This window comes from Eptatretus burgeri, chromosome 7 (genome assembly GCF_056783735.1).
Source record: "Eptatretus burgeri isolate ZD-2024b chromosome 7, Ebu_testis_v1, whole genome shotgun sequence".
In the NCBI taxonomy this organism is placed as follows: Eukaryota; Metazoa; Chordata; class Myxini; order Myxiniformes; family Myxinidae; genus Eptatretus; species Eptatretus burgeri.
The window spans coordinates 54,991,729-55,280,086 of record NC_140967.1 but is presented as its reverse complement, the minus strand read 5'-3'; the positions used below and the strand labels follow the sequence as shown (position 1 = coordinate 55,280,086).

At 41.6% G+C, this 288,358-nt stretch overlaps 1 protein-coding gene and 1 pseudogene across 5 annotated transcripts; both read left to right on the top strand.

The window, feature by feature from the left end:
* The first annotated feature begins 51,932 nt into the window (after nucleotides 1–51,932).
* LOC147023294 (SLIT and NTRK-like protein 2) lies at nucleotides 51,933–185,273 on the top strand. 5 transcript variants are annotated; one of them, XM_085888544.1, is made up of 6 exons: nucleotides 53,821–54,213; nucleotides 63,534–63,639; nucleotides 127,959–128,094; nucleotides 138,843–139,249; nucleotides 139,781–139,926; nucleotides 180,721–185,273. In XM_085888544.1, the coding sequence occupies exons 4-6, from the start codon at nucleotides 139,105–139,107 to the stop codon at nucleotides 183,484–183,486; spliced, it is 3,057 nt and encodes a 1,018-aa protein (XP_085744670.1). In that variant the 5' UTR covers nucleotides 53,821–54,213; nucleotides 63,534–63,639; nucleotides 127,959–128,094; nucleotides 138,843–139,104; the 3' UTR covers nucleotides 183,487–185,273. The 5 variants fall into 5 exon arrangements, with proteins under 5 accessions (XP_085744669.1, XP_085744670.1, XP_085744668.1 ...); XM_085888543.1 differs by lacking the exons at nucleotides 53,821–54,213; nucleotides 139,781–139,926 and adding an exon at nucleotides 51,933–51,949 and having other exon boundaries at nucleotides 180,721–185,271; XM_085888542.1 differs by lacking the exon at nucleotides 139,781–139,926 and having other exon boundaries at nucleotides 53,825–54,213; nucleotides 180,721–185,271.
* Nucleotides 185,274–191,851: 6,578 nt separating this feature from the next.
* Nucleotides 191,852–191,992, top strand: LOC147023293 (signal recognition particle RNA; annotated as a pseudogene).
* Nucleotides 191,993–288,358: the final 96,366 nt, after the last annotated feature.

Below are 288,358 nucleotides of genomic sequence, written 5' to 3'. Positions count from 1 at the left end.
AAATCTTTATCGGCACAAGGAGTACTATGCAAGAAGCCTTAGCACCATTCATCACTCCCTTAAGTTCAGCATTATGTAGAAATACCCCCAAAAAGTCCTCAAGCTTTGAAACACTGTCCCGTAACTACAGCAGGGTCTCACATCAGTAGAGAGAAATGTCATAATTATAACAAGCTGGAACTTTCTAGGAAACTACAGGAATCTTCAGAAGCGATATTTGACCTTAATGTAGGTGAGCTTATCAAAGAATGATCAAACTAATTTTCCTCGAGCAATGCTATTGGTGTAGACAGACTGCTATTTAACATCAACATGAGCAAATGTAACCCTTCAAAGTATTCACAGTAAATTAAACGTTACACAAATGTGTGCTTCAAAGCAGTATGAAATGAGTCAACTTTAAATTACAGGGATTGTATCATAGTTTGTCGTTTAGTTATGAAGTTGAGATAATTAGGAGTTTATTCACAGGTGTTAGACAGAGGGACCACTGATCTGCCATCGCAGGGAGGTCGGTGGTCTCTCTGTCTTCTACCGGCTCCTTTCTGGTCTTGCACCTTCTGCCCTCTCCGTGCTTTGTCTCCGAGCCCTCTCTCACCTCCACTCATTTGTTGTTCTTTTTTTCCTGCCTGGAAAACCAACTTACACCTTGTCTTTAATCTCATCATTCCCTTGAGGTCATCAAGACAGCTATTCACCACCATCTCAGATCATCCCCAATCTAAAACCATGAACTTTTATACCCCCGTTAAGCCATCCCCTCCTCCAAGTTTCCAGGTTTTCCTATCTGAGAGTTTGATTATTCTGTATCCATATTTTCCACCCCATGCATCCTCCCCACCCCTCTTTCTAACTTGCATCCCTCGTTTGTCTGTATCTGTCTGTTTCCTTCTGCCATCTGCCCTGCTGTTTTTGTCCCCCCCCTTCCTCTCTCTCTCTCTCTCTCTCTCTCTCTCTCTCTCTCTCTCTCTCTCTCTCTCTCTCTCTCTCTCTCTGCTCCTTTTGTTCTGTTGCATCCTGATCTGTTTTGTGTTCTAGCTCCTCCACGAGATTCGACTTGGTGTACAAAAAAATATATTTAGGAAAATTCAGGTGGTGGACAGAGTATATTTGAGGAAGTGTTTATCACGAACAGCAGCAAGCCATGGTGATGGTAAAAATGAGAGTAAATTAATATAAACATAAGGTGTGGGTGTTTTAAAGAGATAAGATGGATTTACTATTCTTCATGAAAGCTGACGTTGGTCTGCAATCTGCATTGACAGCTCTTTTGCTGTGATGAAGGCCCAACGTTTGAAATGGTCAGCCACCTCTTGGTTCCCACAGAAGAAAGCATCGTTACTCCAGTCGGCTTCCAGTTGATAATTGTTTTTTTGGGTATTTTAAGCAGAGTTTATTGCATGTTAAATAGTCTGCCATCCGATGTGAAAAAGCCATCAGATGTGTAAACAATTCTAAACGAATCTAAGGAGGTAAACGGGATTGAATGTTCCAAATGATGAGGTTAACATGTGTTCTCTGCAGGTTGTATAAGTTACTCGACTTATCAATTCACATCATTTTCAATTTATCATCTATATTCTATGTTCAAAGCAAAATCAGCTACAGTATACTGTATCTGTTTAAGAATGACAGTTTCCTACAAATTGCTTCCCTCCTTAACAACTGTTGCTTTATCTTTGTTTGCTCTTTTCTGTTTTTAATGGACTTTTAGCTTTCATTTCTATCAGCATGGGAAATGCCTTGAATTATGCAGGAGTGCGCTGTTCGGAGGTCACATGGGCAAAATGGAAAATTCATTTGTTGTTTCTTGGAGGAACAATCACTGAAAATGTAATAGACCACATGGTCAATAAATATTAAGGAATCTCACTGGTAGTCATCATGCATTCTGTTAAGGATGGTGAAAGCTTTGCATATGACGGTGCTCTTTAACCATCTACCATCCTTTATCATGGGTTTGTGATTATTACATGAGCATTTCCCATGAACATGCCAAAGGCACAATACCTGGAGGTGAAATACTGACTTATAGACTTTAATTTTGTCAATGAATCAAAAATAAAGATATTGCGAGAACTTCAAGTTCTAATGCTACAGCAGATATGAAGGAAAACAAAACATGGCATCAGTGATAATATCTAGCTATAATATTAAATGTCGTGTGTGTGTGTGTGTGTGTGTGTGTGTGTGTGTGTGTGTGTGTGTGTGTGTGTGTGTGTGTGTGTGTGTAACAATCCTTCAAGCCGATTGGTAGTACAGCTGTCCTGACTCCACCCACAACTGTAACTTCGATTCATATGTAAGATGCTTCACACCAAATATAATTAATTTATGAACACGATTAGGTCAGTCATAATCACTAATAATAAAATTACATGGAAAGACAAACGACCGACTGTAATAAACCATGACCTGTCGGACATCCATGATCCACTTCTTGTTGAGATCACGCTTTCCGTGAATAGACTAAATGGTATGAAGAGCTAAATATTCCACTATGTCAATGAGGTAACGAATAAATGTGTGATGACAATATAACAATTTGCCCTTTTGCTTGGGCAAAATGGCGACGAAGGGGATTGGCATTCTCTCGAGCAGGGCTTAAACCCATGTCATAAAAAGGTCTTTGTCCGAGGTCAGTCTTTAATTTTAACGGTGTGTATATATGCGTCAGGAAGATCATTGGTTTCGTGTCGTTTATTGTCAGATATATTTTCCGCACATCTTGCGGGTTTGTGAGTTGCATAAGCGACCATGATGGGCCATGACCTGCTCATGGTTACAATTCTTTTCTGCATATAATTTCGATCATGTTTTCCATGAAGTCACTAATGTTAAAATATTGCATAAAAAGTTAAAATATTACAAAAAGAGGCATAAAGAGTTAAAATATTACACTGAAGAAATATGTAATGACGACATAACGATTTGCCCTTTTGCTTTGAAGAACAGGAATAAAGGGGAAGTGGGGTGCAGTGTTATGAGGGAATGATTTCTAAGAGGGGTCGGTATACAATTTCAATCATAACTCTGTGTGGCACATTACCGAGTGTTTCAAAATATTGCAAAAGCAGTTTTTGAGCCTGTAATATGTGTGGGTGTGTGTAAGGCACCGGAGCATATTGTGAGAATTGCCAGATTGCAATATTGATGAGAGAATACCGTGGAATCCCTCACTGCTTTTATTCTTGTTGGCCCACCAATTTACTGCCTTATTTGTTTTTTTTTTAAAGTGGAATTACCTGCAACATAAGTATGGAGGTTGACACCCAGCCACAAAAAAGCACAATCAGACCCACCAGGACAGACAGAGTGTCAAGACAGAAGAAGAAAGTCAGGCTGTCTGAGCAGTGACTAGAGAGTGTGTGCAGCAACACCGTGCCTGCCTCAAGGAGACACAACAAGAGGCCAGAAGAACTGAAGACAGACAACCGCATCACTAGCGCCGAGGGGAAATGAACCAAGAACAGCTTGATGCCATGTGAGCAGGAAACACAGAGGGAGAACAGCACTGCCAAGGGGAATGAGCCAATAACAGCTTCAGGACATTTGAGCTGAACTGAGAGGGTGCCAATGTCAGAAATGGATGTATTATTAGTTGGTGATGTATATTGAAGACAGGCGACCATGATGTGTGGAGAGGTTGTTTGAAGGCTTGGAGTGCAGAGATAATTGATGCCTTGGGGTAAAATAAGGGGTATGTGAGGACTTGGTTTTGGGAGGTGGACGTTGATGAGTTGGGGTTTGTGAGAGGGGTGTGGGGGGAGTTGAGAGCTTGAAGTCAAATTTTGCATGCTGTGGAATTTACATGGGTCCCTGCTCGTCTCTGTATAATGGAGCATATGTATGTATGTATGTATGTATGTCTGCTCTATAACCATTGCTTGGACAGCTGGCCTGATGCCAACAACAATTGCAACCTAAAAATATAAACTAATCACATGACCGCCATTTTTCTAAGCCTAAGACAACTTCGGGAGTGTCATATTCACAATCGCCATGCCCTCCCTACAACTTTTCCAATCAGTGTAAACTGTAAAACAACCTGAGCGACTGTTAATAGGATCATCAAATATCGAAAGGTTGGAGCCGATAGGCGTCATGGGCCTTGTGAAGGTCACGATATGTCTAGGCTTCAGGCTTCTGGTGTTAGTTTTCTGGTGACACTCTATGGAATTATCCGAGCCACATAACTGCGATGTATTAAATACTAGCATAACCCACGCTCTGCGCGACATGTTGGGGTGGGTGTGTTTGAGAAAGGAACTGATGCACAGTATCAGTAGTAATTTTTCTTTAATGCAGTAAGTGGAATACGATTTCACTGTTTCAGAACCATTTTATTTACTTTTTTTTGTACCATGCACCTCATATGGTCTTTGAGATAATGTAAGCCGAATATCACGTTACTCGGGCGCAGAACAAAGTCGAACATAGCGTGACACGAAACCACAAACTCGGAAATAATATATAAGATGCACATAAGCAGTATGCATGCTTTTTACCCCTCAGCCCGAATTGAGCTGAAAAAGGGGTATTGTCGTCACAGGCGTTGTCCGGGCGTCTGTCAACTTTTGGTTTCCGTCACTTTCGAGGAGAACGCCTTGTCCGATTAAATCAATTTTTGCAGGGTATGTTGGGGTTGAGTAGAGGAAGGTTCCTTTCGAAAATGGGTGCGCTGCTATTTTCAATGTGGCCTCCAAGGCAGCCATCTTGAAATTGGTTTCTGTCGATTTCGAGGAGAACGCCTTGTCCGATTAAATCCCTTTTTGCAGGGTATGTTGGGGTTGAGTAGAGGAAGGTTTCTTTCGAAAATGGGTGCGCTGCGATTTTCAATGTGGCCTCCATGGCAGCCATATTGAAATTGGTTTCCATCGATTTCGAGGAGAACGCCTTGTCCGATTAAATCCAATTTTGCAGTGTGTGTTGGGGCTGGGTAGAGAAAGGTTCCTTTGGATAATCAGTGCGATGCGATATCCAATATGGCGGCTAGGGCAGCCATCTTGAACTTGAGAACGGCTTGACAGATTGATTTTATTTTCATGGGGGTATAATGGGGGTTTTAGAGGAAGGTTCGTTTCGATATACAGCACAAACCAATATCCAATATGGCGGCTAGGGCAGCCATCTTGAATTTGGTTTCCGGACAATAACTTGAGAACGGCTTCACACATTGATTTTATTCTGGCGTGGTATAATGGGGTTGAGTAGAGGAAGGTTCCTTTCCAAAATGGGCATGCTACGATTTTTAATGAGTGTCAAGCAAGGAAGCAGAAAATACCATTTTAATAGTCTTTGGTATGACCTAGTCAGGGTTCAAACAACTGACATCCCAGACTCAGAGCAGACGCTCTCACCATGAGACCATTAAATCTGGTTAAATTTATGTGGTTGTCATAATTATTATATGTGCAGTGCACAGTACGGTGTGTTGGCATATGAAGATCTTACTGCATATCGCTATGTTACTGCAACCACGACATATTTGGAAGTACGATCATGAGAAATGCTGGCCACCGAGCATGTTTTCATCAAACTTTCGTGTCAACTTGACTTCAGAGCCATTCATTTCTAAAATTTCATTTAATAATAGTGAGATAACCCGAGGTGTCATGTCCATCTCGAAGGTTGACTGTCGTGGATCTCCAAGCCCCTTTGTCATGCCACTCACCTAAAACATTTCGCATAGCTCAGTCCATAGTCCACTGTTATATATTGGCCATCCACATGACTATTGGTCTACATCTCCATAGCTCTTCCCTTCAAACTTGCTTTCTAACAGTTGTACACCACTCCTTCCTAATTCCATATCCAGGCGATGCATGACGCCATCACTGGGCGCCAAAGGAAGGGAGTACTCCGTTTGTTTGTTTGTTTTCTTGTAACTTGCAAAATCGAAGATTTTTCAAGTATATTGGTCAGTCTAGTTTGTTATTCTGTCTGCTTGTCTGTCAATCGCCTGTGGGTCACAATTCTAAACCAATCGTCATGAAGCTTCATCAAGTTGCAGAGGTTGTCTCAATTGAGAAGCCGATTGATTTTGAGGTCAAAGGTCAAAGGTCAAATTTCTAAAATCATCAATTTTCATAAGATTGACTTGAAAATTAAAGAGCAATTGCAAAGTGCATTACTGAATCGGGAAACCAACGATCTTTGAGATCAAAAAGTCAAAGGTCAAATCAAGGTCAAACTTATAAAATCATCGATTTTCAACTGAAAAATAGACAACTTACATCCTATTAACCTGAGAGTTGAATATGACTTGCATTGTCCATCACTGAATTGGGAAAGCAACTATTTTGAGGTCAAAAGTTCAAAAATCAACTCAAGGTCAAACTTCTAAAATCATCAATTTCAATCTGTAAAATAATCAATTTTCATCCCATGGACCTGAGCTTTGATTAAGATCGTCAATTTTAATCTAAATGAAATGGACAATTTGATGTATCCATGACAACCTTTGGAGAGGAGGGTGGATTTTGCAAGTACCGTGCTTTGCACGACGTCTTTTTCTTGTTAATTGCAAAATCGAAAAATTTTCAAGTATATTGGTCAGTCAATTATTTGGTGAAAATTTTTTTTGCCAAGTATATTGTTCTGTCTGTCTGTCTGTCTGTCTGTCTGTCTGTCTGTCTGTCTGTCTGTCTGTCTGTTTGTTTGTCAATCACCTACAAGTCACAATTCCAAACCGATCATCATGAAACTTTACCAAATTGTAGAGGTCGTCTCAGCTGAGAAACCTATTGATTTTGCGGTTACAGGTCATCTTCAAGTCAAATTTCTAAAATCAATTTTTCATCCGATTGACTTGAAATTTGAACAGAATTTGCAAACTGCATCACTGAATTGGGAAATCAACTATTTTTTGAGATCAAGATGTCAAAGGTCAACTCAAGGTTAAATGTCTAAAATCATCAATTTTCAAATGAAAAATCATCAATATAAATCCTATTAACTTGAAAGTTAAGCAGGATTTGCCTAGTCCATCACTGAATTGGGAAAGTAAGAAGTTTTGAGGTCAAAAGGTCAAAGGTCAACTCAAGGTCAAACATCTAAAATTGGCAATTTCAATCTGAAAAATAATCAATTTTCATCCGATTGACCAGAGATTTGATAAAGATTGTCAATTTTAATCTTAATGAAATGGGAAATTTGATGTATCCATGACAACATTTCGAGAGAGGGAGTGGGAGTTGGATTTTGCAAGTATGTGCTCTGCATGATGTCTTTTTCTTGTTGCTTGCAAAATTGAAGATTTTACAAGTATATCCATCAGTTGATTTTGTTATTCTGTCTGTCTGTGTCCCCTACGGGTCACAATTTTAAACGGATCTTCACGAAACTTCCCCACATTGTAGAGTTTGTCATAAGGAAAAAGCTTATTGTTTTTGAGGTGAAAAGGTCAACAGAGGCCAAAGGTCAACAACTTTGGTGAGATTTTTGAAATCCGCAATTCTCATCCGATTGACTTGAAATTTGAAGAGGATTTGTATTTCAGGTTACTGAATTCAACTAGGCAATCATTTGTGAGGTCAACATCAATGAATAGGTAAACATAGGCCAAAGGTCAACAACTAAGGTGTTTTTAAAATCCTCAATTTTCATTCAATTGACTTGAAATTTGAAGAGGCTTTGAATTTCAGGTCACTGAATTAAATTAGCCAATTATTTTTAAGGTCAACAAAGACCAAATGGTCAACATAGGCTCAAGGTCAACAACTAAGGTGGAGTTTCTAAAATCCTCACTTTTCATCCGATTGACTTGAAATTTGAAGAGGACTTATATTTCAGGTCACTGAGTTAAACCAGACAATTATTTTGGAGGTCCATATATGTCAAAAGGTCAACAAAGGCTGAATTTCTAAAATTGTCAATATTCATCTGATTCACTTGAAATTTGAAGAGTAGTTGCATGTATTGTCATTGAATTCAACCACCAATTATTTTTGAGGTCAAATTTGTTTTGTAGATTTTGCAAGTGTCATGCTCTGCATGGTCTTCTTGTTTGTTTTTCTTGTTTGTTTGTTTTTCCTTGTGATATGTCAGCCATCCTTTGATCGTGGAAGCTGAAATGTGAGGACAAAAGTGAAGATGTGCTTTGGCCAAAACGGTGTCGTATTATTTTTTTATTATCCATTTAATTGATTAATTTCTTAATTATTATCGATATATTAATTACTTATGAATTTTGTTTTTCATCTGGGCAATATCTGGACCACCTATTGAGCTCGGGAGCTGATATTTGGACATGACAGTGACCAAGTGATTTGGCTATAAAGAGTATTTTTGATTTATTGATTGATCAATTAATTGCTTAATTCTTTTCTTTCTTGCTTTCTGCGTGATATCTCAGCCATCCTTTGAGTTCGGAAACTGATATTTGGGGACAAAAGTGAAGAAAAAAGTGCGCTTTGGTGAAAAAAGGATTTTTTATTTTTTGATTAATCAATTAATTCTTTAATTTTTCGATGAATTACTTAATTTTCAAAAAGTTAGATTCAGATGAAACAGTGTTGGTTTAGGTATGCTATCAACCAATTAATGAAGAAATTAAATTATTTTATGATTTTTATTTATTTATTTATTTTAATTATGCAATTGATCAATGAATTATTGTACACTGCTCCCTCCCAATTCCGACTCCATGTGCTGCAAGGCGGCATTTCCGGGTGCCGAACGCGTACCGGTGATGTCGTGTGCTGGATGATTGTTTGTTATTCATTTCGCATGGGAGTGGTGTACTTTGTATCTGTACTTGTTCTTTCTTTGAACATTCATGGCAAATGATATAACCAAGATATTCCACCTTACATTTCTTGATGGTACCAAACAGGCTTCTCTTCTGCTTGTCATTAATATTTCTTCATTTGGCTTTTTCTGTCTTTTTAAATTGGCTTTATAATATACACTCCTCCTTCCATGTCTCCCATTAATATGTTCATGTTTGTTTCCACTGCACTTGCCTTTTTTCCATTTAAAATTTCATTAAAAAATGCTCAATCAAAGTGTGCCAAACCATACTATCTGGTTGTCTTATCATATTATTTCCTTAATTATCTCATTTGCATTTAATACCTGGTAATCAAAGGATGACCCCAATCGAAAAAATAACCTCCATCCTCAGCCATTGTCTTTTTAAAGCAAACTGTTGTTTCAGCTCTCCATGGTTTATAATTACTGCAATGTTAATGACTCTAATTTGTTCAGCGTGGTACTGGAAGTCTGACAGTGCATAAAATAACCAAAACACCAGCAGTACCGTTAAATGAATGAAAGGAAAAGAACAAGTGTAAAGCAGTGGAATAAATCTGCTTGTGGCGATAGCTCCATGTAAAGTATCGGTACTGGACCCGGCAAGGCTTCCAATCGATAATGAGGATGAATAAACAGGGCGATGTGGACGAATGGGTTGATATAATTGCACAGGGAGTGTACTTGTGATTGAGTCGTGGAGATTGGCTCTGGGTGGCGTGGGTGCTCACTGGCATAGAAATTCATATTGATTTAAATTTACTTGAATATAATTTGCCTTTTTACCCCACATGTGTGAAGCAAAAAGCGGGGTTAAGCAATTGGCTCACTTTGTCTATCTGTCTGTCTTGTCTGTTTGGCGACAGTCATCAGTTTATGATCGAGGAACTCATTAATTCCAATTGAATGTTATATTTTGAACACTGTAAAACATGAATTGGGACATGAATCAGAACACGAACCTGCAGTTTAGCAGTACTTTGGCTATGAATTTGGCAAATTGCATTTAATCTCATCCTGATTGCGCATGCGCACAGAGGAGAACAGTACTTTTTTATTTGTTTTTACTCTGTCTAGCAATCAAACAAAATTGAAAATCATTCCAAACAGGAAACTTACTGTTTTTTGGAATGTCGTCAAGGACACAAACAACAGGCATGAAGAACTAATAGAACGTGTTAAATAAGGTGGTGTGAAAGATGGTGGTAAACTTCTGAATTTTTTTTTTCTACTGCCTTTAAAATCTTTATTTTATTTCAATTGAATTACATGCTTGAACATTGTAAAATACATATCGCTTTTTTGGTATTTTCAAAAACTTTCCGTTTAGCAGTATTGAGACAAATATTACAGCATTTTACGCCATCTCGACCAACCAAATGTGTGCTGCTCGCTCTCTCGGTGTTGGCTCTCTTCCTATGTCCTTTTTTTTCTCAACATTGTGTGGGACTAAGGTGTTTTATTAACTCTTAATTTGGAAGAGTGTTGGGTTCCTTCAGAAGTTACAATGTTACTTTGCATGATTGCTCATGTCAAGACAACAGATCCAGCTCATCACTAAAGCAGATCATCCACTGTTTCATAATCACCACCAAGCACTAAAACACTAAAACAGTGAAATCATGCTCAAGATTCAAACTCTGCACTTTCATATGCAGTCAGGAGGAGCAGGTGCACAGTTCCTATAGGGACCGGACACAACATATGTCTTTGGTGGGGGGGGGGTAGGATGGGGAGGGGTTCAGTCACGTGATTCCGTCTTCATTTTCATGGATGCAGCCATCTTGGATTTCCCTTCACCACCACAGAATGTCAATATAGAACGACCCTGCTTTCACTTGAATTTGTCCAAAATGTCAGAGGTGCTGTATATTACATTGATTGGAGGTTATGAGATGGCTTTTCCATAAAGAAGAAAGCAGAAAGTTCAACTAACAGTTTGTAAAATTTAGAAGGAGTTGAACAGAAACACTACAATGTTGACTGAGCTGTCAGATGCCATTTATAGAAAACATTTGCAGAATGGAAACTTATCAACAGGTCGCTGAAAAAATAGCAGTCGCTTAAATATGCGATATTATTCTCATTCACAGAGACAAGTATTTATTATGGGGGAGTGGCAGGGGTGGGGTCAGGTGAAATGTCATGGGGGATGTGGGGTGTCAAAAAACTACCAAAAAAGACCATCCCATACTGTTCCTTGTTAAAGAATTGTAGAGAACTCTCCTCCCATACCTCTGTTACTCTCTCAGTGTGTGTGTGTGTGTGTGTGTGTGTGTGTGTGTGTGTGTGTGTGTGTGTGTGTGTGTGTGTGTGTGTGTGTGTGTGTGTGTGTGTCTTTCACGCACCCATCCCTCTCGCAGTGAATAGAAAATTTTGATGAGGTGTCTCTCTCCCTAGCTCCCCCTCCGTCTTCCTCTCTGCCTCCCCTCCCCCCTCTCACCCTCCACCTGCCTTCTCTCTCTTTCCCTCCCTCTTTCTCCCCCCTCCCTCTTTATTGTCCCTGTTAGTGAAGCGAAGGGTCTTATATTCTAGCTGTGTTATAAAATATGCAAAACCAAAGTCAAGTTATACCATACTGTATGTATATTGTATAGCCTCCAATGGATGATTACTATCTTCAAAACCAACACATTATCCCCCTCCTCTGCAAAGTAGCCAAGCTAGGACCTCCAATGAAGCTCAAACTCCACCTCACCACACCTCCACCCCCACCACCTTGTTGTGACCCAATGCCACAGCTGGAGATGCAAGGCCAACACCATGCCAAAGCAAGGTGTGCCAACACATTCTTATCTCCATCCGTTTGGTTGAGAAACAGCAAGAGAGCTCAGTTCTTCATTATTATCACCTCTCAAGTGTTTTGTCATGGGTATGTTCTCCTGTGGAGTTGAACCGCACTAAAACTGCCATCATAATATAGTGACTACACTTGGTCTATAACTGGTAGCTTGCTGCAGTCATTCTTGTTGAGATGTGAAGCTCGGTATCCCTTCTACATTTTGCTTGTGGACTTCAAAATTCTGTTGTATCTCTCAAAAAGGGGACACCACTGTATGCAGGCACCCTAGCTAAGTTCCCTGCTTGAATATTAAAAGGGTTATGTAAGTTAATTATAATGCGATGTGGATGATAACTTATATTCAGGTGATAGTCAGAAAGAGTCGAGTACATAAGAGATAAAGTAAATTGATTTTAAGTCAGTGAAGTGTGGTTATAAGGCAGGATGAGCCAAATGGCCTTATCTTTCACCTAACTTTCTTGTATTTCCTTGTGTGTCTAAAAATCGAATTGATTACATAATGAAATGGAACTTGTATTTGTATCTGGTGAGTTGTACTCGTCCTTTTGCTGCAGGCATCCATTGTTGCATGGATGTAGAATGACTGATTTACCATGTCAGTAAACCACGATAGAGCCCTTGATATATAGCTTGCCATGCTGCTGAAACTCTCCCATTACGCTTGTAGCAAATTTAGGAGTATCATTTATAGCAGCAGTCACTGTTGTGTCCTTGTGTGTTACAATATCATAACTTGGCCAATTCTAATCTTGCACCCTTGCAGCTTGATTGTTACATTACCGTCGCGTACAGAGGCAATCTCAAAAATCTTACAGCATGTACACCTTAAAACAACTGGAGTTCAACGCACTCACACACTCACATAGTAAGAACATTAGAAGACATCAGTGAATCCATATATTAATTATAAGGACATTATAGTCGACAATAGACAAATCAATGTAGTATCTGTGATCTGAACCTGGGATCCCAGCATCATGAGGTACGAGTTCAAATGGGAACGCAAAACAAAACAACTGAAATCACTCAAGGTGGATTCTAGAGTACCATGGCACTCAATGTGGTCCACCTGTCAAGTGGTATACCAAATGGGTACAGTGTCTCATAAGTTTGGCAAACCCTGTTGAGACTCTACAAGGATAAGCACAGCATCTAAGTATCACATCAATAGCTGAAACAGGGACAATTCCGACAAGTTAACTGCAGCACAGCGCGAACAAATTATTTGTACATACATAGTGGAAGCAGGATATTTCTTCGTGATGGAGAGAGATTACTTTTCTATATTTATGGTAAGTAGCGGAGGATAATCGTGTGCACGCTATACGTGGAAATCGGGTTCTCACACCATGGCAGAAAAACCTAACTTCCATATCTTCGTTATTATCCACATTATAATTACAGTTATTATTTCAATATTTGAATTTCAATAATCTCTACAAGTGTACTTACCTTCTGTAAGATAAAAATGAAACATGAAAGTCATTTGAGACTTCTCCAATTAAAGAACCATGTTTCTTTTTCTTGACTTGCATATTCGCTCAACAAAATGAAGGACAAGCGAGCAAGGGTTAAATGAGGAAAAAAAATAAACATTTCTTCGAAATCAATACATGGATTTATTCTGTACACAATCGATGTTTCATTTGTTTTCTGATGAATTTAAAATGCCCGAGGTACGCCTTTTATTCTAAAGGACTCTCATGGTCATCAGATCCAAAAGCTTTTTGTGATTATATCAGGAATCTTGCAGCATTTGTGTTATAGTTACAAAACAAAGCTGGTTGTTCAATCCCATGTTTGTTTGTGCACATCTTGCTTGCCTGAAGTGGTCACTAGTTATAAGACCATTTTTGCAGCCGACCACCTTGCTGTTTACTTGCTCGACAAACTGGTTCGTTTCTGCCAAGCTGAGGACATGAATCTGCTGTTGGCAAATGTCCTGAGACTGGTTATTGCTCTCATTGCCCTCAATAGAGTAGTCCATTATCTGGCCTGAGCCTGGAAAACTACTTTTCATTGCTTGAAGCCCCGACTACAATGGTGCGCCACAAATATATGAGAACATTTGGTGGTCTTGCGATCACGGGTTGAGATTTGGTGAAGAACATCTCTCACATCCACGATCACCCAGAGACTACCAAATCTTCTCATCATGTTTGTTTTATCGCTAACATCATATTGGACAATTATGCAATACAATATCACATTCAGTTGAACCGTTACCCTCTTCCAGCCATTATATATTTTTTACATGAGTCGAAGATTCATGGAAGACCTTGTATGTTTTACAAGGACATTCTGAAGAATCAACGTGTAGATTTAAGGAGAAATGTGAGAAATTGGTGGGTAAAAAAAAATAATTAATTTGAGAAACCAGTACACCCACTCCTTAAGAGAGCGGCGAGGGGGTGTGAGGGGTGGCGGAGGGGGTGTGAGGGGTGGCGGAGGGGGATGGAGGGGATCATGTTGTTATCCTCTTTGTGGTATATAGATTACAGTAGATCTCGGCTCGGGTCTGTTGATCTGTGGAGGACGCGATAAGCATATAACGCCTCAAGAACGTCCGGTTTCCTCCTTTTCAATTTAGTGTTAAACAACGGTAGTGACTATTTAAAAAGTTAATCGCACTTGTTCGTGGTTTATAATCTGTTTTACTTCTGGTTGGTGTGCCCCATGAAATGCCACGATAAGCTATTTATACAGCTTAACACGGCGTTTGTCACAAGGAGGAAAAATCCCTAGGGTAGAGTGGCAAATTAAGTTGCTACAACCTCCATCGTGCGACAATCAGTTCTCGTGTAAAGTTTGGGCGAGATTGTATATAGTAACGACAGAATGTATCGTGGTCAGACAGACAGACAGACACCAAATTGTGCATTTTAGTATGAAGGAAAAGATTGTGGAGAAAAGGGAGAGGATGAGAATAGTGGAGTATGGGTTACAAAAGGTGGATGAGTTGGACTGTTTAGCATTCACATCTGAACTCATGTCACATATTGCTGGGTTCCCAAGTTCAAATCTGCCCATAGAGTGATAATTTGTTCATTATCTTGTAAGTTTTGTAAAAGCACCAATGTACCTTGTCTTGGAGCTAATATAGGATCATGAGGCTCCTCTTTAGGTCTTTAAGCATGAGTCACATTTGCTCTACAGCTAGGATACGGCGACCGTACCCCCCCCCCCTGAATTGACAGAAACGTGCGGCGGCCGCAGAGTTTCTGAGGTGGCCTCAGGGTGGCCCTATGCCGTATAGCTATCTTTTACAGGCCGTAGGGGTCTCCGTGGAATTAAAGTGCGGAGTTATAACTTTTTCAATTTCTCGGTTGGCCGTAGCAATTCGACAAGCTGTAGCCATGACGTAGATGTGTTCCACGTCGACCGTACGTAGGGCGTACGGCGGGCTTGCGTTATTCGTGCGGCTGCTGTAGGCTCTTATCAATGAAAAATGAATTTTGCCAACCCCCAAAAAATTATGACGGCCGCACTATTTCCACTTTTGCCTTAGGGCCCCCCTGCTGTCGCCTTGCGGGCACCTTGAGGCTACCTTGCATCTGCCTTGAAAATTCTATGGCCGCCGCAGGGACGCCATAAGGTCACCGTGCGACATCAAATCAAAGACCGTATGGCACCCCCACGTTTTCGGTCTCCACAATTTCTAAATACGCCGTGCGGCTCCCCGAAAAATAAAACATATGTGACTGCTACATTGTGTGACCGTGGAAATACTGCGGCCACCTTATAATTGCTAGTGGCCGTAGAATTTTTAGACCCTACGGCCGCTGAGCCAAATGTGACTGAAGCATTAGTGGTTAGTGTAGCTGGCTTAGGGTCCTGAGTTCAAGCCCCATTGGCTGCTTAATTAACACCAGGAAGGTTTGACTCAGCCTGTCATCCTTCCAAGGTCAGTGAAATGAGTACCAGTGTACTGATGGAGGGTCACAGCATCAGCAGCACAGCTGCGCTTTCAAGAAATGATAGCTGCCTGGCAGCCAAGCTGCCATGTTCAAGAACAGAGAACAGAGAACATAGATTGTCCTTTATCATAATGGTGTTCTGGAACTTTTTGCAAACTGATGTCCAAACAATCCATCGTTTGTTCATAAGTATATTGCTGGGATTTTAAATCTGGACACAAAATTCAAAAAATGTTGAGGAGCCTCTCCACGGATTAAATTAACGAAAGCTTTGCACCTTAGTGGGATGTTAAATATTGACTTGCGAAGGACGGATACAAGGAGACAAAATATATTCTGTTAAAACAAATAGCATGCTCATGGAGGGAACCATGAATTCAGAGGAAGAAACAATAATAATGATAATAATAATAATAATACTCATATGTTACAAACAAACAATTGAGGCAATTCGTTTGAAGTTCGAGACATTATGTGCGTTGATCGGATGCATTCATTTTGTAATTTGAAAACGAATGCGAATATGTTTAAAACCTGCTTTGGATTTTTGGAGTACCCTGTCCTCTGGAGAGTAGAGTAAATACTGGAATTGGTTTGAATCTCCAAAGTTGGATGTTCTAAATAACAACAAAGGCCTTTTATTCAGCCTAAAGTATCCATATCCAATTGGAGTTTTGCTGACAAAGCCACGGCGTGGATTATATTTCATTTCTCATTATTTTTTGTATTTTTGCTTCAGATGTTCTTTTTTTTACCCTCACCGATGGATTCAGCGAGGGTATTGCATTTGGGTCCGTTTGTTACTTGCAAAATCGAAGGTTTTTCAAGTATATTGGTTAGTCCATTTTGTTATTCTGTCTGTCTGTCTGTGGCTCATCGAAAATGGCTCATCGAAAAAGATCTCATCGAAAAAAGATCAAAAAAATTTTTTTGAGATTTTTTTTTCTACCCTTATTATCAGTATTTCCGTCGATATTTTGGGTGATCCAGTCGAAAAAAATATATTTTTTTATCTACCCTTTTCAGTATTTCCGTCGATATGCTTGTCTCTCTGTTGGGTAGTTGATGTAGTCGAAAAATATTTTTTTTGAGATTTGTTCTACTCTTATCAGTATTTAAAATGGCGATTTCAGTTAATACAATGGCGATTTTGATGAAACTTGGTTGGTAGGTTCATACCATGACCAAGTTGTGTGCAAATGAGAACCGTTGCTATGGACACCACTGTTGCCAAGCAAAGGGGCTTTGAAATTTTTGAAATATCATAAAAAAATTATTTTTTCGAAAATCAAAAATCGGGCCACGAGCGACTGTGGGCAGTACATTCAGCCATATTGTCAAAAATGTCCAGCCGGATCCTATGAAAACTGTTGGAGAAGATAGACTTTGAATGAACCCTGGTCGAAAACAATAAAAAAACGAAGTTTGTTATATCTCAGAGACTATGAGTCAGATATACATGAAACTGGTATGGTAGGTTCACGGTATGTCCTAGTTATGTGTGAGAAAGAACCGTTGCTACGGACCCCTCCGTTGCCTACCAACGGCCGAAAAACCTCTAAATGTGGGGGTATTTTAACGAAAAAACAATCTGCAGCATTAACCCTTGAAGCTAGAATCATGAATTTTCTTGTGCTTTATCCTCAGGTCATTCCCCATCAAACGGGCCCATTGCGTCAGGTTCTATTGGGTAGTGGACTACCCATGTCCGCCTACCGGCTTGTCTGTCTGTCTGTCTGTCTGTTCGGTCCAGTGCTCCGTTAATACAATGGCGATTTCGATGAAACTTGGTTGGTAGGTTCATACGATGACCTACTTGTGTGCAAATGAGAACCTTTGCTCTGGACACCACCGTTGCCTAGCAACGGGACTTTGAAATTTTTTAAAAATCATAAAAAAAAAAATTTTTTGAAAATCAAAAATCGGACCACGAGCAACTGTGGGCAGTACATTCAGCCATATTGTCAAAAATTTCCAGCCGGATCCTATGAAAACTGTCGGAGAAGATAGACTTTGAATGAACCCTGGTCGAAAACAATAAAACAAGCTTGTAGGCGACATGGCTACTCGCTCTCGATGGAAAGCTGTTAGGGTTAGGGTTAGGGTTAATCCTCAGTTCATTCCCCATCGAAGGGGCCCATCGCGTTAGGTTCTATTGGGTAGTCGACTACCCATGTCCGCCTACCGGCTTGTCTGTCTGTTTGTCTGTCTGTTTGTCGCTTACAGGTCGCAATTTTAAACCGATCTTCACAAAACTCCATCACATGGTAGAATTTGTCATAAGCAAGAAGCCTTTTGTTTTTGAGGTCAAAAGATCAAAAGGTCAACAGAGGCCAACGGTCAACACCTGAGGTGGTATTTCTAAAATCCTCAATTTTCACCCATTTGACTTGAAATTTGAAGAGGATTTATATTTCAGGTCACTGAATTCAATTAGCCAATTATTGTTGAGGTCAACATTGAAAAGGTCAACATAGGCCAAATGTCAACAACTTAGGTGGTATTTTGAAAATCCTCAATTTTCATCAGATTGATTTGAAATTTGAAGAGGATTTATATTTGAGGTATAAATCCTCTATATAAAGCCAATTATTTTTGAGGTCATCATAGGCCAAAAGGTCAACATAGGCCGAATTTCTAAAATTGTAAATTTTCATGCTATTGACTTGAAATTTGAAGAGGATTTGCATATTTGGTCATTGAATTCAACCATCAATTATTTTTGAGGTCAAATTTGTTTTATGGATTTTGCAAGTATCGTACTCTGCATGAGGTGTTTTTGTTTGTTTGTTTGTCTGTTTGTCTGTCTGTCTGTCTGTCTGTTTGTTCGCACAGAACTTTTGGTTTTTCTCCACAACCGCTTGTCGGATTGAGACGAAATTTTCACTATTGATGCGACTACTCATGTAGAATGTTTTAATGTTAATTGTGACATTATAGGTCATGCGGTGTGGCAGCCATATTGAAAAAACGGAAAAATGAAAACTTTGGACCAAGGTATATAAACCGCACAAAGTGTTGTTGCCTGGTGTTGGCTTCATGGTTAGGGTGGTGGGCTTGGGATCCTAGGATCCTGAGTTAAAATCCCCCTTGGCTGTTGAATACCAGGTGGGGTTGACTCTGCCTGTCCTCCTTCTGAGGTCGGCAAAATGAGTGCCAGCTTGCTGGAATCCTGTGTCGGAGTGGCGACCCACCCAGGATTGTGCCCAATAGCAAAGGAGACTGTTTAGGCAGTACCAATGCTCTGCAGTGTATGGTCCCAATGGATGGATGTCTGTTTGTCTGGACAGAACTTTTATGTTTTTCTCCACAACTGCTTATCAGATTGAGACAAAATTTTCACCATTATTGCAACTACTCATGTAGAATGTTTCAATTATAATTATGACGTCATAGGTCACGTGGTGTGGCAGCCATATTGGAAATATGGAAAAACTTTCGACCTAGGTATCTCTGAAACCGCACCAAGGAAAAATTTGAAATTTTGTGCTTAGCAAGTACTCATCATGGGGAATTAGTGATCTTTATTACATGATAGGTGTCCTCGTTATGACGTCATAATTGTATATGTATAATGCCACATCCGATCAGCATGAAATTTTTGAGGGTCATCTTGGGATAAAATGGTCCACAGAAAAAAAATTCATGATGTCATCGGTCATGTGATTTGGCAGCCATATTGTTTTTTTTTATTTTTAAACCTTAAAAAACCTTATTCTCTGAAGTGGCTGAAATGATTGAGGCGAAACTTTACATGTATGACCGCCTATCCACGAGGAACAAAAGAGTCACACATATGATGTCATAGGTCACATGGTTTGGCAGCGATGTTGGATTTACCTGAAAACCTATAAAAAAAAATACACCACACAATAGAAGTCCAGACGAGGTTTTGCAATCTCTGATTGCTCTTTTTCTTGTTTCAAAAATAGATTGCTTCTTTACCATAAGGTTCTGCAGCCTAGTAATGCATTATATCTCTTACTGGTCTCTGTCCTGTGGGTCTGGCACAATGTCAGCTGTGCAGTTATTATTCATGTTGTTATTATTTTTATTATTATTATTATTATTGGTGGTAAATGTGTTTGTTCTTAAGCCTTGACATATGGCAGAAAATGGCTCCAAAAATTTGCTAAAGAATAAGTGGGAAAGAATCGCACGTCTGTGTGTCACATCTTGGGGCATGAGATCGGGCCTTGAACATGACAAAACGAAACATTATTACCATTTATGCATACACGTTGATTACGATAATCAAATTATTATTATTATTCTCATTATTATTATTTTTGCCAAAACGTTTTTTTTCATTTTCAGGTCTCCCCTTACATTACCATTTAGTGAAATGAACCTTATGAGCATAAGAGAGCTGAACAATGGATTTTCGCAGGCGTACATAACGTGTTTATAATGTCATAATCTTCTAATGTTAGCTTTGAGTGGTAATGATCACATGCACGTATGCATTTTCAAGACTATTTCACCGTGAAATCATTTAAAATTCGTGTTTTCATGTTGTAATGTGGTGTTATTGATACCGTTAATGTGACATGAATTTGCAGAAGGTACCTTATGTATTATTGAATAAGGAGGGTATTAGAAGGTTCTGTAATTTGAATGTGCTAAGGGTTGATATGACTAGATTCCAAGACCTGTTTCGTGTTTGGTCACTATTTCACACACCTGGGCCATTCAAACTTCCTGTTAAGCTCATTCTGGAGGTTAGAATCGACTTCTCAGCAAGGAAATGGAAATGTGACCATGTTCCCAAATATCATTATGTGTTACCAGCGGCATGGTTTGTGGTCGTGAAGCCATGAAATGGCAGAAGTGCTTTAATATTGCCTTAAAATGTGTGTTTCAGAAACTCTCACGACTTCTTTAATGATCCCAATTATTCCCACATTAATTGGTGAAATTGGTAGGAATTGTTCATTTGTTCACTGGTGCTATCAATGACTCACTTTCTCTCCATGAAAGATACTGTGGGATCTTCAACATTCATCAACTAATGCTAACGCATGGGACACCTAAGTTAATGTTTATCTGGAGGACGGTTCACTTTGTGATGCAAAGTTCTACCTGCGAAGTACCGACCCAACTGTTCATCATAAGTTATTCAAAGTCTGCTACCTCTGCCTCATCCTGTCATACTTGTTTGCTGCTGATATGTCTTGTTAATAACAATGCTATCTCCTTTTGTGTCAATATTATTCTGCTGAAAACACCTTACGCGTAACTGAAAATTCTGTACTTTAATGAAATTAAACTCTCTCTCAAAGTTCATGTGAACTATGATTTAATGAGATTACAGAAATAGTCAAGATGTCAAGAAAAGATAGTAAATAACTTGTGATGCAATTGCTTGAAATGAGCTCGTCTGAACGTTTAATGTATAAACACTACACTCCTGTCTAACATGGTGTCATTGGCCATTCTGGCTGGGTCAGCTGAGATACGATGCTGTACGATAAACGGGCCTCCTGAGAAGTAGGAATTAAGTCTTAACTGCCACAACGATGGGCCAACTTGGCCGAGACATAGTGGCCCTTAGCCATGAGAATTCCGTGATGGAAAGGTCGAAAGCAATTGGCTGAGTTACTTGAGCTGTGTGTGCTCTTGTGGGGGGATCCCAGCTTGGTGGCAGTGTGCTTATGGAATGTCACAACTGCATTCTAGAAACAGAGCAGGAAACCTTAAGCAAAAATATGTTCAGAGGAGATGTACATGGCTTGAGGAGATTAAACTTTCTGGCTTTCCTTGTACTCGCTGGAAGGTTTTTTTATCTTTTGTATCCATGGATATTGGGTTCTTTATACAATTTTTCCCTGAGGGAACCTGATTTTTTTTTTCTTTCTCCATCAGGTATACATAGCCATATATTAATTGTGATCTGCACTGCTGCTGCTTCGAGATTGCTTTTAATAAATTAAATACCACTATCAGATACATAAGATTGTAAAAGGGAATTGGAGGTGTTGGCCATTTCGCCTATCATTTCCTTATGCCATATCCAAGCCCTGTTCACTTGCTCTCCCAATTCAGTTCTCTTCAAACCACATTCTTGTCATTAACTTTACACTTGATATCCGCAACTCTTTAAGTTGAAACTATGATCTTGAATGCATCCAACCCATCACATTGGAAGCTAAACAAAGTCAAACTCAGTTTGTACTTGGTTGTGAAACCTCTATTGAATGTTGGCTCGGTGCTATTATCTGAAGGATCGTGGAATAGCTCAAATCGTTGGCCAGCTGTAAGCTGATGGATAGTGGAATAGCTCATCTATATATTAAAGTGGCCAGATTTCTCCGTCTGTTTCTGACTTCCCGCTCATTGGTTAGACAGATGGCCTGACTGCACTCACAATTGAACATCAGAAAATCAACTCATATGTCTGCCATTTTGGTTGCCACTTATATGGCCGAGGGCCATATAAGTGGCCCTTCAGCCCTCTGGTGTACATTTGAAGACTGAACACATCTTCTATCATGAAATAAAGGTACATTTTGAGGTAAGAAAGGTACATTTTTATTAATACCCATGGAGAGGAAATGAGGTAATGCATGTTTTGGTCGGGAGCGATCGAGGCAGCGATACTATACACCGCCCGATGAAAACTTCTATACTTGTGCAAAATAATGGTGTAAAAAATGGAAGGTTGTTGTACGTAATTTTGGTTTTTTGCCTGAGTTTTCATGGCTGAATGGTGTGCAAAATACAGTATTTATAAAGAAACCATTTTACATGTACATGGACATGTAATTGACATATCATGTGAAGTAAATAAACATACATAGCAAATTGGAGGCAACAAAAAAGCGGATTGGCAGGAATCGAAAGCAGGTTTTATTTCATTTTATTAATTTATTTATTTGTACCACACCTGGTGAAAACGCTATTCAAGAGATTGGCAGTGACACAAAATACAAGTAATGTTTATTGACAAGTAATGATAAGGAGCTCTAGTCGATTTGCAGCAAGCCAAAAATATTTTTTCCCCTATTTTTTGGCTATTTTAGTCTGTTATTTCAGTGCGATTTAAAAACTTTTTTTCCCCAAAAATAGCAAAATATGAGTTTCCTTTCCTATTTTTTTTTATTTTTTTTTTTACTATTTTGGAGTTTTTGGTAGTTGTATTGCTGTTGTTTCACTTTTTCCCAACTTCGTTTTTTTCAAAATTTTATTGCTATCTTTTTTCACTTTTTCTTTACCTTGTTGTTTTACACCAAATTGGTTGCTATTTTTTTCACTATTTTCCTGGACTTTTTTTTTACACCAAATTTGCTGCTATTTTTTTCAATTTTTCTTTACCATGTTGTTTTACACCAAAGTAGTTGCGATATTTTTCACTATTTTTCCATACTTTGTTTTTTTTCACTGTTTTCCTGGACTTTGTTTTTTAACACCAAATTTGCTGCTATTTTTTTCACTTTTTCTTTACCTTGTTGTTTTACACCACATTGGTTGCTATTTTTTCACTATTTTCCTGGACTTTTTTTTTTTACACCAAATTTGCTGCTATTTTTTTTCTTTTTTTCTTTACCATGTTGTTTTACACCAAAGTGGTTGTGATTTTTTCATTATTTTCCATACTTTGTTTTTTTTTCACTATTTTCCTGGACTTTGTTTTTTTTTTGCAACAGATTTGCTGCTTTTTTTTTGCCATTTTTCTCTACATTGTTTTTTTTTTCACCAAAGTGATTGCTGTTTTTCCCAATTTGTTTTTTTCAAAAACTGTCTGTTTAAAATATTTTTCTCCTATTTATTTCCTTTTGTTTTTTCAAAACTATATTTAAAATCTATTTTCACCTATTTTTTATAGTCTGATGTTGGCTTTGTGGTTAGGGTGGCTGGCTTAGGATACTAGGGTCCTGGAGAGGAGGGGAGAGCAAAGATGAGACAGAATTGATAGGGGGAGGGGTGGGGACAAGGTTTGAAAACTCGGAGTGGGGAAGGAATTGAAGCCTTTGGGTTTGAAGGGGGAGGTTTAGGACTTGGTATTTGGGAGGGTGGGGATTTGAAGACTTTAGGTTTGTAAGTTGGGGGGGGGTTGATAACTTTAAGTCGCATTGTATGGATGTTCCGCGGGTCCCTGCTCTAGTGTAGTTGAATGTTTTCCTTTATGCTGGGTAGAACTGCATTTAATATATTGTTACAGTTGTGGAGGTACATGGAGGAATTTCATCAGAAAGTTTGTATTTAATAGAGTTGTATGGTCCCTGGACATGTTGGAGACATCTCCATGTAATTAAGTCTGGAAACTGTGAGCTTTAGTGTTACATGTCACCACACAGGGGGTGGTGCGGTGTCAATTAGATAGGGATTAAGGATAAGTTCGCTCAGTATGTAGTTGTCCCCCTTTGACTTTTCCCTATGTTTTTGTACTACAAACCATGAAGAATTGCGTTTTTATAATAATCATAATGATAACAACAAGCGAGCCAGGCATGCAAAACAGACAGGCTCCCCATTCTCAGGTTTGGTGCGAGCAAGCTATGCCCCAGAGGTGGGACCGTTGTTCGGTGTGACGTAGAGAGAGATCAGGAGGAATGCACGAGTGTGGAGTGAGGGATGCACGCGGTCGAGAGAGAAGCGAGGAGATGACTTGTAAGAACAGGGCTTTATTGCTGGCTTTCCTTTGATGCATGAAGAAGACGGCACAATTCTCATATTTGTGCTGAGGTGAATGCTCGCTTACTGAGCAAGGCACTAGCCATTGACTGTTCGGCTGAGTTGTGTAGTGTGTACGTTTCTGGGGAGGGAAGGAGAGCATGCCTCGTGGCCTGATCACAGGGTCTCAGAAATCGTCTCGTCGTGTGGGGGATTATTGTGAATAGACCGGGTGCAAGAGAGGAATGGACGGCATATTCGCTTGTGAAATGAAGCCACACGAGGTCTCTGAGCCTTGGTGTTGAATATACCACTCGCAAATCTCCTGACATACGTTTTCCTGCTGCAAGAAGAGCGGCTTGGTGCCATATTTTGGGCACGTCTACACGTGTAGGACGTAGCGCCTCCATTCCAAGTTCCACAAAGACCATCTCGGGACCAAGAGAATAATAATAAAGGAAGGATTTTACTTCACTTTGTTTCCCCTTGTATGTATTTAAGTATGTGTGTCGAGGCACCTCAACTTTAGGATGTATTTACTTCACATTCTTATCATTACCTTTTGAATGTCCCTTGTAAATATTTTTATTGCCATTAAATCCCACGGTTATTTTAAGTTGATGTGTCCGTGTATTTGTCATGGGGTTTGAGTATACCCCACCCCACCCCCACCCCCACCCCCATGCTGTGCTTCCCCGTACCTCCGTCGCTTTGCCATTACATCCCACCCCTCCCAGATGCGTTATAATCTCTGAGGATCAACGTGTCTGCCACCTAAGGAATAACCACTTGGCTATCCGGGATTGCGCTGTTAACTGCCATCCATCACAATTTGGGTCATAGGATTAACTGAACCTCCAACACCACGGCAATATTATGTAGTCAAATCCAACTCAAAAACAACACTGTTCTGTTACAGTGCCTGCAGAAAGCATTATATCTTGGCGCATACTGACCTTCATATGAGGATGCAAGGTGAGCTGTCTTGTTTAGGTTGTGGATGTTGAAATCATCAGCATTACTTGAAAAGTGGAGGGCATTCTGTGCCTGTACCTTGAAACAGAATTCCATATCGACTGAGCTATTCTGTCATTCCTCAGCCAACAACACTTGGCCTTCCACGGAGATCATTCTCCCATACAAATACTAACAGTGTCCGACTGCTTCATTTCTTAGTTTCAACATGATCAGGTGTATTCGAGCCGACAGATTGTCAGCAAATTATAATATTGCAGATATTTTGGGTCTTCAATAAGTTTCTGGAGAGTGCAATAACTTGCAAGGAATATAACCGTGGAAGGTTAAGAAGCAAACTCTAAACCAAGGGAATGCCATAATTGGTGGTATAACTTTAATCATCTGAAGATTCTATTTGAGGGAAGAGCAGTGTCGAAGCAGCATGGTGGATACAAGAATGTGAAATTGGGTATTGCATTCCTCATTGCTTCAAGTTTTGTATTTCACTTATTTTTCTTTCTTCCTACAGATTAAAACTGATTCGTATCTACCAACAAGGAACATTCAAAAGTTGCTCACTTCCAGTTCGGGGTTGCTGCATGTGTGGGACGAATTTCTCCAGCTGCTCCTTCCACCTCAATCAAGTTAAGTTTTCCAAACTGGATCCGTCATTTTTCTGTTATATTTTCGTCCTGTGTGCTGTTTGTATTTTCATCAAAATTTTTCCATGATAAATCGTACCTTGTTGTCAATATTGTGAATTGGTTTTTTGTTTAGCCAAGGGTCCTGAAATGTTTTTGATCATTGGCCAGAGCCAAAATTCCTCAGCACCTCGTGGGCCACACAACCAAAGACATTTTAAACAAGTGAAAGCTATAATCTCAATCTGCGGACACCACTCCATAAAAATGTTCTTGCACAAAAGTGTATTTTTCTCCCCATCCCCACAAACATTCTTCTTTCAGGAAATTAGGGTCATTCAGCATGCAAGTGTTTTAGCCTAATATTAGGGTGCCAAATCTGAATATATTGTATGCCAGGCTCAATTTTCACATTTTAAGCCCATAAAATGAAAAACAAAATGGCTGTCATTTTAAAATGATATTTGGCACGATTTTGATCCACATGAAGGCTATACACTTGCATTTGGTGTCCAAATCCATTTCTTTATAGTCATCAGATCGAATGATGATAATATTTTATGGCAGCCATATTGGATTCTAATATTGCAGCCATTTTGGCCTTCCTTTTGCTATTGAAAATGTTCTCTCCTAACGGCAGATCTTGACTTGCGACACAATCAGCACTCGATTAGTCTTCTCCATAATCCGTGGACATGAGACACCTAAAATAACCATGAACGTTTACTGATTGCATGACTGAAGAGAAAGAAATATCCTTAATGTTCTCTACGGCATCACAACATTGTATCGATTTCGTCACGAGACAATTGATCGATTATAAGTTTTTCTGACGGCACCGCAATGCAAGATGTGATGCAAGCTCAATCGATTAGGAATACTCCTGAAACATAGTGTATGGCACAGGGCAGACACTCTATATGAGAAGCCTGTGGATATATATATATATATTTTTTTATATATATATATATATATATATATATTTTTATATATATATATATATATATATATATATATATATATATATATATATATATATATATATATATATAAATATATATATATATATATATATATATATATATATATATATATATATATATAGATTAGTGTGCCTGAAATCCAAGCATCTGTACAACTGAGTCAGAACTGTCGGCATCCACAGCATCTGGTTACCCAACCTTTGGAGCAGCCACCCGATGTAATTTCCAAGCAGCTGCAGGGTTTGGTGGTAGTCTCATCGCCTCTGGTATCAAGCGATCTTCAGTATCCAGAGCTGGATACTTGTTGGAGTAGCTGAGTGCAGATGTGAGCTTGGATCCATACCATGGTCTGGTTATGTGCACATTGGATATGGAGATGTACAGCATCAGTCAGCAGTGGCAGTGACTCCTGTGATAGACACTTGTTGAACAATTTGACATGGGCCTTGTCACTTGTATCAACATGAGTGATACCATAAATTAGAGATATTAATATTTCAGCAGCTGAGGCATGAACTGGTGTTAACATCTCCCTTCCTAGACCATGTAACAGTTGATGTGGTTCCTGGAATACCTTCCAAACTGTCTTCTTGCTGTATCCCAACAGTTGTGACACACTGTCACAGCCAGTGATGGCATGGAACGCCAACAATGTGTCAACATCTTCTTTGGGTAGCCTCTGGTGAACTTCATGAATGAGAATGCACGTTGGCTTCTTGTATGTACCCAACATCATCTGTAGCTGGGGCACAATTCATTTTGCTTTTGTTTGCTATTATCAAAACAAGAACATTGTATCACGAGAAGATACCACAATAGTCTGCATCAATATTTATACAGTACAGCACCAAATGCATATCTTCCTCTTCATGGTTTGCTTGTTGTACAGACACATCCAATTCTGTATCAGATGACAACACCAGTAATATCTTGAAGACCTCCAGCCACTACAACTATCTATATCATATATACCATGTATCTGCTCTGACAATTTATCTGTTAATGTGGTCATATGGCTGATGAACAGTGGGGGTATTTTCAAACTATAACTTTGAGCTATGTCACAATATCTCGTCCATACCTCCTGTAATTCCAGAACATCTCCATGCTCAGCAGCGAGTTCCAATTCACCACATCGCCACGCCACTCCCAGTTCAGATTGTGTGTGTGTGTGTGTGTGTGTGTGTGTGTGTGTGTGTGTGTGTGTGTGTGTGTGTGTGTGTGTGTGTGTGTGTGTGTGTGTGTGTGTTGCTTCCTTGTTTCGCTGGATGTTTCTCTTAAATTGTTGGTAGCACAATGAATGATATTTTCCTTCAGTAGCCACTAGGTCCTTAACACCAACACATCTACTTAAGTACTTATCATACTACACAACTTCCAAGATACAAGTACTCACTTCTAATGTCTGAATGGATATCAACGTGGATTTTGAGGGTTTTTGACAGAATATGCACAGATCTGGATTGAGTGGTCTAGTACCACTTCCGCGTATTTGAGGACTAGACATAGATGCAGATGCTAATTGGTTCTGTGCAGGCTGGGTGCGATTAGCTTTCTCTAACCTGGAAATTTTATTTTTGCTGGTATAGGTGGAATAACAGATTTTGTGACACAGAATGAGTTCCTGGGGAGATTTACTTAGAGCTGTTTGTATTCTGTCTATAGTGTCTATCACCATGGCAACGCTGCTGATTGATGACCTGAAAGTCTCAAATTATCCAAAGTGGTACGAGCTCTGTCGGACGGGTAGCGATCCAGAAGGGAGGTCTGGCTAGGTAGTGAGAATGTGGGATTAATTGGGGGGGGGGTGAGAGTGGTCAAAGTGATGGAGATGATGCAGAGAAGGAGTTTGGAAGTGTTGTGTGTGCAAACCAAATGGAAAGGTGACATGGCGAGGAGGTTGGTTTGTGTTACGTCGGTTCTAACTACCTCGCCAGACCTCGCTTATGAGGAATAGAGAGGGTCAAGAGCTGGTAGAGCTGGTGGCGAAGAATGGAATGGCCAAAGTTGGTTCATCATTTCAAAAATGGGAAAGCCACAATATTACCTATAGGAGTGGAGATCATCAAACAGAACTGGATTTGGTGGTGGTAAGGAAGCAACAGTTGTGGAGGGTTAAGGATTGTAAGGCAGTAGTGGGAGAGCATGTTACCACCCAGCACAAGCCTGTGGTGGTTGTGGTATGGATGGAGAAAAGGAGGGAGGTAAGAGCAGGGGTCAGAAGATTATTAGGTGGGGAAAGTGTAGGGAAATGTCCTCATAGAGTACTAGGAGAAGTTGAGGGCGAGGTATGAGCAACTTCGTGAAGAAGCAGAAGATTTGGAGGAGTAGTGGAAGAAGAAAGGATATGCATTTATGGGAATTGCTGAAGTTTTGTGTGGAAGGACATTAGGAAAGGGTGCATCGTCAGGTGATAGAAACCAGGTATGGTAGATGGAGTTGGTAGCAAAATGTATTTGGTGAAAAGAAGGCTTGGACGAGGATGGGGATGATCAAGGTTAGGGGGAGGCAGCCCGATGTGGGATTTCTCCACCTGTGTCGGTAGAAAAAGAAAGCAGCAAGGACAGCTGTGGATAAGGTGAGGAATAATATGGAAGAGGAGGTGTACAACAGGTTGGAAGAGGATGGCGGGAGGAAGATGATATATAATTTGGCTCGTGACAGGGATTAGGATAGTAAGGATATGAAATGGGGGGGACGGTGATTAAGGATGGTGGTGGAAGGCTGGTGACAGGGAGGGGGGCAGTATTTAAGGTGTGGGAAGGATATTTCAAAGAGCTGATGAACCGGAAAGGAAGCAGCAGCGATCTCGAGCTTCCGTGTTATGTCGAGGGGAAAGTGGAGTTGGTGGAGATCATAGAGGAGGAAGTGTGGGTGGCATTGAACATTGAAGAGGATGAAGAAGAGAAGAGTGCCTGGCATTGATGAGGTGTGTACAGAGATGATAATTGCAGCAGAAGGAGTTGGAGTCAGTTTGATGAAGAGGCTGTTGAACATACATATGAGAGGGGGTTCAGTTCTGAAGGATTGAAGGATAGGGTTAATGATGCTGATTTGGAAGGGGAAGGGTCATGTTAAAGATCCAGGGAAGTACAGGGCCAGTGCGCTCCTAAGCTGTGTAATTAAGGTGCTGGAGAGGATTCTGGATGGGAGGATAAGGAAGAGGGTGCAGATGGAGATTGGAGAGGAGTAGCAGTGGTTTAGAAAGGGTATGAGGATGTTGGATGGGATGTTCACGCTGAGACAGATGGTGGGGAAGAGGTTGAAGGTGCAAGGTGAGATGGCATTGGGATTTGTGGGCCTGGAGAAGGCCTATGACACTGTCCTGTGAGAGATGGTGATGGCGACACTGAGATGGATGGGAGTGCCGGAAGCAGAAGTTATGTTGGTGGAAGGGATATACAAGGGAACGAAGGAAAGAGTTTTGGTTGGTCCTGGGATGTCTGAGGAATTCAGAGCGAACATTGTTTTGAGGCAGGAAAGTGCTCTCAGTCCACTCATGTTTATCATGGTGACGGAGCTGGTAAGCAGGAAGTTGAGCTTGAGGGGTAATATGGGGAGGATGCTGCATGCGGACAATTTGACTGTTGTGGTGGAGAGTGGGTGGGAGATGCAGCACTACTGGGAGAGTGGAATGAGGCCTTTGGAAAGCATGTGCTGAAGATGAGTATGGAGAAGACTGAGATGATGTGCGTTGGGCAGCAGAGAAAATAAATGAATATCAGATTGGAGCGGAAGGAAATCAGACAGGGAAATAGGTTTGAGTATCTGGGTGGAACAGTGATTGGGGATGGTAAGTCTGAGGCAGAGGTGGGGAGGATGACTCAGATGGGTGTGAATGCATGGAGGGAGTAGTGGCAGACAGAAAAAAAATATCAAGAAAATTTGAAAGGGAAGGTTCTGCTGTCGGTGTGTAATGCTGGCCTACCTTTACTGTTTGGAGACAGTGGTACTGACAGAGGTTGCAGGTTTGCGAAAACAACTGGGTCAGGACAATTACGGGAGTGAAGAGGATGGATAGAAGGAAGATGGATGAACTGAGGGTGGAGATTGGTGTGCAGATGAATTGTTTGATGGGGAGATTGTTTAAATGCTGGCTGAGATGGGCTGGATACTTGGTGCAGATGGGGGAAGAGAGAATGGCAAAGAGAGTGGAAAGGTTGAGGGAGCAAGGTTGAAGGAAATGAGGTAGACCGCAGTTGAGAGGGGAGGATTGTGTGAGGAGGGATATCCATAAGGCAGGGGTGGTTGGAGAGTTGAGAGAGTTGGCTGAGGACAGAGGGAGGTGGAGGAGTTTCCTCATCAATGTAGGACAGAGGCTTGGTGCCATCAGACCTCACCCAGCTTAAAAAAGGAAGAGAAGGAGGAGGAGAAGAAAGAAAGTGTCATGGTTTTTGATATCTCAAAACTTCTCGCATTGTTGTGTGGATGTTTCCAAAGGTCTCAATCCTATCTCTGTTTTGTGTAGTCGGGGCAAGTTTGGTCTATGCTCCTGGCATGTAATGAATAAGTTCATTGAAAGTGGCACACTTCTCTTCAGGCATTCGGTGACTACCATATTGTCAGTGTTCAGAACCTGCCGTAGAAAACAAAACTGTTAACATGGAGAATTACTGAAATACATACAATAAAATGTGACAAAATTATGGATGAACGGTGGCCATCTTGAAATTCAAGATGGCTGCCATGGTATAAGATATGCATATATTCAACAGACTCAATATTGATACAACATGCATTTGGACAAAATATTCAAGAGAATCGGTAAACTAAGGATCAAAATCGGGCCAAATATAATTTTCAAATGACAGCCATTTTGGTTTTTTCTTTTTTCATTTTCGAGGTTGGAAGAGTGAAAATTGAGCCTGGCATACAATTTATTAAGATTCAGAACGCTAAAATTACGCTAAAACACTTACATGCCAGGCATTACCCCAACTTGCCTCCAGCATTATTATTATATTAATCTGCTAAGCCATATTTTGTGGACGTATCTCCTCCGAAACTGCCGGACAGATTGTCGCCACTTTCGGCATGCAGGTGCTCTGTGGTCTCAGTACAGCATGGGCTATGTGAGATCGCGCCAGACGGACAGGTTTGGGAATTTTGGGCGATTTTTTAAATTATTACATTCGCTTGCATGGCGATGTGTGACGTCACCGCTGAGAGGCGTAATGACGTCATGACATCATCAGCCATTCGCTGACGTCATTATATCTGTCGTCGACAGACCGTCACCTCTGATAGGTGTAATTCCACTCCTAGAAAACAGCGTCTGCAATGTAAAACCCTCTTCTGCACATGTTGACTCCCTCAGAAGGTGCATTTGACACAAAAAATGTAACAAGAAACATTGTATATAAAGAAATTCTATAAATCACATTGTGAACACCGGATATATTGACATCCTCACAAACTCTCACTTTAGAAACTTCGCGCGGAGCGTGGGTTTGGCTAGTTTTTCATTAACTTCATCAGGATTTGGGTCCAGACTATAACAACTGAATAAAATTGATAGACAACAGCATCCTACAGTCGCTTCATCACCTCACCATCTGGCCTCCATGACATGACGATGCGCCAACCTTCATTCATTCGTGGGAACGAATAAAACAAATGGTTTATCAAATTATCAAAACATTGTATTGTAATTATAGCATGGAAAATTATGAACAGTCAGGGTAGTGCAGTGTATGTGAGCAGTGCAGTCACTTTAGCTCGTCCATAATCTTGTCAATGATGGGCCCGAACTGAGTATTACCCAGGCTGAGACACTGTTCAACATGAGGGTCTGTGAGACCGGAGCGGTGTTTGTTCTTGGCATACGTCATACTCGAGAACATTACTTCACAGATGTTTGTACTGACAAAAAGGTTTATAAACGTGAATGTGTGCTTGTGAAGCTCAGAAAAGGATGAGGCAGGCAACCTCTGGAAGAAATCCAGAATCAATGACATCGGAAACTTTCCCTTCAGATCCATACTTGCTTTCAGTTCCACCAGCTCCATCTGCAGATTACCAGGTGCCGTCATGAAACCATGAACCATTGGAAAATGGCTTCAACCTCTTGGCTATGATACTGCTGGTTTCATAGCTTGCACATGCCATGGCCTTCTCGTCGTTTGTCACCTTCTTGAATAACAACTGTTGATTCTGGAGGGTTTTCTTCAGTTGTGACATCTTCTCCTTGCAAGCGTCACCCATGATGTTGTCGTACTTGGAATCTTGGCGTGTGGAGTAGTGGTGCTCCACTTTTCCCTTCTTTGGCAATGCCACTGTCTTCTTGCAGACCAGGCAGAGAACCTTGCCATTATGCTCCATGAGGAAGAACTTATCCTTCCACCCCTTGTTGAATTAACGGTTCTCAGAAACAACCTTCTGCCTCTTACCCTCCATTGCTGTGTTAACTGAAATGAGGAAACCATATAGTCAGCACTGAGGAACAAGGCCATGGGTGCTAGAAAAGGGGAGAATCGAGGTGGAGTACATGCGCCGTGAAATACTTCTTGTATTTCATTCTGTATTTCTCCCTTTTTCTCAATAACTCCAAACTAAATTACCTTGAATGTAAAGTTTGCAAACAATTCTTCTTTCTTCCTTTAGAAGTATTTTCAACATTTAAAAAGATTCCATTTTCACTGCAGGCTAACCCTGTTAGGAATTCTCCAAGTGTTTTCCTTCTTCATGAATTCCCCACATCATGCTTCTTCTTTTTCTTCCGAAAGATTATTTTGTTCCTTTTGTTCTGTTGCATCCTCATCTACTCTGTGTTCTACGTATTCCACGAGCTTGACGATGTATATACAAAAAAAAAAACTTATGGGGGATTGGGCAGGATTAGCATGAACTGATGATGCCCCAGTTCAGATGTAGACTGCGGTTTTTGAGAACCCTTGGTGTAGCCTATGCCTACTCCTCAGATAGTCGTCTCAGTTTTGAAGTTGTTTATTGTTCTGCTCCCCCCCTCCCCCCCAAATTTTTGTCCTTTCTGCCTCTTCAACGTTGTCCTGTTTCCCCTCACTTCAAGAAAAACAAAAAATAACTTTCACTCTAAAACACTATCTCATTCTGCCTTCTACTTGCACTTCCTGTACCTCTTTCTTTACCTCTCCCTTTTCTCAATATCTTCATTGAAGAATACGCTTCTTCCTTCATTCTTTGAAACCTTTTTGAAATATTAAAATGCTTCACTTTCCTTATTTCTCTGGCATGAGTACCCCACGTGTTCTTCATCACGACATAATCTTCCTCCTTTTCTTCTTCACAAGGCATATTTTGCAAACCTTTCTCTCAATGAAGCGCTTGGTCTGTCAACCATCTTCCGGATCCTACAGCATGACCTTTCTCCATGCATTCAACCAAAAGTCCTTCCACCCATCCCATGATCTTTATCTTAGAATGTTAAATGTGGGAATCTTGAAAATTCCAGTTTGCAGGGGTTGTCTGTGCGCAACAATCAAATCTCCACGTTCTTTTGCAGTGTTAAACTGCTCTCTGTCAGTACCCTCCCCCACATCTCCTACAAGCGTGCGTCCATCCAACGCCACCCCTTCCACATGTGCCTCCTTTCTACACCCCCCCTCACCCCATCCTCTCCAAGCCCCCCTGCCACCCCAAAGCCCACCTCCTTCCAAATGTCGAGTTTTTCCTTCCTGAGAGCTTCCTTCAGAAGGTATTCATCCTGTCCACCTCATGCATCCTTTCCTGCCTCCCACCCCCTATTCCTTCCCATACTCATTGGTTATCCAAGTGTTTCTCTATTTTCTCCTTCAACTCCATTGTTAGTGTTTCGTTTCACCCCCTCCCCCTTTTTTTTACTGTTTCTTTTGTTTTGTTGCATCCTGATCCGTTCAGTGTTCTAGCTCTTCCATGAACATTTTATTGCGATTTACATATGGCCAGCAGGAGAGCTTGGAGATAGGTGTGCTGACCTTTGAGCCGTCTCATGCTAATTCGAATCTAGACCCAGCTATAAACTGTCATCCTGCTGTTTTGCAGGGAGGGCGAGGTATTGTTGTGTGTGCCATCCCTCGGGTAGATGTTAAACTGCCTCTGCCAGCATTAGTTGGTGGATGTTAATGATCCCCAGGTGTCATTCTAACCTACTTAGTTTATCAAATATCAGACAGGTTTGTGATAGCCTTGGGCTGGAACCGCTTGCCAACCAACCCCAAGATGGTGAGAATAGTTGCGGCCATTATTGACATCATCATCATCATCATCTACTTGTATACTTTAATAAATAAATAAATTAATTAAAATTTGGCTTGTTGTGAGTATTTTGTTTGTAGAACCTTTTTGAATGCTCCTCACGTCTTTCGCCAAAAAAAAACCCATCCTGTTTTTGACGTTGATTATCATGTTGCAGCAGAGGGAGACTGTCTTGTGAAACCTTACATTTATATATCACAAACTCTGCAGCTCTTCACTGCAGGTTTATTGTTCCTTTTTTTCGATTTTCCATCAGTTGTTGATTAGGATGTGTTTCTCTGTTTGCCACATCAGCTTATTACCTTATTTTAAGCTATTGTGATGTAAGTGTTCTGGAGCAGCACCATTTTAATTGTATTCTATAAATCAGTCAACATGATCAGCTTGTCTCTTTTTTTCAGCTTGATGACTGCAACGTATTACATAACCAGGAATTTCGGACTGAATGTTGTCAAAGTGCATGCAAGAATAGCTGATGAGCAAGGTGGTGAAGTAAGGTTGTGAGTGAATAAATGGAGTGAATGACTTAGATGAGTGAGTGTATGTATTCGTTTTATGACTTTAACTTCATTCTTCCTTCATATGGACAACCATTTACATTTTTTGCTTGGGATAGAAACAGTACCAGATATTAGTGAATGTCCAGGCAAGATAAGAGTCAGTGGAGAGAGTCAGAGGTTTAATAATGAATATAGTTATTAAATATTGAGTGAATCATGCGGTATGTGAATAAATTAGTGCGTCAGCAGTAACTTAATTTGTGAAAAGTGAGAAAGTGAAATGTCATTGCAACTTGTCTGATTAAACAGAGATTTGCAGAGTTATACCTCGAAGTGAAGATGCCATGTAATAGGCATTGTCGAGAGTAAACAAAGTGAATAAATAAACTGCGATCAGTGTTTCAATTAAGGATGCGCGTTAAACTTTGCACTCAGATTATTCACATGATTCTTGTTCTGTTCTTTATAATGGTGGAAGCATGTAGTAGGAGCCTCGGAAGTCACGAGAGATTATACAGTGTTTGCACCATGCATGAAAAAGTTTTTGATTTCAACATACATGTGTTGGGATCATGGAAGAGCAGAAAAACAGAGTGAAAGGGAGAAATACTTCATGGGGAAAAAGGAAAGGAGCTGGATAATCTCGGGCTGTTTTGTCTCATGGCTTGTCTGTCAGAACACTTAGCTAGCGTAACTGCAGAAGAGCATGCCAGTCTGCAGGTGGCAGTGCCATATTTTGCCATCGTAAACTTCTATAATCTTGAACATAGAGTAATGCTTTATGCCTTACCATGTGTGAGTATTTGTTCATTCTACCCAACCTCCTCCTCCTTCATGTTGCCAATGAAACTCCATTACCGTTGTGCCGCAAAGTTTGTGATGTTATTTGCTGTCCATTACACTAACAGGCATCTCCAGGGAAAAGTGGGGCAAAATGCTCCCCCAACCCCCAATATATATATATATATATATATATATATATATATATATATATATATATATATATATATATATATATATATATATATATATATATATATATATATATGCATCCTCTTTGATCCATTTGTTCAGTATACCAATAACTTTCCACTTGGAATATTCTCCGATTCTGTCAACCAGAGCCCTCTGTTGCGAACCTTCAGAACACATAACCAGGACTGACAAGATGAAATGGAAATGTATTGGGGGAATCTTGCCCACCTTTCCCGACAGGGGAAATCAGGCTCACATTACTCTAATTCCAAGAAGCTGGACATGGAGCAGAGTGTAATCGAATACGTGATGCAATACAGTAATGCAGAACAGAATAAACAGAGATGAATTCTGCAAAAAAGGATTTTAAAACTTTTTAATATCAAGCAAATATGTGCAAGTACTTTCCAATAACGAAATTATATTCTTTTTCGCTCTCATACGAGCCTCAACATTGGAACAACAACAAAAAAATCATCTCATCCATACGAATAAAAGGGTGTGTGTGTGTGTGTGTGTGTGTGTGTGTGTGTGTGTGTGTGTGTGTGTGTGTGTGTGTGTGTGTGTGTGTGTGTGTGTGTGTGTGTGTGTGTGTGTGTGTGTGTGTGTGTGTGTGTGTGTGTGTCAGTCTCCTCCATAACTCCATGACAATAAAACCTAGCAACCTGAAACTTTGCATGCATATGAAGAAAACTCCAAGGAAGTGCAGGAGTGAAAATTGGGTGTTTGGGTTAATTAGAACACCCCTTTTGAAGACATAATTAACGGCCTTATTTAATTATATCCTTCACCAGGCGATTCTTGGCCACCTCACTGTCTGGAATCTTAAAGCGTTTCCTGGGTAAGGGCCCTGTCACACCTTGACGTTTTAGCCAGCATATGGCAACGTATCAAAATGTATGCAAAACGCTGGCATACGCTGAACTATTCATTTTTTTTAGTTTGGGCGTATTCATAATGAGTTGGACGTATGCATAAAGTAATGATAACGTACACAGAACGTTTCGATAACTTATACCAACGAATTCTTAGCGTGTTGTCGGCGTTCACAACCTATGCCCAACGATAGTCTAACTTATGCATAGCGTCCGGCAGTGTATCGCCTACTATCACGTGGCGTAGCCTATTAATAGGCTGCCGCTCAACGATTTAAATCATAACCGCACTAGAAATCGAAGTGTCAACATCACCGTCATGCCGAAGAAAAAATAAAAATAAAAAACCATGGAGTCTGGAACACTGACGGGTTCCTTCTGTGAAGCCCATTTTTATATACCAATTCCCCTAAACGCTGCCAATACGCCATCATTATATGGTAGCTGAAAGTTCTGTGGTTGTCCGGAAGACGTCAAATACGTCACTATGCATTGGAGATATGTTACACATAGGCTCAAAGCACGTTACTCATAGGTTAGAAATAAGTTTCGGGTAAGCTAAACATTACCTCGACGTATTTCGACTTATAAGTATCTTACAAGTAACGTGTGTCGACGTGTGTCAACGATCGCATAACGTGCCTACAACTTATGGCCAGCGTATGCGGAATGTGTGTCATATGCTGGCATACATCGAAAATTTTTGAGCATGCTTAAAATTTGTCGACGAGCTCGGCGTACTACGACGTATGCCAGTGAGCTTCAGTGTGCTTCAGTTTGTTCTTAACGTGTACAAAACTTACCCATAACGTATTCGATGTGTGCCAGCGTATTCGCCAAATTTTTCATCTGTCGGTATATGCTGGCTAAAACGTCAAGGTGTGACAGGGCCTTAACCTCACTGGGGTTTGAACCCGCCTTGTTTTTACGCCTGCTCAACCCTATCTTGACTTGGAACAGGCTGCAATGATTTCTGAATGACAAAGTTTATTTTTCACTTTCCTCACTCATATCAAATTCCTGTTCATCATCGCTTTTGTAAGAACTAAACGTTTTCAAATTAGGAGCTTGGAGTGATTTCATGCATTATATGAGACGATTTTCCATGATCTACTCTCACGGGCTAATTAAAGTATAACAACGAAATATTATTTTGCTTTTTAGAATAGGATATCGTCCGGAATCAATGTGTCGAAATCTGTTGTGCTGCTGATGCAGTGCCCCATGCTAGTTATGGCAGGAATTAGGAATTTGACCAGGATGCTAGAAAATACTCACCTACTCTTCATGAAGGACACCGAGGATATTAAGCATCCACCGACTAATGCTGGCAGACAGGACGCCCATTTAACATCCCTCCAAGAGACGGCACAAACATTTATGAATCACCCTGCATGTGAAACACTGGGTTGACAATTTATAGCCAGGTTGGGATTCAAACCCAGGCTAGACAGCATAGAGGTGAGTGTGTGTACATCGAGACCATTCTGCCAGTCCATTAAGGTGACTTGTAGTGGAGGATGTCTTTCTCTTCCTCCATTTTCTTGCTATCTTGATTTTGGATTAGTGCAGACTGAATGGGAAAATGTCCCGATGCATGAGTGTGGGAAAACATTGAATAGTGAGCCCTATTTTAGGTATGCAGGGTGTAATGACTGAACGCTGTGAAAATGTGTTCTGGAGAGCAGTGTCTCCTACTGCAGAGCACCTCAGGTTAATGTTAGGACAGATAGATGGGTTAGAATGTTTGGAAAATGGAAGCTGCAAAGCTGTTGCTCATTGGGTATGGCAAATTGGTCGTCAAATTAGTAGAGGGGGAGGAAACATGTAGTTTGTGTACGTTAGAGGGAGTGGGGATCAATAAAGGCACCTCGTTTTGGGGCCTCCTGAGAGGCTGAGTGATTCCAGAAACGCCAGGAGGGTGAGATAGTTAAGATCGAGGGCCTGGGTACTTAAAAAGATGACCCACGGCATGTGAGTGCAACTGTTGAGGGGAACTTTCTTAAAGGCATCTGTGATGTGTTGAAGGGATCGCAAGCGGGGCATTGTGGCTTGTGGTGCAGCTAAAATGTCTCATGACACACCTGGAATGGCACGTGCTGCAGCTGAGATGGCTCATCCTTCAACACAATCGAGCTGAGCTCACTCTCTTAGTGTTGACTGACTCTGGTGGCACACAGAAATGGAGCCACACCATTCACACCAGAGGTGCACACCATCAAGAGAGAATAGAATTAGAAAAGGTAACGATTGTGAGTGAAAACATGAGAAAGAGCTTCAGGAGATTGATTGATTGATGGATTGATTGATTATGTGCTCTACCTGAAGGCAGGACGTTGGCTGGTTGGCAAAGGTGATACTGGGTGGATTGCCATTGCCTTCCGAGCAGTTAGTCAAGGAAGGAATTTCTAATTTCACCAGGATGCCGGTGATAACTCACATCTTTTCGCGAAGGACACCGTGGGATCTTTAACATCCACCAATAAATGATAGTAGACCGACACCTGGCTTATTGTCTATCTGAGGGATGGCACACACACTGATGAATCACTCTGCCTGCAAAACAATGGGATGACAGCTTATAGCTGGGTTGGGATTCGAACCCAGGCTAGACAGCTGAGAATGTGGCACCTCTCTGGGCCATCCTGTCAGCCCCTTGAGAAGATCTTTATTGAGAAAGTTACTTTGCAATCGAAACCATACCCAATGAAATACTTCACATGTGCTGAAAACATTCACCTGCATGAAATCCTTCACATGTACTGAAAATATGCATGTGCATGAAATCCTTCACATGTGCCGAAAATATACACATGCATGAAATCCTTCGTACATGCTAAAAACATGCATGTGCATTAAATCCTTCACATGTACTGAAAATATGCATGTGCATGAAATCCTTCGCATGTACTGAAAACATGCACGTGCATGAAATCTTTCACATGTGCATGAAATCCTTCACATGTGCTGAAAACATGCATTGCATGAAATCCTTCACACATACTGAAAACAAGTACGTGCATGAAATCCTTCACATGTACTGAAGACATGCCCAATGAAAAGCTTCACACGTGCTGAAAACATGCATGTACATGAAATCCTTCACATGTACTGAAAATATGTATATGCATGAAATCCTTCACAAGTACGGAAAATATGCATGTGTATGAAATCCAACACATGTACTGAAAATATGCATGTACATGAAATCCTTCACATGTACTGAAAATATGCATGTGCATGAAATCCTTCACATGTACTGAAAATATGCATGTGCATGAAATCCTTCACACGTGCTGAAAACAAGCATGTGCATGAAATACTTCACACATACTGAAAACAAGCACGTGCGTGAAATCCTTCACACGTGCTGAAAACAAGCACGTGCATGAAATCCTTCACACGTGCTGAAAACAAGCATGTGCCTGAAATCCTTCACACGTGCTGAAAATACGCATGTGCATGAAATCCTTCACATGTACTGAAAACAAGCATGTGTATGAAATCCTTCACATGAACTGAAAACATGCATTGCATGAAATCCTTCACATGTACTGAAAATATGCATGTGCATGAAATCCTACACACGTGCTGAAAACAAGCACGTGCATGAAATCCTTCACATGTACTGAGAATATGCATGTGCATGAAATACTTCACACATACTGAAAACAAGCACGTGCATGAAATCCTTCACATGTACTGAAAATACGCATGTGCATGAAATCCTTCACATGTACTGAAAACAAGCATGTGTATGAAATCCTTCACATGAACTGAAAACATGCATTGCATGAAATCCTTCACACATACTGAAAATATGAATGTGGATGAAATCCTTCACATGTACTGAAAACAAGCACGTGCATGAAATCCTTCACACATGCTGAAAACAAGCACGTGCAGGAAATCCTTCACACGTGCTGAAAACATGCATGTACATGAAATCCTTCACATGTACTGAAAATATGCATGTACATGAAATCCTTCACATGCACTGAAAATATGCATGTACATGAAATCCTTCACATGTACTGAAAACATCCATGAACATGAAATCCTTCACATGTACTTAAAATATGCAAGTGTATGAAATCCTTCACATGTACTGAAAATATGCATGTACATGAAATCCTTCACATGCACTGAAAATATGCATGTACATGAAATCCTTCACATGTACTGAAAACATCCATGAACATGAAATCCTTCACATGTACTTAAAATATGCAAGTGTATGAAATCCTTCACATGGACTGAAAACAGGCATGTACATGAAATCCTTCACATGTACTGAACATATGCACGTGCATGAAATCCTTCACATGTACTGAAAATATGCATGTGCATGAAATCCTTCACACGTGCTGAAAACAAGCACGTGCATGAAATCCTTCACACGTGCTGAAAACAAGCACGTGCATGAAATCCTTCATATGTACTGAAAACATGCATGTGCATGAAATCCTTCACACGTGCTAAAAACAAGCACGTGCATGAAATCCTTCACACATACTGAAAACATGCACGTGTATGAAATCCTTCACATGTACTGAAAATATGCATGTGTATGAAATCCTTCACATGTACTGAAAATATGCATGTGTATGAAATCCTTCACATGTACTGAAAACATGCATTGCATGAAATCCTTCACACATACTGAAAACAAGCACGTGCATGAAATCCTTCACATGTACTGAAGACATGCCCAATGAAAAGCTTCACACGTGCTGAAAACATGCATGTACATGAAATCCGTCACATGTACTGAAAATATGTATATGCATGAAATCCTTCACATGTACGGAAAATATGCATGTGTATGAAATCCAACACATGTACTGAAAATATGCATGTACATGAAATCCTTCACATGTACTGAAAATATGCATGTGCATGAAATCCTTCACATGAACTGAAAATATGCATGTGCATGAAATCCTTCACACGTGCTGAAAACAAGCATGTGCATGAAATACTTCACACATACTGAAAACAAGCACGTGCGTGAAATCCTTCACACGTGCTGAAAACAAGCACGTGCATGAAATCCTTCACACGTGCTGAAAACAAGCATGTGCCTGAAATCCTTCACACGTGCTGAAAATACGCATGTGCATGAAATCCTTCACATGTACTGAAAACAAGCATGTGTATGAAATCCTTCACATGAACTGAAAACATGCATTGCATGAAATCCTTCACATGTACTGAAAATATGCATGTGCATGAAATCCTTCACACGTGCTGAAAACAAGCACTTGCATGAAATCCTTCACATGTACTGAAAATACGCATGTGCATGAAATACTTCACACATACTGAAAACAAGCACGTGCATGAAATCCTTCACATGTACTGAAAATATGCATGTGCATGAAATCCTTCACACGTGCTGAAAACAAGCACGTGCATGAAATCCTTCACATGTACTGAAAATATGCATGTGCATGAAATCCTTCACATGTACTGAAAACAAGCATGTGTATGAAATCCTTCACATGTACTGAAAGCATGCATTGCATGAAATCCTTCACATGTACTGAAAATATGCATGGCATGAAATCCTTCACATGTACTGAAAATACGCATGTGCATGAAATCCTTCACATGTACTGAAAACAAGAATGTGTATGAAATCCTTCACATGTACTGAAAACAAGCATGTGTATGAAATCCTTCACATGAACTGAAAACATGCATTGCATGAAATCCTTCACATGTACTGAAAATATGCATGTGCATGAAATCCTTCACACATGCTGAAAACAAGCACGTGCATGAAATCTTTCACACGTGCTGAAAACATGCATGTACATGAAATCCTTCACATGTACTGAAAATATGCATGTACATGAAATCCTTCACATGCACTGAAAATATGCATGTACATGAAATCCTTCACATGTACTGAAAACATCCATGAACATGAAATCCTTCACATGTACTTAAAATATGCAAGTGTATGAAATCCTTCACATGTACTGAAAATATGCATGTACATGAAATCCTTCACATGCACTGAAAATATGCATGTGCATGAAATCCTTCACACGTGCTGAAAACAAGCACGTGCATGAAATCCTTCACATGTACTGAAAACATGCATGTGCATGAAATCCTTCACACGTGCTGAAAACAAGCACGTGCATGAAATCCTTCACATGTACTGAAAATACGCATGTGCATGAAATGCTTCACATGTACTGAAAACATGCATTGCATGAAATCCTTCACATATACTGAAAACATGCATTGCATGAAATCCTTCACATGTACTGAAAACATCCATGAACATGAAATCCTTCACATGTACTTAAAATATGCAAGTGTATGTAATCCTTCACATGGACTGAAAACAGGCATGTACATGAAATCCTTCACATGTACTGAAAATATGCATGTGCATGAAATCCTTCACACGTGCTGAAAACAAGCACGTGCATGAAATCCTTCACATGTACTGAAAACATGCATGTGCATGAAATCCTTCACACGTGCTGAAAGCAAGCACGTGCATGAAATCCTCACATGTGCTGAAAACATGCATGTGCATGAAATCCTTCACATGTATTGAAAATATGCATGTGCATGAAATCCTTCACACGTGCTAAAAACAAGCACGTGCATGAAATCCTTCACACATACTGAAAACATGCACGTGTATGAAATCCTTCACATGTACTGAAAATATGCATGTGTATGAAATCCTTCACACGTGCTGAAAACAAGCACGTGCATGAAATCCTTCACATGTACTGAAAATACGCATGTGCATGAAATCCTTCACATGTACTGAAAACAAGCATGTGTATGAAATCCTTCACATGTACTGAAAGCATGCATTGCATGAAATCCTTCACATGTACTGAAAATATGCATGGCATGAAATCCTTCACATGTACTGAAAATACGCATGTGCATGAAATCCTTCACATGTACTGAAAACAAGAATGTGTATGAAATCCTTCACATGTACTGAAAACAAGCATGTGTATGAAATCCTTCACATGAACTGAAAACATGCATTGCATGAAATCCTTCACATGTACTGAAAATATGCATGTGCATGAAATCCTTCACACATGCTGAAAACAAGCACGTGCATGAAATCTTTCACACGTGCTGAAAACATGCATGTACATGAAATCCTTCACATGTACTGAAAATATGCATGTACATGAAATCCTTCACATGCACTGAAAATATGCATGTACATGAAATCCTTCACATGTACTGAAAACATCCATGAACATGAAATCCTTCACATGTACTTAAAATATGCAAGTGTATGAAATCCTTCACATGTACTGAAAATATGCATGTACATGAAATCCTTCACATGCACTGAAAATATGCATGTGTATGAAATCCTTCACACGTGCTGAAAACAAGCACGTGCATGAAATCCTTCACATGTACTGAAAACATGCATGTGCATGAAATCCTTCACACGTGCTGAAAACAAGCACGTGCATGAAATCCTTCACATGTACTGAAAATACGCATGTGCATGAAATGCTTCACATGTACTGAAAACATGCATTGCATGAAATCCTTCACATATACTGAAAACATGCATTGCATGAAATCCTTCACATGTACTGAAAACATCCATGAACATGAAATCCTTCACATGTACTTAAAATATGCAAGTGTATGAAATCCTTCACATGGACTGAAAACAGGCATGTACATGAAATCCTTCACATGTACTGAAAATATGCATGTGCATGAAATCCTTCACACGTGCTGAAAACAAGCACGTGCATGAAATCCTTCACATGTACTGAAAACATGCATGTGCATGAAATCCTTCACACGTGCTGAAAGCAAGCACGTGCATGAAATCCTCACATGTGCTGAAAACATGCATGTGCATGAAATCCTTCACATGTATTGAAAATATGCATGTGCATGAAATCCTTCACACGTGCTAAAAACAAGCACGTGCATGAAATCCTTCACACATACTGAAAACATGCACGTGTATGAAATCCTTCACATGTACTGAAAATATGCATGTGTATGAAATCCTTCACATGTACTGAAAACATGCATGTGTATGAAATCCTTCAGATGTACTGAAAATATGCATGTACATGAAATCCTTCAGATGTACTGAAAATATGCATGTACATGAAATCCTTCACATGTACTGAAAATATGCATGTACATGAAATCCTTCACATGTACTGAAAATATGCATGTACATGAAATCCTTCGTACATGCTGAAAACATGTTCATTGTAAACATTCACATGTGTTGAAAACATTAATGTCCAATGTAATTGGTTCACGAGTGCCAGCCAGAGTGACTACTATATTAGTTATGTCTGTGTGTCTGTCAATCTGTTGGGTCGTCGATGCAGTCGAAAAAAAAAAATTTCAATTTTATTTTATTTTTGAGATTTGTTCTACCCTTATTATCAGTATTTAAAATGGCGATTTCGGTTAATACAATGGCGATTTCGATGAAACTTGGTTGGTTTCATCGATTTCGATCACTTGCCGTGATCGCTGAGTGATTTGAGTTGCCCTGATCTCTGAGTGATTTGAGTTGCCCTGATCTCTGAGTGATTTGAGTTGCCCTGATCTCTGAGTGATTTGAGTTGCCCTGATCTCTGAGTGATTTGAGTTGCCCTGATCTCTGAGTGATTTGACTTGCCCTTATCTCTGAGTGATTCGACTTGCCCTTATCTCTGAGTGATTCGAGTTGCCCTGATCTCTGAGTGATTTGAGTTGCCCTGATCTCTGAGTGATTTGAGTTGCCCTTATCTCTGAGTGATTTGACTTGCCCTTATCTCTGAGTGATTTGACTTGCCCTGATCTCTGAGTGATTTGAGTTGCCCTGATCTCTGAGTGATTTGAGTTGCCCTGATCTCTGTGTGATTTGATTTGCCCTTATCTCTGAGTCATTTGAGTTGCCCTGAACTCTGAGTGATTTGAGTAACCCTGATCTCTGAGTGATTTGAGTTGCCCTGATCTCTGAGTGATTTTAGTTGCCCTGATCTCTGAGTGATTTGACTTGCCCTTATCTCTGAGTGATTTGACTTGCCCTGATCTCTGAGTGATTTGACTTGCCCTGATCTCTGAGTGATTTGACTTGCCCTGATCTCTGAGTGATTTGAGTTGCCCTGATCTCTGAGTGATTTGAGTTGCCCTGATCTCTGAGTGATTAGAGTTGCCCTTATCTCTGAGTGATTTGACTTGCCCTTATCTCTGAGTGATTTGACTTGCCCTTATCTCTGAGTGATTTGAGTTGCCCTGATCTCTGAGTGATTTGAGTTGCCCTGGTCTCTGAGTGATTTGAGTTGCCCTGATCTCTGAGTGATTTGAGTTGTCCTGATCTCTGAGTGATTTGAGTTGTCCTGATCTCTGAGTGATTTGAGTTGCCCTGATCTCTGAGTGATTTGAGTTGCCCTGATCTCTGAGTGATTTGACTTGCCCTTATCTCTGAGTGATTTGACTTGCCCTGATCTCTGAGTGATTTGAGTTGCCCTGATCTCTGAGTGATTTGAGTTGCCCTGATCTCTGTGTGATTTGAGTTGCCCTTATCTCTGAGTGATTTGAGTTGCCCTGAACTCTGAGTGATTTGAGTTACCCTGATTTCTGAGTGATTTGAGTTGCCCTGATCTCTGAATGATTTTAGTTGCCCTGATCTCTGAGTGATTTGACTTGCCCTTATCTCTGAGTGATTTGACTTGCCCTGATCTCTGAGTGATTTGAGTTGCCCTGATCTCTGAGTGATTTGACTTGCCCTGATCTCTGAGTGATTTGACTTGCCCTGATCTCTGAGTGATTTGAGTTGCACTTATCTCTGAGTGATTTGAGTTGCCCTGATCTCTGAGTGATTTGTGTTGCCCTGATCTCTGAGTGATTTGACTTGCCCTGATCTCTGAGTGATTTGAGTTGCCATTATCTCTGAGTGATTAGACTTGCCCTGATCTATCAGTGATTTGACTTGCCCTTATCTCTGAGTGATTTGACTTGCCCTTATCTCTGAGTTATTTGAGTTGCCCTGATCTCTGAGTGATTTGACTTGCCCTGATCTCTGAGTGATTTGACTTGCCCTGATCTCTGAGTGATTTGAGTTGCCCTGATCTCTGAGAGATTTGAGTTGCCCTGATCTCTGAGTGATTTGAGTTGCCCTGATCTCTGAGTGATTTTAGTTGCCCTGATCTCTGAGTGATTTGACTTGCCCTTATCCCTGAGTGATTTGACTTGCCCTGATCTCTGAGTGATTTGACTTGCCCTGATCTCTGAATGATTTGAGTTGCGCTTATCTCTGAGTGATTTGAGTTGCCCTGATCTCTGAGTAATTTGAGTTGCCCTGATCTCTGAGTGATTTGAGTTGCCCTGATCTCTGAGTGATTAGAGTTTCCCTTATCTCTGAGTGATTTGACTTGCCCTTATCTCTGAGTGATTTGACTTGCCCTGATCTCTGAGTGATTTGAGTTGCCCTGATCTCTGACTGATTTGAGTTGCCCTGATCTCTGAGTGATTTGACTTGCCCTGATCTCTGAGTGATTTGACTTGCCCTTATCTCTGAGTTATTTGAGTTGCCCTGATCTCTGAGTGATTTGACTTGCCCTGATCTCTGAGTTGTTTGAGTTGCCCTTATCTCTGAGTGATTTGACTTGCCCTGATCTCTGAGTGATTTGAGATGCCTTGATCTCTGAGTGATTTGAGTTGCCCTGATCTCTGAGTGATTTGACTTGCCCTGATCTCTGAGTGATTTGACTTGCCCTGATCTCTGAGTGATTTGACTTTCCCTGATCTCTGAGTGATTTGACTTGCCCTGAGCTCTGAGTGATTTGACTTGCCCTGATCTCTGAGTGATTTGACTTGCCCTGATCACATATTGCTTCAGTTATTAATCGTCCGTTAAAGAACATATTGGGTTTTGGGCATTTAACGTCCACAAGGAAAGCACCCGCATCCGGCGCAGTGACTGTTCAAACCACCATTTTGGTGCCAGGTGTGAGGGAGTACCAGCACATCGCTTATCAGGCTCAGACGTTCCACCGAAACATATGAGTGCCTAACTCTCTCTCCCTCTCGTCCCTCCACTCTCAAACCACACCATTAAATTGCTTATTTGTGTACATACATTATTTAAATTGTGTTCTGTATTTATTTGTCTAATTTTTGTCATTAATATGTGTTTAAGTGAAGCTTGTTGGGGTGATCAATTTTTTTTCCTCTGGCAACGCATCCCACTCCCCCCCCCCCCACCATCACAACACTATGTATATGGAAGAATCATATCCGAATAACCTCGTTTCGTATACCGTCTCATTTTTAGGAACACCTCCATGACGTAAATCAGTGACTTGCTTGATACTCATCGTTTCAAGTAAATAATGACGGATGTTTCCTTTCACAACCTCGTGAGATTCTCATATCAGAACTCCTCGGACAAAAACCTTCATAATGACACGAGTTTTATGGTCTCTGGTCTAGTCATTTAAGAGGAAATAGTCAAAAACAGACCAATGCCTCAAATCAGTCTCGAAAATCAAAAAGATAAAACCTGGGTTTGAAGCCTGCCGATGTGCACGTATAACACATCATGATTATATTGCCCAGATTGATTTCAATTGCACTGACCCATCGGCTGACCTCAGAGGCTTGACACCGAAGGATTGAAGCATGAGGCCTATACTTACTGTGGCCTTCACAAGGCCCGTGACAAATATCGGATTCAACCTTTCGATATTTGATGATCCTTTTAGCTGTCTCTTTGATCGTTTTACACTGAAGGGAAAACATAATGGGAGGGCATGGTGGTTGTGAATATGACAGCTCTGAAGATGTCTTTGGCTTCGCATAGCATCAACATTATGACCATGAGATTACTCAGGGGACAATTGGAGGTGGAGTCAGACCAGCTATCTAACCAATGGGTGGAAAGGATTGTTGCACATGGATGGATGGACAAACACGTATATTATTGTGTATGTTATAATTTGAATTTGGGGATGAAGACAGGCTGTGGGGAAGGAACTAAAACCTGAATCAGCATGTTGCTTCCATATTGTGTCCACCCATGTCTGGGGTGCTTGTTGGCCTATGCTATTTACATAGGTGCTTGTGTAGTGCTTGCTATGCTTGCATAGGGCCTAAAAACTTGCCAGCACCTTAAAACTACCTTGCTCCCATGCTGCCTTGCGATATAGGTTTATTTAACCAAAAACTAAGGTTATACATCATGATCCCTGAAAAAATATAAAAAACGGTTGGTGTCAGGAAGGGCATCTGGCTGTCCAAACCTTTGCTCCACAACTCATAATAGCAGTTCCAAAGCATGAACTTGGTACAGCCTGAAGTACCATATGGGCAGGTTACCTGCCTATGTCAAGAAGAACAGTGGAAACTGGAAATCCTGGAAGGAAATGAGCTGCACATCCAAAATTATTGTACCCGTGACCACAAACACCCTGGAATGTGTGTGTGTGTGTGTGTGTGTGTGTGTGTGTGTGTGTGTGTGTGTGTGTGTGTGTGTGTGTGTGTGTGTGTGTGTGTGTGTGTGTGTGTGTGTGTGTGTGTGTGTGTGTGTGTGTGTGTGTGTGTGTGTGTGTGTGTGTGTGTGTGTGTGTGTGTGTGTGTGTGTGTGTGTGGCCTTTTCTTTGATTTATATGCAATTCCATACGCCTGGGCCAATCTCCACCAAATTTTGCATACATACTGGGACGACCCATTTTCAGGTCATGCCTCCCCGGCCCCCCCCAGACCCACTCCCCCTCCCCTCAACCAGCTATAAGCTTGAAGGAGTTTCAAATGAAAGGAAAACAATTTGGAAGATCAAGCTGGTGAAGAATGTTTGACAGCATCGATTTTTACATCACAAATGAAAATGAAAGCAAGAGTCTCAAGCAAAATCCATGCATGAAAGTTGGAAGTTTAAACGTGTTAAAACAAGAGAAAATTTGAAAGACAATCTGATGAATTAGAGGTTGGTGTCCCTCTAGGTCATGTTCATGGATCATTCCAATTATTCATGTAAATCAATGACATGTCTATGTTACTGGAAAATCCCTTGCATCACTTTGTACATAACGAGTTCTCACCTTCTCAAGCCACCTGGAGAAAATGAACACCTGGTCATTTACCTGGAACATGTGTTTTTTTAATTGAAGAAAGGCCCCATGTTATAATTTTCTCCCTTCATAAGGACTGGCAGGAAAACCTTCCAGTACATTTGTTCACCCAGTTTCATGGTGTATGTTTCCCACTATGGACTGTCACTTCTGCATCCAATATTGCCCCTCTTGCTCCTGTATCAAGGGCCTCCTGTGTCATTGGAATCTCATGTCAGGAGGCTGGGTTTCAGGGTCTGATTCTTTCTCACACTGACAGATTTGTCACCTTGCAGTGTTTTTAAATTATTTTAATTTTTTTTAACTGGCTCTCTTTCTGGTCTTGCTCTTCCTGCCCTCTTCCCTCTCTGTCTACCCCCCTGCCCTTGTAAGTCCCGCTTGTTCTTCCAGAAGCCATTTCATTGTCCACCTCTGCAAGTGCAAACTCACTTGCTCACCTGCATTCTTTCATACACCTATTTTCTCACCCGAAGATCTGTGTTCCTGAGTCCATTATCTCAAGGTTTTCCCTGTGGAATTCCAAGCCTCCTGTCCACTGGCACCTCATGATCTCTCCCATTTCCACCACTGAGAATGACTGCACTCACTGACATTCTGTTCCCACACTTTTGCAATTTCTCTCCTTGTGCTGTGGTGCGTACATTTGTTGTCCCACTTTTTACCCTTTTTGCCACATTTTGTCTGTTGATCCATTACCCCCTGTGCATAAAAAAAAAATGAAGGCACTACTGAAGCATTGCTGTCAGCAAGCAAGGCTCAGATCCAATGTTTCAACTATCGAGTTGCCTTCAACCACGATTATATAGGCAACGTGTGCCAAGTCTTAAGTATCTTCCCAAGGCGGCCATGGGGTGAGGGTGTGGGTAGAGCTTGTGAGTGTAATATTCAGATGATGAGGTCTATAAGTTAAGTCGTGTATATAGCTCATTTGGACGAGTTGGACAATTTATTTCTGATTATAAATTCCTTGTCGCATGTGATTTAGACCATGAGACCCAGGCAACCAATCATTGATTGCGGTCTATTGCAGGTCAAAGTTTCTCCACCCCTCCAACAGGGAATCTATGATCTTGGCACACGTGCTGTGTATTCGTCCATGATGAAGGCCACTCTGTAGCTGAAACATTGAACATCTTCTGCCCTCCTGTCACCTCCACCCCTCCCAAAAGAGCAATAATTGGTTGTGCTTTAACATTTTCTACTCTGCACTTCCAGCAATTTTGTGATGGCGCAAACTTGTGCATCTACAAACAGGTATTAACATTGTTTATTTGACCACTTGCTATGAGATCATTGCCGGTGTTAAGGTTGAGTGCTTTTAATAATTTAGCGGGTGTTTTGTCGTAATGATACAGTCATAATGCTTCTACGAACGTGATTATGGTGTTCAAGTCATGCTGAGGCTCGAAGTTAATAATATGAGTTCCCTTACAAGGAACTTCGACACAGGAGGAGGCCATTAGGCCCATCAAAGCCTTTGCTATTACTACTAACTTATGGTTGTTTATCCGTGCTCGATGTTTTTTTTTATGATGAGCATGAAGCAAGGAAGCAGCACGTACCGGTTGGTGTCAGGAAGGGCATCTGGCTGTCGAATTGTGCATCTACAAACAGGTATTAACATTGTTTATTTGACCACTTGCTATGAGATTCCATGAAGCTTCCATTAAGCAAGGAAGCAGCAGCACGGAAGCATATTTAGAAGTTGATGTTTCGAACCTCCGACCTCACTGACTCAGAGCATTACAATTATTCACAATACAATATCATTACTGAGAAAATCTCACCATGACAATACTTTGTCCTTTTTTATATATATACATATGTACATTTATATATATATACATATGTATGGATGGTCAACCATCCATACATATGTATATATATATATATATATATATATATATATATATATATATATATATATATATATATATATATATATATATATATATATATATATATATGTGTGTGTGTGTGTGTGTGTGTGGCCTTTTCTTTGATTTATGTACAATTCCATACGTCTGGGCCAATCTTCACCAAATTTTGCATACATACTGGGACTACCCATTTTCAGGTTAAATTGTTATATATATATATATATATATATATATATATATATATATATATATATATATATATATATATATGTTGTTCGTCTTTCGGCTGCTCCCGTTAGGGGTCGCCACAGCGGATCATCCGTTATGATCTGCAGACTGATTTGGCACAGGTTTTACGCCGGATGCCCTTCCTGACGCAACCCTGGTCGTCTCTTGCGACACAGGGATAAGGATTGGGTTTCGCCATGATTCCGGGCTGCCCTACACCCTCACATCGTGCGGCCCAGCGCAGAGCTCCCGTCCTCAAGCGATCCTCCAACCCAAGCCTCCGAGTAGCCAGATTACAGGTGCACGCCACTATGCTCGGTATATCTGTGTATATATATATATATATATATATATATATATATATATATATATATATATATATATATATATATATATATATATATATATATATATATATATATATATATATATATATATATATATATATATATATATATATATATATATATATATATATCTGTATATATATATATCTGTATATATATATATATATATATATATATATATATATATATATATATATATATATATATATATATATATCTGTATATATATATATATATCTGTATATATATATATATATCTGTATATATATATATATATCTGTATATATATATATATATATATCTGTATATATATATATATATATATATATATATATATATATATATATATATATATATATATATATATATATATATATATATATATATATATATATATATATATATATATATATATATTCCTTCCAGCCCACGCTGCCCTCTACTGGAATGTATAGTGCTTCTGAATGTCCGTAGTCTGTCCCCAATTGGAAATCTGAGCGTTCGGTCACTCGGCATGCAATGAGGCGCTGGTGACAAAGCCGAGCAGACGAAAAAGGAGGAAAATGAGCCAAAATAGCAGCGGCACCAGCCCTGTTTTGTTGACGTATAAACGGAGAGAATAAAAGTCGACATATAGACAATGAGTGAGAGAACAGCGCGTAAGAATGCTTGAAGAGCGAGCCACGAAAATGCACAATAAATAAAAAAATCGACGAACTGAGAATGAGTGATTTACAAATGATGATCATGTGATCGAGCAAAAGCCCCTCTTTGATTTCGCACCCGTACGTCGTTGGTGTCCCAGCTGGATGTCCAGAGAACCTGCACGAGCCATGCGCACAACCGGTTCACGATATAAAGTCCTCTCTGCACTCTCTTCTCATGTTCTCAGTGCATCAGACAACACTAGAGCACGTTCAAGGAATGTTTCTCTTTTCGTAAACAGTAAGCCTCCTCCTCTTCCACCTCCTTCCTCCACCCTCACCCTCCCCTCCCCCTCCTCTGCCCCAATCTCTCCTTTGCTACACCGACTCGTGCCAATCCCCAACCCTTCCCTATCTCTCCCTCCCCTTCGCCTCTCTCGCACGCGGGCTGTTGCGCCGAGGACGGAGAGTGAGAGAACGCAGCGTGGGAAGAGCAGCTCTACTTGGGACAAGACAGATATATAGATACCCAGAGAGAAACAGAGCACAGTGTCTATTGAATTGTCATAAGGTGTTCCGCAATGGCTTGAAGACGGGTGGAGGGGGTGCTCATAGGTTGGCAAATTGAGAGGAGATACATACACGGGGAAAAACAGAAGACAATATCTGTCAATCCACCCGTGGTCACGCTAGCCCTTCTCTGCGCACACCTTTGGGCGCCACGCTCCGATGGGACGCGCCTGGAGCAGCGCGCACTTGGTGCCATGAGCTTCTCTTGGGTAAGATTTACTGGTTGACCTTTGCATTGCATTTTGGTTCATTGTATTAGCCTATTAACCATTTGTCCGTAAACCCACTCACACCTTCCATTGATCTGGCCACGAAGGTATGGGACCGGTAGTTTTTCAGACCCTTTGCGGGTAATGAACGGCCGAGGAGATCGAGAAGATTTCAATGAGAACCAGTGATGGACGAGTTGAGCAGAGAAACACGCAGAGCAAATTATAATGAGGAGAATGAGTCAACTGATGAAAACGGATTTGGAATTATATAGCAATTGGGTTGGAGGAGAAGGAAAGGCTGTGGATGATGCGAATGCTGAGAAAAACGAGGATTGTTTGAATTGTTAAAGAAGCATCGGATGGAATAAGGATCCTCAGAAGAATGAGGGACTTGTGCACTAGAAGCTTGAAAGGAATGAGAGTTTGAACAGATTGAAGAGCAGAAAAAGAATTAACTGCTGAAGGGAAGTGAAGGACTGAATCATGAAATCAGGATTAAGGTTGAAGAGCTCTTGGAGTTTAAGAGAATGAGGACTGTTTAGAACGATGAGCGAAAGAGAATGAGGCCCAGCAGCCAGAAAGCTGAGTTCCGCATGTGAAACAGCTCATTGTGAGACAGAGTGCAGGTCGCGTGTAAGTCTGCACCATAGTCAATATGTAAATGTGCACTCTTGGCTCTGAGCGTGCACTGAAGTCGGTATATGAGCGTGCTGCAGATACGATTTGAGTTTGTCTTCAAAGCCCATATATAGTCTGGCTCCAATGTGGTCCATACAACTGCTCATGAAATGTTGCCTCCAGTTTATTTACAAGCCCTGATATTACAACTTCCAAGTGCAGCATGATGTTGGCAGTGTGCAATAGGGACCGCACCTGCTACTCCCAATTGATTTTAAATTAGTCTCGAGCTTCCTATTTTTTTTCAGATGTGGTCTTTTTCTAAAGTACTATCTTTTTGGGGGATATATATCCTGCTTCGGAATGGCGACCTATCCAGGATTGCGCTCCCGAGCCAATGAAACCACGTTGGCAGCCCAATGCACCTAATGTCCCTGTTCTACGTTTTTGTCATGTCTTGGAGTATTGTGAGTATCTCATTCGTTTAACTTTTTGAATGTTCCCTCATCGAGACTGTCATACCAAATAAGACGAATGGGGGTTAATTAATAAAGCAAAATTGAGAAAAAATGATAAAGGAAGACTGTAGATGTTTAGAAGGAAGTATGACAAATGAGATTAGGAGGGCTTCCCTGTTAAGAATGGCAATGGAATTGAAATTGTATGGGAATGGAAACACCATCATTTTTATACATATTCCATATTTACACGACCCCAGAGAAATTACAAATAGAATTCATACAAAAAACCGAGTTCAATGGTCTCAGAGATCAAGTGAGCATTGCAAAAAAAAGGCTTCTGTCACATTTATACCTGCAAGATAGTTTTAGCCATCTCCCTTTTTCTCTGCTGCCTCTTTTTGGTGTATCATGCTGCATTGCTGAAGACATTTTAGTTATTGCACCTGGTGTTTATTTTCTGCAATTTCTAAGGCTGAGTGAAGAGCTTACACATTAATTGCATTCAAGGCAATGGCATTATGATGCGGTGAGCAAGCTAAGGTAGATTTCCCACATGGACCTTAAGTCTCCGTGACAAGGGTTTGGAGAATTACAGCTCTGTAAGCCACACAAATTCTGATGAGTCCAACAAAGGTTAAAGCAACAAAGGAACCAATAATGACTGGACCTGATCAACAATGACAGGTAACCATCATATTTTTCAAAAATGTAGTCATTTAAAATGAAAGAGAAAGACAAACAGTAGATCTCTGAAGAGTACCCTCAACTTATTGATTGGCCATCCGGATCAGCTAAGAACTGTCCATCATTGGGGTTTTAACCCTTCAATCCCAGAACCTCCCTGAACAGCAAGCTCATAACATTAGTTGTGTCTGAAGGTCATCGAATCAGGGAAAGAGACAGAGAGAAGAGAGGAGGAGATAGATACTTTGGTATAGTATGGTAAGCAAGTAAAGACAAAAAGGTATAGACAAAAGAAGCACGACCGTTATTTATGTGCTTTGCAGAATAGCCTCAGTTGGGGGTGTCTCATCAAGCAGAGCTCATTCCCAGCACAATAGCCGAGGCTAATCGAATTGTCTCGTTAAATCATGCGGCTATGTTATCCCTCCTCGCTTGCTGGGGTTAACCCTGCTGTGCAGATAACAAACTATAATGGCCTGCACTGCAACTCAAACCATTCTGTTTCTTTTTTGGCTTTATAAAGTTTACGTTGCAATTCACAGGTGTTCTGTTGCAACATCTAATACATTCTGGTCATGCAGCTTGAGACTTACAATCTTTGTGGCTTAATGTGAGAGATTTCTGGAGGATTAAATTTGTAAGTGTATACCTAATCCCATGATTTCTGCTTTCATTTTCAACTTCCATTCATTGGCACAGTCTGAAGAGACATTCATACGTCCTGCATTGCATCTCTTTTACTGTTGCAGTGCATCAATGTTATACTTTCTTTGGGAATACGTTTTGCATAATTGTACCGAAAAATAAGTTTCATTTATTCAGCCTTCCGCCTTTTCTCAAGAGCCAATTGCACTTACATTAATAATTGTTTGCTTGCTAATGAAATGGCCAAAATTATAAAGATTGAGTTAATTGGAGTGTTTTTCATTTCTTTTACACAAACTTATGTTTTGGCAGAAGGTTTGGTGCAGAGAGCACAGGGACTTCATGGGATAGCCTTGAATGAAATTGCATTACAGTTTTAAATGCATCTGAAAAAAACCTTTTACAAAGCACACAATTCAGAGCAATTTTAAACACTAATTCTGATTCAGTACATGGTCATCCAGTCGGCTTGTAACCTGGTAATTCGTCAACTTAATGATGAATGAGCACTTCTCCGGAAAGAGGGCACTCAATCTCGGAATGAGAGATTCAACTACTCCTGTATTGCAGTTCCCAACCAAAGAACAACTCTATCTTACTCTCAGTTCTCATTCGTTCTGTCTCTGTCTTTCTGTCTCTGTCTTTCTGTCTCTGTCTCTGTCTCTGTCTCTGTCTCTGTCTCTGTCTCTGTCTCTGTCTCTGTCTTTCTGTCTCTGTCGCTCTCTCTATCCGTCCCTGTCTTTCTGAATCTCTCTCTGTCTTTCTGTCTCTGTCTCTGTCTCTGTCTCTCTGTCTCTCTCTCTCTCTCTCTCTCTCTCTCTCTCTCTCTCTCTCTCTCTCTCTCTCTCTCTCTCTCTCTCTCTCTCTCTCTCTCTCTCTCTCTCTCTCTCTCTCTCTCTCTCTCTCTCTCCCCCCCCACCCCTTCTCTCTCACTCTCTCCCCCCTCTCTCTCCCCCTCCTCTCTCTCTCCCTCCTCTCTCTCCTCCCTCTCAATCTTTCTCTCTTCCCCCTCTTTCTCTCCCTTGTCCCCCTCCTCCTCTCCCCTTTCTCTCTCCCTCTCCTCTCCCTCACTCACTTCCCTCTCTCTCTCTCTCTCTCTCTCTCTCTCTCTCTCTCTCTCTCTCTCTCTCTCTCTCTCTCTCTCTCTCTCTCTCTCTCTCTCTCTCTCTCTCTCTCTCTCTCTCTCTCTCTCTCTCTCTCTCTCTCTCTCTCTCTCTCTCTCTCTCTCTACCCCACCCCCTTCTCTCTCACTCTCTCCCCCTCTCTCTCTCCCCCACCCCTCTCTCTCTCCCCTCTCCCTCCTCCCTCCTCCTCTCTCTCCCTCCTCTCTCCCTCCTTCCTCTCTCTCTCTCTCTCCTCCCTCTCAATCTTTCTCTCTCTTCCCCCTCTTTCTCTCCCTTGTCCCCCTCCTCCCCTCCCCCTCTCTCTCCCTTGTCCCCCTCCTCCCCTCCCCCTCTCTCTCCCTCTCCCCTCCCCTCCCTCGCTCCCCTCTCTCTCTCTCTCTCCTTCCTCCCCCTTCTCTCTCTCCTCCCCCTTTCTATCTCATTCTCTCCTCACCCCTTCTCTCTCTCCCTTCACCCTCCCTCCCCTCTCTCTCTCTCTCTCTCTCTCTCTCTCTCTCTCTCTCTCTCTCTCTCTCTCTCTCTCTCTCTCTCTCTCTCTCTCTCCCTCTTGCCTTGTATTCCTCTTTCTCCCTCTCTCCCAGTCTCCCTCTCCATTTGCCTTCCCCACTCTCTCTCTGTAAATCTCTCCTTCCCCTCTCTTTCTGTCTTCCACCCCCTTTCCTGTCTCCCCCCCCCCTCTTCCCTTCTCCCTGTCTTCCAATCACTGTCTTATTCTCTCTCTCTCTCTCTCTCTCTCTCTCTCTCTCTCTCTCTCTCTCTCTCTCTCTCTCTCTCTCTCTCTCTCTCTCTCTCTCCCTCGCTTTCTCTCTCTCTCTCTCTCTCTCTCTCTCTCCCTCCCTTTCTCCCTGTCTTCCACTCCTCCCACTGCCTGTCTTCCTTGCCCTGTATTCTCTCTATAAATACCCTCTGCCATCGCATCCCTCATCTTTCAAATAGGCAGGAAGCAGCCAGCCTCTTCCCTCTTGAGTCATGAGTATAATCATGAGTTGGTCATACACGTGGAATATTCTGATCAATCTTGACAAAGATCACCCTCTCATTTTGTCTCTCCAGAAAGGCCATCTGGTGATCCCTTTAATTTACTTCCTTTACAGTTCTCTTGAATAATTTCAATCATTTAAACGATTTGACCTCACCATCAGCCTCATCTTTCTTGGACAAACCACGTATCTAAGTTGCCCACCAAAGCCACTCACCCACTGGGTATAATCTGTCATGCAAGTTTTTCCTTGGCTCATCTGAACCTTTATCGACCTAGAAGGCCTTCTTCATCTGCAATGTGAGAGGAATACTACCCCCTTCAAGGCTGGCATATCTTCCTCATACCTTGCAAAGCTTGACACCATTGAAACCAAGGCCATCAAAATCAATGGTATGTCCTGTGATGAAGTTGATTCTCTGGGCCGATCACTTTCACTTTCACATCATAAGCATGTAAGTTATCTCTGTCTTCTACCTCCTCCTTTCTGCTCATACACCCTCTTCCTTTTCCGTGCTCTGTAACCACCCCACCCTCCCCCCAGGTTTCTCCATGGCGCATGCTGTGTGCCAGTAACCCCCTCCGGGTGAAAGTCCTAAAATCCAGACTCACTGCTGACCTCCACTCATTTGTTCCTCTTTTTTCTCACCTGTGGAACCAACTTCTTCTGTCTCTTCAATGTCATTCTTCCCCCCAGGGCTTCAAGACAGATATTCACCACCATCTCAGGTCTACCTCCATTAACCCTCCCCAAGCCCACCTCATTTTGGGTTTCCAGTTTTTCTTTCCACTTCTGTGATTGAGAGTTTGTGGCTCAATCCATCCTGTTCACCCCTGTGTCCTAACTTTGCTTTCAATCTTCCCCACATCCTGTATCCCTCAACATCTCCCTCTATATTTTGTCCTTTGACCCTGCTGTTGCACCCCCCCTTCACCTGCCCCTCTTTCTGCTGTTGTTTTGGTTCTGATACATCCTGGTCCATTCTGTGTTCTAGCTCCTCCAAAAGCCTTGACACTGTATACACACAAACAAACAAAAAAGAACTGCTGTGGTTCTTGTCTCAATATATTTTTTCTTTAGAGGCTTATCCATACCAATATATGAACACTTCCCTGTCTTTTTGTCTGTCTTTGATTGGATGACCTTCAGAATAAACAAATCTTATGGACCCCATTGCTCGGAGACGTTGTGCTATTGAAGGGGAACAATCTCGATGATGGAATGGATAGTTCTCAGATGAAGATCTGCATGGTAATTTAATCAGTCATTAAGTTGAATAAACTCTTCAAAATCACGTAGTCTCTCACACACACACACACACACACACACACACACACACACACACACACACACACACACACACACACACACACACACACACACACACACACACACACACACACACACACACACACACACACACACACACACACACACACACACACACATATATATATATATATATATATATATATATATATATATATATATATATATATATATATATATATATATATATATATATATATATATGTAGGTTTTCCTCTAGCGTTTTCCTGTATTTTGCTCCGTCCATTTTCCCTTCTATCCTGACCAGTGCCCCAGTCCCTGCATATGAGAAACATCCCCATAACATGATGCTGCAACCATGATGCTTTACAGTAGGGATGGTGTTCTTTGGGTGATGTTCTGTGTTGGGTTTGCGCCAAACATGACGTTTTGTGTTTCGGCCAAAAATTTCCACCTTGGTTTCATCAGACCACAAAACCTTTTTGCCAGACGGCTTCAGAATCTCCGGAGTGGTTTTGTGCACACCTTAGACAAGAGACAAGGTAAGGTTTTTTGAGTCATGGCTTCTTTCTTGCTACCCTACCATAAAGGCCTGACTTGTGGAGTGCTTGGGATATTATTGTTGAGATATCTACATTCATGTAGAACGGTTTAACAATGCACACAGTATGGTCTTTGTCATAAAGGCATGGAGCTCTTTCAAAGTTGTCATTGGCCTCTTGGTGGCTTCTATGATCATTCAACTCCTTGCTTGGTCATCCAGTTTGGAAGGACAGCCTGATCTCAGCAGAGTCTTGGTGGTACCATATTCCTTCCACTTCTTAGTGATTGTCTCAACTGTGCTCCAAGGGATATTCAAGGCCTTAGAAATATTTTTATACCCATCCCCAGATCTGTGCCTTTCCACAACTTTATCCCGGGTTTTTTGAAAGCTCCTTGGTCCTCATATTGAGTTTTTGCTGTGAAATGCATTACCCAGCAGAGGAAACCTACAATAACAACAGATTTTATTCTGAAATAATCAAATCACTACAATTTAACACAGGTGGAGGCCAATTAACTTGTTGTGTGATTTTGATGCTGATTGGTTACACCTGAACTCATTTACACTATTATAAGGTGGGTGGACATTTTTCCAACCAAGATATTCTAGTTTTGTAATTTTAGATCCTCGTGGAGGATCTCTAAGTCTTACTCACGTTGTTGTTCTTCATCTTCTTCTGGTGGACTTTTTTGTTTCACAGCCTACAGTTTTCATCGAAACTTCCTGAAATTTGGCAGATATATGTAAAAAATACCCTGTGCAGACAGTAACCATCTCCGATTTTGAAAAATACTCCTAGAAAAAAAGTTATGACGTCAAAATATCTCCGCTAATGGAAATCGTCTAAAAAAATTATCTCCAAAACTAGGCAAGCTTTTTGAATTCTGTTTGCGGGAATCGAGCAGGGCATGAGCAGAGATTAATTACCACACATATGATACATCACCATAGCCTGGTGTTGGCGCAGTGGTTAGGGCAGCGGCTTGGGATCCAAAAGGTCCTGAGTTCAAGCCCCGTTGGGCCATTGAATTAATACACCAGGGGGTTGACTCAGCCTGTCATCCTTCCGAGGTCAGCGAAATGAGTACCAGTGTACTGGGCTGGTGTATACCCTGGTTAAAATAGGTGTACCATATCCCTGTGTGTCGGAAGATGCGACCAGGGTTGCGTCAGGAAGGGCATCCGGCATAAAACATGTGCCAAATCACTATGCGGATCATACGGATGATCCGCTGTGGTGACCCCTAACGGGAGCAGCCGAAAGAAGAAGAAGATATGATACATCACCATGACGTCATATCAATTTTTATGACGTCTTTCCTATTTTTTGACATTTTTTGTTTCACAGCCCAGAGTTTCCATCGGATCTTCGTGAAACTTGCCATGTATATGCAGAAAGCACGCGCCGACAGTAACCATCTCCAATTTTGGAAATTCTTCCTAGAAAAAACGTTGACGTCATAATATCGCCGCTAATTGAAATCGCCTATACCATTATCTCCGAATCTCGGCAAGCTGTTTTAATTTTGTTTGCGGGAATCAAGCCGGGCATTAGCACAGATAATTTATCGCAAACCTGATACATCACAATGACGTCATATTCGTTTTTATCTAGCAGAGGAAACCTACAGGAACAGCTGATTTTATTCTGAAATAATCAGAATCGCTATAATTTAACACAGGTAGAGGTCAATTAACTTGGTGTGTGATTTTGAAGTTGATTGGTTACACCTGAGCTAATTTGCAATTGCTATTATAACTGGGCGAGAATGGGGGGGGGGGGGTGTCATTTATCCAACCAAGATATTCTCGTTTTGTATTTTTAATTAATTTTCTGAAATTTGTAGAAGTTGTTTTTCACTTGGAAATTGTGGGTTACGATGTGTAAATAAAGGTGGGAAAAGTCTGATTTAATGCAATTTAATTCCAGGCAAAAAGACAACAGAAGGTGAAAATTTTGAAACGGGGTATAGGCTTTCGATAGGCACTGTATACCCACACAGACATGTAAATGTATATATATATATATATATATATATATATATATATATATATATATATATATATATATATATATATATATGTATCTCTGCCTCTCTCTTTCCCTCTGATATCCTGATTAAATACTGTGACAAAAACGAATGAGTGATTCTGTAGAATGGTTGAACAATGATACCAATATGGCATGCTCATCATTTTGATTGTACGTTGAGAACTTCCATATGCATTTTCCTAACAGTAATGCATCAGTAAATGAACACTGATAACTGCACATAAACGCTGATGAGTTTCTTTGCATAAATTCGACAAAATTAGACCAGCCAAGCACAGGCTAATGGACTTTGTTTAATTCAAGCTTTGCCTACTTAGATAATTTTACAATTTTAATTATACATCTGTGATTATTCTCAGTGATTTAGTGCTGTGTGGTCTGAGCTGGACACAATCAATTTCTACGTGGAAAAAAAATTTGAATGACACTGAAAGAGAATTGGAAAATGTTTGTGTTAATTGTTGCCTTTTAAATATATCATCATTGATTAATTTTCTAAATTAAGTTTAAATAAGTGTGTAAGAGTTAAAACTAAATGTATATCTTAATGTACAGAATACAAAATGGAATTAAATATTTTGTGCATTAAGGTAATGTTGTACCCTCGGGTACCACTTTTTCTAGTTGATGTGGAGCATCACAATAACAAACTGTGAAAAATGGGAATCTATATTATGACTCAAGTGGCAATTAGTCAACCTCCAGATTGGATTACTTTCTTAGCAATCATCCTGTTTGTTAAGGGTCTTACTTAGATCCTTTACAGTAAGAACCTCCTCTAGTTAAGGTAATTTTGTGAAGGTTTCCTTTTACTTTCTCCATTCCAGGGTTTTAATCAAAACAATGTTGGATACTCATGTTATCTTCATGTGCATTTTACCTGCTGCTGCTTTTATTGTAATGCTATTGTGTTTTCAGATCATTCAACATTTTTATCCTTGAAACAAACCCATAAATAGGGGGTTTTCAATGTCACTCAAGGTGGCAGAGGTTCACCGAAGTGAAATGATGGGTATACCCTGAGGTATGTTGCTTGGTATGATACTTATTAAAAATTAGTAGTTTTTACCTGGTGATGCCATGACAAAAATGTCTGCCCATTGAAACAATATGTCCTAATTTTACAAATCTTGTAATATCTTGATTGTTTTTAAAGATATTTTCAAAAACTTTTTATTCTTTAGCAGGTCATTCACAGTGCCATACAATGACATGTGCTTTCTAAGTCTTATGCTTTCTAATGACAAATAACACATTTACCGATGTTCCGCATTGTTGTCAGATGAACCGTTGAAACTTCAGTAGGTATAATCACAATTTGTGGGCAATGGTCACCACCATCTCAGATACAAAATCATGAAATTTTCCACCCCATTAACCCTCCTCTCCCAAGTCCACCTCTTTCCAAATTTCCAGTTTTTCTTTCCTGAGAGTTTGCTTCTGTATTCATCTTGTCCACCCCATAATTCCTCCCCAAGCCCACAATTCTTCATCACATCCCTAATTTGTTCAAGTCTACCTCTATTTTGGTCATCGACTCAACTGTTTTTGTCCCCCGGCCCCAACCCCACTATCTTTCTGCTGTTCCTTTTGTTCTGTTGCGCGTCCTGGTCTGTTCTGTGTTCTAGCTCTTCCATGAGCCTTGACTATGTATGCAATGTTTTTTGTACTTTGTTTGAGTGATATTTGGGGCTGACAGGAAAATGAATACAACTGATTGGTTTTACCTTGTTTTAATGAAGGAGGAATGTACAATTTATGATGGCACAATTTATAAATGTAAACATTTATTATGGAAAAATTAATACAATAAATCTATCCTATCAGAGAGTCATTCACATGTCTGTGTGAATGTGTGTCACCATTTTTCTCAGAGATGGCCAAATGCATCTTCATCAAATTTTCAGAGGTTCATCAATGAGTGTCTGGGAGTGTTTTAGGCAAAAAAAAAAAGATTTGGGTTTTTTGGGGGATTTTTTTTTTAATCGCTCTCTCGTGCCTAAGCCTTTGTAGATATTTGAAAGGTAATATTAAATGATCCCTGATCCCATTCCTCAGTGGGTGTATTTAAGTATTTTATGCCCCCACAAAAAAATAGAAAAAAACAAAATTTGATTTCTTCAAATTGCCAACAGGATTAGAACAGAACCAGGAAATTCCAGGTACCCTTGCTAGTATACGATAACAAGAATGACCGCCCTGTGGTCACAACCCGCAACAACTCCGGTAACGGGCTGATTTGGAAATGCACATTTAAAGCACATTCTTAAAAAATGAACCGCGAGTGGGAAACGCATATTTATTGCGCTATTAAAAGATTGCTTGACACCTCTCGTGCATGAGAGCCTCTGCCATGTTTATATCAGAATGAGCTGATTCGTTATGGTCACGGATTGTTTAACTGTTCAAAAATTGTTTCGCTATTTTTTTTTATGGGAGGCCGCATACAGGCTTGATTAAACCTAACCAATAATTTTTATTCGACATATGATTAGATTTTTGGGGTCCCTTATTGTGGTTAACATTCGACTCAAACAAAGCCGATGGAAATCTGACGCAACAAAGCTGGAGAGTATATAATCAGCAGAGGCCAACAGGTCTGATGTGTTGGGCCCACCAGAAAACCAAGATGGCAGACATTATAATTTGTCAGGGTGCCATTGTGGGTGGAGTCAATCGGCAGATGTTGTGGTCTGGCAGCTGTCAGACCAATGGGTGCACATTTCAAAAATCAACTCCCAACAAGAAACCTAGCAGCAACAACAACAACAACAACTACGCAGAGCATTTGTAGACCTGCCATACATCGCAAGTAAAAATGAATACAACAAGCAGTCATAGACTGGTACTTACAAAATCGTTAACTTGACCTCTGACCTTGTCTAATAAAAGCTGTCTCTAGAGAAGGTAGCGACGCAAACCAGAAGTATCTACGATGATTCTGTACCAAACCATCAAAAATCGAATATTTGACCTCACCGTGACCTTGACCTTTGACCGATTTTTGACCAAAATCTAATCAGCGCTAGCCATCACCCTCCTGAATCACGTTTTGTAATTTGACATTGGTAGCTTCTTCCGTTCTCGAGTTATCATGCCTACAAACAAACACACAAACACACAAACACACACAAACAGAGGACGGAAGCGATCAATATAGTTACGAAATCTTTAGATTTCGTAAGTAACAAACAGACAGAAAGGGGTGAAAACATAACCTCCTTCACCTTTGGTGGCAGAGGTAATAAATGTCTTTCATAAGAGTCGAAAATTTGTAATAATAACTTTTCCCATTTGAAGATGCCACAAATATTGAAGATAAAGTTACATAGCAGAGAAGGAGGTGATCAGATTCAGGAAAGTCTCGATACTTCAAGAGATTGGTCAAACGATTAGTAGATGCAGTTTATCATAAGGAAGTGTAAGATACTGTGGATGGATAGGAATAATGAAAATAAGGATTACATAATGCAAGGGGCAGCTTGGAGCATGTCATACAGAAGAAGGATCTGGGATTGGTAATGTTTAAGATGATGTGTCATACGTGTCATACAGTATGTGTCATATGTGTCATCCAGGACAACAAAAAAATTTCATGATTTTGTATGTTGTATTCCTATTACTTAGGAAATGTAAAGATTTCGTAAGTATATTGATGACTTCCGTCCTCTGTTTGTGTGTTTGTTTGTGTGTGTGTGTGTTTGTGTGTTTGTGTGTTTGTTTGTAGGCATGATAACTCGAGAACGGAGTTATCGTTGCTACCTTCTCTGGAGACAGCTTTTATTAGACAAGGTCAGAGGTCAAGTTGACGATTTTGTCAGTACCAGTCTATAACTGCTTGTTTGTTTGTTTGTTTGTTTGTGTGTACCTCTCACTCTACAGGTCGCATTTCGAGTGGGAATGTCATGGAACTTCACCAATGGACTTATTGGCCACCACAATAGAACCCTATAACTTTTGGCATGTCAAGGTCAAAGGTCAAGGTCAGGAAAAATTCCTGAAAATCGCGAAAATCCGTATCTTTTAGCATGGGCCGATTTTCAAAAATTCATGTCTCCGCCAAATCTTAACGGATTCCTTTCAAATTTGAAACACCGACGTAGGAGGGGAGTATCTTTGATTGGATTAAAAATTGGTCACATCCATTATGGATTACGGAGGTGACAGGTATTTTAATTTAATTCTTTTGTTTTTTTGTTTTGTTTTTTTGTTTGTTTACCCTAAAAACTATGTTTAACCCCAAAAATACCTATTGTCGCTCAATAATGTCGATGGTGCGCGATCTTGTTGAATTTCGTCAAGTCCTGGCCCTATGGGCCTTTTTTATTACTTGACGAAATCTACGATTTTGTCAAGTATGTTGGTCGGTTCAGTTTGTTTGTTTGTGTGTACGTCTCGCTCTACAGGTCGCATTTCGAGTCGGAATGTCATGGAACTTCACCAATGGACTGATTGGCCACCAGAATAGAACCCTATAACTTTTGGCATGTCAAGTTCAAAGGTCAAGGTCAGGAAAAATTTCTGAAAATCGCGAAAATCTGTATCTTTTAGCATGGGCCGATTTTCAAAAATTCATGTCTCCGCCAAATCTTAACAGATTCCTTTCAAATTTGAAACACGGACGTACGAGTGGAGTATCTTTGACTGGATTAATGAAACTTAAAACATAGATGTATAGTGATTAGTGTGTGTTATGATACGCATGTTGATTTTTTTGTTTGTTTACACTAAAAACTATGTTTAACCCCAAAAATACCTATTATCGCTCAATATTCTCGATGGTACGCGATCTTGTTGAATTTCGTCAAGTCCTGGCTCTATGGGCCATTTTTATTTGTTTGTTTGCAGGTTATCTCAAAAAGTTGTGGATGGATCCAAATTAAATTTTGTGGACAGGTTGGGTGCGTGACAAGGACAAACTGATTAGATTTTAGTGAAGATCCAGATCCAGATCTGACTTCTGGAATTTTTTAAGTGATTCTTCACCATTGAGAGATCGAGCCAAAAACAATATCGGACTGTATTGCATGATATTTCAAAAATGTAATGGACCTGATTTGTTCTCGTGGATCAGTCATTACATAGCAGAGGTATGCGCTCTACCGAGTGCCCTTCTAGTTTTCTTTGTATTCACTATAAAATAACCACAATATTTTTATATTTTTTAGTGGAATTATTTATCACATAAATTCCAATCAATTCTGAGTATAGCACAACGCTTCTTCCAATAATATGCTATTACGGTACCTGAAGAACCATTTTGGAGCCAGGTCACACACAGTCAATACATTCTCCTGTGAGTGGTTCATCATCATATCTCCATCAATGGGCTTGTTGGTTTAGGACTTGAGGTGAGAGAGGGAGGCTCCAAAGCCAAACAGTGGTCTGGTAGTTTGCTTTGTGGCAAGGTGGCAGATTCTGAGAAACAATTCTTCCTTTTCTTGAACAGAAAATGGTGTCACACACTTCATTAGTATTGTTTGGTATCATTTGCTCGTATGTACTCACAACAAATGGTTCGAGCATATGAGCTGCTTCAGGATGAAATTCAAACTGCTTCCCCAACTACTGCAAGGCTACAATGTTTGTAGGATTCCTCTGAACTTGCTTCAGTGCATCATCTTTTCCTTTTCCTGAGAATGCACTGACAGAGTCACATCCTGTCAAAGAAGGCAGCACAGGAAGTAACTCACAGATATCTTATCTGAGCTTTTCGTTCACCTGGCCAACATCGTGACATTTCACACCTCCTGATGTGCCACTCTTTAGAAATAGTCTTCTGCCAATTTTTGGAAAGAACTTCAAAGAAAACACGAGAATGTCAGTGCCACCCCAATGAATGAATACATTCTTGTTTCCATTTACCAATGCATGATGCACATCTGTAATAAGCCTCATATCAGCCTCTTCCTGTCGGGAGTTCAGTCGGAACTTCAGTCATTGCACTTTTCGCTTATCAACCAGCATTAGTCTCCAGTTATGAAGTACATTTGCTTTCCACTTAGTTGCTTTCTGTAAAGTTCATCTTGCTACTGTTTGCTGATGAATTGTATAAGTTATTATTTAATTATTTGCTATGTTCAGTGCGAAGCTCCTCATATTCTAAACAGTGTGATCTGGCTGGATCTTCACATAACGGGCACTGGTTGAGCCATGGTCTCTCTTGTGTTATTGATGGAGCCTTCAGGGTAGGTATCAAAAACAACATCAATGCGCCTTGATGATCCTGCCATTGCACATACATTTGCAAACAATTTGCTTGCAAAGGTTCCAAAAGTCTGTGGACCACCCATGTTACATTTGTGAAGTTGAGCCATTGCATCAAAAATGTTAGCAGCATTTAATGGAATGGTATTAGTTAGATCTGTGTCTTTGGTCATACCTTCAAACGACTTTGATTTGAGAGTTTTATGCATCATACCATCTGACACAGCAAGGGAGAGTGGGAGAAGCCCCTCAAGGATGAGAGAAAACATACATGCAGGATAATGAACCAGCCTCAGTGGTGTAATAGTAAGAACATCTGCTGGGTGGTTGGAAGTTCAATTCCCAGCCAAGGCATACCAACAACTTTAAAAATGGTACATGCTGCTTGCTTGACGTTCAGCATTTAAAATGATAAAGCATGGGCAATCCCCATAGGGTGGCTTCCATGGGGAGGAGGAGGAAATTCCTCCTTATGAATTGCTCTGTTGGTACCCAAAGTACCCTGGGATGTGACAGTAATAGGCAAAAAACCAGGAGATGGCACCTTAGACATTTACGAGATCGTGATCCAAATTTTCTTTATGTATTGTTCTTACGAGAGAGAGCATGAGACTTATCATGACCGGCTGATATGAGGCCCAGGACAAGGAAAAGGGGCCATTCTCGTTCTCGAGAAATTCTATTAATTTCTGACACTTCCGACAAATGTGTGAAACATTCTCTTGTTCTAGGACTGATTGAAGCATTTTCCTATCGGTACAGAAACTAAAGGAAATGTTTTCCTGAACTGCAGACAACATTGTGATTGATTCGAGCTACTCAGCTTCCAGCCAAGAGTTCAACTTCTCAATGGCAAGGAGCATCAATGCTTCAAACACAGTTTTGTGCATCTCGACTCCAAGGTTGTTGTGTTTGCCCTGCATTACACCAGATACCAATCCTGATATTAACATATCATTCTCTATCGCAGAACATTCAGTCCCCCATCTTAAAAAGCACTTACCGACAATTGCAAGGAAGTTGATGAGAAGATGAAGCCTTGCTCCAAAGATCACAGTGCACCAGACTTGAACATATCTGGATGTGTCCACTTGATTTCAGCAGCTTTCGAGTACAGTGTTTGATCAAATGTAGGGGCAATAGTATAATTGTCAAATGTATGGACAAATATCAATCAACCAGGCTTAGTGTCTGATGCTGTTAGGGTTATCGTTATTGATGTAATAGATTCTGGGAGCTCAGTGGTTTGCACCCCAGCCATGTCATACCAGAGACTTTTAAGAGGGCAGTGCTGCTTCCTTGCATGTTGCTCAACATTAAAAAAAAAAAGATCGAACGTCGACAAACAACCATAAGTTGTTAATAATAGTGCAGGCTTTGATGGGCCTTGTAGCCTCCTCCTGTGTCGATTTTGCTTGGCGAGGAACTCATAATGTTCAGTTTTTTTCCTGGTGGTCTTGGATGGATGTAATATCTCAAACACTGCAGACATGCTTGTGGTGATAGCATCTACTGTTGGCAGATGTCCATTTCTGGTAATCTGGATGGGCATGTTCACCCAGCTGCTGATATTCATTCCTATCTAACTCGGCCACACCTGCATGCTGAAATTGATGAACTGGGTAATCACCTGTATGAGGTCACGCTTCCTTGTAAATGATACACAAGGAACTTTGGGGCAGGAGGAGGCCATTCGGCCCATCATGCCTGCACTGCAACAACCTCAGAATCATCACCCATCCACATATATACTACTTACCATCCACACAAGACAATATCCCCATACATCTCTATTTCCAATGCATCCAGGTACCCATCTAAATCCCATTTAAAATTATCAACCGCATCCGCTGCCACTACTTTTCCTTTTTGGAGAGACCATTACATGCATTAATCACTCTTCCGATGAAAGACCCACCTTAAAACTGTCTTCACTCTCATATTCTTTCCCCCGAAGCTATGGCCCCTGGTCCGAACACTATCATCCACTCTGCTGAAAAACAGCACTGCACGTTTCAAGTCAACACCCTTCATTATCTTAATAATCTCTATCAGATCCCTTCAGAATCACCTCCTTTCCAATGTATAAAGTCCTGTCTCCTTCAAACTTTCCTCATAGATTAGTCTTGCTCTCCCTGGAATCAACCTAGTAGCTCCATGCTGTACCCTTTCTATGGGAACTATGTCCTTCCTCAGATGCGGTGACCAAAACTGTTCACAATACTCAAGATGAGGCCTCACTCAATTCCTGTACAGTATTAACACTACCTGTTTTAATTTATAATTTATCCCCCTACAGATACAACTTAAAATGCTGTTAACCAGTCAGCTGCTGTTAACCTTCTGAAGTCGGCAAAATGAGTGCCAACTGTGTCGGAGTGGTGACCCGTCCAGGATTGTGTCCAATAGCCAAGGAGACTGCATATGCAGCACCAACGCTTTGCACAGAGTATGGTCCCAATGGATGGATCGATGGAACACTGTGCACAGAGTCTGGTCCCAATGGATGGATGGATATCCAGGAAATGGTTGAGGATATCTTCGATATCAGGTTTTGTTTTTACATCTAAAATGGCCCCCAGTCTGCTGGCCATATTTTATGAGCCGTCTACCAGTCGGCCATCTTTAATCATGTTGCAAAACAAGGTGAGATGCATGTGCATGCCATCTTGTACTGTACTTGTGCCAAGATTGAACAAAATCATACCATACAAGTCTGAGAAATGGTTGGGGACACACTTAAGGAACAAAGTTGCTGCCAGTCAGCCACCTTGGCTCTGATCTCGAAAAATGTGATGTGTGTCTGAAAGCCATTTCATTATTCGTGTGCCAAGTTAGAAAAAACATCAGTAAGTGCATGTCTGAGAAATGGTTGAGGACGTGTTCGACATTGGGTTTTTACAACTCAAATGGCCGACAGTGTACCAGTCAGTCATCTTTGATCAGATCTCGAAAAAAAAATGATGTGCCTATGCAAGCCATCATTCATTATCTGTGTGCTCGGTTTGAACAACATCGGAAGATGCATGTCTGATAAATGGTTGAGGATGTGTTCAACATTTGGTTTTTTTACAACTAAAATGGCCGTCAGTTGGCTATCTTTGATCGCATCGTGAAACAAGATGATGTGCCTATGCGTTATCCAATCATGTATCTTTGTGCCAAGTATGGATAAATTCAGTCCATACATGTGTGAGATATGGTTGCGGACACACGCACGCATGCACGGATGCAAAAATCGAGTCCAAATCCATAAGCCCACGTTTCGGACCAAGTACATCGAGGGATAATCCATCCATCCATTGGAACCATACTCTGTGAAGAGCGTTGTTGCTGCCTAAGCAGTCTCCTTGGCTCTTGGGCACAATCCTGGATCAGTCACCACTCCAACACAGGGTACCAACAAGCTGGCACTCATTTTGCCAACCTCAGAAGGATGACAGGCAGATTCAACCCCACCGAGTATTAATTTAACACCGAGTGGGATTTGATCGCGGGATCGTAGGATCCTAAGCCCACCACCTTAACCATTAAGCCAACATCAGGTATACGTTTGTGCTGCCTCAGCAGTCTCCTTAACTATAGGGTGCAATCCTGGGCAGGTCACCACTCCGACACGGGATACCAGCAAGCTGGCACTCATTTTGCTGACCTCAGAAGGATGACAGGCAGAGTCAACCCTACGTGGTATTAATTCACCATCCGAGGGGGATTTGAACTCAGGATCCTAGGATCCCAAGCCCACCACCCAAGCCCACCACCCTGCCCTTTAAGCCAACACCAGGCATATGGGGGCTAATAATAGTCCCAGTTCTGATCCCTGAGGTACTCCACTATGTACATCTTCCCATCAAGAAATGCTCCCACTCAACTCACAGCCACTCTTTGCTTCCTATCACTAAGCCAGTTTGCAATCCAATTAGCTACCCGACCAACCACCCCACAAGCCCTCACTTTGGCTAGCATCTTCCGATGTGATACCTTATCAAATGCCCTCTTTAAGTCTAGATATGTTATGTTCACTGCACTTCCTTTATCCCCTTAATCATAAACTACGCCTTAGAACCCAAATAGATTTGTTGAACAAGACCTCCCTTTGGTAAATCAATGCTGACTGCAATTTGATTTGAAATTATTCAAATAGTTCCCTATCTCGTCCTTAATGTTTGAAACACCTTTCCCACTAATGAAGTCAAGCTAATAGGTCTATCGTTCCCCAATTCTTCTCTGGAACCTTTCTTAAAAACAGTATCATATTTGCTACTGTCAATTTCCTCTGGTACCTGTTCTGACTCCAATGAGCTGTTCAAGATATCCACGAACACCATGCTTATCTGTTCTGCCATCTCCCGCAACACTCTTGGTCTTGGATGCATAATGATCTGGCCCTGAAACTTTATTGTTCCATATTTTTTTATAGCTGCTTCTTCACTTCATCCACTCCTACACGTATCTCTTCTAAAAGTCCTTGCTCATCCCCTGAGATAGATAATCTCCGCTATTGGAAGTTCCCCTGATTGTTCCCATGTCAATGTGGAAGCAAAAAAAATCTATTTAATAAGTTCCTGGTGATGTTATTCCACACTGCAGACTGTACTGTTCATGTGCAATTGTTCCTGGAATCATGGGTCAACAATCTCCTTCGTATTGCATGATTCTACCACAAAGTGATTGTTTGGAATGGACTTGCATTTCCTGCCAACAACAATTGTGCCTGTTCATCTCCTGGTTTTGGCTGAAGGAGCTACAGGCTGCACCACATTTTAACCGTTCTTCTCTCAAGAATGTGGAACAAAGGCACATGTTTGGTATATCATTAAAATATGAAGACTTCCTCTTTTTAAAAGCGTGGAAGATGATGAGCCAGAGTCTAAGATGGAGGAATAAGATCAACCAAAAATGAGCTGTAAGCAGTAAACTTCTTGATTGTTTAAATATTAGCAACCCTGTAGTCAAGCCGATTGTTTAATCAGCATTATCGTTGGTACCACTGTACAGCCCTGTGAACGACCTGCTAAAAAAAAAACAAGATTGTAAAAAATATCTTTCAAAAGCAAGCGAGATGTTACAAGCTTTGTGACATGAGGAGGATGTAAAAATTTGGATGGGCCACCATCTTTATGACGTTCCACCTGGTAGAAGCTACTCATTTTCAGCTCACCTGGAATGTAGTTGAGAGGCGTTAAAAGCATTGGGCAGTGGTATCAGTCAGTCAGTGTCAGGCAGTGAGTCAGTCAGACTGTAAGTAAACACTCGGAACTTCTTATCAGAAACTACACACACTATTTCGATGATACCTGACCACAACCTTCATCACCCATATTGTTCCAAAGTTTGTTGACAGCATTAAAAAAAAACAATTGTGGTCTAAGGGGGTCAACCGGGAGTCAAATGCGTCCAGGTTTGACCCCCCAAAATAGGTATTTGCTTTCTTCTCCGAAACTACACACACAATTTTGATTAAACTTAACCACAACTTTAATCAACTGTGATGGACTAAAGTTTGTTCTTGGTATTAAAAAAAATCTGGGTTCGCCCCCTAAAATAGGTATTCACTCTCTTGTCCATGATATATTCCATGGGTCATCCACACCGAACAGTAGTTCCCTGGTTTAAGCAAGTGAGCCCAGGGGCATTGCCCCTATTTTTTTATTTATAAGTATCATACCTCACCTCCCTCAGGGTATATCCTATCTATCCACATAGGTTATCCTTTGCCAACTCAAGTGAGCCTGATAGATCCCTCTCACTCCCTCCCCTGGCTCAAAGACTAATCTATGTGTTGCAGGAATCTATCTCTCAATCAACTCAGCAATGGTACAATAAAATGTTGTACTTTATTAACAGAGTGAATTTGAACCACTCTAATTTTCCATAAAGTTATGATGTTGTTATTTGTTTGAAAAGACATTGTTATACCTTTTCATTTTCCACAACTGTTTAAACATATCTCCTTTGATTTCTTATTTCTTTAACACTGCTTGAGAGATGGTTTGCAATGAAGCAGAAATTTCCACAAAAATAAACTGCAGCCCCAATCAAGAAGACCGAGAGAATATGATCCAACGAGAGTTGTAAAACTATCGAGAAGGAAAATTGATCAGACAATAAATATGGATCTGAAACAGCATTTCTCGATAGTATTTATTCGTTCATCATCCCGCAAGACCCGCAGGCTCTAAAAATGTCGCTGCGAATAGTAAGATATTTTCTCATTTTAGGTGCTCTACACATTGACTAAACATATCTGGAGATTGTCAGAGGAGTAATGGTTCTTGAATTAGCATTGGCCCTTCTGCTTTGAGAACCAATCTTCCAACCCAGTTGTTCGGTCCCATCATTGCACAAGTTTTGTTGCGTTGTGCGTGTGATGTGCTGTCTTTACATACAAGGTAAAGGAGAAAGGTAAGGCTCATAGTTAATAAGAATGACCGATAGCAAGAGAAGGGAATGAGATATCAATAGGAATGAGTACATGGCATCACACGTCAACCAAATCAGGTCTGGTAGAGTAAGCATATTATCCCCACCCTGAAGGTCGATAATGAGCCAGCTGTGCTTTTGACGACAATCCCATAGTGACGTGGCAGCTTTTCTAACACCAACTCGATTTTGAAGATTAGAATCCAAATACTTAATACTGCTGCCGTCATGTAGATTTAATCCCATGACTGTGGAACACTAGTCAAGTATCCTAACCAACAAGTCTGTTGTAATGCCTGTGTATATGACTGCTTCCATTGTAATGCCTGTGTATATGACTGGTCATGCAACCAAAGTTGTAAAGTCAGGTCTTGGTAGTAATTCCTGTGTATGACTCTAGTGACACCAAAGTCAAAGTCGACTTCTGAGGGGAGCGTGTTTGAATGTGACAAAAGTGCTGTCACACAATAGCTGGCTCTTGCTGAAGTCTGTGAAATCTTTAATGTTCACAAGTAGAGAGCACATGGGACCCTTGTGTAATGTTCTCTCTAGAGGACGGTGCACTCATTTAGGCAATATGTTGCCGGCGAAGCTCCAGGATGACAGTTTATTGTCGGGTCAATAATTGAACTCAGGTTAGACAGCTTAATGGCAACTGCACCACCGACATGCCACCCTGCCAGCAATTCGCCAAATATCACTTTGTATTCCAGCCTTTTTGATTATTTTTGGTGAGTTAAATGTTCACTTACAAAATTAGCATTATTTAATAATTGTGATTGTATAATGTCCTTATGCCTGTTGTTGGCTTAATGGTTAGGGTGGTGGGCTTGGGATCCTAGGATCCTGAGTTCAAATCCCCCTCAGCTGTTGAATTAATACCAGGTAGGATTGACTCTGCCTGTCATCCTTCTGAGGTCGGCAAAATGAGTGCCAGCTTGCGGTATACTGTGTTGGAATGGCACCTGTCCAGGATTGTGTCCAATAGCCAAGGAGACTGCTGAGCAAGCACAAATGCTCTGCACAGAGTATGGTCCCAATGGATGGATGGGTAATGTCCTTGATGAAAATTGTAATGTTTACCTAATGCTTCTTTACCATAGAAGATCCTTGGTCTGATTATATGATTGTTCAAATTGGGATGGAGGGAAGATCCTTCTTGTTGCTGTCAGGCACATGAGGCTGCTGAAGCAGTTTCATTGGCAAGGGGACACCATCCTGGATGGGTCACCACTCCACCACACGATATTCGACTGGCTCATTTTTTCCAGCAAGCTGGTCTTCAATTTGCTGACCTAGGAAGGATGACAGGCTGAGCCAACCTACCTGGTGTTATTTTGACCTGGCTGAGGCTTAAACTCAGGGCTTTCAGATCTTATACAAACCACCCTAACTGCTAAGCCACCACCAAGCTATCGGTCACAATGGTGCCGTCCCTAATTTCTACTCAAAACTGATTAAATCAATCCTTGGAGCATCAATTCTACCCCGGTAGTCTCCAATTGGTAACTGTTCCACAGATACCTTGTTGTAAAATATTTTTTGGCCATTCTCAGATCTTTTAATCCTTCTCTTGGAAATTTGTTTTTTTTCTAAATTTATTTGGAAACGTCTAACTTTCCTCAATTTTTTTCCTGTCTCAGCATACACTTGAACCTTTCCAAGAAGCTCCAGCACATCCCTAATAAAGCTATTACCTGTAGATATGATGACATTTCCATTACGATCAGCTATTTGTCTCTGAGAAAGCAAAAGAGAAACTGAAAAATATTGTTTGCAGTGCACAAGTTTTTCTTGTTTTGCGGAGGAATTGGAAGCACATTAACACGTGTATTTTGGAATGGGGCAAGTCAGAGAGTGTTGTCTTCAGGAACATGTCATTGTAATCTGGAACTCTTTGCACATTCTGCTGTTCAAACTAGAGAGTGTTAATTTATGTGTTCTTGTTGCTGAAAATAACTGACACCCGGCATATCATCGTCACTTGACCAGGAAGCCTACATTTGTTTAGCGATTAAATCAAATGGTCCATTACCATCTTTAATAACAGTAACCGTGTCTTACAGTAGCTAGATTACAGATAAATCTGATGATTGTAAATGGTTTTGAGTGGTGTAATTCAGATATATCTGTTATCACACATTGATTTTCCTGAACCTGTCTTTTAATGGACTTATCCTGAACCTAGCCCCTCGATGAGCCTCGACTTTGTCTACAAAATAAAAAAAACCTGTCTTTAATGCAATCTCAACCCTCTTTCTTCAGTAATGAGTTGATTAAGAAAAAGAAACCCTTGATGTATATTCTCCGCGATGTCCAGCGTGTTCTTCTACCCGATGCTTGCACGTACAATCTCCTCTGTCCACCTTGTGAGCCTATTTATTGTACGCATTGTACACCCCCAGCTTGTATCTAATACTATTTATAACCTCTTCTCACTCTTTTGTGTTGGTTTCATATTTCCTGCCCCTGGCTCTGCAATTACCTGGGACAAATTCGCTCTGTGCTCAATCCAAGTTTATTAAATGTTTGGCTTTTTTCATTATTTCTCATTACCGCAGATATTTCACATTACTCATCTCTTTAACTCATTCCATTTCCCCCCCCCCCCCTTCCTGAAAGCCGCTGTTGCCAAATTGTTCTTGATATTTCGGTCTACCCCATAATCCTTCTGAGGTCGGCAAAATGAGTACCAGCTTGCTGGTATCCTGTGTCGGAGTGGCGACCCGTCCAGGATTGTGCCCCCCCCTAAATTTCTGCTTTTCCACAGTCTGTTAATTTTATCTATTTGTTGTTCACGCTCATAATTTGCCTCACCTACATATTAATCACCAATTTTATTTCAGATGAGAGATGGTACTCATTTCTTGTGTTTGAGCTGTCTGCTGTAGGTTTTGCTCCCAGACCGACGACAAACTGCCATCCCAACGCTTATTGCAGGCACGGGTTTCCATAAAAGTATGCTGTCCGATGAGTTATTTACATGTTACAAATATTATGCTTTAAATTATTTGGAGTAAAATAATCTGCATTAATAGCTTGCAGCTAAATGCAACTTTTAGCATTTATGGCGGTATATAAAGGAAGGAGTAAATAATGAACAGGAAAAAAAAAAATAAAAAAAAAGCTCAAACAATGGTTTGTTTTGCGTTTCCTTCTTCGCTCTTGTCTTGTGATGACGTAAATTCCAGTAACAGATTGAATATGTAGTCCTGTGTTGATTTGCCTTTTGCCTCCTAATATAATTCCAGATACGAACACTTATATCACCAAATTAATCACCCATCTTGATGATAAAGTTACAGAGTTACCTTGGATTTCTAAGGTGTCCTGAGCCTTCACAAGTGGGTAATGACACCTGGATTTTACATTATTATTAGTATTACATTTTCAATTGCTTGAGAGTGTATGTGATATCATGAGGTGCAGGTGAATGTGATGGGGGGAGAGCACAGTGTGGAAAAGGGGGAGGAGGGTTGCCGAGAGGCATTGGTATGTAACTGCATGGAAGGGTGTGCATACTCTTATGTACTGCATCCCTTATGTGGATCCTTAAGCTGAACACGATTTGTAACCAGTTACACAGCCATGCAAGTGATGCAGGTAGATTGTGTCTATTCTATAGAAAGCAAAAGGGCTGGCAGGATAGCCTAAGGGTATGAAGATTCGCCTCTGAACTCCTTAGCCTGGGTTTGAATCCTGCCCACCAGATATAAACTGTCATCGTGGTGTCTCATATACATAGTGATTCATCAATATGTATACTCTCCCTTGGATGGACATTCAACGGGATGTCCTATCTGGTAACATTAGTTAGTGGACGTTAAAGATCTCACGGTGTCTTTCCTGAAGAGTAGGAAAGCCATTGATGACACCTTGCACAAATTACAAATCCCTGCGCTCTCAGTCAAGCATCCTGTGTTAAAGTAGCGACCTGTGTGGAATTGTCACCCCCTCACTAATAAAAATCCTTTGAGCCTTATACGCCTAACAGCATGAGTATAAACCGTAACAAAAACAGAAAACAAAGGAATTTTTTAACCATGCGCTCTCGTATATGTACCGCACTTGATATAATGCTAAACTCATTCATAAAATCTTTCAGTGAAATAATCTTACTTACAGATCTTACTTACAATCTTACTTAAGAAAAAATCTTACACGTAGGCTGTACCTTTGTCCTGATGACAAATTCAGTTTGGATTTTGTCCCCGTAACTGAACTCTGGACACACTTCTGCCCCTCTCTCGGCAATAGATGGAGGCCCTCACTTCCAAGCAAGAGGTTCGGACCATCTCCCTGGACATATTTTGGGCATTTAACACCATTTGCTTTACACATTTGACACATCCTGCTTTGCTTGTCAAGCTATGCCTGTGCCATAGGTACACTAATTTAGGTTTTGACCACCTTCATTCCCCAACTCCCAACTCCACCGCCTTCATTCCAGAATTTCTGACTTTTCCGCTCACGTAGTCAATGTGATGCCACCAATGGAACCCTCTCCTTGTCTCTTCCAGGGGAACCTCGAGTTCTCTACAGCAGTATTAGGACCAGTCTTGTTCCTCATTTATATAAATGAATACACTGTTGCTCTGGACACCACTCTCTTCCATTTGTGAATGACTTCACATTGTGTCGTACCCCATCCCTTTGTGAGGGACACAGCAGCTGTGTCTGTCTCTTTTTGATCTGGAAATGATTGTACTCTGGTCTGATATATGGAGGAAAATATCCTTCAATCCCCAAATATCTCAGTCATTACCTATTGCTCGAGAACATGTGTGGGCAACCCATTGGCCAATGGCCATGTGTGGCCATTTCACAAAAATGTGTGGCCAACTCGTAGAATCATCGATCGTGTGCTTTAGCTGAATTGCAAGGTTTTACTGCGTTGTAGTAAAATAATAATCTCTTGCTGAAATGTGGCAAAACCCCTTGGAAGATGAACATTATCCCTTCCTGAAAGTCGCTGTTGCCAAATTGTTCTTGATATTTCGGTCTACCCCATAATCCTTCTGAGGTCGGCAAAATGAGTGCCAGCTTGCTGGTATCCTGTGTCGGAGTGGCGACCCGTCCAGGATTGTGCCCCATAGCCAAGGAGACTGCTTAGGCAGCACTAACGCTCTGCACAGAGTATGGTCCCAATGAATGGATGGATTCGGGTCCACACGGATGAGCGAGTCAACGTTTTCTTCTGTGATACAGATAAAGTCAAAGAATCAATCTCGCCTTGCTGATATGAATCTGGAATCAGAACTGAGATGTGTGTTGTGTTCGAATTTTGAGCCACATTTTCTTGAATTGGTGAGAGAAATGGAATACCAAATCTTGGCCTTGAAATGACACGCTTTAGTAATTTTGAAAAAGTATTTTTTGTATTTTTGTGTTGTGTTTTTGTTTGAGCTTGACTGTCATTAGAATCTTGAAATAAATTTATTTCATGAGAATTTTCTGTTTTATTAATCGTGTGGCCATTTCTGTGATCGACTGGCCATATCCATGGCCAGGAAAAAAATTCGTTTCCAACTCCTGCTCTTAGAATGACTCTCAAATTAATCGATTTGTATATTTCCTTGATCATCCGCTGGAAGAGGTACAGTCTCTTGAACTTATCGGCATCATCATCAGCCATATCTTTTCCTGGGCCAAACATAAGGCACACCTGTGTGTTGGCTTGGCGGTTAGGGCAGTAGCTTGGGATCCTAGGGTCCTGAGTTCAAGCCCCGTTGGCTGCTGAATTAACACTAGAGGGTTGACTCACCCTGTCATCCTTCCGAGGTGGGTAAAATGAGTACCAGTGAAGCAGCCAAAAGGCTGCACACGAAGGGAAGGGGTATTGATGGATTTATTAAATCTGGTATTGGTGTGGCGCAGGCATGATCGGCCGAATGGCCTCTTGTGCAAAAATTTCCTTGTAAACCTGGCTTCCAAAGATATCCGCAGACTGAGCATCCTCCGGCGATCCAGGTCATTCCTTGGAAAATCAAAGCTACTCAGTCTACAAAGCCTTGTCTCTAGCTCAATGGAGTACTGCTGTCTGCTACTGGCTGGGACCCCAGCATCACATCTGTTTCTCCTGGATTATTTGGAACCTAAAACTATCAAAATAATTGGGATCTCCCACAATGTGCCGAAGTCTGTTGCTGGTCTCTCTTTCTACTGTCTATTTTCCAAATCTGCTCTCTCGGTCTTCCGACCATCCTCTGCAACTTCAGGATGCACGGGTTCTGCCAGTCACCCCCTCATGATTAAACTTTAAACTGTCCATGCTAACTGTCCATCTCAACTGTTTTCTTCCTCACTTCTCTCATCTAAGGAACCACCTTCCAGAGGCTGTTCTGTCTCACTTTCCCCTTCAATAATTCAAGCAAGCAATGCACTGCCATCTTTTGTCATCCATAATTTTGACCCATAATCTTTATTGCCTCCATTAAACCATATCATACTTGCTCACTTCAGTGTTTCGTCCCCTCCTCCCTCTCATTTCTTTCCTGTTCATTCATTCCCACTCTTCGTTCAACTTTTCGCTTTCATTTTCCTCTCTCCTGTTCAGAAATTATTTTAAAATAAAAATTACACGTTTTCAAGTCTTCATTGACTTAAATTATGACAATCTCTCTTCTATGTTATGCAATTTTTGTGAAATTATGCCAGGGCCAATATGTCAAGTATGGTTCTCATGGTCAATATGCCAAGTATGGTTCTCATGGTCAATATGCCAAGTGTGGTTGGTCGACCATTCATGGTTCCCTTGACAGGAATGAAAGTCAGGTGCATTTGCATCATGATGCCACATATCACGTTTTTGTTTGTCTTCATCATTCACTAAATACTCCTGATGTTTTGTTATTTTTGGTTTTGAACTTTCCTGTTGACCTCTCAATTATATGATAGTAAAATAATTGACGTTATGCAATCATGATTATGTGTAGTTAGCTAGCATGAACTGTAGCAAAGGTCACCCAATCGATTAATGAACCTTTTTGATGCCGATGATACTTTCACCCCTTGGAGATCAGGGTCGACAACACTGTGCTAAAACATAACTGGGATTTGGTTCTGGTGGGTATATGATAGGTGACTCCAACAAGAAAATGTGGCAGTGACACTGCATTTACAGAAAATATACTGAAGAATTCCTGTGTATAATTTTTGAAAAATAACTTGATGTGGTTAAGCCAGTTTGTAAGCATTTGCTCCTTACCTGGTTGTTTATCATCCTCTCTTTCATCTCACATGACAAGGAATAAGCTGGGTGACCTTTGCCATCACCTCCTCGAGGGTAATTTTAAATTTCTTATGTTTCACAGGGTCTAAGACTCGTGGAGGACAATCAAAGGCACTCACGTGCAGACAGAGACATGAGACAATACAAAGCTTGACTGCAGGCAAACACAGCATATGAACTTATGGAAGGTTATGTAACTTCTGTGAGCAGTCTCGGTTTTGGCCATCTTGTAAGGTCACTTTTATCTCTACAGTCAACACGGCAATTTCAGAGAAATCTACCCTCCCCCACCTCCTCCATTTGCATCATAGAGGGTTATCCAATCTCTATGCTTTAATGCTGAGTGCTAAGCGAGGCAATAGTACGATCCATTATCAATGTTCTTGGTATGACACGTCTTTGGAATGGTGGACGTTAACGATCCAAAATCGAACCTGCAACATTCCAGACTCAGAGATGACATTCCCATCACAATAGCACCGAGTATGGTGGGTAGGGTCAATCATCGATCGTGTGCTTTTCAATTGGTCCTTTGTTGAAGTAGCTATTCATTAGTTAGTGGACATTGTCACTTCCATGTTTACATGGACATTGTCACTCCATGTTTACATGAACATTGTCACTTCCATGTTTACATGGACATTGTTCAGGTTTCGTCTGGTGTTGGTGTAGTGGTTAGGGTAGCAGCTTGGGATCCAAAAGGTCCTGAGATCAAGCCCCGTTGGCCGCTTGAATTAATACACACCAGGAGGTTGACTCAACCTGTCATCCTTCCGAGGTCGGCGAAGTGAGTGCCAGTGTACTGGGCCCGGTGTATGCCCTGGTTAGAATAAGTGTACCATTTCCCTGTGTCGTAAGAGGTGACCAGGGTTGCATCAGGAAGGGCATCCGGCGTAAAACCTGTGCCAAATCATTATGCGGATCATAACGGATGATCCGCTGTGGGGACCCCTAATGGGAGCAGCCGAAAGAAGAAGAAGAAGAAGATGGTGGGTAGGGTCAATGCAGGAATTTGGAATTTGGCCAAAGTACCAACACACAATGACCTTCTTTTTCGAAAATACCATTTGATCTTTTACATCCCCAAGCAAGTCCAAAGAAAGCAAGTCCAAGCAAGTCCAAAGAAAGCAAGTCCAAGCAAGTCTCTCCCAACGATGGATGGAGGTACACAATGCCAGACATGAAATCGGAGCCATATTCCTTGACATATCACATGCTTTTGACACGGTCTGGCACCCTGCCCTGCTCACCAAACTCTCTTCCCATGGTAACCAAGTATCTCCACTCATGGCTCGCAGACTTCCTTTCCTGTCATAGCCAACGTGTGGCTCAAAATGGAGTTCTCTCATCCTCTCTTCCTGTCCAGGCTGGAGTTCCTCAAGGCAGCATTCTGGGCCCTGTTCTTTTTCTGGTTTTCATCAATGATATCTCCAACTCTCTGGAAAATCCTCTATATCTCTTTGCTGATGACTCCACCCTCTGCCATACCATCTGTCATCCCTCAGACCGGCAAGCAGCAGCTTCTTCGCTCTCTGGAGATCTGGATAAAATCACAAACTGGTCCAACATGTGGAACATGTCTTTCAATCCTGAGAAATCTCACACTCTCAATATGTCTCCCCGAAAGGACAGTTTGGACCCCCCCCCCCATCTACTTTCTCAACAATCCTCTGGAAGAAGTCCTTTCATTCAAGCTTCTGGGTCTCACTATCTGCCATGATCTTTCCTGGGAAAGCCACATTTCAAACCTCGCCTCCAAAGCCAGTTGCCGACTGGGAATCCTCCGTCGTGCAGTGTCCTTCCTCAGCTCACCTGGGCTCCTGACCACATACAAAGCTTTCATCCATAACCTAATGGAATGCTGCTCTCCCCTCTGGGCTGGTGCTCCTGCCTCTTAAATTTCTCAGCTTCATGCTGTGGAAACAAAGGTATTTAGGATCATTGGTATCTCCCACGATGAGGTTAAGTCTTTGGGCCTCTCACTCTCACCGCCGGCAGGTCGGTGGTCATTCTGTCTTCCACCATCTCCTCTCCGGTCTTGCCCCCTCCCCTGCTCTGTCTGCGATATATCCCCCCCCCATATTTCTGCAGGGCGCTAAAGGTCTGAAAGCACCCCCCGCTTCTGGTAAAACTACCAAAATCATGAATCACTGCTCACCTTCACTCTTTCATTTCTCTTTTTTCTCACCTTTGCAATTTTACTCCCCACACTCTCTTCAATCCCATTCTTCCCTCCAGGCCTTCACAACAGCTATTCACCACCACCTCTTATCTTCCCCCTTCCAAAACCTCAATCTTTTCAATCCCAGTTAATCCACCTCAAACGCACCTCCTTCAAATTCCCTGCTTTCCTTCCTAAAAGTCCCTATTGTGTCCATCTTGTATACCCCATGTTTCCTGCCCCCATCCCTCTCCCTTCCACAGATCTCCTAATGTCTCTGTTCCCCACTGTTTTGTCCTTCCCTCTCTCTCGCTTCTCTTGTCTCATGCCCCCCTTGTTGTGCGTTGTGTGTTAGCTCTCATACGAGCTTCAACAATGTGAACAAAAAAAAAGAAGAAAAGTGAGCCATTTATCTCGATATAGCTTTAAGTTATATTCCTAGTATGCCCCCTCCACCCTCCACCCCCACCCCCATTCCCAAACACTTGTCCACCAGGATTAGCCTGAGCTACAGCATATTGGCTTCACACTCAGCAAAGTACATTTTACAGCCCGGTTTGTGATTATTAAAATAAGCTAGAGGAGGAAAGCCCAACTAGTATAACAGCTCTCACTTATGATGCTGATAATTTTATTTTTGAAGGTTTGGTCAAATTTCTGGACTCATCAGAACCTTCAGTGGTCAGTCAAGTGTGTTGATCTTTGAAACACAGAAACTCTGCAGTCATGAACAACTTTATAGGAGGAGATTGGACCATATTCTGTGCAGAGCATTGGTATTGCCAAAGGAGTCTCCTTGGCTATTGGGCACAATGCTCGACTGGTCGCCCCTCCGACACAGGATACCAGCAAGCTGGCACTCATTTTGCTGACCTCGGAAGGATGACAGGTCGCATTAATCCCACCTGGTATTAATTCAACATCTGAGCGGGATTTGAACTCAGGACCCGAGGATCCAAAGCCTGCCACCTTCACCATGAAGCCAACACCAGGCATTTAACTTTATAGGTGGTGACTAAATTACACAGGACAATCCAAGGAAAGCAAGTGGAAGAAAGCACTTGTTTGTCAAATGACCAAGTGGTGCTCCATCCAAGCATGGGCCAAATAATTGCACCCAAAAAACAAAATTCAACTTTGAATATGACATTTATTGGAAGACATTATGTTTGTTCGATCTAGCTTCAACACAAAATTATGTGGGAACTCAAGTATATAAGCGAGTGTTCAGATGTGCTGGTACTTGGAGCCATTGACATCGAGTGAGGTAGGCCTTAGGGGAAGTTTTTGGGGCCTTAATTTTTTTCTCCAGTCTTTGGACATTAGTTTCCAATGTATTTTTAACCCTCTCATCGTCAGTCTTTTGCAGCTCGATAGTAATGTGCTTCATGCATTCTGGGTTTCTGATTTATGTGTAACTGTATCAAAAAGTTCACATAGTTTAGTGATTATGTTGCTTTGTGAATTGCAATGACAGATGTTGTAGAAGTTTTGTTTTTTTTTGATGTGTTTGCTATTTCAGAGCTCGAGGCTCTTTTCGTTTTGTTTGTACATGCCCAATCTTCCTCGTGACCAAAAATATTTAGCACTGTTGTCATCACTTTTTTTTTGCTGAGGTACGGAGTTTTACAGTTTAAAAACAAAAAAGTTTTTTAATGTGTGTTTTTGTTTTAAAGCACGGAATTTTTGTTGCAAAACACAGAGGCAGTTTGACGCAATAAGTAGATTGAAAAAAAAAACCATCCACTTGGTTTCAAGATAATAGAGGAGCCAATGAAGCCTTTACTGGAACAATGTTGTGCTTCACCCAACATGGACTTTCTTTTACTACAGCTATGGAGGCTCATGGAACAAAAGACAATGTAGTAAAGCAGTGTGGTTAAGTAAACACTCGAGAAGTGGAAAACAAACAGATTTAAGACACATCCAGAGAGAAGGCTAGATAGATGAGCACACCGTATACCAGGACATCACCAAAGTCAACTTGAAGCGAAGTATTTACTGTTGATGCTTATGGAAATAGTGAAACCATTATCAATTGAGAAAGTTTGTGGTTTGAATGAGAATGCTGAAGAGGATTGTCGAAACTTATCATTTCTGTACTTCGTTGTGTTCAATGTGAAAAGAAGCCTTCCCACAAGGAAATAAGCACAAAGCCAGGAAAGCCATGAGTTTGCTGACTGAAACCAGAACATCGTGAGTGTGTGTGTGTGTGTGTGTGTGTGTGTGTGTGTGTGTGTGTGTGTGTGTGTGCATTTATGTGTGTGCATTTATGTGTGTTATGTCTAGACGGTGGTGTTTATGTCCAGATGGGAGTTTGTCTCCGGAAGTGTCCAGGCAGTGTTTGACTCCGGATAGCTTGGCTCCATCAGATTTGTCATCAGGTTCGCCAAAGGATGCACTGTCATCATATGTTATCCTCCGACTCTATTGGTGATTTTATACCCCATTTAACCCAATCTAACCTAACCATCTTATTTGCAGATTATGGATTATCTGTCTCTGTCTCCCCGTCTGTCTCTCTCTCTCTCTCTCTCTCTCTCTCTCTCTCTCTCTCTCTCTCTCTCTCTCTCTCTCTCTCTCTCTCTCTCTCTCTCTCTCTCTCTCTCTCTCTCTCTCTCTCTCTCTCTCTCTCTCTCTCTCTCTCTCTTTCTCTCTTTCTCTCTTTCTCTCTTTCTCTCTTTCTCTCTTTCTCTCTCTCTCTCTATCTCTCTATCTCTCTATCTCTCTATCTCTCTCTATCTCTCTCTATCTCTCTCTATCTCTCTCTATCTCTCTCTATCTCTCTCTATCTCTCTCTATCTCTCTCTATCTCTCTCTATCTCTCTCTATCTCTCTCTATCTCTCTCTATCTCTCTCTATCTCTCTCTATCTCTCTCTATCTCTCTCTATCTCTCTCTATCTCTCTCTATCTCTCTCTATCTCTCTCTATCTCTCTCTATCTCTCTCTATCTATCTCTTGCTTGTTGTGTCCCAACTGTTGCCATATTCCGACTATTAGCAAGGTCATGGAATCCACCATTGCAGTTGATATGAAATCCTTCCTTTTTCTACAACAACCTAAACTCAGATCACCAATTTGGTTTCAGACCAGGTCACTCTACATTGGACATGCTGCTTCTACTCATCCAACAATGGATGGAGACCCTCAGTGTCAGGCATGAGATTAGGGCTGTCTCTCTGGACATATATCATGCTTTTGATACAGTTCTGCCTTACTCTCCGAACTCTGCCTATGGCATCCAAGGCCAACTCCACACATGGCTTACTGACATCCTCTACTTTCAGAGCCAACATGTGGCACTCAACAGAATCCTTTCCATCTCATCTCTCTTTGTAAAGGCTGGAGTGCCCCAAGGGAGCGTTCTGGGCCCGGTCCTATTCCTTGTCTTCATAAGTGATCTCTCTGACTCACGAGAAAATCCCATTTGTCGATTCATGCTGATGCTCCACCCTTTGCTGTGAGATCCTTCATCATTCAGAAAGGCAGACTGCACCCTTTTCACTCTCTTCAGACCTTGAATAAAAATCACAAGCTGATCAAACACTTGGAATATGTCTTTCCATCCTGGCAAATCTCACGCTCACTCTAGCTCCCCTGGAGGACCATCTGATAAACCCTCTGATCTACTTTAACAATTCTCTTGAAGAAGTTCACTCATTCAAACTCCTGGGTCTTACCATCAGCCATGATCTTTCTTGGGCAAACCAGAAATGACATTTCTTGGGCAAACCAAAGCCAGCCGCCGACTGTGCATCCTTCATCATACAGAGTCCTTCCTTGACACACCTGAATTGCTATTCAACAACAAGGCCTTCATCTGCAGGATGATGGAGGACTGCTCTCCCCTCTGGGCTGGATCCCCTGCCTCACATCTTGCTCAGCTTGATGCCATGGAAACCAAAGCCTCAGAACTATTGGAATCTCCCATGATGAAGCGGAGTCTATGGGCCTATCACTTCGCCATTGTAGACAGGTCGGCAATCTCTCAGTTTTATACTTCCTTCTTTCTGTTTTTCCACCCTCTGTTTTCCATGCTTCCCCCCCCTCCACCTCCCCGACCCCCAGGTTTCTGCAGGGCACTTACAGTCCACAATCAACCTCTTCTGATGAAACTACCTAAATCCAGGATAACTGCTCACCTCGACTCATTCGTTCGTTTTTTTATTTCTGCCTGTGGAACCAACTTCCACATTCCCTTGAATCTCATTCTTCCCTCCAGGTGTTCAACATAGCTGTTCACCACCATCTCAGATCATCCCCAATCCAAAACCATGAACTTTTATACCCGTGTTAACCACCTCTCCATACTAACCCCACCCCAATCCCTCCTCCTTCCAAATTTCTACTTTTCCCTCCTGAGTATCCTTCTGTATCCATATTGTCCACTGGATCCATCCTCTACTGCCCCCATTCCTCCCCACACCCATCGTTTGTCCACCTCCTTCTGTCTTGGCCTTTGGCTCTGCTGTTGGCATTTCCCCCTTTCTCTGCTGTTCATTTTGGCCTGTTGTGTCCTGCTCCATTCAGTGTACTAGTACGAGCTCTTCTATGAACCTCGACTATCCATACAAAAAAATAGTCAGTGCATTGCTTTTTTTCACAGCTCTTCCATAACCATCAATCTTAATCAAACCGGTAGGAGATGTAATTTTGTCACCTCCCCAACTCATCCACAAAGTTTGTCATAATCTGTCCACAATGTTTTACAATGTCATGCAATATATCGTTTTTGGCTACATCACTCAATGGTGAAAAATCACATAAAACATTAAAAAAATGTTGTATCTGCAAAAATGGAGAGTTAGTCCTTATCACATACCCAACCTGTCCACCAAATTTCGTCCACATCCATCCATAACTTTTTGAGATAGCTTGCTCACAGACAGACAGAAAGGAGTGAAAACATAACCTCTGTCTACCTTCAGTGGCAGAGGTAACAAGAAGACAACAATAAAGGAAGAAACACAATAGCAAAAGTAAATACAATGCTCTTCCCTTAGTACAAGTCGACTAGATTTTGGTTCAGGTCTGGATGCAGATTCTATCAGTGGGATACAAAACATAAACTGTTGAGCCTGGCGGAGGTAGTGTTCTACCAAGTGCCGTTCTCGTTCTTCATGTATCCTTGGCTGGCAGCTCAATTCATTTTCGAAATCCAATACATGTGATAAAAATGGTCACCAAACAAAAATGTAGCAATTTAGAGCCACGTGCTTTGTTGACGAACAGCTATCCAATTTGAAGTTATTACCCATTCTAGCAATTACATTTTGCAAATGCAAAAATTTTGATAATGTCCCAAGAGTCGTTTTCGGCAATAACCTCTCCATTTTGAAGTTATTCTCAAACAAACATGAAGGTTACCTGAAATTGTGGCATCTCCAAGTGGGGCCCTATTTTGGCTTAAATCAAGTTATCATAAAACCCTCATTAAACCTGACCTTTTAGGTCAGATAAGAATTCTAGCCTTAATGCCTCATTCCGTCTCTGTCTTTATTTCCCTGTCGTTTTCACAAGTGAGCACCTGCAGAGTGGCAGCTACGTGCCATGAATGCTTAATTGTAACCACGGGAGCAAGAGATAAGTACGATGAAGCAAGGAAGATGGGGAAAGAAAGGCATTGTAAAAAGAGCATAATACCCAAAAGGAAGTTAAACATCACACAATTCAATACAAAGTGAATAAATACAAGTGGTGTTCACAAGTTTGGGAATGGGATGTTCATTGGCACCCAAGAGCGATGATGTTTTCGGGTTTTTATAATTCTAAACTTGCATCTGTTTTTTTAAATGCCATTATTTTCATTAATTTGACTGTTCATTGTTTCAGAGTATAATACAGACATTTGCTATCTTACACAATTAAGGCTATTTTGAAAATTGAGCATTGAGGTATCATCAAATATTTAAGCAAATTAAGAATGTGCCAGTTACAATTAAGTCTACAAACGCTTGGCCGTGTAGAGTGAAGGTGCCCCATCATGTTACCTGAAACATGTTACCCCTCTGCCCACATTAAGGGGCTAAATGGGTGGCTGACTTGAAGTATGGATGCCAATCCTTTGAAGATTACCCCAGGTCAGGATGGCTAACAGATTGCAATGGACCCACAAAGTATTTCCCAGGTTGAGGTATTCATCAAACGATGGTGTGTTGAAAAGTTATGCCTCCTATTCTCTTCCTCCAAAACACGTAAAGATATTCGAATGAAACAGACAGATACTAATATAAATCTTTATTCTATCATGGTGCATATTTATTTCTCATCATGATCACTGTGGTCCACATATTTATGCCAACGTTCAAGTTGTTTCATGATGCCATCACTATAGAAATGTGCGTCTTGCTGGCTTAACTCGTGCTTTACAGTGGCCTTGACATCCTTGAAAAATGTTCTCCACAAAGGTGTTCCTTAATTTTGGGGAAAGGGATGAAAATCTGATAGAACGAAGTCAGGGATGGTGATCCTTTGTGGTGGTACTTCATTGATCATCTCTTACTCTCAGGATTGTAATGGTTCACCCAACTCTCATCTTCAGTCATCTTCAGTCAGTCATCCCAACTCTCATCTGCAGTACTTCATGCTTCACAGCACTGACAATTCCTGGCTGCACTCTACCATCATGATGAACGTAGGACTGAGAAATCTGGGGCCGAATTTATGAAAAATACTTATCGAGTGTCTTGCTAATACACCCCAACCCATAAACAGTGACAAAAACATCGTTGTAAGTGCACAGCTAATCACCCATCTGGATAGCAATTTACGAAGGAAGATAAACAGCTGATTAATTGTGATCACCTAAGTTTTGATCAAATGCCTTTTAAACATTTATTTTATTCAGCATGCCAGAAAGAGTTTACCAAACCAATTCACCCCTTGGAAATTGTAATATCTCGTAGGATCCTTCTGTTACAGATTTCCTTTCTTCTGGAGTATCCGGAAAATGTATAAAGTGCATTTTCTTGGCAAAAATGGCTGCAGTGACACGGTGAATCACTTTGCATCACGTTGCCTGCGAAAAACCGCACATATCTCCAATATCCAATTGAAATGATGCACTTGCATAGAATTGCAGCGTCACGGACAAATGTTGGAGGGGATTCATCACATTACTCCTCATCGTAGGTTGATCCAGGTCATCTTGCACTAGATTCAGCAACCAACGAAATGATTCTTTCGAGAGTCTGTAATGCCTGACAAATTTGACATTGTCATTCTTCTCCAGAAGACTGCATCTATACTCGACGATTCTCAATTTTTGTCAGTGAACTGCTATATTCCTGTCCTCTTCTGCCTCCTCTTAAGCTTATTCAAGCACTCCTAGCAATCCATATTCACCATCCCATGTAAACTACCAATTATAATCCATGCAATATGCTTGCATCAAGGCCTTAAACATACTCTTAAGCATGCCCTGGCTGACGTATAGAAGTTTCTTTGTTATTTAAACGTTTGTGATTAGGTTTTGATCCGCATTAGATGATCACTCTATGGTGAATGGTGATTAGCTTTGAACAGGCGATCATCACAAGATTAGCGATTATACATGCACGTCTAACTTTCAAACACCTTTCGTAAATTTGGCCTTTACTATCAGAATCATGAAACTTCACACTCAGTGGCAGGAATAACCCATGTGCAGATTGTGCTTTGTTTCATTCGAATATATTTACATATTTTGGAAAAAAAAATTTGCAGGCATTACTTTTCAACATGTCCTTGCAGATTGTCATGTTAAGGTCACCAAAATATCCACGGAAATTGGAATTTCTCAAAGTGGAATTTTAACAAGCATTATTCAACACTTCACCACGTCCATGGTCTCAACAAGAGCAATCTTCTGAAACCTCAGTACTCATGATTGACAGCAAAGGCAACAATCACAGCAAGAGCTTTTTCAACTCTTAACACAGATCCAGCAGACCTCATCACTCATCTGCTAACTGCTGATAAAACGTGGATTCACGACTGCGATCTTGAAACCTAATTGGAGTCCATGCAATGGAAGCACAAAGGGATCACCACCACCCAATAAATTTCACACCCCAGCCAACAAAATCATAGCCTCCATTTTCTGAGCTGCCAAGGGAATCTTGCTGATTGACAATATGTCTCACAAAACTCCAATCATAGGGAATATTTTACTAACCTCATGTAAATATTGAAATAGATCATCAAGGACATGTGACGTAAGATATTGACCAAAGGTGTCATTTTGACCTTCACAACAATGTATCTGTGCACAAGGCCTATGACGTACAAGCAGTCATTCATCACTTTAACTTTGAGCAAATGGCTCAACCCGCTACAGCCCGGACCTGCCCCCAATGGCTATTATCTGTTTCAACATTTGAAATTCCACCTGCCTGGCCTTCAATTCATTGGCATTGGTGAACTAATTAAAGCAACTAAAATGTAACTGAAAGAGCAATCTGAAGACCTATATTTTTTCTGGCCTAGACCATTTGAAGGACAATGGGAGCGAGTGCATCAAAGTCTGTTTGTACTCCTATGCGAAACTCTGGCTTATGATAAAGTTCAAACCCCATCTATTATACCATACTTGTCAATCCATTGTTTGCTAATGTCCTTGTAATTCATGTCAAAGTTTCAATTACATCTGCAATTGTCTTTGTCGTGAATGTGATGAATGCACAAGCTCCTTCACAGGCCGAAGATCAATGTAAACTGGAGGGGCACTCTTCGACGTTACCAGATATTCCTCTGCCCACATTATTACATCATTATCCATAATTGTACCAAGTTTGATTTAAATCCCTGAACCCAGATTCAAAATATTAAATAATTCTGGCTGGCTGACCATGTATCCGATCAGATTGAAATTTCAAACATATATTCCCCATCACTACTAGATCATAATCGTGATGTTTCACATCCATTGATGAAGTAGTTCAAGGGAATTTAAAAAAGAAAAAATAATTAAATCAACTATGGCTGCCAGACCATGTGACATTGATTATGTGTGAACACCCTGGTATCCCAAGGCTTGGGGAATATGTGGGTGAAGTTTCCTCTTGAGCTGACAAGCTATTCTGGAGAAGAGGATTTAAAAAAAAAATATCCTTCAAAAAAATCATAGCTGTCAAACCATATGACCTATGACATCATAGCTGGAGAACTTTCTGCTCCTCATGGATAGGTGATCATACCTGTAAAGTTTTGCCACAATCAGTTCAGCCGTTTCAGTGAAGAAGATTTTTGAAGGTTTTTTATGTTTAAAAAAAAATTGCTGCCAAACCACGTGACTGTTGACGTCATCAAATTTTTTTCCCCCATACAATTTAGGCCTAATGATCCTCAAAAATTTAAACACTGATCAGATAATTCATTTGACTTATGCAATTGTGACGTCATAACTAAGCTACCTATGACATCATCAAAAAATCACACGTTTTCCATGGGGAGTACTTCACATGTGCCAAGTTTTACTTTTTCCCATGGAGCAGTTTCGGAGATACAGAGGTCCAATTTTTTTTCCTTTTTTTCAACATGGCCACCACGCCACATGACCTACAACGTTATAATTATCATTAAAATATTCCACATGAGTAGTCGCACATATGTTGAAAATTTCGTGTCAATCGGATAAGTGGTTGCAGAGAAAACAGAAAATTATCATGGACGTACGTACCGATGTACGGACTGACGGACGGACGGACAACCCGAAAACATAATGCCTCCGGCGACTCTGGAGGCATAAAAAAGTCTCGGACATGATAATGGAAAGTAAATAAGTCAGAACATCTTGGACTATTGTAATTACTTCATTTCTTTAACTTTTTAAAACCCATCGGTTTTGTTGTTTGTAGCGCAGGCATGATGGGCCAAATGGCTTCATCCTGTGTCAAATTTCCCAGTTATTTCTATATCAAGGGAAGTATTACCTTCTCAATTCAGAAGGATACAGCTACATCTGGTGATGTGTGGCTATTTAATCTGGAAGATAATTAATCTGACCCGATAGTCTTGGAATCACAACCGTATGCCACTTAAACTACAAAACAAAATACAATTTTAGCCTTTGATGCAACAGAAGTGGTTTGAATGCTTCACTCAATTCCACTTAACTTAACGTCCACCTGAGGGACATCCCACTTTGCTGATACAACACCCTGCCCTTGTAAAACCGATCTTACTTTTTATATTTTTTTGAGTTTTCACAGTCTCTTGCGGATGTTTTTGTGATTTTTCACGGTTTTTAACGGGATTTTTTATTTTTTCCCTTATGAATCACTAACCGTCGGGAACCTATCCCCCCTTTTTCCATTGAAACAATGCTCCGCTATTCGCAGCATTTTCCAGGAACATATCCCTTGTGACTAGTGGGGTGCGACAGTACAACAACAATTCCGTGACAGTTGGAGTTAAAGCAATGCCCAACAGAATCTGGCAATGTCATCTGGCATTGTGAACATTTTGACAATTACGTTTACTTTTGACTCAACCAAATGGAGTAAAAGGAAGCTTAGATGCCATAAGCAGAATTGTAAGACTTAATTATGCCTTCAAAGTTTGGTGATGATGAAGAAGCGATGAGAGAGAGGAGATTGGAAATCAGACATAAGGACACCGTCATATCATCCATCCATCTATCTCTCTATCTATCTCTCTGTCTGTCTGTCTATCTATTTATATATCTATCTGTCTGTCTGTCTATCTATATTTCTGCAAATACAAGTTTCCCGATTGTGTCTCAGTGGGGTAAACGTCATAACAACAGTACAAACAATGCTGAAAGATACCTCATTTAAGAGCTCTTGGGTCCGGACAGTACATGCAGAGGAGTACAAACATGGATATTCATGCAATTTTGAGTTTTATGCATTGTTGTTGTGCGTGTTGAGTATATACTCAATCGTTGTTTTGCACATACACCAGAAGTAAAACGATGATACAACGACAAACTATTCAGTCAATACAGTCCAACAAATAATTTCCTTTTCATAGATTTACTTCACCGAGAAACCTAAGCAGTCTCAACAGTGAGTGACGATTACACGGACTTGGAGTTAGGAGGAGGGAGGTGGGGGTAGGAACTTGTTTATTTGTGGGTCTCTGGGTTTGTGGGTTTGTTTGTTGCACTACTCCTCCTACAGTTCTGGGTCATTTACATCAAGACTTGCTACAGAGGATCAGCATGACCCCATTTAATGTATAGGGGTGTTTGTTTTCTTTGCCGGTGGTCTTGAGGAGGTGGGGGGCTTGGGGGACGCAAATTCTCCATGTAAATGTGTATTGTGGAGTGCCGCTCCAGGTGGAGGAGGGTATTAGAAGTCTCCACCATTTACAGGACAGTATTCCTGTCCCCTCATTTTCCAGTACAGTGAGGTGTTTGAATTATAGGTAGTAGGTATGTTTTTGCTTCATGCACGTAACCCAGGTTTCTGGTTTTTTTGCCTATACAGAGCTGTCATTTGCCTATAAACCGCCCAAATAAAGGTATGCATGCGTCAGAAGAACGTGATGCATGCCTGGAACAAGATTGCCTGTAGGGCAGGTACTCTGCTAATATTTCAAAGGGGAACTCAAACGCTCAGGCCACCTCTAAGCTCATCTATCCCTTGATACAAAATAGATATGATGTCTTTTTTCAATTTCCGATTTATAGTTGTTAATTTTTCAACTAAAAGTTAAAATCTTCTTATTCGCAATTAGCCGTGACATCGCACCAGGAAGTCTGCAGCCAGATTCGTACTGTTTACAGGTTACATCGCAGTTCGATTTCAACTCAAACGGCAAATCATTTTCTAATTTCGACAAATACGCTGAGTCGATGCTTCCTTGGTTGTTGCAGTAATACAAACCGAGATGGTTTCATGCCACAACAATGGCTGGAAGACCATAAGTTTGCTAGAAATTGGACGAGGTTTGTCTGAAATACCCAAGTGTGGATCGATCTGACAACATGTTCGCTTTTGTGCTTGGCACATTTTACTGAGCTTTCAAAAAATCTATTTACTACCATCTACCATCTATTTATAGTGGAGAGGAAGTATATATGTATTATCTACTCCTCCGAGAGGATTTGACCTCGGAACGTAAAACTTTCAGGGTCCCCTCCCCCTTACTCCCCACTCCCAGAACCACTCTCCCCTTCCCAATCCCCCATCAACCATCACCCCATACCCTCCCTCCTCCATCCTCCCACAATCTCCCATCAATAATCATACCCCTCCCCCAATTTCCACCACCATCCCACACGCACGCTCCACCATCCCCCCACAATCCCCAATCAACCATAACCCCCACAATATCCACTTCCACCACACACACACACACCCTCCCCCTAGCACCACTCCCCCCTCCGGGATCGACACTTCACGGACACAACGATGTGACATGGCACAGACATAGCCACTAATGGTGTCTGTGGAAAGTATGAAATGGGATGATTCCGTAATATACAAGGCACCTAGTCAGCCTGTGACGGAGGAACAAAGCATTCATCGCCAATTTTGTCCACAGTGTCCGAGTGTGCCTGGGCAGTGTCGGCTGTTGGACGATGATGGGTATTTCTGCTCGAGTAATATATCAACACATTTATCGATTAATGCAAAATTCCTCCCTATAAAACCACCATTTGAAAAAATCAAACCCTACCAACCTGTATTGAACATGCGACCAGTATTTTCATCTTCACCAACACTTCCGCCTTCTTCCTCTGAATCTCTCGCACCAGGCTCGAAATAATATGGCTCCACAATTCCCCCAAAAGCGTTTCCTCACTAACTTTGTCTGTAACCGTTTCTTCAAAATTCAACTGATCAGTTTCAACATTTTGAGAACCATCAGAGTCAGGAAAATTGGTAGAATCACTATCTCAATCCGAGTGTTTGCCTGGTATTGGCTTAATGGTTATGGTGATGTGCTTGGGATCTGAGAATCCTGAGTTCAAATCCCACTTGGCTGTTGAATTAATACCAGGTGGGGTTGACTCTGCCTGTCATCCTTCCGAAGTTGGCAAAATGAGTGCCAGCTTGCTGGCATCCTGTGTCGGAGTGGTGACCCGTCCAGGATCGTGCCCAGTAGCCCAGGAGACTGTTTTGGCAGCACCAACACTCTGCACAGAATATGGTCCCAATGAATGGATGGAGGGGTTAGAGCCACTATTCCCAAACTCCTGACACTAATTGACCTGGCAAACTACTGACAGAGGAATGAGGGGTTAGAGGCACAGGGTATGAAAACCTATGTTTGTTAAACACTTTGCATGGGGCTTGAGATGCCGTACACATGGGGTATGGCCTCAAATACCCATGTGGTGATTAGTCAATTTCAAAGATGAGTGTGGGAAAGGAAAGCCTTTTCTAATAACTCCTATCATTCCAAATTAGCCCGACAGTGGCAAAAAGAGAGGCCACCACTCTAACAATCGCAAAGATTTTAAAAGCTAAAATGACGTTAAAGAAAATATTGCACTGTAAAGATAAATGTCTTGTATGAGTATAATATGTCCAATATGTATTCATAGGTGAGCCTCTTCCATGGTGCATATTGTGTAATAGGTACATGTTGTCGTCAGTAGTGGCTAACACTGACAAGATGCATACATGGTAATATTGAAACGATCTGTGTATATTTTTAAAGACTTGTACAACAAGCTGAAGTGGATTCGGCAAAGTTTCTGACTGAAATACGAGTTTACTTTTTCTCATCTTGCCAACAGGGGACACAGCTGACATTGGTGTGTACTTATACTTATACCTAGTACAATTCGAACTGGTGTTAGAGTAACTGATTTGCATGTACTGTGTTTATGTGCAGATATGCAACATCTTTGTCCTGAAAATGGCTGGGTCTGCAAGTCATATGTTAAGAAACCATACTGTAAGTTCTTGAGGCATCAGCATATGCATTCGCAGCAATATAACTAATTGTTCGGTGTGTTGGCAATAATTCCCATTCTCTTTTTGAAAGACACCTTGGGATCTTTAACATCCACCAATGACAAGTGCTATGAGACAGGCCTATTATCCTTCCGACGGATGGCGCATGCATTAATGCCACACCCTGCATTTGAAACACCACGGTGACAGTCGATAGCTGGGTCGATATTAAAAACCAAATTATAAATTCCTGCCACCTTCATTCCAACGTCAGGCCTGGCTATCTTGTTTGTAAAAAGACTTTGGCCAAAATTCCACAAGAAGGTGGGATAAATTATAGTCGTTAAATAAGGAGTATTAGATTGGAGTTATAACTATCTTTTATTGCCCTAATGAATCAAAACGCATGCCGAGTCATGTTATTCAACCACAATTAGTACATGAAGCTCGAAACTCTAAAGTAAAAGAAAACCTTTTCTGCAACTGGGATCAATGACAATAATATTTGCCGTACCATTTATACAGCATAGAAAATGCTCCACTAAATAGTGATTGCACCACATCTTTGTGCTCAGGACTACCAATCGAAAGTACATATATAACCAAAAAAGTTACTGAGCCATGAAGCATAGAAATTGTAAGGCCACCACAGAGACTTAAAATGACAAAACCATGGGTTCTGCTGATATATTACCCAACATCATCTCCTACGTGTCCGAGTCCTTTCGTCGCCACTCATACCCTGACTCCACATCCCCCATTTCAATGTCCCTGCCCCTGGTCCATTCTACCCTGCTCTCTGTTTATCCTCCAGCCCTTGCCTAATGTCCCTACACCCCACCGCTTCCCCACCTCCCCTGCCCCTTTACTCATTCCCCCATCCTGCCAACACTGCTTCCTCTCCTCTCCATAATTCTATAGACCTCCAACATCTGAGCCTCTGTTCTAATCTGACATCTCTCAATCTAGACTGCTGCTGCTGCTGTTAAACCTGACATTATCTACTTCACAAAAGCTTCCTACGAAAGGATATCCCTCATTCTTCTGTGTCTCTCCATAACTATTGATTCCTTTGGTTTGACAGGCCTCAAACATGTCTCGTTGGTGGAGTTGCAGTTTACATCAAGAACTCGATTCCGCACTACCTCTGAAATGCTCTCATCCCTCCAAACCCCCATGAATACCTTTGGCTGCACTTCATCATGTACAAGCACCTCTTGTTTGTCTGTATGCTGCACTGTCCTAACCTTGATCACTTAATCTCTCTCTCTCTCTCTCTCTCTCTCTCTCTCTCTCTCTCTCTCTCTCTCTCTCTCTCTCTCTCTCTCTCTCTCTCTCTCTCTCTCTCTCTCTCTCTCTCTCTCTCTCTCTCTCTCTCTCCATCTCTCTCCATCTCTCTCCATCTCTCTCCATCTCTCTCCATCTCTCTCCATCTCTCTCCATCTCTCTCTCTCTCTCTCTCTCTCTCTCTCTCTCTCTCTCTCTCTCTCTCTCTCTCTCTCTCTCTCTGTCTCTCTCTCTCTCTCTCTGTCTCTCTCTCTCTCTCTCTCTCTCTCTCTCTCCATCTCCCTCTGCCAAAATTGATGAAATTATACCATCACCAAACTCTCTCTTTCTCATATGTGGAGATTTCAACTATCACTTTGCCAATTAGCTGATAGTTGGTACCTCTTCATTTCGCCATGACTGCAGCAAAGGACCTTTCTAATTCCATGAGCCAGGTATCTGTGAACTTTCCAACCCAGATTTCTGCCAATGACAAATCCTTCCTTCTGGACCTGGTCATGGCCAACTTTCTTTCCATCTCCTTTTCCTCCGCCTCTCCAAATGGCTCAACTGATCATGTCATTGTGAGAGCCCACATCTGTTTTTTGCTTCAAAGACCTGGCAGTCTGACGGTTCACTCAGACTGACTGACTGGCAGAGATGAGAAGCTGCCCCACAACCAATTATGCTTGTAAGAATGATGTTTGCTTCAATTCCATGTTCGCTTCCAAGTTTCACATACCAAACCCCTCTCACACCCAACTGCTCCTGTACATTGTGTTCTTACCTGAGAAGGTGTATATGTTTCTGTCAAACCTTTTTGTTTTTTGTATACCTTGGTCGAGGCTCATATGAGAGCTAACACACAACTCACAGCAAGGAGGCATGAGACAAGAGGGGCGGGAGTGGGAGGGACAATACAGTGGGGAACAGACACATTAGGTGAACTGTGGAAGGGAGAGGGATGGGGATGGGACGGGGAACATGGCGAAGAGAAGATGGACATTACAGGGACTTTCAGGAAGAAAGCAGGGGAATTGAAGGAAGTGGGCTTGGGTGGATTATCGGGGGTAGAAAAGATCGAGGATTTGGATGGGGGATGATAAGAGGTGGTGGTGAACAGCTGTTTTGAAAGCCTGGAGGGAAGAATGGGAAAGAATAGAGTGAGGAAGTTTATTCCAAAGGCGGGGAAAAAGATGAATGAAAGAGTGAAGGTGAGCAGTGATTCGTGATTTTGGTAGTTTTACCAGAAGGGGGTTGTTGGCGGACCTTGAGCGCCCTGTGGAAATGTGGTGGGGACAAATCGCAGAGAGAGCAGGGGGGGCAAGGCTGGAGAGGAGTCGGTAGAAGACAGAAAGACCACCGACCAACCTGCGATGATTGAGTGCGAGGCCCAAAGATTCAGCTTCATTGCGGGAGATGCCGATAATCTTAAATGCCCTGGTTTCAACAGCATGAAGCCGAGAAAGGTGGGAGGCAGGAGCACCAGCCCAGAGGGGAGAGCAGTACTCCATCAGGCTACGGACAAAAGCTTTGTAAGTGGTCAGGAGCTCAAGAGGGCCGAGGAAGGACTTTGCACGACGGAGGATTCCCAGTCGGCGACTGGCTTTTGAGGCGAGGTTGGAAATGTGACTTTCCCAGGAAAGGTCATAGCAGATAGTGAGACCCAGAAGCTTGAAACAAAAGACTTCTTCCAGAGGATTGTTGAGAAAGTGGATGGGGGGGGGTTCTAAACGGTCCTTCCGAAGAGACATAGTGAGAGTGTGAGATTTGTCTGGATTGAAAGACATGTTCCACGTGTTGGACCAGTTTGTGATTTTATCCAGATTTGCAGTGAGCGAAGAAGCTGCTGCTTGCCGGTCTGAGGGATGACAGATGGTACGGCAGAGGGTGGAGTCGTCGGCAAATAGAAATAGAGGATTTTCCAGAGAGTCCGAGAGATCATTGATGAAAACCAGAAAAAGAACAGGGCCCAGAACGCTACCTTGAGGAACTCCAGCCTGCACAGGAAGAGGGGATGAAAGAACTCCATTTAGGGCCACACGTTGACTGCGACAGGAGAGGAAGTCTGCGAGCCATGAGTAGAGATGGCCTTGAATACCATGGGAAGAGAGTTTGGTGAGTAGGGCAGGGTGCCAGACTGTGTCAAAAGCACGTGATATGTCCAGGGATACGGCTCGGATTTCCTGTCTGGCATTGAGGACCTCCATCCATTGATGGGAGAGCAGAAGCAGCATATCCAGGGTAGAGTGACCTTGTCTGAAACCAAATTGATGATTGGAAATCAAGCCATTGGAGAAGAGGAAGGATTTCATGTCTGAAGCGATGATGGATTCCATAACCTTGCTGATGATTGGGAGAAGGCTGATTGGTCTGTAGTTACAGGGATCTGTTTTTGCACCTTTTTTATGCAGGGCAGTGATGTTAGCAGATTTCCAAGCAGATGGCAGATGACCTTGGGCAAATGAGAGGGTGAATAGAACAGAGAGAGCGTGAGCAAGAGCAGAAGAGCAGGTTTTGAGGACATGTGGGCTGATGCCGTCTGGACCGGTTGCAGAATCTGAGTTGAGGTTTGAAAGCAAGCTCTCCACCTTGTCAGGAGAAAAGGATACAGAGTCCAGGGACAGTTGGGTGCGACTGGGTAAAGTGGGTAGAGAAAGTGATGGATTTAGGACACAAGATTTAGCTGCAAACACCGAGTTTAGACATTCAGCTTTATCACGTGTGGAATCAGCAGTGCGGCCATTTGAGGTAAGGGAGGGGATGGAGGGGGAACATACACCAGAAACAGATTTGATTAAACGCCACCAGGATTTTGAGGAGGGAGAGAGGTTTGAGAGTTCAGACTTGAGATGAGAAAGATGTTGTTTTCTGGCTCTCCTGAGGGTAGATACACACTTGTTCCGGGCTTTGTGGAAAGAACTGAGATTGCCCTCAGTTGGGTTTGCTTTCCATGAGGCAAAGGCAAGTTGTTTCAGGACAACTGCCTCACCACAAGCTTCAGTAAACCAAGGGCGGGAGGAAGGGTAGGACAACTGAACACGAGAGGGGATAAATCTGTGCATGAGGGAGAGCAAGTTTCTTTGAAAGAATTCCCAGGATGAGTTGATGTTTGAGAAAGTAGTGATAGGAGACCAGTCTGTCAGTTTGATGGCTGCTCGGAGACCCTGCCAGTCGGCTTGAGTGAAATGCCAGACTCGACGGCGGTGAGGTGGTTCTCTGATAACAGCCAGAGAGATGTCCACTTTAACAAGGACGTGGTCAGAAGAACCAATTGGAGCGAAGGAAGAGCAGCAGATATTGTCAGCGAAATTTGTCAAAATCAATTCTGTGATGGGCCTGGACAGCATCAGCCCATGTGTCTTAAACACCTGCTCTGCTGCTCTTGCATATCCTTTACCTACTCTGTTCACCCCCATCATTTGCCTAAGATCATCACTTTAGTTTCTTACACAGTCTCTCCATCCTGAACATGCTACATCTATTCTCTCAACAGTAGATGGAGCCCCTCAATGTCAACAAGAAATCAGGAGAGTCTCTCTCGACAAATCTTGAGCAATCGACACAGGCTGGCATCCCGCCTTGCTCTCCAAATCTCAGCCGACGACATCCAAGGCCACTGCTTCTGATGACTTGTTGACTTCCCCCACTCTCGTCTGCAGCATGTTGCTCTCAACATCATCCTCTCATCTCCTCTTCTTGTTGAGTCTAGAGTGCCCTAAGGCAGTGTTTTGGACCGAGTCATGTTCCTCATCTTTATCAACACACCTTCTAATTATCTGGAAACCCTCCTTATCTTTTCGCTGATGACTCCACTCTCTGTCATAGCATCACTCATCCATCAGGTAGACAGGTGGCAGCCTCTTCCTTCTCTGCAGACATTAATATAATCTGCAGGGTGCACATTGTCTGCAAGTTACCTGCTTCTGATGAAACTCCAAAATACAGGCTCACTGCTCACCTATGCTAACTTGTCCCTCTTTTCTCTTACTTGTGGAACTAATTTTCTCAGTCTGTTGAATTTCATTCTTTCCTACAGGTCTCCAAGATTACTGTTCAGCACATTTGCAGCTCATCCACCATCCATACTCATGATCTTTTGTCCCCTTATTAACACCCCTCACCCAAGCCTACTGCTTCCTTTCCAGATATTGTTTTTCTCCTCTCTCCTTCCACCTTTATTTTCATTTCTTTTTGGCCATTGCAGTTTCATTCCAAACTTTTTAGCCACCTTCTTGCTGTGTTTTAGCTTGCATCCAGCTCATTCAGTCCCCACTCTGTATCCTCCTCCCCACCCCTTACTCTAACTCCTTCTCTCACTCATTTTCCCTCCAAGTGTCCCTTGGCTGTGTCCCTCTTTCTTGTTGTTGGTGTGTCCATCACTTTCCATTGTGTTCTTTCTGTTCTGTGTTATAGCTCGACTATAAGCCTTTACTTTGTAGACATAAATATGTTGTGAACTCATCAATTGTTGAGTGGGACTGAAACTTTCAAAAAAAAAAGGGCCAATGTTCGAACCATCTCCCCCTTTATATCGAGTGGCCATCCAAAGCAGCATTGCTATCCATACTCCCTGAAGCTCTTCCAATTCTGGTGAGCAAGTGTAGCAAATTTTCCTTTACAATAAAGACATTAACAGTGAATGGCAGAATCCATTTGAAGTTGTTTTTACAGCGCATTTCACATATCTGTGATAAGCATTTAAACCACCAGGATATGCAGACTTATTTTGTCTAATTAAAAGCCTTTCTATTCCTATAATTACACCATTTACAGAATGTTCTCTCCAGCCCGACTTGAATTTCTAAGGATTACTTTATTCTGTTAAAATATATAAATGTTTGTCCACACTCCGATACATTTAATGCCAGATACAAATTCATAATTTCTAAAATAACCTTTCTTTTTGCAATTTTAACTTAAAGAGCAAGTTATTTGAATGAAGCCATTTATCAAATGAATCCACTTTGCTTGGAGAAGTAATATGATGGAGAGGGACTGGAGGGCTGGGTTTTCCAAGTCACACTCCATGGTCAAACAAAAATGAGGAAGGTAAATAATTGAAATAAAGATGCTTTCAATTGCATCACCTAACTAAAACTGTATGTAATCTTGCCTACAAGAAAAATCTTGCCTTGTTCAAATATCTTGTTCTTATCAGGAATTGCATTCAGTTAACGACACCCGCTCAGAGCTTGTCTCAGACAAGCTCTCTGCAATGTCTTGTTCGAGACGTCCACGATCCGACCCCAACTGGATTATTTTTCAAATTACTGTGACTCTCCATTAGACAAATATTATTCGCTATTTGTAAATCTAGCTCTATCTACATAAAGGCTATTAACCAATTCAAAAATTAACATTTGTCTGAGGCTCATTGGCATAGATCTAGAAATGAACATTATAGTATCATCGCCCAGCATTTACGGCCTGTTGCATCATGAGCGTACAAATATAAAATACAATTTCTATTGATAAGTAAAAGGATACAACTGAAGAACCTTGATTCCACTCTTCTATATAAGCCATGTACCTTAACCTTTTATCTTCAAAGTACTCTACAGCAACTCATCGATTGCCATTCACACATACAAAGAGAAAAAGCTGCTGAAGCTTCGAAAGTAAAGCATTGAAAGGCATTGTGTGACTGCAGTCCATTGCCAGTCCATTGCCAGTCAATTGCCAGTCCATTTGAGATCCTCAACTCAGAATGTTTTATGTCATTTTTCCAACGATGAACACAATACTTACCATTGAATATTTGAATATTGTCCTTGTAATAAAGTTAACAATGAGCCGGACATGTAGCTGTGGAAGAGAGCAAAAGAGATGAGAATGCTTGAGTGATTTACTTGCTTTCGCTGGCTTTTCAAAGGTTGCAGCAAGAATATAGAATTTGGTCATGGAACCAGCACACCATGACCTACGCTTTTCGAAAATTTCTTGGGATCTTTAATATACACAACGATAGGATGCTATCACAATGAAAGTGATAGCCAGATTAATATCCACTCTGAAGGATGTTGCACTCTTTTTTACAAAACCCTACCTGTGGAGCACCTGCAGGACGAATGTTTCATTGTCAGACTAGTCATTTAAGCCTGGCAAGATGTCTCAAAGTCGAATATTTTATTGAAATTCACTCTAAACAAGGTTGAGAGCCACTAAAACAAGGAAACCTCTTCACAAGACCACTGTGCATAAGGGGGTAACTAGGCCAGGCAAAAAAATTAATTTTCCTACCCCCAATGGGTGTTTGTTAGGAGACACCATCTCCTTCCTGATGGCCATTGGCTCCTAAAGTCGCCGACAACCCGACCATGCTGCTGATAGCACTGGATTACATGTTACAAGTGGCAGTCCCAAAAGATTAACCTATCAACTAATGTACCACATATTAGTGAACCCACCAGCTTTAATAATCTGCTGTGTTATTATTAGTCCCCATTGGACTAAGTCCGGAATGGGGGGCTGATGGATTTGGTCTTAGTTTTGGCATGCGTGTGTACATGCATGCGTGCGTCTGCAGCCATATCTCGGATATGTATGGACCGATTTTATTCAGACATGGAAAAAAGACAACACATGATGGTATATATATATATATTGATTGATATATATATATATATATATATATATACATTATTGATATATATATATATATACATACACATCATTTTGTTTCACGATGCAATCAAAGATGGCCGACTGGCGGCCATTTTAGTTGCAAAAAGAAACCCGGCATCAAAATTAAAATGTCCTCAACCATTTCACGGACATACAGTACATTTACCGATCTTGTTCAAACTTGACACACATATGATGAATGATTGTATACACGTGCACCTCACTTTATTTTTCTGTCTGATCAAAGATGGCCGACTGGCAGCCATTTTAGTTTTAAAAAAAATAATCTCAGTGTTGAACACGTCCTCAACCATTTCTCAGACAGGCATTTATGGATCTTGTTCAAACTTGACACACAGATATAGAATGATGGCTCACATATGCACGTAATTGTTTTTCAACATCTTATCCAAGACGGCCGACTAGCGGCCATTTTGCTTGTAAAATAACCCGATGTTGAACACCTCCTCAACCATTTCTCAGACATGTGTTTACTGATCTTGTTTAAACTTGGCACACAGATAAAGAATGAGAGCTTACATATGCATGTTGTTCTTTTTCAACATTGAATACTTCCTCAACCATTTCCCAGACATGCATTTACGGATCTTGTTCAAACTTGATGCACCGATAAAGAATTATGGCTTACATATGCTTGTCATTCCTTTTTTTCAGATCAGATCCAAGATAGCTGACTGGTGACCATTTTGTTAAGTAAATGTGTCCCCAACCATTTCTCATACAAGCATGGTCCGATTTTGTTCATACCTGGCACAATCACATTTCATGATGACATACACGTGCTCCTCACTTTATTTTGCAATCTGACAAAGATGGCCGAATGGTATACTAGCGGCCATTTTAGTTGTACAGCAAAGTACCCGCCCATGGGTGGGTAGAGTTATCTGTTGAATGGCGTTGGTCCCGTCTCAATCGGATGAAATTGAGAAATTGACGTTATCCGGTGACCTTGACCCCGTGACGTTTGACCTTGACCTTGACTTTGATCCCCTTATGTCCGTTCCCAAGGATCACATATGCCAAGTTTCATCTCATTCTATCCAACGGTTTGGCCATCTATAAAAGACAAACAAACATGAAAAATTGACGTTTTAGTCAATGTATGACGTCATAACTCGAAAACCGGAAGTCGGAAGTGAATGTCGTCAATCAACTGTGTCATTTAATTTCGATTATCTGTCGAATGGCGTTGGTCCCGTCTCGATCGAATGAAATTTAGAAATTGAAGTTACCCGGTGACCTTGACCCCGTGACCTTCGACCCTGAACTTGACCCCCCCCATGTCCGTTCTCATGTCCCAAGCATCACTCATGCCAAGTTTCATCTCATTCCATCCAATGGTTTGGCTGCCTATAAAGGACGAACAAACAAACAAACACACAAACAAACACATACATATTCTATTTTTTTAGTAGAGTAGATAAATATGGCTAGCCCTTTAACTCCATACAGAAAAATTACTAAAACAATGGGGGCAATGACATTTGATGTCATTTTTCTTGTCATTCAAGGGTTATAGCATCGATGACTTATTGACTTCAATTCACCTCTCTGTTGTCCTGTTTGCTCACTAATGCCCTCAAATTGTTGCAATTTGGCTGGTGAATTGCTGGAATGATGAGCAGTACAATGTCGACATTATCAAAAATATTTTTGACAAAACATTGCTTATTATACCTATTCACATTCAAAAGTACTTATTCACAACAGATTCAAAATCTGTGTAGATTTATATTTTCTGGTTCCATGCAGTTGAGTTGAATGCATTTCAGCCATTCTTGTGCCTCTGATTTTCAGTAACCATAATATGCAGAAGTAACCCTCTGATTTTGATATCTTGGAAAGAGTGATAACTTATTCAATCGAAATATCTTCCATTGAGCAACAAAAAGCAGTTTGGACTCCAACACAAACCACCACACTTCCAAAATGTCCATAATTGTATTCCTATTGATTTTAGCATGTTACATCAGATGGTTTATTCCATCTGTTCTTCTCCCTTCATTCTCGATTCTGTTCACTCAATCCCTTACTATTCATGGGGAGATATAAAGGTGGTTGTACAAAGGTCATATTCTACAACACCCTGTTATAACCACCTTTTTCTGTCTTTTGTTTATTACCCCATTGTCCCATGCTTTTCACTTATTGTCCATTTATTTCATCTTTACCCTGCTCTCCCTCCTCCGCCTTCCTTTAAATCCATATCTTACCTAATCAATCTTCTTTCAATAAGTCTATCACCTTTCCTTGGCATTTTCAATTGCTCTTCCTTCACTCAACTATTCCACCTATCAATTCACTGGTCTCTTGTGACATTGCAAATCTCCCCTTCCCTCTCATTTTTTTCCCTCCCACTTTCTGTCAGCTATTTCTCTCCACTGCTCTTATCCCTATTCTCCAGTCCCAGTCTCTTTTCTCCCCACCTGCTGCCTGTCCCTCTATGTTTAGCATGAACAAGTAGTAACTTCGTTAACTATTAGCTAATTCCCAGCAGGAGTTCACAACACATTTTGCAAGAGTGAAATCTGGTCTTTTATTAAGGCATTTGCTCTTTTCATTTTTACATACAAATAATGATTTAGTCCAATACAGAATACACTTTTAGTTCACTCCATAATTTTAGTTCACTCGATATGCCCTCAGGGTAACTTTTCAGGGCTATAAATATTCCACATAGAAAGGTAGACTCACCAAAAATCCTTCCAACTAAACAAGAAAATTGATAAAGAGGTGGGCAAAGAGTTTCACAGACAGGACGAGACATCAATCAATGTGTGCACCATCCATTGGATGGAGGCTAAATCCAGACCCGTCTGCCAGAACTTTGGGCATTGGTGGATGTTAAACATCCGACATTGCATTTCACAAAGAGTTGCCAAGATATCGCCAGCGTCTTGGCAAAATTCCTGCTACCTGTGAAACGTTAGGAGTGGCGAGCTGGTTACAAAATAATTTGGGCCAAAAATGTTCTCCCAGCCAACCCAACCATAAGGTGGGAGTAATTGGGGAATTTAAATTAGAAGAAGGTTCGTATTGTACATTTTATTTGAGCTGGTTATGTTTCAAAAGCAAGTAATAGCTGAATTTATATGCCTGAGAATTTGATTCCAAATTGATGTATGCAGCTGTTTTAAATTAAAAATGAAAAACTCACACCAAGCCAATTAATTATCACTATGTTTTTTATGTGTTTGATTAGCAAGTGATTTTATACCATCTGCACTAATGTCTGTTGAAAGATTTTGTCAAAATATCACAGAAAAGGGTCATTGTGTTTCTAATTGCAGAATCATCACGCAAAGTGAGCCCGCATGTCATAATTAGCTTTTCCTTGTGTTTTTGGTGTATATGTACTTCTCTATTTGTTTCTTTTCACTTATCTTCCTGTCTGTTTCTTTGTCTGTTGTTTTTTTCTACTTCACATCTTTGCAAATTCATTCATGTTGTTTGACTGTGTTCAAAAAGTTATACAAACTTGATACTTACAATGATCCAACAAACGTCAAGATATTATTTTTCAAATGATTTCAGAAATATGTGTTTTCTGAAATAAATTGCCAGGTACCTCTTGACAGAAGTACAACAATGGCCCAAGGATGGAGTCCTTCTAATTGTGAGCTTGGATGGTCAAACAGGTTGAGAGGGAACCCATTTTCTTCACCTTAACAAATCGTTTAAAATAAGAGCCTAATTGCCCCATGGAAGTAAAAGAGCAAAATCACCTTGATTGTAAGTGAATAACTTCTTATAGACGTGCTAGAACAAAAAGTCCATGGCACAGAATCATTACTGACAACAATTATGAACTAAAATGATATGGGCCAGTAGAGGAAACTAAAGAACAAGAGGAATAATGAAATCAAATGACGGTGAAAGGAATAAAAGGGGAAAATAATGAGAGGAAACAGGCCTGATAGAGGAGAAGCTGGAAGTGGAATAAAATGGATCGTGAGAAATAATAAGTCGATGGCAGCTCCATCTTTCTGATCAACTGCCAGGGTAATGATATCCATGCACACTAGCAAGTGAATCCAGAGGGTGTATTTGGCAAGCAAAGCACTCTGGTGGGGGGGGGCTGTGGGCTTGTACATAAGGTCAAAGGAACCTTGAGTGTGTCCATGGCAGCAAAGTGCCACAGTGGGTTCAGGAGGTAACGAGACAAAAGCAGTACTGAAACAGAACTTTTGCACTTTCTCTAGAATCCTCATACCATGCAAATCATTGACTTTGCTTTGACTTTCCTGCCCACTCAACTGCCTCCTCCAATGCTCTCTCTCTCTCTCTCTCTCTCTCTCTCTCTCTCTCTCTCTCTCTCTCTCTCTCTCTCTCTCTCTCTCTCTCTCTCTCTCTCCCTCTCTCCCTCTCTCTCTCCCAATCACTGGTTCGACTCTCTCCAACTGCTTAACTCCCTCCCAAAACCTCCCTTTACTTACCTGCAAACTATCACTGGCAAGCCTCTATATCATCTCTCGCTGCTCTCCATCCATGCTTCCCATTCAAACTAGATGTGCAATCAGGCTGGCTCAAATAACAGTCAGAAAGAACCAGCCATATGATGCTTCATGAAAATGTGGGTTCAAATGTGCCGGCACACCCACAGACCAATGGTTGGCACAGGTGGTGGGGAAGAGTCTGGAATATATTCATTCATAATGAACATACAAAATGAGATACCACCTGTTCACCATTTATAAACTGACCCCGTGTAGCCCATATAATGTAATATTTACATTCTTCATGAAATTACAATGAAATGCAATTCGATGCCATTCAAATGCATCACTATAGACATGGAAATCAAGAATTTTGTCACATTAATATGGAACATACAAACATCAGGGAAGATGTATTGTAAAATACCTTCATAATATTCAAACAAATGAGATATTGACCACCCAAAAATAATCGGCAGTATGACATAACAGATCAAGTAGCAATTAGCCAAAGGAAATGTAATGAGATCGCCATCCTCCTTCAGGAATGATTAAATGAAAGAGGTGGAGAGGACAATAGAGATTCAATGAGCATCCTGAGCAGCAGCAGTTTGTGCAATTCCTGCCAAATGATGTTGTGGGAGTTTTGCCAAAATGTCATGAAAAGGCAAACAGAATATGCAGACTTACCTGCACTAAGAGTTGTCAAGCCAGCTGCTTAGATCATAATTAAAGCTTCCTAAGAATGGAAAGATTGCAGTTCCCATCTTTTGGAAAGAAAGTCTCATGTCATGTGATAGCTCCTTTGTGTGCGTACCATGAAATGTGTACTCTTACGATAAGTGACATCACCTGAGGAGTAAATAATGCAAAGCGTTTCATCCAAGATACCAATGCATCACCCAAGAATGCTGTATATTGTTTGGGGATTAAAATTCCCTTCAAATAACACAACCATTCACAATGTCCAATGTGTCTATTGCTGAAAACAGGCTACACATGACGGATGGAAATATTACAGTATATGGGCCAAACAGGGTCCGTTTTATGTGGCCAGCAGGTGGAATCTTATTTTGCAGGAATCAAAAATGCACCGACTCTTTTAAGAAACCACATTGAGCTTTCCTGAGACCATGTTGGGTTTGCATTATAGGATCATCCTCATAAGGAAATACAAGGATGTATTCGTAATTTTAAAGAAGAGTTACACTGATCACAATTGCAATCACCATTCTTTCATTTTTTAAAAAACTATTTGTCCATTCAATCTCATACAAAACTTTCTAAATATGACGTCAGCTCTTCCCTGAGCCGCTAACTGTTAAAAAATGGATGAGAATTGCACAGTTACCTATCTAGCTTAGAGCAGCTGGTTTGAGTAAAATACATCAGTGTAGCTGTGCATATGGGTAAGTTCTTACCCACAAGGTGGTTGAAAGATTAACAAGTTTGTCCATGAGGCATGTAAGATAAGTTCTCGGCATAATCAGGATCTAATCAGATTAGAGCCCGGATAAAACAAACCTTTCTCCTCTTGGACTTCCAAAACAACCAGGTACATCATTTTTTTTTTTTAATCACTTGCTTCATTTGGAGAGAGAACAATGTTTCCTCAAACATGTCCAGAACCTCCAAAACAGCATCATATGATGAATGGACGTTTTCCAGAAGGTGTTTTTCATATTTCTAAACAAACAGACGTTAGAAGGAATCAGATCAGGAGAATAAGGATGATGCTGGATCAATTCAAATCTGTAATCCCTTCTAGCTCTCTTCTGAAGGAGAATGATTCGGATCTTTCTTGAACCTCGATAAAGGAGAGTACAACCTGCTCCGTAACCCTTAAATCATAGAGGGGGTGGGCATCTCAGCACTGATTGAGGATACAGTTTACTGAGCCAAAGATGTTGATCAAGACCGGTTCACATTCTGAGTTGATTTCTGAATTAATTGCACTGAATGGTCATCCAAAATGAGGGTCATCGGCAAGATTCCTCTGCGAGTTATCCTTTCTGAGAGTCATCAGTCATCCACCATCTCCTCTTCCAATACACTTCATACATCTATATTAATATTTCAGCACACCCCTTTCTTTGTTCCACCATCAGATTTTTGTTACTGCATGAAATGAAACAAGATTTGGCACATATACTCATGATATTATTGTCTTCCTTAAGAGGCCCCTCAAAATTCGTTTTGATGCATTTTCACAAACTCCAACGGATTCCATTCAAATTCGGTACGATTATGGCTTTTGGTCCAACTTCGGTCATTGGCTATAAATTTTTTCCATATCACTTCCGATATTCGAAAAAATCGATAAATCGATATCCCTTATGGGATTTTCCATTCAAATCCACTCAAGTTTAAGGCCTACGGGGGGGACGCAAATTTCCACTTTGCCCCGGGCGCTGTTTACCTCCGCTACGCCAAGCTGTTTGGGTTAGGGTTATGGTTTGGGTTCGTGTTAGTGTTAGGGTTAGGGTTAGCTACCCTAACACTAACCCTAACACTAACAGCTAACCCTAACCCTTACAGCCAACCCTAACCCTAACCCTAACCCTAACCGCTAACCGCTAACCCCTAACCGCGAACCCCTAACTCCTAACCGCTAACAGCTATTCATTTAATTTGCAAGAAAGCCTGGGCAACGCCGGGCTTTATTGCTAGCCCGAGCAACGCCGGGCTTTACTACTAGTACAGTATATATGTATATATATATATATATATATATATATATATATATATATATATATATATATATATATATATATATATATGTATATATATACAAATCTATTCAACGATTAAAGCACACTGACTCTTTGACAAGATTATGACGTCATGAGCAAAAATTACACCAATGCATCACCTCCAAACTGGGAGGCATCTATATGGTCCTCAAGTCATTGCAGACTGAGATTAATGCCTATTAAATATATGTGTGTATATATATATATATATATATATATATATATATATATATATATATATATATATATATATATATATATATATATATATATATAATTCTTTTTTAAAGAAGAAGAAGAAGAATGCACTTCCAACCAAAAGAATACTAGATCTACTTTGCTGATTTGAACAATAAGCAAGAGCAGCCCAGTCTCAGGCAACGTTTTACCCACTTCACAGCAAGCTTCATCAAACCAATAGACCCTGAGCCTTGGCATGATGACGTCATGTGCCTCGGCACGTATCTGGTTTTTATTTCTGATAGGACCACTCATTTCCAGTCATGTGCTGGTGCTCAAGGTCAAATGGAGGAGAGTGCTTTTTATGTTTTGCAAACCTCAAGCAAAATCAATTTCAAATCACATCATAGATGGGCTGCTCTGCTCTTTTTTTGTTTTTAATCCCATGTGATCTGGTGTTGTATGTGTGTGGGTGAACGTGTACGTGCGCTTGTTGTTTTTCTGTTTCCGGGGCACAAACATGGCTGGTTTTGTGTCCGGGTTGGACATGATGAAGTGTCGGTTGATTGTTGGGGTTCCTGTTTGGTGTTGTACACACGCGGATGTGGTGTTTGGGATTGATTGTTGTTGTTTGTTGCTCACCTTATCCAGCTGTTTGCACCATCCAGTTTTTGCCATTTGTATCAGAGGTGTGTAATGTTTGGGTATGTCCACCATCTCCCCAGGAAGACCACCCTCTCAGCTCTTCACATGTCATGCTTCCAAAATAGACCTGTGTCATTTGTTGGACGTCGTGTCGAGGACACTGGTCCCATCAAAGTCAAATTTGTGGTCAGATTGCAGGCAATGACATGCTCTGGCTGGTGGGGTCACCTTTCCAAGCCTAATTGCTCTATCATGTTCATCTCGTTGTTGTTTTAAATTTCTTCTAGTTTCACTGATGTGGAATTGGTCACAGTCTTCGCATGATCAATGGTAAACTACTCCAGATTTATTTCCAGTTGCTATTGGGTCCTTTAGTTTTGAAATGGCATTATGGATGGTGCATATAAGCATGTAGGCTATGCCAATCCGTGCACTGCATACTGGCTTGTAGCAAGGTATTATGTACACATTTAGGACACGGGGGACCAAAAAATGAAAGTCATTGTATGATTAAGTTTTGCATATCATTTGTTAGCCAACATCATGGGGATTCAGGATCTATTTGGGCAGAGCTTAATTCTTCCTCTTTCTATTGCTCTGACAGGGTCAATGTTGGTTATCAATTATCTGTATCAAGGAACCACTCATATCATTCTAAAATTGGTCTGATGGCTTAGATATGTATTATACACTAATTGGAAACCACATATATGGAGAATATTTGGTTTACCTGATATTTGACCTTGAGCAAAGAGGTCAAGGTCATATGAAATTAACAATTTGATCGAATAGATCAGTGTTCATTCAGGTCATAAATATATATGCAAATAAACTTAACCATAGAAATACATGCTGTGATGAACCAAACTAACATCTTAGGATTAAAAGTGCAGATTTCCTAAAAAAACATTACGTACTTCCTAACGACCTTTGATGTTCTGTATACTGAACACAAACTGGCCTTTAGTATTGATTTTTATATCATAGGGCCATCTTGGTAAACTTATTCTATGGTTATAAAATCAAGCTTATAGCTCCCAGTAATTTTGTAGCAGCTTGGTAAATGCAATTTGTTAATCATGACCCAATCATTTTGACCCAATCATGGAAGTGAACCTAAAAACTGGTATGTGGTAACTTGCCATTTTAAATCATCACTTTATGCAGAAGTAAATTGCTATTTAAGATGTTCTATCAGATGCATTTCAAATTTCTGGTATAAGATTTTGTAAGCTTCACTATGACTGGGGGTAATTTTGCAAAATCTGAGATTTTACACGTTTGAAGGTGCCAAGATATGCAGAAGGTCATAAGAAATGTACTCTTTCGAGGAATTGTTCTATTCTTATGTATAATGATAGATATCAAACAAAAAAAATGCATTTTCAACCATTTTGGACAACATATACAATCATACATGTAACCCATTTCTAAAAAATGAGCTATAAAAATGGAAAAAAAATAGCCTGTGTTTGGATAAAAAAAAACATGCTTTGTAAGCAACTATATCTATAGGACCCATTGCAAAGTATACATTTTCTGAAAGCAAAGACACTTGGGCATTATATAACATCAAGATTGTTTATCTTATTAAAACTGGGTTCAATTTCTAAGCTTTCTCCTCATTTAGGACCACAGTGTACACAATACCATGCTACAAGCCTACTATCCTGCCAATCCAAAAGGAAAAAAGCCACATACAGGCGTGTGTGTGTGTGTGTGTGTGTGTGTGTGTGTGTGTGTGTGTGTGTGTGTGTGTGTGTGTGTGTGTGTGTGTGTGTGTGTGTGTGTGTGTGTGTGTGTGTATTAGTCGGGTATGCTGACACATTACAAGCAATAACGAACCGTGATTCATACGTAGGTACATGGTAAATAGCAGCAGTTGCAGCATGACCTCCAATTCTCCCCATTGTCATGGGTTCACTCACCTGCAGTGGGCAAAACAAGGCTGCACTTATTTTCAGATATTTTCATATATGGACGCTTTCCGATGGTTCTGTGATTTCTCCCCCCCCCCCCCCCCAGTGTATCAGCTTCGATGTCTGTTAACAAATTTCAGCTTTCTACGTCACTCGGAAGGTACCAAACATTAATATCAGTGAGTCAGTGAGTGGTTAGAATGAGCTTTATATATCATGGAGTACAGTAGTACTCCATATGGAGGGATGATGTGGCAAAAAATGGCCGCCCATTCAGATGTGTACACAATGATATGCTCATAAATTGCTAAAGAGTGAAATTATAGACATTTAAAAGCCATAATTTTTATTCTGGAGCATTTTCTGAACGACCGAGATTGAAAAAGACGCCAGAATACATCGCTAAAGTACCACAATGACAGATCGCTAAATTGTCAATTTGTACTTCTTCTACTTTTTTTCTTCTTCTTCTTCTTCCCCTCTAAAAACAATGTAAAACTGTAGCCCAGCCTACCTCAATAACTGCTGAAGCCATGATGGCGATTCCAACACAAGGAAGTTACTTTTTCTCTGGGTAGTGCACGTAACCCAAAATTTAAAAATATAAAAAACGTTAATCGTTTTCTTAGGAAAATAAATCAAATGCAAATGTGGACTGAACCAAACCAGGCCAGGATCATAAGGTGGTGGGAGAGGGAGGGGGGAATGGATAGTGGACAGAACCATTCCACAAGTGATACATATCCAACCATCCCCCAAATCAACTGAAACAAGTATTAAAACAATTTAATAACAAAGATGGATTTAATCAATATCAAAATATCTAAAGCATTAAGAATTTTATTATTTTTTTAAGCTATACACTATTTGCATCGACATTTCTGCATATTTCGTAATCCACAGAGTGTACTGAACCAAAATCCAGTAAAATGACATTTTACTTTTGTTGTGGGATTGTGATGGATGAAGAAGAACGAAGAAGATGAATGAACCAGGAATAACAATGAATAATGACAACACTTTATGATGTCACAATACAACATCACAATCCTCTTATGGATTAGCATTATGACATCTTTTGACGTTGTTCAATCACAATCCCACAACAAAAGTAAATCGTATATGTTGGTATAACACAGGCATAATGGGCCAAATGACCTCCTCCTGTTTCAGAGTTCCTTGTTTGTGGTACAAATATACTGGCTCATGTCTGTGAAGAATTTATGATAATAATTCCACAAATCACCCAAAATACTCATTGGGCCTAGCTGATCATCAGATCAACTAAGTAGATCTTAAATGACCAAGATATCATTCAAAAAGAGGTCATAATGTTACATAAGTGAACAATTCATGCAATTAGAAAATTAGCTATAAAATGTATCTCTCTCTCTCTTCCCCAAAAGCATATTCAGTGCTACAAAAACAACCCCATGAAAGGATTACACTGGGTGTTTTGCCTTTACCTTCCCAGACATAGTCAGAGAAGGAATTTGTAATTTGTTCCCAGAGCAGATCACTCACCTCCTCTTTCTGAAAGACTCTATGGATAGTTAACCTCCACCAACTAATGCTAGCAGATGGAGCACCCGGCTTCACGTCTATCCAGAGGACCAGTGCACTTTGTGATGCAACACTCTGCATGTGAAGTACAAATCTGACCGTTATAGTTGCATCTGGAATTGAACACTGATGAGGCAGCTCAAAGACAAGTGCATTAGTCATGAGGCCAATGCACCATCCTGTCGTCCAAAAAAGAAACAAAAAAAATCAACAGCAAATACAGATACAATCTAACAAAAACAAACAAACAAACACCAAAACACGAAAGGATCAATTTAGCATAAAATCATTATTCTCACCTTTCAAGTCATTATCAGTCTGCCCATAATTTACTCATGAACTAGATAACTAAGCAAACATGAAATGAATCCACCACTCTTTGAAGCAAACACCCAAACCTGCTAACTGATGGTTTTCAAAAGTGGAATCTATCCAGTTATAATATGCTTCCTGCTCACCAACTGCACAAACTCAAACAAATCAACTATTCAGTGCTGGTCACCATCGGCCCTTTGGAGGGGAAATTGGGCCTCTCACCTCTCCCCATCCCCCCAATCCCAATTCCCCCTCTCCTTCATTATCCAAAAGACACAGCTACACGTGAAGATTTATGTGCCCGACTTTGCCTGAAGCAGGATTAGTAAGGAGGTGAATGCGATGGAGAAAGATAAAGTCAGGCAGACAATGACGAGACATAATATCGAGACATATTAGAGACAGAAAAGGACAAAATTATGGTATATAGTGAAGAAATCCCATCAAACTTGACGTAGTCTATTTATCTGAAACAAATTTACTTGTTCTCCCAACATGAAGAGGTGTTCAGAGGAAAATGGTGGTTGCATATTATTACATGATATTGTTATGCTTGTCTAGTTGGTTGAGAAACATGTTGGCATCATCTTGTTAAATGGCACCGAGGATCATGAAAGGGACTCTGTCAGTTTAAGCTCGTTCCTCTTTTCCTGTTCAGCAAGCGCTCGTGCTGTGCTTCGCAACAGCTTTCCGGGCAATACAATGAGATCACAGCTTGCTAAGTTCGTCTCGCGGTGGTGTATTCTTATAACCATATTACCATTGCATAAACATTATTCAGATCTGCTGTGCAGGGTCCCATCCAGAATTTCAAAGTCGTTGCTGACAGGAAAAACGATGTGGAGCCTTTTCATTATCCCCTTATTAATCCATTACCAAATATGATTCCCTCACCCCATCCGCCACTACTATGATTTGAGGGTAATGAAGGAGGTTGTACAAAGTACAATGCCATTTTGAGACATTAGTAGACTTTCAGACAAATTTCAAGAGCATCAGCTGATGATGTATAAATCTCATGGAATAAGGGGTTTAATCTGGAATCATTATGATATACCCAAATGGGAACAACAAATAGGTCAATTTAATTGACGAATGCAAAAATATTGCAACAACTCAAAAAAATTTCTTTTTTTACTATGACCTTTGGGTTATTAAGACTGACAGGAGAGCGCAAAAGGTTGTGTGCTTGCTCCTGAGTTGCTTAGTTTGGGTTCAACTACCAACCCAATTATACACAGCCTGGTGCTTTACAGCAAGGCATACCGAGTGTGATGTCATTCACATGAGTAGGCCATCGTATTTGGCAACCTTGGCCAAATTCGAAATTCCTGTCTTAACGATGCTGGGAAAGGCAATGGCAAACCAACCAGTGTATTATTTCTCTGAAGAATGCTTCATGAGCTCCGATAAGAGAACAGACATGGATTGGATTGAATGATGGTATTGTACTTTACACTTGGATACTTTGCCCTTAAATTCACTGTTTGCTCATCTAGGAATATTTGCCTCTGATGAATATTCATGTGATAAATTTAAACTAATGAACTTTCATTTTGTCCAGAATTTTACCTGCATTATTTTTTTGCTCAGCCACAATATTGTGTCTTAACACGAGACAGGCTTCTAACCTTTCTGTTAAATTGTTCAATGAATGCATAGCTTTTGTAGCATGCCAAAACAGAAGTGTAAGGAATGAGCAGAAAATATGACATCACAATGTATCACAGAAATCACAGATATTGAAAAAAACATTTTAGAGTTTGGGAACAATTTGCACTATTCACTGCTTGAAATATTGTGACAAGGTGCAATGAAAACCATCAACAATGAAAAAGCTTGTCCAACTTCCTTTTCACACTGTTTCCTTTACAAATCCCACCTTACATTACCCCTGTTCACCGTCTCTGTTTGCCATTTTTTGATATTGCTAATTGTTTCTACCCTGACCGTTTCTTATTGTCTCCTCTTCAACGGGAGGTTAGACAATGTAATTATCCTTATGATTTGACCACAGTGAGGAGCTTTCACTCTGTTCACAGCCACCTGCTGTGCACACCTGCTCCTGAACAGCTTGAGTCTGCCATCACCTGCACGTTGTGAGATCTTTTTCTTTTATGTCTTTCCCTGTTGTCGTAAGACAGTGATGTTGTCGGACAGTGATGCCAAGGCAAAACCCAGGCTTAATCGACCACCTTCAGCCAGAACTGCAGTACCAGCACTTAAACTAATTGGCAAATTGGAGCACCAAGTTCATAAGCTAAAATGCTCACAAAGCAATGACATCATTAGAAAACAATCTTGTGTTCTTTTTTCCTTGGGTGCCACTTTAAAAACCTTGCCATCACTGAAAAAGACGCAAAATCCTGACGTTTCTGCACATCGGGAAATTCTGCATTTACTTCCCTTAGAGTTGTTTGATAATTATGTTACCCCAAGGAAACAAATTTAATTTATTTCCATAAATATGAAAGAGTCCAATGCAATGATAAAGTTGAATTTTGTAGAATAGAGGAAAAGCTCCCCATGCAATAATCTAATCTATATTATAAAGCAGGAGGGTCTGTTTGTCCGTCCATCCCCAAACTACTCCCTCATTTTTGGGGCTACTCCTTTCAAACCTTCTGTGGAATTTTGTGGGGTCCCAGTGGATGTCCAAAGGTGGGTGGCAGGTTTCATAAATACCTCAATACAATTATGATTTTGACTTTCGATCCATCCGAAACTGCTCCCGATCCAGAAGTAAACGCAATCACAGGTTCGGCAGAAACGTTTGCTGGTTTGATATCTCAATACAATTGTGATTTTGAGTTTCCACCCGAACACCACCCTGCTTTTATCCATGCTAAGGTGGGTGGGAGGTTTTTAAAATTTCCCAGTACAATTATGATTTTAATTTTTGATTGTATCCACGTGTTTTGTATCCACGTATCCACGCTTTCTCTCCAGCAGATTTGTCTGTATTGGTTGTCACGTGGGAACAGCGTCTACATTTGTTTACTTCATGAGTGCTATGTGGCATTCCATTTTGTTCTATCAATGGTATCGTATTAATTTGTGATTGGAATAATGCTGTTTGGAATGAAAATATTGAGATTGAGTTTAAAGCAGAATGAGGAAATTTTGTAAGGGTTTTCAACTGTGACATTTGTGGATTCAGCATTGTGACATTGTAGAACTATGATCCACCTTACTTCTGCAGTATGTTTTTTGCCAAAGTCCTTCACGAACCGGCTGTCCAGCCCCCTCCCATGCAGAGCAGGGGTACTTCACTAGAACAGTATATATAAGGAGCTCGATCTCGGCGTCCTTGCATCAGTCAACAATTGTCGAATAGGGGATATCAGCAACATAGCAAGACACGCATATACATACATACACACATATATGTACACGTAGCATATAACGTGCTGCACATATACGCATGAGAAGAGTTGATTTCCTTGCATGGCCCGTGCCTAATACGTACCCCAGACAGTTTGATCAAAAGAAGGAAGAATGGAGGAGAGTGAGAATTTTGTCTTATTTTGATCTTCCTCGTCATGTGTTGTATATTATTCGCAATTTGACATCTAAATAGACTGTGATGAATAAATATCCCATTAATATTCTCCTCCTCCTTGCTCCCTGAGTGAAGAGCTAGGTCGGTATCTATACAGTGCCTAATTTTTTTTTCCCCCATTAACAACAAACAAACAATATTAACAACAATTTTTTTTGTTGTTGTTTTAAAGATTAAATCTTTAAATTCAATGCTACTAGTGAGGATTAAATCTCCAAAATCTCGATAGCTTAGTCTAAGATTCACATTTGCTTTTTTTCATTTAAAACATGAGAATGTAAGATCTGTCGCTTCACTGAGATCATGACATCTTTTGACATCATGACAGAATGACATGACATCATGACATCAAGGAAGGTTCGAGTGTTCATGGGATATTCGTCATTGGCTTTTTAGATGTCCAATTCTGAATAATATAAAACAACACACTAAAGGAAGATCAAAATAAAATTTTAAAAATTCTCGTCCTTCCTCTCCCTCTCTCTTCCTTCTTTTGATCAAACTGTCTGGCGTACGTCTTAGGCACGGCCCATGCCAGGAAACAAACTCTTCTCATGCGTGTATGTGCAGCACGTTATATACTGCATGTACGTATAACGCGTGTATGCATGCATTGCTATGCTGCTGATATCCCCTATAGGACAATTGTTGATGGATGGATGCAGGCACGCACGCAGGCATACTGAGACCGAGCTCCTTTTATATATTAGATGGGTTGCTGTAGCCATGGATTTGCACTACATTGACCAGTGGAGCTGCTTCAGCAAAGTAGACTGCTTGGGTTGGCCTGTTCATGTTCCCATATGAACCCCTGGCTCATAAAGCAGGGAACTCAGATTAAAAACCCAAACACAAAATGTTTGTCCATTGTCTACTAATGTCCTTATAACTCACACAAAAATGCATTGATGTATCCTGAGGTCTTCATCCTGAATGTTGTATCTGTACAGTCTCCTCCATTGCTGTAGATCACTGTAAAAATTAAAAATTAAATTGGCGTCATCTGTTTGGATTGATGCCTTGGTGTCCATTTCCATTCTGAGAGCTGGACAAGCTGTGTGGGAATGAAAGGAATGAGTTCAGATAAATGGAGAAATAAGAACAATGCATGATAGGACAAGATAGATAAGCAAAGATTGATGGTTTAAAGGTAAAGGTGTTTTGAGTGGGAGATTTAACGGAATTTTGGAATGTGAAGAATCGAGTGAGACGGAGAGAAAATAAAGAATAAAGTCAATCAGCGTGCTGTCCATATTTGGCTGTGGCCACTTTGCTTGCACTTTGCCAAGGATGCTCATTTCACTCTCCTTTTTGTTTTCCATTCCTGGTTAACCTGGTGAGAAAATGTGATGCACGTATACTGGTCTCAAAAACAATGCATCATTCCAAGAGAAACAACCTGTTTGTTTTCTAGTGACTTCACTGCACATTCATGGAGAGTCTATTCTGATTTAACAGCTGGCTAATTTGAGTGATCAGGAACAAAACAAAACAGCTTCTTGAAACATCTTCCACTACATGTAGATGTCAAGCTTGTGATGGCGAGAATTCCACACAGGTGTTGTGAGCAGCGCATTCCTTATTTCTAAAATTGCACTTGGCTCTGCAGTGCATGGTTGTGTGGTGGTGTTATAATTTGTCAAACAATCCCTGAGCTTTGCGAATAGCCACTTAATTCCACTATTCACTCTATTGTCACGCTTCTTATTTTCCTTTCTGATAGTCCCATCTCGTCTGCCTGCTCCTTAATCATAAAATACACATTTCCTGCTTGTATTCATATATAATTTCCATGATTTATTTACAGGTTCCAATTTATTTTTGTAATTTCTGATCCTTTTCCCATTTTCAATCTGGTTGACACATACTTTGGCATAGTCATAAGCATTGGGTAGCATGTTCTGCCTGAATTTTAATTCTACAGACTGTTGTGCAACCTATCACAAGCACAATGCTCCATCCTGGAGCAAACCTTCCTCCTGTAAATGGGATTCAAAGCCAAATAGATTTAGGATACATTTGCTTGGCTTTTGCTGCTTTCCACCACTTAACACGGCAAAAGTAAGAAAAAAAGATTTTGAACAAATTTACTTCCTGTTGACATAAGAAGACTTCTCTTTGGTTGACAACTTGTTGGCATGAATGCACCCGACTTCATAAGATCTCAGAAGCCAAGCAGAGTAAAGACACAATTAGTACTTGGATGGGAGACCTCGGTGCAAGACAGGTATGCTAGACAGGTATTTTTGAGAATGTGGTAGTGAACTCACCTCTGAGCTGTCTGGTTATGGATGTGTTTCCGCATTAATATAACTGTGGTCTCATTGTAGAGCTGGAAGGAGACACTGTTTCTCGGTGCATGCCCTCTTTTACATGGGTATGTGAATCTGGCTTCCCACAATTTGAAGATTATTCTGGACAAGCAGATACACCCTCAAGGTCGGGTGAGATATCGTATGGGAATTGATAGGATAGAGGATAATACAACAACAACTACAACAACTCCATGATGAACGGATTAAATGGAGACAACTACAAGCCCAACAACAATTGGGTGATGGTTGGGCTTGAAACCCTGTCGTGATGTTATCTAGCATGGCAAATGCTATGAGAAAACTCTGCTTTCGAGTGTGCCAGATGTGATAATATATGTAGTAGTTGTAAGTAGATTTAGATCCCAAAAGCAGAACTCTGGGACATTTAACTTTTAATATATAATGGAGGGAAACTACATATGTGTGCACGTATCATCTGCTCCTCTGAGAGGATTGACAGAGGAAGCTGAACCTTTCAGAGATTAATGAAGGCTCCCTGAAGTTGTCCCTGTGCAAGTTTTGTTTGACTCCATTAAGTTTTGAAGATTTTTTTTTTTTGCCAATCTTTGTATTTTCTTCCTTTTAGGGGAGGGTGGGAGGATGGTGCGATTGTTATTATCCAAGCTATATAACCATTTTGTATTATATATGCACATAAGCAGTATGTATGTTTTTGCTTCATGTACGTAACCCAGGTTATTTTTTTATTATTTTTGGGAGCGATGAGGTTGCGGTCTGTTGCCTATACACCGCCCAAATAAAGGGACGCATCACAAGAATGTGTTGCACACTTGGAAGAAGATCACCCTGTTGATCCTAATAATGATAATGAGAATAATAATTATAATAATAATAATAATATGAGTTCTGTGACAAGGAACTTTAATACAGGAGGGGGTATACTTCCCTACAAAGTGATGAGATGGGAAACTAAAACTGACACAGACAAGCAGGCACCATCCTTTTAACTATATAAATGTATGACTAAAATTATTGTCGTGGATTTTTTTTTGATAGGGTGATTGATTTTGAGCACGAAAGAAAACACTGATTAAAACTTGACTCATCAAGGAGGGATTAATCTCATTTGATAAAAAGAACATTCCTTTTATTCTTCACGTATTGAACAGCCATTATTTCACAGTCACAAGAATACAAGCACTGGAGAATATACAGAGTGAATAGGCCTATTGAAACTCGCCTCAATTCACCTGAGGTTGCAGAAAATAAATTGAGCTTTACAACAATGACTAATTTTTAACAATTTCACCTCTACCCTTGATGATAGCCTGACAACTGGGATTGAATGAGATTATATTACGAATGTATTTCGCTGCAATTCCTTCGATCCATACCCGCAACAAAGAGGTATGAGGCTCAATCAATGTTTTTGGCCCTTTTTCAACTTATTTTTATGCTAACATTGCTCCAGCATTTCTCAATTGGGTTGAGATGAGGACCGCTTCCAGGCCAAAACATGGTGTACCTGCCAGCAGCATCGAGGTAGTCTTTCACCGTAATAGGGAGAAAGTGTATCAATCAAGTTGCAAAACATGTATATTTGTAACAAAAATAGCATAAAATGACGAAATACTCTCACTTATATTGAAATAAAAATTTCATAGCACTTGCCATGTGGTTGGGAGCACAATCATGTTGGTAAATTCAAATTCCAACCTCACCAAAGTGATTCCATATTGCAGGCTTTAACTGATCTTCCAGGACTTGGATGTCTTACTGAACCTTCAATGCCAGAAGAAGGTAAAGATGGCCCATACCATGGTTGGATACACACAGCCATAACTTCTGTTCCTGCAAATGTTGGACATCACCATTCATACAGTTAGGATGGAATTCCTCTCCCATACATTGCTGAACTAATCGCTGCCTGCCTGAGCCATACAGGTTAAACTTTGACTATTACGAGAATGTAGCTGAGTCTCACTTTGTGCAAATCTGCTTGTTCCATCGCATATTTCAGGTATATGTGCAAATTCTCAATTATTTTAATTTTGTAAGAAGCGGCTACTTTTGAGGCCTAAGGGGCAATGGCATTCCTGTCCACAACATAATCTGTACAGTCGGGTTGCTCACAGTCACCCAAGAATGGTGTTCCAAGGTCTGCTTCAGTTTGGTTGATGATGCTGCTCTGTCTCTGAGGCACAGGTGCTTCAACAGTTGATCTTCTGAACTATCCAACAGAATCGCTTATATGTAGTGCACAATTGTCTTTGAACTGTCTATTCATGATTGCATTTCAACATGAATATAAACTGGTGGATTGGTGCTTCGTAGTCAGGGTGTGGCATCAATGAGTGCGCTGTCTGTCTGATGTACAGCTTGTGACCCTACTGCTAGCATTGACTGTTTGTGTACATTAAAGATCCCATGATGTCTATCGACAAAGAGTAGGTGAGTTATCACTGGCACACTGGCCAAATTCCATATTTCTGCCCCAACCAACTGTGGGGATAATGCCATTTAATGGTGGTCCTTGAAGCACTCGCAGTATGTCAGCTGTGACCTCGTGGGATATCGTATTACACCATATACAATGGTTTTGCAATCATCCTTCAATGAACTGAACCAGTCCACCAGGCTTGGGAATAGCACACATCTTTCGAAATTATGGAACCTCTCTTTTGTGTTCTTCCCTTTTGTTACAGCCATGGTTGACTGTTTCAATTTTACTTCTGATGCAATTTGTCTTGCAGCAAGTTCCTCTGCACTCAAACAATTACAGCCTTCTTTAGTGGTGTCTGTCATTTGCACTTTCTTGTCAATTCATATATGATGCGATTTCACAAATACTGCATCAGTCAATATCCAGGTATCGCTTCCTGGTCTTATCACCAATTTATTTTTATACAATTCTGATAAAAAACATGAATTGACCTCAGTCTATTCAATAAAAACGAGTGAGGCATCCTGTCATTGGAATTGCGGTGTCAGTGTTTGGAGTACAAGATGAGAGAATTGATAGATTGTTGTGAGCGAATGCATGTTGGACGGAGATTCAATTCCTCATTTGATCGTTATTAAGGCACAGCTGTGCCATCGATGCAGTGCCCCTGCATATTCGATCCTGAATTTGTAATTCGTTCAAGGTGCCGATGATAACTCGTCTCCCCTTCGTGAATAGCACCGTGGAGTCTTTAATTTCAACCTACTCGTGCTAGCAGACGAGACACACATACAATGCCTATCTCATGAACTCTACACACATTGATGAATCGCCCTGCATGCAAAATACCTGAATGACAGTTTGTAGCTGGGTTGAGAGTCAAACCCGGACTAGACAGCTCAGATATGAATGGGGATACTTCTATGCTATCCCGCCAGCCATAATTCATAGATTCAGGTAATAGGATAGGGTTTTCAAGAAATGTGATAGCTTCTTAAGTATTAATATTCAGATTTTATTAAAATGTGAATTAAAAATCCAAATACATTGTTAATATGCTGTTTATCACAATCATAACTTGAAAGTATGCAATTCGCCAGACCCCATCTTGCAACCTGTATGCACCAAGTACACAACACAACACCCCCCCCCCACTACCACTCCCTAAACTGCCCTACTCCCCCAACTCCCACCTCCACCTTGATGCATATGTGATAAATAGATGGCCCCTAATTTTACATTTCTCTTAGATTTAAATATTTGCATAATAGCTGATCAAAGAAAGTAGTATTCATGTCAGGAGTTTGTCTCACATATTATGAATAGATTCTCTGTGCCCGTTACAAAAGAAAGTTTTTGTGGCAACAACTATATGATGTAAATAAGGATTAGAATGTACAGGAGCATGGTGGGGGGAAAAAAAGAATGAGCAACGTTAAATTCTGTATCTTTTCCCAACAGGCAATGGTGGAAGAAAAGCATCAGGCAGAGAGCTAGGCATTGGCTGCCATGTTGGTGCTTGTGCTGGGCCTGGGAATGGCAATGGCTTGGGCCAAGGATGGGCAGGATGAAGGCAGACTGGTGGGAAATCGACCAGGTGAGATCAACGACATTTGGCTTCCATTATTTTGTGCCCTCACACAGGTGAAGGCTTTCGTTGGCTTCATTTCATATGGGTGTGGCATGATATTATCTGCAAACAATCATTAAAAATATGAGTGAGATATTAGTAGCTTTCATTATCGAGCTATATTTTATGTGCTCTATCTCTCAGTAATTGGCACGCACTTATCAGGTTTGTTTTGCTCAATGGACCACATGTGTTTCAGAACTGAGAGGTTTCTTACTCATGTTAAATACACTCTCAAAGCAAAGTCATGGGTCATGCACATTTTTACTGCCAATACATAAACAAACCTTCATGTACCATTACATATATTGTCGCACCTCCACAAGTTTATATTACAGCCTTTAATTAATGTAATCACACATGTCATGCTGTATGTACAGGGTGTTCCAAAAAGACGCAGACAACTTTGGTTGTATAATATATTTAGAACCACAAATGATGCAATGATATGCTTTGTTTCATATGATACAGAAACTCATAAAGTTTTGTGCACACCATCAATACACTTCAGCTCAGTTTGTCATGCGTAGGACATTGAGGTGGTACACGAGTTCTTACCATGTTCGGCTCAGCATGTTTGCGTCCACCAGTGTGCACGCAGCTGTGATCCGAGAATGAAGATTTTGCAGGTTTGCCACCTTGGTGTTGTAGACAACATCTTTGACAAGCCCCCATAGAAAAAAATCAAGGTGGGGGGGTTATATCTGGTGATCGTGGGGGCGAGGCGGTTGTTGCTTCTCAGCTAATCCAGCGACCAGGAAATTTTTCATTCAGGACGGCTCAAATGACTAAGGCCCAATGAGGTGGAGCACCGTCCTGTTAAAAAACATGATATCTGGTTTCAGGTCTTCAATCTGTAGGAAGGCGAATCCTTCCAACATGCTCATGTAAATTGTTGAGGTCATTCTATCCGTAAAAAAAAAAAAACAGACCCACCAAGCGGTCATGGAGAAGGCCACACCACACATTGACCTTTGGACTGCCACGTTTGTGTTCAATGACCACTTGGGGGGGGGGGTTTCTGAGCCCCAGATCCTCACATTGTGCCAGTTGACATTCCCCGATACATGAAAGCAAGCTTTGTCTGTGAGCATGACCTTTTTCAGGTAATATTCGTCCTCATTCATGCGACTGAGCATTTCCAAGGCAAACGCCTTGCATTCAGGTCCATCATTTGGGTTGAGTTCCTGCAGAATCTGCACCTTATAGGCATTATGCTTCAGTCTTTTGTGGAAAATCCTGTATACAGTGGTGGTTGGTAGTCCCCGTTCTCTGGGTGTGTGTCAAATTGATTTTCTGGGACTTTGTTGAAGTGATTCGCTCACTCGTTCAACATCTACTACACTTGTGCTTGGTCGACCGGTACTTTTCTGTTTCTGACAACTTCCAGTGTCCTTAAACCTCTTGAACTCTTGCATACTCATCTTTGATGGTGGATTCCTTCCATACCTTGTACAGAAATTATGCTGAACTTGAAGAAATTATGCTGCTGAACTTGGAAGCATATGTAAAGGCAATGGCTGAACCATACCTTGTACAGAAATTATGCTGAACTTTACTTGTGTGTCAAATCTCATCTCGAACCATTCGACACATTGAGTTTTCTCCTGTGGAGTCGCCATTTTCTTTTACATTAAACCACCAGACCTGAAAATAAAGAAAACTTTCTGACTTTCTACTACTACCACTACTACTACTACTACTACTACTACTTCGAGTTGCCACGTATTTTCGCTGCTCCTCGAGTTGCTTCGACTATTCATCATTATAGCTATTAGTGCGTGCTCGTACTTGTGTGGTCGTACGTGCAAAAATAAAAATAAAAAAGAAGAAGAATTGTGACGTCAATCGTGATGTCATAGTACTGTGTACTGTCATTGGTTTAGTAAATAAATGGCCATAACTTGGGAACCACTTGTCCGATTAATATCAAACCTTGAAAAGACACATACTCAGGGCTCCAGCAATATACCTGGCAAGTTTCAATTAGATTGGACCAGTGGTTGTCGAGAAACAGCGGTCACAGACACACACACACACACACACACACACACACACACACACACACACACACACACACACACACACACACACACACACACACACACACACACACACATTGCTGGAATTATATATCGATACTACTCTGGTTCTATTAGTTTTGTTTGTTTTGTTTTGGTTATCTGAACCGAGTTGGTTCATTTGTTTATATTATTTTTGTGTTTTGGTTGTTTAATTAGACCTTTTGTGTTGAGGCCTAGCTGCACGACGCAGACGCGCCCGTGTAGGTCTAGTTTTCCACGCCTGACCTGTGGCGTTATCGATAAAATATCGTTTTGAATTCCTTTTGGGTTTTTTTGTTTAATGACCCTTTACCATGCTAAATAGCACAACGTTGTGAATGGGCTGGAGTTGCTGCGAGCCGTTCTGGCCAAGCAAGTGTGAGCAGCTCAACACGTCCATTTAACACGTTTACCAGGAAGCATGGAGTGAGATGGGGGATGGGACGAGCTATCCAAATGGAAGCATATGTGAACGCAATGGCTAATGTTGTTGGCCCATCAACAATAGTTGCTGCCTCGAAAAGGTTTGGAAGGGTCGTTTTCTTCCTCAAATCCGAAGCTGAAGCAAATAAGGCGATACAGAAAGGGATTGTTGTGGGAGGATTATTTGTGCAAGTTGAACTGCTCTCGAGTGTTGGTACACGGATTACCTTGTCCAACATTCCTCCTTTCATGGCCGATAATGTAGTTTTGCCTTTCCTGGAGTGATTGGGAGTGTGAAGATCACCTATCAGGCCTGTGTCTCCAGGTTATCGTGAGCCTGCCCTACGTCATATCCTCTCTTTCAAAAGACAGGTCTCAATAGAGTTTAGAAATGACACGGAATGTGAGGGATCCTTTGTTATTCCTTTTGAAGGGAAGATTTACAAGATAATTTATCTGACTACTGAGCCTTGTTGTTTTGGATGTAAGGCAAAGGATCACATGAGAGCAGACTGCCCGACTATCTTAAAAGAAGTATCGACTCCTCGGTACCTTGACAAGCCTAAGGAAAAGATAAGTGTCATTCCAGAAGCTTTTGTATTGTCTTCTCATCCTGGCCCTTCTTCTGCTGAAGATCAATGGCAGACAGTGAGGAGAGGGAAGGGGGAGAGAGTGCAGAAGAGAAAATCAGAACCAGAAGACGAAGGGAATGTTGATCGAACTGACATTGAAGACGCAGCGGACAAGGACTTGAAGCGATCCACAAGGTCCAGGGTTTTGGAGGAGATGGAAATTGTGACCCATATGGTGCAAATGGAAGATGAGGAAGATGCTGTTCCTGAAGTTACAGATCATAGGAAGTCTTTTCTGCCAGATTCACCCAAAGACCTGTTGAGGAGTGAACATAAAGATAGGTCATCCATGAACAAGCCTGGCATGGTAATGAAGAATGATTCTGTGGCATCTCCTGACCTCTCAGAGTCAAATGAGACCGAGTTGTCTGTCACTAACACAGTACATCCAGACAAACCAACAACAACTGAAATGAGGATTCATCATAATTCAATTATTGATGCATCCAAGGCAGCAGTTCTGCATGAAAGGACCACCAGTGAAGCATAAAAAGATGCTGTAGAACAACTTCTTGTTGTGACAGACAGGCAGAAGGTACCAGTTTTACAAGTGACAAAGGCATCACCTGCACTGACCAAGGTCTCGAATGCTGCCGCAACGTCCACAGTAGATGTAGACGGCGAAGTCGATCACAGTTATACCGTAGCACCTCAAACAGATGATCTCCCTGTCCCTACCATCAAAGCATCTTCAATCCCTATAGCTTTGCCAAGCGGTGAAGCAAAGACTGCTTCGTTAGCACCAACAAAGTGTTAATCTGTTTCACCAGGAGAAGGTGGAAAGTCAGTTTTAAGTGATGACAAGGCAGAAGTTTTGTCATACTTTGCAGATGTACCAAAGGAGAAAGACCATGAGCTCCCAGACAGCAAAGATGAGGGGAGCATCGGTGACTGGGAAGGGGATCAAGGATCATTAACAGGCATTGAATCGGAACTGCCCTCAGGGCATCATTCATGTATTCCTGGCCATGAAATATTATAGTTTCTTGAGCAAAGCTTGCACAGTCGGAAGAAAGCTGAAACTGCTCCAAAGTGGTGGAAAGACTACAAAACACTCATACATTCCCTGTATATACTGATGAGAGATGGACAAACAAAGCAAGACTTCAGGTTCAGCTGAGCAAGTCTGAGTCAGGAAGTTTCTTGCAAAGTTGCGAAGTTATGGGGCTAAGCATGAGTTGGCTTAGACTGTGTTTCTCCTTCTACAACTCTCATTATATGCAATGACAGCATAATGTTTTCGCCTGGGATCACTGAATGTTAACGGGTGTAAAGATGCATTTCGTTTGCACCAAGTACTGCCATTCTGTTTAAAGGAGAACCTTGGAGTAGCATTTCTACAGGAGACCCACACAACCCAAGAGGCTGCCTTCCGATGGGAAAATCAATGGCATGGATTGACTTTTTCAGTCACCTCACAGATACAACTTGCGGATGGCTATCATCTTTTCACCAAGTGTGAAACCTGAAATACTTGTTGTAAATGAAGTCAGTTTGGGCTGTTTGTTACATGTAAAGGTAAGGTTTGAAGATTTTGTTGTTAACTTTGTCAACATTTATGCACCATGTATAGGAACTGCAAGGGTGTGGTTCTTTGATCATATGTGGAGATTCATACTCACCTTGCCTGACGAAGAGTGTGTGATTCTTGGAGGGGATTTTAATTGCACTCTCAATCCCTCCCGAGATAGGGTGGGGAAAGAACCGCACAGTCCTTCTGCTAAAGCATTACAACAAGTGGCAACACTGTTCAACCTGAGAGACATTTGGTGTGTACAGCACCCCACAGATAAATAATTTCCTCTCACTAGTATCAGGGGTGGTAATATCTCACAATCACGACTAGACCGATTTTACTTGTCTCACCGTTGCTGCAGGAGTGCAAGTTGCTCCGGTATAAAATTTGCACATTTTGCAGATCATAGTCTGGCCTGGATTAAGCTTTCCCTGGCTGAGGCAAGGCATGACACTGGGTTTTGTCATCTCAGCAATGCCTTAGTCAAGGATAAAGCTTTTTTGTTAAACTTTAGCAACTTTTGGCAAGCCTGGAGGGATAGAAAAGGAGATTTTTGTTCACTTGGACTGGTGGGACGTTGGGAAAGTAAGGCTGAAATTGTTATTCCAGGAATACTCATATGGATTGAGCAAAGCAATTAGAGTAGAAATTGCTAAGCTCAAAGAGGAATTGTTGCATCTCGAGTGTCGCTTGACCACGCTCATCCCTGCTGAATTGCGTGCTTATGAGGAAAAGAGGAGCACCCTCAAAGCATGTAGTCATATAAAGGCACGAGGAGCATTCGTTCACTCTCGGTTGCAGTTTCTTATTGAGGATGAATATGCCCCGAGTTATTTCAAAACTTTAGAAAAGCGCAAAAGTCGACTTAGGACGATATCCAGTGTTCTGGAAGAAGATGGCTCCTTGCTTAATCCTGAGCGTGTTCATGAACAAATTCAAGGTTTTTATGCTCAACTCTACTCGGGTAAGAATGTGGATGCCGAGGCTTATGGCACTTTGTGGAAAGACCTCCCTGAAGTGACTGCAGAATACAGAGAGTGACTATAAGGTCCATTTTCTCTGGAAGAATTAACAACTGCTCTGCATAGCCTGTCACTGGATAAGTCCCCTGGAGTGGATGGCTTGTCTTGTGAATTTTACACCAAAGTACAGGATTTGATCAGACTTGACTACCTTAGTGTAGCTCATGAAGCATGTGATACAGGCCAAATGCCACTGTCTTGGAGGCGAGCAACCTTGGCTTTGATTTATAAGGAGGGTGACTTGAGAGACATAAGGAACTATCGGCCAGTATCTCTGTTGTGCGTGGACTACAAAACCATGGCTAAAATGCTGTCAAATCATCTGGACTGGTATTACCAAAATTAATCAGCCCTGACCAGTCATACGACATCCCTGGTAGAACAATATATGACAACATATCCCTGGTCAGAGACGTAATACAGTATGCGGACAAGACTCAGACTCGAGTTGGATTCCTTTCCTTAGATCAAGAGAAAGCATTTGACCAAATAAACCATTATTACCTCTTTGAGACCCTGCTAACTTTTGGATTGGGGAGGAGATACGTAGGCATGATCCAGATGTTGTATGTGTTGGCAGAATGCCTAGTTAAAGTCAATGGTCACTTGCTCGCTCCCTTTCCATTCAAAAGAGGAATAAGACAAGGATGTCCCTTGTCGAGCCAACTTTATTCCCTGTGCATCGAACCCTTCCTTTGTTTGATGAGGCGAAGGCTAACTGGCATGGTGGTACCAAACAACAGGCTCTCCCTCATACTTTCTGCATATGTAGATGACGTCCTTGTTTTTGCCAGCAGTGCAAGGGCCATGCAAGCCATTTATTATCGTCAGTGGGTCAACTCAACAACATCGTCTGCGACAATAAATTGGAGGAAAAGTTCTGGGCTTCAGGTTGGACCAATGCAGATCACAGAGTTCCCAAAAGCTTTTCAGGAATTGACATGGAGTCACAGTGAGCTAAAATACTTGGGGGTGCATTTGTCCACCTCAAGTGGGTGCTCACCACTTGTCAAATGGAAAATTTTAGGGGACAATATAGAAGCAAAGTTGAGAGACTGGAGTGGGCTGCTAAAAGTCCTGTCACAGAGGGAAAACACTCCTCATTAAACAATTTATCATTCCAAAGTTGATCAAGATTTCTTGCATAAGTATTCCAGAGAAGTTTCTGTTTGAGATACAGAGGAAGTTGTTGGACTACTTTTGGAATGGCAAACACTGGGTTTCCTTGGGCATTCTTCGCTTGCCCTTGGATGAAGGTGGACAGTCTTTTCTCTGCCTTCGAAGCCACGACCACACATCTAGTCTGAAGATCATTCAACGCGACCTGTATGCGAATCCTACACCTCAATGGTGCTCATTGGCGTCATACTTTTTCAGCAAAGTGTTAAATCTTGGGTATGAAAGGTATATTTTTACCATTACTTCACACAACTTGTCAAGTTCGAAATTGCCTCCGTTTTATCAAGAAATGCTGAGGGCTTGGCATGTTGCTGGCATAAAAAGAACAGATCCTTCTCCAAGCAAAGACTTGTTTGAAGAACCACTCTTTCTCAACCCTCTTCTGCAAGGTCCAACCCTGGCTTCATGCTCATTAAGAAGGAAGTTTTGACTGGTAATATAATCACAGTGGGAGACATTGTGAATGATAGGAAGAGAGGCCTTCTCTCATCAGAGGAACTCGCAGTGAAAATGGACCTACGGACAATTAGAATCCCCTCAAGGATACTCCAAGAGGTTAAAATGTCTTTGCCTCCTGATTGCGTGGCTTACCTAAAGAATCCCAATGAGGGTGATGGAACTTTGCAGATGTCCAGCAGCAACTTCATGAACTTCAAAATCGAACCACGTCATTGCGAGCTCCCTCAGCCACCACCTGCACACAACATGGGTTGGCCCCCTGGTGCAGCTAAAATGTCATTCCGTGGGCTGTCAAGGAAGAACATATACCTGCTGGTCATGCTCTCGCTCCATTACATGCTCTTGCAACCCGACGGGATACTCCCTGACGTGAGATTCTTCCACTTACTTTTCAAAGTCATCCATGTTGGGGTTCACTCTATCTTCACCCAACGCTAAGAACAATGGCAGACTTAAGTTGGAGATTGCTGCATGGTGCCTTAAGCTCTGGAGCCATGATGCGCATTTCACAAATGTTCCAGAGGAATGCTGCTTTTGTGGTGAAAGAGAAACGGTATTTCACATGTACCTACAATGTCGTCATCTTCAGCCAATTCTCTTTCTGATGAAAAACTTACTTTTGCACTTCTGGCTTCACTTCTCACCAACACTCTTCATCACCGGACACCCGGTGAAGAAGCAGAGCAAGTCACGAGATCTCCTTGTCAGCTTGATTTTAACTTGTGAATATAAGGTGGAAGAAAATGGTAACACTGTTCCAAATTCTAAGGAAACTTGGACAAAAAACGAAGCACTTTGTAATATCTCTCCACAAGGCACTTTGCTCTTATTCATATAAATGTGTTATTTTGGTAATTTGTTCTCTCTCTCTCTCTCTCTCTCTCTCTCTCTCTCTCTCTCTCTCTCTCTCTCTCTCTCTCTCTCTCTCTCTCTCTCTCTCTCTCTCTCTCTCTCTCTCTCTCTCTCTCTCTCTCTCTCAAAATGCTTCTCTCTTACCGACTGCAGTCTCTGAGCAGCGAGGAGACTGCTCTCTCAGGTCTCTCTCTCTCTCTCTCTCTCTCGCTTTCTCTCTCGCTTTCTCTCTCGCTTTCTCTCTCGCTTTCTCTCTCGCTTTCTCTCTCTCTCTTGCTTTCTCTCTCTCTCTCTCTCTCTCTCTCTCTCTCTCTCTCTCTCTCTCTCTCTTGCTTTCTCTTAAAATGCTTCACCTTACCGACTGCAGTCCTGACCGTGTACTAGCAGGGGTGAGGAGAGCGAGCAGCATTAAATATAATTGTGGCGATTCTAACAAAAGCGCTACTACTCTTACTACGACGACTACTACTATTTAACACCCTTTCTTGAACAGCCTCAATTATTCCCACCTTCTTTTGGAGTCAGCATTTAATGAACTAGCTGGCGAGGCCTGGCATTCAAGTGGAGCTCGTTTGGGCAGGAATGGAATTTGGCCAGAGTGCCTCCCAAGTCAGGTACCTCCTGAAACGAATTCGCAGTGGTTTCTGGACATCCTCCCCATGGCTCACAATGTATTCTTCATCGATAATGCATCACTACTGTGCCAACGGGTGCAGCCCCAATGGCTCAGCTATTTTCTAACGTGAGGTCCAAAATCTTTGACATCTAGCGAAATTCTTCCAGAGATTCAAGGGTCGGCGTGGCATTCTTCCAATGATTTTAGATCTTTTCATGACTATTCTTTTATCTTGTATTAAGATTTTACTATTTTGTCATTTATTGCAATAATACATATAAGCCGTCCAACATCAATCAAATAAGTCGCTCTTTTTCAGCCTCTTCATTGCTTCTGCTTATTTTATCTCTTGAAATCGGCATGACCGTCTCACGCATGATCTCTCATCCTCATTTCTCACCATTTTGATGCCTCTCCAGAATGTCACATTCAGTCGAGCTTTACTCGTTGCCCCATTACTATAATTCGCCATGATTTTTAAATGAAAGTTTGATAAATGTTCCAAATAATTATTTGAGGGCTTGCATGCAGCTACTCAATGCTTCATGCATCCTTTCCGATAATCTACATATTAAATACACAGGAAGGATTTGGCAGGGTGGGAATTTGGAGTGAATTGACCAAAAAATGATGATGCGAGCAAAGCAGTAATCATAGTTGAGGAGAAGAGGATTAAAAAAAAAAAGTGACAAAGGCTGCAGAGTAAAGGAAGGAGTCAACATCCTGGCATATTGAGCATGTAATGTGTAAATGGAATCTTTGTTTTGTTTTTTTTAATTTATTGCTGTAAGGGCTGAATGAGTAGTCTCGATGATTCACTGTGGTAAACAAACAGCATGAGAGTATTTTTGGCGAAACATTCTGCCATCTCGGGACATCAGACTTCTTTCTCACTGTTGGCAGGTTGGAGGCCTTGAAGTGTTTTTTCCAAGTCTAGCCTGTCACCTCCTTCCCTCTCACCTCTTTGCTGAGCTCCTGCCCCTCAAGGTTATACCCATTCTACCAGAAACCCTTACCCTATTACAATCCCAAGATCTAAATTAACTGTTCCTTCTGTTACTTAATCTGCCTCTTCTCTTGCATGTGGAACCGACTTTCCTGAATCTGGTGTGTCCCCCACCACCCCCCAGACTTTAAGTCTGCTTCCCACCACCACATCTCATGGTCTTTCTCATTTCTGCCTTTGAGTTTTACGAACCCCACTGAAACACTGTCCCCATTTAATTAGCTGAAACTCCTCCCCTTGTGCTGTGCTGTGAATCATTGTCGTTTGCCCCACCTTGTGGTTGTTGACCCTTATCCCCCTGTTGTTCTGCTCTTTTATGAACCTCGATACAAGACAGAAAAGTGTGGAATGTTATCCTTTGTAACAAATGGCTCTGTTACAACAAAAAGCTGAATGTAACTATTGTTAATGATGGTGGCGACAAGAAAGGCAGCTTTGTTGTGGGCCTTGACATCTGTATAAAGCATATCGACATGACCCATGCATGGAGTGTTCTCATTCCCCTCTTTTTATGCTCGATTTAACTCCTCTGGACATGTTCTTGTGAAAGTTTAAAGTGGTAAGAAAGCTACATAAACACCACATACTGATGGTCATGGAGGCTTACTGGCATGCTCTGTCATTTACCTTTCACTCAAGCTCGGGACTTAAGTTTAATATTTTAAAATTTATTCTAATTGCAGTGACTTGAAGAAAAATGGTTAGCTTTTGTCTTGAGTTCATTACAATGTGGGACACATTCACCCAACCTTGCACACGGTAGACAGTTCAACAGGCAGGCCCACCTTTGCTGCCTGTACCCAACTAAAAGCTTTATAAATCGGTGTAATGATGGCTGTATTGGCTGGTTAAAAGGTCGTGCATACCATTTGAAAGCTTGTACACAAATTATCAAAATCCATGGCTGGGTGTTTGACTAACTACTTGTCTGTGTTTCCATCTGTCAGTCAATGCGGTGATGTCACCAGCTGCAATAGGCCGCGGTGAGTGGGAGGCCCGGGCAGAGGCAGCAGCTGCAGCAGATGCTGCAAAGTCTTCGGGGAGTTCCACTGAAGAGGACGATGGAACCGGACCATTCGGCAACGAGGTGGTACCGTCTGTCGAATTGTCTGCCATGTGCGAGGTTGGGGGAATGTGCCAGTGCTCTGAACGAGATGGTGTTTGGGAGCTGGACTGTGAAGATCGAGGCCTGGTCAATGCGAGTATGCCATGGAACCCACCTCCAGCACGCAAAGGTCACCACTTGTACCTGTCCAAAAATGTTCTGAGCATTTTGCACAAGCAAGATTTCTATGCATTCAGTGGCTCCTTGCTTGTCCTTCATCTGGGATCAACACACCTCAATGGCATAGAGGTAGGTCAGCTCACTTGGTTTGGATTGATGTGAGATCCTGGATTTTGACCTATTGATCTTTTCAGTTTGTGAAACTCACCTCATGACCTTACCCAAATTTTGCACACTTCAGCCAGTACATTTCTTCCAGGGCTTAATGGTTTCACCACATATGGCCTCCATTAACAGATCATTTAAGATCCTACCATCTTGTGCAGGTTACTTCACATATGTATTGTATATCTGGATGTATAAACAGTCTTAACTTGCACCTTGCGAGCTCATTTGGCAAGCTTCGCTTTACAACAATGTCGCTCAAAGTATCGTGCTCAAACTATTCTCCTGGTTCGGTCCCCAAAGCTCGGGCTTCTTGTGTGTTCTGGATGTTTGAATCTGAAAACAAAAAAAAACACACTTTATAGGTTATTGAATAAAATTGACTGAGACAATCAGCACTGGTGCCAATGACATTTCAATCCTCAAGCATTAACATTAAGTGAACGATCCAGGATCCTGGGATAAACAAAATGAGAACGTGTGTGCGATTTACAGTTCATGCAGGTGCTATCATTGCTGCCACCAGCAAGTCCTGCCCAGGCTTGCAGTTCTGCTGGCTTAAGAACTCAGCACAGTGCACAGCCAGCAACATCCCTGCCCTAAGGGCAAAGAAGAGTTGTGTGCCTGGCATAAAGTTAAATGTGAGCACACATTTGTTAATTTTTCTCATGAAAACATTTTGTAACGCACATCAATGAACAACATATGCACTTTGGTCGATGTTTTAACCGCAGTGCTCGCTGCAGACTCACGAGAATTCAAAACCGACTGTGTTTGTGGTGCTCATGCGCAGGCAGGTGGGGTACAACATTCCACAGTGCCAAAGTATTTCATGGAGCATGTTAAGTTGGCCAGCCTGTATGCTTGAAATGGCTTGTATAAACGAAGGAGATGCTTTTACTTACCATGTTTGCAAACAACTCATATGTGTACAAGGTATCCAAGGAAATGTAGATACAGGAGAAGCCCACTTGGCCCATCATGCCATTACATCCCAATTATAACTTAATCTATAGCCTAACATCCTCCCTCATAACTGATTTATAAATCCCATTTAAAATATGGGCAGGGAAATTAGCCAGGGTACCTACGCACAATGGACTGATCCTTTTGAGTGATACTGTGGGAAGACAAATGCCCAGAAAATAAATTCAGACAGAACAGCCAGCTTTACTTGCCCTCCTTTAAGAAGTGCGTACTTCAACATTCGGCGCCCCCTCCTGGCACTGCACCAGGTGGGCAATTTTAGTTCACACAATTTACGACCAGACAACTCAGAGGTGAGAGCACTCCACCAAATGGGCTAGTTCTTCAGCCAAAAACATCCAACCTGGGATACACATCCCCCATACACAAATTGTATGTTTTTTTGAATCTCATTGTTGTAACTAGAGGGGGAGCACTCGATAGAGTGCAAAACCTCCGCCGCCAATACTGCTGGGTCACTTAAGTGAACCTGATATCCTATTCATTGTAGGTCAAAACGGATCAGACTCTACTGAACCACGATTGAATAAACTAAACTAGATCGACGCGCATGTAGAAATGCCCAAAAAATAAAATCGAAATTTTTTTTGAAAAAAAAGGTGCAAAATTTCAGTTTTTTTTCTCCAACAAATTTTTTTGGGGGGTTGGAAATCACTTAAAACATGTAGAAATGCAAAAAAAAAAAAAAATTCAAATATTTTTCAAATAAAATCGAATTTTTTTTTTTTTTTTAAGTTGCAAAATTTTCTAAGTTTTGTTTTTTCTCTAACAAATTTATTTATTTTTGGTTGGAAATCACTTAAAACATGTAGAAATGCAAAAAAAAATTCAAATATTTTTCAAATAAATTCGAATTTTTTTGAAAAAAGTTGCAAAATTTTCTAAGTTTTGTTTTTTCTCTAACAAATTTATTTATTTTGGTTGGAAATCACTTAAAACATGTAGAAATGCAAAAAAAAAATTCAAATATTTTTTCAAAATGGCCGCCATAGCCGCCATATTGGACTTTGGACCAGGTCCAAAATCTAATGGCATGATCCTTGGACCATACCTAATCCCCCCACCAAGTTTCGTCGAAATCCGTCGAGGAGTTTTGCCGCAATACTGTTCACAAACAAACAAACAAACAAACAAACAAACAGAAAGGGGTGAAAACAGTAACCTCTGATCTTCGATGGCAGAGGTTAATAATGCAACATTCATCCAATAAGTGACTTCATCATTGTCTTTCACTTTTTCCAACAATGACTCAGGCATTGTTGAAGCTTGTACATCAATCCATGAAGAGAACGAACGTTATGACGTAATGCAAAAAAAGTGATGTCGTTTAAATAACCTGCACCTCGTGTTCATGAACACGTCCAGATCAGTACTGTCGGCTTACCAAGCAAAGCATGACCATTGTTCGAAAGCATCACGTAATAGGGATTACTCTTCCACTCATTAATTAGCCTGAAACATCATGACATGTCGCTCATCACAAACGTGTTTTCCTTCCATGCATCGCTAGCACCAACATTTGTAGAGGATGATGAAACATTGTGAAGAAACAATAAAGAAATTGCCTTGAGGTTGTGAATTATAATTGGTCGTCCGTCAGGTTTCAGGAAAGATGTAACCGTCGAGGAAGCCCGATTCCCGTTGTGCAAGAATGATGTCCGTTTATCGCCACCTAAAAAAAAATAAATGCAAACAAAAACTGAAAAACAAAATTAATGGAAGTGAGCAGTTGTCCTTCAGTTCACCATTTGGCTGGCTTGGGATCCTCGGGTCCCGAGTTTAAGCCCTGTTTTCCCTTGAATTAACACCAGGTGGGGTTGACTCAGCGTGTCATCCTTCCGAGGTTGGCAAAATGAGTATCAGTGTACTGGAAGAGGAGCACAGCATCAGCGGCGTAGTCGTGCCCCAACAAAATGATAGCTACCAAGCAGTGTGACTACTCCTTGGATTTTTTCACAAGATCTTGGCTATTCATTGTTCACCTTGGCGTCTTGGTTTTCTATAGGTTTTCTTGGCGTATAGGTTTTCTATTACAATCGCTTTTCCGAAACCTTTTGAATTCTTTGCTTTTTTCATTGGCTCACCTTGGCATTCATGAAAATGAAGTGGTCACACTGCTAGCAAGCAGCCAAGCTGCCATACACAAGAAGAAGAAGTTCACCAATTTGAAGAAATAAGCGAACACCTGCAGACAACGTTATATATGACTTCAAACCAATTTCCCCTGAACTGTATCTCACTGATATCTCAGCTGCAGCCAGCAGCACATTGAAGTCCATCCTCTGTGAACAAACCAGAGTTTGCCTTCACCGGTGTACATATTTCAGATAGCACTCCCACATCACATTTAATATCCTTTGGTGTAGCTTGCCATATTATGTGCTGCCAGGATAGCTTAGATCAGAGCCTGTGTTTGAATCTTGACACAGCTATAAATCGTCATCCCAGTGTTTCGCAAGCAGGGCGAGGTATCAATTTGTGTTCCATACATCAGAAGGCCATCAACCAAATCGCTGACACCTTCCGTTGACCATTAGGCCTGGCTAGTTGGTTTATGAGAAACATGGACCAAAAACTCCCCCAGTCGACCCGTACACCAGAATATGGGAATAATTTTGCCATAGGAGGAGCATTAGTAGTCGTAGCAGCAGCAGCAGGGGTAGAGCTTGTCATTTAAGTTTCCGAAGTTCAATCATTTAACAGTTTCCAAATTTCACTAATCACATTCTGACATGTCTGCTGCTCATTCCATTTCAACTTCTTATGATGTTCCATTCATATGTAAAGCAGGGTGTGTGTGTGTGTGTGTGTGTGTGTGTGTGTGTGTGTGTGTGTGTGTGTGTGTGTGTGTGTGTGTGTGTGTGTGTGTGTGTGTGTGTGTGTGTGTGGGTGGTGTGTGTGCACGCAGGCGTGCATTTCCAAGCTGATAGCTTAGTATCCATTATGCACTGTGAGACCATAAGTACAACTTGTTTCCTTTTAAATCTGCAGAGATTCCTTTGTTACCTGAGACCAGAGCAGCAACTACAAGCATTTATTGGTTCTTCTTGAGTGACTGGCATATCATATACAGTTTTGTAAATCATTATGTGAACATGAAAGTGATACAGAAATGGAATTTGCAAATGAAGAGTACTTGTGAAGAGTACAAATGAAAAGTTGTACGTGGTGAATGTGTTGTTTGTACAAATTCGTGCATAAAATGCAAAATAAAGGACTGAGTTGTGCACTGCATGAGCATTTCACACGGAATGCTGTATGCTTTGCACATGGCATTGCACCTCGTTTTCAACCTGCCATCTTGTTTGGCCACCTCCCTGAGTATTGTTAAGTCAGCAAACATCACTATCATGCACAAGAAGGATGGAAAACAGATCCTACCACCTATAGGTCAGTGAGTTTGCTTCCAATTATATTCAAAGTCATGGAATCCGTCTTTGCTTCTGATGTCATCTTTCCTGTTTTCAAATAACCTGATCTCTGACCATCATTTACGATTCTGTCCCATTCACTCAAGTCTGAAATGCTTCTGCAACTCGCTCAGCAATGATTGGAGGCCATCTATCTCAAACCAAAGGTTAGGACCATTTCCCTGGACATATCTCAGGCATTCAAAACTGTCAAGCATCCTACTTTGATTGCCAAGCTCTCTGCCTGTGGCATAGAAGGCCGTCTCCATTCATAAATTTCTGACTTCCTCCCGGCCTTCATACAGTCAATATGTTACCATCACTGGAACCCTCTCGTCCCCTCGACCACTGGAGACTGGACGCAGAGTTGTGGGCCCAGTCATGTTCCTCATCTATAATCAATGACCTCTGATGTTCTGCTGGAAAAGCCTCTCTTCCTTTTGGCATTAACTTCACATTGGGTCGTACAGTACCCCCATCCCTCTACACGGCAAAGAGCAGCTGCATCCCTCTTTCCACTGATCCAGAAATGATTAGAGTGGTCAGATAAATGGAACATGTCCTTCAATCTTGGAAAATCTCACAGTCGCACCCTATTGCTCCGAAAGGATCATCAAAATAACCCCTATACATATTTCCTTGGTCAGCCACTCACCATTAGCCATGTACTCTCCTGGGTTTATCACATTTCAAAGCTGGCCTCCAAGCCAGACGCAGACTGGGAATTGTCCATCGATGCAGGTCATTCCTTGGAAAATCAGAGGTACTCACCATCTACAAGGCCTTTGCCAAAGCCCAATGGGTATACTGCTCTCTGCTCGGTGCTGGTGTCCCAGCATCACATCCGTCTCTCCTTAATTCTGTGAAATCTAAAGCTCCAAACACTATTGGAATCTCCTCTAATGAGGCTGCAGCACAAGGTTTGTTGCTTTCACCTTGCAGGCAGGCCGGTGGTCTGCCTATTTTTTACTTCTACTTCTCCAATATTGTTGCATCTTCACTCTGTCCTCTGACCTTTCCTATCTACTCCAGGGTGCACACATTCTTCCAGAAATCCCATTATGGTTACTTTTTCAGGCTGACTGCCCACCTCAACTCTTTTATTCTTTGCTTCCCACGTACCATATATGAAACCACTTTCCAGAAGCTGTTCTGTCTCACTCTTCCCTCCAGAGCTTTCAGCATGCAGTGCACCACCATCTCTTGTCATCCCCCATCCTCAGCCATCATCATTATGACCCCCATTAACCCTTCTTAACCCATCCATATTACTTACTCGTTTCAGTTTTTCGTCCCTTCCTTCCTTTCCTCTTACCCTGTTCATTAATTCCCTTGATGTTTGTCCCACTTTCAGATCTACCATGCTCTTCCATGAGTTTCACGCCTTTAAATAAAATGTATAGTGAGTTTATGATTGAAAGAGATCATTACGGAGGATGTTAGGTTAACCTAGTAATGGGTTGAGAATAGACAAACAGACATGAGTGGCATTGGAAGATAGGAACAAAGGATACCATAAAAACAGAAAAGGAAGAGCACATGTCACAGGTAAATTAATGGGGGAAAGGGAAGGTGGTGATGGGAGAAAGAAAATTCAGTAAAAATAAAACATGTCTTCGGTGGGGATCAAGGATACCACAAGATAGTGTTTTGTTTTTGTCTTTTAGGATTACTTGTTGGTAAAATGGGAACAAAGGAATGTAAGTGAGCAGTAGGCTTATATTTGTGAAGGCTAACAAGGTAAGGGTTTGTGTCGGCCAAGCAGGTGCAATCAGGAAGGGCTACAGAGTTAAAACAAATATATCAATGTACTATTGTTAATATCTAGTGTGTGTGTGTGTGTGTGTGTGTGTGTGTGTGTGTGTGTGTGTGTGTGTGTGTGTGTGTGTGTGTGTGTGTGTGTGTCATGTTTATTTGTGGAGTTCCACTCGAGCTTTCTGATGTGAAATGTAATACAGCCAAATGATCGTCATGATCTCCTAAGTTGATTTGGCTAATCAATTACAAAGAACCCGGAAGAATTCCCATGTTTTAAACACATGCCATATGAAGGTGTATAGAGCAGCTTAATAGGTCCTTTCAATCAAGATGTTGGCTTAGTGGTTAGGGCAGCTGGCTTGGGATCTTAGGGTCCTCAGTTTGAGCTCCATTAGCCACTCTATTAACACCAGGTGGGGTTGACTCAGCCTTTCATCCTTCCATGGTTGGTGAAATGAGCACCCGTGTATTGGTATAGGAGCACAGAATCAGCAGCATAGTCGTGCCCCAAAAAAATGATAGCTACCCGGCACCCAAGCTGCCATACGCAAGAAGAATAATAATAAGAAGAATAGGTCTTCCCAAGGCATGGCATTCTAATTAAAAAATAAATAACAAAAATAATAATTACATTGTAACAAAGCATATATTAATTAATACTAATAATATTAACAACAACAATAATTTGGCAATAATAACGAACATGTAATCCCCAGTCTTGCCCAAGCACATCTCATCTCGTCCACCTAGTTTTGTAATAACCCATCCACAGCGTTTTTAAATATCATGCTATATTTAGTTTTTGGTCCTATCTCTCAATGGTGAAGAATCACTTTAAAATTGTAGTATCCGGATCCAGATCTTCACCAAAATCGTTTCAATTCATCATTGTCAAACTACCAACCAGTCGATCAAGTTTCGTCCGAATCCGTCAAAAACATTTTGAGATATCCTGCTCATAGACAGACAGACAGACAGACAGACAGACAAACAAAAAAACAGGGGTGAAAACATAACCTCTGTCCACCTGCAGCGGTGGGGATTATTAAATGATAATGTCTATGGTACGTGTGTTCAAATTTCAATATTTTATTGAAGCTCAAATATATCAGACATTCTTATCTGGGACACCCTGTACGTAACATTCTCTTGTTACCATTGAACAAACTGTATTTTATTGTTGCCAAACGATAGTCTGATTCAAATTTGTATTCATGTGTAAAGAGCATAATTGCACTGTTTATGGTCCAATGCCATTTGAACCTTTTGGATTGTTACCTGTTCTGAGTAACATTTGTTGAGCAGCTATACATCCATTGAGACCACTTTGAGCTAATGTGTATCCTTCTCACAGTTATCTTCGCACCTGAATTTACACCAAGGGTGTTGGCAAGATCTATACCTGACCATCATCAATCAGATAAAGAACACATCCTGAGATGCTTAACATCACTTTTGGAGAGTTTTATGTACACTCTTTGGAGCATTGCATGCAGCTCTTAAAGAAACATGAAGTCCTCTCACATTTCCTGCATCGAGTATCATTCACCATCCATAATTTTGATTTATATATGCTTGGAATGCAGTATTTCAGTCCTGGGAGCCATTACTGAACTTACATACTGCTTCTGGGTACAGTATGATTCCCTTGACTTCCAGAGGCTTTATACTGGTTGCACACTTTCTGATTGGTTGCACAAAACGAATCACAGGGTAAATGATTAGCACATGACTGTAGAAAGTGAGATTTCTGCAACATTGAATTTGCCCTTTTATGCCAATTTCCATACTTATTCCCAAGCATGACCTGTAATTATTCGCAAAATATACTGTATATGTATCTGTGTCTCTGTACGTATATGCATATGTATATACAGCAGATATATATATATATATATATATATATATATATATATATATATATATATATATATATATATATATATATATATATATATATATTGAGTAATCGATCCAGTCGAAAAAAGAAATTGAAAAAATTTTTTTTTGAAATATGATCTACCCTTATTATCAGTATTACCGTCGATATGTTAGTTTGTCTGTTGGGTAGTCGATCTAGTCGAAAAAAAAAAATTAAATTTTTTTTTGAGATTTGTTCGACCCTTATAATCAGAATTTAAAATGGCGATTTCAGTTAACACAATGGCGATTTTGATGAAACTTGGCTGGTAGGTTCATACCATGACCTAGTTGTGTGCAAATGAGAACCGTTGCTATGGACACCACCGTTGCCAAGCAACGGGACTTTGAAATTTTTGAAAAATCATTAAAAAAAAATTTTTCGAAAATCAAAAATCGGGCCACGAGCGACGGTGGGCAGTACATTCAGCCATATTGTCAAAAATTTCCAGCCGGATCCTATGAAAACTGTCGGAGAAGATAGACTTTGAATGAACCCTGGTCGAAAACAATAAAAAAAAACGAAGTTCGTTATATCTCAGAGACTATGAGTCAGATATACATGAAACTGGTATGGTAGGTTCATGGTATGTCCTAGTTATGTGTGAGAAAGAACCGTGGCTATCGTTAAATGTACCAGCTCCATTGCCTAGCAACGGCCGAAAAACCTCTAAATTTGCGGGTATTTTAACGAAAAAACAATCTGCAGCATTAACCCTTGAAGCTAGAATCATGAATTTTCTTGTGCTTAATCATCAGGTCATTCCCCATCAAATGGGCCCATCGCTTCAGGTTCTATTGGGTAGTCGACTTCCCTTGTCCGCCTACCGGCTTGTATATATATATATATATATATATATATATATATATATATATATATATATATATATATATATATATATATATATATATATATGTATATATCTTCTTCTTCTTTCGGCTGCTCCCCTTAGGGGTCGCCACAGCGGATCATCCGCATGATCCGCATAGTGATTTGGCACATGTTTTACGCCGGATGCCCTTCCTGACACAACCCTGGTCGCCTCTTACGACACAGGGATAGTATGTATGTATATATATATATATATATATATATATATATATATATATATATATATATATATATATATATATATATATATGTATGTATATATATATATATATATATATATATATATATATGTATATATATATATATATATATATATATATATATATATATATATATATATATATATATATATATATATATATATATATATATATATATATATATATATATATATATATATATATATATATATATATATATATATATATATATATATATATATATATATATATATATATATATATGTGTATACATTGTTGCGGTTCCCGGAGCCGCATGCATTCAACAGATAGTTGTCCCGAGTCAGTTATGCCATTAATATACGTGCAGATAGACCCCTTCCTTTTGTGTAGTGGGAGGACAAGGGAGGGCGTTGCGATGGGTATTAGTTAGGATTATTAAATCATTTTTCCCTTTTATTTTATTCCCACCTTTTCTTTTCTGAGGTAAATCTGCCTCGCTTGCCCCTCGTCTCGCTTACCACAGCATGACAACCCACGGTACCCTCCCCAACAATCACTTCTGAGGAAAAATCGCAACGTGCACTATGGAGTAGACTGGCACTTTGAGCTTCCACTGTCGACCTGAGGCCAGACATGTGCAGCGTGTCACATACGCTTTTGCACCCAGGTGGGCAGACTACGTGAGGGCCCGGGGCCAATCGGAACGCCGACTCAGGCGATGACATCAGATTTGGCATGGCCCCTCCCCTGAACTCTGGGCTCTATAAAACACGGAGACATCCTCCATGTAGTGTGGTTGTTGTGTGTGTTCAGTGTGGGTGTCTTCACTTGGAGTGTTCCTGCTACTTGACTCCGCCCACTTCTCGCCTCGACAGCCTGCCTTCTGTTCCTCGTCTCCGCCCACACGACCTCACTTCCTGCTGCTCGACCAGGCCTCCTGCCTAGTCCCGCCTATTTCTCCACCCTCACCCTCTGGACTCCTCCCTTCTCCACTCAAGCTCCTGAGCCTTTTTTTGAGCCTGAGCCTGCTCCTCCCAGTAGAAAACGATTTGAAAACAAAAACGAAAACGATTATATATATATATATATATATATATATATATATATATATATATATAAATATATATATATATATATATATATATATATATATATATATATATATATATATATATATATATATATATATATATATATTGTTACGAATCTGGCAGCCATTTGCACACAACAGCCAGAGTCCCAGCAGTTCAGTTATTTCGATAAGTATGTGTTTATAGTTAGGGTCCCGTCCCTATGTTTAATGGGTGGTTCAGTGTATGTGCGTTGCGAGTTATTTTCTAGTTAGTTTTCTACAGCAAAACCCTCGCTTCACTCCTCCTCCCACTCTGCGGGCGAACAAGCACTTCACCCGCCCAGGTTTCACTTCACACCACGGCACCATAACGCACGTGTTCGAGGCCACGGGCATGGGCGGGGATGAGATCGTCTCGGGGCCGGCCCCGCCCCAGCCGAATGCGGTGTTCCCCTCATCGAATGAGGGGAGGACACCGATCACCCAACGCCCCCTGACCAATCCGGAGCCGAGCTACCTCAGAGCGGATCCCTCCACCCGCGTGGGGAGGGGGGTAGGCGGGGGAGGATAAGAAAGGTGGTCGTGTCGGGGGTCGGGGCTCTTTGCTTTTTGCTCTTCGGTCTGCAGTCGTCGTCTGCGGTCTTGGTCTGGTCTGCGGTCTTTTTTGGATTCCTTGTGGTGGTGGTGGTGGTCGTGGCGGAGGTGTTCCGTGGTGCTCATATCCTCGTTCGTGGCAGCCAGGATCGGGGGCTCGTTAGATTCCGGGTCATGGGTTCGAGTCCCACTGTGGTGGGTTGGAGTCGGTGAAACCTCACGAAGTGGCCAGGTACCCGGCCAGATTCTGACCCCCAGCTGAACTATCCTCCTCAGCTGAAGGGCCGAATAAAGACCCACGAGGTCCATTTCTTTTTGGGTGTGCGTGTTTGTCTGTGGCCAGTCTGTAAGTAGAACTGTTTAAGTGACTCCATTGTACATTTTCCTGCATATTCGTGGTTAAGTCTGCTCTGTCTCTCCCTTCCCGATTATTGTAAATAAACCCCTGTTAAATGTACCAGCTCGTTGCCTGTCGTTTCTATCACTTACCCAGTATGGTTCGGGCTTGAGAATTGTTCATTTTGTCCGACAGGCTTTGGTAATCCCCGCTCGGTTATGCCGGATCTGAGTCGATAACAGCGACTCGGTTAGGACAAAGTCGGACGAGGTTGTGGCTTCCCCGGTAGTTAGACGGTGTGGATACTTAGGTAACTTGGAATGAGACAATTAACCCTACCCCACACCGTCGAAATATTGGCGACCACGGTCCACTCCGACTAAGGGACCCGTGACCTTTGGAGTTATCAAAAGGTTACGACCTTTCAATTCCGGTGTTCGGTGGGAGACGGCCCAATTGCTCCATCTAGCGGTTGTCCTTGCCACCGAACCCGGCACCACAACAATATATCTGTATATATGTATATATACAGTTTATATATATATATATATATATATATATATATATAGAATATATATATATATATATAGAATATATATATATATATATATATATATATATATATATATATATATATATATATATATATACAGCACATACTATATATATAGATATATATATATATATATATATATATATATATATATATATATATATATATATATATATATATGTACAGGGTGTGTCAATAATAGGTTAACCACTTCAAAACTTTATTAACCAAAACAATGAGAAATGAAACTCATTATGCGTTAATGTGCTTATAGTTGAGGTGTTCGATGTGAGCATCCCCACGCACATAACATACATTCACATGAATTGCTTAGTTTTCAATGACATTTCTGCAAGTTTTAATGGTTACTGTCTGCACGTAAGCCTCAACTGCTGCCTTCAGATCAGGTTCAGATCTGGGGTGTTCCTTGTCGACGTTATCCCGACAAGCTCCCAGAGGAAAAAAAATCCAGCGGATTGAGGTCGAGGCTGTGTGGAGACCATTCATTATCCATACCCAAACTGAGGACTCATTGTCCGAATTTTTGACGCAGAAAGGCAATCGTTTCGTCGGCTGTATGTGGGGTAGCACCGTCTTGCATGAACCACTGTCGCCAGGGAGCTCCAGTGCTCATCGATTGCTTCAAGTCTTCGTAAAATGCGTTGACAATCGACCAGTATAGTTATTGATTGATGGTAACCGTTCTTCCGTTTATGTCTTCAAACCAATACGGTCCAAATACACCTCTGTTGCTGACAGACACAAAAGCCGTGACTTTCTGACCCTGAAGCGACTTCTCGTCAACCTCATCTGGGCGATGACTTTCCCAGAAAATGTTGTTGTGTGAATTGACAGCACCATTGATGTGAAAGTGTGCTTCGTCGCGAAACCACTCATCGCGAATCCAGTTTGGGTTTGCCTTCATCTTCTGCAGCAGCATCTCACACAGAGCGCCTCGTGCTGCTTTATCCCCATCGATCAATTTATGAGCTGTTGTGATGTGGTAAGGAAAAAGGTTTAAATCTTGTTTCATTATTCTTATAATACTGCTGGGAGTGAGACCCATTTCAGCCGATCTTTGGCGATGCGATTTCTTCAGACTTTGCATGACTGACTCACAAACTCATTCCATGTCTCCTTCACATCGTGCACTTACTTCTTGGGTGACCAGACCTTCCCTTGTTAATGCTGAGAATGGTCCCTTCACTTTTGAACTTTTTCACAAGTTTCCAAATGGCTAGCTTGCTTGGCTTGTTTCTGGGATGCACTCCAAATTCAGTACAGAACCTCGACTAGACGGAAGCAATTGATTTGGTCTCAAAATACCACTTGAAAATGTTTACGCTTTGCTTTATAGATGTTTACGCTTTGCTTTTTTTCAGTAGAATACTTTGGTTATGCTTGAATGACTTCTCCAAAGATCATTGATCACTCCTACAAAACAAAAAAAAATTAAGTTAATGACAAAAAGTACAAAGGCCATTTGAAGCAGTTAACCTTTTATCGATACACCCTGTATATCTGTGCCGTCTCTGTGTTGTTTTCCTGTCCTGTTGTCAACTGTGTTGTCACTGAACTACTCCCTCAAACTTTTGTGAAATCATACTAAATCTCTGGGTTGAACCTATCTCTCCCATGTGTATGTCCTAAGGTAATTTTTAAAGAAATTTTTTCAAAAAAAAATCTATATTTTTTTTACTTAAATCTTCAACTTCAGTTGCATATAAAAATGTAATATCATGTATATTACAAATAAATTTGCCAAATAAATGCTTGAATTCTGATTGGTGTAAATCATGACAACATGGAAACTTCTGTACTTATCATCAATTAAAACAAGCCTTTCTCTATATAATAGCGATGTGTTGAGGTGTATTGATTTGCACAGCGGGAGGTGTTTTGAATTATGCGGAGGTGAGGTATTCTTAATAAAATGGCAGTTAGGTTGCAGTGAGGTCTTTTTTAATAACATGGTGGTAAGGTGTTTTGAATTACGTGGTGGTGAGATGTTTTTAATAACGTCGTGGTGAGGTGCATTCAATAATATGGTGGTGAGGTGTTTTTAGTAATATGGTGATGAGATGTTTTAATTGCTTGGCAGTTATGTTGCAGTGAGGTGTTTTTAGTGACGTGGTAGTGAGCTAGTTTTAATAACGTGGCAGTGAGGTGTTTTTAGTGACGTGGTCGTGAGCTAGTTTTAATAACGTGGCAGTGAGGTGTTTTTAATAATGTGGTGGTAAGATGTTTTTCATAACGTGGCGGTGAGGTGTTTTTAATAATGTGGCAGTGAAGTGTTTTAAAAGGATGGCGGTAACGTGCTGGTGAGGTGTTTTTAATAACGTGGTTGTGAGGTGTTTTTAATAATGTGCTGGTGAGGTGTTTTTAATAATGTGGTGGTGAGGTGTTTTAATAGGATGGTGGTAACGTGCTGGTGAGGTGTTTTTAATAACGTGGTTGTGAGGTGTTTTTAATAACGTGCTGGTGAGGTGTTTTTAATAATGTGGCAGTGAAGTGTTTTAATAGGATGGTGGTAACGTCACAGTGAGGTGTTTTTAATAATGTGGTTGTGAGGTGTTTTTAATACCGTGGTTGTGAGGTGTTTTTAATAACGTGGTTGTGAGGTGTTTTTAATAATGTGGCAGTGAAGTGTTTTAATAGGATGGTGGTAACGTCACAGTGAGGTGTTTTTAATAACGTGGTTGTGAGGTGTTTTCAATAACGTGGTTGTGAGGTGTTTTTAATAATGTGGCAGTGAAGTGTTTTAATAGGATGGTGGTAACATCACAGTGAGGTGTTTTTAATAACGTGGTTGTGAGGTGTTTTTAATAATGTGGGACTGAAGTGTTTTAATAGGATGGCGGTAACGTCACAGTGAGGTGTTTTTAATAACGTGGTTGTGAGGTGTTTTTAATAACGTGGTTGTGAGGTGTTTTTAATAATGTGGCAGTGAAGGGTTTTAATAGGATGGCGGTAACGTCAGTGAGGTGTTTTTAATAACGTGGTTGTGAGGTGTTTTTAATAACGTAGTTGTGAGGTGTTTTTAATAATGTGGCAGTGAAGGGTTTTAATAGGATGGCGGTAACGTCACAGTGAGGTGTTTTTAATAACGTGGTTGTGAGGTGTTTTTAATAACGTGGTTGTGAGGTGTTTTTAATAACGTGGTTGTGAGGTGTTTTTAATGACGTGATGGTGAGGTGTTTTTAATAATGTGGCAGTGAAGTGTTTTAATAGGATGGCGGTAACGTCACAGTGAGGTGTTTTTAATAACGTGGTTGTGAGGTGTTTTTAATGACGTGATGGTGAGGTGTTTTTAATAATGTGGCAGTGAAGTGTTTTAATAGGATGGCGGTAACGTCAGTGAGGTGTTTTTAATAACGTGGTTGTGAGGTGTTTTTAATAACGTGGCTGTGAGGTGTTTTTAATAATGTGGCAGTGAAGGGTTTTAATAGGATGGCGGTAACGTCACAGTGAGGTGTTTTTAATAACGTGGTTGTGAGGTGTTTTTAATAACGTGGTTGTGAGGTGTTTTTAATGACGTGATGGTGAGGTGTTTTTAATAATGTGGCAGTGAAGTGTTTTAATAGGATGGCGGTAACGTCACAGTGAGGTGTTTTTAATAACGTGGTTGTGAGGTGTTTTTAATAACGTGGTTGTGAGGTGTTTTTAATAACGTGGTTGTGAGGTGTTTTAATAACGTGGTTGTGAGGTGTTTTTAATAATGTGGCAGTGAAGTGTTTTAATAGGATGGAGGTAACGTCACAGTGAGGTGTTTTTCATAACTTGGTGGTGAGGTGTTTTTAATAACGTGCTGGTGAGGTGTTTTTAATAACTGCAGCGATTGTCTCTGCAGCGATGTGTGGTGAGATAAGCTTATCGAGCTGCTTCACATATATATATATATATATATATATATATATATATATATATATATATATATATATATATATATATATATATATATGTATATATATGTATATATATATGTATATATATATATATATATATATATATATATATATATATATATATATATACATATATATGTATACATATATATTGTAACCGGACATAGTGGCGTGCGCCTGTAATCCGATGACTCCTAGGCTTGGGTTGGAGGGTCGCTTCAGGACGGGAGCTCTGCGCTGGGCCGTGCGATGAGAGGGTGTAGGGCAGCCCGGAATCATGACGAAACCCAATCCTCATTCCTGCGTTGAAAGAGGCGACCAGGGTTGCATCAGGAAGGGCATCCGGCGTAAAACCTGTGCCAAATCAGTATGCGGATCATAACGGATGATCTGCTGTTGCGACCCCTAATGGGAGCAGCCGAAAGAAGAAGATATATATATATATATATATATATATATATATATATATATATATATATATATATATATATATATATATATATATATTGTAACGTGTCAAATAACTGTAGCGATTGTGTTGTTTGCCTTACTGTAGCGATGTGTGGTGAGATGAGCTTATCGAGCTGCTCCACGCATATATATGTATACCCCGGTTAAAATAGGTGTACCATATCCCTGTGTCGTAAGAGGCGACCAGGGTTGCGTCAGGAAGGGCATCCGGCGTAAAACATGTGCCAAATCACTATGCGGATCGGGTGATCCGCTGTGGCGACCCCTAACGGGAGTAGCCGAAAGGAGAAGAAGAAGAAGATATATATATATATATATATATATATATATATATATATATATATATATATATATATATATATATATATATATATATATATATATATATGCACTAAAGAAGAAGAAGGTGCTTCCAACCAAAGTAAAAAACTTTATCAACTCCACTAGTTTGAGCAAAAAAGCGAGAGCAGACCCGATCTCAGGGAACATTTCGCAGGTGGCTCCATCAGACACTATTCAGGTCTACTATTAATCAGGGTCTATTGTGCCTGATGAAGTCGGCTGTGGAGCCGGCGAAACGTTTCCTGAGACAAGGTCTGCTCTTGCTTGCCTGCAGAACCAACTTCCACATTTTCCTCAATCGTGTTTTTCTCTCCAGGTCTTCAAGACAGCTGTTTATGGCCATCTCAGATCATCCCCACTCGAAAACCATAATCTTTTCTGCCTTCATTAATCCCCCTGCGCCCCCACCCAAGGACCGCACAAACCCCACTCCAATCCCTCCTCCTTCCAAATTTCCAGTTTTCCCTCCTACTCTCCTGGCTCTTGGGGGGTGTTTGTGTACATGACTCTCTTAGAGCGTTACCCTAATTTTTTTTTTCTATATCCCAAGACCTTGAAAAAAAGTTTGAGTAACACCTCCAGATCAAATACATTTTCTCCGTCGGGTCCATCTTGGATTCGCAGTTGGCTACCAGCAAACCATAATTGAACCAAAATGCCCGTATTGGGTTTGATGGAATAAATCATTATTTAGCATCCATAAATGATTAATTTTTATTTACTTCAATTACTTATACCTTGTTTACCACATTTTAGCATGATTTATTCTCTTAAAACTTGGTTTACAGCAGAAAATGACAATGTTTTGCATAATTTTAGTCAAAAATAGTCAAAAATAGTCAAAAATTGCTTTCAACTTGAAAGTCGCCCAAAGTTTGATGGTCTCTGAATGACTTAATATTGTAAGTCGAGCTATAAAATTTGGCAAAAAGTTTCATTATTAAGTTCTCTGAGCAATTCAATTTTAATATTCTCACAATGGGGCTATGTGTGATGACCACAGAGCTCATTGTAAACCAAAGTCACCCCTACCCCCAAATGGCCACTTTTGCAGTATTTCATCAAATGATGATATCTCCTTTATTAAATGCCATGGAAAGGTGATTTTTTTTTTGTACTAAGTAGAGGTTATTGACCCCAAGGAATTCATTGGTAACATTTTAGTATTTTTTTAGCTGATCTAATTAGCATAATCCCAAGATTTTCCTCAATGACTGCCAAAATAATGAAAAGTAGACATGATTTAACATTGAAGCTTTAATTAATGGTCTAAAACAGTGATGTGCATGTGCTTCAATCCTGCAGAGACTATATTGAGGCACTCATCTTAATTAGATATCGGGGAACTTGGGGCACAACCACATACTGGGGCAAGGTCAAGTACCAAAAGATTTCTTTATTTTATTTCTCGCCATCACACCATGTTTAGAATGATATTGGCTTTTCCTCGATAAAGGTAATACTGTGATGACAATGCTGTTAGGGTCTATTTGACCTTGACCCCATTGTTCGAGGCCAACCACCATGTAACTAAAATATTCCATATGTTATTTCCCATTTATTCATAACACATATATGTAACTGAGCCATCAGACTATTTTTTAAGAAAAATAAGGACATTTTTTTTTTACAAAGGGAACACTGTTGAGGGTCTTCAATCCTTCACTCAAGGTGAAATATCAGGTGACCAAATGATTCCCCATATGTGATTTCCTATTAGTGTATAATGCATACCTAAGCCCTCAGTCCATTTTTAAGTAAATTACAGGGATATGAAAGTCTATGATGTCATTTTTGGGGACACCTAAGTGAGATAAAATATGATGTCACAGTGAGGTTACTATGATGTCACTTCCCCTTGACAACTGGATTTTCAAGAAAAAGAAGAGAAAACAATGCTGCAAACAAAAGGTAAGATTTTAATGGTTCACCTTTAATTTTAAGTAAATATAATGGTCAAAGGTTGTAAATGAAATATCAAAGAATAATTGTATCTCTTAAAATGAAATATTTTAATGAATAATTGTGAAATCTAGATCAAAATATTTAAATTTCAAAGCAAAATGGGGGAATCCCCATTATGGGGGAATCCCCCAATTCTATCTGATCCCCAAAAGGATGGAATCCCCCAATTCTATCTATAAATAGACAAATTGTCTAATGTCATAAAATTTGATCGAGAACACAAAGAAATATAAATTAAATGTCAAATCATACATTTTTAAGGGTAAGGAATTGAATGGATTTGGTTTCAAAGATCTTGACTTATGCTTTCAGGGTCAACTATTAGTATTCAGATATTAACTAGGCAATTTGTAAAATACTAGTACGTGCCCGTAAAAAAAGAAAAAAAAATTAATATTCAAACCGCGAGTAAGAAACTACAAACACACAGGCCGTTTCTTCGCTCTCGCATGCCCGTACGTGCGTGGCCCGGAAGTTCGCATATTATTCGCAGTTACGATTATTCGCAATTTAGTTTTAATGCTCAAATATTCAATTAGCGCCAACGTATTTTGCCTTTTTGCAATCTCATCGCAAGGATAAACAAAAAGAGAAGAGAAGAGAAAAAAAATTACTTCCTGGTTCGGAGAACACCAGCTCACTCTGATGTTACCGAAATTTATGCACCGTCTAATATGAAAACGATCATAACTTGGGGCATTGTGTTTATCTATAAATGCGCATCAGAAATCGAGAAATTATTAGAATACACGAAGTCATCACTCTCCAGAAGTCCGTACGTTGTAACCTGTAATGGGGAACACGGCTGAGCTTCCCTTCCCCATCGGCCATGCCCACGCAATAACGTGTCTTGTCATTGGTTTGGTAAATAAATGGCCATAACTTGGGAAGCACTTGTCCGATTAATATCAAACCTTGAAAAGGCACATCCTCAGGTCCCCAGCAATTTATCTGGCAAGTTTCAATTAGATCGGACCTGTGGTTGTTGAGAAACAGCGGTCACAGACACACACACAGACACACACACACACACACACACACACACACACACACACACACACACACACACACACACACACAGATTTCTGGAATTCGAGATAGATAATAAAACCTGATCTAGAACACATAGAAATATGAATTAAATGTATCAACAACACATTGGAACAATTTTACCTGGACTTTATGAGCTAGTTTGTAGTAATGTGCATATAACTAGTATTAGAATGCAGTGTGTTTACTGTAGTTTTCGAGAAAACTATCCAGGTACATGTATGTATGAAGTAAATTATGTAGTGTGTGTAATAATATTAGTACTAGCGGTATGTTGCATATGTAATGGAGCATTTAGAACAAGTTATCTTGAATGCTGGATGAGTGATAATTCAAGAAAATATATCAACAACAAGTCAGGAACATATTGAGCTATTTGACAGCAATGTGTATGTAACTAATAGTATTGATTGATGTGCACCACTGTATTCATGGTTGTGCAAAAGCAGAACTTATTTCAATGTGTAAACATAAAAATTCTTAAATTAATATTGCTTTTGACTTGTTTTAATAGAGAGGCTAGAGGGAGTGGGAAGGATGTTAAGTTAGAGTTTCATCTTGAATATTGTTCTGCATTCCAAATTTTCAATATTTTGGCAGCAATTTTGGAATTATTAATAAGTAGATCAACTCCAAAAACTCCAAAAATGTAACCAATGAATTTCTTGTGGTCTAAAACCTATATATACATGTAGTATCAAAAATCAACTTCCCATGCCATTTAGTTGAGTAGATATCATCATTTGATGAAATACCGTAAAAGTGGCCATTTGGGGGCAGGGGTGACTTTGGTTTACAATGAGCTTTTTTCAATATTTTGGCAGCAATTTTGGAATTATGCGCTAAGTAGATCAACTACAAAAACTACAAAAATTTTATCAATGAATTCCTTGGGGTCAACAACCTATATTTAGTACAAAAAATCAACCTCCCATGCCATTTAGTTGAGGAGATATCATCATTTGATGAAATGCCATAAAAGTGGCCATTTGGGGGTAGGGGTGACTTTGGTTTACAATGAGCTCTATGGTCATCACACATAACCCCGTTGTGATAATATGAAAATTGAATTGCTCAGAGAACTTAATAATGAAACTTTTGGCCAAATTTTATAGCTCTACTTACAATATTAAGTCATTGAGAGACCATCAAACTTTGAGCTACTTTCAAGTTGAAAGCTATTTTTGACTATTTTTGACTAACATTACACAAAATATGGTCATTTTCTACTGTGAACCAAGTTTTAAGAAAATAAATCATGCTAAAATGTGTTAAGCAATGCATAAGTAATTGAAGTAAATCAAAATTAATAAATTATGGATGTTTACTAATGATTTATTCCATCTAAACCCAATTGGGCATTTTGGTTCAATTATAGTTTGCTGGTAGCCAACTGTGACTCCAAGATGGACCCCACAGAGAAAATGTACTTGATCTGGAGGTGTTACCTAAACTTTTTTTGTAGGTCTTGGCATATAGAACAAAAACAATTTGGTGACGCTCTAAAAGAGTCATGTACACAAACACCCCCCCCCCCCAGAGCCTATACTATCCTGAGAGTTTCCTTCTGCATGCATTCTATTCACCCCATGCATCTCCTCCCCCATCTCCATTGTTTGTCCAAGTCTGCTTCTGTCTTGGCCTTCAACTCTGCTGCTTGTGTTTCCCCCTCTCTCACTGCTGTTCTTTTTGTCTTGTTGCATCCTGATCCGTTCAGTGTACTAGTACTAGCTCTTACACGAGTCTAGACTGTGTATACAAAAAAAAAAACAATTAAAAAAAAAAAAAACACTGACCTACATGCTGTTGTAAATTCTAAATTTACATATGATTATGATGATGTGAAAACAAATTACAAATAATAACAAAAAAGTGACGGTAATTTGCAAGGAATGCTGACCACCAGACAAACACCAGAGGAATGTTCACCAGAGCAACTAACAGATTTTTCCACTAACTAACAGTTCACAGACACGTATTTAAACAAAAACTATTTCTGAGAAACTACATTCAGTAGCCGTTCTCTCTCTCAACGATTCATTTTATACTGTCACAAAGAGAAGTTCCTGGAACTCATGGAATATCGCATGGCAAGTCATGATTCGAACAATACATATTATTTGTAATATATGGAGGCACGGTTCTGTATTTGGTTCGGCATGCAGTTTGATCGTCCAAACTGGAGCAACGTCTCATGATATTCAGAACCCAGGGTCAAATGCTTGTACTAACTATCGCTGTATTTGTTGATTGTCTACTGATGTGCTCGTACAGTAATTCACGTAAAGTTACACTGATGTCTTTCAATGTCCATGTCCTGCATGCTGATTTATCTACAAGCTCCACTATGAGCCTTAGATCAATTTATAAAAAGCAAACTCCTACCCTGTCTGTTGCAATATGCTCTTGATGACAGACACGGACACTTCCAACATAAAAACGCCACCATCAGTCCAACTCGTGTGATATGTGATTTGTTTGTAGAGCATGACAGGGCCTTCCATTGGATTCCTTGAGTGCACGTCCCACAGACCTTAAGCCCATTTGCTATGTGTTCTAACACATATCATCCCAACTTTACACACCCTAATGTTATTCAAACCAATAGCTGCTGCATATTTTTTTGTTGTTTTTGCATTACAATTTTCATAAGACGACACAGGATCAATCATCGGACAAGTTTTGCACAATAATTAATTCAAAGGGGTCAATGTCAGATTTTTCACAAGAGTATGTGTCCATTGCCAGAAGTGAATAAAAGTAATTTATTCCCTAATCAATGACGGGTACAAGAAATATCCATAGGTTAATAACACCCTGCAAACAACCAGCATTCCCATCGTATTTTCCATTTCAACATTTTCATTGCAACCCGACTTGCTTCAGCTGCAGATACAAACAACACAGGACTGGCTTGTTTGAAAACTTTTAATTGATGTGTTCATTTCTATTTTTACCCCACACACACACACAAAGCAAAAAGTGGGGTTAAACAATTGGTTCACTTCTCTCAGTCTGTCCTTCTGTCCACAACTATCAGTTTATGATCGAGGAACAATTTATCTAAATTGAATGTAATATTTTAAACATGAATTGGATAACAGACCTGCTGTTCAGGCCGAGGTCACATTTGCCACGGCGGCCGTGGGGTCTCCAAAATCTGCGGCCACTAGCAATTATACAGCGGCCGCAGTATTTCCACGGTCACACAATGTAGCAGTCACATATGTTTTTATTTTTCTGGGAGCCGCACGGCATATTTAGAAATCGTGGAGACCGAAAACGTGGGGGTGCCATACGGTCTTTGATTTGATGTCGCACGGTGACCTTAGGGCGTCGCTGCGGCGGCCATAGAATTTTCAAGGCAGACGCAAGGTGCCCGCAAGGCGACCGCAGGGGGGCCCTAAGGTGAACGTGCGGCCAGACGGACGGTAACGAGTGGGTATATATACTAGTTCTTTTTTTACTGAAATAAAAATATACCAGTATATATAACTGAATATACTATAGCTATAATATACCGTGGTGCCCCTAAAATCCGAACGCCCCATTGTTTGAACAAATTGGAATCCGAACAATTTTTTCGAGAAAATTTTGCCCTAAAAACCTAATACATTTTTAAAAACCGAACACAACGTGGCGTTCATGTTTGTTCAGGTGTCTCCCCCACCTGTTCGAGCAGCATCTTCGCGCTTTTGTTCATTCAGTTCGTCGGTGGAAGTCCTCGTGAAAGCATCTCTCATGTGTCGATCGATACTTTAGGCATCAGTCACATTTGCTCTGCGGCGAGGATACGGCAGCCGTACGCCCTCTGAATTGACAGAAACGTGCGGCGGCCGCAGAGAAACTGAGGTGGCCTCAGGGTGGCCCTACGCCATATGGCTATCTTTTACAGGCCGTAAGGTCACCGTGGAATTATACCGCGGAGTTATAACTTTTTTCATCTCTACATTCGCCATAGCAATTCGACAAGCCGAAACAAAAGAACTGGTAAAAAAAAAATTTACCCACTCGTTACCGTCCGTCTGGCCACACGTTCGGCTTAGGGTCCCCCTGTGGTTACCTTGCGGGCACCTTGCGTCTGCCTTGAAAATTATATGGCCGCCACAGCGACGCCATAAGGTCACCGTGCGACATCAAATCAAAGACCGTACGGCAACCCCACGTTTTCTGGTCTCCACAATTTATAAATACGCCGTGCGTCTACCCGAAAAATAAAAACATATGTGACTGCTACATTGTGTGACCATGGAAATACTGCGGCCGCTTTATAATTGCTAGTGCCCGTACATTTTGTAGACCCTCCGGCCGCCGAGCCAAATGTGACTTAGGCCTTACCTCATGTTTTCACCTTCATTTGTGATGTTTGTTTTTTTTAATCATCTTGTGTTTTAATTAATAACAAAAAAAGCAATCCGATCACGTGGCGTGACGGACTGTCGGGCAAGGATTGAATTTCACAGCAAAACCAGTTGTAATTTGGAATATCCATGATTATGTCAGCCCGATGCGTTTGATGAAAGTGATTGTGGTTCTGCGGGCATCATGTTTGATGAGCTGCCCTGGGGGCAGCGCTCTCGCATAGTGCATGAGTGATCGGAACCCAGGCCGGAGCTTGAGCATGTGTGAACCTTTGGATGTGGTGATTGTACCAGTTTACATACAATACACCTCCACCGAAGGTCATTTACTCATCATATTTTATCTTAAACATGGGGAATTTCAGTTTAAAGTGTCTTGAAAGTGGGTTTTCTTTGGGTCTACGAATGGATTCATTCACTCCATTATTTCTTATTGGGAAAATATTTTTGGAATCCGAACTTTTTGCAATCCAAACAGCCTCCTGGAACGAATTAAATTGGGATTCTGGGGGCACCACTGTATAGGCAAACACCTATACTCCGATCTCTAGCGGTAGCGCACGGTGGACGCACGTTCGACGCAGACTGCCACGGAGGCCGTACGTAGGTGCACGGCGGGCGTAGGGGAACCGTGCGTCGACCCTGCATTGCCCGCAGGTAGTCACACAGACCGCAAGGCCACCGTACGGCGACCGTGGAAATAATGCGGCCGCCGTAATTTTTGGGGGGTTGGGAAAATTCATTTTTCATTGAGAAGAGCTTACAGCAGCCGCACAAATAATGCAAGCCCACCGAACGCCCTACGTACGGTCGATGTGGAACACATCTACAACATAGCTTGGCTTGTCGAATTGCTACGTCGAACGTAGAAATGAAAAAAAGTTATAACTCCACGTTATAATTCCACGGTGCCCCTACGGCCTGTAAAAATATAGCCATACGGTGTAGGAACCTCCCTGAGGCCACCTCAGTTTCTCTGCGGCCGCCGCACGTTTCTGTCAATTCAGAGGACATACGGCCACCGTATCCTCGCCATAGAGCAAATGTGACCTTGGCCTTAGCAGAAGTTTGACTCTGAATTTGTCCCGATCGCACATGCATAGAGATTAGTGTGAATATTTTTTTTACTCTGTCTGTCTGTCTGGCAGTCAAAATAAATTGAAAATTATTCCAAAGAGGAAACTTACTGTTTTTAAGGATTTCATAAAGGACACAAACAGGCACGAACAACGAATGTAACGTGTCAAATAAGGTGGTGTACAAGACTGTGCAGGAACAGCAGTAAATTTCCAGAATATCTTTATTCCTATGATCGATAATATCTTTATTTTATTTCCATTGAATTGTGTTCTTGAACATTATAAAACATAAATCACCTTTTTAGCACTTTCAAAACCCTTCCGTTTAGCAATACTTGGACAAATTATTACAGCATTTTATGTATGACTGGTGTTGACTTAATGGATAGGATGGTGGGCTTGGGCTCCGAAGATCCTGAGTTCAAATCCGTCTTGGCTGTTGAATTAATACCAGGTGGGGTTGACTCTGCCTGTCATTCTTCTGATGTCGGAACAATGAGTGCAAGCTTGCTTGTATCCTGTGTTGGAGTGGTGACCAGTCCAGGATTGTGCCCAATAGCCAACGAGACTGCTTTGGCAGCACCAACACTCTGCACAGAGTATGGTCCCATTGGATGGATGGATTTTATGTCATCACACCATTGTATGGCATCACAAATTTACTGCTCGTAGACTCTGACCCCATCCTTGCTTCTTAAGACAGTGCGGGGTAATGTGTTCTCTTGTTTCTTGTTTGGTATAATTTCGGATTCTCAGATGATTCTCAGCCAGAATCTGAGAATTTTCGGATTCTCCGCCAGTACTGAAAAGTATATGTATGAAGTAGCATTGACATGAAACTGTCTCAGCCAGTACTGAAGCAACTTGTGACGTTGTATGTGTAGTTTCACAACATAAGTAGAGTTATGCAATGTATGATTATTAATATCGAAATATTAAATATATTAAATACGAAATATATAACATTTGTTTGTGGTCTTCTTTACAATGACTGGGGGGCTTGTCCATTGATCCTAAAGGCCCGGTCACACCTTGACGTTTTAGCCAGCGATGGCAACGTATTAAAATGTCTGTAAAACGCTGGCTTACGTTGAACTTTTGATGTTTTTTTTTAAAGATTTGGACGTATTCATAGCGACTTGGTCTTATGTATAACGCATTGGTAACTACACAGAACGTTTCGTTGTGTTTTAGATAACTTATACCAACGAATGCTGAACCTGTTGTTGGCCTACACAACCGATTCCCAACGATAGTCTAACTTAGGCATAGCGCGTTGCACGCATCGCCGACGATGTCGTGACGTAGCCTATTAAAAGGCTGACGCACAACGATTCGAATCATAACTGCCGTAGAAATGGAAGTGTCAACATCACGGTCACACCTTGGCGATCTTGCCAGCGTATGCCGACCTAAGAAAAATGTGTCTAAAACGTTGGGGCACGTCAAATACGGTATGAGTAAGTTTGGTATACGTGAGTAGAACGCTAAAGTACGCTATCATACGTCATAGTAAGTAGAGTACGTCAAGAAATTTTAAACATGTTCAAAATTTTACGACGTACTCGGCGTATGACACACGTTCCGCATGCGATGGGGATAAGTTTTACTCACGATATGTGGACGCTTACACACGTCCACAAAGGCTACTTATAAGCTACTCATAAGTCGAAACACGTCGCGGTAATGTCTTTTTTACGCGAAACTTATTTCTAACTTATGTTTGACGTGCTTTGAACCAATTCTTTACGTAGTCCCAACACACATCGACGTATGTAGACGTATTCCAATGACGTCTTCCGGTCGACAAAAAAAAAAAAAAATTAACGTGTTTCTAGCTTACAACTGCCATATAAAGACGTGTTCCCAGCGGTTTTGGGAATTGGTATATAAAAATGGTGTTCATAAAAGGGGAACCCAACAGTGTTTTCGAGTCCTTTTTGAGTCGATGTCCATGTCAGCAGTAACAGTATCAGTATCAGTATTAGTATCAGTATTAGTAGTAGTTTGTTCATGTTGGCAGTAGTAGGTGAGTGTGAGGGGGAGGGTGTGGGTTATGATGGATCGTCCTTGCGTCCGCGTGTCCACGGGTAGGAGACATCTTTTCACCATTGTTCGAAGTTCTTCGCGGCTAATTTTTTATGGGGCTTTTTCAACAATGAGCTATAGCTTGTTTTTTACGATTTAGGTCTATTCATAACGGGTTGGACAAATGCACAATGAACTAATAATGCGCATAGAGCGCTTTGATTACTTATAGATATGATATACCAACGAATAATTATCGTGTAGCCGGCGTTCACAAACTATGCCCAACGATAGCCTAACTTATCCATATCGTGCGGCAGTTTATCTTTGCCGGTGACGTAGGGTTTGCTATTCATCGGCTGCCACTCAACGATTTAAATGGCTGCATCTCCACTATTGAAAGTAGACGCTTGCGCTCAACAATTGGATTTTTTTTACACTCAACGACTTTTAAACGGTACCACTCAGCTATTTTCATTGTTTACAATGAACGATTTAAATTGCTGTCACTCGCCTTTGTTTTTTGATGCTGGGGTTTGGAAATTTGAAGCGTTTCTTCTGAACGTGTTAAAACGCTCAAACTCGACTATTTTAAATAGACGCTGCCGATGGACAATTGGAATCAGAGCCAAGCTCGACATCGAAGTGTGAACATCCTCGTCATGCCGAAGAAAAGTTTGAAGAATGCTGCAAATAAGTGTCCTGGCCGTGGCCGTGGACGCTGACGCAAGGACGATCCATTATACCGACGTCTTTCAGCCTATGAGTAACTTAAAAGTAACGTCTGTCGATGTGTGGCAACGATCGCGTAACGTGCCAACAACACGTTAATCATAGGTTAGAAATAAGTTTCGGGTATGCTAAACATTACCTCGGCGTGTCTCAACTTATGATTAACTTACAAGTAGCACGTGTTGACGTCTGTCAACGATTGCAGACCGTGCATACAACTTGTGGCCAGCGTAGAGGAACGTGTGAGTCATACGCCGGCATACGTCGTGAAATTTCAAGCATGAAAAAATTTGAGGACAACCAAAAAGTACAACGTTTAAAGCCAACGTACAACGACGTATGGCAGTGTTTTTCAGCGTGCTCTCAATGTTATCAAAACTTACCCATAACGTATTCAACGTGTGCCAGCGTTTTAGAAAAAAAATTCAAAAATCGGCATACGTTGGCTAAAACGTCAAGGTGTGACCGGGCCTATACCGACGTCTTTCAGCCTATGAGTAACTTAAAAGTAACGTCTGTCGACGTGTGGCAACGATCGCGTAACGTGCCAACAACACGTTAATCATAGGTTAGAAATAAGTTTCGGGTACGCTAAACATTACCTCGGCGTGTCTCAACTTATGATTAACTTACAAGTAGCTTGTGTTGACGTCTGTCAACGATCGCAGACCGTGCCTACAACTTGGGGCCAGCGTAGCGGAACGTGTGAGTCATACGCCGGCATACGTCGTGAAATTTCAAGCATGAAAAAATTTGAGGACAACCAAAAAGTACAACGTTTTAAGCCACCGTACAATGACGTATGGCAGTATTTTTTAGCGTGCTCTCAATGTTATCAAAACTTACCCATAACGTATTCAACGTGTGCCAACGTTTTAGAAAAAAAATTCAAAAATCGGCATACGTTGGCTAAAACGTCAAGGTGTGACCGGGCCTTTACCCATAACGTATTCAACGTGTGCCAACGTTTTAGAAAAAAAATTCAAAAATCGGCATACGTTGGCTAAAACGTCAAGGTGTGACCGGGCCTTAATATAAAAATGGTGACAGGTCGAAGTTCATGTTCTGTCCATCTGTGGATGCTTGTGGGGTGTGTCGTTGGTTATCTCCATATGTGGGTTTCATAAGGTGGAACGGAGCCCTCCCAGGTCTCGAAGTATCCACCTTCGTGTGTGTGTGTGTGTGTGTGTGTGTGTGTGTGTGTGTGTGTGTGTGTGTGTGTGTGTGTGTGTGTGTGTGTGTGTGTGTGTAATATGTACATATCTTGTATAATCACATATAATATGTGTGTATATATACATATACATATATATATATATATATATATATATATATATATATATATATATATATATATATATATGTATATACATGTAATTGTCACGGGCCAAAGTTCATCCCCCCCCCCCCCCGACCAAATTGTGGTGACGGGTGGTTAACACTGCCTTCAACAGTTATTTTATAAATGTAATTTTGTTTTTTCATCTCCAGTCTTTATTTATGGAATTGAGGGGAATTCTCAGAGTAAACCAGTACTTCAGTTTTTGTCTTTACTGTTGGGCATTGCTAAACTGGCAATTTATAAAACCAGGAAAGCAAAATTGAAGGTAAAATGTAAATGTGCTTTTCTGCTTTAAAGGAATAGTTTCTGCACAGGTTAAAATGGAGCAGGCTTATCTTTTGAGCTTGCACAGCGCGGGTGATCAGTGGTACGCTGATGAAGTTTTGAGCATTTCTTTGTGATGTAATATGGTTTTGTAAAAATGGAAAGTACTTTCTCATACTTTTTCATATGTGTGTTATTACCTCTGCCACCGAAGGTGAAGGAGGTTATGTTTTCACCACTTTCTGTTTGTTTTTGTTACTTGCAAAATCGAAGATTTTTCAAGTATATTGGTTAGTCGATTTTGTTATTCTGTCTGTCCGTTTGTCTGTTTGTCTGTCTGTTTGTTTGTCTGTTTATCGCCTACAGGTCACAATTTTAAACCGATCTTCACGAACCTTCACCGCATGGTAGAGTTTGTCATAAGGAAGAAGCCTATTGTTCTTCAGGTCAAAAGGTCAACATGGGCCAAAGGTCAAAAACTGAGGTGAGATTTCTAAAATCCTCAATTTTCATCCGATTGACTTGAAATATGAAGAGGATATATACTTCAGGTCACTGAATTCAACCAGCCAATTGTTTTTGAGATCAACATGGACCAAAAGGTCAACATAGGCCCAAGGTCAACAACTAAGGTGTTGTTCTTGTTGTTGTTCGTCTTTTGGCTGCTCCCGTTAGGGGTCGCCACAGCGGATCATCCGTTATGATCCGCATACTGATTTGGCATAGGTTTTACGCTGGATGCCCTTCCTGACGCAACCCTGGTCACCTCGTACGACACAGGGATAAGGATTTGGTTTCACCATGATTCCGGGCTGCTCTACACCCTCTCATAGCATGGCCCAGTGCAGAGCTCCCGTCCTCAAGCGATCCTCCAACCCAAGCCTCCGAGTAGCCGGATTACAGGCGTACACCACTACGCCCGGTCGTCAACAACTAAGGTGGTTTTCTAAAATCCTCAATTTTCATCTGATTCATTTGAAATTTGAAAAGGATATATATTTCAGGTCACTGAATTCAACCACGAATTATTTTGGAGGTTCACATGGGCCAAAAGGTCAACATGGGCCGAATTTCTAAAATTGTCAATTTTCAACCAATTAACTTGAAATTTGAAGAGGATTTGCATAATTGGTGAATTAATTCAACCATCAATTATTTTTGAGGTCAAATTTGTTTTATGGATCTTGCAAGTAACGTGCTCTGCACGACGTCTTCTTGTTTGTCTGTTTGTTTGTTTGTGTGCAGGATATCCCAAAAACTTGGGGACGGCTTTAGATGAAATTTTGTGGACAGGTTGAGTGTGTGACAAGGCCGAACTGAATCGATTTTGGTGAAGATCCGAATCCAGATGCGGATCCAGGCAGAGGAGTGCACTCGACCGAGTGCAGTTTTAGATACCTCCACCACCAAAGGTGAAGGGGGTTATGTTTTCACCCCTTTCTGTCTTTTTGTTTGTTTGATTTTCGTTTGTCTGTTTGTTTGTTTGTCTGTGCATAGGATATCTCAAAAAGTTGTGCACCAGTTCGGAGTGTGACAAGGCCAAAGTGATTTGATTTTGGTGAATCTAGAATCCGACGACTTGAATTTTTAAGTCATTCTTTACCATTGAGACATCGGGTCAAAAACTATATGTAGCATGATATCTCAAAAAGTTGTGGACGGATTTGGATAAAACTTGGTGGACAGGTTGGGTGTGTGACAAGCAAGAATTGTTTCAATTTTGGTGATGATCCGGATCCGCATCGGATAATTTTTTTAGTAATTCTTCACCATTGAGAGATCGGGCTAAACCGATACATAGCATAATATCTCAAAAAGTTGTGAACGGAGTCAGATGAAACTTGGTGGACAGGTTGGGTGTGTGACCACGACAAATTGATTCGATTTTGAAGAAGATCCGAATCCTGGTCCGATTACTAGAATTTTTTTTCAGTGATTCTTCACCCTTGTGAGATAGGGCTCAAAAACGATATGTCGCATGGTATCTCAACAAACTCAAATGAGCTAAGATCTTCGTCCACTTAATGATGACGTCATAAAAACGAATATGACGTCATTGTGTGTATCAAGTTTGCGATAAATTATCTGTGCTAATGCCCGGCTTGATTCCCGCAAATAAAATTCAAACAGCTTGCCTAGTTTCGGAGATAATGATATAGGCGATTTCCATTAGTGGCGATATTATGACGTCAACTTTTTTCTAGGAAGAATTCCAAAATCGGAGATGGTTACTGGCTGTGCGTGGGCTTTCTGCATATACATGGCAAGTTTCATGAAGATCCGATGAAAACTCGGGGTTGTGAAACAAAAAATGTCAAAAAATTGATATGACGTCATAGTGATGTATCATATGTGCGGTAATTCATCTCTGCTAATGCCCTGTTCGATTCCCACAAACACAATTCAAAAAGCTTGCCTAGTTTCGGAGATAATTTTTTAGGCGATTTCCATTAGCGGAGATATTTTGACGTCATAACTTTTTTTCTAGAAGGAATTTTCAAAATCGGAGATGGTTCCTGTCTGCGCAGGGTATTTTTACATATAATGTATGTGTGTGTATATATATATATATATATATATATATATATATATATATATATATATATATATATATATATATATATATATATATATATATATATATATATATATATATATATATATATATATATATATATATATATATATACACCAAGTTTCAGGAAGTTTCGATGAAAACTGTAGGCTGTGAAACAAAAAAGTCCACAAAAATAAGATGAAGAACAACAACGTGAGTAAGACTTGGAGATCCTCCACGAGGATCTAAAAACGTATTTGGCCTGATATGTTCTCGTGGATCAGGCATTACAGGGCAAAGATATGTGCTCTATTGAATGCCTTTCTAGTTCAACTTATTTTGCTTTTACTTTATCTAATTTCCTGTAACCTTTTATCTCTCTTGAATGGCATTTTGCCTTATTTGGGGCGATTTCCAGTTTAAACAAGTAAAAAAAGACATGAAATGTCATCGCCTCCATTGTTTTAGTAATTTTGCTGCATGGAGTTAAAGGACTGTCCCATATTTCTGTCCAACTAAAATGGCCACCAGTGTACCAGTCAGCCATCTTTCATCAGATTGCAAAATAAAGTGAGGTGCACGTGTATGCCATCATATACTGTGCTTTTGCTAAGATGAAACAAAATCGGACCAGGCATGTCTGAGAAATGATTGGGGACACGTCTAAGTAAAAAAATTGTCATCAGTCAGCCATCTTGGATGTAATCTCAATTAAAAAATGACGTCTTTATGTAAGCCATCATTCGCTATCCAGGTGCCAAGTTTTAATAACATCAGCTAATGCATGTCCGAGAAATGGTTGAGGACATGTTCAACATCAGGTTGTTGTTCTTTTACAACTGAAATGGCCACCAGTCAGCATTCTTGGATCTGATGTCGGAAAATAATGACATGCATATGTAAGCCATCTTTCATTATGTGTGTGCCAAGTTTGAACAACGTCGGTAAATGCATGTCTGAGATATGGTTGTGGACGCACGCACGCACTGACGTGAAAGTCGAGACCAAATCCATAAGCTAAGTAAAATGGGGTATAAAAAAAAGTCACCCTCCTAAAAGATCTGGTGGCATCTCGTCAAATCTCTTGAACCTACTCTGCCTTTGTCTCCCTTGTTTTTTTACCAAATGATAATGTGTAGGGTGGCCTGAAACTCACTTTATCCTGCACCTGCAGTAAAGCATTCATTCTTAAACTCTTTTAATTTACAGGTTTTATTGTGTAGTTCATTACTTGTATTTGTATGATGGAGTGCATGCAGATACAATGAATGATTAATTATTGTAAGTACTGCACAATAAAGCCTGTATATTAAAATAGTTCAAGAATCAATGCTCTTCTGGGGGAGGGGTAAAGCAATTGAATCTGCTGACCTCTATCTCCAGCTTGATTGATGTGGTGTCCATCTTGGGTAGTGGAAGAGTGGCTGACTGTCTCAAAATCTGAAGTCCCCAAATTATCTATTCTCACATTTCTACTACTACTGTAGTACTACGACTATTACTCAATTCCCACTACTACTGATGAACCTCTTCAGGAAAAGTATAGAAGGTCCTGGTTATATCTTGGATATCTCTTGTACAGCAGGGCTTGAAGGCATCAGTGCTCGCTTCTTGAAGACATGCCTAGCCATGTTGGTTCCCCCCACTATTTCTGCTCATAAGCATACCCATCCCTTATGGTAGATTACATTCAAACAAAAGGTGGTGTTATTAAACTTTCCTATTTGAAAAAAATAAAACCAAGACTGATCCTCTTAACTACAAACCAGTCAGCTTTCTTCCACATTGTAAGCAAGGTAATGGAGTTCAGAAGCATTGAAATCCTTTAATTTTCTAAATTTCTCAACGTTATAGCACCAATTTTGCTTCCTCACTGTCACTCAACGCTGCATGGACATGCTTCTTCTGCTAATACAGTAACGGATAGATGTCCTAATCCCCAAGAAAGAAGTTAGGACAATCTTTTTGGAAATATTGTTCACTCTTGACACTGCCTGAAATTCAACCTTGTTTGCTATCAGCCTTCTGTCTGGCATATTGGGCTCAGTCTTCAAATGCTTAACAAATTTCTTGCACCTGCCATAACAGTATGTAAATTTTCCTGGCACCCTATACCCATGGTCTCCCCCCTTTTATATTCGAATTAGGCTCAAAGAAGAGCATGAACACATATCATGTGCAGGACCAAGGACATAAGGAGTCATCATTGTACTTATCAATGAATTACAAGGACATCAGTAGACAATTAATACATTCATTAAACACAGATAATTATGCATTTGGTTTTGCAAGTGCTGTGTAAAGCTATGACATCATGTCACATTTAATTAAAATATTGTCAATTTCTACTCTGCATTTTTGCCACCTGCCAAAGAAAGGCAATTGATTGCAATTCCATGTCTGTGTTCAACCTTAGAAGAAAGTTTTTCTTCCCAATTATAATTTCAGTGATTGCTTTTACATGGGATGTTTACTTGGATATTTAAAATATATATTTGGACGAGGTAAATGAGTCTTTTAAAATGATTGTGTGCAATTCTCATGCTTTTGAAGAAGAGAAATCTGGAAGATGCAGCAGCAATATGTGGTCATTTAGAGAGGATATTTTTTCATCAGAAAACAGAAATAACCATGGAAGGTGAAAAAAAACACACAGCCAATAATAATATAATCAATAAACTATGTATTCTGGATAACTGCACTCTTTAACATCAGCACTTGCTTCAATGATCCTGACTTGCAAGTTGCAAGTGCCAGTGTACCACAAAGATTCAGGCCAACAATCCAATGAAGAGACACGGGACAGCTTGCCAACTCAACATTTGTGGGGAATTCACTCCACACCAATGATGGCCAGTGAACCCAAGCAGAAAACGTTTATAACATGACCATGCCTTCTGGCCCTCCGCACAAAGATGTCTGTTTCTATATGACCATGAGCTTTGGCCTCAGGGCCAAGGTGCAAGTGTATTTGTTTGACAATATACTTTGGTCTTGGGGCTGAAGTACACATTCTTAACTTTTTTATATTGTTTGATCTTTTACCTTTGTTCTAAAAAAGGCACTTCCCACTTCCTCAAAGAGTATGATCATGGATGTTAGCCTTTGAGGGCTAAGATGTTTTGTTTTTATGTATGACCATAAGTTTTGCCCTTCGAGCCGATGTACTTATAAATGAGATTGACCATGTACTTTTGTGTGAGGGCAGAAGTACAATGGCTCAGCAACATTCTTAATGTTTTTTTTAACCTTTCTTTTATAAAAGACATCTCTCAATTGAGATAATACCCAGTAGGCCAGAGAGTCATTCTTGGATCGATTCCCTTCCCCAGGAGTGGGCTAGCATTTCCATAAAATGGCTTTTGAAGCTTTCGGACTGACTCACATTGCATTTAGCAGTGAGTTCTGTGTCTTTAACAGACTGATTGAAAAAACTGGAAGATATCTCATCTATAAAGCTCATTCTAACCACTGACTGACTCACAGACTGACTGATGGATATTGATGTTCGGTACCTTCCGGGTGACGTAGAAAGCTGAAATTTTGTGTGCCGATGGACATTGAAGCCGATACACCGGGAAAAATCGCAAAACAGTCAGAAAGCATCCAGAAATGAAAAATATAAATAAATAAGTTAAAATAAAAAATGAAAAAAAACAAATGCAGATGAGCGACCCGAGACAATTAAGGAAGCACGGTTCGTTATTGCTCTTACAATGAACGTGAAAGCATGCCCTGCATATACATACATATACGAGCAAATACCACCCAAAGCTTCGCTGTCAGTAATACTAAAGGGGGAGAGAGAGCAGGGAGAGAGAAGAGGTGGAGGGGAAAGGAGAGAGGAGGGCTGAGGAAGGGAAGACAGTGTGAGGTGAGAGGAAGGGAAGGCAGACATGTGGGGTAGAATTAATTACGATTCATACTGTCTCATCAAAGTGATTCGGCATAGAATAACTATGAAGAGGGAAACAAAACAATGTCTGAAATGCATTTTCTGCTGGTCATACTATAAACATGGCCCGGAGACAAACTCCCGTCCAGAGGGAAGAGTGGGATTGAAGAGAGTGTGGGAGTTTTTTTTTGAAAGGCGGGAAAAAAAGACTAATGGAAGAGTGAAGGTGAGCAGTGATTCGTGATTTTGGTATTCAACAGAAGTGGGTTGTTGGCGGACCTTGAGCACCCTGCGGAAATATGGGTGGAACATATTGCAGACAGAGCAGGGGGGGGGGGCAAGACCAGAGAGGAGACTGTAGAATACAGAAAGACTACCGACCTGCCTGCGATGAGAGGGTGAGAGACCTCAAGGCTCAGCCTCATCGCGGGAGATACCAATGATCCTAAATGCTTTGGTTTCCATGGCCTGAAGCCGAGAAAGGTGAGAGGCACAAGCACTAGCCCAGAGGGGAGAGCAGTACTCCATCAGGCTGTGGACGAAAGCTATGTATGTGATCCTGTTTTCTTTAAACAAAACTTTTGAGCACATCGCGAAACCTCTGAAAATTTAGACACAGATCTGGCAGACACTATACTATGGATAGGCAGTCCCTCTGGGGGACAGGACGTGAGATCTTGCAGCGAATGTATTAAATCATACAGCTCAATGAAGCTGTTGCATTCCTAAAATTTTTGTTCACTCAATATAATTCTCCAAAACAGAAGAAAAAGAAAAGTTTAATGATTTGGAAATTTCACATTTTCTCGTGTATGTATGGAAGAGGGAACATCGCCTTGCTTGCTTCATTAAATAGGTATATCGGCTTTGCTATAAGACTCGTTATTTCTTTAAATTATCAGAATTCACAACAGATTTCGACACTTATTTAATCCGGACGATATCCCATCCTCAAAAGCAAAATAATATTTTGATGACATACATTAATTTGTCCGAGAGAGTAGATCGTGGAAAATCATATCATTTCATGAATGAAATCACTCCAAGCTCCTAATTTGCAAAGTATACCACTTATAAAAACGATGTACACAATGATTCGTAGCTATGATGAACAGGCATTCGATACGTGTGTGGAAACTGAAAAAAAAAACTTTATCGTGAAGAAATCGTTCCGGCCTGTTCCAAGTCAAGGCATGGTTGAGCAGGCCAAAAAACATGGCGGCTTCAGGCCAAAAAACATGGCAGCTTCAGGCCAAAAAACATGGCGGCTTCAGACCCCAGCGAGGTTACCCAGGAAACGGCTTAAGCCCCAGGGAGTGAGGTGGCCCAGGATCGCCTGATGAAGGATATAATTAAATAATGCCGTTAATTATCTTCAAAAGGGGTGTTTTAATTAACCCAAACACCCAATTTTCACTCTTGCACTCCCTTCGAGTTTTTTTAGTATGTATGCAAAGTTTCAGGCTGCTAGGTTTTATGGTTTTGGAGTTATGGAGGAGACACACACACACATTGTCTTTTATTTGCATGTACAGTATAAAAAATATATATGTATACCGTATTTATTCTAATAGAAGCCCCCCTTCTAATAAAGCCCCCCCCCTTTAAGAAAATGTTCATGTTTCAAGGGTGTCTCTAATAATAGCCCCCCTCCTCTGTCCCCCGCCACCTGGTGTGAAACAATTGAGACAGCTGTAGCCTGTAGAGTGTAGAGGGAGCCTGGCCCCCCTGGCCAGGCCGGGACCAGGCTTTGTTGACAGGTGTGTTTGACGGCGGTCAAGTCAGTGTGGTGTCGTATTCTGCATAATTTTTACCCCTCTACCTTGAAAATAATTGTATCTTCATAATAAAACAAATAGATAATAAAAAAAATTGTATGTTTGTAGATTGTGTCCAATAAAGGCCCCCTCCCCTCCTTGATCAAACTGGTATTCTAATAAACGCCCAGGGCTTGTATTATAATAAATACTGTATATATATATATATATATATATATATATATATATATATATATATATATATATATATATATATATATATATATATTATCCTGAATAAAATATTATCAATTGGGAACAGTAACAATATTAATCTTGATAACACCATAATTTTTTCTTAATACCGTATATGCCTTTTATGTTTTTTCTTCATCATCATCATCATAATGCTATATCTGTATCTCTGCAATAGCTCAATCTATCTTCTTGAAACTCACAGGGATTATTCAACTGCATAAATCAACTCCATAAAGTTTTGTTGGTTTTGGCCGCTGTGGAATGGTCAGTTCAGTCTTTTTAAAAGTTGCATGAAGGATTCAATACTTCTTTTAACCCAACCTACAATCGTAATTACCAAGCAAATTCCAAATTCATTGCTGTATGTTAAGGCTGCAACTTTGCAATGAGTTAACAAAACTCAATGAAACATAATGTTCGTTTTATCATGAAAGGTCATTCTTTGAAACGTCATCAAAACTGCACAAGCAGGTACAGAGACTACTAAGGTTCTTGATTCAAATGCACAATTTGAAATTAAAAGAACAAGATTTCAAGGACGGTTTGCCTTATCAATCCACGATGTTAAAAGTGCATTTGAACTCAAAAGTTTAATGATGGCATCATGGAAATGTTCTAGTTTTGAAAAGTCAAACTTGTTCATAATGAATATAATCATCATGCCAGATGCATCTCAAGGACTGGTAGGATCCATCAACAACAAACATGTTCATCTCTGAATTTACTCCACATTGACACAGTCCCTGTGCAATTAGAATCAAGTAAAACTGCCTTCCTGCCTGTCAAAGGAGTTTTTAAAGCTGCCTGTCCTGTATGCTTTCACCATCTTGTGAACATATAAGATCCCACAGAATGTTTTACAGAGATTTAGGTTCTCATATTGAGACAGCACTTTTGATATTTGATTTTGGCACATTGTCAATATGAGCATGTTTTGCATTCACTTTGGGGTTGTGGAACGGGGAGCGGAGGGGGAACCTTGCTGACAAACATGGGAATGTCCTTTTCCCTGTAAAAGGTGTCAGTCATTTTGATGAGAGTAAAGTGCCCTTTCAATGCTGAAAAATTTAACTTTACATGGCAGAAGGGGCATTCTTTTCATCAAGAAAGTTTTTTTGTGGTGTAAAAAGGTACGTTGTAGAGGAAAGTGCACCTCCACGAAGAAATGTGAGTCCCTTTCTTCACAAGATTGCCCTTTTCATGGTGAAATTTAGGGGAAAACAATTTTTTATGGTGGTGTTTTTAAGGATTTTATAAGGAGCGGAGTGGAGGGCATGGCAGTGTATTGTACACGCGTCAGTGCATGCACCATATTGGAAACGGGTCAGAACTGTTCTGGACATGTCACCAAAGCCATTTCCACATGCACAAACTGGGAAAATTTGCCGTAATAATCTCAGTCATAAAGTTTGCAGTGGATTGCAAGACACCTGCAATATGTGTAATATATGAAGGAAAAGGGCCCAGCATAAACAGAACTGTTTGAACCACAACCCAACACCACAATCCTTTTACAGATTACATCATTATGTTGACATTTTTGTCATCGGTCAACACAGGACTGTGCAGTGGAGCATTTCATTTTTCACATTTCATGTGATTCTATCATGTGTTATTCCCATTTTACCACCCAGTTTTTCTTGATTTCATAATTAGTTCCAAAATTTATATCTTAAACAGGTGTCTCACCTGTAATTTACATCTCACCTGCAATTTGCAGCAGAAGTAATCAATCATTGTTTACTTAATCACTTTCCACCAGCTGTGACAAGGTTTCCATAATTATACTTGAGAATTTCCCAGAGTCAAAAAGAGAATTTCCTGTCGAACCTGAGTGATTTCATAGTAAATGACTTTGTATGCAGCTCTTTTTGATTAGTTGGGCAATTCTAATTATAATTACAAATATAATCTTTGTCTCAGCTGGAGGTAATTGATTACATGAGATATGATTGGTTCAACTACTTTTACGTGTTGTTAAAAAATTTATAATGAAACATACTTTTGCACACACACACACTCACACACACACACACACACACACACACACACACACACACACACACACACACACACACACACACACACACACACACACACACACACACACACACACACACACACACACACACCTGTTGTTCTTTCTCTTTCTCCCCATTACTAGTCCCTGAGTTTGTGGCCCGATGTCCATTTGGAAACTTTGGAGTTCAGTCATTTTCATCCAGTCCCTATCCTGTATTTGCAAAGTAATACATAATCTAAAGTAAAAATAGTTGGTTGCTTCATCCATCAATACTTATTTGAGGATTTAATATGGTTTCTATTATTGACTCTAATTATTTATTATTTATTCGTATGCAGCCTGTGGCTGCTTGGCTGCATCATTTTCTGGGGGGCACAACTGTGCCCCTGTTATCAGCACAATGGTACTCATTTCACCGACCTCAGAAGGATGGCAGGCTGAATCAACTCACCTGATATTATTTCAACTGCATGACAGGGGCTTGAACTCAAGACCCTAAGATCTTAAGCTAGCCACCTTCACCTGTTCAGCCAACACCAGGCTTATTGACTCTAATAATTAAAACAAGAGGTGAAAAATTTATGAAATGTAAACAATGCCTTATAATTCATCCAAAATGGCAACATTGCTGTCGAGATTAAGTTTTTAAAAACCAGTCGCCACTCACAGATATGATAGTTTGATGATGGAATTATCTTCCCTGGGATTTATCTGTTGTGATTGACTTAATATAACTACGTAAGTTATTTATGTTTGCCCAACATTTTGTTCAAACACATGATTTTACCAAAAAAGAAAAATCACCAAATTTAAAAGAGTGGCATGAAAAGGATTATTTTGCATCACAAAGTGAAAGCAGCCAAACACACATGAAGTGAAGGAATTCATCCTCAAGAAGAAAGTGCAATGGCAACTTGATGTAAACAGCACACTCATTAGCACAGCTCCACTGGACAGGCAGAAGATTGACCACTGGCAACCAATCTAACTGACACAGGAGATGCAAAAGATACAAAACAATGATCGAGCAAGAATTCTCAGTTCTTGGATGAGGACCCACATTAGTGCTAACATGCTGCCCCAAAGCATGTCCATCTGGCCCCTCTCCCCATTGGGCAGCATTACCAGTGTGGTCAGTGTGTTGGTTGTGTGTCTTGAAGAATGCATTGCATATAGATAAATATTTTTGAATTAATAATTCATGAGTGTACTTTCACGACGATTGCTGTGAAGTGACATCAATAATTAATTTGTTTCCTTTGGAATATCGACTTGATTATTGTGGAGATATCACAGTCACGTCCAAGAAAACCTGGTTTGGTGGCAAGGTGTTCTGGTGCTTTACTATACCTTCCGATAGTTAAGGGACAGGAAAGGTTAAACGAGATGCACTCATGGAGTCCTCGGTTTCTTGTCCCTCTCCTGTTTATGACGAATATATTGTACTGTACATGTCCTCCTACAACCACATGTGATCTTCTCTTACCTATTACTCATGTTTGAAGAGCATCAATTGTGAAAGTTAAATTGTATTTATAGTTTTAATTAGATTTAAAAAAATTTACATTTCTGACAAATGTGAAAACAACAAAGAAGCAATGATCGGAAAGAGCCCTACACAATCAACATTCTAACAAGCAATATTTACATATGTCACATATTATATTTGTATCCTTAATGTCTGGTGGTGTTCCTCGACAGGGTGGCAGTTTTGAAGATCTTGCTGAGTTGCGAGAGCTTTACCTCAACAACAACAATCTGGAGACATTCCACAATGACACATTCTTGGGCTTGGTGAAGCTGGAGTATCTGCAAGCTGATTACAACTTTCTTCGAAGGATTGAACCTGGAGCGTTCACGCATCTCGTGCATCTGCGCGTGCTTATCCTTAATGACAATCTTCTCACCTCACTACCACGATTCGTCTTCCGCTCTTTACGCCTCACGCACCTCGATCTTCGTGGAAATAGAATACAGGTGTTGCGTTATGCTGGCGTGCTTGAGAACCTCAACCGTGTTCTTGAGCTTCAACTCAGCGAAAACCCATGGAATTGTAGCTGTGAGCTGCTCAGCATGAGACGTTGGCTTGCCAACGTGCCCTACTCCATGCTCCTCGATGATGTAATGTGTGAATCACCATTCCGACTTCATGGCAAGCACTTGCGTGAGCTAACCCGCCGAGAACAATGTCCCAGGCCACTTGGAAAGGGACCAACAACAAAAGGAGATAGCAGGGGAAAAGCAGGTTTGAAACCTGGAGGTCAAGACAGCCTTTCCAGAGAAAATGGTGACAAATTTGAAGCAACTACAGCAGATGTAGTGCTGCAAAACAGTCCACAGCCTATACCAGTGGCAGGGGAGCCAAGCATGCGGGAGGAAATTGATCATGCTGGTTCACAGGATGGAGGAGGAAAGTCAGGTGTCCGCTCATCTCCATTCTCTTCAGCTGTTGTTTCGACAGTGGTACCCACAGTGCGCCAAGACCGAAGCACACGACCACCACGTACATCACGCCCACATGCCACTCCGAGACATCGGCAGGCTATGGTTGAGCAAGCTGATAAAGCACCAATCGCAGTAGAGTGTCCGAATGTTTGTTCCTGCGTAGTACATACAGCTGATCTTGGGCTGACAGTAAATTGCCAAGAGCGGGGTTTGGAGCGATTTGCTGATCTACACCCTATTCCCAGTGACCCCAGTAAAGTGTACCTCACAGGAAATAGCATTCAGAACATCATGCGGCATGACCTGAGCTCCTTCTCACGCCTGCAACTTTTGCATCTTGCCAATAATCGCATATCTTTTGTGCAGGAGCGAGCCTTCAACAATATGTCAGCTCTACGCCGGCTTCACCTCAATGGAAATGATCTTGCTCGCATCACACCTGAGATGTTGGCTGGCCTTTCTGGCCTTCAGTACCTTTATCTGGAGTACAATGTTATCCGGGAAATTCATGCAGATACTTTTAATGCTACACCGACTCTTCGCCTCCTTTTCCTTAATAACAACCTGCTTCGTTTTTTGCCTCATGGAGCCTTCACTGGCATGCCAGGTCTGGCACGATTGAACCTGCGCGCTAACCACTTTACAGTGCTGCCTGCCAGCCATGTACTTGGAACCCTAACATCATCCCTTATTCAAGTGGATCTCCATGAGAACCCATGGGAATGTGGCTGCAGTTTGACAGAGCTTAGAAACTGGCTTGAGGCCTTAAGTACTGGTGTTGTGCTGGGTGAAGTAACATGCGAATCTCCACGCCGCCTTGCTGGTCGTGACATTCGTGCTGTTCCCTGGGAAGAATTTTGCTCATTGGAATTTGCGCCTCATCAAGGGGATCATGTGGATCTTCCATCCCCGAGACTGCTCAACACTAATGAGGATTCAACACCACCCAGCACAGTAGTTGTTGCTGCTGAAGCTCCAGCTTCACCAGCTAATGCTATTCCACTATCTGTGCTCATTCTTAGTCTACTTGTTGTTTTTATTGTTACAATCTTTGGTGCTGCCGGAGTCGTTGTGTTTGTACTGCGTCGTCGAAGTGACAGCAGTAAGGCAAAACGGCAATCATCATCAAGTAACAGCCGACAAGAGTCATCCGGCCTGCAGTTACAGTACACTGTGTATGGACAGCGACATGGAGGTCGACGAGCCGAGCATGCCATTGCAGCACCCGGATGTGACTCTTTACCACTGCCTCACTTTCTTGGGAGAATGTGCCATAACCCCATCTATGAGCCTCGTGACTGGTTATCTCAAGGAGAACCTGCATTCTGTCATGGCCTTGAACGGTTGCGAGTCCGACCATTGCCCGAAGATCGTGCCGGGTGGAGAGGAACAGGTGTAACAAAGGAAATTTTGGGGGTTGGTGGAGAACAGCCAAAAGAGGTAGCAAATGAAGTTAAAGGAGATAGGGTAGAAGTGGAAGTGGGGGTGGATCAGAAGGAAGAGGGAGACGAAGAAGCAGCAATAAGGACTCTAAGCTACCACAAGATACTTCAGAAGGAACGTGAGCTTCAAAGTGGCGGAGGAGCTGTCTCGCCTGTGACCCCGCCCGTAACTGGGACTGATGTGGCCTATCGAAGACTGAATGAAGTTGGCACCTCACAACCAGGCAGCCCCCGCATGCCATTCCTTGAAGGACGCCCAGCACCCGAAACCTTTCCCTTCCTCCACGATCCAGAAGCATTGTATCGAAGAGTGCTGGAGAGAGAAGAACTACAAAGTCTTTCCCTCCTGGAGTACAAATGTCCCAGTGTGTTGAGGCCTGATGCAGTGCCTTTTGATCGCACTTTGAGGGAAGTAGCACCACATGAGATTCGGATTCACGAAACATTGTTATGTGGGCCACAGGGTCCATACATGGTTGGACCATCTGCTGGGGATTATTTGGAGCTTCGTGCAAAGCTCCACGCAGATGCAGACTACCTCCAATTGCTTGAAAAGCGGTCAGGCTTGCATCCAATGTGAAGGAAACGCAGGACATTGGGAGTCAAAATGATAAAGTGCCTTTGTATCATCCTTAGAAATCTTGCCATTTGCACAGGCATCATGCCCACATTTTACTCATATAATACGGCCCTTGTAAGCTGTCCCACATTTGGCCTATGCCGTTTACTTTGACCATGGTATTATTGAATACCTAAGAAGGACAATCATTTGTTTTCTTGTGCTCTTTTACTTCATTTTAGTGCATCACATTGCTGTTAAGTAAGTTCAAACACTCAAACATAGCTGTCCCTTCGCTATATTGCTGCATTGTAGCACCAATAATTCATACTCGTTAAGAAGAGAGCCAGCACAAATGCCAGAAAATAAAAACAGCTGTGATCTTGCAGCATCAACTTTCAGCTTCTTTCTACATGGTGATGGCATGGTGGTAATGGTGTGAGGCCATATGCTTGCTGGAGGAAAGCATGCCGATAAAGGTAGCGCTTCTACTTCTGAGGCCTGTTCAGCCTACGCTTTGGCTGTGTGAATCATTTGAACACTGATGGTTATAATGACATTCGCCCAAAAAGGGATCGATAAGTATGCTTCACCTTATGTTTCGATGCAAAATCTGGATAAAAATGGATAAAAAGATGAAGGAACAAGTGGAACTGTCTATGACACGTCACGTGGTCTTAGAATAGTGTCCGGCTCAGCCAACAACAGAGTAAGCAGCTCCCAGTTGAAAGTCAGAATTTCGGCCTCTTGTATCAATATGTTTGCATTCAAATCATGTGCTTGCTTATACGTATGAGTACATACACCCTTGGTAATTATACTTTCCCAATATGAAGTACAAAAAAAGGAAGAAGTTTATGGTACGGTATGGTATTCCTGTTCAGAATTGCTAAAGTAGAAGACAGGCAAATGTTTACTGATGAAGGATCTTAAGAGAGGCAATAAGATATGTTTGGTTTGTGTTTATACGTGAGTGTGCATTTAATGTCGAAAGCAAGTGCAAATTCTGATGTACTTTATCGCAAGATAGCACATTTAAGAGTAAACGAAATTATGAGAGGTGCATGCCAGCTGAGGATTTAAGAGTTTATGAGAAAAGGACAGTAGCAACAGATGACAGATTACCATAGGGGTGTGTTCCATTGCCAATCAGCTTGTAGAGAGCTCGCAAAGTGGCTTAAGCACTCCAGAAAGCCCTCCACCGAAATGGTTGATGAGTAACGGCTGGCTTCGCAAGCAATATCAAGCTGATTGGTAATGGAACACACCCCAGATCTTTAAGATAAAGTCTGAAAAGGAGGAAATCCTATGAAAGGAAAATTTAATTTTAAATTTTTTTTTGGAGCCCTCACTCTATACGTGGTGAGCTCATTATAGTGCAATGGATAGTCCACTGAAACATTGGATCTCATTTAAAACTCGCAGATTTACCCAGTGTTACGCAGGAAGAGAAACATGAATAAGCAACATTGCAGCCAAAGGAAATTTGGAGATTGTAATACCCTCTGCGACCACCACAAGGTGGGGCTGCACGGTACACCTTTACATGGATAATTTACGTCCCCAGCCCCTCACACATCCGCACGAGGCCACGAGCACATAGCCTGTGTTACCCCCCCCCCCCCCGGCAAAGTTGAATTTGTACCCTGAGTTTGAAGTTTGTGACTTAAGAGATGTGGTCGTGCATAGAAGACAAACAACCAGAGAGAGAGAGAGACACGAAGACATTTGCCTTTATAGGTATAGATTTATCCCCCCCTACTCCATTGCCCCTCAATCCATCTCCCCTCAATCCATCTCCCTCAATCCATCTCTCTCTCTCCATCTCTCTCTCTCCATATCTCTCTCTCTCTCTCTCTCTCTCTCTCTCTCTCTCTCTCTCTCTCTCTCTCTCTCTCTCTCTCTCTCTCTCTCTCTCTCTCTCTCTCTCTCTCTCTCTCTCTCTCTCTCTCTCTCTCTCTCTCTCTCTCTCTCTCTCTCTCTCTCTCTCTCTCTCTCTCTCTCTCTCTCTCTCTCTCTCTCTCTCTCTCTCTCTCTCTCTCTCTCTCTCTCTCTCTCTCTCTCTCTCTCTCTCTCTCTCTCTCTCTCTCTCTCTCTCTCTCACGTTCAGACAATTATTAAGATTGTAATTCGCTGCTCGGTGTGTTTCTGGCATTAAAGGGTTGAAACTTCAATGACAAACCATGCCCAGCTGATGATCTAGAAATCAGGGGTCTCCAACCTTTTTGGGTGGAGGGCCACAAAACCAAAGTGGTGAGGGGCGGAGGACCGCACCCAAAAAAAGGACGCTAAATTCCGAAAAAAAAAATATATATATATATAATTATATGCGGAAATTTAAACAAAAATTAGTGCTGAATATATTTTTCTTGCAAACGGATATGATAAATGAACAATTGTGTTAAAAACACGTGTCTAATATGAATCAAAATCATAATAAAAATTACAGAACGCTTTGATCATTGACCCTGACAAATTGGCAGTATCGCGGGCCACATTGTAATGTAAACTTAATATGGCACCACGGGCCGCATAAATCCGTCAAAGGGGCCGCATGTGGCCCGCGGGCCGCAGGTTGGAGACCCCTGATCTAGATGGTCATTGACTCAGGCCCTCAATAATCTGTCTGTATAACACACACACATGCATATACATGTCAAAAGGTTCCTGTCCCCCAAGTCTCAAGTTTTCACTCCATTCCATCCCCCAATACACCACCACCAGGGACCATATTTCTATTTTTCACACAATTTCGTTATAAACACACATGCATAAACAATAGAAGAAGGTACATCAAGCAATCTACGAGAGAGGAAAATGCAGGAAAGCCAAAGTTGATGGGTTTTTTTTGTGGAAAGGAACACCATACTGTACAGTGAAGATGCCTATTGTTCTTGCAATGTACACCATTCCACCTCCACCATTCTTCCTCCTCCCTACTCACACAGAATCACTGAGGTGCCATTTCCCTTCGAACTTCAGTTCATTTAGCTAACTCAACATTTCACAGCCAACACAACGCTGCTTTTAGTGAGCCCTCGAGTTACTGCTTGCAATGGAAATGACACTGCGGCACAGGATGAAGCAATTGTAGAGTCATGATAATTGTTTTGTAAGTTTGTTCTAACATCGAGCCGTATTGTAATATTTATTTATTATTCTAACCGTTTTGTAATTCCTGTGTCTTCCCTTTTCCGAAGTTAATTGCATTACAGGGCTTTCTCGCTGACCCTGTGGGTGATTACGAAAACAGTCGCAATCTTTACGAGTAGTGATTTGGGTTTCCAGACATCCCTTTCTGATCAGTGCTCTTGCTTGAAAACCCAGGACCTGTGGGTAAAATCCAGCTCTGGTCCTGTTAACACCAGGCCAAATAAGCATGACCAATACCCCATGGCAATTGTGACTTGATATCATATGTGATGTCGACGAAGATCTCCCTGCTCCAATTTCAGTACACAGAAGCTAAGTGGTGGGATTTGTGACGTCATATGTGGTGAGCCATGGAGTATCTCAAAGATATCGCCCGGTGGGTTTTTATACAAAAGGGTTATGGCTGTAAGATACATTATAATGAAATAAACATATATTCTTGTACGCTAAACATTAGTGTTCTGTATTACTCTGCAAGTTTGTGAGTGATGTCTGGTCACGTGTCTCTGCTCTAACTCCCAATGGGTGTGAAACTGATGATGTAGTAATTTGGCAAACATACAGATAGGGAGCATGATCGTGTTTGTCTCCAACATCAAAACATTTTTAATGTAATAAAATGAGAGCACAATTATTGGATATTATTTCTTCCCAGAAAATCTTTGTTTACCTATAATTTCTCAAGTCCTATGGAAGACCTCTCGACCTTAAATCAAAGTGACTTCCTCAAGGAGATGTCATTGGAGAGTGAAAAACCAATTGCAAACTTCTTCAGAATCAACGTTGCATCTTTCTCACTGATGATGTGGGAGCGATATTCTACATTCTACAGGAAGGGTCCAGATACATGGGGAAAATTTCTAGATAACCGATGGGAATCATATGAATACCGCAGTAGAAGTTTTGGGATGGCCATTGTTGAAGTCAGTCGTCAAGTGACCAAGCAGAAAACCTCCAATAGTATTTACAGATTGCACAAGAAACATCATTTATTATACAGTATAGACAATTATGACGGATCTATCTGTCCCCTCTATCTCAGCCCACACACCGTTAAAACTACCCCCTGTTGGAATCACTTGGCATCATCTATTAATCAAATGGAAAACCAAATTGGAGTCATCAGTAGAAACCTGGATAGGATTCTGGTTTCAGCTGCTACTCCACAACCGTCAAACCCATCCAGGCACAGCCAAGTGAGCCTTACAGAATTTTTTTCCCAAGAATTAAATTCTCCTTCAAGAGATAAATACAAAGAGATAAAAGAAAAGAAAAAAAAATCAAAAATTAGAATGAATAAAGAGAAATCCAGAAAGAAATGTGAAAGGAACAAAGACGTCGAGAAGAACACGGACAGATCGATTTCAGCAGTTACTCCCCCAGGCTTAAAATGCAGCAACAGCTATGAGCTACCAGAGGTCCATTAGAGGGGAATCACAGTCCACACAGCATCAGGATATGGAACAAACAAAATTAAACTGAAGACCAAATACTGCATTGGAGTCATCAGAATGAACCTGAATGAGTAAAGACCAAATATGGAGTCAAAGACACCTTCTGCTTTGCACACAAACAGCGTGCCAGGTCGCAAATGCCCTCCCTTGTACACTCGAGACATTACAAAAACTACCATTAAGAAGATGCCATCTCCACCATGCAGTTGTTGAAGATGTGCTGAACACAGGTTCGGTGAACATTGACTTGCAGGAACTTCGGCATCCCAACGACCATCCTGTAGCAATGTTTGAAAGGTTGTTTTCTTTCCCCAAGTAGGTGGACTCATTAAGTCGATGAACTCAAGGTCATAAGGACAAAATGAGAATGGACGTTTGTTCAGGTTCTTCATACAGAGCAGACCGATATCATTATGGAGGCTTGCCAGCTTTTTACCAATTTGCTGAAAGTGCAGTATCAGGCACTTCTTAAATTACTGTCCATCTAACCTGATTTCAAAACAATATAAGATCCATAATCACTGGCCACTCATTACCGTTCCAAGAGTATGCATGACTTCACCTGACCCAGGAATGTATCAAGTTTTCAGAATCTCAAGTAAAACCACATTTTTCTTCCTTTACATCTTCCTGACATTGTAAATGGTTCTACACCTGGTTCTGCCCTGTATTCTCCACCAGCAGCTCCTTCACTCTATTAAGTGTGTTGACTTTCTCACTGAAGGCAAGCAGCATCTGCCACTTTCAGCAATATCCTCTTCTCTCCATCCTTCCTGTCTCAGACATTATCCCAGAGGGCAGCAATCCGAGACTGATTCTTTTTTCCTGCTTTATATTAACTATCTGTCAGACTCCCTCAGGATACTTCACCTGTGCCATAAAAAAAAGCCCTCACTCCAACAGCAGACAAGCTACATTAGCACTTCCTGCCTGCTGAGTTGTAGATAACCAGGTTTTTATAAGCAGCACCCAGGGTTTGTTTTTCAAGCTATCAAGCAGAAAATGTTCTTACTTACCATAAAAACAATCAACCCAACACTGGTGAATTGTCCCATTTTATACGTGTATTCATTCATGAATGAATGAATGATGCAAAATGTCCTTCCTTGCACACGTGAGACATTATTAATAGCTGCCATAACCAGGACTTCATTAGTTAAGAAATGCTGAAGACAGAATCAGGAAATATTTAAATTTCCTATTAACAAAACAAAAAAGTTGCAGGTGGCACCATGTCTGATCCACGATTGGCTGCGCAACGTTTCCCACATCCTCAACATGATTGAATGTGTACAGTTTCATCAACCTGACTCGTTTGCTCATGAACCTCGTTTAATATCTGCCTCAAAGGTTTATAATGATTTAAATTCCTTGCAGTTAGAGTGTTAGACCATCATGTAACATGGGAGTATGATTTCCCCATTTTTTTGTTTTTATAAATTAATTTTTAAAAATGAACCCATCCAAATGGGTCATCCAGTTGTGATGTCCATCCGAGGGACGGCACATACAAAAACACACACACACACACACACCGCCTTGTATGTGAAACACCAGGATGAGGCCAGGTTCGAACACAGGTGAGACATCTCCAAAGGAGTCAGCATATCTCCAGGGTATCCTGGCAGCCCAGAGCCATCGATATAAACACAGCTACACTGCAGTGCATTCACCGGTGGAAGTGCCGAAGGTTCGACAGCACATTCCACGTGATATCATGACATACAATATGTAGGTTGTCACAGGCTCTTCGTTTGCCCACTCAAAGTTAAATTGTTATTCTCGGTCTTCTCCCCAATTTTATGAGGTTTTGTAATGGACGCACCGTTACAAAATGCCAGCACTCAAATCATATTTGCAAGAGGAAAATGACAAATTCCTTCAACAAGGGAGGTTTAAAGGACGTGGAAGTAAGGGAGGGTAAAGGACTGCTCTGGACGATGGACAACACCAGGGTGAGATTCAAAATTTTCACGATATTTAAGTACGTAATAAATAGATGGGCAAAAGCAATTTTCAGCATCATAAAAATTTCAGGAAGAATATAAAACGTAAATATTTTTTTAAAAAAATAAAAAAAAATTGCGTGATGAAACAATCAAATGTGTATTGGACGAGAATGGATAAACAGAAATAACACACATCGGAAGTGGACGGAATACGACGGACGATAAAATGACATCCCCAGTTGTGGAATTTGTATGGAGGCACAAGGAAAGAAACAAATACCTCCATTGTGTTTACTATTGGTACATGCATACATATAAGGATGTAAAGTGAAATAAAAACGTTAATGAGCAGATGTGGTATTTGTAAGTTTTTGAAATTTCATGCACGTTTCACTTTCATGCCAAACAACGCACAGCTTGAATTCACAATCTGCTGAATTGTCGTGCACTGAGTGTGTCTCAAAGTTGGTTTTCAAAGGCACACTAAGTCGAGGTATTGTCCAAGATGCAAAATCTTTCTTTGGCACTTTTTCATTAGTGATCTAAGAATTACCAGCCGTCATCCGCAATGCAGTGGAGTACACGGCCACCATGTGGGTAAGGAGTTCTCAAGAGGCCAAACTCAAAGACCTCCTAACACCTCCCTCTCGGAATAGGGGGCATCAGAAATATTTATCAACCACAGGCAGCTGGTTGAGTTTTCTCTTGTTTTCAATGACCTCCTGCCCTGTTGTCCTAAAGGAATATCTGCACATCCACTGCAAGCCCTTCAACATCATTACCTTCAATTCGAGTATTCCTTGCCACTATAACCATGGTGTAGCAAATCGTGGAGCTACAACTCGCAAATTTGTCGTTGAAATCGCCCGCAATCCCATGCCAGTGTTCCATGTGAACTCGATAAGAAGGATATTAATCGAAACTCATCAATCTTGGATCCACTCAAGTTATTCTTCCTATAAAAGCTCCAAATGCATTTTTCTGATATACTCGGACAAATTAAATGATCCTTGAAGTGTGAATGGAAGAGTACAGCTTGAAGTTTGAAAAACCAATTTTCTATGAGCAGACATAAGAGGAAAAGTTTCAGTGTTTGATGACGCAGAAAGGAACAGGGGAGACAGAAAGAAAAGAAAGAGAGAGATAAGAATCTGACAGCAAGGCACAATAAGTAAAGGAGAACATGAGACAATGTTTGAAGCATTGGAAGGGTTGGGTGGGTGTTTTGAATACCCAAAGTTTTATGAATGTTTTGAAGCATTTTGATGATGAATGTTTGATACTTTTTGGGAATGTCTGTGAGTTTTGATGAATGTATGTGACTGTGTCTGTGTGTCGTTGGTTGTTGTCTCCATATGTGGGTTTGAGAAGGTGGAACGGAATCGTCCCACGGCTCGATGTATACACCTCCGTTTCAGTGACGGATAATGATTCATGGACCAAGTTGTGAAGTTTTCTTGTTCTCAAAGTTTTGTTCTGAGGGCTCTTTTGAAGATCATCACCGACCCCTGGACAGCTTCCAACTGTAGTTCATTTGTGGTAATATTCCCAGGGATGGTTTTTAAAATCTCCATAAGATTTTTTCTTCATCATTCCAATTGCTCCAATTATCACTGCTGCGATTTCGGTGCGATTCAGATTCCAAGATCTTTTGATTTCATTTTGTATATCCTGGTATTTGGTCATCTTCTTGATTTCTGCACTGTTTGGGTCAAAATTGCTGGGCATTGACATCTCAATTAGCAATGCCATCTTTTCTTTTTTGTACTTCAGTACAATGTCTGGTTGCAATGCTTTCTTTTATATATTCACACTCGATGGGATCATCAGACCGGGCGTAGTGGCGTGCGCCTGTAATCCGGCTACTCGGAGGCTTGGGTTGGAGGATCGCTTGAGGACGGGAGCTCTGCGCTGGGCTGCGCTATGAGAGTGTGTAGGGCAGCCCGGAATCATGGCGAAACCCAATCCTTATCCCTGTGTCGTAAGAGGCGACCAGGGTTGCGTCAGGAAGGGCATCCGGCGTAAAACCTGTGCCAAATCAGTATGCGGATCATAACGGATGATCCGCTGTGGCGACCCCTCATGGGAGCAGCCAAAAGACGAACAACAACTCGATGGGATCATCAGGTTGTACGTGAACGGTACTTCCTTGTTTTCCATGACCCTTTTGGCTCGTGTTTCCATGAGTTTTCTGGAACTGGGATATTGAAATTTCTGCAGATGAACCAGTGGATGATTACTCTACATACTGTGCCTTTCTCCACAATCATCCGCATGAGGATTGTGCCTTTGTGTGTACAGCTGTTCTGACATGAGTTTTTTTTTTTTTTACATCCTGGTGGGAGGTGGCTCATGCTTTCTGTTTCCACGTTGCAGAACCTACACCTGTCCGATTGACTCATCTTACCATTTTCTTAAAGCCATTGGTTTAGTGACCTAGGTCTTAGGCATTTATGATTCGTTCACCATCCTATTCCTTCACTATTCGTAAACCTGTACTAACCTATTCCTTTGTGGGGTTGTTGGCGACTCCTCCTGGTGAGGAGGGTGTTTGGATATGGACACCCAGCAGGATTAAAAACAAAACCTGTCAAAGGGTGGAGTAGCTTCTTTTGAGCCAACGGCCATCCATAACTGGACTTGGTATTCCAATGTTGGTGGCATTGCAAAGGAGATTGACCATGTGCTCGTTTTTGGTCGCTGGAGGATGATCCAGAACTGCAGGGTCTACCGGAGTGCTCAGTTCCTCAATACTGACCACAGGCTTGTTGTAGCAACTCTTAAGTTGCGCCTGAAATCCAGGAGAATGGTACCATCCCAGCCTGGGCTGGATGTTGGCAAGCTGAAGATGAGAGGGTAACGGAGGAGTTTGCAAACAGGCTGAGTGGACATTTGGGGTGTCTAGGTGCTTTGGGAGATCCTGAAGAGTTGTGGAGTGCCTTCAAGACCACCGTCCTTGATGTTGCCGGTGGATGTTTTGGAACTCACCGGAGAGTGAAGAAGAATTTTGTCTCTCAAGGGACACTGGATATCATTAACCAGTCACAGGGCCAGGCTGAATGGCAGAGCTGAGCTGTTCAGGGAGCTGAGGCGTAAAACTGTACCTGCACTGAGGGTGGACAAGGAGGCCTATGTGCGAGGAATCTGTGAGGGGGTAGAGCATCACCTGTGGTCAAGTGATTCATGTCCTGCTTACAGGGGGAATTCGAGCATTGTGTTCATCCAAGCCGATCCCTCGGTGTACTTCAGTTAGAGCAGAGGGTGGTAGGCTCTTGACAGAGGAGTCTGAAGTGAAGGCCCGCTGGGCTGGTTACTTTGAGCGGCTGTACCAGGCTGATCCCCCAGCTGTCGAGTTGGACGTCAAGGGTGTTACAATCCCTGTTGCTGACCCTCCAATCAACTGTGGTCCACCTTCATTTGTGGAAACACGGGCTGCGGTGAACCGGTTGAAATGGGGTAAAACTCCAGGGATCTGTGGCATCCATGCTGAACTTCTCAAGGCTGGTGGAAATGCTGCACTCGTCTCGTTGCATGCAGTTTTGTGCTCTGCCTGGAACACAGGTATCATCCCAACTGACTGGAAGAGGGGCCTTGTGGGCTCTGTCTGGAAAGGGAAGGGTAATCGTCAAGACTTCAACAACTACCGAGGGTGCCGCTGCTCTCAGTGCCGGGCAAGCTCTTTGCTCAGACAATTCTTGATGGGGTTCGCCACCATCTCCTTGAACACCAGCGTCCAGAGTAGTCAGGCTTTACACCAAAGAGGTCAACGATTGAGCATGTGCTTGCTCTTCGCGTCCTCACCGAACACAGACGAGAGTTTCGGCAGGGGCTGCTTGCAGCTTATGTTGATCTCGATAAAGCATTTACTTCAGTGAATCGGGATGACCTCTGGAGAACTATTGCTCTTCGTGCGGTGCCACCAAAACTGATGGATCTGATGTCTGCGCTATACTCTGGTACTGAGAGTGCTGTGAGATGTGGTGGTACCATCTTTGAATTATTTCCAGTTGTTACTGGATTACATCAGAGGTATGTATTGCCCCCACACTTTTCAGTACTTGCATGGACTGGATTCTGGGGAAGATGTAGGAGAGATCAAGCTGCGGTGGATCGTTTGGGAATGTCAAGATCCCTGACCTTGATTTGGCACTTAACGCACTCATCTTTGCACTGACTCTAGGTATCCTTTTCGGGGCCCTCAATGTGCTGAATGAGGAGTCAGAGGTCAATCGACGTCTGGGTCGGGCCTGGAGAGTCATGGATTATCTGGGTCATTGGGTGTGGCACTGCTGATACCTGTGTGGGAGGATGAAAGTCCGAGTCTTCAGGTCCTTGGTGCTTCCAGTCTTGCTCTATGGATGTGAGACTTGGATTCTGACCAGAGATCTGAGATGGAGACTTAATTCCTTTGGTCCCAGGCCTCTTCGGAGAATCCTTGGCTATCGCTGGTCGCACTTTTGTGTCCAATGAGCGGTTGCTGAGAGAGACTCAAATGAGATTTGCTTCCTGCCTAGTCCATAAGTGTCAGCTGCGGCTGTATGGCCACGTGACTCGTTTTCCTGACGCTGATCCTGCTCACCAGATTCTCTCAGCGAGGGAGTCTCGTGAGTGGAGGAGGCCAATGGGCTGACCACATTCCTCGTGGTTGCAGCAGGTTAATCAGCATCTCAAGGTCATTGGGATGGGCCAGGCATTTGCCTGGGGGATGGCCAGATGGTGGTCCCTGGAGTACTGGTGGAAAGTGAACGCAGCGTCGCGCTGCTCTGGCGCATTCTCCCATACCTGACCTGGCCTGACCATCCTCGTTGAGCTGATGTCTTCTTCGTCAATTCTGTGAACCTTGTTTGTCTATGCCCATTCTGTCCAACTCTTTTTTAAAATATCTCCCTGCTCTTTTATCTTTCTCCCAGTTGTCATTGTATATCTGTTGATATTTCGCCTTGTAGTTTTCTTTCGTCTTTTTTGCAATAATTGTGGCTGCATTTGTTTCTGTTTTGGTTTCATGTGCTACATATTCTGTCCGCACATGTTCTTGGAACTTTTTTGCTGGGTGAGTTCGGGATACCTTCTCTGGCTTGCTGTCTTTGTAGTTACATACAAATTTGATTGAGTCATTTGTTGAACTCTTCATGTACTCAGCCAATCTTCCAGTTGTCACTCTGTGCATTTGGTGAGCTCCATTAGGGCGCTACTTCCATCTTGTCTCGGCAGGTACATTCTCAGGATGTACTGAGCTTTTACAGAACATTTTGTGGATTTTGTGGAACATTTGGTTTTTTTGCAACATTTTTTTGCAAATCAAAAATTTTGAAACATTTTGTTTTTTTGTGGAACATTTTGTTTTTTTGTGGAACATTTTGTTTTTTGCAATAGTTGTTGCTGATTTGTTGCTTTTTGGTTTCATGTGTGACATATTCTATCTGCAGATGTATTCGGAACTTTTTTGCTGGGTGGGTTAGGGATACCTTCTCTGGCTTGCTGTCTTTGTAGTTGTATACAAATTTGATGAAGTCTTTGTTGAACTCTTCATGTACTCAGCCAATCTTCCAGTTGTCACTGTGCATTTGGTGAGCTCCATTAGGCCGCTACCTCATTCTTGTCTTGGCAGGTACATTCTCAGGATGCACCGATTTTTACAGAACATTTTGTGGATTGTGAGGAGTTTCCTTGTTTTGATATCTAGTTTATTGATTTCCGCTTGTCGCCAGTTTATTATTCTGCAGCTGTATTGGAACACAAGCCCTGCAAGTTTGTTTGTGGCTTTTATTTTTTTTTCTTGGGGAGAAGTACATATGTTTTCAAGATAATCCTCATTCTATGCAGGCATTCTTTGGTAATCGTTTTGTGCATTTATTTGTGACATATTTGGTGGCCCTCTTCTACCGGTATCTGTTTGATACTTCATTGTTTAGCTTCTCTGTCATTGTATCTCAGTCGATTTTTATGTTGTCCATTTTTGTTCCTTTACCTTGTACGAATGTATACTTGGCACATTTTTCTAGGCTGGATTCCATTTGGATGTCGTCAGAGTACCATTTCACTAATTTGGTTGTTCTGCCAATTTTTCATCATTTGGTGCAAATAAATCATCCATGCACAGTAGATGTGATGCCTTTCCTGTTTCTTTGGACATTATTTTATTGAACGTTAGCATGTATCCATGTCCTTGCTCATTAATGAGGTTGCTCAGTGGGTCCAGGGACAGAAGAAAGAGGAGGGGCAAAAGGCTATCACCTTGGAAGATCCCACGACGTAACTTCAATATCCTAGACCGCAGCTGAGGGCGTGTGTAGCATTGGGATTCTCATGTATGTACTATTTGTGAATGTCTTTACAGCTGTGGAGGAAATCTGGGAAGGATTTGAAACAGCAATGGGCTTACCTTGGGTCGTGTTTCTTGGTTTCTTTATGCAGCTTCTTCAGCTGGAAGAGCATGGGAGGAGTCAATTTATTTATATAATCCTAGCCACCTGGATTTAATTGATTACGTGAGAGCTAATTGGTTATTCCCTCCATTCACAGATGAGAGATTTGGGTGGGTCTTTATTTATGATTTATACATTGACTGCTTTCAACATTTACACATGGTACATGCTTGGAAGCCTCAGTGGTGCATGTTTCTGTCTGCGCTGTCTCTGATAATTCGTCATCAAGTGATGAAACTGGTCTGGCAGCTGAGGAGTTGTGTGGCATTGGGATTCTCATGTGTGTACTATTTGTGAATGTGTTTCCAGCTGTGGAAGAAATGCTAAAGGGCTTACCTTGGGTAGCCTTTCATAGTTCCTTTATGCAACCTCTTCAGGTAGAACAAGATGGGAGGAGTCTGTGTGTGTCTGTGTGTGTGTGTGTGTGTGTCTGTGTGTGTGTGTGTGTGTAATATATATATATATATATATATATATATATATATATATATATATATATATATATATATATATATATATATATATATATATATATATATATATATATATATATATATATATATATATATATATATATACATAGATACACATGCAAGTTCACAATTGTGACTGAACTGGGTTAACATCACATCCAAAGCACGCAGAATGCTGAATGATACCTCATCTAAGAGATCTTGGATCCGCACTGTACATGCGGGGGTCTACAAATATCAATATTAATGCAATTTCGAGTCACCAGCGGGCACCCCGCCCTACGGGGGAGTAACTATGTTGGTCCAACCTACACAGATGGCTGCTTTGTGTCTGGGAAGTCAAAGAAACGTAAAATTGCCAAGGATAGCATCTCATTCAATATAATAATCACCAGGATGAGTCACGAGGTGAGGATAGCTTGAGATAAAGACCCCACACCACAATCACCAATATTGAAGTCATCGTTGTGAGAGGCGAGGTTGGACAGGTGAGGAAAGCGTGTGATAAAGACGCCGCACCGTAATCACCAATATTGTAATCACCGTTGTGAGAGGTGAGGTTTCGCGAGGTGAGAAAGGCATGTGATAAAGATGCCACACCACTATGAACTGTCATCCAGGTTTTTCACAGGCAGGGTAATTAATAAATGTGTGTGCCTTTCCCTGGATGGACGTTAAACTGGGTGTTAAATTTCACTTGCTTATGACGAATGCATATGTCATTTATACTTAGAAACATGAGGGCCGCATTTGGTCCATCAAGCTCATGCTTTCACCACATCCCCAATCAATCAACAAAATGTAGAGAGCTCATAGAACACCTTATAAGGACATGAGGAGGGACTTTTCAACTCTTGCATTGCATTTCTGAGCACAATCTACAGTATATTGGCGTTATTCGTGAATTTTGAATAACAGGCTCGATGGCAACCAGACAAAGCTGATGGGTCAAACAGAACAGTCCAGCACTGAACCTTCTGCAAACTTTTCTTGGAGAAATTGACGGATTTTGGAATATTTGAGAAAAAGATGCACGAAACAAACATCTTTTGGACGAAGTTAGTTGTGTGGTTGCATCGCTAGGCACCGCCGTTTTGTCTGAATCTCGCTGTTACTCCTCCCTCAGGGCATGTGGAAAATTTGATTGGTTAAGACGGCATAAAATTTTGGCCAAGTACTGATAAACTCAAGGTTGTGGCAGTGCAAACAAGGCGATTTGTGTTCTGCAGTGTTCAAATATACAATTCAATTGAAATGAAATTAAAATTTTAAAGGATGTAGAAAAAAAAAACACCACATTGAATCAGAAGTTTACCACCACTGATTCACCTGTTTTTACAACATGTTATTAGCCCCGTTAGAATTGGTCCAAACCAGGGGCTTATGGATTGGGTCTCGTCCATCTATTTGTCCATCCATCCACACACAGCCTTATCTCGGACGTGTATGGACCCAATTTGTTCAAACTTGGCGCAAATACAACACATGATGATATACATATGCACGTCGTTTTGTTTTCATGATTCCTTCAAAGATGGCCGACTGGTGGCCATTTTAGTTGTTAAAAAAAACCTGATGTTCAACACATCCTCAACCATTTCCCAGACATGCATTAACCGATGTTGTTCAAACTTGGCACACAGATGAGGAATGATGGCTTACATAAGAACGTCCTTTATTTTCAGGATCAGACACAAGATGGCTGACTGGCAGCAATTTTGTTACTTATGCAATCTTGCCCAGTCGTACGCACTCTTCCACGTCACATGACCACTCAAGTCAATTGCCCAACTGCATGTCTTGTAAATATGGGCTATCCCTTTAACTCCATCAAGCAAAATTACTAAAACCATAGGAGTTGTGACATTCTATGACTTCTCTCCTTGCTTAACATGTAAATTAGTTGTTCTTTCCTGTCGTTTGTGTCCTTCATGGTGTCTTATAAAAACAGTCGGTTTCCTGTTTGTAATGATTTTCAATTTTGTCTACCAGACAGACAGACTGAAGCAAATGCACTGCACTGTAGACAAGGCGATGTGCGCATGCACGCTTGGGACGAGACTCCATGTAATTTGCAAAATTCAGTCAAATCTGTGTTCCATTTGATGTTCCGATTTGTATTCTACTACAGTGTTCAACATATAAAATTCAATTTAAATGAAGTACAGTTCATCGATCATTGACAGATGTTTGTCAGTCAGACAGACAGACAGAGTGAACCAATTACTTAACTGTGCTTTGCACAATATGCGCAGAGTAATTATCTTCTACTAGTACGAGTACCGAGCATTTCCCCGAGCTGTTCTAATCGTGTTGGGATTTTGAAGACATCAAATTTCAGTTTTTTTTTTTCGATTTTTGGTGGGGGCCTAAAACACTTCCTTAGAGCCACTGAGGAATTGGGTCGGGAAACATAATATTACCCTTCACAGTGCTGCAAAGGCCCTAAGACTCCCTAGCACTCATTGATAAACCTCTGAGAGTTTGACGAAGATCCATTCGGCCATCTCTGAGGAAAATGGCGACACACTGACACACACACACACACACACACGTACACATGCACACACACACACACACACACACACACACACACACACACACGTACACATGCACACACACCCACACACGCACACACGCACACACGCACGCACACATACAACACACGGCTCTCTTATGGTATGGACAAGAAAAGGTACCTGGCAGATGCCGGGCAACGTTGGGTCTATCCCTCATCCCGCCCCCTCCTGTGCCTCACCCCAACCCCTCCCCTGTCTCCTCCATTTTTTCTATGAAGTATTGTCGCGATTGACCTTGGGAGCTCAGAGGAGGAGGCACCATTACTAAGCAGCTTGTAGAAGGCTCGCCAAGTGGGTTAAGCACTGGAGAAAGCACTCCAACGAAAGAGTTGTTCAGGAATGGCTGGCTTGGCAGGAGATGAGTGATGTCTACAGTGAAGATCAGGCATTTGATGATGATCGCTTTCTCATAATTATTTTCGTAGCACTCAACGAGGTTACACTTTAGGCACATGCCTTCATCTTTTCTTTAAACAGTGAATAAAAGTTAACTTTAATGCTTTGGCAATTTGTGAATATGGAGGAGGATGGAATCGCAGCCTTGTTTCCTTTAAATAAATACTTAAATACACTTGGTTACTTTGAGAGCTGGTAGGTCTCCGTTCCATATCCTGAAACCCACCCACATGTGGAGATAGCAATTAGCAACTGCAACTTTCATACAAATATGCACACATACGTGCACACATTCCTATATATTATTATGTATCCAGGGTTTGAGGCTCAGCAAGAGGGGAAGCACTCAAGTCCCTCTCAAACTCCTGGTCCTGAGGCCACTGTCCACGGATAATTATGCGTACCAGGGGGGCGCTAATCAACCATGAGCGCCGATTAGTACCGCCAATCCAGGAAGGGTTTCAGTACTTCGGGTGTGTACCTTACCGAGGGATGGCTGCACCAAGGAGGGTCTAGTGTCCTCGAGCATACTCCCATTAACTTATCTAATCATGCGCAGCCAAGAGGCGCTGCTGAGTATGCGCTGGCTAACAAGAACAAATTGATGGGGTAAAACTTCTTGGCTAAACTACGTGTGGACTACGCTGGACCAACGGAGGAAAAGACACAACAAACTGGGTACATTCACAATAATAGCAATTTATTTATAGCAAGGGTGAGGAAAAGCATGTGGCACAATAATCAAAGTTTTTAATACAAGCAAGGATTGATGGGGTGCAGCAAAATAAATTACATGTATGTACAAAAGAGGATACAGTGCAGAGCTAACCCTATCCTACAACCCCTACAATCGTATCATGTACGAACATGACAGGCGTCAGCAGAATCATTGCTGAGGAAGGTTAGAGAGCAATAAGGAGAGAAATTTGGAAGTGCTTACACCCTCTTTATACCTGGCGTGGTCGACGGGCCCACGCTTCCCAGTTACTTAGGAGTGGAGTGGGAGGAGGGGAGGAAAACTGAGGTTGTCTAATGTGCATGATCGGAGGAGGTGTGATGAGGTGTGTAGTGATTGGCAGTGCAATGCAGAGAGGAAGATGTAAAGATGTGGGTCAGGGGGGCTTGGAAAAAAAGGAAAGAATGTGTGAGAGGATAGACTTAATGATATGTGAGGAAGTGTGTAACTGTTAGGGCCACTGCTCTAATAATTGCGCTCAGCCTGGCACCTGGTTCTCTCGCTCATCCAGCACTCCTCTCCGTGGTCTCCAGTCCTCCGCTCTGTGACCCCAAGAACAAGGAGAGAGAGGGCGGGCCAGACAAGAGAGAGCTATGTATGGAAAAGGGTACATTTATACTCCTCTGGTGAGGGCGGAATCTGGGAGGTGGAGCAGGTGGGACATGGATATTGCCCTGCACTCCCATTGGTGCATGCATGCCTACATGGCCTTGGCCCTGCCCAGGAGAGGATTTGACACCAGATATGGTTTCAGTCGCTCTGCACCTTTCCACACAATGGAACTCTGAGAATAACATTGGGCAAGGCATTTAACTGCACAACCCAACCTGAGGGTTGTCCCTCCTCGTCCGTCCTCGTTGCGCCTCCTCGTCCCCGCTGGTCCCAAAGGGTGGTGATGGTCATGGTGACTGTGGTTGAAAAACGGCAGTGATGGTGTAGTGTAGCCATTGTAGTGCGGCGAGTTTGTGATGGAGGCGATGGTGGCGTCAATGGTGAGTATAGGTGGGTGTGAGCTGTGGTCCGATGTGGGGATTGTTAGGAAGGCATTGGGGTGGTTGGAGAAATGCTGTAGCGTTGTGGTGTGAATCTGGAGAAGGTTCGAGGTGAGCGTCTGTTGAGGAATAGTGCTCGGTTTGAACGGGAAATGGCACGTCAGCAAATAAGCTGCATGTTGCTATGGTCTGCATGCTTGTGTGATGGAGAGGTCGTGTATGTGAAGTAATGTAAATAAAAAATATAAAGAATGGGAATAAAGACCTTCCGAAAAGCCCACGCAATGCATTCTATCCCATAAACCCAAGAGACATAATCTAAAATGAACACCAATGAAATAACTCTCTCGGGACTGGTATATGTTGTTTGCCATTGCCTCGGTGAAGCACCGGTTTTACAGTATAGCAACAATATACATATATTTATGCATACACACACACACATTATTATTAATGAAGATATATGTGTATATATATATATATATATATATATATATATATATATATATATATATATATATATATATATATATATATATATATATGTACAAGCCGGTAGTCAGACATGGGGAGTCGACTATCCAATATAACGTGACGTGATGGCCCATTCGATGGGGAATGACCTGAGGATTAAGCACAAGAAAATTCATGATTCTTGCTTTATGGGTTAATGCTGCAGGTTGTTTTTTCGTTAAAATACCCCCACATTTAGAGGTTTTTCGGCCGTCGCTCGGCAACGGAGGGGTCCATAGCAACGGTTCTTTCTCACACATAACTAGGACATACCATGAATCTACCATACGAGTATCATGTATATCTGACTCATAGTATCTGAGATATAACGAACTTGGTTTTTTTATTGTTTTCGACCACGGTTCATTCAAAGTCTATCTTCTCCGACAGTTTTCATAGGATCCGGCTGGAAATTTTTGACAATATGGCTGAATGTACTGCCCACAGTCGCTCGTGGCCCGACTTTTGATTTTTGAAAAAATACATTTTTTATGATTTTTCAAAAATTTCAAAGTCCCGTTGCTATGAAACCAAAGGGACGTTAGCAACCAGTACCTACGCGGCACAACGAGGTCAGAAACTGGTCCTACCACCAAAATTTCATCAAAATCGAACAAATGCAAAGGGGTCAAAAAACCCCTGACAAACATACACACGGACAGACCGACACAACGACCAACAAATAAGGGTATATAATATAATAATATATATAGATAGATCAAAAAAAATATATTTTAATCGAAAAAAAATGTTTTTTCGAAAAAAAAAATTTTCGACTCGATTGAATACCCAAATATATATCGATAGATCAAAAAAAAATTTGAACTGAAAAAACATTTTTTTCAATTTTTTTTTTTCGACTCGATCGACTCCCCTAACAGACCGACACCACGACCAATACATAAGGGTAGATCAAAAAAAAATTTTAATCGAAAAAAAATTTTATTTCGAAATTTCTTTTTTTGACTCCATTGACTACCCAAAATATAAAATAACACTATTCATAACTTAATTCGCGTTAAGAATGAAGAGGACGTTGATATTGCATGTTCCATCAGTCTCGAGATTTGGTATTTTGTCAGGGTACAGGCATACAAGGGTCTAATCTTTTCAATAGATACCGGGGGACCAGTGCTCCTTGTATTTATTGCTGCACTAAACAGCTGCAATTTACCTGTATGAGCCTAATGTGGCATCATTGAGTCATCACAATGGTTATTTGTTTCATCAATCGTTTTCTCCAGGAAATGGTATATATCTCCCTCTGACTTCCAGATATTGAAAAGCAATCCTTCACTTGTACAAAAAGGACAGTTTATACAACAAAGTATATATTTAGCTGCTATCGGTATCCTTTGCTTTTACACTTTTACCATTAAAGTGAATACGTTGTATGGTTAATCCATGGCAGCATTGCTACCAGTACGAGATAACTAAAAGAAGAGTTGCAAAATGTGTCCATGAGGGTGAGGGTTTGTCTTCAGGTTTGGGTTTGTTTAATGTTTAGCATTCTTGTTGGGATTATCCTCGTACCAGTATAATAATGCAGTGCTTGCGGTAACGGTATTGAGCCTTCATACATGAACCAATGAAATCAGGTCACAGGTAAAATAGTGTTCAATGGCATACATCATGTAATTAAGCCTCCCCCTTCCACATAGGGGAAGGTTTATTACTGTTGCAGGGTTTGTTTCCACTCTTGGTGCCCCCAATTTTTAATGGTACCAAAGAGTTTCTTCGAAGTTTTTCATAAATCCTGCATCTAAAAAGTCCAACTGTTGCAACGTTTCTTTTCTCCATTCTCAAAATTCAAATTTATTCCACCCCTCCCATCATGTCTTTAAACAGATCTCTGACGTCAAAAAAAAAATTTTAAATACCATTTTGCAATGCATGTTCATCTTCCAATTGTTTTTTTTTTTCAACTTCAGTGCAAATTAATCCCACCTCCTTAAATCTACCTCCTAACTCCTCCCCTGTTTTTCCCAAACTGTGTCGTGTTCAAACATCCTTGGGCCCAGTTCCAACCTTAGAGATATTTCATGCTCTCAATCAGTATACTCCTCAACATCTCAAACATACTCTTTCTTTCCTCTCATCACACCTCCCCTTCAATCACCCGCTCAAATTTTGTTCCTCTGCCGCCTTCTCCCATCTTTACCAGACCACTACCCAGTCTCATCCTTCCCCTCTACCCACCTCTCCCCTCTCCCTCCTCCCCCATGGCCATGCCTCCTGCCATCATCCACACTGACTCTCAAAGCTTCCCTGTCACCCCTCCCTCTTGAAAGCAAACTTCACTCTCTCCCCCCTCCAACTTTCCCACGCACCTTTCTCAAAAGCTCCCCCACACCTTTCTTCCTTAAATCTCCCCTGATACCTCTCCCATTCAAGTTACTCCCTCACTCCCCCTTCTCAAAGTCCCCCCCACCCCTCATCCCCCAAGCTTCCTCCTTCCCCCACCCCCCCTCTCTATCTCTCTCTCTTCCATCTCATTCCTTCCCCTCCTGCAATCCCCTACTTCCCTCTGCCCCGTCTCTTATTACTCCTAACTGTGCATCATCCCATCACCACCGAGCCTTTTGTCCTCCTCATCTAATCCTCTCCCTTAGCTCTTCTGCAATCTCCTACACACTGTCAACAGCTCACCATACCTCCCACTCTCCTCCCTCATCTTACCCTCCCCTTCCCCTCCCCTCTCCTGCAACCAAAGCCTTCTTCCCTCCCTCTTCCTTAACAGTGTGGACTGCAAACATCCAGGGACTTCTCTCCAACCTGAGAGATCTCCCCATACAGGTTGCCACTGACAAACCAGACATAATCTGTTTAACAGAAACTTTCCTCCTTGAAGACGTCTCTGACTCCTTCGTAGCTCTCCCTGGTTACTCCTTCTGATATGACAAACATGAGCCTCGTCCGAGCATTGGAGTTGCTCACTTTATCAAAAACTCTATTCCTCATTCTCCATGCACTGCCCTCATTCCACCACACCTCCAGGAATACCTCTGCCGACGACTTCCCCCCCCCTCCACTCCCATCTCTTATTACCTCCGTTACCGAAGGTGAAGGAGGTGATGTTTTCACCGCTTTCTGTCTGTTTGTCACTTGCAAAATCGAAATTTTTTCAAGTGTATTGGTCAGTGAATTTTGTTATTTTGTCTGTCTGTTTGTTGTCTGTTTATCTTTCTGTTTGTCACCTACAGGTAAAAATTTTAAACCGATCTTTATGAACCTTCACACCGTGGTAGAGTTTGTCATAAGGAAGAAGCCTATTGTTTTTGAGGTCAAAAGGTCAAAAGGTCAACATATGCCTAAGGTCATCAACTAAAGTGGTTTTTCTAAAATCCTCAATTTTCATCCCATTGACTTCAAAATTGAAGAGGATTTGCATATCAGGTCACTAAATTCAACCAATAATTATTTTGAGGTCAAAAGGTCAAAAGGTCAACATAGGCCAAAGGTCAACAATTTATGTGGTGTTTCTAAAATCTTCAATTTTCATCCGATTGACATGAAATTTGAAGAGGATTTGCATATCAGGTTACTGAATTCAACCAATAATTATTTTTGAGGTCAACATTGGCCTAAGGTCATCAACGAAAGTGGTTTTTCTAAAATCCTTAATTTTCATCCCATTGACTTGAAATTTGAAGAGGATTTGCATATTACGTCACTGAATTCAACCACCAATTATTTTTGAGGTCAACGTAAGCCAAAAGGTCAACATCGGCCGAATTTCTAAAATTGTTAATTTTCATCCGATTTACTTGAAATTTGAAGAGGAGTTGCATATTTGATCATTGAAGTCAAGCACCAATTATTTTTGAGGTCAAATTTGTTTCATGGATTTTGTGAGTATCGTGCTCTGTACGACGTCTTCTTCTTGTTTGTGTTTGTTGATTGTGTGCAGAAGATCTCAATAAGTTGTGGACGGATTTGGATGAAATTTTGTTCACAGGTTGGGTGTTTGACACGGAAGAATTGATTCGATTTAATGAAGATCTGAATCCGGATCCGATACTTTTTTAAGTGATTGTTCATCATTGAGATATAGGGCCAAAAACAATATTTAGCATGATATTTCAAAAATCTATTTGGCCCAATATGTTCTCGTGAATCAGGCATTGTGTAGTGGAGGTATGCGTTCTACCAATTGCCCTTCTCATTTATATGTGTTTTGCACTGACCACCAAACAGTGATGACTCAATTTACATCTCGCTCGCCGAAAACATGGACCAACTTCTATCCACTAATCCCAACTCTCTTTTCCTCAAATGTGGTGATTTCAATTGTCATCATGCCAGTTGGCTGGGTGTGGATATCTCTCTCACCTGCCATGGCACTTCAGCAAAGGTCTTCTGTGACTCATTGGGACTGAAACAATCTGTCAACTTCCCATCCTGGATCTCAGTCAATGATACATCATCTCTTCTAGATTTGGTTTTGACCAATTTCCCTGCAAATATCTGCTGTTCTTCCTCTGATCCAATTGGTTCATCTGACCATATGCTTGTTAAAGTGTTCATCTCTCTGGTCATTCTAAGAGAGCCACCTCAGCACCGTCGAGTCTGGCATTTCACTCAGGCCTACTGGCAGGGACTTGAAGCATCCATCAAACTTCTAGACTGCTCTCCCATTTCTACTTTCTCTGACATCAACTCATCCTGGGAATTCTTTCAAAGAAATTTGCTCTCTCTCATGTACAGATTTATCCCATCTCATCTTCAGTTGTCCGACCCTTCCTCTTGCCCATGGTACACTGAAGCTTGTGGTGAGGCAGTTGTCCTGAAACAACTTGCCTTTGCCTCATGGAAGGCAAATCCAACTGAAGGCAATCTCAGTTCCTTCCACAAAGCTCGGAACAAGTGTGTGTCTACCCTTAGGAGAGCCAGGAAACAACATCTTTCTCATCTCAAGTCTGAACTCTCAAACTTGTTTCCCTCCTCCAAATCCTGGTGGCATCGGGTTAAGTTTGTTTCTGGTGTATGTTTCCCCTCCATCACCTCCCTTACCTCCAATGACTACACAGCTGAAACTGACCATGATAATGTGGAATGCCTAAACTCTGTATTTGCTTCAAAATCTTGTGTCCCAAACCCATCACTTTCTGTGCCTACCTTACCCAGCCATAACAGGCTGTTCCTGAACTATGGTTTCATTTCTCCTGACAAGGTGGAGAGCTTGCTGTCAAACCTCAACTCTGATTCTGCAATCGGACCAGATGGTATCAGCCCAAGTGTCAACCCAAGGTCATCTGTTTTCTGGTTATAAATCATCAAATATTACTGCTCTGCATAAAAAGGTACAAAAACAGATGCCTGCTGCAACAGAAAAATCAGCTGGCCCCCAATCATTAGCAAGGTTATGGAATCAATCATCGCTTCTGTCATTTAAATCCTTTCTCTTTTCCAATGGATTGATTTTCCATCATCAACATGGATTCAGACCAGGACACTCTACCCTGGACATCCTACTGCTTTCCCAACAAAGGATGGAGGTCCTCAATGCCAAACACGTGATCAAAGTCATCTCCCGAGACATATCGTGAGCTTTTCATATGGTGTGGCACCTTACCCTGCTCACCAAACTCTCTTCTTATGGTATACAATGTCATCTCCAGCTCGTGGCTCACAGAATTCCTCACCTGTCACAGTCAACACGTGACTCTTAATGGATCTCTCTCTCTCTCTCTCTCTCTCTCTCTCTCTCTCTCTCTCTCTCTCTCTCTCTCTCTCTCTCTCTCTCTCTCTCTCTCTCTCTCTCTCTCTCTCTCTCTCTCTCTCTCTCTCTCTCTCTCTCTCTCTCTCTCTCTCTCTCTCTCTCTCTCTCTCTCTTCCTGTCCAGACTGAAGTTCCTCAAGGCAGTGTTATGGGCCCTGTTTTTTTCTGAGTGATCTCTCTGACTCTATGGAAAATCCTCTTTATCTCTTTGCTGATGACTCCACCCTCTGCCTTTGCCATGTCATCCCTCAGATCAGCAAGCAGCAGCCTCTTCATTCTATGCAGACCTGAATAAAATCAAAAGCTGGTCAAACACTTGCAACATGCCTTTCAATCCTGACAAGTCTCACACACCCACTATGTCCCTCTGAAAGGACCATCTGGATAAACACACCATATACTCTCTGAACAACCTTCTTGAAGAAGTCTTGTCTTTCAAGCTTTTGGGCCTCACTATCTGCCATGATCTTTCCTGGGAAAGCTACATTTCTAACCTGGCCTCCAAAGCCAGTGGGCGACTGGGAATCTTCCATCGTGCAAAGTCCTTCCTTGGCTCACCTGAGCTCCTGACCTCATACACAGCTTTCATCCACAGCCAGATGGAGTAATGCTCTCCCCTTTGCGCTGTTTCTTCTGCTTCACACTTCGCTCGGCTTCACGTTGTGAAAACCAAGGCTTTTAGGACCATTGGTGTCAGCCATAATGAAGCCGAGTCTTTGGGTCTCTCACTCTCTGACCGCAGGCAGGTCGGTGGTATGTTTGTCTTCTACTATCTCCTTTCCGGCCTTGGCCCACACCCCACCTCCCCCCCCCTTTGTCTGTACTCTATCCCACTATATTTCCGCTGGGCATTCAAGGTCCGCCAGCAACCCCCTTCTTGTGAAACTGCCAAAATCAAGAATTAGCACTCACCTTCACTAATTCCTCTTTTTACTCCTCCTCTGGGACAAACTTCCTCACTCTCTTCAATCCCACTCTTCCCTCCAGGTTTTCAAAACAGCTGTTCACCACCATCTCATATATTTCCTCATCCAAAACCATGATCTGTTCTACCTTCAATAATCCATCCCAAACCCACGTCCTTCAAATTCCCTGCTAACCTTCCTGAAAGTCCCTGTGGTGTCCATCTTGTATACCCTGTGTACCCTGCCCCCATCCCTCTCCCTTTCACAGATCTCCTAATGTTGTTGTTGTTGTTGTTGTTGTTGTTGTTGTTGTTGTTCGTCTTTCAGCTGCTCCCTTTAGGGGTCGCCACAGCGGATCATCCGTTATGATCCGCATCCTGATTTTGCATAGGTTTTACACCGGATGCCCTTCCTGACGCAACCCTGGTCACCTCTTACGACACAGGGATAAGGATTGGGTTTCGCCATGATTCCGGGCTGCCCTACACCCTCTCATAGCACGGCCCAGCGCCGAGCTCCCGTCCTCAAGCGATCCTCCAACCCAAGCCTCCGAGTAGCCGGATTACAGGCGCACGCCGCTACGCCCAGGCACAGATCTCCTAATGTCTCTTACCTATTGTCTTATGCGTCCCTCTCCCACCACTCTTGTATCCTGCTCCCTTTGTTATATGGTCTGTGTTAGTAGATCTTATACGAGCCTTGACAATGTATCCAAAAAAAACAACCTCCCCCCCCCACCCCAATCCAACCCAGGAGTACTAAACCACCATGTGGAAAAAATATATACATTTTCTTACTGCACACTCAACACTCCAAATTTTCAAACTGAATCAATTTCCGAGCTATATCTCAGAGCCAGCTGGGACTTCTGGAAACAAATTTTGCACTAATAATGTGCATAGAAAGCGTGCGGGTTGGCCTTCTTTTTTGCCATTGACCTAATTTTAAGGTCATGACCTAATTATAAACGTTTTAACATTTTTCACCATAACTCGACTAAAGTTTGTCCGAGTGGATCAAAATTGCCTTCACTAGATAGCCAAGACCCCTCGAGCAAGCCACATTTTAACTTATTTATATCATACCCCTCCATTTTAATGTTCACAGTCTTGCACCACTATGGATATTAAACCACCCTTTAGGTTTTTTCTCCCTGATTTTTCTCCCAAATTCTGGGCTGTATCTCGGATCCGGCTGGGACTTTCGGACTGAAATTTTACGTCAATAATGGGAGTAAAAACTTTGCAGGGTTGACATAATTTTTTTGATAATAACAATTTTTAAGATCATGACCCAATTACAGACATTTTAACATTTTTCACCATAACTCGACGACGGTTTGTCCCATCGGAACAAAATTGCTCCCTCCAGATAGCCAAGAGCAGTGGTTCCCACCCTTTTTCAATACACGGACCACCTTGGTGTCTGTATTTTTTCTCAGGACCATTTACCCCCTTTTTCACAACAACATTTTAAAACTAATTTTTATGTGCATATATCAGACTAATACTCGTCGTGATGTCATCCACAACGATCATTTGTGTGTACTCTGTCAAAAAGCAGACCCTTCTAAATGTGTTCAAATGACAGTTTTAAAAGAAGAGTACAATACTTTATAATTGTAGTATTATTGCTTCACATTTTAAATGATACAAGTACATGTAGAGAGTAAAGTATTAATATAACTTACCAAACTTAATGAGAGCCCTGGGGCTTGAATCATCCCTACCAGTTCATCAATGCGAGGAGAAATCGTGGAGAGACAGGCATGGATGTCATTTTCTGGCTGGAGCTGAGATCTGTAATTTGTTTTTAGGGCTGTTAAGCAAGAGAACCCAGCTTCACAAGCATAGGTTGTTGCAAATGGAAGCAATATATTTATTGCTTCACCTGACAGTTCTTCATAGTCCTTTTCAGCGGAGAGCCAAAAGGCCGTGAGAGATTGCTCTCTGAATTTTACCTTCAGGCTGCCATCACATGACAAATCCACCAGCTGATCTTGGGCTTGGCATCTAAGGTTTGTGTTTGAAACATCTTCAGAGAATGATGCACAGATACACTGCCACTTGTCATCTGAAATGTCTCTGAAGTAGGTCTCAAATTGTATATCCAAGGCATTAAAGTGAGCAGTCAAAACTTCTTTGATGCTGGGCAATCCAATCTCAGAATTACTGGGAAATTGTGTGATCAACAGAAACATTCCAGAAAAATCCATTTTCCAATCGAGTTCGCCACACACAGAGTTTCTTTTTGCATCCCATCACTTTATCGCTAAGGATCAAAATGTTCGTATCTTTGCGTTGAAGTGAAAGGTTGAGATCATTGAGAAGGTTAAAAATATCAGCAAAATATGCAAGTTTAGCAAGAAAGAGTTGGTGTTTGAATTTGCTTGCACGGCTGTAGCTTGCGTTTGTCAAGAATTCCTCCAGTTCCTTGTGCAGCTCAAATACTCATTGCAAAACTCATCCGCATGATAGCCAGCGGATCTCGATGTGCAGCAACATTTGGACATGATCAGCTCCCATTTCATTGCATGGTGCAGCAAAAAGATGAGAATCAACTGCTCTTGCTTTAACAAAGTTTGCTGGTTTCACTGTATCTGTCAGAACAGTGTATAGCTGTGGCTCCAAATGGTGGGCTGCGAAGGCTTCTCTGTGCACAATGCAGTGGGTTTCTTGTACTGCTGGGGCAACTTGGTTTACCTGGTGAATCACACCTTTGTGCACTCCGATCATCGAACGTACACAGTCAGTACATATCCTGATGCAATCCGATCTCTTTAAACAATGTGCACATATGTAGAAATCAATAGGTTTGAAGACTTCTTCACCAGTTGTCCGAGTTTCCAGAGGTTAACACAACAGGAAATCTTCAACGAGTTCACCTTCCCAAGGTTACCGCATGGGAACCAGTAATCGAACTAAACCAGCAACGTCCGTGGATCCATCGAGTTGAATGGCGAATCTCTTACCTCGAAGACGTTGAACAAGTTGCTCTTCTATATCGAGTGGCATGTCATGAATGTGACAACAAACTCTATTATTTTAAACTGGAATGGAGGCAAGTTTTTTTTTTTTACTGCTTCAGAACCAAATAAACATTTACACACATCCCGTACAAAGGGCATCACAAGAAGATCCTCCCAAACTGTGTGGGGGTTTTTGGGGGACTTTGCAATCCTCAGCGAAATCAGGAAAGATGTTTTCAAACCGCTGATAAGTAAAGTTGTCATTTTTCGAATTGAAAACTCCTGATGGCAATGTTCCCGTTTCTTTTGTTGAGAAAAAACTCAACATGGCTTCTTTTCACATTCCGGATGCTTTTCGATAAATGGCGGTGAAATTTCATGGGTTTAAGCGCTTCGTTTGACAACACATCTTGAAACATAACGCACTGTGGCTTTGGTTCATCCTTGGATCCAGCAAATGTAAATCCCAATGCTAAATATTCTGGAATATATTTCCAACATGGAGGCTTTCTTTTCTTTGAAGGTGGCTGATGCGATTCCTCAATTACAGTCACATGCCCAGGCTGGTCTCCACTACCACTCGCTCGTACAAGAAGTCTCTCCATTTTGCAACGCACTGTGCTCACTGCTCACCGAGTCGAACCAGTCGTGATTTTATTTTTTTATAATACACTCCGGAAATACGAATATGAGTTAGGTGGGAGGCAACACGGAAGTAGAAAATGATTGCACAGTGTACAGGATGTGACGTAACACTGTGGCGGGCTGATAGACGTCATTGTTGAACACAAATAGAAAATTAATATTTTTATCCCTTTCGGTTAAAATGACTGCTTTGAATGCTTTGCTTAGACTTAGAATTGCATCAAAAGCTAGCCATTGTTGAAGAGTACTAAACAAAGAACATATATATATATATATATATATATATATATATATATATATATATATATATATATATATATATATATATATATATATATATATATATATATATATATATATATATATATATATGACAGTGGTCGAGGAGATAAATTGGATGACCTGCTTTTATTGAGTAAACATGTACAACCTCAAAGATTAAAAAAAAAAAATTTGAGTAACTTAGAGACCCCCTGCTCTTTACTCGCGGACCACAAGTGTAACCAATGGCGTAGATTATGATGCATTTATGCCTAATTGACATCATACCCCTCTGGGTTAAAGGTCAAGGTTAAATGGCATTCTGAAAAAAATAATGCCTTTTTGTCATCGCTCAATTTTGCCAATGTGGAATCTCAAAAACCGCTTGGCCTTTCAAGATGTTTTTAACATGACATGTTGCAGATTTACAAGAGCTTCGCACTGCTGTTGTTGTTTTTGTTGTTATTGGGGTTCTTGTTGGGGGTCGATTTTTAAAATGTGCACCCATTCGTCGGACAGCTGCCAGACCACACCCACATCTGTCACTTAACTCCACCCACAATTGCACCCATGATATGGCCGCCATCTTGGTTTTCTGGTGGACAGAACACATTAGACCTGCAGGCCTCTGCTGAACATATGTCGAACAAAAATTATTTGTAAGATTTCATAAAGCCCATACACATCTCTCTAAAAAAATAGCGTTATGTAATTTTTGAACAGCCCATTATCGGGTTAAACAATCGATGGCCATGTGATGAATCAACTCTTTTAAGAGTGCTTCAAATGTGCATTTCCCAATTGACCCATTACCTGATATTTAAAGCCAATTCACACACGCTTAATGGCAAGGTCTCGTACCCTCGCATGACCACATACAGGTTTTTATGAACAAAAGATTTATTACAACAGAAAGAGCGGGAGAGCAGAAGAGAGGGAAAGGGAGATGCACACACACACGCACACACACACGCACACACACACAACAAAACTGAGGTTACAGATATAAAGGCAAATCCCTGATTCAGAATCACGATGAATCTAATCTATCTAATTTTATTCATTCACGTGGGAACATGGGGCAGACACAGCACAAGGTTAATGAAACAGATGAGAGAATGTAATTTGAGCCATGGGTTATGATTTTTTTTCTTCTCAGACTAGCTTTCGCAACAGAGACACATGGAACATGAGCAAGAATGAGTGAGTTGAGTGGACAGTGGAGGCGAAATATATATATATATATATATATATATATATATATATATATATATATATATATATATATATATATATATATATATATATATATATATATATATATATATATATGAGCCTGGTGTTGGCGTAGTGGTTAGGGTAGCGGCTTGGGATCCAAAAGGTCCTGAGTTCAATCCCCGTTGGCCGCTTGAATTAATACACACCAGGAGGTTGACTCAGCCTGTCATCCTTCCGAGGTCGGCGAAGTGAGTACCAGTGTGCTGGGCCCGGTGTATGCCCCGGTTAGAATAGGTGTACCATATCCCTGTGTCGTAAGAGGCGACCAGGGTTGCGTCAGGAAGGGCATCCGGCGTAAAACATGTGCCAAATTACTATGTGGATCATACAAATGATCCGCTGTGGCGACCCCTAACAGGAGCAGCCGAAAGAAGAAGAAGATATATATATATATATATATATATATATATATATATATATATATATATATATATATATATATTGTGTCAGGTTGTGACCACAGTGCAGTCATTGTAGTTGCAAAATAATAGTGGTTGCCACATAATGGTTGTACCTGCACTAATGTTGTGCACCTGATATTTGATTTGTGTCCTTCACCTACTTTTTTGGGATTGTGACTGTTGGTGGTACACGCACCTTTTGGTGTTTCCTCCCTGGTGTACATATGTTGTTCAGCGTGCCGAACCCAGCACATTCTCTAACGATTGCAATCCAAGGTTATGAAGAAGCGTACAGGTCAGCGACCATTCAAATGGATCTTTGTCAGTTCGTGTCTGTGATTTCTGAGTGGCATTACAGTGACCACAACAACAGCGTAACGTTTTTGAAACTTTTATTTCAAATAAAGACACAAAGTCAAATTAGGAAGTTCACCATTGCATACAATGCAATGTCCAGCTCCAATTTCCACGTTTGGTTGTTTCCACCCAGTGTAGTGTCTCTGCTCTGCTGTATCAACTCGCTTGTGTTCACCTCGTCCTCTGTGGCTGACGAACGATTGATTCCCGTCGCGGTGTCCTCTCCCATACACTGGCCCGTTCATGCACGATGATTAGGGAGCTCAAAGGAATTCTTTCCTGATACACAATGTTGATGAGTTTTAATCAAGCTGATTATAATCAATTCCACGCATTAACAACCACTCTGGACATTAATACCTGGTTAAATCAAGCATGGGACGATCGAAACACAGGGCTCATCACATGTCACACGTCTCTCTACACCTCCTGTGGGTTTATATAGTATCACAGAACAATCCTGTGCATTCCAGCAAATGCGATTCTCGACCATACTGGAGGTTTCGTCTGAGAATGTTTCAGAATCTTCACGAATCTTAGCAGGCAGTTTACAGTACAATGCTGCAATCTTCAGTCAAAATTAGCTCATTACATCATGCAGTTTATATAACAATTTACCGATCCATGCGAAACAAAACTTATACCATATAACCATCAATTTTAATCGTTCATTTACAGGCACTTACTAATGCGTACTTACAAATGCCACATCTAGCTTTTAAATGACAGTAACCTAATTAACAAAAAACACTTTTTTGATCATTACATGAAAAATTTTCCTCCTGATTTCATGGTGTTGATATTATGGCTCGAAGCAGTCCCCCATGGCAGGAAGCTGACAACTAGAATCGTATTCTTGTGTCATGCTCCTCGACTACACTTTGCATAATATAATCCATAGTTTCATTATTCTTACCTAATCCTTGCACATAAAATTTTATGTAAAATGACATGTGGAAATCTTCCCCAAAATCAGATAATCTCGGCTTTTCTGAATTAGATTACCCCTCACCCCAACCCTCCCTCCCCTCTCTGATGTGTACCTTAATTTCAAGCTTAGTGTCATATGCAAACTTGGATAGCCTACTCCCAACCCCATTGTCCATATATTTGATGCAAATTATGAATAATAAAGGTCATACATTTGAGTCCAACTTACATCCTGATGTTAAGCTGCATCAACTTACAACTTACACCCTCCCAGACAGATATCCTCCTAATCACCAGATATCTTCCCATTCAGCAGATATCTTTTCTTCTGATCACTGAACCAGTTTATACTCCAGTTGGCTACTCTGCCTGCCACACTCCTCAGCATAGCCAACAGCTTTATATGCACTACCTTATTAAAAGTACAGAAAACTACATCAACTGTCCTTCACCCATCAAAGCAATCAGAAACGACCTCATCAAATTCCAATAAATTTGTTAAACATGACCTCCCTTTAAATCCATGCTGAATACATTCAATTAGCCTGAAATTTCAATAGTTCCATATCTGTTCCTTAATTAATGTCTCCAACACCTTCCCCACAACTAAAGTCAAGCTAACAGTTCTAGTTTCCTAATTCGTCTCTGGATCCTTTCAATTCTGGTGTTATATTTGCTTCTCTCCAATCCGATGTTACCTGTCTTAAGTCCGGTGAACTATTAAATATATTGGTTAACTCGACACATCCACTCTGCCACCTCCCTCAAAACTCTCAGGCCCAGAAGCTTTATCATCCCTTAATTTTTCTAGCTCTTTCAACACTTCCTCTGTATTCCTACTTGGATCTTTATGAAAAGTCCTTGCCCACCCCTGAGATATAATCAGTCTGCCATCTCACATTCATCATCCACCAATTCTCCTTTGCTATTCCACGAAGGCCCACACTTCTCTTAATCCATTCTTTGTCCCTTATCATTAAAGATTACCTTGCTGTTATCTATCTATAATAAAAAATGTCAGTGTGTTTGTGTGTGTATGTGTTTGTGTCTCCTCCACAACTCCAAAACCATGAAATCTATCAGCCCAAAACATTGTGTGCATACCAAGGGAACTCCAACGGAGTGCTTAAATGAAAACTGGGTATTTGGGTTAATTTAAACACCCCTTTTGACGATAATTAACAGGGTGCTCATCATGAAAAGCCAAAAATGCCTCACCGCGATGGTGGTATGCCATCCCCATCTTGGTCAGCCTGCTTTCATCTCACAGGGGTCTTAAGCCATCATTTTGTTTGGGCCTGCTCAAATATGCCTTGCCTTGGAACAGTCCGGAACAGTTTCTGTACGATAAAGTGCTCAAAATGAGTTTTTTTTTTCACTTTCCTCACTCACATTATCCAACACCTGATCTTCATACCTATGAATCACTGTACACATTGCTAATCGCTTGTCAACCCAGCCATTCCTCATCAGCCGTTTTGTTGGAGTGCTTACTTGAGTGCTTAAGCCACTTTGTGAGCACTCTACAAGCTGCTTGGTAATGGAACACATCCCTGTTTCACCTTTCTCGAACCTTTTCATTTGCCCGATTTGTCTTTTTGCTTAATTGTTTGTAATGACTGTTGCTCAACTTTGAGTGGTATTCTTCAATGTTTTTTCGTTTGCAAGCCATGGTGATACAGTCGACAGTGGTCCATTTCTTTTGGCGATAGAGCTGTTCGGGTTGGAATGGAAGAATGGGATTGATGAGAGTGTGGGAGTTTGTTCCAAAGGCAGAAAAAAAGAGGAATGAGCGCCCTGCGGATAAATGGGGGGGGGGAGTGGGGGACATATATTAGACAGAGCCATAGTGAGGTGAGGGGTGAGGCCATAGTGGAGAAAAGACAAAAAGACCACCGACCTGCCTATAGTGAGAGAGTTAAAGATCCAAAGACTCAGCCTCATCGCGGGAGATAGCAATGATCCCAAAGGCATTGGTTTTCACCACGTAAAGCCAAGAAAGGTGAGAGGCAGGAGCACCAGCCCAGAGGGGAGAGCAGTACTCTATCAGCCTGTGGTCAAAAGCTTTGTACGTGGGTAGTCAGGAGCTCATGTGTGCCAAGGAAGGACGTTGCACGATGGAGGATGCCCAGTCAGCGACTGGCTTTGGAGGCCAGTTTAGAAATGTGGCGTTCCCAGGAAAGATTGTGGCAGATAGTGAGACCCAAAATATTGAAAGAAAGGACTTCTTCAAGAGCATTGTTGAGAAAGTTGATAGGAGTGGGTGGGTGGGTTTCCAGACAGTCCTTTCAGAGAGACATAGTGAGAGAGTGAGATTTGTCAGGGTTGAAAAACATGTTCCACATGTTGGACCAGCTTCTGATTATATCCAGATCAGCAGTGAGTGAAGAAGCTGCTGAATGTCGATCTAAGGGATGACAGAAGGTATGGCATAGAGTGGAGTCAACAGCAGAGAGATAAAGAGGATTTTTCAGAGTGGGAGAGATCATTGATGAAAACCAGAAAAAGCACAGGGCACAGAACACTGCCTTGAGGAACTCCAGCTTGGATAGGAAGAGGGGATGAGAACTCCATTAAGGGCCACACGTTGACTGTGACAGGAGAGGAAGTCTGTGAGCCATGAGTATAGATGGCCTTAGATACCATAGGAAGAGAGTTTGGTGAGCAGGGCAGGGTGCCAGACCGTGTCAAAAGCACGTGATATGTCTAGGGACACTGCTCTGATTTCATGTTCGGCATTGAGTACCTCCATCCATTGATGGGAGAGCAGAAGCAGCATATCCAAGGTAGAATGACCTGGTCTGAATCCAAATTGATGATCGGAAATCAAGCCATTGGAGAAGAGGAAGGATTTAATGTCTGAAGTGATTCCATAACCATATGGATTCCATAACCTTGCTGATGATTGGGAGAAGGCTGATTGGTCTGTAGTTGCAGGGATCTGTTTTTTTTTCACATTTTTTATGCAGAGCAGTGATGTTTGCTGATTTCCAAGCAGATGTCAGATGACCTTGAGCAAATGACAGGGTGACTAGAACAGAGAGAGGGTGAGAAAGAGCAGCAGCGCAGGTTTTTAGGACACCAGTTGGACCAGCTTGTGATTTTATCCAGATCTGCAGAGAATGAAAAAGCTGCTGCTTGCTGATCTGAGGGATGACAGATGGTACGGCAGAGGGTGGAGTCTTCAGTAAAGAGATAAAGAGGATTTTCCAGAGAGTCGGAGAGATCATTGATGAAAACCAGAAAAAGCACGGGGCCAAGACAAGATTCTCTGTTGACACCCAGCAGGACAAGATTCTCTGTGGACACCCAGCAGGACAAGATTCTCTGTGGACACCCAGCAGGACAAGATTCTCTGTGGACACCCAGCAGGACAAGATTCTCTGTGGACACCCAGCAGGACAAGATTCTCTGTGGACACCCAGCAGGACAAGATTCTCTGTGCAGTTAGCCTTGTGGTGGGTTCATGGCTGCCAAACAGCTTGCATTGTTTGACCTCAAAACCAACTTTAACTCATCACAATTGCAGCTCCTTATATACATGTCACAGCATGTGCGTTGTTATGCAGCAATTGCCAAATCCTTTGTCAAATACCCATTAAATACAAATTATTTGCATGACATTATATTCAACAACAAATGGTGGGAGGTTAAGGAGATTTTGTCTGTTATATCCTTTTGTGCAAATATTCATCCACCAGCAAATACCACCCGTCACTTCGCTGACAGGAATATCGAGAGGGGGGAGAGTCAGAAAGAAGAGAGAAAATGGAGAGGGGACTAGATTTTTGTATGGACTGGATTCTGGGGTGGGGGGGGGGGAGAGAGAGCGGTGGAGGAGTGAGGAAGTGGGAGAGAGAAGGGGAAAAGGGGAGAGTGACTCCTCACCACACGTCGCTATACATTCTGGGAGGGAGAGGATGCGAGGTGGATTCCTGAATTAGGGTCCTTGTGTAATCTTAGCTAAAGTACACACTATTACACAGCTCATTCATTGCACATCCGTCTCATTTCAAAAACGCTTGCATCAACTTGGGTCTTGCATCAATTCGGAGGAGCTGGGGGAATGTAAGCCTTCTCAATTGCTACAAAGGATGCAACAATGTTGTTTAACAGCAGCGCTTCAAGTACTGCTTCTTTTTCCTCCTGTTCTTGAAGACTCTTTATAATAACAATTCAGAAAAAAAAAACATTTTATGAAAATGAAAAAAAAACATGTAGGGATGGAATCCCTAAAAAAAACAACCTAACAAAGTAAAAGGAATGACAAGAAGGAATGACATCACAATACAACACCACAACCCTTTAACAGACTGCCATCATAACAACTTTTGACATCATTGTTCTGGGTGGCAATAGGAACAATTGTATGAAGATGTCTATGTTGGAAGTCATTGTAGATTTGTTAGAAGTCATAACCACAAATCTTTACCTTTTAACGATTCCTTAAAAGAGGAATTCAAGTGGAAAATTCGCAAAATCATTTCAAAAATACATCAAGCCACAGAGAACACAAAATGACATTCTATCATGCTGTTGACAACTCGAACCAATATGGCAGAACTCCAAGCAAGAAAGAGGTCGATGGACGGTTACTATGCCTCCATTGACAAAGTCACCGGAGGCATTATGATTTCGGGTTGTCTGTCCATCCGTGCTAATCTTTCGCTGTTTTTTTCTGCAACCGCTTATCCAATTGACAATAAATTTGCACCATAAGTGCGGCTGGTCATGCAGAACGTTGTAATGATAACTATGATGGCATAGGTCATGTCGTACGGCAGCCATGTTGGAAAATAGGAGAAAATTTAGACATCTTCATCTCCAAAACCACGGCATGGAAAAAATTGATACTTCGCACATGACAAGTACTCCCCATGGAAAACAAGTTTTTTGATGACGTCATAGGTGGCTCCGTTATGACGTCATAATTGCATACGTCAATCGCTTTATCCGATCAGTATGAAATTATTTGTGGGTCATCTCAAGCTAAATTGTATTGGGGAAAAAAGTCATGTGCTTGCTTTCAAATAATGCTGTCCTGTCCTTCCTCCCGCTTTGTCAGCCCCATTCAGTCTGTCCTTCTCCTCTGGCTGCTTCCTCAAACATCACTGCAATCCAAAAGAAGGGTGCACAAGCAGACCCTTCCAACTATTGGCCAGTGAGTTTGCTTCCAATTGCAAGCAAAGTCGTGGAGTCTATCATTGCTTCTGATGCCATTTTTCCTGTTTTAAAACAACCTGATGTCACACCATCAATTTGGAACAAGTCCTGCTCACTCAACTCTGGACATTATTTTCTTTTTTTCTCTCTCTCTCTCTCTCTCTCTCTCTCTCTCTCTCTCTCTCTCTCTCTCTCTCTCTCTCTCTCTCTCTCTCTCTCTCTCTCTCTCTCTCTCTCTCTCTCTCTCTCTCTCTCTCTCTCTCTCTCTCTCTCTCTCTCTCTCTCTCTCTCTCTCTCTCTCTCTCTCTCTCTCTCTCTCTCTCTCTCTCTCTCTCTCTCTCTCTCTCTCTCTCTCTCTCTCTCTCTCTCTCTCTCTCTCTCTCTCTCTCTCTCTCTCTCTCTCTCTCTCTCTCTCTCTCTCTCTCTCTCTCTCTCTCTCTCTCTCTCTCTCTCTCTCTCTCTCTCTCTCTCTCTCTCTCTCTCTCTCTCTCTCTCTCTCTCTCTCTCTCTCTCTCTCTCTCTCTCTCTCTCTCTCTCTCTCTCTCTCTCTCTCTCTCTCTCTCTCTCTCTCTCTCTCTCTCTCCATTTCCTGTTCATTACTTCTTTGCTGGTTGTGCCAAATTGTTGCCCTACTACCCCCACTATCAACCCAACCTTGCTATTCCATGAGCCTCGCTCTTGTAGAAAGAAACAGAAAACCCCATAACTTGGAATATATTGACAGCTGTAGATTAAATGTTGGAAGACCAAAAAATGGACTTTCATTGAAAAAAGGAATGAATAACAATCAGTTGTTCATGTATCATTTAAATACAAGCAGACAACAAATCATTCATTGTCCTCAAGAGCTATCGTGGTCAAACCAACCACAATACAGGTGAAGGATTATAATGCAAGGTCATAATATACGCAATGGGTTAAAAGTCTTGTCTGCCCTTCTGCAGGCAGTTAACTCCTTCAGTTCCATTCATCCTTAGGTCATCATCATCCACCTCTTCATAGATAGAATGCTCGGTTCAACGGCTTTGCCCAAATTGCTGTGCTTTGTTTTGAGACGAACTTTTCCGGCCTTATCTTGACATGTTTTCTGAATGAAAAACGAGCCTTGCTCTCACACACCTCTCACGACGTTCGTACTTCTCAAGGACGGAACGTGGTTTTCCATTGAAATTTCCTTCCAGATTGTTACCGATTCATTTTGGATTTTTATATCTCCCCTCCTCCTTAAGGAAGGAGAGATATATGATTTTTTCCTATGTTTCTTCTTTCTTTCCAACAATTACAATGGTGAGTAAACAAAAACTGAGTAAAGGAAGATAGGACAGTATGGGCAGATCGTGAAGCAGAAAGACAGAAGTTTGCAAGAAGAAAGTAAGAGTAAAGTGAGTGAAAGGACATTTATGGAAACATATGGGAGGATATGGTTGGTAGGATCGCCTAAAGGTATGCACACTCGCCTCTGCATGTTCTCGCCTCATTTGGAATCCCTACCAACCTATAAATTGTTACCTTGGTGTTTGTTATGCAGGGCAATGCATCAATATGTGTGTGCCACCCCTTGGATGAACGTAACATGTTGAGTGTCCCATCTGTCGACATTCATTGGTGAACGTTGAAGGTCCCACTGTGTCCTTTGCAAAGAGTATGTGAGTTATCGATGGCACCTGGGAAAAAAAAATTCCTGCTATGTCTGACTGCTGGGAAGGCAATCGCAAACTACCAGTGTCTAGATTAGAACACAGGTGAGACATCTCAAAGGCAAGCACCTGTTTAGTTATTCTCCCAGTTCTGAGAAGGTCCCAGGGGAACGACATCAATGATTTAGCCCCAACTTGCTCATACAATCATTAGATAGCAGTTTAGATTTGTTATGCCATAGTAATTGCATGATTTATCCAGAAACTCACATGATATCATCGGATTTGGTTACAACGGAAGAAAAATAAGTGTTGTATTATTCCTCAGCGTCGTCCTGCAGTACATCAGGAAAATTGTGTGTCTAACTCAGTTGAAATTCAGTCCATGCCAAGGAAACTGCGTCCATCCTTCACCATTTGAATAAATTGCTGCCCGGGCAGCGCCCAGTGCTTAAAAATTGCTCACTTTTGCAGATAACAATGCATTGAATGTCCAATAAGAATTATGATAACATTAATATCTAGGAAAAAATGGTTATTAATATTTAATATCGTTCCACCTGTAATAGAGTTAATCCCAATTAGTGTTTTCCACGTTTTATTTAAGGGAAATACTCAGGTGTTTGTTGTAGTGCTGGTATGTTAACAATAAGGGCCTTGTAACACATCCAGCCCCCAACTCTGTCCATGATGATGAATGGCTGCTGTTTACTCTTGCTTAGCCATTGCGCTTTGCTTGGTGAACAATATCTGCACCGTCTTCTCGAGCTACCAACAGGGGAAATAATTTGTCCTTGATGTATACACTGCTGATGCAAGGGTACAGAAGTATAAATCTTTCACACTGAATCTAACGGACAACTTTTCAAATTCCTCTCTAAGTTATCTCTGAATGCTGCTGAGGCAACCATGGTACAAGTCTAAATGGAGTCACGACTGTGTGAGGGTTTCTTTGATTTGAATGATATCCGTCCCTAAGTGTGAGCAATCAGCGTGGTCCCCTCCCATCATTGACCGACAAGGGACTGATTACATGTCATACAAGAGGATGTTTGGCAAAGTTCATTGATTCGACTCACAGCCGAAGGGATGGGAGAGGCTGTTGTATTTGGTGTGTGTGTGTGTGTGTGTGTGTGTGTGTGTGTGTGTGTGTGTGTGTGTGTGTGTGTGTGTGTGTGTGTGTGTGTGTGTGTGTGTGTGTCAGTATCGATATTGTAAGTCCAACCCCTAAGTCATAGTGGTGACCGAGTGTAACAGGAGGGTCCATTGCTATTCCTGACGAACAGGGCTATGGCATTGCAAGAACAAGTTCAAGTGAACCTGAGTCCGGGACACAGAACGATGGTGCCAATCAATACCTATCACACATGTACAACCAACTGCAGAGGCTCTGCAAACCCCCAGGTCGAGATATTTTGCACATAGGGAAAGAGAATGGTGCTCACACTCATACATGTATGCAGGTACCTCGAATGTGGAATCACTATTTGATGGAAGGCTCGTTTGAGACTGCATCCAAGGGAACTGAGACAATACAAGAACTGCTCAGGACAGGAGAGTGTACCTGGTTGTGATGGAGCTAGGGAGATACCAGGCGAAGATTGCTGCACTCGAGGAAACTAAGTGGCTTGGCACTGCCGTTTACAGACTTGGAGAGAGTGTGATATTTGGCAACTGGTCAATCATCTCTGGGGTTCGTGGAGACTAGGTAGAGAGGGATGGGGTATGTGCTTGGTTGTGCTGCTCGGTCCTGCTTTGAGCACACCTAGAGCAGGTGCAGTGTAAGGTGTGGAGCTCAAGGTTGTTTACTGTGAAACTCAAGTTTGGAAAGGGTAGAAGCTCCAAGCACCTGCATGTGCTGTCCTGATACACACACACACACACACACACACACACACACACACACACACACACACACACACACACACACACACACATACACACACACACACACACACACAGCTTTGGTGCCAAGACAGTAGAAAGACAGATTATTTCATGACCTCCAACACACTCTGAATGAAATCCCCCAAAGATGAACATTTCCTCCTCATAGGTGATTTTAATGCACCTATTCGGTTAAGATCAGTCCCAGACGATGATGATGAGTGGGCTTGTGTGCATGGTCTTCATGACTTGGGTGAAGCCAATGATGATGATAAAGAGCTTCTGGCATTCCTTCTGGCAAGAAATCCAAAGTATGGAAATGCATCGTCGATGGAAACATATGACAGAAAGATAGGAGGTCATGTCTGGATGCATGCGTGATGAGAGATGTATTAAGATAATAATAGACATCCCAAGTTACAATGTGACAACCATGATGACAACACTGAGAGCACCCTAAAAAGAACGTTCCAGGAGCATTTATGTCTCAGGATAAGAAAACATTGGACATCGTCCGACACGAGCATTATTGAGGAGAAGTAGACCGCTATGAGATCAGTGTCGATGGAATCTGCAGAGGACAACTTGGGTTATGAGGAAAGGAGGCAGCCTGACTGGTTCAGGGAAGGCTATGCCACCTTGTAACCCTTTTTCGTGCATTGTGCAGAGTCGAGGCTTATGCAAGAGCGAGTACGAGTACACTGATGGGATCAGGATGCAACAGGACAAAAGAAACAGCACAGAGAGGGGTAAAACACTAACAGCCGAGCCAAAGGCCGAGATGGAGGCAGGGAGACAACAATGGGTGTGGGGTGGAATGTGGGGCAATTGAGGATGCACGGGGTGGACAAGATGGACACAGAAGGAAACTCTCAGGAGGAAAATTTGGAAGGACCACGGATTGGAGTGGAGTGGAGTTAACAACGGTAGAAAAGATTACAGTTTTGGATTGGGGACGATCTCAGATAGTGGTGAAAATTTGTCTTGAAGACCAGAATGAAATTGAAGAGGATGTGGAAGTTGGTTCCACATGCAAGTAAAAAGAGGAACAAATGAGTGGAGGTGAGCAGTGATCCGGGATTTCGGTAGTTTAACCAGAAGGGGGTTGATGGTGGACTATGTGAGCCCTGCAGAAACCTGGGGGGAAGTAAAGCATAGAAAGAGCAGAGGGTGGAGTCATCAACAAATAGATAAAGGGGATTTTCCAGAGTCAGAGAGGTCATTATGAACATCAGTAATTGGACTGGACCCAGAACACTGCCTTGGGGCACGCCAATCTTGGCAGGGAGAGGAGATGAAAGGATTCCGTTGAGAGCCACACATTGGATTGGAGAGTAGAGGAAGTCAGAAAGCCATGTGTGGAGTTGGCTACGAATGCCATAAGCAGAGAGTTTGGAGAGTAAAGCGGGATGCCAGACTATGAAAAGCATGAAATATGTCCAAAGGCTGTTCCTTTTTCTGTTTCAGCAAAGGAACAGCTTGTCCTCAAAGTGATTACCTTCAGGGCATGAAACTGTTCATAGAAAGTCTACTATGACACGTGGAAAAGCAAGGTAGACATTAAGAGAGGCAAAGAACACCTGGTTCCAAAACAAAGCCAAGGAAGCACAATGAGAGAGCTCTGGTGGGAAGAAGGCATGGCAGTGCATACGAGACATTGAAGGATGGGACTGATTCCAACAAGGTGTATAACTATTAAGAATGAAGCTGAAGTCCCTTGCACCTCCAAACAGACTCAGCAAGGAAGATGGAGGAGACACTTCTCTAAAGTGTTGAATGTTCAGGACATTTTTTATGTAGTTGTGGTCGACAAATTTAGACAGAGGCAGATGAGAACACAACTGGAAGAATCGCCATCAAGGTTGGAGATACTTGTGGTTAAAAACAAGCTTGGAAACGGGAAAGCAAGTGAAAGATTGAGTATATGCCAGAGATATTCAGGGCTGAATGACACAAGAGTGAATTCCTCAATGACCTTTATGACCTCATACGTGCTATGTGTAGTGTAAATTAAGGACTTATACTGATAGACTGATCTGATGCTGCTCTGTTGCCTATCTCGAAGAAGGGAGATCTTTCTCTTCCGAAGAAGGGAGCAACTGGTGAGACATTGCTCTTCTTGATGTTGTTGGCAAGATTCTAGCTAGGATCTTGCAAATACAGACGACAGAAAATGACTGAAGAGGAACTATCTGAATCCCAGTGTGGCTTCCAGGAAGGGTGAGGTTGTTCAGACATGATATTCACCATCCAGAAACTCTTAAGAAGTCACATGAGCATCAAGCTAAGATTTTCTTCTTGCTTGTTGACTTAACAAAGGGATATGACTCGGTTCCCTGTGCTGCCTTGTTGAAAACACTTGGGAAGCCCGGCATCACTGAAAGTTTTGTCATGCAAATTTGCTCCTTTCATAACTCCACAAAGGCTTGGATACATGCGAACGGGAAGGTCGTAGATGAGATACATGTTGACACTGGCCTTCTTCAAGGATGCCCAATGGTACGGACTCTGATTAACTTGAAAGCATGCTTTGTGGTAGAAATGTATAGTGAGTGGGTCACGGTAGTAGATGGAATGGAGATCCTTCAAAATTACAAGCTGGGCCAGAAGCCTTTGAGGTGGAAAACGAGGAAATAGGAACCCGTCCCAAACACACTTGACCAAATGCTGGTTTGCAGACAATGTTGCAATATTGGCGAGCACATGCGTAGGGGTAAAGTTTGCCATGTGACGTTCGACTGGAAACTACTTGGGGCAGGAATTTGGAATTTATTCAGAGTGCTGGAAATAAATCTCCTCTTCGAGGAAGACACCGTGGGATCTCCAATGTCCAACAACTACGACAGAAGTCACCGATACTGATACAGAACCACTGCTTCATCTGGGAGAGTGGATGCGGATTTGAGAGGAGGATTTCACAAGATTCCAGGGCTTTCAGGCTCTGAGATTATGTGTTTTCATGGATCGGTGACGAACCACTGAAACAAAGCATCTTGTTTACCAGGCTTGTGCACTCTCTGTGCTGTTGTATGACACAGTGATAGACACCATTGTGTTTGACCTCAAGAAGCTAGATGCCTTCCACCATAGATGCATCAGGACAGTCATTGGCATTTCCAGACAACAACAGTGGACCCTGTACCGAACATCACATGCATTGAGAGAGCTATGAGGGATCCAGATCCATTATCCAAGAAGGTGACAAGATGCAAACTGGAGTGGCTGGGTAATGTTTCTGGAATTTTGGACCATCATATTTCCAAAAAGATAATGCTTGGTTAGATTTCATCGTCTCGTCCCCTTAGTGGATCTATGTAAATAAGGAGGGATCTGATTTGAGAACTATGCGAGTTCTGGAAGATAGTTGGTATGAAGAAGCTGCAACTTCGAAGGCATGCTCGCAGCCTACCTTTCAGAAAAGCAGAGCAACAGACTGACACCCATGGCCAGAATGACATACAATATCTGGTGTGCAGTAAGGGATTTTGAAAAGGTGTGTGTGTGTGTGTGTGTGTGTGTGTGTGTGTGTGTGTGTGTGTGTGTGTGTGTGTGTGTGTGTGTGTGTGTGTACGTCTGCATGCAAATCTACATTAATATAGATCGTTCATTCTCATATCTGCCACAAATATGCTCCGGTGAGGTCTGCATGTTAAATGTTCAGTTTTATATAAGTTCCCTTACAAGGAACCTCCACGCAGGAGAAGGAAATGATGGCCATCATTAAGCCTGCTCCATGATTACCAACCTATGGATATTTGTCCGTGCTGTATGCCTGTGTCCTTTCCAACTGCTGAGGGTCAAGGGAGGAAGCAGCAAGTCTTTGGTACGACTCAATGAGGGTTTGAACACCGACATCACAGACTCAGAACAGATGCTCTATTACCATTACACCACCGAGTCTGGTTTCCATCTGCGGTAATTACTAGACCTTTTTTTAAAAATATCATCATCCATGTTGTCAAGCTTTACACAATGGGTGCTCCCTGAACAGCCGAAACAGAAACATCTCACATAATGTGCCTAAACATCCCTCTACCACCATGGCTCATGGAATCCACCTGCCGCTGGCACTGCTGCCATCTCCAAACCTATACCATGACATGTCTCGCTGCTGTAGAGCCCAACTACTCGGAAATTCCCAGCATTCATCACCTTATGCTCTCTAACCGCAGAGAGCTTTGGGGGGTATTTATGACTCTGCAGAGTCTTCCCGACAGACACTTTGGATTCTTTGCCATCTTCATTAGATAGTGCAGCCCTTCCATTTATTAAGGCGTAAGCATGCTGTAAAACTCTCTTGTACATCACATATACATATACATATACATATACATTTATCCCTCAGATCTCCTGCCACGCTCAATGCTGTCTCAGTGTCTCCGTACAATGTAAGCTCTCTTAAAAAAAAAAAAAAAAAGATCAACTGCGAGAAACATTTCCTCCTATATTCATATTCTGCAGTCTGTACCATGAAACTTTACAACCAACACCCCTTCCCACGACCCCAGCCCAAACTTTTATCTTTACACTCAAAATGGTTATAAGTGTAAAACTACGTCGTTAGATGTTCCTGCCATTTGCAGAATTCTAGTCTAAGTGTATGTTTTGCTTGAGAACAAGAAAAATTGTTTGCAAAAAAACGTTTTTTTTTTAAATCAAGTAACATAAAAGTAATATTTCCAATTGATTAAAGCATTAGCAGAGAAATTATAAAATTGTGATGAAGGAAGAATTTTTTTTTAAATATCTTCAAAAAAATATTTATTAAGCTAAAATTGAAAAGATTAATGAAAAGTTATTTGCGTCAACCGAAAAAAAAGGGTTGATTTCATCGTTTTGTGAGATCACATCAACTACATTACTACTACGACTACTACTGCTGCTGCTGCTGCTGCTGCTGCTATACTTCAAGAGCACGAATTATTCCCACCTTGTGGGGTTGTCTGGGGAAGGTTTTTGGTTCAAGTCTGTCATGAACATGTTGGCCAGGCCTCATATTCTACTGAAGGTGATTTGGGGAGTAATTTGTAATTTGTTCACAGTGCCAGAGATAACTCCCTTGCTCTTTGTGAAAGACACAGTGAGATCATTAAAATCCACCAACGACCTAAACTGGTAGACAGGTTGTCTGGCTTAACGTCCTTCCGATGGATAGCACACACTATGCATCGCCATGAATGATGACTGTGATAATGAACCTGCAAAAAACACAACACCCGAGCGACTTTATAAATTAGTCGAGATTCAAACAAATCCCAGATAGCTCCAGGCCACTCTGCCTGGGAAATGTTGCTTCTACTCTCTCAACAATGGATGGAGGCCCTCAATATCAGATATTAAATCAGGGCTGTCTCTTCAGACACATCTTGGGCTTTCGATGTCGTCTGGCATCCCGCCTTACTCTCCAAAGTCTCTGCCTATGGCATCCAAGGCAAACTCCGCACATGGGTCACTGACTTCCTATACTCTCATAGCCAATATGTGGCACTCAACCGAATCACTTCATCTCCTGTCACTGTCAAGGCTGGAGTTCCCCAAGGCAGTTTTATGGGTTCAGTTCTATTCCTAATCTTCATCAAGGATTCCTCGAACCCTCTGGAAAATCCCCTTTATCTATTTCCTGATGACTCCACCCTTTGCTGTGACATCCTGCATCCTTCAGGCAGGCAGGCTGCAACCTCTTCCCTTTCTTCAGACCTTGAAAAAAAAAATCACAAGCTGGTCAAACTCTTAGAATATGTCGTTCATTCCTGACAAATCTGACACTCTCACCATCTCTTTCCGAAAGGACCGTCCAGCAAACCCTCCGATCTACTTTCTTTACAATCCTCTTAATGAAGTTCAGTCAATCAAACTTTTGGGCCTCACAATCAGCCATGATCATTTTTGGACAAACCACACCTTTAAGTTGGCCTACAAAGCCAGCTGCTGACTGGGCATCCTCTATTATGCAAAGTCCTTATTTGGCATGCCTGAACTCTTATGCACTGACAAGGCCTTCATCCACAGCTTGATGGAGTGCTGCTTTCCCCTCTGGGCTGGCCCCCCTGCCTCACACCTTGCACTGCTTGACTCCATAGAAAGCAAAGCCTCAAGATTATTGGAATCTCCTCTGTTGAAATTGAGTCTCTGGGCCTGTTACTCTCCTACTGAAGATACGTCAGTCGTCTCTTTGTCTTCTTCCAACTCCTTTCTGGTCCTGCACTCTCTGTCCTTTCTCATGTTTTGTTGCCCCCAAGTGTGTGCATGGTGAATGTGGTCCAACATCAACCCCATTCGGGTGAAACTCCCCAAATCCAGTATCACTGCTTACCTCCATACATTAGTTTCTCTTTTTTCCTGCCTATGGAATGAACTTCCACATTGTCTTCAATCACATTCTTCCCTCCAGGTCTTCAAGACTGCTGTTCACCACCATCTCAGATCATCCCAAATCCAAACCCATGATCTTTTCTACTGTCGTTGACAACCCCCCCCCATTTTTCCCACCCCAAGCAATCCTCCCAAATTTCCAGTTTTTTCCTTACTGAGAGTTTTCTCCTGTATCCATCTTGTCAAGCCCCTACCATTCATTCTTACCCCCATCCCTTGTTTGGCTGTCTCCATCTGCTTTGTCCCTCAGTCCTGCTGCTGTTGTTTCCCCCTCTCTTTCTATTGTTCATTCTCTCTTTCATTTTCATTGCTTCCTGATCCAGTCTTTGTTTCAGCTCTTCCACGAGCCTTCACTTTGTATCCAAAAAATATCAAACTCAAAGGCAGGTGCACACACCTATTAGCTCTCCTGCCAGGCCTTTGGGGCAGGTATATACAAAAAGCAATTGCTTTGAACGACTTTCTTTGCCACTCCATCTACATCTTTAGCATTTTGAACACATAATCGATGGTCTATTTCAAATCCAGAAAAGGTCACCTTTGATCATATTCCCCTTGAATACATTCTCACTTCGAGGGGTCATTTAAATGTTAAATTCACATTTTTTTTTTTTGCGGTGTTCACGTCCACTCTGGCAACACTTTGCTTTTCTCCTTGCATGTAATTTGAAATAGAAGGCTGCCATGGAAGGAGGTTGGAATGGAAGGTTGTCGAAGCACACACCATTGTGAAAGGATCTTTTTCAAGCAGGAGTTAAATTACACATTGTGATTTGGACCAATTTTGGAAACAGTGAGTGTGACCTTCACTTAATTAAATCACAGGGCTGTGTCATCAATACAAGGTCTGACATGAGAAAAAGAGATGTGGAGATTTTCTTTAACTCATACTGTACTGCAAAAAGGAAATGATTGCAGGTGGACAAAAACACACGTACATCTCCATACAATGGAGGGAAAGTATGTTATATGTATATTCCTTATAGAGTGCTTCTCTGAGAGGATTTGACCAAGGAAGCTGAAACGTTCAGGGATTGTTTAGGACACCCTTAGGGTGTGTTTCCTGAAATTTCGTTTGATTCCATCAGATTTTGGAAAGAAAAATTATTTCGTCCATTTTGGCATTTTCTTCCTTTGGGGGGTGGGTGGCTGGATGCAATTAGAATTATCAAAGCTATACAACCACGGTGTATTATATACTAGCAAATACCACCTATCACTTTTCTGATGGAAATATGAAGGGGGGAGGGAGAGAAAGGGGAGAGGAGGGGGAGCAGAACATATCAGATCAGAGCAGATCTGAACATAATGAAAGCAGATTGCACAAAAAGGTTTCAAATCAGGCATCGTAGAAGACTGGTGCCAAAAATAATGTTCGCCAGCCATCTTCTGAAATAATGTTCTCTGAAAGATGGTTTCAGTTTCACCACAAAAGCAACATCTAACAGAAAAGTTTGTGATATGTCTCAGTGCCCCCATGAAGAACTCAGTGCCCCATAAAGCAATCTCCAAATTAGGTCTCCCACCATTCTTGGTGTTGTTCAGAGATAAAAAAAAAAAGATTCTCACAAAGCATGGAAAAAAGTAGAGGGTGCAAGACCATAAAGGAGGCGGTAAAAGACAGAGACCACCAAACTGCCTGCGATGGGAAAGTGCTTGGCCTTGCTGATGAGTGAAAAAAGGCCCATAGGCCCAGCTTTAACACGGGAGATTCCAATGATCTTAAAGGCCTTGGTTTCCACGGTGTCAAGCTGAGCAAGGTGTGAGACAGGGGCACCAGCCCAGAAGGGAGACCAGTATTCCATCAAGATCCTTGTAAGTGGATAGGAGCTCAGGTGTGCCAAGGAATGACTTTGCATGATGGAGGATGACCAGTCGGCGACTGGCTTTGGAGGCCAACTTTGAAATGTGCTTTGCCCAAAAAAGATCATGGCTGAGAGTGAGACCCAAGAGTTTAGGTGATTGAACTTCTTCAAGAGATTTGTTGAGAAAGTAGATGGAAGGGTTTGCATTACAGTCATTTCAGAGAGAGAGTGGGATTTTGCAGAGTTAAAAGACATATTTAAAGTGTTTGACCAGTTTGTGATTTTGTCAAGGTCTGAGGAGAGGGAAGAGGATGCAGCCTGTCAGAAGGATGACGAATGCCATGCAGAGAGGGGAGTATTCAGCAAAGAGATAAAGAGGATTTTAGAGAGTCAAAGAGATTATTGATGAAAATTAGGAATAATCTGGTGACTGGAATGCTGCCTTGGGGTACTCCAGCCTTGACAGGGAAGGAGGAGAAAGGGTTCCGTTGAGTGCCACACATTGGCTATGAGAGTGGAGGAAGTCAGTAATCCAAGAGTGCAGTTGGCCTTGAATGCCGTAAGTAGGCAGTTTGGAGAGCAAGGCAGGATGCCAGACTGTATCAGAAGCTCGAGATATGTCCAGAGAGATAGCCCTGATTTCATGTCTGATATTGAGGCCTCCACCATTGTTGGGAGAGTAGATGCAGCATGTCCAAGGTCGAGTGACCACAGCTGAATCCAAATTGATGATCTGAGATGAATCTGTTGGCAAAAAGGAATGATTTGATGTGACCTCCGATGATGGATTCCATGACCTTGCTGATGACTGTATGTAAGCTTATTGGTCTGTTGTCATGGAGATCAGTTTTGCACCTTCTTATGTAAAGCTTGTGATGTTGGCTAATGCTTGATGCTTCTTGTTGTTTTTATACTTCCATTTGATGCTGAACATCTGCTGGCCAGCAGGGATTGCCTGTGGTCATTAACTAACTGCTGCTAGAACCTGGACCTATCCTCCTTTTTCATTTCTGATATTGCAGTTTGCATTTGAAATGAGTCAAGGATATATATTGATACAGAAGGAAACTTTCAAGGATATACAAGAAAATATAGATGTATAGGAGGCCACTGACTTTGTCCACAAACTTTTAACTAAATCAGTTTATCTTGTAGGTACGAACCCCATTCTTACAATGTACTTAAGCCAACTTAACAATATCCTATTTTATCTGTAAGCATGGAATTTAGCCAAGCAACCAGCTTATGGCAATACACCATTCCAGATCGTTTGTGTGATCTAAACTATACAACCAGCTTTACTTGCTATGTCAACGAACTACGTGCTCTGAGATGCAGCTCCCCTGCTGGCACCACATCGAGGGATTAATTACAGACTCAAGAGCTCAATGGCTCCTCCATGGGCCTCGGGAGAGAGAGAGAGAGAGAGAGAGAGAGAGAGAGAGAGAGAGAGAGAGAGAGAGAGAGAGAGAGAGAGAGAGAGAGAGAGAGAGAGAGAGAGAGAGAGAGAGAGAGAGAGAGAGAGAGAGAGAGAGAGAGAGAGAGAGAGAGAGAGAGAGAGAGAGAGAGAGAGAGAGAGAGAGAGAGAGAGAGAGAGAGAGAGAGAGAGAGAGAGAGAGAGAGAGAGAGAGAGAGAGAGAGAGAGAGAGAGAGAGAGAGAGAGAGAGAGAGAGAGAGAGAGAGAGAGAGAGAGAGAGAGAGAGAGAGAGAGAGAGAGAGAGAGAGAGAGAGAGAGAGAGAGAGAGAGAGAGAGAGAGAGAGAGAGAGAGAGAGAGAGAGAGAGAGAGAGAGAGAGAGAGAGAGAGAGAGAGAGAGAGAGAGAGAGAGAGAGAGAGAGAGAGAGAGAGAGAGAGAGAGAGAGAGAGAGAGAGAGAGAGAGAGAGAGAGAGAGAGAGAGAGAGAGAGAGAGAGAGAGAGAGAGAGAGAGAGAGAGAGAGAGAGAGAGAGAGAGAGAGAGAGAGAGAGAGAGAGAGAGAGAGAGAGAGAGAGAGAGAGAGAGAGAGAGAGAGAGAGAGAGAGAGAGAGAGAGAGAGAGAGAGAGAGAGAGAGAGAGAGAGAGAGAGAGAGAGAGAGAGAGAGAGAGAGAGAGAGAGAGAGAGAGAGAGAGAGAGAGAGAGAGAGAGAGAGAGAGAGAGAGAGAGAGAGAGAGAGAGAGAGAGAGAGAGAGAGAGAGAGAGAGAGAGAGAGAGAGAGAGAGAGAGAGAGAGAGAGAGAGAGAGAGAGAGAGAGAGAGAGAGAGAGAGAGAGAGAGAGAGAGAGAGAGAGAGAGAGAGAGAGAGAGAGAGAGAGAGAGAGAGAGAGAGAGAGAGAGAGAGAGAGAGAGAGAGAGAGAGAGAGAGAGAGAGAGAGAGAGAGAGAGAGAGAGAGAGAGAGAGAGAGAGAGAGAGAGAGAGAGAGAGAGAGAGAGAGAGAGAGAGAGAGAGAGAGAGAGAGAGAGAGAGAGAGAGAGAGAGAGAGAGAGAGAGAGAGAGAGAGAGAGAGAGAGAGAGAGAGAGAGAGAGAGAGAGAGAGAGAGAGAGAGAGAGAGAGAGAGAGAGAGAGAGAGAGAGAGAGAGAGAGAGAGAGAGAGAGAGAGAGAGAGAGAGAGAGAGAGAGAGAGAGAGAGAGAGAGAGAGAGAGAGAGAGAGAGAGAGAGAGAGAGAGAGAGAGAGAGAGAGAGAGAGAGAGAGAGAGAGAGAGAGAGAGAGAGAGAGAGAGAGAGAGAGAGAGAGAGAGAGAGAGAGAGAGAGAGAGAGAGAGAGAGAGAGAGAGAGAGAGAGAGAGAGAGAGAGAGAGAGAGAGAGAGAGAGAGAGAGAGAGATTGAGATTGATGGAGTCATCACAATCACTGTTGGGGGGATGGGATAACACACATCATGAGGTGGGAGGGGAAGTTGCAGCCAGTGGTACTCCTAGGGTCTCATGGGTGTAAGAGCTGTACACCGAGAGTGATAAATGGTGTTTTAGATCCTCGTGGAGGATCTCAAAGTCTTACTCACGTTGTTGTTCTTGTGGACTTTTTTGTTTCACAGCCCACAGTTTTCATCGAAACTTCCTGAAACTTGGCGTATATATGTAAAAATACCCTGCGCAGACAGTAACGATCTCCGATTTTGAAAATTCCTCCTAGAAAAAAAAGTTATGACGTCAAAATATCTCCGCTAATGGAAATCGCCAAAAAAAATATTTCAAACTCGGCAAGCTTTTTGAATTTTGTTTGTGGGAATCGAACAGGGCATTAGCAGAGATGAATTACCGCACATATGAAACATCACTATGACGTCATAGCAATTTTTATGACGTCATTCCTATTTTTTGACATTTTTTGTTTAACAACCCAGAGTTTTCATCGGATCTTCGTGAAACTTGCCATGTATATGCAGAAAGCCCACGCACAGACAGTAACCATCTCAAATTTTGGAAATTCTTCCATGAAAAAAAGTTGACGTCATAATATCGCCGCTAATGGAAATCGCCTATACCATTATCTCCGAAATTAGGCAATCTGTTTGAATTTGATTGCGGGAATCAAGCCGGGCATTAGCACAGATAATTTATTGCAAACCTGATACATCACAATGACGTCATATTTGTTTTTATGAAGTCATCATTAAGAGGACGAGGATCTTAGATCATTCGAGCTTGTTGTTTATGTACAGCGCAACTCTGCTGCCAGGACAGTGTTCAGATCGATCACACTGGAGGATACAAAAGTGAGGGAGATACACTAAGCAGTAAGGGATATCTTGTGGGAGTAAGTATTCTGTTAAACAGATGATGTCCATTTATCGACAGCAGCCTGGATTGAGAGATCTGTCAAGTTGGAGTGGAGGCCTCAGATGTTTGAGGTCCACCTAGTGAGAGACAGGGGAGGAGGACATTCTGATAAGGCATAGGGATGTGGAAAGGAGGAAGGAGAGGGTGGAGGGTGGGAAGGGGAGTGTGCAGGGAGGGTAGCAGATAGGGGGTGGGATGAGGTGGAAGCTGAGAAAGGGAAGGGTGAGGGGGGAGCAAATGGTGGGCAGGGTACTGACATGGAGGGGTTTGACACTATGAATGGACATGAAGGGGAACTGTTGTCAAGTGCACACAACTTCGGCAAAGTGGATGCCACAGGATTCCCAAACTGGATAACCTGAAAGACTTCATGTGTGGTGGTGAGAATTATTTTGTTTGAAGGCAGTGATGAAAATTTGGCTGTAAGTGAAAGAGAAGCCTGGATTAGCTTCGTGTTTCGGAGTGAAGAGGTTTTGAGGAATAAGCTTTGTCAAAGAGAAAAGGAAGAGATATTTATGAAGAAGAGAAGAAGATTGTAAAGTTTGTTCCTGATGGAGTAATAAGCAGAGAAGGCATTTTAAAATACATTTCGGAAGCGTTTTTTTTAAATGTTATAAAGAGCTTTTAAAGGAAGAGAAACGTTTTATCCAGTGTATTTGACAACTGATCACATTCATCTGTTACCTGAGGAACTCTAACTACCTCTTCTTCCATTTGCTCAAGTTGACTAACCAACTCCATCTTTTTCAGAATACCTGACAGTGTGAATTGCTTTGCCAAGTCCGTATCAGCTGCATCTTCAAAAGTATCAATGTGATCAACAGCCGCTCATCTGCTGGTTCTGATTTTCTATTCTTCGCTCTTTTCCCTTTCCCTCACTTTACCATCTGCCATTGGTCCATGACAGAAGATAAGCCTGGACCAGGAGACCACACAGAAACTTCTGAAGTGATACTTTTCATCCACTTTAGATTTTTCAGAGCATCAAGGAGTAGGTACTCCTTTAAAGACATATAGATTGACACCGTTTCCTCTTCTTTTGGCTGGTCAGGGCCCCGGGGAGTAGACACTTATTTTAAGATGGTGAGACAGTCTGCTCTCAAGAGATCCTTTGCTTTTAAACATAACAAGGTTCTTTAGTCACGTAAAACACCTTATAGTTCCTGTCTTCAAATGGAATAACAAAGGATCCCTGCAAATCAGTGTCCTCATTCAGTTCAATGGAAGCTTGTCTTTCGAAAGAAAAAATATGACATACAAGATATGCATCCCAGAGGCACAGGCCTAATGGGTGATCTCAGCACCCTCAATCATTCCAAAAATGGCACAACTACTTGATCAGCAAAAAAAGGAGGTCTGTTGGAGAGGATGATCCGTGTACAAAGGCTCGAATGTGGATCCACTTGGACAAATAACCCTTCGATAACAATGCCTTCCTCAATCACCTTATTTGATGCAGCCTCGGATTTAAGGAAGAACACAGCTCTTCCGTTCATTTTCAAGGCTGCAACTATTGCTGATGACGCAACGACACCAGCCATTGCACTCACATATGCTTCAATTTAGGTAGTTTGTCTCAACTCGCATCTCACACCATGTTTCCTCATCAAGGACTGAAACTGGCGTGCAGGCCTGGTCACACCTGCACCACAAGTGGTAGCAGCGACTTCAGCTCACTCCTTGTTCAGAGGCATGATTCGAAAAGAATTACTTCTCTTGCAAACAAAAGTTGCAAAACCATGTTATTCACCAAATAACGATCCAACTCATTCAACAAAGTGTGTTAATTTAGCACAGGAGGAGAATTGCACAAAAACGATAAAATATCTAACATATATCAGCAACAACGCCGCAAGCAGGTGTGACTACTCGAGGAAGATGAAAGGGAATTGTGAATAGTGGAAAAACTTGAGAAGCAGAAAAAGAGGCATGCTGTAGTAGCTCAATTATTTGCACACAGTCTTTGGCTGCTTGGCTGCATCATTTTCAGGAGGGACAGTTGCACTACTGATGCAATGCCACCACTACGCCCACTGCTACCAGAAATCTGGTATTCATTTTGTCAACCTTAGAAAGATGACAGGTTGAGCTAACCCTACCTGCTGTTAACTCAACAGCCCAACAGGGGGCTTGAACTCAAGACCACTCAAGATCTAAGGATCTTTGAGCTAGCCACCTTCACCATCAAGACAACACCAGGCCTAGGAGCTGTAGCAATTGCATTCATGACATGATGTGTGCTCATGCATTAATTATATCTGACAATATCAGCAGGTAAAAGTGGAAAAGGTTTATTGCAATAAATCTCAGGCTCAACTAGAGATACACAGAATGCTGGACTACATGCAAACATGAACAATAAGCAATGCAGAGCTCTGGGGAGAAAAATGCTTTGAAATTGTCAGCAATAAAGAAAACATTATATATCCAATTATTAAAAGACACTTTTTTATTTTATTTTTTTTAGATCTCTTTGCTTTTTTACAGCTCACCTTCCATGAAAGTGGAATTAAGCTGTCAGCATCGTTAGCAATTTCAGAAAGACATTGTTCTGAAAATAAGAATTTCTGCACTTTGTTGTGACGTTCTCCTTTGATTGATTGGAACGGTCAATAATGCAATTATTGTTGTTGTTGGACTTATAATTTAGAATATACATGATTATTGTTGCTTAGTGTTTGTAATGTTAGCGAAGGAAAGAGTGAAGAAATGTGAACGAGGTTTATAATGGTGGTGAAAACGAGTAGAAGACATAGTCGGTATGTAACACAGCTCAGGATGGAGGTCAGCAGCAGTAATCAATATCACTGACAAAAGATTTGCCCAGGCAAGTGGAAGCTATCTCGGATGGGTCGAGAGCTTGGAGCTCATGGAGAGGGGTGATATGCCCTTGAGAGGCAGGAGGCATGACTTAGTACATGAGTACAGTACAGGCGCTCATAAAAGCACATGGAGAGAATGAGAGACAAAGGATATCAACTGACGGAGGAAGCAGTTCAAGGACAGGAGATGCAGGTGATGTCACTTCTCTAGGATCACATCACATTGTGTCGTGCTCGGGGATATTCCCCCTTTGGAAAAAGTACGCTTCCAGAGAGAGGCTTGGCGTATTTTAGAGCCTCAGCTTCAGTGGGGACAGACTCACCTGTTAAAAACATTCTTGGTTAGGACACATCGTTTCTACAAGGCTTGTGTGTGCTCCTGCAGATTGTGCATTACACCAGTGATTCCCAGTGGCATGGTGGAAGTATTTCCCATGACGAAGCTGACACTGTGGATCCAAATGTAAGCTTTGTACAGACTCTAAAAACATGTGCTGCACAGATTCCTAAGGTTTACTTCTCCTTTGATGTCCGATTCACAATAAATTACCTTCATCGTAAAAATGGCCAACAAGTTGCTCCTTGCACCATCAAGTCATTCTGCAGATTGGCTGTTGTGATGCCAAACAAGCCAATGGGACAGTAAGGTACATCTCAACCTTGGGGTGCACAAGAACTTTAGCCTGACCAGCAAACGGGAGAAGGTGGACATATTTTTGTATGAGGTAATACCACCTATTGCTTTCTTTATGGGAATAGTGAATGGAGGAAGTGTAAGAGAGAGAGAGAGAGAGAGAGAGAGAGAGAGAGAGAGAGAGAGAGAGAGAGGGAGAGGGAGAGGGAGAGAGAGAGAGAGAGAGAGAGAGAGAGAGAGAGAGAGAGAGAGAGAGAGAGAGAGAGAGAGAGAGAGAGAGAGAGAGAGAGAGAGAGAGTGGAGGAGCTCCTTGTAAGCAAACAGCCATCAATATCTAGTGCCCAACTGTGTCTGCGGACGTCCTCCTGCAGTTGGGGTACTTTTATTGAGGAAGTTGGTGGCAAGATTTGCACTCTGGCCACCAATAAACCCTTCACTCCACAAAACACGAGAAAGGCACAAAGAAAATTCAAAACCCACTCCGTGGGAGTACCTACTGTGCAGCTGCCCGCCGCAGGGCAGCTCACTGGATGACGGGATCGGGGCAAATCCATTAGGACCCCCACTCTTTGATGATAATCTTCCTGGGTCAGATTGCAGTAGTGTGTGTTGGAGTGGTGCTGAGGTGTTGTCCACCAGACAGCGGTCTAGTGAGTCCAATCTAGACTCACTACTTGGCAGTCCAGACTAGTTTTGGTCTGGTCTCTCTGATGGTCACCATGTCCAAGGAGTTGCTGTAGCTGTGTACAACGAGCTGACTCCAATGATAACTGAGGTAACACCGGTCAACGAGCGCATAATGAGACGAAGGATTCGTCGCTCCTTGGGTGGTATTACCCGGGTGGAAAAAGGGCAGAGCAACCCAAACCATCTCTTACTTATTTCCAGTTATTACTGGAGTTCATCAGAGGAGTGCCCTGGCCCCTACACTTTTCACACTTGTATGGACTGGATTCTGGGAGTATGTCAGAGAGAACAAGATGCGGTGCATTGTTTGGGAATATCAAGATCTCTGACATTGTTTTCGCAGATGATGCAGTCATCCTTGTGGAGACTCTGGATATCCTTTTGGGGGGCCCTTGAGGTGCTGAATGAGGAGTCAGAGCCGCTGGGATTACGGATTTCCTGGGTCAAAACTAAGATTTAGGCTTTCAATGACTTCTTGGATGCTGCTATCTTGTCTGCACCTGTTGCCGAGAGAGACTAAATGAGATTGACCTGACCTGACAATAAAACAATGTGGTGAGGATGTTGAGGTCATGGAGAGATTCACTTACCTTGGCAGTGATATTGATGTCTCTGCTGGTTGTGAGCCAGAGGTCAATAGACATCTAGGGTGGGCCTGAAGAGTCATGGATTCACTGTATCATGGGGTTTGGTGCTGCTGGTACCTGTGCAGGTCGACAAAAGTCTGAGACTTCAGGTCCTTGGTGCTTCCAGTCTTGCTCTATGGATGTGAGACTTGGATTCTGACCAGGGATCTGAGATGGAGACTTAATTCCTTTGGTACCAGGTCTCTTCGGAGAATCCTTGGCTATCGCTGGTCGGATTTTGTGTCCAGCGAGCGGTTGCTGAGAGAGACTCAAATGAGATTTGTTACGTGTATGGTCCATGAGCGTCAGCTGCGGCTGTCTGGATATGTGGCTCATTTTCTTGATGCTGATCCTGCTCACCAGGTTTTCTCAGCGAGTGAGCCTCGTAAGTGGGGAGGCCAATTGGCTGATCACGTGCCTCATGGTTGCAGCAGGTTGATCAGAATCTCAAGGAGATGAGGATGGGCCAGGCATCTGCCTGGGGGATGCCCATAAGGAGGCCCCTGAAGTACTGGTGGAAATTGGATGCAGCGACGCGCTGCTCTGGTGCATGCTTCCATTCCTGACCTGACCTGGAGGGTGGGGAAGCTATTAAGGAAGGAACTTATGATGTAATTGTGATTATTAAGGCCAGGCAAGAAAATAGAATTTCAGGAAAGGAAAAGTTAAACATATTCTAAACCGATCGCAGGAGTTTAAATAATAATATGGAAGGGATTTTGGCCAAAGTAGATAGTGAGGAGTACAATGTAGTTACAGAAAGTGAAACATGGTTTAAGGAGGAGAGTAACTGGAGGACAGGATTAGAAGGCTGCGACGTATATCGATGTGATAGGAAGGAGAGAATAGGAGGAGAAGGAGGAGTAGCAATCTGGGTAAAGGACAGCATTGCATCAAGAGAAAGGGGGTGACATTAAGAAGGGAATTAATGTAAAGGTTTCTGTATGGGTCGAGATTAGAGATTGTAAAAACAGTAAGATACTGGTAGGATGCTTTTATGGGGCGCTGGGTGTGAAGGAAGAGGAGGAAGGAGGAGCACATGTATTATTCAAAAGGGCATGTGGTCAAGGAAGAGTGGTGATTTTGGGGGATTTTAACTTGTCAGGGAGAGATTGGGTCCAGGAACAGGGAAAGGGCAGAGTAGATGAGGATTTCCTCGTCCAGGATTGCTTTTTAACCCAGTTTGTAGATAAGCCCACGAGGGGGAGTGCATTTTTCGACTGCTTTTTCAGTAACGATCCCAATATGGTGGAGGAGGTGGAGGTAAAGGGAGCATTTCGGAGCAAGTGACCATAACATTGTGTGCACAAAGACTCTGTTAAGGGTTATAGTTCAGAATAGTAGAGTAAGGTCGATTCCAAGAAGGCAAATCTTGAGGGTATGAGGAAACAGTTGGGTGATGTACATTGGGAGAAGCTAACAATAGGACAATCAGCATCAGAGAAATGGGAAACCTTCAAGGAGAAAATGTGTAGAGTGCAGAGTAAGTTCATTCCAATGAGGTGTAAAACTAGAACCAGAAAGAGGCCAGGGTGGTTGAGCAGTGAGATAAGGAATGTGATTAAGGAGAATCAGAAGGCATTTATAAGGTATAAAACAACAGGACTGGAGTTAGATTTGTATCACTATCGGAGTAAACAAAGGCAAGTTAAGAAAATAACTCGGCAAGCCAAAAGAGAGTATGAGAAGGAAATGGCTAAGAATATTAAACATAATAGCAAAGCTTTATTTAAGTAGTTCAGGGGGAAAGAACAGTTTTGGACCAGTGTGGACCCATAGAGGAAGAGCATCGGGGGAGTGGTTAGTGATGAAAGTGAGATGGCAGGCTTATCAAACAGGTATTTTGCTTCAACTTTTACAATAGAACAGTCAGGAGAATTGTCAATAGCTGGGAGTATTTATCGATGTTGTGAGGAAGGGCTTTTACAGAAGATCCAGGTTGGAGTGGAGGAAGTAAAGGAACAGCTTGTTAATCTCAGAGTAGATAAGGCTCCGGGTCCACATAATATGCAACCGAGAGTATTGATGGAGGTGGCTGAGCAGGTAAGCGAGATGTTAACGGATATTTTTAAAAGCTCACTGGAGTCAGGACAGGTACCGGAGGATTGGAGAGTAGCAAATGTAACACCATTATTTAAGAAAGGATCCAGAGAAGAATTGGGAAACTATAGACCTGTTAGTTTGACTTCAGTTGTGGGGAAGGTGTTGGAGACATTAATTAAGGACCAGATGAGGAACCATTTTAACAGATACAAACTAATTAAAGGTAGTCAGCATGGGTTTACCAAAGGTAGTTCCTGTTTAACAAATCTTTCCGAGTTCTATGAAGCTGCTTCTGATAGGTGGACTAAGCCTGGTGTTAGCTTAGTGGTTAGGGTGGCTGGCTTGGGATCCTAGAGTCCTGAGTTTGAGCCGCGTCGGCTGCTGAATAAACACCAGGTGGTGTTGTTGACTCAGCCTGTCATCCTTCTGAGGTTGGCGAAATGTGTACTATTGTACTGGTATTGGGGCAAAGCATCAGCAGCATAGACGCACCCCAACATAATGAGAGCCACCCGGCAGCCAAGTTGCCATATGCAAGAACAAGAATAAGAAGAAGATCAGGTGGGCGAAGGAATGGCAGTGGACATCGTGGACATATCTAGACTTCAAGAAGCCATTTGATAAGGTACCATATAAGAAGTTGTTAGCCAAGGTGAGGGTTTGTGGAGTGGCTGCTCAGGGAGCTTATTGGATTGCAAACTAACTTAGTGGTCGGAAGCAAAGAATGTCTGTGAGTGGGAGGATGTCTTGCTGGGCGGATGTAAGTAGCGGGGTACCTCAGGGATCAGTACTCGGACCATTATTATTCATTATTTATATTAATGATTTGGATGGTGGGGTGAAGAGTAAGCTTTCCAAATTTGCAGATGACGCAAAGCTTGGAGTTAATGTGGATAGCAGAGGGAGTGGTGATCAGATTCAGGAAAGTATTGATACTTGCATAGATTTGGCAAAATATTGGCAGATGGAATTTAACCTGAGCAAATGTAAGGTGTTGGGGATGGGGAAGAACATTAAAAATAGAGATTACAGGATGCAAGGGGTAATTTTGGAGAGTGTCACACAGGAGAAGGATCTGGGGATGGTAATAGATATGGGAGGTAAGCAGGCAGCACAGTGCCAGGCTGCTATAGGTAAAGCAAATGGGGTTGGATTCGAAGGGAGATCATTTATAAATCAAAAGAGGTGGTGCTAACATTGTACAGTAATTTAGTGAGAGCCACATCGAGAATATTGTGTGCAGATTTGGTCACCACAACCCAGGAAGGACATAGATGCCATAGAGAGGGTTCAGCATAAGACTACTAGATTGATTCCGGGCCTACTAGACTTAGCTATGAGGAGCAGCTGAAGGAGACAGGGCTTTATACTCGAGAAAGGAGGAGGTTACGAGGAGATACGATAGAGATGTTTAAGATAATGAAAGGTATATATAAAATAAGTGCAGATTAAGTATTCAGCAGAGTACACAGAGACAACACCAGGCCACAGCCTGAGAGTAAAGAGGAGAGTTAAGACGGTAGAAGGGCAGGGGCTTTCACTCAGAGAGTAGCTAATGCATGGAATGGTCTCCCTGTAAACTTAGTGGTAGCAGTAACAGTAGATAAGTTTAAATTGGAATTTGAAAGGTACACATAAGTGTTGGAGATGGAGGGATATAGGGATGTCGGTTGGACTTTTAGGGAGCTTGAGCATTGATGGGTGATTGTGTGCATGTGTACGGAGTGTTGTTTGTGGGGGTCTCATCAAGAGGTGTTCTGTGATTGTTGATGTGTTTTTTACCCAAAAACTGTCTTCGCCCTTGCCTCCTCCCCTGGAAAGAAAAAAACATACAATTTTTTTTTTTGTAACTACCAAAAAAAACAAAACGAATTTTATTTTTTTTGGTCTGGTGTTGATGTTGATTTTGGTCTGGTGTTGTTTGATGTGGCACAGGCATGATGGGCTGAAAATCCTCCACCTTCATCTCATTTCTTTGCGTATCGTTGTGTAATGACTGGGATAAGTTTTGAATTAATTCCATATGCTAATATCACATTCAAATGTTAAAAAAACAAAAAAAACAAACAAACAAAGAACATGCATTTAGACACTATCTTTCAGTTCACGCACAAATAAATCAACATAAATATTTAACAATATGCAAATTTATTTGGAGAAAAATCAACCGTCTTCCACAAGCTTTCACATTCACAAAGAGCTATTACATACCTATCAGAGTAACGATTCAATCAATGGTGAATTTTGAATGGAAAACTGAAAATGACGTCATGGCCACAGTTTAACTGATATTATCAGTACTGTATGTTCAAACACTAGGTTATTGTTATCCTCCTTCATTCATTGTCTGTATTAGTATGTATTAGTGATCACATTGTCCAAGTGGCCATATCGCTCGCTTGATGGATATCGCAAATTGAATTCAAGGCAGGCTCTCAGCACTGAATATGTACCACGTGATGGATGGTAGTGAATGGGAACAAAGTAAGGTGTCGAGATGGTTTGTGTTCAAGAATCCTGGAAGGCATTTGTTGGGCAATGTGATTTTTGGGGGGGATAAACAAGAAATTACTTTAGCACCTGTAGTTCCTCTCTGTCACGCTGAGTAGTAAGGTGCTAACCTATTGACCCCATTTGAAGAAAGATCCCCCTGGGATAATTTTTCAGCTCAAGAATTCACCTTCACTCCCAAATGGCTGTTGTATCTGGTTTGCATATATATATATATATATATATATATATATATATATATATATATATATATATATATATATATATATATATATATATATATATATATATATATATATATATATATATATCCTCAATTACCACCCTATTTTCTGGTCATGCAATTGGTGGAAACATCTGCGTGAAGATAAAAATGCAATAAAGCTATTCAGTTGCATCTTGCCTGTGTCAGACCTTGTACCAACACAATCACAAGCACCTTTGGAGTGAAAGCACGTGAACACTGACACGGCTCAATAACTGCACGAGGATGCAACATTACAAGTGTGGAATTGAATGGGACGGGTGGCAAATGTGTGGCCAGGGGAGAGGTGAAAATGAGTTTTTATGTGTTGAGTGAGAAGAGTAAAGATTGACAGTCGCTTACAGAACATCATCTTCGATGTAACATCATGACTGACTTCAAATTCCTACTGGTTCTGTCATTTCCCAAGCAGATCCTTCGATTTCCTCATGCTCCACCTATCTATGCGTCGTTCGTTCATCCCCTTTCTTGCCAAGACTTTCTCAGATCTTTAGAATGTTGAATTTATCTTGAGTAAAGTAATATACTTTCTGTACTGTAATTTTCAAGAGTTTATAACACCAAGATTTCATTCACCATTGCTTTTTATGTACAATATTTAGGTTTTATTTATGTATTCATGGATGGGCGAGGTGACGGAGACTGAAAATACAACGAACTGACAAGTAGGACAGTGTAGACACAATTGGATACAAGAGTGGGATCAAACAATCTTCAGAAGGAAATTCCACAAAATGGAGGAAAAAAAAAGAACAAAAGAGTGCAGTAAGCCTGAATTCCAGGAGTTTAACCAGGAATGGCTGACTGGGTGAACACATGCATCCTGGAGGAGCTGGAGGGTGTCGGAGGGCTGATATAGCAGAGGGAGTTAAATGGAAGGAAAGGCGATTGCAAACAGAGAACCAACTGACCCGTCCGTGATGTGAGAGCAACAGACCTTGTGATCCGGCCTCTTCATGGGAATAAGGAATACCGGTAATTCCTTTTGCACAACGCATTTGGAAGGAAGGAAAAGGAATAACGAATGACTTGATTATGTGATTGTTTGCAAGAGCTTGAACGTCCATAAAACGCACTCTCTGTGCTTCCATGCATTGACCACTCACTCTCCCGGTGACCAATCATGCTGTCCCTTTCCAACGAGGTCCGTGATGCCCCCCCCCCCCATCTATCATCGCTCGTTCTCAATCCCTATTGAGCTTTATATTCCATTGCATCCTCCTTTTGCTTTCGCCATTCCATTTTACATCGACCTGATGCTTTTTACACATTTAGCATATCGATTTCACAGTTTGAATCTGCTTTGAAAACTTATACTGGGCAGAATATAAATCGATTTTGGTCCAATTATATTCTGTAAATACTGACTCGAAAGGGTTTGAAGGAGACCCTGATGATGATGATCCCTTGTCTGTTTTCCATGAGACAGTGTGTGTAGGGTCTGGCATAGGATTTCAGAGAGGAGGGCATGGGGAAGCGAGGGGTTCATTTATACGGATTGTTTGTGAGTGTGTGATAATGTGTGTGGGAGGTGGGTCAGAGGCTGGGGAGGGGGAGACGGTAAAATAATGAGCACTTGGCCACACTCAAAGTATTCATTAGATACCCTTTCTCACGAAATATTTTACCTATGGTAAAATATTTTTTACTGTTCAAAGGTTGTATCAAAACAGGTGATTAAAATTAAACTTAGAACTTAAACATTCCTCTTCTGCTGCATTAAGTTCATTTCATTCCAAAGTAAAAGTGCATATTTCGTGATTAATAAATAAACTAACCACACATCGAATCTTTTGTGTGATGACAGGCATCATGCGCAGTACACTCATTGATTTGTGTTCCATTGAGCAACTCGGACAAGAGAGTGATCATGGAGAGCGGATAACTCACAGCAACGAAAACATCACATGATAAGCTTGGTGAATCATTATTTACTTTTATAAAGAAATGCTGGTTTAATAAAAGGGGCCAAGGGAAGCTGGGGTGGAGGTGGGAAGGCTGGATGGAGCAGTGGACTAGGAGGAAAGGGCAGAGAGGGGTTCACAACACTCACCAACTCAACATTTATCCATGGTAGGTATATACTGTAAAACAAATCATATAAACCCAGGGCAGAATATAAGTTACATCTAATATATAAAGCTTTTACTAACCACTGACTGACTGACTGATATTAAAGATCAGTACTTTACGGATGACGTAGAAAGCTGAAATTTTACGTTCCGATGAACATCAACGCCGATACACCGGGGAAAAAAAATCAAAGAATCGTCGGACAACATCCATAAATGAAAATATAAATAAATGAAAATAAATGCATGTGAGCGACCCGAGACAGTGGGGAAGCAGGGTAATTTTGCGTGCCGATGGACATCAAAGCTGATACACCAAGAAAAATCACACAACTGTCAGAAGGCATCCATAAATGAAAATAAAAATAAATGAAGAAAATATCAATCAAAAATCAAATGCAGGTGAGCGACCCAAGACAATGGGGAAGCACGGTTCGTATGATTACACAATGTGTAATCCTACCCCGCTAGTAATATTTAGACTGTCAGCTCTTCAATGCACAGGGTGAGCCATAAATCCCAGGACACGGTTTTAGCTGCTTATACAAGATGATTTTTTATTCCATGTATTCATATTGTTTCCTGGTTTTTTTTTTTCAGATAATACAAATAATACATTAAACAAAGATGGCAGACACCAATCCATTTACTGTGGCCTTTACTTTTCCAAAGAGGAAGATTTGATTTTGATGGTGGTGCTGGCTTTCCAAAGCGTGACTCAAAGTCTTTTTGCTCCTATTTCATCGTCTTGTTTGCGTTTCTCCTCTCGTGGAATCAAACCACCGATACAAGCTTCTCTTTCACTGTAAATGGACTGGTGTCTGCCATCTTGGTTTAATGCATCACTTGTACTAGCAGAGGACCTGCCCATCTTGTTCCAACCATGCAACACCTTCTTCTGACGCATAACTATATTTGGGCAGTGTCTAGGCAAGTGATGGCTCTATAGAGACAAAGATAAAAAAAACCCGGGTTATGCATGCATGAAGCAACAACGTACCGACAGCTTATAATTCAAAACACCTTCACTGCACTGGAAAATGTGGGCACAGGAAAACTGCACTGTAAATGGGGGAGACTTGTAATACCCTCCCCCACCTGGAGGAGGCGCTGCACGATTTTTTAATTTTTTTATATCAACATTGTCGAGGTTCGTATAAGAGTTAAAGGAGGGACGATACACATATACATCGAGAATTTGCATCGCCCCTAACCCCCTCCCCCGACCACCGATAAAGATAAAAATACCCCTACACATTAAATGGGGCCATGCTGATCCTATGTAGCAAGTCTAGATGTAATTGGCCCAGAACTGTAGGAGGAGTAGCACGACGAACAAACACACAAACAAACACACACACAAACACCGGTCCATGAATTATAGTGTGATGGTGACAACTGATATATAGTGTGATGTATAATAGAGTGTGATGGTCCTTGATTGTCACTGAAGCACCTCCCAAATGCGCACCAACAATTACGCCCTGTTCAAAGTCACCGAGGTCTCCTATGGTGGCCATGTTGGCTCTAAATACCGGACTCGAAGTGCAGAACTTCCATGAGAATCTCATCAAGATATCATGAGTTTCTGTGAAGGTCACTGGAAGCTGTGTGAAAACATCATATTCGATATTCCTATTGAACAAAATATCTATCTTCGCGAAGAGTCGGTGAGCTATCGCCGACACCCTGGCCAAATTTTAAATTATTGATCTAACCTACAGGGGGCACTGCATTAGCGGAATGGTTTCATCGCTACTGTGGCAGTGGCTATGCCACTGATGCAGTTTGATTTTATCCAATCAATCGTAAAAAAAAATTCATTTGAAACAAAATGGCATCTTCGTTCCTTATTAAAGAGTCAAAAGTTTTCCGTCACTCATCATTTCTGTCCCACCAATAATGACCGTGTTTTACCTATTTCCCTCGCTCTTGAAATTTCCCTTCATTTGCCTCTCTATGCACTTTTTCGTGCAGTGTTTGAGGCACTTGGACGAGATTGTGTGCACAGGGTGGCCCAAAAGTTATTTCACAGAGATTAAGTGAAATTGATTCTTTTAATTTTCTGTTCAATGTGACCTGACATTTTGACCAATGCATTGTAATTCTGCTGTAAATAAACAGGGTTTTCCAAGTGATATCTGTGTTTTCTGATGTACAGTACAATTATTTTGCCGAAAATAAACATGATAATCCCAGTGAACTCCTTTTTTGGCTACCCTGTGTGAATTACATGCGGGACAAGGACATTATTACACAGTGGACGAATCAACAGAGTATTTGTGATTAGAACCTGAGATGTAAGCATTGTGAGCCAAGTGCTCAGATAGGAATGCCAAACAGGCCAAGGAAGATCGAGGCTCATGATAGAGCGAGATAACAGAGGGTAATCATGAGAACGGCACCCAGTAGAGCACGTACCTCCACCAGGCTGATTAGTTTACGTTTTGTATCCCGCTGATAGGATCTGGATCCGGACTTGAACCAAAATCGAATTGCCTTGTTCTTATCACCTAACCAACCCATCCACCGAGCTTTGGCATTACTTATCCAAAACTTTTTGAGATGTCATGATATACATCGTTTTTGGCACCATCACTCAATGGTGAAAAATCCCTTTTCAAATTCTTGGATCTGGATCCGGATCTGGATCTTCACCAAAATCGAATAAATTCTTCCTTCTCACACACCCAACCTGTGCAACAAATTTCATCCGAATCTGTGTATAACTTTTTGGGATATCCTGTTCACAGACAAACTGACAGGGGTGAAAACATAACCTCCACCCACCTTCGGTGGTGGGGGCAAAAAGGCAAAGGATTGACAGTGGGACAAGAGTTGTACACAAAAGCAAGGAAATTAATGAACAGGAAAAAGAGGAGAGAGGAGGTAAGGAAACAGTAATATGCATGTGAGGTGCCTCCCTTCTTTCATTGTACATGGGGAGGTTTTAGTTGATAAAAAAATATTCATAGTCATGGGGTCAGGGTGGGGGTGTCCTTCACCGTCATGCCCCCAAATTCTCTCCATTTAAATCTGTATGGCATCTCCTAGTGCCACTCATATATAGGAAAGTGTCATCTTAGGGTTAGGTTGGGTTAATGGGGGTAGAAAAGATTATGGGTAATGATGGAGGATGCCATGAGATGGTGATGCACCACAAGCTTGAAGTCTTTGAAGGAAGAGTGTAATTGAACCATCTCAGGAAGAGCCTCGGGATGGCGATTACACAAACTGGTGAAGAGAGGGAGAATATAGTGGAAGCGTTGAGAAAGTCAAAATATTGGGAGTTTAACCAGGAGAAGGTTATTTGAGAGCGTATGCATTCTGGAGGAGCAAGGGAGGGTCGGAGGACTGAGAGGGCAGAAGTAGCTAGACCAGAGAAGACAATAAAAAAAAAAAAATATATATATATATATATATATATATATATATATATATATAAACATAGGCCATTGACCTGTCTGTGATACGAGTTTGACGAAGTGCAAGGTGAAAAAAAAACATAATAATAATAATAATAATAATAATAATAATAATAAAACAACGGATGATAAATTATAGGAGGCAATGCAGATGAAATTTTTATGATTTGGTATTTGAGAGCTTTTCCAGTTAAGTTTATGTGAATAAATAATACCAAATACTTCTAGGAATTTATAACAAGCACTGCAAAGGCTGGAAAAATGTCTTCAATAAGAGATCGCAAATGAAAGACTTGCTATTGTTCTTATCCTCTCCTGAATTCCAAGGTATCTCGCAGACATCTTCACACTTTGTTCACTTTCCTATACAATATGTGGAGCCGCTTTTTCTGTCTGTCCAATCAAGCTTTTCCCTCCTTGACTTACAGATGGACACTCAGAGACATGTCATGTGTACAGCAAGAAATGTGTAATCCTTTCTATTCTCAATTGCCAACCAGGATTGCAAGGTTTGGGGTGAGGGTCAGAAGGAGCCAGTTCTACAATTTACATCACGTTCATTTTGTCCGCCCTGCTTTCACTTTTTCCTTCCATCCGCGGTTTTTTTTTTTTCAAAGCAGCCTCATTATATAAAGAAAGAAACGAAGGCTTATATTTTAATAATGAGCTAACCTCAGGTTCAGCATCAACTATCACTTTAATACCTGCACATTGGGGTTGTCTTCTGAAAGTCAAATTGAATGCGGTCTTCATTTGCCCTTCAGTGGAGAAGATCGAGATAAATTCAGCTTCACTGGTGGCTTTGGTAGTCTGATAGTAAAAAAAAAATTTAAATTCTTATTATGTATTATAACAATGATAATCATACACTCTATATAATTTGAGAAGCGTCTGTGAGTTTGAGTGTGACTTTGTCTGTTCCTGTGTTTGTTTGACTTCGACGACGCACTCCTGAACCACTGGATGAAATTAGTTGAGAAAAGTGATGGTTGTACTTTCTGAAATGGGGACAGTTGAGGTGATAAAGAGTATTCATAGTCCTGGGGTTCATGGTGGGGGGGCATCGTTCGTCCTCCTGCTTCCAAATTCTCTCTATGTAAATATTATGGCATATGCCACTTCCTATAGGAAGGTGTCTTTTGCACCTGAGAAGGTGGAGAAGTTTCTGGAAATCCTCAACTCTGATCCAGCAACTGGACCGGATGGCATCAACTCATAAGTCTGAAAACCCTGCTCTGCTGCTCTTTCTCTTTCTCTCTCTCTCTCTCTCTCTCTCTCTCTCTCTCTCTCTCTCTCTCTCTCTCTCTCTCTCTCTCTCTCTCTCTCTCTCTCTCTCTCTCTCTCTCTCTCTCTCTCTCTCCCTCTCTCTCCCTCTCTCTCTCTCTCTCTCTCTCTCTCTCTCTCTCTCTCTCTCTCTCTCTCTCTCTCTCTCTCTCTCTCTCTCTCTCTCTCTCTCTCTCTCTCTCTCTCTCTCTCTGCCCTTTTCACCCTGTCATCCATCCAAGGTAATCTTCCATCTGCTTGGAAATCAGCCAACATCACTGCATCACATAAAAAAGGCACAAAAATGGATCACTTTTACTACAGACCAATCAGCTTACTTCCAATCATCAGCAAGGTCATGGAATGTATCATCACAGCCAGCATAAACATAATTCCTTTTCTCAAATGACCTCATCTCATATCATCAATTTGGATTCAAACCAAGTCACTCTACCTTGGACATGCTGCTTGCACTCTCCCTACAATGGAAAGAGACCTCGATATCAGACATGAGATCAGGGCCATCTCTCTGGACATATCTTTTGATACAGTCTGGCATCCTGCCTGACTCTCCAAACTGTTTGCCAATGTCATCCAGGGCCAACTCCACTGTTAGATTACTGACTTCTTCCATTGTCATAGACAATGTGTGGCTCTCAATAGAATCCTTTCATCTCCTCACCCTGTCAAGGTTGGAGTACCCCCAATGCAATGTTCTAGGCCCTTTCCTATTCATAGTCTTCATCAATGATCTCTCTGAAAAAATTATCTTTATCTATTTTCTGATGACTTCACCTTCTGCCCTGACATCTCTCATCCTTCAGACAGACAGACAGCAGCCTCTTTCCTCTCTTCAGACATTGCCAAATCACAAACTGGTGAAACACTTGGAATATGTATTTCAATCCTGAGAAATCCCACACACTCGCTCAATCTCTCCAAAAGGATCTTACCTCAACCCCTCCCATATACTTTCTCAACAACCCTCTCAAAGAAATTCAGTCACTCAAATTATTTTGTATCACTCAGCCATGGTCTCTCTTGGGTAAGTCACATTTCAAAGTTGGCTTCCAAAGACAGTCACCCACTGGACATCCCAATCATGCAAAGTCCTTCCTTAGCACACCTGAACTCCTATCCACCTAAAATGCCTCCATCCACAGCTTGAAGGAGTACTGCTCTCCCCACTGAGCTAGCACCCCTTCCTCACACCTTGCTCAGCTTGATGCCATGGAAACCAACGCATTCAAGATCATTGGAATCCCTCACTATGAATCTGAGTCTATGGGCCTACCACTTCACCACCGCCAACAGCTCGGTGGTCTCCGTATTCTTCTGACTCCTTACTGGTGTTGTACCATCTCTCTTGTCCATGTTTTGTCCCCCACAGGTATCTGCAGAGTGCACATGGTCCACCAGCAACACCCCTCGAATGAAACTGCCAAAATCCAGAACCTCTGCTCACCGCTCGTTTGTTCGTCTTTTATCCCGCCTGTGGAACCACCTTCCATACTCTATTCAATCTTCCCTCCAAGTGTTCAAGACAACTGTTCACCACCATATTAAATCATCCCCCATACAAAATCGTGATATTTTCTGCACCCGTTAAACAACCCCCACTGCCTCCCAAAACTTTGCTTCGGTATCGATTTTGTCCACCCCTCGTGTTCTCCCCAACCCCTCATCATTTACCCATATCCCTTGTTTGTGTGTCTCCATCTATTTTATCCCTCAGCCCTGCTGATGATGTGTTCCCCTTGTCCTTCGGCTCTTCTTTTTGTTATGTTGCATCCTGTCTGTTCTGTGTTCTCGGTCTTCCACGAGCCTCGACTGTGTATAAAAAAGGATATTACCAGTCATACAAAAATACACCAATTCTTGTGGGATTAGTCTGTCTATAAGGACATAGTCTTTGCGACTACTACTACAAAACGGTACTAATAATTCTATAAACAATCACACCTCACCAGGCAATCCAAATGGTATATATATATATATGTATATATATATATATATATATATATATATATATATATATATATATATATATATATATATATATACATACATTTTTTTATTTTTTTTAATGTTAGGGTGCTGCAATGAGCCTCGTTTGAAAGCACGAACAACAACAAAAAGATTGATGACATGGAAGATGAAAGTATGTTACCATGCAGGTGAGCATACCACATGACAGGACTTACCAGGACGAACATACTACATCTGCCATTCGGCCATCCAAGTAGGATGTTTGTAGGGGGTGTGTGGGAGAAGTAGGAGGAATAGGAGCAAGTGGTAGAGGTCAAAGATTCCACTACTATGCAACTATATCATCGCATATGTGTGTGTGTATCGCAATGGGAGTGGAAGGTATTTAAAATAAAATATAAAAAAACCAATAACTAAAAAAAGTCAAGTTATTTGCCTTCATAATGGAAGCAGTTCAACCTTCTACAGATAAAAGGGACAACTTACACTTCACATTTTAAATGACATGATACAATCAGGATGAAGTTGGCTCCCATTTTGTGTAAGATATTTAAAAGGGGGGAAAACTTACATTTTTTATTTCAAACAAGTACCAATTTTGATTAACCTGGCCCCTCTGATTTGAGCATTGCTTGAAGAAGAATAAAGATATGTAAGAAGACATTTACAGAAAAAGAGAAACCGGTTTAATCATTGGCACCGATTTGAACTGGAAATGGTCAAACTACGTGTCGTGCCGTGCATTCAAAATCTTTACTCCATTACCAACACAAGATTGACTTTGATGAATTGACCTGCATGGACAATCCCTAGACCAATAGGCTGGAGGAGAGTGATGCAAATGAGATGAACAAAAAAGGAGAATAATTGCATGAAGAATTGCATGCAGTTACCAAAATGCACTGAAGCAGAAAAGACAGAAGGATTTCATGACAATACATCGAAAAGACGACAAGGGATGGAGTGCGGACGAGGGCTGGGACGGTTAACCTGAGCATGAAAGTGAATTATTATTGGGAGAAGATGAAAAAGTGGAATTTCAAACAGAAGACAATCCACTGAAATTTTGCAAAAATAAATTAAAATCAAAAATCCCCAAAAATCGGAGAACCCAATTGCCATACTTAGACCATGACATCGACAAGCGTCCGATTATGGCTCTGAACATGATTGTTGGCACTTAACGCAACGGTTTTGTCATCGTCAGAGAAAACCGATAAATTTATACGGTTGCATTTTTTTCCATACAATCAGTCCATTCAATCCCAAATGAGTGGCATGGAGTGTCACATGCCAGGACCGTGACGCCAGAAGCAAAGGGAGCGTGCGGTCAGGCCAAAAGTGAGATGAGAGGAGAAATCAGAGATGGAAACAACAGTGTCAGCAAGTCTTTGTACTCAAAGTCACGTTACCCAGGAGCCAAGGGACAAGCAAGCTTCTCGTCAATGGCCAAATGTTTTTTTTTTTGCCTTATTTGAGCTTATCTCAAGAATTATATTATAACGTTAGGCCGCTGTGATCATAATGAGCTGTTAACTTATGATTGCACGAGCAGTTACTCATTCTTAAAGTGAAATAACTCCCACAATGAAGTTACCGGTATCTTATATATTATTTCCGAGTTGGTGGTCTCGTGTCGCGCTATCTTCAACTTTGTTCTGCGCTCGAGTAACGTGAGATTTGGCTTACATTATCTCAAAGACCATATGAGGTGCATGGTACAAAAAAAAAGTAAATTAAATGGTTCTGAAACAGTGAAATCGTATTCCACTTACTGCATTAAAGTAAAATTACTACTGATACTCTACATCAGTTCCTTTCTCAAACACACCCACCCCAACATGTCGCGCAGAGCGCGGGTTATGCTAATCCTTCTATTAATATGCAATTGGTCACTGGCTATGACACCAACACAATTTTTGATTACGGACCCTCGGCAACAAAAAGCGACATATATCGAATAATCAGTTTCAAATGAAGCACCTTGCCACCATTAGAGCATTTGAATTGCATCAGATGAGGCAATAACGACGAATTATTGCTTCCAGCTTCCTGGCTCGATGACAGAAGACACTATTTGAAATATTACCCCCTCTATCCCGATCCCGTTTGGAATCACATGAAGGCACGGGCAACCTGCGGTGTTCATAAACTTCTCCTCCAGCACCAAATGGCCTCCTCCTGCGTTCGCGTTCCGCAGTGTATCATCATGTGTATCATGGTGTAATGTACAGAATGGTTTCATTGTATTCATATTAAAGGTAAATTTTGTGTTCAGGCAGCAATTGATGGATTAATGGAAAGAAAAAAAAGGCATCAGGCAAATAAACAGAATACCTGAATGTATGTTTGGAAGATGAGAGTAAACTAGCAGATGAGTCAAACAAATCCAGCCGGGTTCCTCGTGGAATAAGTCAGGTAAATCGCACAAACCAAATCAAGGAGATCAATTTCGTTATCGTGACCGTGTTCAACAATCAACCGAATGTTCCATATTCTCGACAGAGTCGGTGCTGCCAAAGCAGTTCCCGGCACGAGTCGTGCTGGGTGATTGACCGTTGCCTTTCTTGCAGTCAAGGCAGGTACTTGTAATTTGTTGAGGGTGCCGGAGATAACTTGTCTGCACTTCGCAATGGACACCATACCTGTCTTCAACGTTCACCAATATCCACTGCTGGCAGATGGGTCCTCCTGCTCAACATCCTTCCGATGGATGGTGCACACGCATGCGAAACACCAGGGTGAGAGTTGATAGCCAGTTTGACATTCAAACCCAGATAGATAGCTCAAAATGAGTGCGCATGTAAGCTATCCTGCCAGCCCTCCATCTTGAACACAATTAAATTCAGAAAAAGCCATACATCTAACAATAAATTCCACAACAATCCCAATGAAGCAGTTGACACATCTGATATAGACTTCTCTGTCTCCACACTTAAGAGTATTTTTACATTTGTGGTGAAGAAACCTCCTCTGAGTAACAGTATCATTCTAAGGGCTTTGCCAACTGGACATCACAAAAGTGGGAGAACTGTCACGACTTTCAAACGGCAATGCCCACTCGTTTTCTCATGGCAGCACTTTAAACCAATACATTCGCAAAGTGAGTATTTCATCTCCAACCAAGTCTGAGTTTTCTGCGGAAGAGTTTAAGGAACGATTAATGCATCACCACATGGTGGAGATGATTTTGCTGGCTGGTGGCTGGCTTCATTAAGAGATTTATTGAACCACCTTGATACTATCTTGGTATTTTAATATTTTCAGTTAGAGCACATTGGCTTTGCCGTTTGTGACGCATACAGTTTCTTACGAGTTGTTTTTTTCGTTTTTTGCTACACAATCTTTCATTGTTTTGAGCACGAGAAACATCTGCTCCCTTTAAGAGCAATCACAAGTCATCCCACACCCCCTCGCAGGAGGAGGAGGGGGGGGTTGGTAATCTTAAAAAAAATTGCTCATGACCTGACCCTGGGTACTACCAACACTTATGTAAAATTTGGTGGAGATCGGACGAGCGCTGTTTCTTTATTTGATTTTCAGATGTAATTAAGCACATACATACATACATACATGTGCACAAACATACAGGCATACAGAGAATTGCCTTATTTAATACAATAGGATGAAAAGAGGTGAAAGAGAGCTAAAAGCAGAATGATCTTGAGTTATACCTTAAATGGTGATACCTTAAAGAAAGGAGGAGGGCACTCGGTGGAGTGCGTACCTCCGCTACGTAATGCCTGATCCACGGGAACATATCGGGCCCATGACATTTTTGAAACATCATGTGATACAGAACTATATCGTTTTTGGCCCAATCTCTCATTGGTGAAGAATCACTTTATAGATTAAATAACTCTCGGATACAGATCCGACATCTGGATCTTCACCAAAATCGAATCAATTCGTCCTTGCCACATACCCAACCTGTCCACCAAGTTTCGTCCGAATCCGTCAACAACGTTTTGAGACATCCTGCACACAAACAAACAAACAAACAAACAGACAGATAGGGGTTAAAACATAAACTCCTTCACCTTCAGTGGCGGAGGTCACAAAGCCTGATATGTAAAAGACAGACAAAGGATTCCAGGATATCAGGCAGTATTGATCAACATGTTTTATCTGAAGAGTACACTGCACGTTTTGTGCTTGGGTTGCTGAGCAAACAGTCCCAGAAGGACAGTTGTTAGTACTTTTCAAGTCTTTGAGATACAAGTCGTGCCCTGCAGGGTAAGAACTGTAAGCAAAATTTCTCTTGATTTGTTTTCAGTGTCAAAGTCAGGACAACAATCCATGTTTTCGGTGCAAGTTGAAAAAGTATTTTCAACTTTTAGTTGCAGTCTACACAAGACACTGGACCTTAACATTATTAAATCTTTTGGATCCTGTGACTGTTTGGCAGCATTATTTTCTGTGGATGCAATGCTCCTGTTTGCAGTATATTAACATTCATTTTGCCAACATCAGAAGGATGAGAGGCAAAGTCAACCCATCTGGGGTTCATTCAACAGCACAACAGAGGCTTGAACTCAAGACCCTGGGATCTTAAATCAGCCACCTTAACCATTAAGCCAACAACAGGCTTTGTTGAAGATGAAGCTGACCCTATAATCAACATCGAGGGTTTTGATGGGACATGTTCAGTTGGCACACCACCTCGATAATGGCTGGTTGTAAGGTAGGTGACCACTTTGGTGACCTTGGAAAAGTGGTGGGCGAGCCGAACTGAAAACTTCCATCCCAGTGTTGTAACAGAACGCAAGTATCACCAACTGACCACGACGAGTCGAGTCGCCCTGGAGCAGGTAAAGTGTGGAGGCGACGTGTCGGACAGTCGGTATGGTGGTCGAGCAGATTAACCGTGTTAAATGTGGTGGTTTGATCGGTGTTGTTTAACGATATACCTCATCCTCATGATGACAAATTAGTTCTCATCTATGTTTATGTAGGTGCAGTTACACTTGAAGTACCTCTTTATGAAAGGTAACATGGGACTTCTTGCATTCACTTATTCACCCATCCACACGCAACGGGAGATGGGGTTTTGCAAGTGTGTGTGTGTGTGTGTGTGTGTGTGTGTGTGTGTGTGTGTGTGTGTGTGTGTGTGTGTGTGTGTGTGTGTGTGTGTGTGTGTGTGTGTGTGTGTGTTTTTGCACGCCTGTCTGTCTGACTGCCCGGCCAACACTTTTTTTTTTTACAATTTGACCTTTTTGTCATCAAATTTTCAACAAAGCTTTATTATGAAAATATGGAGAAGAGAAATTAATAATTTGGTCAAAAGGTCAAAAGCCAGCATGAAATAAAATGTCAATATTCATCCAATTGACCTGAAATTTTAAGAATCTGCATATTGGGTCACTGAATTAGTTCATCAATCGAAAGCTAGAAGGCAATATTTTTGCTTTAGATCCAAAGGTCAAAGGTGAAGGTTGCATAAAATTGTCAATGTTCATTTTTTTTTGTTATTTTCGTCATGTTTGGAATATGGAAGAAGTCCAAATTTAAAGCAGAGGGGCTTTGCATTTTCAGATGCTTTCTAGTTAACCTCCGCCATCGAAGATGGACGGAGGTTACTGTTTTCACCCCTGTCTGTTTGTGAACAGTATTACGGAAACTCCTGGACGGATTTCGACGAAACTTGGTGGGGGGATGAGGTATGGTCCAAGGATCATGCCATTATATTTTGGACCTGGTGCAAAGTCCAATATGGCCGTTATGGCGGCCATTTTGAAAAAATATTTGAACTTTTGTTTTTGCATTTCTACATGTTTTAAGTGATTTCCAACCAAAGATAAATAAATTTGTAAGAGAAAAAATAAAATTTGCAACTTTTTTTCAAAAAAATTTCGATTTTTATTTGAAAAATATTTGAATTTTTTTTTTTGCATTTCTACATGTTTTAAGTGATTTAAACCCCCCCCCCCAAAAAAAAAATTTTGGTAGAGAAAAAAAAGAAAATTTCCACCTTTTTTTTTCAAAAAAAATTCGATTTTTTTTTTTGGCATTTCTACATGCGCATCGATCTAGTTTAGTTTATTCAATCGTGGTTCAGTAGAGTCTGATCCGTTTTAACCTACAATGAATAGGATATCAGGTTCACTTAAGTGACCCAGCATTATTGGCAGCGGATGTTTTGCACTCTACTGAGTGCCCCCCTCTAGTTAACCTCCGCCATCGAATATCGGAGGTTACTGTTTTCACCCCTTTCTGTTTGTTTGTTTGTTTGTTTGTTTGTTTGTTTGTGAACAGTATTACGGAAAAACTCCTCGACGGATTTCGACGAAACTTGGTGGGGGGATTAGGTATGGTCCAAGGATCATGCCATTACATTTTGGACTTGGTCCAAAATCCAATATGGCCGCTATGGCGGCCATTTTGAAAAAATATTTGAATTTGTTTTTTTTGCATTTCCACATGTTTTAAGTGATTTCCAAACCCCCCCTCAAAAAAAAATTGTTAGAGAGAAAAAAAAATTTGCACCTTTTTTTTAACAAAATTTCGAATTTTTTTTGCATTTCTACATGTTTTAAGTGATTTCCAACAAAAAAAACATGCCAAAATTATAATTGTGGCTCATTTTGGAACTTCAGGTGGATATACCCACGTAAAATCAATTTCTGTCTCAAGGAATCCAGTTATGACGAATGAATTGAGTATGCAAAAGTTAAAAGTAAAAGGGAAAGTTGCAAACTATAACTGTGTGAGCACTGTTGACGTCAAATTGAATGAATAGGATATCAGGTTCACTTGAGTGACCTCGCAGTATTGGCGGCGGAGGTTTTGCACTCTACCGAGTGCTCCCCCTCTAGTTTATACTGTTATTCTGCAGGTGCCAGTCTAAAATATGGAGAAGAAGAGTTTTTTGACTCATTTTAAGGTAAGTGGGGATATGACTTACCTGAGTCATGGCGTCAATATTGTAAAGAGGAATGGAGGGGGGATGAGGTTATTAAAATGTTCATGCTTTGGAGGAAAGGGAAGTTCAAAAATTCCAACATTCTTGCATATGCAATTTGTGGATGCCTTTACAAGCTTTTTGCTTGGCGACTCTGGAAAATAGTCATGGTGCTATGAGAGAGAAATTGAACTGGGGGAGGGGGGTATTCTTCATGGTGCTATTTGATTAATTATATAACTAGCTAAACAATACTGTGTTTTACAGAGTGAATTATTGGAGGTAGGAATGAAACTGAAATAAAACTGCCTTGAAGCATGGCCGAAAAACTATGAACTCACAAATCCTTGTCAGTAAAAGGGAAAGATGGGGAGGGGTATGGGGATCTGAAATCCCACAATGAATGCTGATAACTTCAATTACTATTCAATCTTTCATTGTGTGTGATAATGTTCTACTACTACAACTACTACTACTACTACTACTACTACTACTACTACTACCTCTTCTCTACCTTCATCATGGCCAAATATTCCCACCTTGTTATCAGGTCCACCGGGGGTGTTTTGCCCCAAGTTTTTAAAGAACCGGCTCAGGGCTCGGCCTGATATCCAACTGAGGATGGCAGGAATTTGGACTTTGTTAACTCACCCCAGATAACTCAACTACTCTTCGTGAAAGACACCGTGGAATATCTAACGTCCACCAAACTAAATCTGGTATAAGGGACACCCAACGACAAGTGGCAGTCAACAGACGCCTCATCTGTCTTCAACACCGTTCTCATGGATGGCGCAGACATTGATGCATCGCCCTGAATGATAAACGTCATGGTTAAAGTTTATAAGCAGGAGAGATATTCGAACTCAAGCTCGGCAGCATAAAGACGAGTGTACATACCATAGGCACACTGGAGCAGAGGCATGTGGGTCAACTGCCTCCCCTTTCCCACTTTTTGTGAGGAGGGGTGGAGGGTTGGGTCAGAAAGTGCCATATCCCATGACACCCAAAAAAGTCTGACTTACAACATTGCTGAACTTACAGAGAGTGTAAGAGGTTTCCAGAATTCATCATAGCCTTTGACTGCCAATAATTTTGTCATCGCAAGTCTTTCGGAGCCTTTAGGAGGCAGACCTCCAAATGTCTTCAGAAGGATTTGCTGGTTCCAATTTGTCCTGGATTCAGTCATTTTTCACTGCAGAAAGACACCGCGCATATCCTGAAAGCAAATGACGCTACCTGACAAACCTCGACTGCTCATGGAGCTAGGTCTAATGCACGAGGATATCGATAGTGCTGTGCAAACTACCACTCATTTATACATGATTGATAATTCTTGGTGTCTCGATCAATTAAAATAGTCTGAACTCACGGGGGCATGCTATCACTTTTAGGACCTTATGGTGGGCAACAGCAGATGAGCGTACTTCATTTTTGGTCGCAAGAGTCATGATCTATGTTTAATAACATTGCTGCTTTCTAGTTTAATTTGAGGCATCAATTTCTTCTTGAATTTGCAACTTCCTGTTTATCTCCAGATTTTTTTTTTTTACCCTAAATCAATAAATGGAAGGATATGGTGTTCGTTTTTTTCTTTTATTTTCACCTTCAAAGAAATCCACCACCCCCAGCTTGTCCTTGTACTGCTCTGGCATCCTTGTGCATATCTCGAGGCTAGCCTACCAGCCGTCAGTTATTACATTCACTTAATCAACGCTATTGCAAGTATTATATAGCTTGTATTTACTTGCACTCTGTATTGTTTTCCATACAAGCTATGTTCATCTGTGGTGAGAAATCCACCAACATCACTGCACGACATTAAAAAGGTGCAAAAACTGATCCTCTTAACTGCAGAGCTGTTAGCTTACTTCCAACCATCAGCAGGGTCATGGAATCCTTCATCACAGTTGATATGGAATCCTTAATTTTTTTATTTCCAACAACCTCATCTCAGATCACCAATTTGGTTTCAGATCAGGTCACTTTGCCGTTCGACTCACCCAACAATGATGAAGGCTCTCAATGTCAGACATGAGTTCAGGGCTGTCTTTCTGGACATATCTCATGCTTTTGATAGAGTCTGGCATTCTTCTGTACTCTCGTAACTCTCTGCCAATGGCATCCAAGGCCAACTCCACACATGGCTTACTGACTCCCTGTACTCTCATAGCCAATGTGTGGCTCTCAACGGAATCCTTTCATCTCCTCTCTCTGTCAAGGCTGAAGTTCCTCAAGGCAGGCAGGAGTGTCCTGGGCCCAGTCCTGTTCTTAATCTCCATCGTTGATCGCTCTTACTCTTTGGAAAATCCTCTTTATCTATTTGCTGATGACTCCACCATCTGATGTGCCATCCCTCATCCTTCATACAGGCAGGCTGCAGCCTCTTCCCTCTCTTCAGACATTGAAAAAACATCACCAGCTGGTCAAACACTTGGAACATGTCTTTCAATCGTCCATCATGCAAAGTCCTTCCTCGGCCCACCTGAGCTCCTGACCACATACAAAGCTTTCGTCCACAGTCTGATGGAGTACTGCTCTCTCCTCTGGGATGGTGCTCCTGCCTCTCACCTTTCTCGGCTTCACGTTGTGAAAACCAAGGCATTTAGGATCAATGGTATCTCCCACGATGAGGCTAAGTCTTTGGGTATCTCACTCTTTCATCTCAGGCAGGTGGGTGGTTTTTGTATTCTCCTGTCTCGTCTCTGGTCTTGCCCACCCCCGCTCCCAGTTTTGTCTGCAATATGCACCCTCCTCTCCCCCCCCCCATATTTCCATAAGGTGCTCAAGGTCCGCCAGCAACCCCTTTCCGGTAAAACTACCAAATACAACAATCACTGCTCTCCTTCACTCTTTCATTCCTCTTTTTTCCCACCTTTAGAATAAACTTCTTCAATCTCTTCAATCCCACTCTTCCCTCCAGGTCTTCAAAACAGCTGTTCACCACCATCTCTTATCTTCCCCATCCAAATTATTGATCTTTTCTACTCCCATTAATCCACCCCAAAGCCACCTCCTTCAAATTCCCTGCTTTCCTTCCTGAAAGTCCCTGTAGTGTCCATCTTGTATACCCCATGTTCCCTCACCCCACCCCTCTCCCTTCTACAGATCTCCTAATGTCTGTTCCCCACTGCTTTGTCCTTCCCTCTCCTGCCCCTCTTATCTCCTGCTCCCCTAGTTGTACATTCTGTGTGTTCGCTGTCATACAAGCCTCGACATTGTGCACACACGCACAAAAAAACTCTCACCAAACGGACCGTCTGGCAACCCCTCCTATCTACTTTCTTAAACAATCCTCTTGAGGATGTTGTCAATCAAACTCCTGGTCTCATGATCAGCCATGATATTTCTTGTGCAAACCACATTTCAAAGTTGGACTCAAAAGCCAGCTGTGAACTGGGCATCATCCATCATACAAAGTCCATCCTTGGCATCCCTGAACTCCTATCGATCTACAAGGCCTTAATCTGGAGCTTGATGGAGTCCTGCTCTCCCCTCTGGGCTGGCTCCCTTTCCTCACATATTGCTCAGCTTAACTTTGTGGAAACCAAGGATTTTCAGATTATTGGAAACTCCCACGATGAAGCTGAGTCTACGGGCAATTATCACTTCGCTATCGCAGACAGGACAGTGGTCTCTGTCTTCCACCACCTCCTTTCTGGTCTTGCACCTTCTGCTCTTTTGTGCTTTGTCTCTCCCCACCCCCCTCCCTCAGGTTTCTTAAGGGCTCAGACGGTTCACCAACAACGTCCTTCCGGTGAAACTAACAAAATCCAGGATCAATGCTTACTTCCACATCCTCTTCAATCTCATTCTTCCCTCCAGGTCTTCAAGACAGCTGTTCACCACCATCTCAGATCATCTTCAATCCAAAACCATGATCTTTTCTCCCCTCATTAACCTCAGCAAAATTCCTCCTTTTATTTCTCCAGTTTTCCCTCCTTTAAATTTCCTTCTCTATCAATCTTGTCCACCCCATGCACCCTCTGTGTCCATCTTGTCCACCCCGTGCTTGCATGCTTTGCATCTTGTTTTTGTTTGTTACGTCCTGATCCGTTAAGTGTATTTGCTCTTCCACAAACCTCGACTATGAATACCAAAAAAAGTGAAATCTTTTTTTTCTTCTTTTATTACTTTCATATTTCGTTGCAAGATTGTTTTTACATTATCTTCCATAATATCCCACATGTCCTCGATAGTAAGGAGGAAACTTGTACCTGCCTCGGTATGCTACACATTTTAAGACAGGGACCTTAAAGCCATGCGTGACTTAATAACTGCTGATGCCAGAATTATTTTAAGACTTTATCTTGCTAACTCTTTGGTGCTCATAACTGTTTATGACAACGTTTTTTGGTTACTGTTGTGAGTATCGCCCCACTTTTTTACTGGTAAAGAATTGAACTGGAGCCAGCATGCTACGTGCAGAGGGATGGTGCAGTGAAACCATTGTCTGGTTGGGCACCCAGTGGGATACTCTGTCCAAATACAATCACTTTCCATCGCTGGTGTGTCGAGTGAATTATAAAGCCAGAGAAAGCGCGGTTACAGCCTCGACCGGGTTGACACTATTGCACAACTTGCATGCAGTTATGCAATTTAACTGGCCTTGGTGGCATACTGATTAGAAAGTCTGCTCTGGGTCTGAGAGGTTGGTGGTTTGCACCCTGGCCAAGTTTTCGGGCTAAAGACTTTTTTATTAAAAATAAAAATGAAAAGGAAAAACCCAAATCAATGCAAAATCAAAAAAAAAAAAACAGAGTAGAAATGAAAACAATAATCAAACTAATTCCATAAAACAAGAATCAATAAACATATCAGAAAAAACAAGCAACAATAATAAAATCAATCACAATGGTAATCAAACAAACAAGAAAATTATTTTAAAACAATAAAAGAAAAACAAACCCACCGACCACCCCGTCACAAAGACACCGACCTCTAACTAAACAAAGGGAAGGCAGAAAAAAAGACCATAGGGGAAATGGCCCGCCAACCACCAACCCACCCAACACAAACAAGGACTAGATATCTGCCATCACAAAGCGGTCGCCAAAGGTAAGCCTCCCCCAGCTTACCCCTCTTATTTTTTTGAGTATACCTTGTCGAGGCAGTATGAGAGCTAACACACAATGCACAGCAGGGGGGGGGGATGAGAAAAGAGGGGGTGGGAGTGCGAAGGACAAAACAGTGGGGAACAGAGGCATTAGGAGATCTGTGGAAGGGAAAGGGATGGGGCGGGGAACACGAGGAATACAAGATGGATATTACAGGGACTTTCAGGAAGGAAAGCAGGAAATTTGAAGGAGGTGGGTTTGGGGCGTTAACCTTGGCCCACAATCCAATAATGGCCATATTTTTTTCGAACCACCATCTGACCTTGACCTTCAACATTTAAGGATAAAGTGTAAATGAAGAAAGTATGTTCCCATCTACAGTCTCGCTATAAAACTCAACAACATGAAAATCGGAGGAAGGTTATTCAAGTTATTATTAAAAGGGTGTTTTTTTGTTAACTTGGTCACAATCCGAAAATAAAGGTTAAGGATGCTTTAAGGATGCGAATCAAATAAATGAAATATGATAAAATGATAAAATAAATGATAAATAAATAAATGATATGATAAAATAAATGATAAAATAAAATATGACAAGCATAACCCGTGCTCTGCGCGACAGGTTGGGGTGGGTGTGTTTGAGAAAGGAACTGATGCAGAGTATCAGTAGTAATTTTACTTTAATGCAGTAAGTGGAATATGATTTCACTGATTCAGAACCATTTTATTTACTTTTTTTTGTACCATGCACCTCATATGGTCTTTGAGATAATGTAAGCCGAATATCACGTTACTCGGGCACAGAACAAAGTCGAAGATAGCGCGACACGAAACCACAAACTCGGAAATAAAATATGATTCTTTGCAGAATCAAATATGACAAAAATTGAAGCAGTTGGAAGCAGAATAACCTTCAGTACAGATCTACTATTATGATACAAGATCTTCTTGGAAGGCCAAGAGGTCTTTGAGATTCAGCATTGGCAAAACTGAGCGATGACAAAAAACCCTTTTTTTTTCAGACCACCATTTGATCTTGATTTTTAACCCGGAAGTGTATGATGTAAATTAAGTGTAAATGCACCTTATGCTATGCTATCTCGAGAGGGCAATATAGTTCTGAATGGACAAACATTTTTCGAGTTTTTTTTTTTGTACACATTGACGAGGCTCGTATTTGAGCTAACACACAACACACAATGAGGGGTGGGGGGCAGGAGACAAGAGGGGTGGGAGAGGGAAGGACTAAACAGTGGGGAGCAGAGGCATTCGAATATCTGTGGAAGGGAGAGGGATGGGGTGAGGAACATGGGGAATACAAGATGGACATTGCAGGGACATTCAGGAAGGAAAGCAGGAAATTTGAAGGAGGTGGGTTTCGGGGTGGATTAAAAGGGGAAGAAAAGATTGAGGTTTTGGATGGGGGAAGATAAGAGGTGGTGGTGAACTGCTGTTTTGAAGGCCTGGAGGGAAGAATGGGATTGAAGGGAGTGAGGGAGTTTACTCCAAAGGCAGGAAAAAAAAGCAGGAATGAAAGAGTGAAGGTGAACAGTGATTCGTGATTTTGGTAGTTTTACCAGAAGGGGGTTGTTGGCGGACCTTGAGCGCCTTGCGGAAATATGGTGGGGACATATCGCAGACACAGCATTGGCTGGGGGGGGGGCGAGAATAGAGAGGAGACTGTAGAAGACAGAAACACCACCGATCTGCCTACAGTGAGAGAGTGAGAGAGCCAAAGACTCAGCCTCATTGCGTGAGATACCAATGATCCTAAATGCCTTGGTTTCCACAACGTGAAGATGAGAATGGTGAGAGGCAGGAGCACAAGCCCAGAGGGAAGAGCAGTACTCCATCAGGCTGCAGACAAAGGTTTTGTATGTGCTCAGGACCTCAGATGGTCCGAGGAAGGACTTTGCACGATGGAGGATTCCCAGTCGGCGACTGGCTTTGGAGGCCAGGTTGGAAATGTGGCTTTCCCAGGAAAGATCATGGCAGATGGTGAGACCCAAATGCTTGAATGAAAGGACTTCTTCCAGAGGATTGTTGAGAAAGTAAATGGGGGTGGGGGTGGGGGGGATTGTAAACAGTCCTTTCGGAGAGACATTGTGAGAGTGTGAAATTTGTCTGGATTGAAAGACATGTTCCACATGTTGGAGCAGTTTGTGATTTTATCTAGATCTGCAGAGAGCGAAGAAGCTGCTGCTTGCCAGTCTGAGGGATGACAGATGGTACGGCAGAGGGTGGAGTCATCAGCAAAGAGATAAAGAGGGTTTTCCAGAGAGTCGGAGAGATCATTGATGAAAACCAGAAAAAACAACAGTGCCCAGAATGCTGCCTTGAGGAACTCCAGCCTGGACAGGAAGAGGGGATGAGCTGATGCCTTCTCGTGGGCTGATGCCTTCTCGACCGGAGTTTTGATGAAAAATGTTAAAATGTCTAAAAGTGGAAGTTTCTCAGGGGATTTAAAAACGTCTAAGAACAAAAAACATGAGGAACCTCTAACTCTAACAAGAAAAGAATAGTGGTGTGTGTGTTTTTCTTACTATCATCTCCATATGTGGGTTTAAGAATGTGAAACGGAGTCCTCCCAGGTCTCGAAGTTTCCACCTCCATGTTGGAAAGGGATCATGATTCATGGACCAAGCTGTGAAGTTTTGGTGTTCTCAATGTTTTGTTCTGATGGCTCTTTTCAAGATTGTCACAAAGCCCCAGACAGCTTCCAAATGTAGTTCGTTTCTTGTCATCCCCAGTGATGGTTGTGAAGATCTTTGAAAGGTTCCTCTTCCTCATTTCTGTTGCTCCAATTATCACTGGAACAATGTCAGCACTCTTCAGCTTGCAGAATCATTTCACTTAATTTTGGAGATCTTGGTATTTGGTCATTTTCTTGATTTCTGCATTGTTTAGGCCAAAATCGCTGGGAACTGAAACCTCAATAAGCAATGCATTCTTTTCTCTTTTTTTGTACACAAGTAATATACCCGGTCACAATGCTTTGATTTCAATGTTCACACTCGATGGGATCATCAGGTCATACGTGAGTGTTACTTCCTTCTTTTTGGTGACCCTTTTGGTTCATGTTTCCATCAGTTTTCTGGGACTGGGATATTTAAGTTGAGGCAGATGTGCCAATGCAATGGCTTTTGTATGGGCAGCTGTTCTGACATCAGTTTTTTACATCCTGATAGGAAGTGGCTCATACTGTCTGTTTATACCTTGCAAAATATACACTTGTCTGATTGACTCAGTCCTGCCATCTTTTTAAAGCCATTGGTGTAGTGTTGTTGGTCTTGGACACTTATTATGATTCATTTTCCATCCCAGTTCAGCTGTCCTCTTTTTAGCAATTCCAATGAGCATTGTTTGTCGATGCCAAATCTGTCCAATTATTTTTTATACCTTCCAGTTCTTTGATCATTTTCACAATTGTTTGTGAATATGTGTTGATATTTCGCTGTATATTTTTCTTTTCTCTTATTTTGGAGTCATTGTGGCTGTATTTGTTGTGGTTTCAGTTTCATGTGTGACATCTTCCATTTGCAGCAGTCTGTTGAAAAAAATTTGCTTGGTGGATTAGGGATTTTTTTAAGAGGTGGATCTCAGGCTTCCTGTCTTCGTGTTTACATATAAATCGGATTTGGTAGTCTGTTGAACTTTTCACTTACTCAGTCAATGCTAAAGTTGTCTTTTTGTGCAGTTGGTTGAGTTCCATCAGGTCACTACCTCATTCTTGTCTCGACAGGTACATTTTCAGGATGCATTGGTTTTTGTGGAACATTTTGTGGATAGTGAAGAGTTTCCTTGTTTTGATGTCCAGCTTTTGGATTTCCACTTTTTTCTAGCTCATTGGCCAGTTTATTATTCCCTAGCTTTATTGGAATACTGGTACTGCAAGTCCGTTAATGGCTTTGATTTTATTGCTTGGGGAGAAGTAGGTTTTCAGGATCAGCCTAGTTCTATGCAGGTTTTCTTTGGCAATTGTTTTGAGAATTTCTTGGTGATATATTTGGTGGCCTTCTTCTACTCAGGTTCTGTCAGGTCAGGTTCGATCTGTGACCTGCTACAGGTACCATGTAAACCTGTACTAACCTGTTCCATGGTCGGGTTGTCGGCGACTAAACCGTCTCCCCCACCAGGTTTTCTGGTGAGGAGGGTGTTTGGATATGGACACCCAGCAGGATTAAAAACAAAACCTGTCAAAGGGCGTAGGAGCTCCTTGTGAGCCAACGGCCATCCATATCTAGTGCCCAACTGTGTCTGCGGACGTCCTCCTGCAGTTGGGTCACTTCTTATTAGGAGGTTGGTGGCAGGATTTGCACTCCGGCCACCGTAAAACCCTTGATTCCGCAAAAAGCAAAAACGCAAAAAAATCTGAAAACCCACTCCGTGGGAGTACCTCCTGTGCAGCTTCCCTTCGCAGGGCAGCTCACCGGATGAGGGGATTGGGGCAAAGCCTTCGGGACCCCCAATCTTTGATGATAGGAGGGAAACCACGGGGTAACATCCCTGGGTCAGATTGCGGGAGAGTGTGTCGGAGTGGTGCTGAGGTGTCGTCCACCAGATGGCGGTCTCCTTGGGTTAACCTGAGGCGGTCCTTTCGGGTGGGTGCCTGGAATGTCCTATCCCTAAGAGAGGATGATCACCTGTCTCTGTTATCATCTGAGCTCAAGCGTTTGGACATCGGGATTGCAGCTCTCTCTGAGTTTCGGAGACCGGATTGCGGCGAGATAATGGTGGGTGGTTACACCTACTATTGGTCTGGTCGCTCTGATGGTTACCATTCCCAAGGAGTTGCTGTAGCTGTGTCCGATAAGCTGACCCCAATGATAATTGAGGTAACACCGATCAACGAGCGTATTATGAGATTAAGGATTCGTCACTCCTTAGGTGTCATTTCCCTGGTCTCTGTTTATGCTCCGAATGAGGCGGGTGATCTCACCGTGAAGGATGCATTCTACGCCACACTCGAGTCTGTGGTTGATCAGTGCCCCAGACGAGATACACTTCTAGTCTTGGGGGATTTCAATGCATCGACTGGAACTGATAGGGACGGTTATGAGGTGTGTGTTGGTCCCCATGGGTCAGGAACTATGAACAAGAATGGCACTAAGTTCCTTGACTTTGCAAGAAGTCATGGACTTATGGTGGCTGGTTCATGGTTTCAGCGCCCACAAGCTCATCGCTGGACTTGGTATTCCAACGCTGGCGGTGTGGCAAAGGGGATTGACCATGTCCTCATTGACGGTCGTTGGAGGATGATCCAGAACTGCAGGGTCTACCGGAGTGCTCAGTTCCTCAATACTGACCACAGGCTTGTTGGAGCAACTCTAAAGCTGCACCTTAAATCCTGTAGAATGGTACCATCCCAGCTGAGGCTGGATGTTGCAAAGCTCAGGGATGAGAGAGTAGCTGAGGAGTTTGCGAACAGGCTGAGTGGACACTTGGGGGGTCTGGGTGCTTTGGGGGGTCCTGAAGAGTTGTGGAGCGCCTTCAAGACCACCGTCCTTGATGTTGCCGGTGGATGCCTTGGAGCTCACCGCAGGGCAAAGAAGAATTTTGTCTCTCAAGGGACACGGGATACCATTGACCAGAGTCGCAGGGCAGGCTGAATGGCAGAGCTGAGCTGTTCAGGGAGCTGAGGCGTAAAACTGTACGTGCACTGAGGGTGGACAAGGAGGCCTATGTGCGAGGATTCTGTGAGGGGGTAGAGCATCACCTGTGGACAGGTGATTCTCGTCCTGCTTACAGGGGAATTCGCGCATTACATTCATCCAAGCCCATCCCTCGGAGCACTACAGTTCGAGCAGAGAGTGGTAGGCTCTTGACAGAGGAGTCTGAAGTGAAGGCCCGCTGGGCCGGTTACTTTGAGCGGTTGTACCAGGCTGATCCCCCAACTGTCGAGTTGGACGTCAAGGGTGTTACAATCCCTGTTGCTGACCCTCAAATCAACTGTGGTCCACCTACGCTTGTGGAAACACGGGCTGCGGTGAACCAGTTGAAACGGGGCAAAGCTCCAGGGATCTGTGGCATCCATGCCGAACTTCTCAAGGCTGGTGGAAATGCTGCACTCGTGTCGTTGCATGCAGTTTTGTGCTCTGCCTGGAACACAGGCATCATCCCAACTGACTGGAAGAGGGGCCTTGTTGTCCCTCTCTGGAAAGGGAAGGGTGATCGCCAAGACTGCAACAACTACCGAGGGGTGACGCTGCTCTCAGTGCCGGGCAAGGTCTTTGCTCGGATAATTCTCGATAGGGTTCGCCACCATCTGCTTGAGCACCAGCGTCCAGAGCAGTCAGGCTTTACACCAAAGAGGTCAACGATTGACCGTATCCTTGCACTTCGTGTCCTCACCGAACGCAGCCGAGAGTTTCGGCAAGGGCTGCTTGCAGCCTATGTTGATCTCTGTAAAGCGTTCGATTCAGTGAATCCGGATGTCCTCTGGAGGATTCTTGGTCTTCGTGGGGTGCCACCAAAACTGATCGATCTGATGTCTGAACTCTACTCTGGTACTGAGAGTGCTGTGAAGTGTGGTGGTACCTTCTCTGACTTATTTCCAGTTGTTACTGGAGTTTGTCAGGGATGTGTACTTGCCTCCACACTTTTCAGCACTTGTATGGACTGGATTCTAGGGAGGATGTCAGAGAGATCAAGTTGCGGTGCGTCATTTGGGAATGCCAAGATCTCGGACCTTGACTTTGCAGATGATGCAGTCATCTTTGCGGAGACTTTAGACATCCTCTTGGGGGCCCTCGAGGTGCTGAATGGGGAGTCGGAGCCGTTGGGATTACGGGTTTCTTGGGTCAAAACTAAGATCCAGGCTTTCGGTGACATCTTGGATGCTGCTGTCCTGTCTGTGTCTGTTTGTGGTGAGGATGTTGAGGTCGTGGAGAGATTCACTTACCTTGGCAGTGATATTCATGTCTCTGCTGGCTGCGAGTCAGAGGTCAATAGACGTCTGGGTCGGGCCTGGGTAGTCATGGATTCACTGGATCATGGGGTGTGGCGCTGCCGGTACCTGTGCGGGAGGACAAAAGTCCGAGTCTTCAGGTCCTTGGTACTTCCAGTCTTGCTCTATGGGTGCGAGACTTGGACTCTGACCAAGGATCTGAGACGGAGACTTAATTCCTTTGGTACCAGGTCTCTTCGGAGAATCCTTGGCTATCGCTGGTCGGATTTTGTGTCCAACGAGCGGTTGCTGAGAGAGACTCGGATGAGATTTGTTACCTGCATAGTCCGTGAGCGTCAGTTGCGGCTGTATGGACATGTGGCTCGTTTTCCTGACTCTGATCCTGCTCACCAGATTCTCTCAGCAAGGGAGTCTCATGAGTGGAAGAGGCCAGTGGGTCGACCACGTGCCTCATGGTTGCAACAGGTTGACCATCATCTCAAGAAGATGGGGATGGGCCTGGCATCTGCCTGGGGGATGGCCAGACGGAGGCCCCTGGAGTACCGGCGGAAAGTGGACGCAGCGACGCGCTGTTCTGGCACATGCTCCCATACCTGACCTGACCTTCTTCTACTCAGAGGTATTTGTATAATGCTTTGTTTTTTAGTTCCCGTATCTCGGTTGGTTTTTATGTTGTCCATTTTTGTTGGTTTACCTTGTATGAATGTGCATTCGGCACACGAGGCTAAATTCCATTTGAATGTCACCAGAGTGTCGTTTCACTCATTTCAGTAGTTCTACCAATTTTTTGTCATTTGGTGCAGAGTTTTAGATCATCCATGTACAGTGGATATGTCACCTTCCCTGTCTCTTTAGACATTATCATATTGGATTTTAGGGTGTATCCATGTCTTTGCTTATGAATAAGGTTGCCCAGTTGGTCCAGGGCCAGGCAAAACATGACGGGCAAAAGGCTATCACTCTGGAAGATCCCATGACGTATTTTCACCTCTGGTATTTCTATCTTTCCTTCTTAGTGCTGTAATATCAATGTGGTGTTGCAATGCTCCATAGCTTTCGAGATCAGCTTGATTATTTGTGGATTGACCGTGTATACTTGCATGTATTTTATCATCCATCAATGTGGGACACTATGAACAGCTATTTTGTCATCTATATCTGGGTTGTGGACAATTTGGTTCTTCTCTTTTTCCAGTTTTTGAGTGTAGCCTTGTTTATAAATACATATACATATATATATATATATATATATATATATATATATATATATATATATATATATATATATATATATATATACATATATATATATATATATATATATATAAATTTATAAACATAAATATAATATACATAAATATATCTATATATGTTATGTTATTATGTGCCAAATGTTAAAAGGTAGTGTCAGTGAAAACACTACAATCTATTGTATCAATCAGCCTTCATGCATCAGAAGCCTTCATGGCAAGGCCAGCCTCCCCCCCCCACCTATGAAAGGGAATTACTCCATGGATACATTTCCGGCTCACCTACTGCCATCAATACGGAGAAACTGCCCCCCCTCCTTCTACCACCACACACCCTTCCAACCCCCAACAGCAAATCCCATGACTATCCCTCCACATATTTAGCGAGTGGGTTTTGTCAGGCCGACATGCAGGATCTGTACACTCATGGAAATATAGTTGTGCTGTGTTAGTCATTTATGTATTATTGCTGTGCCGTGCTCCTGTTTATTATCATATTAATTATTAAAACCGTGTTTGTAACACGTTAAAGTAGAGACGTCTCCTTTTCCTGCAATCAGGATATTTGGAACAATCAATAGAGCCGTGAGCAATTGTGGGGGGGAGGGGGGGCTTTCTCCATGCACTCAGCTTTAAACTATTCACCACTTGGTTATATATCTGGGGTCATACCTCATAAGCCTGGTGTTGGCTTCATGGTTAGAGTGGCTGGCTTGGGGTCTTAGGGTCCTGAGTTCAAGCCCTGTTGGCCACCGAATACCAGTGTACTGGTAATCGAGGCACAGCATCAGCTGCATAGTTGTGCCCCAACAAAATGATAGCAACCCAGCAGCCAAGCTGCCATACACAAGAAGAAGACACTGCATGATGCACGTCTATTCAGGGGTCTCGAAGGTGTATCCAATATGCTTGGTGGAGTGCAATTTTGCAAAACCCACACAACTTGTGCATCCACAAAGACAGGTCTTCATTCTGTAGTCACATTTGACTCCCCAATCATTGGGACTCGACTTCCAGAAGCTCCGACCTTCATGTCCCCTTGGCTTTGTTGTGGTTTCCCTCTTTGTTCATGTCATTTCATCATGCAATTGCATATGTTGCATCAAAAAGCTGTACATTGTAGCATTGAAGAATAAGAAGCTTTATGAGACAGGTACGTTAATGAAACATGACTATCATCCCTTGCCATCAATATGTTAGCAAGACATTGAGTTTTATCACCATGTAACCTCAACTGCCATGATCACAGTGTCACTGCACACTTTAGAATAGTGTGCAAGACTAATGGAGGAGCTTGTACACGCGATTGTATATGTGGAACCAGGATATTATGAAACATTGGTGCACTCATTCATTAATTTCTAAGACATAAGGAAAACCTGAACAAATAAACAGTTTCGGTGGAATCGTTTTTTTAAAACAGGTACGAGGCTCATGGAATAGCAGATGAACCCCTGGTTCTTTGAAGACGCTCCGTAGACATTGCCTTGAAGGACATGGACACGATGATATAACAAACGAATCAATGTGGATATGGTATTTGAGTATGCGGCATGCAAGTATGACGTTCAAACCATTTGGTCTTTCTTTACCTAAGGACATCCTCCTGATATATGGTGGTGGTTGGGTGAATGAGAGTGCACAGTGCATGCGTCTGATGACCTTCAACTATGGCAAAACCATAAAAAGCATTGAACTCAGAACATCTCAAGCTCAGTCATGCAGACCATCCTTTAAGAGAATAACCGCTGCTTTATTTTCTTGTTTAAAGGGAAACTCTGATGCTCAGCAGATTATGAGCCACACTTTACAAAGGCATTATCCAATGATCTGACTCATGAGATCGTAATTAGCATTCCACTGTTTAGAGTGGGGATGGATATGCTATTATTTTGATTCCTGCAATTTTTACTCTTTTCTTTGCAGTCTCCTTCATTTGATCTGTCAATCACCTTGAATCTTGAATCTTGTGAATGTCTTTGAAAGATTCTCCTAACAGTATGACAGACATCACCTGTATTATCACCCTTGCCTGGTATGCTCTGTCGTGACAGGTCATCATTACATGACACAGCATTTACCGTCGAATACTGCACTGAGTGGTTACTCCTACTCCTGCTTCCTTGAGCACTTCTACCAGAGAGAAACATGTCCATGAAAATCGTAACCACACTCCGCTTGAAAAAAAAAACAAGTCAGTGTAAAACGGTCTCACGTGAGATTTTTAAAGTAGATTAACAACTAGTATCAGACAACTGTGACTCAATGAGATCGAAAGACAACAGACAAATGCCCATAGACAGAGAGAAATGTGAAATGCATATCAATACATTACTTTTGAAATGATGTACGAATGCGAAACAAGGCCTTTCGTGCATGCACTGTGTCCATGTGCGCGTTTTCAGTGACTCGATTCGACTCGACGGGCCCTTTTAACCTGTCATTGTTAGTGCGAAATCTGAGATTCAAATAATCTCTTAAACATAATTTTCAGCATTTAGCCAAAAAAGTGGCAAGTTCACGATCGTTAACCATAATTATTCTGTTCCTGAATGCAAATCGGACTCACGAGAATATAGGAAACATGAGACGTATCCATGGATGAGAAGTGTTGAGTTCGAACCATTTCCTATTCATAAAAGCTCGCGGCGACCATGGTTATAACAGACACAAATGGACTGATGCTTCTCCTTTTACCAATAGATGCAAAAATCTAGTATAATTTATCTTGTGGCCCCGAAAGCAAACAAACAAATATATATTTATAACGGCCCTCACAGCCCCACAGCTCCCACTGCCACCCATCAACCCCTCCTTCCAAACATGATTAATAGTAAATATCATCATTCCTTTTATAAACTTACCCTGTGCTTTGGCAAGCCCCAGATATGATCTTCCCACCGTTGTTAAAAAGCAGCCAAATCAGATACGGGAAGTCTATCTCTGGGAAGTCTGCCTGAATGTTGGTAATGATGGCTTCGTCTTTCCAATTGCAGACGTCACCAAGATTGTTAACACAAAAGGTAATCCCACAAGGTTCAAAGTCCATGAGGATGATCGTGGAGGTCGAGTGGAATGCACCTGTCTACAGGCCTTGCATGGGCCCACATTGTTGAGAGTTTTTGCAGTACGGCTGCAAGATATCAACTTTTTGGACGCATTGATCAAAAGTTCTCCAAATCTTTCATTGTGCAGAGGAACTCCCCTTTCTATCTACTATACTAAAAAGATAGAATATGTTTGTGTGTGTTTGTTTGTGTGTTCGTTCTTTATAGGCGGCCGAACCGTTGGATGGAATGAGATGAAACTTGGCATGAGTGATCCTTGGGACATGAGAACGGACATGGGGGGGGGTCAAGTTCAAGGTCAAAGGTCACGGGGTCAAGGGGTCAAGGTCACCGGGTAACTTCAATTTCTCAATTTCATCCGATCGAGACGGGACCAACGCCATTCGACAGATAATCAAAATTAAATGACAGTTGATTGACGACATTCACTTCCGACTTCCAGTTTTCGAGTTATGATGTCATAAATTGACTAAAACGTCAATTTTTTTCATGTTTGTTTGTCCTTCATAGACGGCCAAACCGGTGTATAGAATGAGATGAAACTTGGCATATGTGATCCTTGGAAACGGACATAAGGGGATCAAGGTCAAGGTCAAGGTCAAAGATCACAGGGTCAAGGTCACCAGATAACGTCAATTTCTCAATTTCATCCGATCGAGACGGGACCAACGCCATTCAACAGATAACTGTACCCGCCCATGGGTGGGTACTTTGCTAGTCAGGTACTATTCGAAGTAGTTTCAGCTTCTTTTAGAAGCTTTGTGAGCCATTTTAGGTAACAATCCTTATCTAGCACACAAAATATACGTCTATGCCCTGATGGCTGTTGTTGAAAAGGATTCTGGGGTGGATTATGTCATTTCAAAAGTCACATATTAATAATGGTAAAAATAATTATTGCGTTTTAAAAAGTACTGGACTTGTTTTAATTGCAGGCAATGCAACTTCAGTCTCCAATATTCAACTAAACTGGAGTATGCTTAATGCATACCGTACCACTGGTCTACATTTCTTGTGTCCACCACAATGGCACAGAGGTAATGTACTGCCCTCCGAGTTGTCAAATCTTGGTTCGATTCTCAATCCTATTATAAACTGTCAGATCAGTGCTTCGCAGGCAAGGGCACGTCGCTTCAGTGAGTGCATTGGGGACCTATCAGCGAGCATTAGCAAGTGGACGTCATGAATCCCATGGTATCTTGTGCAAAGATTTGGTGAGTTATGGCTGGAACCCTGAACAAATTATAAATTCCTGCCCTGATGTGCATGCTCACTGCATCAGTGGTGTAGTGGCACCTCGGGAATAATGCCACCAGAGGGATGGAGTCTTATTAGAATCCGGACCAATATGCGGTCGTGAATGACAGACTTAGAAGTCTGTATATTTAATGTATGCTCTTCACTCCAGGGATACCACCATTCTATAACTGTGAAACATTCAAACTCGTGATGGTATTAAGTGTAAATAGTGGGGGTGGGGAGTCTTGATAATAATAATTGGCATGAAAGAAACAGGGAATGATGACATTGGTGATTGCTATCCTCAGTTCTAGATCTATATTAAACAGCGATGCTGATACATAGTAAAGAAATGCCCAATTTCCCCTCTCCGATGAAAATAACCATTGTTCGACTGCAAAGACCTCACTGGGTGAATCAAGAGAACATTTGTAGGAAATGAGTGGTTGCCAGCATTCCTCAGTCTACTTACCCCAGCAGCCAGTGCTTTAACACCACATACAGAAAGAGAAAATTACAGATAGAGCATGGCATACGATCAGAGGCAGCAATCGGAAAAGTGCCTTTGGGTAAATACAAAATGCTTTTGATCTTGCACAAGGCGACACTAGATGCAGGAGGAAGCCATTCAGCCCATCATGCATGCGCCACATCAACACCAGACCAATTTTATCTGTTACATCGACGCAATTTCATTGGGGGAATGAAAGGAGGAATGTGGATGAGACAATGTGGCATGCCCAGGGATACCCCAAGGATGGAAAAATAAAAAGTGGAGATATTTATTTTAATTATTTAAATAAAAAAGCAAAATTTTTATAAATTTTTTTGTTCTTTTTTGTGTTTGTTGTGGGTTTTGTCGGTTTTTTGTTTTTGTGAGGGGTTTATTTGTTTGTTTGTTTTCTTTAGGGATGGGGGAGTGGGTGAAGGTAGTTCTTTGGTGAGAAACACACATCAACCACACACCACCCATTGACGAGACCCTGACAGATTATGCTCCATACAATTACCCATCCATACTCAAGCTACCTAAAAGTCCTGCCAATATCTGTCTACCTTTCTATCTCCAATGCTTCCAGGTAGGCCTGACCTATCTTACTCCAATTTAAAAATTATCTACTGTTTCTGCTGCCAATACCTTTCTAGGGAGACCATTCCATGCATTAACTACTCTGAGTAAAAGACTACCATTTTACTACCTGCCTCACTACCATTTTAACTCTCCTCTTCTTTAGTCTCAGGCTATGCCCCCTGGTCATATTACTATCTACTGTTCAGAATAATTAGTCCATACTTATTTCATCTACACCCCTCACTATCTTAAACATCTCTAGCATATCTGCTCATAACCACCTCCTTCATAATCATGAAGTAAGGTCGTACTCCATGTAGAAGGATGATACGGGGAATAAATGGCTGCCCATTCAAATGTGCACACAATGATGCACTTATAAACTCCTAAAGATTGAAGTCATAAACATTTAAAGCCATACTTTTTGTTCGAGCATTTTGTGAATGAACAAGATTTAAAAAGACGCCAGAATACATCACGAAGTACCACGTCAAGAAATTGCGAAAACGCCAATTTGTACTTCTTCTGCTTCTTCCCCTCTCAAAACAATGTAAAACTGTAGCCCAACCTCCCTCAATAACTGCTGAAGCCATGATGGTGATTTCAACGTGAGGAGGTTACTTTGTCTCTGGGCCAGTGCATGCAACCCAAAATTTAAAAAATATATTAAGCATTAATTATTTTATTACAAAAAGAAATCAAATGTAAATGTTGGTGCAACCAAACCAGGCCAGGAATGTGGGAGTGTGGGAGATGGACAAAACCATTCCAAAAGTGATACTATTCAAACCATCCTCTAAATCAACTAAAACAAGTATTCAAACAATTTAATATTGTAGATGGATTTAATCCATACCAAAATAACAAAATATATAAAACATGAAGCATTTTATTTGATTTTTTTTATAAACGATTATCGCAACGTTTCATAAGTGCGGTAATCCACATAGTGGACTGAACCAAAAGCCAGGATTGAGGGAGGGGATGGGTAGAATGTACCCCAAGCTGAATTTAATAACATAGATGGATTTAACCCATACCAAAATATATAAAACATTTCACATTTTATTACTTTAAAAAATATCACAGAAACTAGAATATTTTTTTTTTTAAAGTAAAACCATAGAGGGATGAAATATCAAAAAACCAACCAAACAAGGTAGGAATGATATCACGTTACGATGCCACAATAAAACACCACAATCATCTTAGGGATTACCATCACGATAGCTTTTGACATTGTTCCATCACAATCCCACAACAAAAATGAAATGTCCTCATTCAGGAAGCCCCTCAATAGTCTCATGAGTCATCACCCCCAAAGATGGTTTCCCAGACCTCATTCCTACCCACCTCTATTGTTGTACACTCACCACACCCTCACCACTCACTCACACTCCCTTGTGTGCAGCCTTGTGACTGCTGGTCACATCATTGATTTGGGACGCAGCTATGCCACTGATGCAGTGCCCCTATTACCAGTGCACTGGTACTCATTTCACCAACCGCAGAAGAATGACAGGCTGAGTCAACCCCACATGGTGTTAATTCAATAGCCAACAGGGGCTCAAACTCAGGACCCTAAGACCCCAAGCCAGCTACCCTTATCATGAAGCCAACACCAGGCTTTTGTCAATGACAATTGAACAACACCCGATATATTTTACTTTATTTTAATAGCAAACCTCAAATTAGTTGTATGCCAAAAATTATTTCAATAACTTTAACTGATTAATTGACTGACTGCCTGGATCATCAGCTGGACTCTCTTCTTCATTAAGGTTTTCACCCTTTCTACTCCAAACATTAGCATAAAAAAAACATTGGAACAATACCTTGGCAGTTGTTCCACATCAGACTTCAGCAATGTCCAAACAGTTAGTCAATCCGGTGATGGAATCTCACTTTCTAATTCTCGACTTCGAGTATATAGCTTTAACTTTCCCCTTCTTCCTTTAGGGTTTCTCACATGTTCCATTAACTAACTTCTATATGCTAACACACACACACACACACACACACACACACACACACACACACACACACACACACACACACACACACACACACACACACACACACTTTTGTTTTATCACAGTTAATTGTGAGGAAAAGAACAGGGTACAGCTCCAAGGAAAATTGTAACCTTCACTGTGTGGTTGCCTGTAGCCATTTTCTGGAGTTCATTATTAAGGAGGGAGTGCGAGGGGTGGGAGGGTGGCCGGCCGGCACAATTGCTTATTTACGCTGCAAGTGGTGCAGTTCAGGGCATACAGTAAATAACTAGCTGCATGAATATTTATCTAGGTGACACTGTTTGTTTACATTATTTATAGTCAATTCATCCGTGCACTGTATTCACGACTGGTGAGCTTGGGGGTGTTTTCATGCATTCAGACTTCCCAGCACAGGCTTAAAATAATCAACAGAAAACCATTAGGATGGAAGCAGAACGCATTTTAATCATAAACATAAAATTACACCCATGAAATGTCATGATAATTACAATTGAGGAATATGGAAGTCAGAGAGAAATAGAATTAGAGGTCTTTGAGCAACATCAACCCATGTTGTGACAAACTTTGATGAAGGGCATGAAATCTGCCGAATACAAAAAAATGCTGGGTTTTAAATTTTTTTTAGATCTTCCTAGATATGGACATCTACAATAAAAGCGACTGGTGTCACTCAGCAAAAATAAGTGGAAAAGGATTTGTTTGGTAACCATGACTCTTTGCTGTAAGTCCTCTAATTCTAATGGCCTTCTCCACTTCACCGTAATCCTTGGTGGAGCATTCAATTAGCATGAGTTTTATGTAAAACAAAAATAAGTGCCAAGTGTTTAAAAATATATATTTTTTATAAAATGCACTTTCAAAAAAGTTTTCATTTAAAGATACAGTATTGCTGGCCTCGCACCTATGGCCCTCTTGTCCATCGATACTCCCCCAACCTGCCCAGGTTTTTTTTATTTTTTGCATTCCAAGTCGAAGCAGCTGTCAGACCTAATACACAGAAACATATAACAAGGCAGGAGACAAGATAAGATGGGTGGGAGAGGAAAGCACAAAATAGAAGACAAAGGTTCATGTACTGTTCCAGCATATTTCGTCTGTTGACCCTACTCAAGTCTAAGCTGTTTATGCTCACCTTCATTCTTTCACCCTCTATTACAACCGACTACGTGTGTCTCTTTGATCATGCTCTTCCCTTCAGACCCAAAAGAGTGCTGTCCATCATCACGTCATGCTTTCTACCTTACTCACCCATGTTTTGTCTCTCTTTGTCTCTCTCTCTCTCTCTCTCTCTCTCTCTCTCTCTCTCTCTCTCTCTCTCTCTCTCTCTCTCTCTCTCTCTCTCTCTCTCTCTCTCTCTCTCTCTCTCTCTCTCTCTCTCTCTCTCTCTCTCTCTCTCTCTCTCTCTCTCTCTCTCTCTCTCTCTCTCTCTCTCTCTCTCTCTCTCTCTCTCTCTCTCTCTCTCTCTCTCTCTCTCTCTCTCTCTCTCTCTCTCTCTCTCTCTCTCTCTCTCTCTCTCTCTCTCTCTCTCTCTCTCTCTCTCTCTCTCTCTCTCTCTCTCTCTCTCTCTCTCTCTCTCTCTCTCTCTCTCTCTCTCTCTCTCTCTCTCTCCCGAGGCCCATGGAGGAGCCATTGAGCTCTTGAGTCTGTAATTAATCCCTCGATGTGGTGCCAGCAGGGGAGCTGCATCTCAGAGCACGTAGTTCGTTGACATAGCAAATAAAGCCGGTTGTATAGTTTAGATCACACAAACGATCTGGAATGGTGTATTGCCATAAGCTGGTTGCTTGGCTAAATTCCATGCTTACAGATAAAATAGGATATTGTTAAGTTGGCTTAAGTACATTGTAAGAATGGGGTTCGTACCTACAAGATAAACTGATTTAGTTAAAAGTTTGTGGACAAAGTCAGTGGCCTCCTATACATCTATATTTTCTTGTATATCCTTGAAAGTTTCCTTCTGTATAAATATATATCCTTGACTCATTTCAAATGCAAACTGCAATATCAGAAATGAAAAAGGAGGATAGGTCCAGGTTCTAGCAGCAGTTAGTTAATGACCACAGGCAATCCCTGCTGGCCAGCAGATGTTCAGCATCAAATGGAAGTATAAAAACAACAAGAAGCATCTCCTCAAGGTCGAAGAAGATTGTTGTGGACCAGCAGAGTTTTGTACGCCATGTGCCAGCACTTTCTACTGCAGGCGGAACATATGCCAATGAAATGTCTGCCATAAACATCACAAAAGAAAAAAGTTCATTGTTATTGGAATTATTATTGTAGTCCAGATGGAGTCTTTGTACCAGTAATGATGTATACATACAGGATGCCAGGGGTGGTGATACCTGAACGAAAAAAAGACACTCTTGTGTCTTATTTTCTTTGAACAACAAAAAAACAATGTTGAGCATTTAATTCTGTACCGAATTGAAACTATCTTTTTAGGAAAGCTCAACTTTATTATTTTCTGCTTGTGGAGGAGTGAGACCATCGAAAGGATCATGACGCAAAAGAACAAAACGAACAGAAGAAAGATGGGGGGGGGGTAGCCAACAGCAGGGTAAAGGGACAAAACAGAGGGACACTTGGAGAAATAAGGGATGTGGGGATGGATTAGAGTGAGGGGAGGATATGGGGTGGACAAAATGGATACAAAAGCAAACTCTCAGGAAGGAAAACAGGAAAGTTGAAATGAGGTGGGCATGGGGAGAGTTAACGGAGGTACAAAAGATAATAGATTTGAATGGGGGAGGATGTGAGAAGGTGAGAAACAGCCATCTTGAAGACCTGGAAGGAAAAATGATATTGAAGACGATGTCGAAGTTGATTCCACAGGCAGGCAGATGAAAAGACTAAGGAATGGGTGGAGGTGAGCAGTGTTTCTGAATTTTGGGAGTTTCACCAGAAGGGGGCTGGTGGTGTATTGTGTGTGCCCTGCAAAACCCTTGAGGGGGACAGAGCATGGATAGAGCAGAGGGTGAAAGACCAGAAAGGAAGCTGTAGAAGACAGACAGCACCAACCTGTCTGTGATGTAAAAGTGATAGGCCCTTAGACTCAGCTCCATAGTGAGATATGCCAATGATCTTGAAGGCCTTGGTTTCTATGGCATCAGGCTGAGCATGGTGAGAAGATGGGTACCAGCCCAAAGGGGAGAGAAGTACACCATTAAGCTAAGGATGAAGGCCTTCAAGGTGGAGAAGAGTTAAGGTGTGCCAAGGATAAACTTTGCATGACAAAGGATGCCCAGTCAGCAGCTGGCTTTGGAGGCCAACTTTGAATTGTGGTTTGACCAAGAAAGATGGTACTTTGGAGACTCTGAGTTTGTTGGATTTCTTAGGATTGAACGACATATTCCAAGAGTGAGACCATCTCATGATTTTATGAAGGTCTGCAGAGAGGGAACAAGAGGCCGCTTGCCTATCTCAAGGATGGAAGATGTCGTGACAGAGGGTGGAGTCATCAGCAAAGATATGAAGAGGATTTTCTCGAGAGTCAGAGAGATCATTGATGAGGATTAGGAATAGGACAGGGTCCATAACACTGCCTTGTCACACTCCTGCTTGATTGGGACAGGAGATGAAAGGATCTCGTTGAGAGCCACATGTTAATTTTTTGTATAACATGTCGAGGTTCATGTAAGAGCTAATACACAGAAACATATAACAAGGCAGGAGACAAGAGCAGAAGGAGAGGGAAACACAAAATAGTGGAAAACAAAGACAATAGGAGATCTGTGGAAGGGAGAGGGATGGGGCCAGGTACACGGGGTAAACAAGATGGTATTACAGGGACTTTCAGGAAGGAAAACAGGGAATTTGAAGGAGGTGGGATGGGTAAGATTAACAGGGATAGTAAAGATCAATATTTTGGATGGGGGAAGATAAGAGATGGTGATGAACATCCTGTGAAGGCCTGGAGGGAAGAATGGGATTGAACAGGGTGAGGGAGTTTATTCCAAAGGTGGGGAAAAAGAGAAATAAAAGAGTGAAGGTGAGCAGTGGTTCGTGATTTTGGTAGTTTTACCAGAAGGGGGTTGCTGGTGGACCTTGAGTGCCCTGCAGAAATATGGGGGAGAAGGGGATATATTAGACAGAGCGGGGGAGGTGGGAGCGAGACCAAAGAGGAGACAGTGGAAGACAGAAAGACCACCGACCTGCCTGCAGTGAGTGAGTGGCCCAAAGACTCAGCCTCACTGCAGGAGATACCAATGACCCTAAATGCCTTGGTTTCCACAGCGTGAAGCCAAGAAAGGTGAGAGGCAGGAGCACCAGCCCAGAGGGGAGAGCAGTACTCTATCAGGCTGCAGACAAAAAGAACAATTAGTGCAGAGAGAGAATTAGTGGGTTAGTGCAGAGAACAATGGGTCAAGGACACAATATTTGGAAGGAAACACAGAATTGCGGCATTTGTCCGTTTTATGACTGGACTCTACTGTGGTGCCATTTTAAGTAAGGGAAGGGATGAAGGGGGATCATACATTGGAGAAAGACATAATAAGGTACCAAGAGGTTTTGGAGGAGAGAAACAAGTTTGAAAGTCTAAACTTGAGGTTGGCCAGATGTTGTTTTCTGGCTCTCCTGAATATGGACACACACTTGTTGCTGGCTTTGTGGAATGATTTAAGGTTACTTTCGATTGGATTTGCCTTTCAGGAGGAGAAGGCAAGTTGTTTTAAGGTAACGGCTTCACCACAGGATTCCCTGGGCATGAGAATGGGGATGACAACTGAAGACAAGATAGGTTTAATCTATGCCAGGCTTAGTCGATATCAAGGGAGGTAGATATAGGAGACCAGGCCTGATATGCAATGGCTGCTTGCAGTCCCTGCCAGTTTGCCTGATTGAACTGCCAGACTCCCCAGCACTGAAGCTGTTCTCTAAGAATAGCTTGAGAGATGTTGACCTTCACAAGCACATGATTGGATGAACCAATGAGAGCATAGGAAGAGCAGAACACATCAACAGAGAAGTGAGTCAAACCAAATCAAGAAGGGGGAATTTGCGAGCACAGAAATCCAGGTTGGAAAGTTTACAGATTGAGTCAGTCTCAGGGAATTACAGAGGTCCTTTTCTGAAGTGTCATTGCTTGTGAGAAAGGTACCAACACCAAGCCAATTGGCATGGTGACAATAGAAATCACCACATATAAGGAAGAGAGGGTTGGGATGAGTGGTTAAAAGTTAGTCCATCTTGTATAAGAGAGATGTAAAAGGAGTCGTCACTGTTTTGAGAATGGTACAACACAGCCAAACAAAGTGGAAGTGCAAGGGAAGTTAGTTATATCAAGAGGTACTCCTGAGATTTGGGGATGCAAGAGTAGTGAGAAACTCACAGTCTCACAGACAGTGAGAAACAGATCTTGATGTACAGTGTGACCGCCATCAAGACAGGGTTCAGGACTATCAAAGTGGAGGAACAATGACCAGGCTAGAGATGTCCTGTTGTAGGATGCCTTTCAGGAGGAGAAAGCAAGTTGTTTTAGCCAGGGATGTCCTGTGTTAGCCAGGGATGTCCTTAGGCGTCAGGGACGTCCTGTGGTAGGATGGAATCTGTTGAACGGATGGTGTCCAGTTTATCAGCAGTGGCCTGGGTTGAGGGATCTGTTGGATTGCAGCGGAAGCCTCAGATGTTTGAGGTCCACACAGTGAGGGACAGCGGAGGAGGAGCCACTGACAGGATTCAGGAATATTGAAAGAAGCAAGGAGAGAGGATGGTGAGACATAGCAAAGCTGGGAGGGTGTGGAGTGAGGGGAGGGGGGAATTTGGGAGGGAGTGGGGTGGCAGAGGAAGCTGGGAGGGTGAGACGTAAGGTAAATTGGGAGGATGCTGTGCATGGGGGAAGGTGAGAGTGGGTGGAATGAGGGTGATGCTGAGAGGGGGTAGGGTACTGACATGGAGGGGGTTTGGCATGATTAAAGGATGTGAAGATGAATTGATTGTCGTGTGCACTAAACCTCTGCAAAATTGACTTTTCAGGATTCCCAAACTGGACATATGGAGACAGACTTCATGGGAGAGTTGGAAAAAAATGTTTTCCATTGAAGGCATGTTGGAAAGTAGAGCTGTAGGTATAAGAGGAGGCTCGATGAATGAAGTTAGCCTCAAGGCCGAAGAGGTATACATCATTGCTTTTGAACTCTCCAGCCACAGTTCAATATGGACCCTGCTATAAACTACCACCCTGATGTTTTAACATGCAGAGTGAAGAATGAATGTGTGCACTGTCCAGCAGATGGACTGATGTCTTGCCATAGGATCCATCTGCCGGCACTGGTCGTTGGTGGGTATTAA

Bases quoted from the DNA above. Each gene is read 5' to 3' on its own strand.
- LOC147023294 (XM_085888543.1), top strand. From the start codon at position 128,007: ATGTTGGTGCTTGTGCTGGGCCTGGGAATGGCAATGGCTTGGGCCAAG. The intron at 128,095-138,842 runs GTGAGATCAACG...TCCATCTGTCAG, and splicing joins ACTGGTGGGAAATCGACCAG to TCAATGCGGTGATGTCACCA. The intron at 139,250-180,720 runs GTAGGTCAGCTC...GTTCCTCGACAG, and splicing joins CACACCTCAATGGCATAGAG to GGTGGCAGTTTTGAAGATCT.